Genomic DNA, 288,358 nt, shown 5'->3' on the forward strand with positions numbered 1-288,358 from the left:
CCCAGGCCACGGACTGGCACGGGGGCCCCCGGCTTTAAAAGTCCCATCCTATTGATACCCAGTGTTATAAAGCATGCAAGATTCCTATTATCTCAACAGAACTAACACTGTGAAATTTGGATAATGACAATGCCAATCTAGTATCTGATGATAAGCATATTTGTAAGTATAACTTCAAAATGTATTAGGAAGGAAGTAGGTTTAAATCCCTAATTAAAAGCATGACTGCTAAAACTAGTTATGAGCAGAGCTGTATAAGAAAGCCTACAAACCTGCATTGCAAAACAGTATTGCTAAAAGTAGGGTGCAGTTATCCTTGTAAAGCTGCTTTCATTAAAATTAATTATTTCAGATTTTTCTTATTTATAACAATTCCAGGCGGCTGTTCTCCCACTTGTCCCTTCGTTCTATCTTCTTTCGCTCTCTCTTCAGCCTCCCTCCCTCCCTCTCCTTTAAAACCAGAAGGCCTCGTTCACATTCAGCTTGGGTGTTTAGCTGCAATGCTGTTCTAGATCACAACAATTTATGGGGAATTGAAAAAGCAATTTTCTTGGGATAGCTAGCTATTCTCCCTAATTTTCACCTGCCAGACTCGCTGGTATGAATGTTGACTCAATCAGATAAAATGCAGGCTTTAAAGATGTTTGATTAGCTGCCTGGTTTACATTTAGCTATCCACTTTGCATGTAAACAGCCTATATATACACTTCTCTTCCCATTTCACTGACAAACTATAGTAGACACAGTCAGTTAAATCCTACCCTTATTTTACAGCAGTCCTGCAGAACAACACAGAAAAAATGTGACATATTCTGCATCTCTAAACACTTTTCATTTATGAGTTTCAGATGGTTTAATTCTGTTGTATTAGCAAAAATAAATGGATACTGGCAATAAAAAGACCTTCATTGGGAGAAAAATGCTTCCAGAAACTTATTTTACGTTTATTTGGCAGACTTTTTCCACACAAGGGCTGAGTTTATAGAAGCTGATATGTACAACTGCTGCCTCAGGACTGATTTATCTGAGGCCCTGGTCCCATAAGGGGAATGTTCTCTAGTTATCCTCCCGTTAGTCTGTTGCTTTTTTCCCTCCTGGTCACACAATGCAGAGTCAAGTTCAAGGCATTTTTCCGGCCAGTGGTATAACTGCAGAACATTTCCCCATTGCAAGGAGGGTTGTGTTATTTTGCTTTTTGTTGTCCCAGTGCATTCCTTACCAGGATTACCTGTGAGCATGACCTGCTCCACTTCTCAGAATCAAAGCCAGGAAGGTGACTGCCACTGCTGTGGCATGCATATTAATTTTTTTAAAAAATTTTATGCCCAAAACATGGTTACATTGGTAAAAATATGTCACTGGGGGCCCTCCACCATTACATTACTGGTGAGTTATACTTTTAAAAAATTCAGTGGGAAGATACATTGAAATGTTGGTATTCCAATGTCACCCGGGAGGGGTGATCACCAGTGCGGCTGTTCAGACATCCCAAGTCTATTGTGTGCAATGCATTTTTGCAAGAACAGCCAGTGCAACAGAGGACACTTTCCTAAACAGAAGCCCCCTCCTATCAGCATTTCCTCTAATTTCCACCCCATCTGTGTGTGAGTCTGCCCCATCCATGTGGGGTTTCATTGCAAATGGAACTAAAGGGGCTGGAAACGATCGCTGTGGGTGAACAAGGAGGAAAGCTGTCCAGAGAGCAGGTGGAGTCAAGTGTGTTCATGCAGTCACACACCTTAGAGGGAACCTTGTTTCTATCTGTCTGTCTGTCTGTCCGTCTGTCTAATATATATAAAATTATATATAAAATAACCAAGGGACTAAATTGGCCCTTGAAGCAAGAGAAAAAATAAAACGATAGCTGGCCATAGTGATTTAAATAGGAGGAAATAGATTGATACTGTTTAAAGTTCTTGGGATGTTCATCCTGATATATACCACATGACCACAATTCAGTGCAGCAGAGGTATGGAAAGTACTGGAAAAACTAGAAAACATTTCCATCATGTGACCAGGGGCTGAGTCTAGTGCAACTTTAGTGACACAGTAAACAAGTCATGGTAACCAGGAGGATGCTAGGGAACAAAATCAAGAGGGAAGGAGGCATGGACATCATGAATGAGAGGGCAAAATGGATATTGAGGGATTAATCTGGACTCTGGAGTTCTAGTTTTCTAATGCCAATGTAGGAATGAGAACCTAGAACATAGTGTGGGAAAAGAGCAAATCAAGACAGATAGCTTCTGGATAATTCAATGGTTTAGGTATTAGGCTCTGGAGCCACTATGCCTTCTTGACAGGGGCTGGTCTTGATGATCCATAGGCTTCCTTCCAGCTCTGCAATTTGATTAAGATAAAATCCTATCAGGCAACATCAGCATTAGAATGAAGAAGTTTCCAAAGCCAAGGTCAATAAACCACAATCGGCAGCCAGCAGGGAGGACCAAGTGGAAGAGCAAAAAACATGAGACAAAGCAGTCTTAGTCATTCATAGCAGCAAGAATCTAGAAAGCAGGTACAGCTATCAAAAGTCTAAAGCAGATCAATTGTTCCCAGCACTGAACCTTGGTGAAGCAGAAGCTAATTTGTTATGCTTGCTACCAGGCATTGTAGTCAAAGTTCATGAGTTCACCATTTAGCCTGTGGCCTTCTTCTGTGTGCAGGCATGCTCCTTGGGGAGGCCATATTCAAAAGACCTGCCTTGGTGCCTAGCCATCTGTCTAAGGGCCTTGTGTCTTAGCTGAAGTCTCTAGTACTTTCCAGTCATGTGCACTAGCTAATCCTCCTCATCTAGAGGATGAAATTAATTTCCACTAAAGGATGACTCTAGGCAAAGGAAATGCAGAAGCAGAGAAACCAGGAAAATGGGAATGGTAGAAACAAGAGAAATGTAAGGAAGGGTGAAGAAGACAGGTCCTACATCAGTGGTTCCCAACCTTGGGTAACTCAGGTGTTCTTGGACTGCAATTCCAGAAGCCTTCACCACTGGCTGTGGTGGCCCAGGGGTTCTGGGAGCTGCATTCCAAGAACAGTTGGGTTACCCAAATATGGGAATCGCTGCCCTAGATCAAAGATGAATGCAGAGTAAAGAATAGGTGTGATGTGCCAGAAGCAAGGCAAGCAGAACTAAGGTCAGTGCTGTGTCTTCAGGTTCTATTTCAACTTAGCTCCTCAACTGCGTCCATTCAGCTATTGTGACATAAAAGGGAATGGAGAAAACAGTCGCTTAATTCCTCATTCTCCTTATTTTAGGCTATCATGACAGAATGAGAAACCTTGACAAGGAATTTTACAGGATTCTGTGTTTCTAGTTGAGAGTGAAATGAAGGCCTACTTTCCTCCCCTCAAGGCTTCTATATTTTGCACAAAACGTCTCTTGTGTCTTTTCCCTTCACCAAGCCAAGGACATCCCTAAGCTGCAAAAAAGATTATCAGATTTTGTCCCTCTCCCCAACCCTTGGAAAGTGTCTGAATCTTGGAGGCATTATATATTACTATTTAAATGACAAGGTCACAGACAACTTACCTTGCAGGTCTGGTTCTGTGTGAATAAAACAAGGAAAGGTCACTTAGGAATACTATAGTATCCTCATGTCCACACTGATAGATGAGGGTTAATATAAATTAAAAAAAAATCAGAATCAGTTTTCAGTCATTGTTTTAAGAAGCTGGACCGGATCTATGGAGTAAACACTGCAGCCGTGTTTAGAATAACCCATACAGAACTATAAACCTTTTTGGACTTTAAAACTTTGTCAGCTCCTCCTTCTTAAATTTTTGAATTATGCTTCCCACATAGGCTGGCATTCCATTTCCATGAGGCTTTAAGACATTACTTGATTACTAGGATTAAATGGAGGAAAGCATAATTAGAAATAAAATGCAATTACTAGAGGTGATGATCGTCATGGAGCAATGCTATACACCTGTTTTTTTTGCATCCTTCATGCACATCACTATTTCATGCATATTCCGTATAAAGCCGAGGAACTCTGGATTCTTAAGAAGCAGTGCACATCTCTTGGTACTCTAGGGTAATTTTTCAGTTTGATGTGCAGGAATTTAACCTCACAAGCCCTCATTAATGTTAATTGGAGTCAGTGAACTAAATCCCCATGAACTGTGTTGAATATTTACCCTCCTGTCTAATAAACAGAAAATGGCTGCTGTGATACTGGCATTAACGTGTCTTCTTGTTAAAGGATAGACAGGTTTTTGAAATCCTGAAAACTTACTTTGTAAGCCATGCACTGGAGAAAAGCTAACTGAACTAAAATTGTCATTCAAAAATCCTGAATGCTGAGCCGCATATAAAACACTGCTAGGCAAAAAGCATTAAGTGATGGTTGCTACAGAAAGGTCAACAGGAAAAAAAAAAATCAAACCTACTAAAATGTATTTTAAATGGCAATTCTAGGTGTTTGTTTTTGTGTGCATGTGTGTGTGTGTTATGTGTATGTGTGTGTGTGCATATGTATGAATGTTTTACCAGTCTTAGTGAGTGAAATGTATTTTAAAATATTCTTCTCCCTGTATTTCCAGATTGGCTGCTTCTTTTAGGGTCAGGTGGGGTTAATTTATTTTTCGCATTAGGCCCTCAATTTATTTGTTTCGTGTCACACTCAGTAACTACAATTTATTGGGTTGGATCCGAAGGCTGCAGAAGCAGAAGACTGCTCACACAAGACTTTCTTTTTTGCTTTTAAATAATTGCTGTAGTTGATTATTTTAATAGTTTAATTTGTTGTTAATGGTTTTTTTTTGGTGCTTTCATTTTACTTGTAAGCCACCTTGAGTGCTGTTATGGAGAGAAAGGTGGCTTATAAAGCAGACTGCACAAATAAATAAATAAATAAATAAATAAATAAATAAATAAATAAATAAATAAATAAATAAATAAATAAATAAATAAATAAATAAATAAATAAATAAATACTTGGAGTGCAAATTGATGTACCTTCAGCAATTCCAGCTCCTCTTTGCCCACACACTGTTTGGAGCCAACCAAATGCATATAACCTGGACCTTTCATCTTATGAGTCTAATCAAAGATGTCTGTCTGATGCAGGTGATTCCACTTCCCTTTGGAACCCTCTTACACCACAGTCCATACCATACAGGAGAATGACTCAACCCTTTAAAGATTGTTGTGGGATCAGAAAAAAGATGTCTATGCATAAGCCATACATCCCACCAGACCAAAATTACTTCTGGGGAGCAGAGTTTGTCACTACTTGCAATCCTGATGGAAGCCAAACCTACACACCTTCATTGCAATAACTGGTTTTCTGGAGCACTTATATCAAATTTTGTATTTGACATAGAAGGGGAAAGAGACAATAAATGGAAACCCATAGCAAACGCAGGACATATGCTAGACAACTATCTTCTGAAAAAACTGTGAAGGTGTGTGTGTTTGCGGGAGAAGGATATTAACAACCAGTCCTGTGCAGCAGCACCATCAATTTGGGGAATGTAGGAAACCTTAAATAGAGGGTTTGGCATGCTTGTATTTCAAATAGAGATGGGCACAAATTAAAAAACAAATTGTAATATTTGTCAAAAAATTCTAATTCATTAATTCATAGTCATACGAATCAATGTCGCTGATGAATATAAATCAATGAATTTTTGTGATTTTTGATTTGTTGATTTATTGGGCTATAAAATAACCTCCAGGCACCTAAGAGACATCAGATTAACAGAGAAGCTTCCCCTGAGTCTCCTCTACAATCCTTCCAAGATTGGTAAACATTGGGGGTTGGATATTCAAGTTATATACCCACAAATAGCCCCACCCAGAAAAGTTTCCTGCAGGCACCTAGAGACATTAGAAGCTTCCATTGACTTTCCTCTAAAATTTCTTCAAGTTTGGCAAAGACTGATTTTTCCCCAAGCCATCTGCTGAAGGGCACTTTCCTGGGACCCATTTTGTGGGTATATAACTTGGATGTCTGAAGCCCAATCTTCACCAAATTTAGCTGGATTATAGAAAGAAGTCAGGGGAGACTTCTCTGTCATTTTGGTGTCTCTGGGTATCTGAGGGAAACTTTCCTGGGGGCCATTTTGTGGGTTCATAACTTGGATATCCAAAACCCAAACTTCACCAAACTTGCAGAGCTTGTAGAATAGAGTCAGGGAAGAATCTCTGTGACATTGGAGTCTCTAGGTGACTGGAAGAGTGTTTTATAAGGTTTTAAAGGCAAAATGAATCAACAAATTGTTTTGTCAATTCAGAAAAAAAATCATAAATTGGTTATTCATGATTCATCAACCTTGATGAATCATGAATTGAATTGAATCACCATCTTTCCAATTCATGCTGATCTCTAATATCAGTCATGCATTTTTTCAGGTGTGAGAAAGAAAATGCCTCCAAAGTAGCATTTTGCATTAAAGAACACAATGGGTGAAATCCTGTTGCTTAGAGTAGTATGTTCAACCTCAGAAGGCTTGCTGAATCCATGAAACATATGGAAGAGTTGGCTCACCAAATCCCCACCAATTAAATGGGTGTACTCTGGTGCAATTTACTAAGCAACAGGATATTAGCCAATAATTGGCAAAGCGGCAGCAGTTATTGGCAGAGAATCCAAAGATGAGCATGCTGTGTAAATGATTCTCTCAAACAGTAGCTTATGCCCAGACACAAGGGAGTGATATCAGGAGAAAGGTATCTAGCTGTTTTGTGTGCTCCCAGAGGCATCTGGTGGGGCCACTGTGAGATACAGGGAGCTGGACTAGATGGGCCCTTGGCCTGATCCAGCAGGGCTCTTCTTATGTTTTTTTATGCCCAGCCAAGACATATAAAGGATGTTATTCTCAGGGACAACAAAATGATGCTAAGGTCTAACATGGAGAGAAAGACTGATTTGGATAGAGAAATATCTAGTTCTTCTTACTCATAGACTACAATACTTCTCATAGACTTCTGCTCATAGACTACAAGAGCAGTGAACTTTGACAGTTTTTTTTGCTGTGCATCAACAAGCCAAGAAGCAGCAGAAAAGTAGAGGTCAGGGGAGATAGTCCCTAATGCTAAGAAACTTTTTTTAAAAAATCAAATATCAAAGTTCACATAAGGAAGGGGGAAAAAAGAAACACAGTTGCCCATCCTCACCAACTCCAGTCTTGATAACGTGATGAAACAGTGATTCCCCACTTACCTTGGGAGATGGTGAATGCTCCAACATTGGAGGTATTCAGGAGAAAACTAGACAACCATCTGTCAGATCTGTTTGATTTGAATCCCTGCATTAAGCAGGAGGTTGGACTTGATGGCCTCTTCTGACTCAATGATTCTACAAGTATTTAATGGCTGTCAAGTCAATTCTGACTTATGGTGCCCTTTCTGGATTTTCCAAGTAGAGAATACTCAGAAGTAGTTTATCATTCCCTTCTCCTGGGGCTACTGTGGGATTGTGCAGACTGCTCGAAACCACACAGGCTGGCTCTGCTTGCAGGAGGCACACTGGAGAACTGAACTCTCAGTCTCTGAATCCATAGCCAGATAACTAAACCACTGAGCTATCACTATTTTAAACATCATGGAGTGTGAGGAGCAGGTAGGATGGGCAGCTGTTTTGAGTGTTTTACTTGAACAATAAGCCTGTGTCAGGGATCTAGTGATAAATTTGAAAAGTTAGCACAGACAGTGCCATCCTTACTCTGCTGCCTGAGCAAAGAGCAGCATAGCATATATTGTTGCCTGGACTAGCAGGTGCCTCATGTTTCTACTATAGTGACAGACAACAACCTTCACTACACTGGAGGGCAGAATGCTATCTTACGGATCACAACAGAGGCTGGATAGTACACTCTCTTGCAACACCATGTCCCTCCTCCATGTATCCCAACATCTGTCATCTCAGGGCGGTAAAGAGCTTGGAAAGGTTTGAGGAGGGGATTGGATTATAACACCCAGAATCCCCCTGCTAGCACAGTGACTTGTTTTGGAGTACTGTTCCAAAAACACAAGAAAACAAAAATGAATGTTCCCAAGCTCTGGTCTGCTGCCTTTCTCTACCTGATGGTAGGGCCACCTCTAATCTCAAATACTCCATACACTTGAATAAAATTTCTGGCACAGCCCACACACGAAGTATCGAACCCATAAAAGAATCTCATTTAGTTTCTTTAATATTTAGGGCTGTATGTGGGATATTTCCCTACATATTTCTTCTGTATCTGGCAACCACACATCTGTGCTTCTGTTGCTTAGGTTGGACCCCTTGAATTAAACATTAAACATGGCAGTTCAAGTCCAGGAAACAAGTGTGTCCCTTTTGGTGAATGGGAATATAAAATATTCAGGAACAGAATTAAATACTGATTGTTTCTACCTCTTTTATAGCAGTCATGTTTAGGGTAAGCTGGACCTGGGCAGCTTCCTTCCCTTTCCCCCCTTGCTTATTTGTTTATTGCAGCTGGAGTGGGAGAGATTTAACACCCTACTGATGGGCAGTAAATTGCTGTTTAATAAGGTTGCACAAACATATTATCAGGACACTCTTAGTGTGAAGGTGAGAACAGAGAGGACTTTGTATTTGTGCAGAGGCCAGCATCATACTTGCCAGTTTATGAATGGCACATGCAGTGAATAAACATGTTTGTTTTTGACATTAGACCTCACAGAGTACATTAAATCCATCATTCCTGTCCATCACAGTCAAATTCATTAAAGCTTAGCAACCCATTTTGCTTTCCCAATAAACTGCCAATTAAGATGAGTGGCAGCTGGTTGCTTTGATCTATGTAAGCATTAGGAATGCTTCATCTTTTCTACCATCTTTGACTTCTCTGTTAACAAGTCTTAAGAATCTTTCCAGATCAAAATATGGCTGTTTATTCTGTTCACTGGATAAATAGCTTGAAAGCTTTTTTGCTTGTTCTTTTTCAAACTACCTTTGTATTCACGTCAACCTAAAATGAAGAAAGAAACAGAAAACAGCACTAATAAATTCCACTCCTCAACCTGTCAGTGCCGTAAAAAGAATCTATTAAAAAGGGCCAGAAGCACCCCCTCAAAAAACCCCTCTGAAAAGGAAAATAAACAAACATAGATTACAAATATTTAAAGAAACACAGACAGATTCATTAAAAGAAATAATCCTCTCAAGACACTAGAACAATTGAATCGACTTTCCCAGTCAAATTTCACAAGCAGCATTCATTCAGAACCAAAAGACTGGCAGCTGATTTGAGAAACTAGAGACACAGTTCATTCATTCATTCATTTTTGTTTGGAAAATCTCTCTGTGCACTCTAGATGGAACCTTAAACACAGTAGGCCTGTCTCTGGAGCAGGATGAATGATTAGTTGCAAAACCATTTGTTGCTTTTCCTTCCGCCCTGAATTTATCTGTGCAGAGAGAGCTTTCCTCTACTTCATTGCCTTTTCTTCTTTTTTAACATTAATGGCACTGCTTATTGCTGTCCAAATATATTCTGTAAAGAATTATAGATAAAACCCTTCCCCTGTAATAGAAACATTCAGATATTGTTCTGCTCAGTGTAAAAGAAGCATCAGTGTTTGTGTGTGTGTGTGCATGCATGTGCATGTACTTGCACACACACGCACACATGCACACACACATTTGTGAGGGGATGGTTACAGCTGCAAATATGCATTATTGTTGCTTTTTGCTGTTGCTCCTTTTTATACCTTTGATCTCTTGTCAACACAAAGGGAGTGGGTCGGAGCAGAGATCATGCCCTCCATTCTATTGATCCAGTGCATCAGTCCATCCCCAAGGTATCAGCGATCCATCTGCAGATGTTATATATCAATGAGACATGACATTCATAAACCCAATATGTTAGGTCCAGCTACCCGTTGTATCCTTTCCATCTCATTTGCTTGTTTCTATTTTGCTGCTGTTCTGTGGTATATTTATGTCTTTAGTTCCGTTTCTGTTGAATTCTGAGCAAGAAATCAGAACTGAGTGATGTTAATTGGTTTTGCCCAAGATGGAACGTTGATACTTCAGAGCTATTTACAAAAAACAGATGAAATAGGTAATTTCTATATCATTTTTGTAATGTGCCAGTGCAGAGATGTAATTCCAGATAAAGGCAAAAAAAAAAAAAAAAATTAATGTCACCCCCCCACTAGGTTCACATATGCATGAAAACTCCTAATACAACCAGATGCACAAACATATATTATCTTGCTCTCTTACATATGTGTAGACAGAGCTTATACCATAACACAACATTGCTAACTGGGACCAGATATTGGGAATATATAGCTTTCCACAACAGCTTTGCTGGCTACTATCCATTTCTAGGCACAATTCAAAGTATTGCTTATGACCCATAAAACCCAATACTACTTGGCTGCAGCTTGTCTGAAAGATAATATTCTCTCATACAAGCCTGCCTAGTCTCTCATACAAGCCCTCTATTGCAGAGACCCTTCTCACATCCTGACACCTTCAGATGACTGTTTGGTGAGGCACTTTGAAGGTCTCCATGGATACTACCAGGCTCTGGACTTCTTTGCCAATGTGTCCCCCCCCCCTTTGGTGGAAATGGGGAAAGTCAGATGGTTATAAATGTTTACAAGGGGAAGGGAAGAAAAATATCCAGGTTTCTCTCTCTGTAAGTGCTGTAGAGACACATGTGTGGCCAGTCCCAAAAGTGGTCCTCAATAAAGTAGAAGAAGCAGTTAAAAACAGACAACTAACCTTTATTAAGAAAGTCACAGCTCAGACAGAAGTACCGAAATCCTAATCCAAGATAGATGTGTGTCCGAAGAAGCAAATGAGAGATGAGCAACAGCATCTCTGTTCCTTAGAGAAACCGGGCAGGCAGTGAGACTGATTGACAGACCCTCTAAGAGCAGCAGTCTAGCAAAGATGCAGAAGGAAGTGTGGGCCAGAGAGTTAAAAGTACAGACCTCTTGCTTCCCCACTTCTATCTTGTTGTCATTTGGTCTATATACGGGCTAAGAGACAATGCATGGAGGATGCAAGGGCAACCCAGATGCCCTTAGACTTGTCCACAGAAGTAGAATTTCAGCTGTGTCCCCACCTGATACTGACAGTACACTTAAAGAAAATTACAGCAAGCCTCAAAGGAAAGGGGGGGACTTCATTCAGAAACACATTATTTGGTCTATGACTAGTAGGGGTAAATCCTTAACTAATGAAAGCATCTGAGTGTCACAGTGGGAGTTCTCCTCCCTTCTGCAGCAAAGTGGTTTCCGCATTTCACCATGTGCTTGGAATGTGAAAGCGATATCTGATACCTCAAGATGTTCTGTTGTTTAAATAATAGTTTTGCAAGTTATCTAAAAAAATGCTCACTGGTGGTTCTCAGAGCCAAATTTAATGGCTACTTTTCTATGACTTCTTCAATAAAACCATGTTGCCAAATGGTACTGTTTTCTGTCTCCCTAGACCAGTGGTTCCCAACCTTGGGTCCCCATATGTTCTTGGACTATAACTTCCAAAAATCCTGGCCAGCACAGCTAGTGGTGAAGGATTCTGAGAATTTTAGTCCAAAAACATCTGGGGGACCCTGGGTTGGAAGCTACTGCCCTAAAGCCACCTTGTTATGTCAGTGTAGAATTCCCATTAACTCTAAAAGCCATGGCACCACTCACAATCTTCACAGCTATAGGACTGTAGAATATCAACTACTGTATGTTCCTGAAGTTCAAATATTTTAATGGTTTCCTTAAGGAAACACCATCCATTTCAGATTTGTAAATTTAATCATATAATGCTTTGATAACTTCAACATAAGGTTAAACAAATTTGCTTCTGACTACTAAATGTCACATTCCATAGCTTGATCTTACACATATTGATTTCTCTCTAATTTATTTGTCTAGGGAACGCATGTTTCATTTCACAGTGCTAGCTTTGAAGAAAGGAGAGTGTATCAAATATTAGTAGAATATAAATTCTCTATGTCAGATCAAATTGCTGAAAATTATATTAGATACCAAAGGATGTAAGCTATTATACAATTTGTGTGTGTGTGTGTGTGTGTGTGTGTGTGTGAAAATATATCAATAACTATATAGTAAGATTTCCCAAGCAATACTGTTCTAAATTAGACCAGAAAACACTAATCATGTATAGTTTCCTCAGAGACTTCTATTGTTTTCACAACTCCTGTACAAGTCAGAATTCAATCCAAAATATTGCAGCATAAAAATGCAATAAAACTACAGAAATATTTTTAAATACATCCCAAAAATGCAGAAACCTATAATCTAAAAAGCTACAATCAAAAACAGAGAATGCATATCTTAAACACATCATTTAAAAGTAAAAAGTGTTTTACTTTTACAGAAAATTAGTCTATGTGCTCACCCAGCCAAGCCTGTTCAAATCTGTGGAGGAAAATCCATGTTCTTGTCTGTTGCTACTGTTACTGCTAGATGATCCATAATGATCCCTAGTATCAGTGTTGCTGTGTATGTGTGTTATATGCTGTTGCATTGTATTGCATGTCTCCTTCCGCCCTATATTTATATTACTGTCATATGTAAACATTTCCCTTCTGTTCAGTCTGTTAGTTACAGAGTCTTGATGTACAATGAAAAAAATTATAGTAGAAATTTCTATTGCTTTTACAACTCTTCTAAAATACAATTCCTATAAATCAAAACCTGGTAAGCTGCCACTATGACAATAAATGTTATTGGATGTTGTAGGTTTTTTGGGCTGTTTGGCTGTGTTCCAGGACATGGCCAAATAGCACAAAGAACCTACAACAACCATCGAATCCCAGCTGTGAAAGCTTTGATAATACAATAAGTGTTATTATTTTGACTAACAGTTACCAATCTTGCTGGTTATACTGGGTGTAAAATACTGAGGCTGTAAAATTAAAGTGGAGCATATCATAGCATCTGCAAATACCACCTACCAGTCATGGTAACGTTTTACATATTACAACCCAATTACTTCAATATACTTTCAATTCTCTCCTTTGTTTACTACCATGCCAAGCTGTCGGCCATGAGATAAATTTAGCTGTTTGTTTATGAGGGCAAACTAGTAAGTTTCCCCTCATAAAACAAACTTATGAAGTTGGGAGGACTGTAATGATCACCCTGCCTTGGCTCATGTATGAGGTTATTTGCATGCACCAATGGGAGTTGTTGGGAGGCAGAGCCAGAGAAACTAGAAGGGAGGGGTGAGTCAGAGAAAAGCAGTTTTGTCAGTTTGTCAGTTAGAGAGTGGGGCAGTTGAGAGTGTGGAATTTATAGAGAGTTAAGGGTGAAACAAGTTATAACAAAACTACTGAATACTTTAAAGTCTTTGAAGAACCTGTTTATGTGCACTGTATCCAATAAACCTGTTTTGTTAAACTTTATGTGCAGTATGGACCTCCATTTTTCTAAATAAATATTGTTGAAGAGATCAACTGGTGGCAGCATAAAGCCAGCTATGATGTCTCCTGTCCTTCAAGGTTTTGGAGGGAGTTTAACATCCAATAGTGGGAGGAAGGCGGGACATCAGTGGGTGGAGCTGGGATGGATATATATTGGGGAAAGTGTGTCATGAAGGGGTTCTGTTTTAAGTTCTGCTGGAGCAGTTCTGTATTGAGTTTTGTGGAGTTCTGTGTGAGCTCTGTGTTCTGTATGAACAAACATTTAGAGTCTGTTTATGCTAGTGCCTTGATTTAAATAGTCTCTTTTATTTGTTTACCAATCCAAGTGTGTACCAATCAATAAATTTTAGTTCTTTTGTTTTTGAAATCCATTCCTGTCTGTGTGACTCATTATAGGGAATGGTTGGTGGCAGTCTACCTGAAGGAGGTTGTTACAGGGAGAGACAGTGAGAGAGTCTGACGTGAGAAGTCAGTTAGAGAGTGGGGCAGTTGAGAGTGTGGAATTTATAGAGAGTTAAGGGTGAAACAAGTTATAACAAAACTACTGAATACTTTAAAGTCTTTGAAGAACCTGTTTATGTGCACTGTATCCAATAAACCTGTTTTGTTAAACTTTATGTGCAGTATGGACCTCCATTTTTCTAAATAAATATTGTTGAAGAGATCAACTGGTGGCAGCATAAAGGGGGGAATGTGTGGCGTGGGCCTTGGGTTAATGAAATAATCTGGGGACATGTGAGGGGCACGACACAGCTATGTTATTGGACAGTGAAGGATCTTGTGATGAGACATGGCTGGAGCTAGCTGATGGTTTTGCAGTGACTTTTAATAAACTGCTATTCAAATCCCAATTAAAAAAAGAAGTTCATTTTCAGGTCTGCATTTTCTACAGTCGCCTTAAACAGCATTCTAGATATTTAGAATTTCACATCTTGACATGTTACTTTTAAGTCACCTTTACATTTTTAAGACCAGTTTTAAAAAATTGAACTTCTCCATCCCAAAGAAGAAATAATCTGGGAAGACACAGTAAATTTATTACATTCTAGTGGTTTTACCAGCTGTTGCATCATTTTCGTTTTTGTTGAACAGAAGAATGGCATTGTCGACGCCCCCCCCCCCTTTAACTACTTCCAGAATAAAATGCCACAGATGTATCATTACTTGGAATTTATTGCACCCATGCTCTAACCTTGCAGAACATACTTTGTATATTTCTAAAATACACAGACATCCTTTGATCAACAGGCACATCCATCCTTAATGCATCCATTTGGGGAAAAAGCATGCCAAAATGCATCTGAATTTTTATTTTTTTATTTTTTTATAGAAACATGTCCTTATGTAACTGGAATGGAAGAAAAGTTGAAAGCTTGCAGAAATAAATTTGCCAATTCTACCCATTCCTAGCTAGATCAACCAGTTGTGTTTTGGCGGATAGAGTGACAAACTAGACTCTGGAAAACAAGGTATGAATTTCCACTCAGCCATGGAAACTCACTGAGGGTGTGGAACTGGCAAAGCCACTCTTTAAATACCTTACTTACTTTGAAAACCCCATTAGGGTCACTATAAGTCAGTTCTGACTTGATGGCACACAACAACAACAACCTGAGAAGATAGAACAATAACATGATGCCTAGCTGTGCCAGCATGAAGAACCAATCATAGAGATACTGTGCCCAGGTTTTTCAGTGTTATAAAGCTAATAGATATTGGTTGGCTATTAAATATACAACATTAATATTAAATATACTGTACAACATATATTTAACATTAAATATACAACATATATTATATGCCCAGGGCATGAAGCAACATGCAGATGGTGTTTTGAGGTATAGTCCAAATTTCAGCACAAAAATAGTTTCCTTTTTTGTACCTGAAAAGACAGGGATAATTCATTTTTATTGTAGCTTCACTGCTTGCATGATTATTGTTGGAACGTTAGCATTTTGTATATTTTCTTATCAGTAGAACATAGCGGTGGAATGTTTGCCAAACAAGGGAATGACAAGGACATACGACTCCAGTAAGCAAATTCCAAGTATACTTATCACCCCGGATAACCGAAATGGAACTATAACTTATTGAGAAGCCAAGTGATTAAATATAAAATCCAAACATGCTTATATTTTCAGGTTATTTGGCAGCCGGAAAAGAGGTAGATTACCAAATACCCTTTGAATAGCTCCAGCAAATTGTGAGTCTCAGCCGCCAATTATGAAGCTCTAAGAAGCATAGCAAAATATGCTCCTTGGCACACGCTACATGCAAAGCAGCATCTTTAACTAAAGAAAAAGTCTTTACATTTCAAATGCGGCAATGCAGCTCTTATTCTCAGAGGAAGAGCAGCAAAACTTTAAATACCAAATATGCATAACAGGAATTATGCCACATATTGGCATCCAGAGGGCATAGCAAGTAACACTGAAGATCAGTTGCTAATGTCATATACTGAAGTAGTGTATCTGCATGGCACACTGTTAGTAGCCTGGCTATGCAGTTCTTTATGGTAGCTTCTGAAGAAGAGTACGTAATATGTATAGGGGGAAAAAGATTAATTCCTAAACATTGGAATATAATTTAATTGTACCAAAACAGTTACCTCTTTTTAAACTGAACTTTTTCTGGGGATGATGGTTTTATCATTGTGAACCTAATGTGATCTGGTTATGAAAACGGCAATATCCTTTCATAAAGATGGGTGATGGTGGTAATTGCAGAAATCCGAATCTGGATCTTTCATGATCGTGTGCCAAAGGGAGTTGTTGGCAGTGTGGTCCTCACTGTGTAGCCCACTAGACATTGGAGTTATATGTTTTCGAACTGCAGTTGTTCCACCCAGAGGATTCTGGGAGTTGTAGTTCAAAAACATACATCTGCACACCTCTACTACAGACATGACACAGCTCTTCACTGACCCTCAAGCTTACACACAAAGGATCCTTCCAAATAATAAATTGTGTCTGTTTGCAATGATAATCAAAATGTGCAAACCTAAATCTTTGTGGGGTGTGTGGTTCTTTGGAGGAGCCCTCTAATATAGCCTAATGGGCAGGGAGCCTACAGTTCCCTTGAAGTACTGGGTGTCCCAGGAAGTACTGGGGCAATTTCTTTCTTGTACAGGAAATAGGTTCAAGACAGGCCTGTTCCAGGTGAATGAAATGTAGGTGTATGTAGGTATATGCTTGTGAGCAGGAAATGCTAGAATCCTGCTTGGGGAATTCTGATAGTTGTACCACCACAAGAAAAAAATGTTGGTGTTCTTTCAACCTCATATGCTGCCTTCAGAAGGTTTATCTGGGAGGTACCTTTCTGAGTGGGGTGACTGTCAATCAGCCCAGCAGTAACCAATTGTTCCTTCCCTTCCTTTGATTTCAAAGGAAGCCACACCTCTGTGTTTAAATGTCTTTTGCCCTCTCTTTTATTCTGTTGGCAGCTAGCACTTTATGCAGTCAGTGCTGTTAAAATGCAGTTAGAATGTGAGTCTGTTGGGGCCTGTTGCTTTTGTACAGTATGCTGTTTTTGGTCTGTCCAAAACTGCAGAACTGAAAACTTTTTATTCTTTCTTGGATCAGTATCTCAGACTGAGTTATTTAGACTGTGTCACTTGATGAGAGAAAAAAGGGATGGTCTATTTTGAGGAGACTTGAAGCTAATTCTGCTCTGTAAATCCCTGCACTTCTGCTGAGCAGCCAAAAGTTTTTAACTAAACACTACAAGAACAACAAAACCCACAAATAGCACACCCTCATGCCTGTTTATTGCTTACATCAACAGTTGACATTATAAGTCCCATAGTGAGAGATAGGGGGGTGTCTCCCCTGACAGAAAATATGTGAAAATATTACTTAGGATAAGAAACTGAAATGTGGTTCTTATATGTACTCTAGTAGTATTTTTGTGCACCATTACATTCTGTGATTATGATGTCTAGAAGAAAATGTGTCAGTGGAAGAAAATGATCTATTTGTTTAATCGACTTTTGAGAATCACCAGGAAGAGGTAGGGGTGAGAAATGTAGTAATGCTTGGGCCCTGGATACCTGAAGGACCGCCTCCTTCCATATGAGCCTACCCGGCAGTTAAGATCTAGCCAGGGGGCCCTTTTGAAAGAGCCGTCCCTCAAGGAGGTAAGAGGGACGGCTTGCAGACAAAGGGCCTTTTCGGCAGCTGCCCCCAGACTATGGAATGCCCTCCCGACTGAGATTCGTCTGGCGCCGACACTGATGACATTTCGGCGCCAGGTCAAAACCTTCCTGTTCCAGAAGGCTTTTAACTGAAATAATATTAGCTGTGGGTCTGATGGCAATTTTATATATATTTTAATTGTATTTTAATTGTACATATCTTTATTGTATTTTAAATGCTGTAAGCCGCCCAGAGACCTTTGGGTAGTGTGGGCGGCATATAAATTACATAAATAAATAAATAAATTACATAAATAAATAAATAAATAATGTTGAACTAAAACAGGCTGGTTTTAAAGGTGTGTGAATCCCTAAACCCACTCTGTACCCACATAAACAGATGGTGGCCAGCCTGTTCTGTCTTCCTCATTTTAACCAGTTCAGTGTTATTTTTTGTGTATTCCATTGCAACTTCTCCTGTTGTTCTTTCAGGTAACTAGGACATAACAATGGCAACTGGATACAATGGCTGAAACCCTGTTGCTTAGAGTAAGAAAATTAAGTTCTTAATTGGCAAATAAAAAGACCCTACTGAAATTCTTGAGGGCATGTACCACACACCAAGCCAGCATGCTCATGCCCCCTCCTGAGAATCAGGGTGGAGACTTTTTATTTTCTGGTTTGGAAGAGACTGAAATTTACTAATTTTCATATGTTAAGCAACAGGATTTCAATCAATGACTCATAATTGTATTATTCTTTCCCATGCAAGCAAGAAACTTCCTCAGAATTTTCTTGTCCTTTTTTCTTGTTTCACTGTGTCCATAAATGCTTGTTCTGGGGCATTTTGAATGTTTTTGTTATTGTTGTTGCATTTTCAAATATTAGCTAATTTTGTCATTTTCATGTTTTAGGGTTTTTTAAAGAACCAAAATGAAGTGAAAAAGAATGAGTCACTAGTGAATTACATATAAGTGAAAAATGAACAATGAGTAGATAATGAGATAATGACACACTTGTTTTCATGTTGCACAAGATCTCTCCATAGGAACAAAATTATTTCATGAGACACAGTATTGTCAAATAATATTTCTGAATGAAGTCAGTGACTTCAAGACATTTGTATAGTTCATCCTCTACCTCAGTATCTATACATCTGCTATAGCAAGTACTATGTGCATTTTTCTTGGTACACAAGATATTTCCATAATCACTTCCATTTTATGGATGTCTGCCTTGGTTGCATGTATAACTGGGAAATTCGTGTCATTGATAAAAATCTTCACATTAATCTTTCAAATCACTGTCTAGAGCAGGGGTCTCCAAACTTTTGAGCTTGAGGGCCACATCATATATTTTCTCATTTTGAGGCCCAAAGGAACATGTGTGGCCACCCACACCTCCACCCACCCACCCGCCTGCCCGCACGGACACACAGGCACACATGCACCCCTGCCCGCATGGACGTCTGCCTGCCCCCCCCGCATGCATGGACTGAAGGGAACAGGCTAGATAAAATGGCAAGGCAGGCTATAGTTTGGAGTCCTATGATCTAGAGCAGTGGTCCCCAACGTTGGGCCTCCAGATGTCCTTGGACTTCAACTCCCAGAAATCCTGGCCAGCAGAGGTGGTGGTGAAGGCTTCTGGAGGCCCAAGGTTGGGGACCACTGATCTAGAGTATCATAAAATGAGCAAAACCCAATTTGCGTCGTTATTCTGGCATAAACTGGATCCAAGCAAAGTGAATGTGCAGAACTCTTGTTGCCATAATCAATATCTGCGTTCTTCAGCTGTTCATGATCCATCATTTTATATGGAGGATTAGTCCCAAATGGAGAAAATGGAGGTAGAAATATTTAAGGAATACACTGATACGATATACCCACTCAGTAAGAGTAGCCCCATATTTATTGAGCTTCCAAGAGGCAATTAAAACCAGAATATTCTTTTGGGCACATTGGTTTTAAAATTTCTCTTAAAAATATTAAATTTGTTTTTAAGGCGCATCTGTTCCTGTTGTGCCCTTATTGTTTGTATCATACTTACATTGTATTTTACATTATATTTGGGATGTCTGTTAGTAGAAATGTGATTCATAAATACTTTAAGTAAATAAAGACATCACTTAAAGCTTATTACCTCTGATTGGTGGCACTGAGTGTTAGCAATATCTTAATTTTAAGCTGGAGGGCAACTTTTCAAAAGTGAATGAGGTCTTTGTAGCATACACATGATTTGTTAGGTAAGGACTTTAATATCTCAGTCTCCTTAAAAGGCATGTTGGGAATATTAGATTCCCTTGTGTCATTTCTTGTCACTGCTTAAAGCTATGATACACACACTATCATAATGTAAAGCAGACCTGAGCAAACTGCGGCCTGAGGGCCACATACAGCCCACGAGCCGCTCCTGTCCGGCCCGTTGACAGTTTTGAACATCAAAACCATTTATAGCTTTTTGTCTAAAGTTGATCAGTGTGGCCTCCCTATAGAAATTAATTGCCCACCCCTGATGTAAAGTAACACAAAGATGTCTTAACGCAAGTCATGTTGCAGGGGTTTTTTTTTGGGGGGGGTTCTTTGTTTTTAAGGAGCTATCTGTTTATCTTACAATCTAGGCTCTGGGTATAAGTACAAAAGTGTATAGGATTGTTTTTAATATAGGATATTATTATAATATTGCCTTTTTAAAAGGTTTTCAATGTTTTTAAATTTTTAATATTGTTGTATGCTGCTCAGAGACCACTGGTAATGGTGCGGCTAAAAAATCTTGTAAATAAATACATAGGAGAAATTACAGCACAACAACATGGAGAAGGAAGTAGGTACCTTGACACTTTTCTCACCATGTCTCAGACAGGAAAAAAAATATGTGGAAAGTAAATGGCAGTCACCTACTTGCAATAAGATGATGATTCCTCAAGTTCTCTCTTCCCTCACTGATATTCTTTGTCCTTACCCTCACCTACAGGTTTTATCTATGGCACCAACCAAATCTGAGCTCATACAATCTACAATCTACAGGAGGCCAAGGAAATGGAATTACTGAAGCTAAAGCCCTATGGATTTTCATGAATAGGTTCTTATTTGGTAATTACTGAAAAAGGATAATGTTCCCATTTGTTGTGGTAGAACTCTAACTTTTGAGTTATTTTTATAGTGAGAGTAGTGGAAGAAGAATATTACATAGTTCACAGGCTGGTTTATGTTTGTGCCTGCATGCTACTGCCCCATACTCTGTTGAGGTGTTGAGGAGGCAAGTGGCCGAAGAATAGGCCTGCTATAATATCCTATCAGCTTATTGAATCCAGATTTTAAAATTTACTAAAAACAATCATTTAATTGCTTTGGAGACACGAGAAAAGTAAATAGTTGCTTTAAAATTGTAACTATAATGGTAACTACTTTGTGGAGCCCTTGGAGTATAATGAGAAGTAATTATTTTGAATTATTAATTACTTTCAACTCATGCCCCCTTCCTCAAAGGTCTTCTCAGATGGATTGTATAAGAGGAGAGGGAATAAGATGGTAGAGGGAAGGGTCAAGATACAAAGCAAGTCTCAAAATCCTGTTTCTAAGATATATTCAGGAAGAAAACAGTGGAGATGAGCATGCATTTTCAAAGTATTTGTTTTGACTATATTATAGTGAGACACAGAAGTAAACAGACAGCCTGAAGCATAAGAGTGGGTGGCTGTCCCTTAACCTCTGTATATAAAGCCATATCCCATGACATTATATATAGAAGAGTTTCAATTTATTTATATCCTGACTGTTAAATATATTTTTTCCAATCAGCTTCAAAATATAACTCAGATTCTGGCAAACATAAAATATACCCTAGACACATAAACATGTCAAAATTGCAAGTCAACAATTCTCATAGTATTTAAATATTATGTATGCAGACACATACCCACTCTCTTTTGCTTTGGAAAATTTGTTCAGCAGTGAGAAAAAGGTTGGCTCATTTAAATGATATGTGAAACAGGTATATACACATAAGTAGATACAAACATATACTCTTCTGTTCCAGAGCTCTTAAAGCTACTTTTAAAAAGTAATTTGTTACCGCTACAGTTCTGAGATCACCACAAGTAGTTATACTTACAATATGTAGTGAAATTATAATTTTCTGGGCTTCAACATGACCTGAATTTACCACTTTTTAAAAATTTAAATAAAATGCGAGTGCAGACGCATGAGACATATAAGTCAGATTTTGTACTATATAATATTCCTCCTGCATTTTTACTGAAGCCGCTCCTCTTTACACATATAAGTAACTGAACATTTACAGAATGGTAACTGTGTTTATGGGTTGCTGAAAAAAATAATGAGGAACTTTGTGGTTCCTTAAAGATTAACTAGTTTTGCTATAGTGAAGCATCCATGAATTGTAGTCCACTTCTTGATGCTTTGGAAGAAGTCATCTGTTAAGCCATTACTGGTGAGAAGGAACAATCCAGACAAAAACTTGAAATTTTTCCATGGCTGGTGGAGACCTAAGATTTGATCTTGCACTGGCAGCACGAGGTGTCTGTGACCCCCTCAGTGCTCTGGTCTGTGTTAAAGGGAAAAGAGACAAGAACCTATGGCATGAGTTGGTAATGACATGGGATAGTTGGAGTAAATGAAAGTTATAAGAAGAAATTAAATGAATGTTTAAATGAATCTACAACATGTAAATGGGAATAAAGTCATTCCATTGACATACGTTTAAATCATCACTGAAAATTGCTTCAATTAATTTAAATAAAATAAAGTTGGGAAATCTGGAAGCATGTGATTTAAAATAACTTTAATGTATTAACTTAGGTTTTATTTTAATTTAACTAAAACATGTGTGGGCATTTGTGTGAGTGTCAGCTAGTGGCTTCCTAGCTGACACCAGATGTGACTCTTGGGGCTGAAATGTTTGTACACCTATAATTTAAGTATTTCTTCTTTATTCATAAACCCATGAATCTTCTAAATTGTCCCCATTGCTTCAGACCAGGTGGTGCGAGTCAACTTAGCAGCTGTTTAGCTGGCTACTTTCCAGTCCTTTCAGATTGTCTCTCCTCTTAACTAGATCAAGCCTAACATATCATACAGGTTTTCTGTCAGGGCTCTTCTGTCTTTGTGGCACTGTTTGAAAGGCAAACCTTTCACCAGATGAAAACTGGCCTCATCAAGGGCGAAAAAGTTCTGAATTCTTTACCTTGAGAAGGATAAAACTAGATATAGCTTCCACTGGAAAGGTTCAATCCATCAAATACAAGAAACTGAGCCAGATATGGAAGAAGTCATCCTTTACCCTGTCACACAGAAGGAGTTGCACAAGATAGTCACACGTCTACATAAATCTTGCCTGCCTGTGCCAAGGGGAGTTGCAATATAACATTAAGCAATCCATCACTAGAAAAGGGATGGTTCTCCCTACCATATCAATAAATGTGCTATCATGTCTTTTAATTATACACAGACAATGACTTAGTTGTTTTCCTGGAAGCAACTATCGTTAGGTAGAAGTGTATGTTGGTGAACTGTTGCTGTCATTTATGCCTTGTAGTTATCCAGTACGAGAAATAAAGCAATAGATGTTGCATGGTGGTTTGGTTGTTTGAAGGTGACAGCATTAGCTTATCTGACAAGGTGGATTCAAGAAAACACTCCGTGTGTGGCTGGCATCCTAAGTGGCACCGAATTAACCTATGTAGGTCTGCTCAGAGACATGTATCAGAGGAAGAACTGGAAGCTGCAGAGGCCACTGGCACACATTTCCTCTATAAAATGGCACGTTCGTAGATTAAGGAAGCTGAATGCTTTTGATGTTTTAAATGTTTGAACATTTTAATTTTGTGTTTAATTCTATTTTTTTTTCAAATATCATGTTTTAAAGATGTTTTATACAGGTTTGCAACCTGCCCTACATAATATCCTGTGATATGGGAGGGCTATAAATGTGTGCCTGCCTGCCTGCCTGCCTGCTTACCTACCTACCAGCAAACCAACAAACAATAATCATGTGCTGTCAAGTCAACTCTGACTTATAGCTGCCCTTTTCAGGGTTTTCCATTTCCTTTTTCTGGGGGTGTTCTGGGACTATGACTAAGGCTACACAGACTGGCTTTTCTCCCAAGATGCATAGTGGAGAATGGAACTCCTCACCTTTGACTCCATAGACAGATACCAAATCCAATGAGCTGTCCAGCCAGCTCCTAGATTCATTCATTCATTCATTCATTCATTCATTCATTCATTCATTCATTCATTCATTCATACATACATACATACATACATACATACATACATACATACATACATACATACATACATACATAAAGCTCAGCAGCCATGGATTATGACTATATTTATGACTGTATCTTGTTTTCGTTGCCTGCTTTGGCTGTACACATTGAGGAAGAGTATCAAAGACATGGAACTTGGATTCTGGTAAACTATTCATGGCTCATACAGTGAAAAAGCTGAACCTTGGAAAAGTTCTGTTTTTGGACCAGAGCATCTGTATTTCCCCAGGCATCATAGTGGCCACACTGGGGAATCATGAACTAACTAGTAACTTCTCCATGCTCTGAAACTGACAAGTGTCTCCATGAATACTGAATGCAAGCCAATCTCATCTTCATTGAAAGGACTGAATCACATTCAAAACTGTTGCTAACTGAGGTTGGTGGTGAAACCTGTTAAGCCAGAACAACGCAGACATTAAAACCAATTTAGAATTAATTGGTATGAGAAAATGGTGAAAAGTGGTAGGTGTTTATGAAAATAGTGAAAATAAACAATACTGTAGCCCAAAATCATGTTGTGTAGCTACACCTCTATAACTTGAAATTGTGTGAACTATTGAAAATTTTTCAACAAGGCAGAAGTCATAGCCAAGAAGCAGTTCTATAGGCACAGGTATGCAACTAGTTGTGCAATCAGCTGATCAATTAGTTGTGCAGTCAGACATACAGATGGCCTGGATGTGATTCCTCATGAGCTTCTGAAGGCCATAGATATGCCCAGATGAACACTTACAGTTCTTCTAAGTGGTACAAAAGATGTGTCCCACACATAGCATAGATCTTTTAAATGGTGCAGACGTTGTGGCCTCAGGCAAATCAGATATCTTTAAGGTAGTGCAAAAGATATGCCCTAAGTATATAAGAGATCTTCCAGATCTCTTTCATGCCACAGATCTTTTAGATGTTGTGCCTTCATATGTATTGAATGAATGTGGTGGTGAAAGGATAGCATCCTCTTTCTACCCCATGCATACACACATTTCCTCCATATCCACATGACCACTGTATCCACTCTTCATCAGAAGCAAAAAGTCTGCCACAGATGGCAAACATATAAAAATGAGTATCAAAGGAGTATATAGCAATTGTAGAAAGGTTAAATGAAGTCCTTGCAGTATGCTTTACTGGGAAACATTCTGGAGAGATGAATATCTGAACCACGATTTCCATGGAGCTACAAGGATGTGGTGGCGCTGCAAGGGACATGCTGCTGCTGCAAGGGACGTGGTGGTGCTGCGGGCTAAACCGCAGAAGCCTTTGTGTGCTGCAGGGTCAGAAGATCAGCAGTCGTAAGATCGAATCCATGCGACGGAGTGAGCTCCCCTCGCTTTATCCCAGCTCCTCGCCAACCTAGCTGTTCAAAAGCATGCAAATGCGATTAGATAAATAGGGTCCACCTTGGTGGGAAGGTAAACAGCGTTCCGGGTCTAAGTCACGCTGGCCACATGACAACGGAAACTGTCTTCAGACAAATGCTGGCTCTACGGCTTGGAAACAGGGATGAGCACCACCCCTTAGAGTCAGACACAACTGGCTAAATGTCAAGGGGAACCTTTACCTTTACCTTACAAGGATATTAAGAATTTATTTCATATTTATTTATTTCACAAAAGAACTGGGCACTACTCTAAATGGTGAACAAACAGAATAGAACACAACAAACAATAAGAACAAACCAAAACCCATCCACCCCCACTCACATTACATACCAATAAATAAGACATATACTAACAATTAAAAATCCCCAAAAATGGCAGAAACAAAAAAGCTACAGGCCTATGAGAGAATATCACTGAACGCTTCTTGAAAGAGGTCCATCTTCAGCACTCTCTTAAAGGGTGATAGAGAGGGAACCTGATGGACTTCTATCGGGAGCCTATTCCAATGGGATGGGGCCATGACTGAAAAGGCATCATTTCTTGTGACAGTCTTCTTTGCTCCTTGTCATGGCAACCTCAAGAATTCAAGCCTGGTTAATAAGGACTGATGTTCTTAAGGAAATATACTCCAATAAATAATGGGGTCATAAGCCATTCCAGGCTTTAAAACTAAGTAAAAAGTCACACAAACTGACAAATTGCAACTTTAAAAGTCACAGAAGCCAGTTGGCTTCACCCAGGCAGGTTTTCTAGAAGGGTAGCCATGGTAGTTGCAGTGAACACTGCAAAGAGTCTGGGGAACATCATATGCTTTAATCTTCTGTGGGCAAACATCTTCTGTGGGGGAAAAAAATCCACTTTCCCAAAACTGATGTTATCATAAAAGTGTTAGCTTGTAAAGTGCCACAACATTTCTTATTATTTTCACAGACATTCTTAAAGATCTACAATGTACAAGGTTAATATTTCAACAGAACTTGGCCACTAAATGAGAACATGTCCAGAACAAAGCTTGGAAAAGTTACTTTTTAAAAAAAAATCTCAGTTGCCATAATTCCCAAGCCAGCATGGCCAATGCCCTGATAAAAATTTTGGTAGGAATGTAAGCAAATTTACAAATTTCATCATTCAGAATAAAAATTAGTTTTTTTAAAATGTGAGGGAATCCAGTATTGACAGATTGGTCATATAAGGCCAGGTCTTTGAGAACTCAAACATTGGTTTTGAATCTGCTTCTATTCATTTCCATTAGTGCTAAGCTTCTGTATCAGATTCAGAGGAATCCTGAATTCTGACTGTAATCTGATCAATTTGTATGAGGTTTGGTCAAAGCAGAAGAGCCAAGTTTGGTTCCAAAGCAGAGTGGAGGGAATTTAGAAACTGATTTGCATCTCAAATACAAAATGAATTTGACCAGACACAAATTGCTTCTCTCTTCAAAGAAAGTAAACAAATAAAAGACCAAAGAAGTAAACAGGACTAGCAGGCAAAGCCCTAAAACTATCTGTCTGAAATGTGGCAAGTTATTTTCCTTTTTGTGGTCTGTTATCTCTCTCAGTTTCAGTTATGTCAATGCAGAACCAGAAAAGTAATACAGTTGTTTTGGTTTTCCAATGGAAGTCAACGGGAAGCTTACAAATTGATTCAGATGTGGAGCAGAAATTGAATCGAATGAGGTACAAATCTCTCCAGACTGAATCAGGCTGTATTTGAAAGCACTGAATTGGTCTCCTGACTGAAACAAGCGCAGCCCAAATTAGTACTGAATTAGTGTTGCCACACATTTTTCCTAAGTGTCAAATCAAATAGTAGTAGGTCATTAGAATAAGAAAACACTTTACCTTCCACCCAGAATGAGACAACACACAAGCAATGGGGTTAATTAGGGCTACAGCTTTATTTTACCATTTTAAATTATCCATCCTGCAGTAAGGCCTTCTACAGTGAAGATGCTAGTGTGAGGTCAGAGGCCTCTCCTGATCACAATCCCTGTCATTCTAAGGAAGCCCCTGCCCCCTCCAGACCTGGTATTCTGCTGTGTGTTTATAGCCCTGACAGTGAATAAAGGACTTCAGGGAAACCTTCTCATGCTTTTTCTTTTCTTTTCTTTTCTTTTCCCAAACCCAACAATTTCATGCACCTTGTGAACTGTGTTGGGCTTAAAGGGTGCTCTCCTGGTCAGCCTTGAATCCTGTGATCTGAGTTGTCCAGCTGTTGAACCACTTTTTATCTAAAGGTGCCCATGGATGCTCACTACTACAACTCTGTGCCGTCCACAATACTCACCACTTGTGACTTATTTTGGTCCAAGCTGTTTATATATCTCCTACAAGCCATCAGTGCAGAACGGACAAAAAACAAAAACAAACCCTGATCACCTTGTGTTCCAAATACCTATCAGGTGACCCAATCACAAAACAAAGCAAGCTAATTTGCAAGTTGTAGGTCAGAAAAGACTCCTCATCTTGAACAGTGATGTGCAAGGAAAAGATAAATGCAGCCTGGATATCTTACCAGTTTGGAGTACTGCTCCCAGAATAGCTGAGTAGGAGGATTCTAGAAATTGTAGTCCAAAAAGTAACATTTTCAATCTCAGGTGACAACGTGGTCCTCTCCATGCAGGGAAAAGGTGCGTCTATAGAACTTGGTTGACGTATATGGGGGAGAATCTTGTTTCACCTTGTTTGGGCAGCGTAGCATTCACCTTGCTCATTAATATTTATGTTGAGATTTGCATGCACCAACAGGAGTTGGTGAGGGGTGGAGTTAAGTGGGGTGAAGAAAAGGAGGGAGGGGGAGAAAGAGAAGTGGCGGTTGAGAGTGGAGAAAGAAGGTTGTTTAATTGAGAGTTAACGACACTGAGTGGACTTTTATCATTTGTAATAATAAACAATTTCTACTTGTTTCCTAAATGATACGTTGCTCGGACCTCTGTTATTAATAGTGAATGTGTAGCCTGCATAATTAATTTTTAAACTGCCCAGAGAGTGCTTGAAGCACTATGGGGTGGTATATAAGCAGCACGCTTTGCGCTTTGCTTTGAATAAAGTTGATGTAATCAAGTGGTGGCAGCTGGATGACACGTAGCTTGTGCCTTTGCTTGGTGAAACAACCAAGGTAGGAGGATTCTAGAATTTGTAGTCCAAAAAATAACATTTTCAATCTCAGGCGACAACGTGGTCCTCTCTGTGCAGGGAAAAGGTGTGTCTATAGAACTTGGCTGATGTATATGGGGGGAAATCTTGTTTCACCTTGTTTAGGCAGTATTTAACAAATTTGTGCATTTCTCTGTCTTTCAGATAGAAGAATTTGAGGTTAAAAAGAATCAGGTGTGAGACAAATTGGGACTGTCTGGGGTAGTTTTGGCTTTGAGTTACTATGAAGAAATATCAGTAGAGGACAGTAAAGTGATAATTGAACCTATCACTGCATGCTGCACATGGGACCCCACATTCATGTTCTGTTCTGTTCTGAAACCTTTATTGGCATTCAGCACCTCATTCATTGTAAACCAGTTGTGGGGACATTTTCCGGAAAAGCCAACGGCTGTGCTTACAGAAGGTGTCTATATTTTCAGAACCCAGTCTTAAAGCACTACTAATAATATAATGCCTTTCTACCATGTTATAGCAAATGGTGTAGGAGCATTAATTTACACAACAGTGAAATGGTGACAATATTTTTTAAAAAATCTCAAAGCTGTTTATATGGGATATATTTCAATAAAAATCTGTTCATGTCCTATAGTGGATAACTCATCCTAGGTACCTGAGTTAACAGGAGGCAAAGCCAATGAAACAGAAGTCAAGGTAAAAAAACAATAACCTGTCCCTGATAGTACATGACCAGATAACTAAAGCTCTGTTCTAAAATATGTTTGGATATGCATTCATTAGAGCTTTTATAGTAAAGTGGTGGAATACTTCCAGACCTAGCATCTTGGAGCAGGCAAGGTCATCATAAAGCAAGCAGAAAACAACTCCTGTGACCTTGACTGTACATTTTCAGAACCTAGCTTTTTTTAAAAAAGTAGTTTTAAGCAACTTTACAAACATTCCAAGTATGTCCTTCTAGTATCAAAGCATCCCTAAAAGAGTTCTTCGTTGACTGCCTTAGTAAGTTAAAGCAAAATTCATTGCCAATTCTCAGTGGGATGCACTAATTAAAATGTTTTTACAGATGGAGAAAATCAAAGCTCTGCTTTCAGTTGCATGCAATCCAGTCCTTCTGGGTCAGAGATGAAGATGAACCAGTTCCTAAGCAAACTTTTGCCCTTTGCTCCCCCAGGTCCCGAAATGAAGACGCAAGACAATAACTTTGGATTGAATACGGGCCACACTTTATTAAACCAAATTCTGATTATACCAAACAACCAATTCCAAAATTGAGGGGGCTTGCGGTAGTGCAGAGAAATAACTGCATGGCATCCAATAAATCCTTATAAGTCAATGGGTGATTTCCAGGCCCCAGGTTCCAGCTGTCTTGATGACAGGAGAAACCAGGCAGGCCTCTATTAAACACCCCAGACCTCGAGCCATCTATATTTAATGACAGTCTGAAAGTGGCCCAGCGCATCATGCCGCCTCCGACCCTGTAATCGCACGATCCGCAGAGCCAGAAGGTCCAATGCGCTGTTGGCTTAGCATAATTATCAAAGGGACACACTTAGACAACCAGTTTTTCCTGCACTACCCGCCAGTGTGACCGAGGATAACGACCATCGAATGCCAAGAACCCTTCTCCAGTGTGGGATAGGCGAAAAATCCCCCCATCCAAAAGCCAATCAGGGTAGAGGTCAAAAATTCCTATCCAGCTCCTTAAAAAGGCGACCCCAAAAACACACTAGAAAGAGGGCGTGCGGGTGGGTGCCAAAAGCGCAAGAGGCCAAATAGAGGGCTGGGGCTTCTTTATATGAAGCCCCAGCCCTCACCCCTGTCACGTGGCCCACTGGCTTGCTTCTTCTGGGGCCGGGCAAGCAAAAGCTGCTGCACAGTTCGAGAGCATCACACGCCCCTCCTGCAAGCGAAACCTTGCTCCCCCAGGTCCCAAAATGAAGACACAAGACAATAACTTTGGATTGAATACAGGCCACACTTTATTAAACCAAATTCTAATTATACCAAACAACCAATTCTAAAATTGAGGGGGCCTGTGGTAGTGCAGAGAAATAACTGAATGGCTTCCAACAAATCCTTATAAGTCAATGGATGAGTCCCAGGCCCCAGGTTGCAGCTGTCTTGATGACAGGAAAAACCAGGCAGGCCTCCATTAAACACCCCAGACCTCGAGCCATCTATATTTGATGACTGTCGGTCTGAAAGTGGCCCAGTGCATCTTGCCGCCTCCGACCCTGTAATCACATGATCCACAGAGCTGGAAGGTCCGATGCTCTGTTGGCTTAGTATAATTATCAAAGGGACACACTGAGACAACCAATTTTTCCCGCACTATCCGCCACAGCATGACTAGCCTTGGCTATGTCCCATGTTCCCACCGAGTTGACCAAGCTCAGAAAGCAGGCCCCCTTTATATCTTCCAGAAAAATGTCCAAACCTGCATCAGACAGGTGAACTCCATCAGTCTCCAATATATCAAGAAATCAGTGCCTTTTCTGGCACTCTGGACCAACCATTGCCAACCAAATGAACCACCAAAATGCCCAGAGGCGTATTTTCCAAAGATGTCATCCCTCCAAGCTGTAACCAATGCATGCCATGCATGCCATTCCAAGACATAATTGCAAGGGCACCAAGCCCCCAAATCATTTCCCAATGGGGAAGCTGCAGCACAACGTGCCACCCAATAGACGAAACTGTGCCAAATATCGTGATGTGTCTTCGTCACTCCAGAGTCTCGCCACCTGAAATGATATAAACTGCCTCTGCCTATACGTTAGGTAGTGGTCTGATATATTTGTGGTAGTAGCCAGACGACTAATGTCCTAACTGCTCAATTTGTTCTATGTTACCCATCATGGCTGCCGCAGTTGAGGCAGCCCCTATCCTGAAGTAACATGTTCCAGATCTCATATTTTAAACCCTTGTAATTTTATATATACGGATAGGGCCCTATCCATATAATATTGCCCTGGAAACTGAAAACCTTCATCCCCTAATGCGTTCTGGTCCCAATCAAATTTAAGTTCTATCAGGTCCCCCTACTCCTCCACTGAACCAATTAATAAGGAACAGGGAGGGAGCTCAAGGCTGCCCCCCTCAAACTGTCGTCCAAGCCTTGCAATCAGCCAGCCAACTCAGTCTCTCTCCTTCCGTGCCAAAAGCGAAAGAGGCCAAATAGAGGTCTGGGGCTGCTTTATATGAAGTCCCAGCCCTCACTCCTGTCACATGGCCCGCTGGCTTACTTCTTCCGGGGCCAAGCGAGCAAAAGCCGCTGCGCAGTTCGAGGGTGTCGCGCACCCCTCCTGCGAGCGAAACCTTCTATGTCCACAGCAGTTAATATACAACCTTAAAAATGATAGTGGGAACATTCTGTGCATCTTCCACATAAACCCCATGCCCTTACAGCAGCTTCACTGGCTACCAATCCATTTCCAAGCTGAATTCAAGGTGTTGGTTCTAACCTATAAAGCCTGAAATGGCTTGGGTTCAAGGTATGTGAAGGACTACATCTCCCTTTATGAGCCCACTCAAGTGTTAAGCTCCTCAGAAGAGGTCTTTCTCTCAATCTCACTCCCTTCACAAGTGTATTTGGTGGGTACATGGGACAGGGTCTTTTCTGTCGCTGCCCCCAAACTTTGGAACTCCCTCCTACAGGAGGCCAGGCACCCCAATTTTACTGTCCTTCCACAAGCAGGTGAAAACCTTTCTCTTCAAGCAGGCTTTTCTTTAGTGACTGGCTGCCTGAGTGAGGTTTTTAAATGGATTGCTGTGCCTTAATGCTTTGAATGTGTTTTGGTGTTGCTTATGTTTTTTGGTATTGTAGTCATTTGATCCTTTTTAGTATTTGTATACTCACAGTGGTTAGCTTTAATATTATCTTTTAATGGTGTAAGCCCTTCTGTCCTTTTATGGAGAAAGGTGGGGTAAAAATAAAGATTGGTGAGAATTCTAAGTCTTCTTCATCAATGCATGGAAAAGATCAAGGGATTCAAATAGTTTGAATGTGGTTGAACTTGAAACTGATAGATCCACCTGTGAAGATGGAGGGCTTTGAGTGCTTATTTCATAGAAGTCAGGGTTTGAATCCTTGTGAACTCAACCACAGCCCAATTCAGTCTTTATCTACCAGGTTGTCATAATAACAGTAGGCAGTAAAAAAGCCTCCCTCTCTCTGCTGTTACTTTCTCCATGTCAAAGGCAGTCTTTCTGAAGAGGAGAAACTCCTGTTCGAGTCTTGGCTACATGTGTAAATAAGCATCCTAGAAAATCTGGGTTCTTGTTTGCATTCAAAGTCAACAAGTGAGCAGGTATTTCTCCTCTTTAGACACATTGCTCTCCACATAGAGAAAGTGACACCAGAAGGAGAGGCTAGTTACTTTTCTTTAAGTGTGTTAATAACAAGCCAGAAGGTAATGATTGAATAGGACTTATGTGTCTAATGCAAATATATAAGCTGTGCAGATACTGTATGAAGCACATGTACATGCTGGCAGTGTTACCTCCTCAGATAGTTTTGGGACCCCTGACTAGGGCTTCTCAGAATTCCAGAATGTCTAGATTAAATTCTCTATTACGGTTGGGGCATGACCAGTGAATTCTTTAGAACAAAATTAACATCATTAAGTATCGCTACATTATTTGGTCCTAGTATGCTTGTGAATTAATCAGATTAATTAAGGGGCTCTATATTAGGTCCTTGGTGTAGAGTTTTTACTGCTGTGACTCTGTAACTATGGAAGCATGTGAAGCTTCTTTCACAGTATTTAATGATCTTCAAGAACGGAATAAGGCTCATTGTGAAAAAATGGTGTGCAGAAAGTTAAAATGTATGTTGACACTGATTTAATGTTGCCATTTTGTGTGAGTGCAGGAGTGTTTTTCAGTATTGCTTTTGTGATATTCTAATGCATGGCATTAGAGAAGGGCACAGATTTAAAAATGAATCACTGACTTTATTCAAAAATTGCTAATTTGTTGAATCATAGTTGTATGAATCAATGCCCCTGACCAAGGTTCCCTCTAAGGCATGCAACTCCGTCTCCTTCCACATACAGTAGCTTTCCTCTTCCTCTGCACAGCAATTGTTTTTTGTGGGTGTATAACTTGGATATCTGAAACCCAATCTTCACTCAACTTAAAGATATTGTAGAGAAGAGTCATTAGATGTTTATCTATAATTTTGGTGTCTCTAGGTGCCGGGGGGGGGGACTTTGCTTGGGGGTCCCTCCTTGTGGTTGTACAACTCAAACATCCAAAGTCCAAACTTCACAAAAATTGCAGGCCTTTTAGAGAAGAGTCAGGGGATGCCTTTCTGCAAATCTGGCATCTCTAGGTTCTTGGGGGTCTATTTTATTGGTTTTAAAATTCAAAGATGAATTGACAAATCAATTCATCAGAAAGAAATGTGAATTTGTAATTTCATGATTAATCAGTCTTGACAAATCACAAATCAAAATGAATCGTTATTTTTCTGATTCATGCCCATCTCTACATGACTTACAGATTTTAGAAGCTAGATCACAGAAGTAAAACTGCTTTTACTTAGATAAATTCTGCCATCAGAATAGCAAAAAAATATGAAGTATTTTTGTGCTTCAGCCACAGAACAGATGGAGTGTCAGTGCTCAGGCAAAGAAGCTTTCTTGCTTTTCCCTATTCCATCTGGGAGCTGGGCTCAGGAAAAATGTGTGTTGGGAAAACGGAAGATATCACCTTAGTGTCCCCAGACAGTAGCCTGGCTTGCCCAAATGTAACCACTCAGCGCCCAGTTCAAATCAGAATGTTGCATATTTGGGATCCACCCATTCTGGAATAGTTCTGAAAATAATAATTCGGGGGGGGGGGAGGCTTGCAGAGGAGAGTGAGAGATTCATCCTATATTCTCTCATACACATTCAGTAAGTGTACAGGAAATGAAGTATAGCTGCCTAAAAGAGAAACCAAACTATTGTAGAAAATGGCTAGTCTAATAAATGGTGTGCCACCTTCCTCTTGCCACACCTGGATGCAGAACAGTGATTATTTAGGCAAATGTGAAATAAATATAGTCTGATAAGGTTGATCTGAGGCGGCCCCAAAGTTCAAGAAGCGGCGCTTCCAGGGGAGATTTTGGCTTTCATTGGAGATTCAGCTGTCAGTCTCCTTCTGATTTGGCTCTTCCTTCTTTTCTTATAGTAACTGGCATGGCATTTTGTTCATATCTCAGCATTTTTAATCCTCATGATGCTAAAACAATCTTCAGCAATTTTTCAAGGATCACCTAGCAAGCTCAACTGTGACAGGGGGCTTCTGGAACCACCCTGTATTTGCTGCAATTGTGCAGAAATATTTCACCTTGTCTGGACATTGTTTTTCTGCAGCAAATGTACATCCTTAAAGTACAGGTGTGCAGCATCAGTAAACAGTGGCAGTGTTCTATCACAAAGCATGATTACTGGTGAGGGCGGGGGGAGAGTGCTAGGAGTATGCATGGGCTTGCCTCTGCCCTTTTGGAAACATTCTGATTTGATCTTGGTCTTGGTCCATGATGGATTTTGTGTGTTTCTGGCTCTCCGTGAAGACCATATACCTGTGAATGGGAAACACAAACAGCATCATACAGTAGATTGAATGGTGCAGGCAGAACAGAAGAGCACTAGCGGCTGTCTGTACTGTGGGTTGCTCCAATTTAATTTAGGTTTATTTTCCCACTCTTTAGTGGCCACCAAAAGAAAGCTCTAATCAGCTTTGTAATGCAGCCACTGGGAAAGGAGCGAGTGAGGGGCAATAAAAGGGCAATGGCCCCAGTGATCTTTGATTCCTTCTTTAGAAAGGCAATGCTGTCTTTGCTGTCCTTTCTCTTTCCTTCCCTTCATACTGATTGCCAGGACCTGACATTAGTATTGCTGTACTCACAATATGATCTGATCAATTCTTTTCCAGTAGGAAATTCATTCATTCATTCATTCATTCATTCATTCATTCATTCATTCATTCATTCCCATCTGGCCTAAGGCCACTCTAGGCAGTTTACAACATAGTATAAAACAACAATTAATAGTCAATAATAATAATAATAAGCACAGTTATATACTATGTATATAAAATACACTACAGGAACAATCACACAATCAAAATTATTATTATTATTATTTATTTATATCCCGCCTATCTAGTCAATTAAGACCACTCTAGGCAGTCTTCTACTATGTTCTAAATAACAACTACAGCATTTAAATTGGTGGCAATCTAATAATATTTTGCCTGTAGCAACAGATTAGATGGGCTCTGTGGGTAGCATATTTTGAAATGCCTGCTGAAAGAATCAGGTCTTCAGTAGTTTCTTTGGAGTACCCAATGAAGGGAACAGGCAAATAGCAGATGGTGGCTGATTGCACAGCTGAGGAGCAACCACCAAGACGGCCCAATTACTTGTTTTTTCTTTGGGGGCCTCTCTCAGGGTCAACAGCCTCAATTGTGAATCCCACGGGCAGCTGGGAATAGGCATTCTGCCAGGTCCCAAGGTCCCAAGAAAAAAGTAAGCAAAGCACTATTTTAAGACTGATGTGTAAACACAGACGGTAGCATTTGTTTGATTCTGGGGGCACTAAGGGGCAGAATGATGAGCTTCTATTTACCCATGAGGCAAAGGAACATCATTATGTATCATCTGTATCCCATTTTGGCATTTGCAGGGTTCCAAAGATGGTCAGAGGTTTGCACTGAGGAAAGGAAAAATCAAGTCGAGGTGATGGTGCCAAGAAGTACTTAACAACCTCTCCTCCCCAATAAAGTCCAAATATCTCCCCTGGACATTTCAGCCACTGAAGGGGGGTTCAGGAGAGTTCAGAATGAAGGCAGCAAATGGTGTATATGGCCCCTTGCAGCCATTTGGCCAACCATTTTATTTCACTATAGGACTTGCACCACTGTTTTACGTTTTTGAGTTCTAGAACAGTCAGCTTTTTCTTTGTTCTGTCACTCAGCTCAGATTACTAAACTTTACTGAAATATCATTTCTCTGATAGGATTAAGCCTGCTTATGGTTGCGGAAGCATGATTTTTATATGGGCTTTCAGTGGATAGATCAGATAATGAAGGTGCCTGATAGCTTCCCCCCCACACACATCATAAACATTTATGTCCCTCATGCCATGCAGAGAAAGGTCTTAATTTTTTCTTCTTCTGAAAACCCAGAAGCTGTATGTACTTTATTGGGGTATGGTGTTAGTCAGCCACCTCTGCATCCTTTACCCTTGGTAAAGAGTATACTCCTTTTCGACTCTTGTAGGCCTTTTCCTCTACTTTCTCCATTTCTGATCACAATATGTGAATGCTAGATTCAACACAATGGATCACTGGAGGAACTCTTCAAGTTGTCAATTCCCCTGAACATGTTGTTGTAGTTGTAGTTGTAGTTGTAGTTGTAGTAGTAGTAGTAGTAGTAGTAGTAGTAGTAGTAGTAGTAGTAGTAGTTATTGTTATTGTTATTGTTATTGTTATTGTTGTTGTTGTTATTATTATTATTATTATTATTTATATGCTGCATTTCTCCCAACAAGGGACCCAAGGTGATTCACAGCCTTAAAATTCAGGCAATTAAAAACATATATATTAAAAGACAAATTAAACAATATATGATTTAAAATAAAATCCAAAGATTAAAACATGAAAACATGAAAAAAATTAAAATTATCTGCTAAAATCTTGCTTTACCCCAGTCCTGCAAAAGTACCCATGATTTGGCTTGGTTTTGCACACTTGTTTTTACACAAGTGCAAATCTGTAGTATCATTTAAGACATTCATGTTCAATAACAATAGAATAGGTATCTTGCACACATGCTGAATGATTTAAACCAGACTTGGGCAAAGTGCGGCCTGAGGGCCACATATGGCCCGCGAGCCGCTCCTGTCTGGCCCGCTGGACATCAAAACCATTTATAGCTTTTTGTCTAAAGTTGATCAGTTGCTTATCTTTAACATACCACAAAAAAACACCCTGTAGTATTTGTGAAGATTAACAAGTTTAAAATAAAAACAATCATAACATCACTGTTTCATTTTATATTTAAGTAAAGTTGGTTCGGCCCCCAAACACAGTTCAGATTTTTCATGTAGCCCCCTATAGAAATTAATTGCCCACCTCTGATTTAAACAGTGCTCTGGTTTACAAAATGCAATGCTTGCCAGAATGTAGCTCTTTTTAAGGGAGCTACATGGATTGTGAACGATGGGCAACAGGACCAGTTAATTTTCACTGCCCATAAAATACTAACTACATAGCTAAAGGCTGTATGAAGCAGGAACTCCAGAAAATGAAAGAAACTGTTGGTCACAGTATTATGTCCATTCGTATTGTATGTGATATACTACACATTTATTTTCATGTAATTTGTTTTGATCCTGCTGCTGTAGAGGGATTTTACAGTGAGTGAAAATGGATACACATTTCAAAATGCTATTTTAAAAGACTTTAGCCTAAGGGAGGTAATATAGCAAAACTTAACCTCATGTGTAAAAGAGGAGACAAAAGGGTCTGCCAGATGTGGCGATGGCTGAAGTAACAAGTCAGATGTAGAAACTAACATTAAGAATATTTTTAGCATGTATGAAATGTGTATTTTCTAATACAAATATGTAAAAATAATTCCTATTAATGCTGTGCATGGGTTTCTCTTTGATTTGGAAGCTAATTCAGAGCTTTGGAATGTATCCCCATTCTGTCCTGAGTGATTTGTGTCTCATCCAGTTTGATTAGGCCCTGGATCCAAATCAATTTGTATGTTTGCAAAACAGGAAGGGAGGGGAGGCTTAGGTTGTATGGAAAATGAAACTGCTTTTAACTTTCCTGTTTTTGCAGTGAAACATGACATGGCAGAATCTAAAAGGGGGAGTGAACCTGTCCCATGTTCACACAGCATTCGGTTTCAAAGTTGTGCACCATCTTCGGACAAAAGTGTAAATACAGACTAATTCAGGAATAGTCTTTCATTTCCGAAATGAACATGGAAAGGACAAAGGACCGAAGGTAAACATGGGGATGAATATAAAAACAAATCAGGAAATTTGTTAAATATCCCTTATACATCAGATATCTGTTGCTTTGTATTCTTGGGGTCCAGAGACCCCAATGAATATGAAGCAACAAATATCACTCTTTTATATTAATCCCTTAATTTCCTATCTGCTTATGCCCCCGTGGATCAGCTGTTCCTCGGGCGCATAAGCACAGAGAGGTTTACCCTTTGGGTAGCTTGCTAAAGCCTACTCGAAAGGAATACCACTCCTGGTGCTGGGGATGGCTTGGTTCCCCCTTCCTCCTCTTCCTATGCCCATGCAGCATATGAAGAGGAGGGAAGGGATCAAAGGGATCTCCTAGCTGCTGTGGGATCACTTTGATCCCTGCTCTCCCTCCTCTTGCTATGTACCATGGGGCTTAGGAAGAGGAGGGGGAAGGGATCAAAGCACTGTATGATCGCTTTGATCCCTGCTTTAAAAAAAAGAGAAAGAAAAAGACCCGATGAATGATGAATTGATTTCTTGCTCGTCGGGTCACTGGGGGGCAATTCATGGTTTGTGAAACAAGATGAAGCACCACAGTTAGACTACACAGGGAAGCCATTGATATCCACAAACACCAGCAGAGCTTCAACAAAAAAGAAGAAAGTCTAAAACTCAACAAATCCTGGCTCCCAGCACTGAAAAATACAGCTTGCAAAAGGTCAATGAATTGACCCAGCCACAAGGACCAGTGATCACTGCACACAAAAGACGAGCTAACGGCATCCATCAATCACAGTGACAGACAATCTCCCCCCTTATCACAACAATAGACCCATAACAAAAAACAAAAACAAAAAAACACCCTGAACACCATAATCACCATAACTCCTGAAAAGGACAAAAAGCTGATCCCACAGCTACAAAATACTCAACTATCCCACACATTACACCAGAACACAGACAGAGTTCTAACTCCTGTCCTCTGAAGATGCCACAGAGACTGGCAAAACGTTAGGAAGAAAAACCTTCGGAACATGGCCAAGCACCCAAAAAACCTACAACAACCATGTCACTAAAAGATCAGACATCACATTGTGTGCCCATATTCAGACAGAGTGCCTTTGCAGAAGCCATTTATACACCATCTGATTTGATTTGTGCTCTGGAATTGAATCACTTTATTAATTCACTTCACATTTTCATGGAACTGAACATCGCCATTCTGCTTTGATCTGGCCATCATACAAATTAGTCTAAACCAGGCTGAATCTGTTCAAAAGCTGAAATTTATCTGAGTCTAGTACACCACCCTAGTTCTTCTATCCATCCACAGATGGGAACAATTATTCCAATGTCATCTTTAGAATGTTGCACATTGGGCCATATGTTCACTGCCTTCTTGCTCTTTTCTTGTTCCTGCTTCTTTATTTGGATAGGAAGCTGCTGCCACTCCATGCCTTTGTCTTCCTCTTGCTGATAACAACATTATCTAATGTAAACAAGATGTTAAGGATTGTAATGGAGGTATAGCACTGCAGACAAAGCCTTAGGGTTTGTTGGCAAAGTGATCTAAGTTGGGGTGCCATTACTGAACCTTATTGCAAACCAGGAAGAAAATGCTTTTGCTAATGACTTCTTGATGATCATTTACTCACTCGTAATTATATCATAATCTGGTGTCTTATAAACAACAGAGTGAACATAAAAGTTCCTGGCAGTGTATTTTGCCAATGGCTACACTATATGAAGCTGTATTTGATCTGATTAGAAAATAGATTAGAGAACAGATCACATTACAAAGCAACAGTTTTGTTTTAATTGAATTTAGCATCTGACTCATTCTGAAAATGCTGGGGAACTCATGATTATGGTGCAAATTCAATCATAAGTCCATTCTACAGCTTTACAATGCCATACAGATGCATAACGATAGCTTCTTCATAATAGCTTTTCAACACTTTATTCTTTAAAGAAATTATTAAAATAAGTATTTAGTGGAAATTAGGAGCGATATGGTAGGGAAGGCTTTTTGTTATATAGAAAATGAAGAAACCATTTGATTTAAAATAAAGATAGAGTGCCTATGTATTTGAAAGAAATAACTCTTGAATACATGTTTCAGTATCTTTAAAAAAACTTAAAAGATGTACTTCCTTTATTTTTCATGTTATTCAATCCTATGATATTCATGTTCACACTTCATCTCACTTCAGAATATATTTTTTTCATGGTGTGGAACTGAACACTATAAAATACTATGTTAGTACATGTGGCATGTGCCACTATGGCACAAGTCAGGGTGGAGAGAGATCAGGCAGCACCAATTTCCACTGAATCTGGTTCGGGGAAACTAAATCAGCATACAAATAGAAGGATCAGTGCACAGCTTCAACTATTCCCAGTGAAGAAGCTCTAAACCTTTTTAGTCATTAACTTATCCAGTGTTGTTAACACTGTTAGAGGCAAGTGGTCAGCCTTGGCCTTTTCTTGTTTCTTTATTCATGCAAGTGTGGATGAATCTGAAGAGAAGAGATTCCTGCTTCCACGTTGACTCTGCAAGCAAGCAAGAATTCAGATTTTCCAGGATTCTTGCTCTCGTGTACTGCCGACACACAAGCATTAATCTATCCTCTTCAGTTTCAACCCTTCTCACATGGAGAAAGTGACGAGGGAGTGGGGCAGGACTAACTACAGGATGATGACTGATCAAGCTGTAAGAATTTTTTTTTTTGGCCAAGGTCTCAGAAATTTGTGCAAATGCCCTTTGCACAAGATTAGTGTATTTTTCCTTTGAAAAGTAAAGTGCACACATGAAGAGCAAGCAGAGAATGATTCCCCGATTGTTCAGAAGGGAAGACGCCATTGATCTGCTGCTTATCATCCTTAAAGAACATGCACTACAGCAACAGCCATTTTAGTTATGGTCAACTGCACAACTAATAAATCTCTCTGAGGACTCTCTTTCAATATCACACCCTTAATTTTAAGATTCCTCATCCATAACATTTGCATGTAATTTTGGTATATTTGATACATATCAATTTTCTTTTCAAAAAGCAGCAGGCATGAAAAAAGTATCTGTATTCTTTTTATTTATATTAATGGAAACAGTACATATAAGCATCATGTTAAGCCTATTATATATACAAAAATATATTAAACCCAAATTTTCCTCCCCTCTAAACTACACAGCTATAATTCTTTTCCAATTAGTGGCTAATTTTATGTGCATTGCCTTGTCAAATAAAATGACAATATCTGAAAGTGAAAATGTGAAATTGCCCTTTTCGCAACATTTGTATTTGAAAATTTATATATATACAAATGTTATGAACAGAGCATTTCATATTTTCACTTTCAGATATTGTCATTTTATTTGACAAGGCAATGCACATAAAATTAGCCACTAATTGGAAAAGAATTATAGCTGTGTAGTTTAGAGGGGAGGAAAATTTGGGTTTAATGTATTTTTTTAAAGGAAGTAGAAGAAATGGCTCATAAAATGAAATAGAATCAAGAACCATTAGAAGAAGCATCAACATGGGACTTCTACGGCAAAGTTGTTTGGTCTTCTGGATGTGACTTGTAAAGACCAGATCTCCATTCTTGTTGGCTCTGGAAGTCAAATATCCTACAAGATAAACAGGGTGTTCAGAAGGTTTACTATATTGTTTGCTGCTCTATATCATAAAGCAAGAAAAATGATTACAACAGGAGGGAGGGGATAAGACTTTGGAAGGAAGTATGTCTACGAGAGCATACTTTGCATGGGAAACGATGACGGAGATGAGATTGTAGCCTAAGCATGACACACAGAGGGATTGAGGCACTTGAAGTAGCTTGCACTTTGGGACAACAGCAACAGAATAGCACTTAATGTATTATATTCCATTACTTTTGTAACTTGTAACCCTCCATACACTTTGTTTTAGATAATATGGCCTAGTAGGCAAGCTAAATGGGAGTATGGAACCTGGTTGTACACAAGAACCATCCTTTTAATGGAAATCTTCGGAGGCCTTCTGTGGCTATCTCCACCTGATGTCAAGTTGAAAGAGAAGAACTGGTGCTAGCGTCCTTGTCAATTAAGCACCTGGTGAGGAATATACCGTTACCTCAGAGGTTTGACAATTTGCAAGATCTTTCAATGGCTTTTTATTGGCAGCTTTTATCTATGGATGAAGGGATGCCCTCAGTTCCTCTTCATTATGGATTTCTCATTGTGATGTAGGCCTCACGATGAGAGATAATTGAATTCTGCTTCATCTGGATTCTGGCAGAAACTGTAGATTTCAAAATATCCAAGATGGATATAATTCACATGTCTCTATACAACAAGAACAGAAAGAAGAATATTTATTCTTGATATTATTCATAGCAACAGAAGAAGGAGTACTTCCAGCACTACTGTTCTATGTACAGAACATGATTTCCCCTTCTCTCCACAGCCCCATTTTTGTCTTTCCTGCTGTTCATGTCCCTCATCCCTTAGGAACAAGTTTTCAGTGGGCACAGAGGAGGTGCAAAGGGAAAAAAACAGTTGGCAAAAATCTCCTTTTTCCAATGGGGTGTTTGCTGGACCAGCAGAGATCCCCTGAAACACAAGTTGGGATCCATCAGTATAATCAAGCATCGTATTGACTACAACTGATATTGCAGTCTCAACCCCTCCATTTACACATCTGCATGAAGAAAAATGCAAGGCAATGCATCTGGTTTAAACATAGCTCTGCACCACACTATGTATTACTGATAATGCTTCATTCAGATTGAAATCATGCCAGTGTTCCAGAAAGTTGCTTCCAGCAGATGTTTGTGTCTGAGAAACCAGCCTTGCAAAGGAAGGTAAAGGTAAAGGTTCCCCTTGACAATTTTTTTCCAGTCGTGTCCGACTCTAGGGGGCGGTGCTCATCCCCGTTTCCAAGCCATAGAGCCAGCGTTTTGTCCAAAGACAATCTTCCGTGGTCACATGGCCAGTGCGACTTAGACTCGGAACGCTGTTACCTTCTCACTGAGGTGGTCCCTATTTATCTACTCGCATTTGCATGCTTTCGAACCGCTAGGTTGGCGGGAGCTGGGACAAGTGACAGGCGCTCACTCCGTCGCGTGGATTCAATCTTATGACTGCTTGGTCTTCTGACCCTGCAGCACAGGCTTCTGCGGTTTAGCCCACAGCGCCACCACGTCCCTTTTGCAAAGGAAGCCTGTGCTCATATTTAGAAGGCCAATTACAAAGCAAAGTTAGCTAATGTGTAAGTTACTGGGGTGAGAAAAACTGCTGTTGTGAAAATCAGATAACTTTTGGCACATAAGGAATTATCACGTCTATTCATGTGCTCTCTGTGGACCCTCTGGGTCAGAAATTAGGAAAGACAACTGGTACTACTAACAGGCAATTGTTTCTTCCTGACAAATAAAAAAGTAATATTAACAAATCTGCAAATAATGGAACAGACTAGAATCGCTTCATGCTGGGTCATTGTGCACTGTCAGCACAGAACCGCAGGTGCCATGTGTCCCCTTCCCCAACCTGCCTAGCCAGCTTCTCCACTCCCCAGCCAGAGCTCACAGCTCTTCTCCTACTCTTTGTGCAAATGTCTTGTCCCAGCAGGAGCTTTTGCTTCCCTTCGCTGCCTCCTCTGGCAGCTGGACTCTCAAAAGCCTTGCTGCAGGAATCCCTGCCATGCCTCCACATCTCAGTGTGGAGCTGCTGGAGGAGGTGGAGAAGTGAGGCATGAGCTCCTGCTGTGACTGGACAGTTGCACGAAGAGCAGGAGAAGATAAGTGTGTCTCAGCTGGTGAGCGGGGAAGCCGGGCTGGTGGGGGGGGGTTGGAAGAGAAGGGACCATGTGGCAACTGTGGCACCGTATGGATGATGCATGACAACCCAGCATGAAGTGATTCATGCCATCTCTCTAGAACAGACACAAACCAACAACAGACGTGTGCTTAGGCAAAAGTGGTACCGCTTATTTTTTTCTTTCAGAATAGGGTGCTAGAAAAAACCCTAAGCATACATATATATATGTAATGCTGATGTCTGTTTTTCTAGTGGTTTTCATAAAGCATTACAATAGCTGTAAAGAACAGTTCAGTGTTCTGCAAAGGTGATGCAAGAATTTATGCCTGTTCACCGAGGAACTGCTTTACATGCATTACATAACCTCTGTGGTTTGCTAACAGCTTACAACTCAAGGAAAGCAATTGCAACTGTCTGTTTTAAAGCCATTCTGCTTTACAAAGTCATTCACAAGCAATTTACTGGAGATGAGCAAATACAGCCACTGACACTCTCACTCTATAGCCACCCTGACCTTAGACAGACCCAGTAAAAACAGCCGATGCTTAATGATACACAATTTCCTTGTAAATCCTATTCAGAAAAGTTCATAAATTACAGGTTACTACAAAGTCATGATAAACCTCCCGTTCAAATGATAGTCCTATAGAGATTAGTTGAAAACATATACTACAAATTACTGAGGAATCAGATACTACTATTCAAATCGTTAAAAAAAAACACAACCCTCTGGTTTATGAATGTGGGATATTGTGCTTCTGTATCCATGATTCAAAATATCAGGAAATGGATGAAGATTGCTGCACAATATCATCCCCATGTTGCCAGCAGGAAAAAGGATGCCAACCTTTCCAGAAGCCTGACCTCAGAAATCCCGAGAGAAAGTTTACTGAAACCACGCTGGTCTAGGACAAACACAAATGCTCTGTACTTTTGTAATGCAGAGATACTTTGAATATGCCTTACCAAATGGTGTGTTAATTCCCTGGAGGCATGAGGCAAAATATCCCTTTCTGGAGGATTGTAACTCAACTATTTTATTTAAAGAAAGCATGTTTTTTATTTCTTTTAATTCTTCAAAGAAATCCTATCTTTTGACTGTTTCTGTGATATTTCATTTCCCTCCTTTCCCTCCTTTCCTGGGCTACAAAGCTGCAATAAGGTATCTTCTTTGTAACACTCTTGCTAGGAAGTCTGTTCCATGCATGCTTGTTGTTGTCGTCGTTGTTTAATTGTCAAGTCATGACCGACTCCTCATGACCCCATGGACCAGAGCATGCTAGGTGCTCCTGTCTTCCAGTACCTCCCGGAGTTTGGTCAAATTCATGTTGGTAGCTTTGGTGACACTGTCCAACCCTTCTCCTCTTGTCCTCACACTTTCCCAACATCAGGGTCTTTTCCAGGGAATCTTCTCTTCTCATGAGATGGCCAAAGTATTGGAGCCTCAGTTTCAGGATTTGTCCTTCCACTGAGCATTCAGGTTTGATTTCCTTCAGAGCAGATAGGTTCATTCTCCTTGCAGTCCAGGAGATTCTCAAGAGCACCACAATTCAAAAGCATCAATTCAAAAGGATCCTCCAGCACCACAATTCAAAAGCATCAATTCCTCAGTGGTCAGCCTTCTTTATGGTCTAGCTCTCACTTCCATACATCGCTGCTGGAAAAACCATAGCTTTGACTATGTGGACCTTTCTCAGCAAGGTGATGTCTCTGCTTTTTAAGATGCTGTCTAGGTTTGTCATCGTTTCCCTTCCAGGAAACAGGTGTCTTTTAATTTTGTAGCTGCTGTCACCATCTGCAGTGATCATGGAGCCCAAGAAAGTATTTGCCAGGAGGTGATGGGGCCATGATCTTTTTTTTTTTTTTGACATTGAGCTTCATTTTTTGTGCTCTACTTTTTCACCCTCATTAAGAGGTTCTTTAATTCCTCCTCACTTTCTGCCGTCAGAGTGGTATCATCTGCATATCTGAGGTTGTTGATATTTCTTCCGGCAATCTTAATTCCAGTTTGGGATTCCTCCAGTTCAGTCTTTCACATGATGTATTCTGCATATAAGTTAAATAAGCAGGGAGACAATATACAGCCTTGTCATACTCCTTTCCCAATTTCGAACCAATCAGTTGTTCCATATCCAGTTTTATGTGTTGCTTCCTGTCCCATATATAGATTTATCAGGATATCGATAAGGTGGTCAGACACTCTCGTTTCTTTAAGGACTTGCCATAGTTTGCTGTGGTCCACACAGTCAAAGGCTGAATGTGAAATCCTTTTGCCCAAACATCTCCAAATTTGCAACAAACAAATTGTAAGTTTTTGTTTTGTTTTGGTTGCCCCCATTTTTAGAATTGCCTTCAGAATGCTGATATTCTGTGCTGCACAATACCATCACTGCACTCTCATGCAATGATAATGAAGTTAACCTGCTCATATACTATTGCTCAAGAATGCAAGATCTATTCTTTTTGAAAATTAGTTGGAAGGTTTGTTCTGATTAACTAGCAGTGTATGCTTTCCTGGGGAATAACTAAGACAGGGAAACAACCACTACCTCTGTAGTTATCTTCTCTGTTTCTTTTGACATTTTTTACTATTTTTGAAGAAACCTGTTCAAAGGAAGCATAAAATACAATAGCAAATGAGTCTGATAGCATGATCAAAGGCATGTTTGCTAAAAAAGAAATCTCATTTTTGTTAGTGAAAGTCAGTTCTAAGTGGTTGAAGTTCACGTTCGTGTTCCATGAGGAAACAGTTCTGGATAGGAATCCTATTTACATGTGGGCTCAAACCCAGCATTATACAGGTGATCCATAAGTGTAACCTTCTGCAATTTGTTGTTTGGTTAATTGGTTTTTAATTTAATTTTATACCAGCTATGCTACTTGGGGAACTCTGGGTTGTCCAAAAATGCAGATCTGTACACTTTTAATAAATACTGTAGTCCTGAAGAGGAAAATCTTTATTTATTCCATGTTATTTCTCTGATTCCTACCCAACCATAAAGCTGCAATTTGGCCCATGAATACCATGACGTTATCATTAAGGTATGCCAAGCAGAGCAAATATAAGTTTGGAGATTATTTCTGTTGGAAGAATGGCAGAAATGAAAGGGCCAGCATCCCCTCTTCTGACCTGGGACCATGGTCCAAATTTAAATGCCCCCATTACAGCTATTACTTTGTGGGGAAAACAGTTTTTAGGTATTATTATGCCTAATTTAGCCTATGGCTAAAATGAAACAGCCTTTTCAGATATGCCATCACTCTGGTAATGGTAAATTTAGGAAAAACATTTCAGGAGACTCTTTAGGAGCCCCTTCATATAGAGGCAGTGGCTTCCTCTAATGTTTTTCTTTGCCCTCCCAGCCCAGAAATAACGAGGCGAGACACAGATTGTTGGAGTAAAACTTGGGGCACAACTTTATTAACTATTTAAATTGTATCCCCCAAAATAAAAGGGCGCCTTCCATAGTGCAAGTTCCTTTTAAGTCCGGATAATCCTAGATCTTCGGATGCTTCCTAGAGCAGGGCAAGCTCCTATTACTGAATCATGCTGTCCTCTGAACAGCATGCCTTCAATTGCTCTATGAAATGGTACCCCCCCAACCAGCTTTTCCCATGGAGCCTCGAGACCCTAAATGGGCAGCGGGCAGGGAGGTCCTTCCATATAAGACACCTCTCACCTGGTAATTGATAGGCTCAACCTGCCAGCATGATGTCCTAATTTTTGGCAACCCTGTGCCAACATGAACTCACCCCTACTTTTTTCCTCACACTACCCGAGGCTGTGACTGGAAATGACATTAACGAAACTCTATTTATATGCATATTTATAATGCCACACCTTGTTGTTAAGAATGGGATGGGCGAAAACACACCCTCAACCTTTGGCCAATTAGGATCTGGGTTGAAAATTCCCATGTGGCTCCAGAGGAAGCCAGCTAGTCTCACTCTTAAATTAAGGGTAGGTGGGAGGGATTGCTGGCTCAACCTGCAAAAGAGACTGAATTGGGGAAATGGAGCCGTTTGAAAACTCTGTTTTCCCTCCCCTCCGAAGGAAGCGTCACCTGTGTGATGCTGCTTTCCAAGCAGGAGGGCAACGCGTCCCTGCCACGGCAGGAGAGCGACTTGGCGGAGTGGATATTCTTTTAGCAGTTTGGAAGCCATGGCAGCAGAAATAGAGTGCAGCTGTTAATATCATAATGCTTCCACCCCAACATGTTCTAAGAGTGACATGCTAAGCTGCATTAACATGTGTGTTTAGTCGTTTAGTCGTGTCCGACTCTTCGTGACCCCATGGACCAGAGCACGCCAGGCCCTCCTGTCTTCTACTGCCTCCCGGAGTTGTGTCAGGTTCATGTTGGTTGCTTCGCAGACACTGTCCAGCCATCTCATCCTCGGTCGTCCCCTTCTCCTCTTGCCATCACACCTTCCTAACATCAGGGTTTTTTCCAAGGACTCTTTTCTTCTCATGAGATGGCCAAAGTACTGGAGCCTCAGCTTCAGGATCTGTCCTTCAAGTGAGCATTCAGGGTTGATTTCCTTTAGAACTGATAGGTTTGTTCTCCTTGCAGTCCAGGGGATTCTCAAGAGTCTCCTCCAGCACCACAATTCAAAGGCATCAATTCTTCGGCGGTCTGCTTTCTTTATGGTCCAGCTCTCACTTCCATACATCACGACAGGAAAAACCATAGCTTTGACTATTCGGACTTTTGTTGGCAAGGTGATGTCTCTGCTTTTCAAGATGCTGTCAAGATTTGTCATCGCTTTCCTCCCAAGAAGAAGGCGCCTTTTAATTTCAGGGCTGCTGTCTCCATCTGCAGTGATCATGGAGCCCAGGAAGATAAAATTTGACACTGCCTCCATATCTTCCCCTTCTATTTCCCAGGAGGTGATGGGACCAGTGGCCATGATCTTAGTTTTTTTGATGTTGAGTTTCAGACCGTTTTTTGCACTCTCCTCTTTCACTCTCATTACAAGGTTCTTTAATTCCTCCTCACTTTCTGCCATCAGAGTGGTATCATCTGCATATCAGAGGTTGTTGATATTTCTTCCGGCAATCTTAATTCCGGCTTGGGTTTCTTCCAGTCCAGCCTTCCGCATGATGTATTCTGCATATAAGTTAAATAAGCTGGGGGACAATATACAGCCTTGCCGTACTCCTTTCCCAATTTTGAACCACTCAGTTGTTCCATGACCAGTTCTAACTGTTGCCTCCTGTCCCACATATAGGTTTCTCAGGAGACAGATAAAGTGGTCAGGCACTCCCATTTCTTTAAGAACTTGCCATAGTTTGCTGTGGTCCACACAGTCAAAGGCTTTCGCATAGTCAATGAAGCAGAAGTAGATATTTTTCTGGAACTCTCTGGCTTTCTCCATAATCCAGCGCAAGTTAGCAATTTGGTCTCGAGTTCCTCTGCCTCTTCGGAATCCAGCTTGTACTTCTGGGAGTTCTCGGTCCACATACTGCTGAAGCCTACCTTGTAGGATTTTGAGCATAACCTTGCTAGCATGCGAAATGAGTGCAATTGTACGGTAGTTGGAGCATTCTTTGGCACTGCCTTTCTTTGGGATTGGGATGTAGACTGATCTTTTCCAATCCTCTGGCCACTGTTGAGTTTTCCAAACTTGCTGGCATATTGAATGTAGCACCTTAACAGCATCATCTTTCAAGATTTTAAATAGTTCAACTGGAATGCCATCACCTCCACTGGCCTTGTTGTTAGCCAGGCTTTCTAAGGCCCACTTGACTTCGCTCTCCAGGATGTCTGGCTCAAGGTCAGCAACTACATTGTCTGGGTTGTCCGGGATATCCAAATCTTTCTGATATAATTCCTCTGTGTATTCTTGCCACCTCTTCTTGACGTCTTCTGCTTCTGTTAGGTCCCTTCCATTTTTGTCTTTTATCATGTTCATCTTTGCGCAAAATGTTCCTCTAATATGTCCAATTTTCCTGAACAGATCTCTGGTCTTTCCTTTTCTGTTATCTTCCTCTATTTCTTTGCATTGTTCATTTAAGAAGGCCCTCTTGTCTCTCCTTGCTATTCTTTGGAAGTCTGCATTGAAGTTACTGTAACTTTCCCTATCTCCCTTGCATTTTGCTTCCCTTCTCCTCTCTGCTATTTCTAAGGCCTCGGTGGACAGCCACTTTGCTTTCTTGCATTTCCTTTTCTTTGGGATGGTTTTCGTTGCTGCCTCCTGGACAATGTTACGAGCCTCTATCCAAAGTTCTTCAGGCACTCTGTCCACCAAATCTAGTTCCTTAAATCTGTTCTTTACTTCCACTGTGTATTCATAAGGGATTTGGTTTAGATTATACCTGAGTGGCCCAGTGGTTTTTCCTAATCTCTTCAGTCTAAGCTTGAATTTTGCTATGAGAAGCTGATGATCAGAACCGCAGTCAGCTCCAGGTCTTGTTTTTGCTGACTGTATAGAGCTTCTCCATCTTTGGCTGCAGAGAATATAATCAATCTGATTTCGATATTGCCCATCTGGTGATTTCCATGTATAGAGTCGCCTCTTGTGTTGTTGGAAAAGAGTGTTTGTGATGACCAGCTTATTCTCTTGACAGAACTCTATTAGCCTTTGTCCTGCTTCGTTCTGAACTCCAAGGCCAAACTTCCCTGTTGTTCCTTTTATCTCTTGGCTCCCTACTTTAGCATTCCAGTCCCCTAGAATGAGAAGAACATCTTTCTTTGGTGTCAGTTCTAGAAGGTGTTGTAAATCTTCATAGAATTGTTCAATTTCAGTCTCCTCAGCAATGCTGGTTGGTGCATAAACTTGGATTATTGTGATGTTGAATGGTCTGCCTTGGATTCGTATTGACATCATTCTATCATTTTTGAGATTGTATCCCATTACAGCTTTTCCCACTCTTTTGTTGACTATGAGGGCTACTCCATTCCTTCTACGGGATTCTTGCCCACAATAGTAGATATGATAATCATCTGAGCTGAATTCGCCCATTCCTGTCCATTTTAGTTCACTGATGCCCAGGATGTCGATGTTTATTCTTGCCATCTCCTGTTTGACCACCTCCAGCTTCCCAACGTTCATAGATCTTACATTCCAGGTTCCTATGCAGTATTTTTCTTTGCAGCATTGGATTTTCCTTTCACTTCCAGGCACGTCCACAGCTGAGCGTCCTTTCGGCTTTGGCCCAACCACTTCATTAGCTCTGGAGCTACTTGTACTTGTCCTCCACTCTTCCTCAGTAGCATGTTGGACGCCTTCCGACCTGAGGGGCCCATCTTCCAGCGTCATATCTTTTAGCCTTTTGTTTCTGATCATGGGGCATTCTTGGCAAAGATACTGGAGTGGCTTGCCATTTCCTACTCCAGGTGGATTGCGTTTAGTCGGAACTCTCCACTATGTCCTGTCCGTCTTGGGTGTCCCTGCACGGCATAGCCCATAGCTTCTCTGAGTTACTCAAGCCCCTTCGCCACGACAAGGCAGCAATCCATGAAGGAGCATTAACATAGTAACATCATTTTTGGAACATTCTGAGAAGGAAGCTTGATAACATTTACTCTAATAACCAGTCAGATAGTGGTATATTGATTGGTTTTGAACCAGACCTTGGAGATAGTAATGGCCAAAATCCTATTGCACAACTCACTGAGAGTTACAGTATGTCAGCTGCAGTTTGCCCCTGGTTAAAGTCTTTCTTTCTTTTGCTGGTGTGTGTGTGTGCATGCACATGGCTTTCTACATATAGAGTACTCAGAATATGTTCACCATTTCCTTCTTCTGGGGGTACCCTGGGACTTTGTAGCTTGTCCAAGACTACCCAAACAAGTTCTTCTCCTGACCACTGGCCAAGAGTAAAGCATCGAGCCAGCATTACCCGAAGGAATACTCCATAAAGAAAAAGTTCTTTTTTGTGAAACAATAATGGTAACCTTTGAATTGCAGAACTGGAAGGGACCCTATGGATCATTGAGTCCAACCCCTTTCAAGGAGGCACAGTGGGGAATTGAGCTCCCAACCTCTGGCTCCACAGTCAGAGACCTAAGCCACTGAAATATTCAGCAATGCAAGTTCTTGTAACATTGTTATTGCTTAGCTATAATAAGCAACGTTTGCCCATTATACCTAAAATAGGGAACATATGGGTATGATTTTACATGAGTGGTATGCAAGCAGCATCTGCTTCAACTTCATCTGAATTATTTATCTTGCAAATCACAACCATTACACTTGGAGCAAATTTGTAAACTGCCCAATGATATTTGCATCCAAATGTATCAAGGTATTACCACATATTATTTGTCCAAATAATGAGGGGGGGGGCAAATGAACAACATTTGCAAAAGCTAAAGGGAGTTGACCTTACCTGACCTCTAATGCACAGGCAGAAATCTCACTAGTTTCCTTCCCTCCCCATTGCTCTCTGAGTCATGTAATTCACTCAAATTGACTCAGTTTACTCAATGACAAAAATACTGTTGAAGGGAGAAGGAAAAACACACATTTGTAGCTTTGCTGCTCCAGTGGGTAGAGTACCTGACTGTTAGTTAGTTTATTACATTTGCCACCCATCCTGTCTGGAATACCAGCAGGCACAGTGAAAAATGAAAATAAAAGCTAGCAACAGAGAGTGGGGTTAGTGGTGTCTAAAAGCAAAGACAATATTCTTCAGGACACATTCATTCTTCCTTCTGAGAATCAAAGTGATACAAACACCAGTTTCTTGTTATTCTTTATAATAGCTGTCAATCACAGGGATGAGGAGTCCCCTTTCAAACCCCTTGACTGGGGTTTCCAGGAGAGGTTGAGCTCTTCATTTGCACTGGAGTTGTTTTGGAGCATTCTGATTCTTCTCTTACAGGATTACATTTATTTTCCCAGTAAGTGCTTTGACAGGGGCAAGGGGGCCTTTTTAAAGTTCTGCAGTATCAAAGCAATATTTCGTGCTTTGGTCAGCCAAGCCTCAAATTTAGTGCTGCTTTGGATTGGTTTGGGAATGAACAAATGCCCTCACTTTGCTTTGGAGTGTAATTGCTAAAACTTAAGCACGTCCTTTTTTCACATCCTTTTTGCATTGTGACTTTTTAAAAAATTAAAATACTCAAAGTAATGTGCTTGAATTGTGTCATTTTTTCTTTAAACATAAGAGTAAGATAATGAATTATTTTTGAAATAATTTTACAACATTCCAGGCACTGTTTAGAAGCAAAATAGTTGTGGCAAAGCACACACTCACTCACTCACACACACACACACACACACACACACACACACACACACACACACACACACGGTGCTTCCAGCAGAGCTGGGAAGCCCTGTAGTATGCAGAAGTAAAATTTGTTTTTTTTAAAAAATCCTCCAATGGTGTAATAAAATGTAAATGTGCAAATTGCATATCTTTATTCAGACCTAGCACACATCATAGATCAGTTAATTTCTTCTTGTTTTTCCTCTCTTATTGGAGGTTGGGTTTCCTCATGACTCTTTTGACTTTGAATGTGGAACCTCTAAACAATGGTGTTGTGTTGCATCCAAACCAGCTTCTAAGACTTCTTAGCAAACAAGACTTCTCTTTCCAACACAGTTTTCCGCATTTGTTTAATTCAGTAATTTTTATACCGTATTCTTAGGAAACATTGACCTCATTTATTGGTATAATTGCTTCATAGCTGGTTCTGTGAGATATAGATGGCAATAACTATGTGCAGAAGATCCTTGACCTACTTGGCCTGAATAAAGGGTACACAGATCAGGGATGAGCTGCCCTTTTGGAGCTACATTACCACAGCCATACATTAGTCCTAAAAGTTCCACAAGAGTTTGCTTTTCTTTTTTCTTTTCTTTTTGTTCTGTAGGCATACATCTTGCATTGCAATTCTGATTTTCATGTACAAGCAACTCCAGTATACTTAAGATGGCAGCCTGTTTGTATAGGCCCAGTTTTTCAGTGAGGTTTAGGACTTCCAACTCTTCAACAGTTTTGTTTCTGCTTTTCAATTTCTAGCTGCTTTAAAAGGCACTGTTTGCAATGTTTAATAGTTAATTACCTCACACTCATGTAAAAACCTAGACAGAGTTCAAAGATATATCGTTGTATCTCATTCAAAGGTCTTGTCGTATACTGCATGTTATGGTACAAAATGTCAGAAGGATTTAGATATGCTAGATGTGTTTGAAGAACTAACCTTAAAGTGATACCTTTGGGCAGGATTCATAAACTTTTTATCAAACTCATTTCATAATTGAATTGATAAAAGATCGGAAAAAATAATATTTTTGCCAAACTAGTATACTTAAGAACTAAACATTACAGGAAGAAGTGGAGAGAGACAGAGAGAGAGAGAGATCTCCTACAATGATTTTTCCTTCTAATGAAAAGCTAATGATAGCTGCTGAATGTTATCAATGTGCTCCATTGCCATTGTTCAGTACAAATGTTCTGATTGGAAGAAGAACAATGGAAATAATATGTCATTGTTCGGTATTGAAAATTATAGACATGTGGAACATATTAAGTCCTGCTTTCAAAGAATTATGTTTTGGATTCCAGTCTCGGTAATCTAGACAGCGGAATATTTTGCAAAAGCTATTTCATGTAGAGATACCATTTCACACAGAGCCACAAAACCCAAACTTTCTATCTAAGAAGAAGGAGATTCTTGTACCGTTTGCTTCAGTAGCCCCTGAGTGATGGCAGACATTGTGCAAGACTGACCAAAGATATTTTGTTGGCTAAGGCAAAAAAACAAAAAATCAAATGGGATCTATTCAACCTGCAGAAGCCAATTAGACCAGCAGTTGAATATTATGTTGGTACTGGTGCTGGTCCAACATCCACCAACACACACAAAAGGCAGCAGGCTATTGTAAAGTCGGTAGACTGGGTTCTGGAACACACAGGTCTCTCTTCTAGCACAGAGGTATGCCCAGCAGAGTGCATCACTCTGCCTTATGGCACAGGAGCACAGCCTTGCTACAGTGTGGCACAGCAAACCACCAAAGAGTAGTGGAATAGAAATATCTTTTCCTATGGAACAACTACCTCTAACCATGTCAACATGGCATGTTGCATCTGCCTATACCAATGGTAAGTATGTTATAAGAAAGAAAGAGTCATGTGGGGGAAGAGGCATCCATCTATAACTGTTAGCAGTTTTGGTGAAGAGTGGGGAAGAAAATTGGTATTTTCCTTCACTCCAGTTAAAAATACAAGAGGAATTGCATGTTAGTAAATTCTGAGGTGGCTGAATAGCTCAGTGAGATAGGTGTCTGGTTGTGGAGCAAAAGGTAGAGAGTTTGATTCCCTATTGTACCATAAGATACAATTGACTTAATGGCACTTCTTCTTCTTCTTCTTCTTCTTCTTCTTCTTCTTCTTCTTCTTCTTCTTCTTCTTCTTCTTCTTCTTCTTCTTCTTCTTCTTTTTCTTCTTCTTCTTCTTCTTCTTCTTCACCACCACCAGCAGCACCAGCAGCACCAGCAGCACCAGCAGCACCAGCAGCACCAGCACCAGCACCACCATCACCATCATCATCATCATCATCATCATCATCATCATCATCATCATCATCATCATCATTATTATTATTATTATTATTATTATTATTATTATTATTATTATTATTATTATTATTATTATTATTATTATTATTATTATTATTATAAAACTCAAGGCACAATAAAATTATAAAAACATTGACTGGTATTACCGTATATAACAGATACCAATTTTAACTGAAAATCTAAGTATCTGTTAAATATCAACACAGTGGGCACGCTGTTCCTAATGATTTCTGAGGTCTGCAACTGCTCATAGAACTGTGTGAAATTTCCTGATATTTTTCCAAAGCCCCAATGACTACAGGGACCACTGAACTGTGTTTCTTCCAGAGGACAGATGTTTCAATTGCCAGATCTCTATACCTTGTTAGTTTTTCCAATTCTTTATTTTCAACTCTGGCATCCCCTGGAATTGCAATGTCAATGATTTGGACATTTCTTCGTTCTATTGCTACTATGTCTGGTGTGTTATGTTCAAGGTGTCTGTCCATTTAGATCTGGAAATCCCACAAGATCTTGGCTTCCTCATTTTCTGACACCTTCTCTACCTGTTGTCCCCATAGGTTTTTGGAGGCTGGCAAGTTATATTTTTTTGCATAATGACCAGTTCACTAACTTTGCCACTCTATCATGTCTAATGTTGTAATCTGTGCAATCTTTGGACATTCGCAGATGAGGTGTGACACAGTTTCATCTTTTTCTTGGCAGAGTTTACATTTGCTGTTAACACTCCTTGGATCTTAGCTTTCATCATGTTCGTTTGGAGTGCTTGTTCTTGTGCAGCAAAAATCAATCTTTTAGTTTCTTTCTTTTTTAAAAACATTTTATTAGTTTATCACTCTATCTACATTGGTTTGTGCTTGTCAAACATCATGTTACATGGTTTGCTTACAATTATTTGTTTTTTACAATTATTTGTTTTTTTTCATCTCAGTGTCTTCCCAATTGTCCCTCCAAATTCCAGACATCTTTCAAACATTCAAACCATTCATATACATATTTTAGTATATAATATGACTACTAATATTACTTTCATAGTATATAATATTCTCAAGATTTCCTAATAACATTCTTAATAAAAATGGTTCCAGATCCATGCCCCGGCTTTCTATCTAGTTTAATTTACCTAAAACAAAAAACCTCATATTACATCTTTACCCTGGTTAGGGCTCCCTTCTTTCAATTTAATTCTCCTTTTTAATATAAAGGATATGCCCCTTTATAATTCCCAAAGTTAAATATACACATGTTTTTCAACCTTAAGGGACACCTTCTTATTTTCCATCTTTCTAAGTAATTCCCTCTCTTATTTCTCTTTTTTCACTCTGTGTTTCTGTCTCTCTAAGCATTCTGCCATCTTTCATGCCCTCTGAAACCGTTTGTGCATCTGATTTATCTCCCCTAGATCTTTATACACTTGGTCTATCTTCAATAGATCTTCCAGGCTTTTTTAAATTAACTTTGCTATTTTTTTCCCCTTGACTTCTCTTAATACTTTCCTCTGGTCCAATATTGACATTGTTTCTCTTAGGTTTTCCCCATTAATTTCCTCCAGCTCCTCTTTTGATTGGCATAGATCATCCGGCACACTCTCGTTTCCTTCTTTGTTATTCCCTATCGCTTGTTGACTATAATTCTTCAGATGTTCATTGAATAATTTCATCTCTTGGTATTGGGATCTCACTATTTCTAGTATTGTTTGAAGAGTAGATTTTGTTTCATCCCAAAATTGTCCTTGTTGTGCCATTCTGTTCCAGCTGCCCAAGAGCTTAGGCCAACTTGCAGTCCAGTTCGATGACTGTATCTGTGTCCTAATTGATCCCTGGCAAATTGATGCCAGCTAAACAGATATTCCAAATCTCCTGAATCAGTTCCAAGAGTCTGCTTTAGCTAAATAGGCCTGAACCAAAATTTAAACCCTCAAGGTGCCAAGGTACAGTGCAATGGTTATATCCGTGGCCTGATGGCCTAATTCCCACAGGTTTATGCCGGCTAATCAAACATAAGCACTTCCAGCTCCCAGGGCAATTTCAAAAGATCTACTTTGGCCAAATAGGCCTGGACTGAGGTTCAAAAGCCCCAAATATCACAATCCAGTTCAGTGTTTGTATCCATATCCTGGTGGCCTAGTTCCCGCAATTCTGCATGGCCAAAACTGTGATTCCAAGTCCCTGGAGGTGGTTCCAATAAGTTCACTTTGGCCCAATATAGTAATTTCCAAGGTAGAGCTTTAAAAGATCCATCCGATTCTTCTAATTCATTTTGAGTTCAATAAATTATTCCCCCGGGTATCTAATTACTGGTACTGCCCATGTGTTTTTTGGCTTTGATTATATTTCCCCCATTTAATTTTGATTTTAAGATTCTCCACAGTCTTTTGATATATTTCCTTTCTGTCAGTTCTTTAACTTTTATGTGCATGATGTTCTCTGCTTCTAGTATTCCAAGGTATTTATAATTTTCATCACTTGAGAGTGATTTTATAATATTGCCATTTTTTTAACTCTATTCCATCTAGTTTGGATTCATGGTGTATAGGCAGAGCTGCACATTTGTCAATTCCAAATTTCATTTGGATATCTTCACTAAATATTTGCACTGTGTTTAGCAGTGATTTTATCTCAGTGGAACTTTTTGTATATAGTTTCAGGTCATTCATCTATAAAACAAATGATTGATTTTTCCTGCTTGTTCTGAAATATGGTAACCCAATCCAGTTTTATTTAAGATTATTAACATGAGAATTAGTGAGATGTTAAACAGCAGTGGTGACAATGAATCCTCCTGAAATATTCTTCTTTTAATGCTAACGTCCCCAGTTTCTTTACCATGGGCCATTAAGACAGTTTTCCATTTCTCCATGTTTTTCTTGAGGAATTTCTGAATGTTTTTCCTAATCTCAAAAAATTTTAGGCAGGTATTAATCCAGCTGTGTGGAAATGAGTTAAATGGCTTTTTGTAGTCTATTCAGACCCTTTATTTCTATGCAGGCAGCTGCAGAGTTTTTCAATGCAATAGATTGAGTTCCCTATGCTATCTAGATGGACTTGAAGTGTGGCATTAGAAATACGATCTAACAGTTGTCTAAATCAGCCATCCTCAATGGTTCTCCTGGGGTGTCCCGACATTCCAAGGGGATCACAGAGTGGAAATAATTCCTCACATACCATTTTACTAGGTTCATTATGTATAATTTACAATCTTGATTTGGTTTTAATTTCTTTCATATTGTGCTTATGCCCCTGACTAAATAAAAATAAAAATAAAATAATAATTTAAAAGGTTGAGAATGGCTGGTCTGAATTACAACTATTGACTGACATGGGGTGAAAGAAGGAAAAAAAAAAACAAAGCAAACTAGTGAGAGCTTTGATACTGCTGAGTTTCACTATCTATCCCAGGTCAGAACCCTCTATTTCTCCCCATTTTAATTGTCCCCCCACTATTTGGACAAATACAAATGTGTACAAGTAGTCTGAAATGTTCAGATAGATGTCAAAGAGAATAGGCTACAAAATGGCTTGAAGCAAATTGCTTATGATTTGTAAGATAAATAATTTGGACCAAATCAAAACACACTGCTTGTTTTCCCCAAATTCAGAAAGTGTAATTTAAAATTATTAACAAAAAATTACTTTATCCTATGAAATCCTCAATAAACCAAACTGCAGATATATAGTGCATTGTCCATTGATGAGTAACCTTTCATATAATGCATGGTCTTCAGGAATTGCAATCAGCAAAAATCATCTAATGATCATTAATATAGTGTTTTGCTCTGAGCATCTTTGTGTTGGAAGCATGTGATTTATGAAGCATGTTTTATAAGGCAGGTAAATTACACCAATTCATTTAGCAAGCTAATTTAGCTGTGTAATTTTAAACAAATATTGGCAATGACACTTAGGCATCAGTACAGTAAAATGCCATTATTTTTCCAAGCAGTAAGTTTTGCCTCCATTAGAGAGTAGGATCATGGCTACTGGTCCCTTCACCTCCAGGCAAATGGAAGGGGAAAATATGGAGGCAGTGACAGATTTTACCTTCTTGTGCTCCATGATCACTGCAGTTGGTGACAGCAGCCATGAAATTAAAAGGGAGGAAAGCTTCTTGGGAGGAAAGCAATGACAAACCTAGACAGCATCTTAAAAAGCAGAGACATCACCTCGCCGACAAACGTCTGCATAGTCAAAGCTATGGTTTTTTCCAGTAGCGATGTATGGAAGTGAGAGCTGGACCATAAAGAAAGCTGACCTCCAAAGAATTGATGATTTTGAATTGTGGTGCTTGATGAGACTCTTGATAGTCCCCTGGACTACGAGGAGAACAAATCTATCCATACTGAAGGAAATCAACCCTGAGTGCTCACTGGAAGGACAGATCCTGAAGCTGAGGCTCCAATACTTTGGCCATCTCTTGAGAAGAGAGATGGGTCTTTTCCAGAGAAGACTCCCTGGAAAAGACCCTGATGTTGGGAAATTGTGAAGGCAAGAGGAGGAGACAACAGAGGACGAGATAGTTGGACAGTGTCATCAAAGCAACCAATATGAATTTGACCAAACTCTGGGAGGCAGTGGAAGACAGAAGGGCCTGGTGTGCTCTGGTCCATGGGGTCACGAAGAGTTGGACATGACTTAATGACTAAACAACAAGGGAGTAGGACTTGTAATTGTGTTACTCTCTTCCAAGTAGGGGATTGGATGAAGATAGCCCTGAATACTAACAGCCTTATTTTATGTATTGGAATTTTCTTCCAAGTAAATGTTGTTGATAGGATTCTGGCTTGAGAAAGCAGGCAACTAGACGGGACTAGACAACTCATCAAGACTCTTTAAATTTAAAGCTGCTAGATGGTAACTTGAAAAAGCAGCTTCTATCTTGAAAAGTTAGGTTCCAAAGTAATTGTTAAGGTGCTTTATCTTTCACTAACACTACAGAATAAAGAGCAAAATAATCCTGGGAACTACACTATAATATGCATAGCACTTGATCCCACTGAGAATGGAACAATTCAGATTTTAGTGTACACATGAGGTGCCAGTGGAATCAGTTTTTCTGCCCCTCTACCAGAGGTCCATTTGTTTGGGGTAGACGTGAAATCAATTTATTGGAATCGAATGTGCATATGTGAATCCTTTTTTAAAAATTCCTGTGATTTGATACAGCCCTATGCCAGCAGTGTTTTTTAAATAATAAAAACACTGTGCTTGTCAAAAAAAGCAGCACCCACCCAATTGCTCACCCCCTCCCTGGTTGATTGCCCCTTTGCCTACCCGATTACTCCTTTCCCTAGTTGTGCTCAGTCTTCTCTGCCTCCTGGATCACTCATCCCTTCAGTTGCCTCTTTGACTGCCCAGTCACACCCTTGCTCATTTGCCCACCGACCCGATCACTCTTCTGCCCCATGATTGCTCACCACCCTGCCCAATCTCTCCTTCGCCCATTCAGTTGCCCCCTCACTCACCTGCAGGCCCAACTGTTTACCCCCTCGCTTGACCCACCCACCCCTCAGTCCCCTCTCACCCGCCCCTAATTTCCTTTTGCACCCCTTTCCTTCTCTTCCTCCTCCCCTCCCTTTCTGCTCTCTCTGTCTCCCCCCAGTCCTGCTGAGTGGACCCACCCAATCAAGATGGTGGAGATGGGGACAAAAGCAGCAGCAGCAGTGGCAGTGGGAATCTGAGGCAGTGGCAGTGGCAATGAGGACACACACACACAAAAGATTTGGATTCCCATAAGAAAGCAGCCCCTCTGCTGGTTTATTCTGGATGTGCGAACAGGCCCAAAGGTAGCTTTTTAGTCGCATTTATGTCACAGAGTGCAGAATTAGACACCACAGTATCTAATCTGTCAATTTTTCCAATAAACATTCATGTATAGTGTTACATAATAGTTTCTTAAAATGTAAGCTTACATAGTACTGGCAACGTTGTCGTTGTTTAGTCGTGTCCTACTCTTTGTGACCCCATGGAGCAGAGCACACCAGGCCCTCCTATCTTCCACTGCCTCCCGGAGTTGTGTAGTCCTGACGAAAAGTGCATACATTTTTTGTTTGTTTGTTTGTTTGCATATTGCCTTACCAGTACTGAGAAACAAAGTACTGGTAAAGCAATATGCAAAAAAAAACCAAACAAAAAATTAATGCACTTTTCTTCAGGAGATGTGGCTGGAGGGCATGTGTTAGTTTAGTGCTCAGGATTGTGTTACAGACTGGCCGTTGTTAAGAAATATATAGGTTCCCAAATATGATAAGGCAGTGAGATTAGATGATTTTATTTATTTATTTACAAGAGTTTTTAGCCGCACCATTACCAGTGCCAGATTTCTTCATCTCTCTCTCTCTCTCTCTCTCTCTCTCTCTCTCTCTCTCTTTCATAGCACATGGCCGAGCTGATCTTCTTGAGTGAACAAATGGATTTATTTACTTCCTCCTTGTCCTGAATGTCCTTTCAGCATGGCTCATGTCTTCATGTACATTTACTTGGGCTCAGCCTTGTCACTGGAGGGAGTGTTTGTGCAACAAAGTCTGCGATATCAGTAGGAATTCATCTTTTGGTTTACTTGAATAGTCCTTCTGTAATGATTTCAAACAGGTTGCAATGCCATCTTGCAGAGCGGTACCAAGCAACAACAACCAAAAAAAACCAAACAAACAAAAAAAATCAGAGCATGGGAACAAGCTCCTGTCTGGATTTTGTAAGATTCAGACTCAGCAGATGGAGAAGGGAAGCACATGTTGGCATGATCCAGTCTTTCGTTTGAATTGTAGGAGGAGTAAAAAATAAGAGCTGCTGCTCTCCCAACACATTGCCGGGTTTAAAACCACGACAAAATGTCAGTGTTTTACAGGAGAGCTCCCATCCTTTTACCAGAGATGGCACTTGGACAGTAGATAAGCATTTGCCTGTTGCTTTGGCTTCAGTCAATCAAATATGGCTCTCACTGCTGCAACTGCCGTCATTTAGTAGTTCTTACTTTGGGCTGCTGACTTCCAAATGACAGAATTAATGGTACATTTATATTCAGATCTAATAACCTAAACTGAGAATCGTTATAATTTGTTCCAGCAGCATACACAGGTCCTCATGCTCTGCATTCTAAAATATTCCTTTATAATCACTTTGTCTTGCTCCTAGCACATTCCAATATATAATGCAACCTAAATTTGGCCAGTGGCATAAAAGGTTCATTAAGTGGTTTGATTGTGGCCACCTTGTTATATTCTTATATACTGATCTTACCTTAGATGACCAAAGACAAGCACACTCACTGTTTGTTCTGTTGTGGGGGGAGGGAATATATGTGCATAATTTACTAAGAAATGAGAAAGAATGAACCAGCAGTGCTTCTATCATGCAAATGTTCTCTTCAGATCTTCGCTTATAATGCCTACAGGATGTTATACACCTGTTCTTAAAGTTAATTGCTTTAACTTGACTAAAACCTTTGTTCCCATAATTTTCAAAGCTGGTTATTAGGGATGTGCTTTGGGTTCAGAAATTATTCAGAATTTTAAGAAAAGCAGGGGCATTTGTCAGTTTGTGTGCTCAACTGAAAGAAAGTAGCACTGAATATTGTTTCAGTGTTTCAGTTTTTTAAAAAAATTGCTGTGTGTGTGTGTGTGTTAAGAACCACTTGGCACCACTGAGTCTCACTCAAACAATGAAGGTAATACATTAACAGAATAAGGAGGACCAAAGCAAAAGGAGAATGACAGCTCAAGCAGCAATGAAAATCTCCAGCTTTCCTGGGAACCCCTGGGAGGAACTCAGATCAACCAGATTACAGTGGGGTCTTGACTTGAGAACTTAATCCGTATTGGAAGGCGGTTCTCAAGTCAAAAAGTTCTCAGGTCAAATCTGCATTTCCCATAGGAATGCATTGAAAACCATTTGATCCGTATCTGCTCTTTTCCGTCCATAGAAACTAATGGGAAGCTGCTATTCTGCCTTCGACCACTAGAGGGGGATATTTTGTTTCTTTTTTTCTTAGGTCAAGAAAGGTTCAGGGAAGGCAGGGAAAATACAGTCCAGGCAGTACCAGGCAGTCTGAAGACTGTCTCCCAATCCACTCTCTAAACGCTGGGAGGAGTGAGGAAGCAGACAGGCACCCTTTTCACTGGCCAACAGTTAACTGAAAGTTCAAATTTTGCACTTTCCCTGCCTCCCACGTGGGTTTTTTCAGTTCTTAACTCAAATCTAAGTATGTAAGTCAAGTCAATATTTTCCTATGAGAGTGGTTCTTAAGTCAAAATGTTCTTAACTCGAGCCGTTCTTAAGTCAAGACCCCACTGTACTTCTGTTATTCTATGATCTGTGGTGATTTCATGCCTTGGCAGGGTGAGGAAAGAGTATCAATCTGTATATACAGGTATATATTTGTCTCAGATATATTTGAATTGTCTCATATATATTTGAATGGCAGCTGCTGGCTTTAACTTCTGCAGCACATTAGCTTTTTCTTTTTTCACTGAATGTGACTGTGTTTCAGACTGTTTGGATGGCAAACATGACATACAAAGCAGCCATCAAGTATTGCAACTGAAAGTGTTGTAACGCTACTAACCAGGGCATTCCCTTCCTTTTCAACAAATGTGTTTGTTGAGTAAAGCTGAATGTTTTTACATGGTTTACAGTTGGTTAGGAAGAAGGGCTGAATGCTGGAGTTTCACTTTCCATCACTTAATTGGAATGACCTAAGATTACTGAAGGGGCAGGTTCTCTTCTCAATCATCCTGGAGTGCAAGACATGTAATAATGGGCTTGAGTTACAGGAAGATAGATTTTGGTCGAATGTCAAGAAAATATTCCTAACTGTTAGAGCAGTACAATAACAGAATCAATTACTTTGGAAAGTGGTGAGTGCTCCAACACTAGAAGCATTCAAGAGAAAATTAGACAGTCACCTGTCAGATATACTTTGATTTGGATTCCTGCATTGAGAAGGGGACTGGATTTCATGGCCTTATAATTTCTTTTCAACTCCATTATCCTATGATTCTATGATTCCCCATTGTTCAATATTTGGACCCATACAAATACATACAAATACTTTCAAATGTTCTGATACAAATTGAAGCAGACAGGCTACCAATCTGCTTGGAGCAATCAGTTGCTATTTGTGAGGCAAACAGTTTGGACCAAACTGAAGCAGATGGCATGCACACACTCCTGCTGTTTGTCTATCGGTTGCCTAGACATGTACCTTTCCTGTTAATTTCTTCAGTTGGATGAAAATTGTGGAATCTTCCCTTCCACCCCATTTTTTTAGTCTAGAAGAAAAAAAAACGGGATTCTTGTTTTCTTCATTTCTGTTCTTGTGGAAACACCATGGGATACTGTTGAAGGTTAGAGAGAAGAATTGGTACATCATACTTGTGAACCAGGAGAAATAGCGTAAATCCTGCTGCACAGCTCTATGCAGCACACATGACATAAGTGGAAACAGTAGGTAGTTGCTGAATATTTTTATTTCAGGGTACCTACAATCAACCCTGAGTACTCACTGGAAGGACAGATCCTGAAGCTGAGGCTCCAATACTTTGGCCATCTCATGAGAAGAGAAGACTCCCTGCAAAAGACCTTGAAGTTAGGAAAGTGTGACGGCAAGAGGAGAAGGGGACGACAGAGGATGAGATGGCTGGACAGTGTCTGCGAAGCAACCAACATGAAATTGACACAACTATGGGAGGCAGTGGAGGATAGGAGGGCCTGGCGTGCTCTGGTTCATGGGGTCATGAAGAGTCGGACACGACTAAACGACTAAATGAACAAACATACAATAAGTAAAACCCCTGTGTACCGTGGAACTGGAAAAAAGGAAGTCTTTAACCATTGGGAATCTGTTGGTAACAATGATGTCCTTCTGTTGCCCAAGCAGAACATGCCCAGCAAGATTTCAGCCAGTTAGTGATAAGGCAGCATCCTCAGCCTGATATAATCATGAAAGAAAGAGCTACAGTGAAAATTAATAACCATGCATCCCTTCCTTCACGGTGTCTGTATGAAGTAACTGGAGAGAAGCAAGAATTGAGGTTGTGACACAGAATTCTGTTGTGGCACAATGTAACTTAATCTCAGTAATCTTAGCTCATTTTTGCATTAGCCCCTTTCACACCTTCAGTCACATTTAGAATGCACCTGTACTGCACAGTCATAGCAGTATGATATGACTTTAACCACCATAGCTTAATCCTACAGAATCCTGGATTTGCAGTTCTCTGCTAGAGAACTCTACTAAACTCCCCTGAATTATAGCAAAGGAGTATTATGGCAGAAAATTCAAAGTACCTCACCAGAGTTCCCAGTATTCTATACAGGATGGATCCATGGCAGATAAAATTGTACCAAACAGCTGCAACCTCTCAGCATAGAATAAAGTCTAACAAACCCGATGGCATTGATCCCATTGTCTTATCACTCAGCTCCAGATGTAAAAGAGACATCTAGATCTATGCACAGAGACACCTTTTACCTCCCTTGAAGTGTCCAGACAGAGGCAAAATGAGAAGTGTGATACTGCTTTCTCTGTGCATGTCTTGGAAGGTACGACAAAGGCTCTTGACATGTATACATGTACTGTTGAGTTTGCATGCCTCTATAGCCAAAACTGTCATGAAGGAAGTATGAAGATCCTGGAGTTAGCTCCTTCAAGAAGTACCAGAATCATTGTTAATAAACCTTCTTATGTAACAATTGTTTTCAATTAATCTTCAACTGTTCAGGAGAAAATGATATTTATGAGAATCTTATTTATTATAGTTTAGCCAGCAAGACAAATAACATAACTAGGACAAGAGAACAGATCAATACAAGGTAGAAGATTGAAGTCTATATGATCCAATAATGATAATAATAATAATAAAGAGAAAAACTAACATAACTTCTGAGACAGATTCAAGGGAAATTATTTTGAAAGAATAAATTACAGGTGAGCGAATCTGATCTGTCTGGGGTGAGCGAGGGTTTGTGCAGGAGACAAAACCATGGAAAATGGTGTGTGCTTTTTTAACTCTACTTATATAGTCACTTTATAAATAAGCATGCAATTCCGTTATAACTTGTGTTGCCACTTCTTTGTGCTATGCTGCTATTCTGTAGAATATTAACCATTACAGGTTGTGCATACATTACTATTACAAGTTGTGCATACATTATCATTTTGCCCACATTTTTTTTTAAAAAAAATGCTGCTCTAGAATGAAGGAGTTTGTCAGATTTGAGAAGCCAGAAAGAGTTGGGCTCCATTAATGCTTCAATGGAAGAGGGCCTCACAGTACCACAATTTCCAGGCAAGGCAAGTATCTGGTCTGGTAGGCCACCGCTATTCAAGAGCTGATGATATTAGGTAAATGGACCAACAATATGACTCAGCGTGAGGCAGCTTCCTATGGAGTTTAAAAACAAAAACATGTATCTTTATATATGAATCAATAATCAGGATTAGTTAGCACTAATGATACCATTGTTTGCTCAGTTATGAAGAAGATTAAGTACCTCAACTGTGAGAAACAGACACCACAAATTATAATGCTGATAGTGATGGACAAGGAATTTCTTTCTTTCGGAATACCCTGCAACACAGCCACTGCCTGCCGATCCATTTCCGGGCTGAATTCAATGTGTGGGCAATAACCTATAAAGCTTTAATGAAGATGTCTCATTCCTATGGTCACCATAAGTCGGAGGCAACTTGACCTAATGTAACAAAACCCAAAATAATCCTGCACCTCTTTAGCCATTATTATGCCTTGTCACTTTGCAGCAGAAACCCAAATTTTAAAAGCCAAGGATTGACTGTTTAATTCTTTTGATGTTTTCTGGATTTTAATGATGATGAATTGTTTCTTGTGTGTGCTTTCGAGGACCAGGTGCCTCATACTAGATCATCCTAGACTCTAGAGACTAGTTGCACTGGTACGTATAGCTGTTATTTGTAGGAAGACTTGCATTTAACTTTGAATGCTGAAGATGATAAAAGTGATAACAATAAATACAAGCTTCCTATAGTTTGTGTTGTGGGGAAAAAAGAATCAGAAAAATACTATGTTATTTTCACACCTCTATAGAGGGATTCTGATACAGATTCCAATGAAGTGTTATGATAAATTGAAGATAAGTAGATAGATTCCACATTCCTTATGTACATATACTCATTCATGAGCTGGAGAAAACCTACCTGCACAGATCAATATAATCTTCTCAGATAATTCTGTCAGTTATGTTCTATATCATTTTGAAAATCTTGTATGGATTAAAGTGGAGATTTCCATATGTTTTTATCATGTCCTGAAATAATAGCTTTGCATTTTAAGCAGTCAGCACAATGTTAACAATATCCCTAGTTTAATATCATACCGTTTTCTAAAGGAAGGCATATTTTTGGTGCAGAGCACACCGTTCCCGAGTTAACTAATAAAGAAGCATGCAATTTGGTGACATTTCTATAGTAACCACAGGTATTAGTTTCTGGAATTCCGAAGTAAATCTGGTTTGCCGGAAATTCCAACAGTGAGTCCATAGCTGGATGGTACCCTGGAAGAGTTCACCACTGAACTACTGCCATTCCCCAGTGTTTAATTGTTGGCAATTAGCTAGAACACCAGTTTCATTCAATTCTTTCTTTCACCCTGATCGGCTCCCGGCAATGCAGCACTTGTAAAGTGAAGACAAAAGATCACATTTTCTTTGCCAGACAGACAAAGGACCTTTGCAGTTCATTTTATGCCAAGGATATTGCAATATACTCCTTGCCATGATGGGCAATCCTCTGTATAGGTATTCATGTTCCTGGACTGCTTCTACGAGGCACTTTCCTCATCACCATGCTGCTGCTATGCATTAAAGTCACCTCTTATTAAAATGTAAAGTATGGTGTTACTTGGTGTCAGGAGGATATCTGTGGAACACAGCTGTAAGATTGACGTGTTGAGCGCACTGATACGTTTCAACTTGGCAGCCTTCCTAGCAGAGCATTGTTTTGGCCAGCTTGTCCTCCTAATTGGAAAGTGAAAATATGGCACATGAATTCTGAATTTCCACACAGTCACAGCCCCTCTAAATCACTCTGGTTTGGAATACAAAGTGGACTTGAGGTGAATATTAATTCCGTTTCTATTAACTTGAGCGCTCTTATTGTTCCAGCCGAACAGACGTGAAAAAGCCCCAGTTATACAATGGCGAATCAATGGATATGTAATCAGGCTTTTCTTCACAAGTTTGGACTAAAACGACCTTCAACTTATCATACGACCAACCACTTTTATGGTTATTCTGTTCATGTGAACAAGTTATATGGCTACACAGGAAGCATGTTGGGAAGCCATGTGTTTGTAATGTGACTAATATTTGCACCATGTATTTGCTATCCTTTCAGATGTATGCCTCTGGAGCTTACTTTTCATTAAGAATTTATGGAACAGGAGTCTTGTCATCTCCGCCTCAGAATATGTGACAAGAATTACCAAAGTGCAATAAGCAATTTTCCATAAAAACCCATTATTCAACTGGATTTTATTTCCATTTTCAAAATCTGGTACATAGAGACAGCTTGTCAAACTTTTTAAAATAATTATTGCAATCTGCATCTTTTCCTGCTGCTATTTGGCTCATGGTTTGTGGAGCATTCTCTAAATTCACTTCAGATTTTCTTTTACATGAAATTTGGCAGCAACTGTGCTCTCTTATTAAATGGCTGTTTGCAACTTATGACTATAGATCACTTGATTCCTCTTCAGGGGTAACTAAGAGCCAGTGTGATATCAGAAAGCCTATTGCAGATCCAAGCATCTTGAAACAGTTGGCAGAGGTCCCAGTAAGATGTTTCCAGAAGCTGAAGAACAAAACTAACGGATTTGCACATAAATATCTAGTTTGATACATCCCAATAGAGGAAGATTCATAAAATATCACTCTGTTAAAAAGTGCACACAGCAAAAGTTCAAATTTCATTGTCCCAACAAAGACTGTAAAATTCAGCTGACTTATCATTCTCTTCTATAAGCACTAAGCTTTAAATTCATTAAAAACTTGGAGACTCTTTTTGATGCCACATATTTTGTACTGCTGATCTCTCTTTGTTATATTAGAGCATGAATTAATAGTAAGGATGTGCATTTGGATCCAGAAATATTTTGAATTCACTGAATAATGCCATATTTGGTTAGTTCAGAATATATTAACGGTAAAGGTTCCCTTGACATTTTAGTCAGTCGTGTTCGTCTCTAGGAGGTGGTGCTCATCCCTGTTTCCAAGCCGTAGAGCCAGAGTTTGTCCGAAGACAGTTTCCATTGTCACGTGGCCAGTGCGGCTATATGTGGAACACTATTTACCTTCCCACCAAGGTGGTACCTATTTATCTACTTGCATTTACATGCTTTCGAACTGCTGGGTTGGCAAGGAGCTGGGACAAAGTGACGGGAGCTCACTCTGTCGCATGGATTCGATCTTACGACTGTTGGTCTTCTGATCCTGCAGCACACAAAGGCTTCTGTGGTTTAGCCACCATGTCCCACTGTTCAGAATATATCCAAATCAAAATTTGATAGTTCCAAATCTGTAATAATAATTCCCAATATTTGGAGTCCTCTTTTCACCTATAGATTACAAAACAAAGACTAGGTTTCTGCTTGCTAGAGAAAGAAGTGAAAGTGAAAATTATTTCTCTGGCATCCTGGAGTGATTTCTTGAGAAATGAAATTGAAAGGTGCTCCAGCGTCAAAGGCAGTGGTGGGCAGATATCTCAGTATCTCATGATTGGGGTTGCCATGGGTTTCCCAAGGGAGGGGGAACTGGGTGAGAGCAAAACCTGTTAATGAAATCTGTCTGCACCAATGAAATCTTGAAGTAGGGACAGACAGCAGAAGGTATTTTTCCATTGGTTCTTTCCAATTGAAAGATGGGTATAGCTGCTTATAAATCCCCTAAGCATTTGCTGTTAGGATATGCTTTGGTACAAGCCTGCACTGCAGTAGCTTTCTCTGTGTCCTTTTCTAAACCCTCAACTTATATTGACATTCTTTTCATCTCATTATTATATTGTTTACTTAATATAGTTAGGAATAAGATATAGGATTAGTAAATTCATAGATTAATATACCTTCTGAATCACCAGGGAAATATTATATTAGATTTAGGCTCCTTTGGGGTATATTAGGCAGGGGAATAATATTTTGTTATATAGACTGACATTTGTTTAATAAATCTTGTGTGAGAGAGCAGGGGAGAGATTGATATCTATCTATCTATCTATCTATCTATCTATCTATCTATCTATCTATCTATCTATCTATCTATCTATCTATCTATCTATCTATCTATCTATCTATCTATCTATCTATCTATCTATCTATCTATCTATCTATCTATCTATCTATCATCTATCTATCTATCTATCTATCTATCTATCTATCTATCTATCTATCTATCTATCTATCTATCTATCTATCTATCTATCTATCTATCTATCTATCTATCTATCTATCTATCTTCATTAGAATGGTTAATGTTCTGCTTTAGCTGCATCAAATAGTGTTCTTCGGGTACAGTCTGGAGGCAGTATGAAACATGGATGTGGTAGAACAAATACCTTGGGAGGGCTGCAGGTATGCTATGTGCACCCACTGAAACAGCTTTTACTGACAGAAGTAGGAAGGGGAGAGGAAAAATCCCTAAAACTGCTATTATGAGTCACCCAGCTGCCTTGTTCAAAATTGTTACTATGAAAGAGCTGCGGTGCAAGGTATGGGTGTGGGTGTGCCCATGCGTGTGCATGCACATTCCAGGGAAATGTCAGAGAAGCCTCTGGTTCAAGGTGGGACAGATCTGAGTGAACCTCAGACATATTCCAGTGACACCTTAGTGAAATCCAGCCAAGACATTCAGAGAAAAAGGTTTAAAAAATGGTGAAGAAAGCATTTCTCACCCAAAGAGCTGACAAGCCAGAAAAGAATAAGGATTGCATCAGAAAGAGTCAGTGTGATATCTGAAAGCCTACTGCAGATCTAAGCATCCTGAAGCAGCTGGCAAAGGTCCTGGACTACACAGTATTCCTACTGATTGCTCCAGATATCAGCATTTTGAATTTTTAGAATTCCAAATCCTGAATCCAAAGGACTGCAATTTCCAAATCCATATGCTGAATCCAAATTTTGGTGCTAGTGCACATTCTTAATCAATAGTGTTTTGTGAACATGGATATTGGGGGGGAATTAGACAGGAAACAAGGGGATCCCAAAAATAATAAAAATAATATGTTCCCCTCATTTCTCCAGTTTTCTCCCATTTGTTCTATATGGCTTAATTTAGCCTTTTGGGGGTGGGTTGGTGTTATTACGTGGATGAAGGGTCTTAGGCCTTTCTGCTTTGTAGGATTCCCCACTGGTGCTCAGAGATAAGAGCACATTTATAATCTGGCAAGATGTGACATGGAAATGATCTATGGTTTGCAGTGTGGGCAGCTGTTTCATGGAGTGGAGCTTTGCTGGCTACCTGAGAAGTTCTTGCAGCATGAATTAAGAACTAATTAAGAATTAATCTGGTCAGCATACCCTGTTGTGACCCTGCCTGTTGGGCCTATACAGTAGCAGGCAGTTCCTTAGAAATGGAATGGAACTGTTAAGACCCTTTCCAAATTGGAATTCAAGCTCTTCACACACAGACGCGCATGCGCACATGCGCACGCACGCACGCACACACACACACACAAACACAGAGAGAGAGAGAGAGAATAAAAATAAAGTTCCTGGCCCCTGATGTACAGGTTGCAGCCCATCAAACTCTTATAACAGCTGTGCATGTGTACCTGCTGTTGACCTTATCTTCTCTACTTTTCTTCAACCTACAGATAAATAAAGATAAGACCATGATTAACTTTGATGATACTTCCTCTTCATCCCGCTTTCATGATTCATTTCACCATAAAATTTTGTATACGATATCTCAAAAATATTTGTCCACATGTGGTGGGCAACATACAATTCTGCACTATACTGACAGGTAAAATCTTTTAACCATAAATCCTACTAGTTCCTAGACAACATACTGTGATCTTTAGGCAACATAATAATGCTGAAGTTTTGGAGGCATTGTTAAGGAATCTAGGTCTTGCTGATGCATCATTAAAAATTACATAAAATACGATGTAGAACTCTGTAATATGCTGACCTCAGCAAAACTGGCTCACAGTCATTGCTCTCTCTAGCCTGATCCAATCAATACACAGCACCTTACACAATCTGTTAGAAATAATAAATTACTACAGGATGACTGAAAATCGACAGCAGCATGGCCTTGTGGACGCTGTCCTACTCCAATTTTGTGATAAGTTTGTTTTAAAACATACCTCTGTCATAACCACCACTGTGAAGATCTTGACCTGGCTAATGCTCCAGACTCCAATGCGGAGAGCCAGTGAAACCTGAACAGCAACCATATCTAACAGGTTTCTGCATGTCTGAACTGCTTAATATATTTTGCCTTATTACTGCATGCCTTCCCTGACTTTTCCCCTGTACAGTGATTCTGGAAATAGACAATCTTCTAAGCATTGATCTGCTGCTTCCAGGACTGATGCAACTAGAAAGTTCATGAGTTGTAATGCTGGAGCTTCACCTCCTTTCTTTTTCTGAATAGCATAATGGGCTCAAATGGATGTGCCTACCAGATCTCTCCCAAGTCCCCTCCTCACCTCTCTCCTGGTTTCTTTTGGATACAGATACTGATTAAACACAACATACATCAAAACATTTCTGAAATAAGCTAGTGAGTTTGTCAAGATGTGAAATTTTGAATATATAGAGTGCTAATTAAGGAAGGATTTTTAAAATGGCCTTGAAAAGGTACATTATGCTTTAAAAATGAGTTTTGAAAAGCTGTATGCCAGAAGTCACTGCAAAACAATCAGCCAGCTCTTCAGCCAACTCCGGAAGCAAGGTCACTGTGCAATAACATCACCTTGCAAAAAATCTCTTTCCCGGCTGATAATCCAGCTTGAAAGTACACAAGATAGTCCAGTTAGGCCAAATGGTGACAAAGAAACCTAGCTTTCTTGACAATTTTTCTTCATAAGCCAATTTTTGTCTGTTTCTTTCCTCATAATAATCTATTCATTGTTGTTGCTTAGTCACACCAGGCCCTCTTGTCTTCCACTGCCTCCTGGAGTTGGGTCAAATTCATATTGGTAGCTTGGATTGACACTGTCCAACCATCTTGTCCTCTGCCATACCCTTCTCCTCTTGCCTTCACAGTTTCCCAACATCACGGTCTATTCCAGGGAGTCTTCTCTTCTCATGAGATGGCCAAAGTATTGGAGCCTCAGCTTCAGGATCTGTCCTTCCAGTGAGCACTCAGGGTTGATTTCCTTCAGAATTGATATGTTTGTCCTCCTTGCAGTCCAGGGGACTCTCAAGAGTCTCCTCCAGCACTACAATTCAAAAGCATCAATTCTTCAGCGGTCAGCTTTCTTTATGGTCCAGCTCTTGCTTACATACATCACTGCAGGAAAAAAATAGCTTTGACTATGTGGACCTTTGTCAGTAAGGTGATGTCTCTGCTTTTTAAAATGCTGTCTAGGTTTGTCATTGCTTTCCTCCCAAGATGCTTTCCTCCCTTTTAATTTCGTGGCTGCTGTCACCATCTGCAGTGATCATGGGGCCCAAGAAAGTAAAATTTGTCACTGCCTCCATATCTTCACCTTCTATTTGCCATGAAGTGATGGGGCCAGTGGCCATGATCTTAGGGTTTTTTTTATGTTGAGCTTCAGACCATTTTTTGCACTTTCCTTTTTCACCCTCATCAAGAGGTTCTTTAATTCCTCCTCACTTTCTGCTGTCAGAGAGGTATCATCTGCATATCTAAGGCTGTTGATATTTCTTCCGGCAATCTTAATTCCAGCTTGGGATTCATCCAGTCCAGCCTTTTGCTTGATGTATTCTGCATATAATTTAAATAAGCAGGGAGAAAATATAAAGTCTTGTCATACTTTCCCCCCAATTTTGAACCAATCAGTTATTCTACATCCAGTTCTAACTGTTGCTTCCTATCCCTCATATAGATTTCTCAGGAAAGAGATAAGGTGGTGAGGCACTCCCATTTCTTTAAGGACTTGCCATAGTTTGCTGTGGTTCACACATCAAAGGCTTTTGCTTAGTCAATGAAGCAGAAGTAAATGTTTTTCTGGAACTCTCTGGCTTTCTCCATAATCCAGCACAGGTTAGCAATTTGGTCTCTAGTTCCTCTCCCCCTTTGAAATCCAGCTTGTACTTCTGGGAGTTCATGGCCCACATACTGCTGAAGCCTGCCTTGGAGGATTTTGAGCATAACCTTGCTAGTGTGTGAAATAAATCTACTCATATTTAGTCATAAATGTTTGATATAACACTTCTCCTTCCTCAAAACAGCTTTGTATCTAGACCAGCAGGAGTACCTTCAGCTCTAGCTGTGGCCATGTTAGCTGGGATATATTAGACACGTAGTCTAATGCTTTCTAACCTCTGATTATAGGCAGTAAAAAGATCCCACTCTGTGGCACACACACTTTGAACATTTGAAATGTGTAGTAGAGATGATGGCAGCACCCATGGTGAGGATGTAAAAAATCTAGATGGACATCTTGACCATTTTGCTACCACAAAATCCATCTACAAGCTCGTGTTTGCTTAATAAGTATAATTGCATCTTGGCATTCCACTGTGGAAGAAATTATCTTTTTTCAAAACATATTTGTCTATGATGAACCATAATTAGCAGTGCAAGAATGTAAGTCAGTACGTTCCTTATGAAAGCTGTATTCCAGAAGCCCATAAATAGTGAGATATAGAGAAAAGTATATGAATTTTGCAAGCTTTTCTCTTTTTGATGATTCCCTTAGGTTGTTAAAAGTAAGATATACAATTAAAGATTCATGAGTGCTCAACCTATATTCATTAACTTGGAGTTTTTGTTCTTATTGCCATTATCTTAAATGGAAAACATATGGATTTGGTTGTTGGTTAGCCCCACTGTACTCAGATTCATTGAAATAAATTAAATGTACATTGTAGTTAGTAGTTAGATTTAATCCAAAGCTAATATAGTGTTAACAGTTGAATTGCTTATCTCAGTAGTACACTGGATAGACTGGCCTGAGATAAAATGCAAATTAATGTATTTATTTGTCAAACAGACTTTTGCTTTATCCATAACCCATTAGGGTGGCATGGATGTTCAAAATCATATTTTATTTTATAATCTGGTGTGAGATGTGAAAAAATCATAAAATCTATGGATTTTTAATTATTATTATCATTATATGTCTCCTATTAAATTACTGGAGGAGGAGGAGGAGGAGGAGGAGGAGAAACAAGTGTTTCACCTTTGGAAAAAGGTTGAAATCCAAGATTTTTCCTCCAGCCCAATGTGTTTGAATGAGATTTTTATTTTGGAGTGAACTACAGATTATGAATAATGAGCATTATCTTTGCACATGCACAACATAATGCCATATACTATATAGTATAGTTTAATATACATACATATTCATGTGCATACATTTACACCTTTGCCTTACTCCGTGCTGCTTGCATGGGGTACAGAAAGGGAAAATCAGACAGAGCCAGTACCATCATTTAGTGGTCATAACAATCCAAACAGGTCAAAATACATTGATACTGCTAAAAGTTGCTGGGACATTCACCCTGGTGTATATACCAATGACCATGAGTCAAGACAACAGAGGTATGGAAGGTACTGTTAAAACTAGAGAACATTTCCCTTGTGTGATCAAGGCCTACTGAAAAAGTGACAAGTTAAAGTTACAAGCTCTGATTCAATTATTAAGATCACCATTATCATCTGGTCCTGTACAGAGCCCATTGGTCAGCAAGTGTTCTCCAAAGAACGTGGTCATTCACAACACTTTTGGCATAATCTCAAGGAGCATTAATGGTTTTGAGATCTTCCTTGTGTGTTTGATGCCAGTTTTTTTGAGGTCAGCCTCATTTTCTCTTTCCTCCAAGATAGCTGACTGTAAATTATGGGAGTATATTGAAAGGAAAGAAAATGAATGAAAGAAAATAGAGGGGGGGAAAGAGTCCATCACTCCTTATTGGGCTATAAGTAAATCAAATCATCTTTATTGGGCTATAAGTAAATCAAATCTAATAACTATTTTGCCTTCTCATACTCCCTGCCACCAGGCTAAAAACTATCTAGGAGAAAGGCACTTCTCAAACTCAAAGAAACTACAACAGACAGAGCAGTGAGAACTGAGCAGAATGGATGGCACATTTTCAGCACAAGCATCAGGGAAAGATTGGAAGGAACTCTGTTTATATCATCTGTCACTGCATCTGTGTTCCCACATTTCATGATTCTTAAGTCATGCAAAAGGAACATTAACTCTAGGATCTGTGATTAAAATATATGTGGGAAGTGGGAGTTAAAATAGAAACATTCTGTAGATGCTGTGGTAAGTAGCAAGTGCTTTCATACCTGAAGCCATCTAGACCCAGGAGTATAAGGGCACTTGAGATAAGTGTTTCTATTTTTAGTGTATATGTGGTCAATAATATGTAAACATGCTATATCTCTACATTGAAACAGAACGGAACTTATTCAACAATCGCCGTGTAACAGCTTTTCACTACTGATTGCAGACGTTGGCCTTGCAGGATGTGGTTTTATCTAGAAGCAGGATAAAAAAGTTCCTTTCTGCCCTTTCTGCCACATTCAGATTTTTTTAGAACCTCAGGTTCCCTTCATTCCAAACATGAAGAAACTTGCAAATCTTCAATTATGGAAGCAAAACTGGGGCACTGTCTTAACTAGCCAAGATGTCTGCAGGCTGGCAGAGCTGACACGATGCCAGGTGAGTTTTTGCTGAATCCAAACCATTTGCACCCTAAGAATGTTGGAAATTACTTAGAACTGGCTTGACCCTGGCCTAACCTTGGTCCAGCACAGTGGGGAAGATTCTGGGCTGAGCATGGAGTAATTTAGTTCTTCCTTGCCTACTCTCTTTCTCCACTCCCCTCCCCCCCTTTGGCTTTTCTGCAGGCTGATCCTAGCCAGCACAGAAGTTGTACAGTGGGGTCTTGACTTGAGAACTTAATCCGTATTGGAAGGCGGTTCTCAAGTCAAAAAGTTTGCAGGTCAAATCTGCATTTCCCATAGGAATGCACTGAGAACCATTTGATCCGTATCTGCTCTTTTCCGTCCATAGAAACTAATGGGAAGCTGCTATTCCGCCTTCGACCACTAGAGGGGGATATTTTGTTTCTTTTTTTCTTAGGTCAAGAAAGGTTCAGGGAAGGCAGGGAAAAGACAGTCCAGGCAGTACCAGGCAGTCTGAAGACTGTTTCCCAATCCACTCTCTAAACGCTGGGAGGAGTGAGGAAGCAGACAGGCACCCTTTTCACTGGCCAACAGTTAACTGAAAGTTCAAATTTTGCACTTTCCCTGCCTCCCACGTGTTTTTTTTTCAGTTCTTAACTCAAATCTAAGTATGTAAGTCAAGTCAATATTTTCCTATGAGAGCGGTTCTTAAGTCAAAATGTTCTTAACTCGAGCCGTTCTTAAGTCAAGACCCCACTGTAGTCAGATCCAGTTGTGAAAGCAGATCTGAAAGCAGCCAGCAGAAGAAGGGTGCCCTAGCACAACGGAAAGTTGTGTCAGCAGAAGAGGCTTTTGAACCCCAGAATTGTTTCTATTAAGCATGATACCCGATAACATAGATAAGTCAAAGGAACATATAGTTATATATATTATTACAGCAGCCAGAATTATGTATGCTAGAAATTGGAAAAGTACGGCGGTGCCGAAACAAGAAGATCTGATGGAAAAGATACGGGAAATAGCCGAAATGGACATCTTATCAGAAGTTATGAAGGACCAATCATTACAAAGGGCAACAGAAAGATGGGACTTATTTTATAAATGGACTGAATTAACAGGTAGTAGCTGAATATATATAGTGAAATGAGAACCTTATACACAAGGCAGAAAAGAGTAAATAGAATGATTTTGGATTTGATATGGCAATAGGTATAGATTGGATATTAGTATGCTATGATTTCCCCTCTCCCTCACAAATCCCCTTCCCTCACAAACCCTAACCCCCAGGGTTACCCTTTATGTAAAAAATAAAATAAAATTATATAAAAAAAGCAGAAGAGGCTTTTGCTCATTTGAAAATCACTGCAAATGGTATGTCTTATTCCTATAGAATCAGAAGACAACTTTGTTGATTATTTCCAACCCCCCTCCCCAATTTTTGGGATGATTGCCTCCCTCTCACCACCAAAATTAAGCTAAAATGAGGAAAAGCAATTAGAGATAAGGTTGCCAACACAGTTGCTATTTGTGGGGAAAAATTGAAAATGTGCTAAATTGTTGCAAAAGGCGATCTTCCCACTTCTGAAAATTATTGGAAAAAAAACATCTCTCTTATGGAAAATGTAACTGTTCCTCCAATTTCTCTACTCAGAAAGAGGGCGGTAAATTTATGAAGGCCATTTATGCACAGCTTTATCAAATTCAGTGGTTACAGCTATATACCACAGCACAGAGAGCTCTATATTCTACCTGCCTAGTACACAAATGCTAAAAGTAAGCTGGTCAAAAAAGAATCCAGTCAGAAAAAGAGAGATGGGAACCTTATTCAGCACCATAAATATGGATGAATAGACAGGATTTTCACATTTCAAAGTGAGGAGGAATTTCCTTTAGAAGGGATTAAGAACCTCTTAATGAGGGTGAAAGAGGAGAGAGAAAAAAATGGTCTAATGCTCAACATAAAAAAAACTAAGATCATGGCCACTGTTCCCATCACCTCCTAACGAATAGAAGGGGAAAATATGGAGGCAGTGACAGATTTTACTTTCTTGGGCGCCATGATCACTGCAGATGGTGACACCAGCCATGAAATTAAAAGGGAGGAAAGCTTCTTGGGAGGAAAGTGATGACAAACCTCGACAGCATCTTAAAAAGCATGCCGACAAAAGTCCACATAGTCAAATCTATGATTTTTCCAGTAGTGATGTATGGAAGCGAGAGCTGGACCATAAAGAAAGCTGACCTCCGAAGAATTGATGCTTTTGAATTGTGGTGCTGGAGGAGACTCTTGAGAGTCCCCTAGACTGCAAGGAGAACAGATCTACCCATTCTAAAGGAAATCAAACCTGAATGCTCAGTGGAAGGACAGATCCTGAAGCTGAGGCTCCAATACTTTGACCATATCATGAGAAGAGAAGACTCCCTGGAAAAGACCCTGATGTGAGGGCAAGAGGAGAAGGGGACGACAGAGGATGAGATGGATGGACAGTGTCATCGAAGCTACCAATATAAATTTGACCCAACTCCGGGAGGCAGTGGAAGACAGGAGGGCCTGGCGTGCTCTGGTCCATGGGGTCACAAAGAGTCGGACATGATTAAATGACTAAACAACAAAAACAACAACAAAGGCCACCAGGACGAGGTGCAGCAATCTCCTAAATAAAAAAGTAAGAACGCCTATGGACCATATAAACTGTATACTGACATATGACCATGTAACAAATCACCTGACCAAATGTATAAAAAGGACTGGAATTTTCTAGAAGATCTACAGGGGTTTGAAGAGGGAATACAGATATCCTTATACAGATATCTAAGAATCTATATTGATTAGAAGTGAGTTCAAAGATACTACACCATCACTAATTCCCAGTGGTTTACCTCCCCCTACAGGACATGAGTACATCATCCATATGGGCATTGTGTTTATTGCAGTAATACAAGGCACATGTCAGAATTTATAGATCCACAGAATAAAAAGGTTTACACCCTGAAGATTTCATTAATTGTAATACCAAGGGAATAATCTATGCTATAAGGTGCCCATGTAATAAACTGTACATAGGAAAGACCATTATACCTCTTAAAGTACGAATTGGTGAACACATTAGTAATTTAAGAAATCAATGACTAGGTAGTCCTCTTGTTGGCCATTTAACAGAAATGAACCATATAATAAGAGATCTGGTGTTCTGGGCTGTGGACAGGGTTCCTTGGACTGTGGAAGGGCTTTCCTAAAAATAAAAATGGACTTAAATTGAACATCCTAGTACCTCATGGGTTAATGAAAAAATAGACTTTCTCCCTTTATTATGATAACACTGCTGGGCTGGTTATCTCCCCACCCTGTACAGCTGTGTATGAATGCCTCCTTTCTCAGTGCCTGCACTTTCAAACACTTTCAATTAGTTTTGGAATTGATAAAGACCAAAGAAAGGTGCAGAGAGTATAAAGATGCTCGATATGTGTTTGATATTGTATCTAATATATTTTACCATGCTTAATGTGCTCAGTATAAATATATATTCAAAAGAAAATGTGAATGGTCCAATATCTAAAGTGTGGTTTTGTGTTATGCTTAGCTCCTGAAGAAGGCTTCACCGAAACGCGTTGTGCCAGAACTTTTCAATGACCCATTTAAAGAATACAGAATAAAGAACTTGATTCCAGTTTCTACATCCTGAGACTTTGTCTCTCAATTATATTACATCAACCGGTTATAAATCCATCTAACAATAGCATAGTCTAGCCCACATTTCCCAGTTTGGCCATATGAGCATCAAGGAAGATCTTGTATAAAGCCTTGCTGAAATTAAGATTTATTGCATCCACAGTGTTCCTATAATCTGCCATGCACATAATGCTATGAAAGAAAGGAGGTAAGATTAGTCTGGCATATCTTGTTTTAGAGGAACACATGCTCTTAGAAATCATTGGTCATGAATTTTCATGGAGAGTGAGTATAGCTTTAGATCATCAGGTGCTTGGAGTGTAGTACAGAACTGCTTTTAAAAAAAGCATATAAACCAACATTCAAACAGCTCACACAATCAGCCTCAAGGCAACAGACACAACTTCAATCTCTTCTCTCATTTCCACCAACTCATGCAAGAACACCAATATTTACTTACTTGATTTATGAGTTCCTGCTCATGAGCTCACAAGGATTACACAGCTATAGACTTGGCAGTTGTTAGAAAAGGAGTCAGTTTTTATGATCTTCTGTCTGACCCATTAATAAAGAAAGTTACAAGATTCACTAAGTTTCCTTTCAAGTGTCTTACTCATTTACTTACTGTATTGATTAAAATGGACAAAAATGCTTGCCTTGTTCACCATTCTAGAATCAGATCTAACTTTTAGATCCTCCTAGTAGTGTATACAGTTTAATGGTGATCATCTTCAGATGGTTCAGCTCCCTATTAAATAATTGATACACATTTTATACACGGTTGAACTAATAAAGAGTGAATAGTAGACCTACATAAAACTACACAAAATGTTTTTGGCAGATGATGGTTAAATAATTGAAATACAGCGGTACTGTTACACACCAGAATATTGCAGTTAGTTGGCTGTGTATTCCACAATGCATTTCCTGACTGCAGCCTAACAGACAGTTGTCAAGATGTTCCAAGAGAGAAGCATCAACACTTCTTATTAAATCAACTGTCACTTCAAGCTTGAGTAGCCATAATGACTGCATATATTACATTTCAACAGCTCTGCAGGTATGAGCTAGTTGCCCTGCTTTGTTGCAGCAAATTAAACCATGAAAAGATTCCAGATTCACAAGGAGATTGAAAAACCTAGAGTGGGCTGATGGGGACTTGAATTTTCATTTGTTATAATCTGACAAATGCAGGATGCTCTTTGACTATGGGACATAAAGCAAAAGGAGCAGGAGACTCCTGCAGCCTCTTCATAACCATACAGCAGGGATGGGCAATCTCTAGAGACCATTCCTGGACCTTGGACGTGACACTCGTTCCATTCTTTTCTTATTGAGAAAAGTAGGTGCTTGATTTTTTAAAACTGTGCCCCCTAGTGACCAAGAAATATTTTTTTAAAAAATGGTAATGGGGCTTTGGGGACCTGAAAATGGGGCACAAATGCACCCCCATTGCTACTAGAGGATGCAAGCAGGCATTTAAAAAACCCTGTAGTTTTTTGTGGGGTGCAAGAGCATGGGGAGTACATGCAGACCCCAAGGGGGGGCATACAGTCATGTGAAAAAGAAAGTTGAATTCTATGGTTTTAAATATCCAAACCTAATAAAAAACATCTGGTCCTTAGCAGGTCTGAAAATTAGGTAAATACAATCTCAGGTGAACAGCAACAGATGACATACTACACCATGTTGTGATTTATCTAACAGACGTCAATGGGAAAGCACGTCTTTATCACACTGTGCCCCCTCCCAATGTTCTAGTTTCCAGTATTCGGCAAGACATGTAGCTACCTGAAAATTCGATTCCATCTTCTGGCCCCTCCGAAACACAAACACAGCCAGGTAAAATTTCAGATTTGGATTTGGAGGTAAATGTGTGTAAGAAATGATCTGAGAAAACTGACACAGGTTAATCCGGCTGTGTGTTGTACACAGTGCATCCAAAAGAGTTTCACCAACAGTGGAAGTTAACAATTCTTACCCATGCAACTGTATAGCTGACACCTTTGGATTGCTGAGCATTCACTGTGCGTGGGGTATATTTGCATGTAATTTATTTTGTTTTCCAGGAGTTATATACCACCTTTCAAGGATAAGCCTTTCTGGCAGCTTATATGAACCTTTATATTACCTATAAAGCACCACACAGCTTGGGTCCAGGTTGTTTGAAAGATCGCATCACCCCCTATGAGCCTGCTCAGCCCTTAAGATTCTCTGGGAAGGCACTTCTCTCAGTTCCACCACATTCCCAAGCTTGCTTGGAGAGGACAAGAGACAAGGCCTTCTCAGTAGTTGCTCCCAGGCTTAGGGATGTGCTGCCTTGAGAAGCCAGGTTGGAAGGCCACCTTCTTGTCCTTCTGCCATCAGGCAAAGACCTTCCTTTCTAGGCAGACTTTTAAGCAATGTGGGTGTCCAGGGAATGGTCTATTTTTGAAATTTAAATATTTTAATGTTTTTAAATTTGTTTTTAATATAGTTAATTGTTATTAATATAGGTTTTTATAGTTTTTATAATTTGTTATTATACAGTTTTAGTTGTTTTGAGTCACTTTGGATCCCATAGGGGAGAAAGGTGGAAAACAAATGAATGTATGAATTTTTTTTTAAAAAAATCCCATAAATAAATAAATAAATATAATCTGAGCACAAATGGCTTTTCTCCAGCTCTGCATACAACATTATGGACCTCAGCAGGCCTTAAGAATGTCTCCATAAGTCCTGCTCATGGGAGAGACCTGAACATTTTCACATTGGCAAGTACAAGAAACACAAGGTATCAAGACATCATAGATGTGAAAATTCCTTTCAAGAAATGTCCCTTTCACCTAATCTTTATCTGGTTTGAAACAGAACTGGTTTGGTTATTACTTTGTTCAGATTGCTGCTATTTGTCATTTGGATCAGTTATAGCAAAGCTCCCTATTTTCTGTGACCTTTCTTCACAAAGAAACTGACTCAATGAAGCTAATCTGGATTGTGTTTGCCATTCAGGCAGGTGTCTTGTCAAGACTGATTCTTTACAGATTCAGAAAAAAAAAGGAGGACACCAATAAGGGAAAGGTGAAAACATGATTAAAGAGACAGTAGAAAAGAAAGGCTAGATGCAATGTACAGAGAAAGACCAACGTTACACTCTTCTGCTTCCTGGGAGCCCCTGAATCAGTAGTTGCACAGCACTTCCTAGAATTGACATCTATACCATGTTTCCTTGAGCAGAGGCACCCAGCCTTTCTTCCATGAACAAAATGATAACAGAATCAGACATCAAAGTGCTAACATGTTTCGGAACTGCCTGGTCCAGCACTTCTTAGGAGTAGTTGGCCACCCCAGAACTTCTTACCCCAGAACATCTAGGTTAAACAAGCTGTAATTCTCCAAGTGACCTCTGGTCACACACCTGGAGAAAACTAATTTGTACTTTTTTCTGGAAGCTGGTGATTTTCAAAGTGACCTCTGGAGCCTAGTTGTATCTACCAGTAGCCTAAGTGCTGGACATAGTGGACATTTTGATGCATACTACACTAAACCTCCTTGCCAAAACAAAAGTCTTCCATAATAACGCTACATCAGGTTGGGTTGACAAAACTAGGGATGGGGAATTTTTTTCTTTCAATTTCATTTTCACAAGAATTTACCAAAATTCATACATTTTGGTACAGAACAGAAAGCCGCCTAGAGTGGTCTTAATTGACGATAAGAGGGATATAAATAAAATAAATAAAATTAAATAAACTTGAGATTTTAAAAATTGAAGGTGGGAAAAGTGGAAATTGACTGATTGATCTGTTGAGGCCCAGAACTTTGGTCTCTAGTTCCTCTGCCCCTTTGAAATCCAGCTTGTACTTCAGGGAGTTCACAGTCCACATACTGCGGAAGCCTGCCTTGGAGGATTTTGAGCATAACCTTGCTAGTGTGTGAAATGAGTGCAATTGTACGGTAGTTGGAGCATTCTTTGGCACTGCCCTTCTTTGGGATAGGGTTGCATACTGATCTTTTCCAATCCTCTGGCCACTGCTGAGTTTTCCAAACTTGCTGGCATATTGAGTGTAGCACCTTAACAGCATCATATTTTAAGATTTTGAATAGTTCCACTGGAATGCCATCACCTCCACTGGCCTTGTTGTTTGCCATGCTTTCTAAGGCCCACTTGACTTCACTCTCCAGGATGTCTCAAGGTCAGCAACCACATTATCTGGGTTGTACGGTATATCTAAATCTTTCTGGTATAATTTCTCTGTGTATTCTTGCCACCTGTTCTTGATGTCTTCTGCTTCTGCTAGGTCCCTCCCATTTTTGTCCTTTATCACATCCATCTTTGCACAAAAGTTTCCTTTAATATCTCCAATTTTCTTGAACAGATCTCTGGTTTTTCCCTTTCTATTATTTTCCTCTATTTCTTTGCATTGTTCATTTAAGAAGGCCCTCTTGTCTCTCCTTGCTATTCTTTGGAAGTTTGCGTTCAATTTTCTGTAATTTTCCCTATCTCCCTTGCATTTTGTTTTCCTTCTCTTCTCTGCAATTTGCAAGGCCTCGTTGGGCAGCCACTTTGCTTTCTTGCATTTCCTTTTCTTTGGGATGGTTTTTATTGCTGCCTCATGTACAATGTTATGAGCCTCCATCCATAGTTCTTCAGTTCCTTTAATCTGTCCTTCACTTCCACTGTTTATTCATAAGGGATTTGGTTTAGATTATACCTAACTAGCCCAGTATTTTTTCCTACTTTCTTCAGTTTAAGCTTGAATTTTGCTATAAGAAGCTGATGATCAGAGCCACAATCATCTCCAGTCTTGTTTTTTGCTGACTGTATAGAGCTTTTCCATCTTTGGCTGCAGAGAATACTGTATAATCTATCTGATTTCGATATTGCCCATCTGGTGATTTCCATGTATAAAGTCACCTCTTGTGTTGTTGGAAAAGAGGGTTTGTGATGACCAGCTTGTTCTATTGACAAAACTCTATTAGTCTTTGCCCTGCTTCATTTTGAACTTCAAGGAGCTAATGTACCTGTTGTTCCTTTTATCTCTTGACTCCCTACTTTAGCATTTCAGTACCCTATAATGAGAATAACATCTTTCTTTGGTGTCAGTTCTAGAAGGTGTTGTAAGTCTTCATAGAATTGGTCAGTTTCAGCCTCTTCAGCATCGGTGGTTGGTGCATAAACTTAGATTACTGTGTTGTTGAAAGGTCTGCCTTGGATTCATATTGAAATCATGCTATCATTTTTGAGATTGTATCCCAATACAACTTTTCCCACTCTTTTGTTGACTATAAGGGCTGCTCCATTCCTTCTATGGGATTCTTGCCCACAATACTAGATATGATAATCATCTGAATTGAATTCACTCATTCCCATCCATTTTCGTTCACTGATGCCCAGGATGTCAATGTTGATTCTTGCCCTCTCCTGTTTAACCACATCCAGCTTACCAAGGTCCATAGATCTTACATTCTAGGTTCCTATGCAGTATTTTTCTTTGCAGTATCAGACTTCCCTTTCACTTCCAGGCACGTCCACAGCTGAACATCCTTTCAGCTTTGGCCCAACCACTTCATTAGGTCTGGAGCTACTTGTACTTGTCCTCTGCTTTTCCTCAGTAGCATGATGGACGCTTTCCGACCTGAAGGTCCCATCTTCCAGCATCATATCTTTTAGCCTTTTGTTTTTGTTCATGGGATTTTCTTGGCAAAGATATTGGAGCAGCTTGCCAATTCTTGCTCCAGGTGGATTGCATTTAGTCAGATCTCTCCACTATGACCCGTCCATCTTGGGTATCCCTGCATGGCATAGCTCATAGTTTCTCTGAATTACTCAAGCCCCTTCGCCACGACAAGGCAGCAATCTGGGAAGGGGCCTGGTGGCCTTAGCAAGACTATTTTCTATGACCTAATCTGGATAGCCCCTGTCTTTAGCTGGTCCTTCAGCATCTGGGATTCCTGGTCACAGTCCTCTCTCATTGTGCAATTTCTTTTTATTCCAAAAAATGGCCATAGGGGAGATGCTGACGTAGAGGTTTAGGGTGGAAGCTATCAAACCTCAGGTAGGTATTGCAGTCTGTTGGTTTTCTACATAAACTAGTATATAATTTCCCAGACTCTTTCTTGATGGTGAGATCTAAAAAGTGTTTTTCATTAAAATTGTATTTGGTATCAACTTTGATGCTGTTGTCCAGAGTATATAGCCACCCACAAAATTATATCAATGAGGTCTCTGAACCCCTTGAAATCATAAAGATGTCATCAATATCGCTGATCCATTTGATCAATTTCCCTTCATAAAGGTGTATTCCAGAATACATCCTATCTTCATACGACTCTATATACAGGTTGGCCACTTCTGGAACTATTGCACATCCCATAGTTACTCCTTTTATTTGCCAACAGAATTTGTTATTAAATTGAAAATAGTTCCTTTTCATGGCTATCTCAGCTAGGGAATGTAGAAAATGGGTTGGAGGATGTTTTTCTGTTCTCCTGTCTAAAGTAGTGCTAAGGATATCTAACGCTTCTTCCTAAAGTGTAGTGGTGTATAGAGATTTTATATCCAAGGTAACCAAGATGTCCTTATCTTTTTATTATGACTTCTTCTAATTTGTTAACTACATCTCTTGAACATATGAGCAAATCTTGGGTATGAATGGTTTCAAAAAGTGATCAATAAATTTGGATACAGGTTCAAGGACTGAATTGGAACCAGAAACTATGGGTCTACCTGTCACGGGATTGTCTGCCTTATGAATTTTGGGTAGAGTGCAAAAAACTGGAATTCTGGGATTATGGTCACGGAATAGAAATGTATACTCTGCGTTACTGATACAATGCAAAATGAGGCGTTCCTCCAGTGTAATTTTGATCTCCTTAACGATTTCCTTAGTAGGATCATAAGGGCACGGTTCATAGGCATTCGTGTCAGACAATTGTCTAAGAATTTCCCTCTTGTACTCATTAGTGTTCTGAATAAGAGTGGTCCCACCTTTCTCAGCTGTTTTTATCACAATGGATGGATCAGAAGAGAGGGATCTAAGGGCACACTTCTCTGCCTTACTCATGTTGTCCCATGGGGATTTACTGGACTTCTCTAATCTGTCCAAATCTTTTAAAACCAATTTTTCAAAACGTGTAATAGTGGGGACAGGGTTCCCTGGGGGCATAAACCAAGATTTACATCTAAAGTTAGCTCTATCTCCCCCAGAATATGATTATGACTTACTGAAAAAGCGCATTAATTTAACATTCCTAAAGAAACAGAACAGATCCAGTCTCATTGAGTAGAATCGTGTGGGTGTGAGGACAAAAGATAATCCCTTTTCTAAAGCATTCATCTCAGTGTCATTCAATTGCCTGGTGGACAGATTTACAACTGTCTTGTGAACTGGACTAGAGGAGACGTTTCCTTGGTGGCTGCTCTGCCCTTTGTGCTGCAGCCGTATCTCCTCTGTTTTCTTTCTCTTCCCTCTGATTCTAAAAAAGGTTCATGTCTGTTGTCCATATCACTGCTGCCCTCGCCTGCAAATTCCCAGTCTGTGTACAAAGCTGTGGAGTTCATGTCTAGATTGAACGAAACTCTTTTGAGCTTCTTGTATTGCCAAGGGTAAATCTTATTGGTGGCATAGTCTTCTTCAGCTCTTAGAGATTTTTTATATTTAAATGCTTTGAGCTCTTCATGAACATTCGTTACGTCTTTAACTAATTTGGCCAGATTCTGTTCTTCTTCCATACTAAGATGTTGTTTGTATTTGTACATATTTTCTTATATTGTCTGCATCTATTCTATAATAACTTCTGAAGAAGTATCTATAATCAGTATCATCAGGTCTTGTGAGCATTTATTGAGAATAGCATTCCACTTGTCCATGAACCCCTCTTTATCTTTGTCTCTATACATGCCCAGTTCTTTCAATATTCTGAGGTCTCTGGGAATTCATTTTACCCAGCAATATTCCAACAGTGTGGAGGCATGCAGTTCACTCCTAATCAGCTTTAGGGGAATGTTGTGTAATTTCTCCCATTTTATATTAGCATGCTCATCTTTCTTATCAAATGTAGAAGGCTGAAGTAGTAGTTTATCCAAATATTCTTTAGAGTAGCTAAAAGTATTGTCCCAAGACATGTAGCCAGTATCAGTGCAAAACAACAACTTTTTTCAAAAGTTCTGTTCAATCATATTTGTGGCAGGAAGTGGCTTCCCCTCACATCCACCTCCCACATGTCATTTAAAGCCTGGGCTGCACAACCTAGGATAATTCTTTCAGATCAGAAAATTTGGGCAGCCAGGGAAGCTGCAAAGGAATAAGATGTGTAACAAAGGGAAAATACAGCACCTTGCAATTTTATAGTAAGCTCAAAAATACAACTAAAATAAATTTTAAAGAGGCTTTGAGAGTGAGAATGAGGAATTAAACTTCACTGGAAAGCGGGTGACAAGTTATGGCATAGCACTAACTTCAGGTTTTTCCTGGAGTAGGAGGCAGCACTGTCATTCCCCACACCGCTACAGGGAATGAGCTGAATTATCAAAGTATCTGCAATGAGCCCTCAAAACAAAGCATTTGAAAGGCCTGGAAAAAGTGCTGAACCTTGACGAATGTCAAATGCTGAGCTACAATTTCTCAGAAAATGTTTGTTGTTGTTGGCTTGGGAAACATTCTGAAATTTTTATTTTTCTCAGTCCCCTGCACATAAAAGGCCACTTTGCACGTTCATTTCCAAAATCTCTCTTCCGTTTGTTTGGTGTCTGCCTCACCACCATCACTAAAATGTCACTAGGTGGAGGTCACAATGGTGGCCAGGCTGCTTGCTTAGTTGTTAACTAATGTAGTGCAGTACAAAAAATAAAAATAAAAACCCCACATAGATCCTCACCTAGAGTACTCTGTCCAGTTAATAGGTCTATCAAGATCTAGGTGTATCTTCTCCTATATACCTACCTATTCAGATCTTTGCTATATAGAAACAAATCTATCTTCCAGATTCATTGGAAGAGCAGTTCTACCTGCAGCCAGAATCTTAAAATGCTGGTGGAACAGCAGAGCATTGCAGATAATACATTGATTGAGTGGGTGCTGTACTGTGACTTGAGGACCCTAATCTAATTAGTATTGCTGCAAAGCCTGTGAGGTTTTAATCAGGCTCTGTTACCATCTCATCTTTGTTGAAGCCATTCGTAGCGCTCTATATTTTTAGAGCCATTGCCAGAAGCAAGCAATGTATTTTCCTTTTCAATCCATCAGTTTGTTTCCCCCTTTGCTGCCCCCACCCTTTCTGTGCAGATTCCTCTTTTTTTGTATTTTACAAGATTTATAAGTTTCCTTACAGACATTACTCCTAAAGCAAAACAACAACCCCTCTGTCCTTTTCTAAGTGACTTCCAACATGTTTTTAGTACAAGGAATGAAGTGCAGAGATGAAATCCATTTCCTCTTGATATCAATACAGTTTGTGAACTGCATAGAATTATGTTATGTTCTGTTTCACAAAAACACCATGAAATGAGTCACACAAAATGAGAGGGATTGCACTAGAAGACAGATGAAGCCTTCCTAACAAAATATTCCACAGGGAGCACCTGGATTATTCAGTGTTCAAGACTGTTAAAATGAAGATCACAAAGGGAAGCACTGAATATTGACATTTGCTACACTACAAATCCCATAATTCTCCATTCTATTAGTTCTTACTGATAGACCCACACCCGCAGATACCTAAGTGTGGTTCACCTGGAGAAAAGGCCTTTGCCCACCCAGCGCAGAAATAACGAGACCAGACAGAGGTGTTGGGTTTAAAACTCGGGTCACAACTTTATTAACTATTTTAAATCATCCCCTAAAATGCAAGGGGGGCTACTGTAGTGTGATATTCTTTAATGTCTGGACAATCATTGATCTCTTGACATTTCCTATAGCAGGGCGAGCTCCAATTTCTGAATCGTGCTGTCTGCTGCACAGCACGCCTTCAGGTGATTTGTGACTTGGTACCCCCCAACCAAGGGTCCCACTGAGCATCATGACCCTAAGCAGGGAGCCAGCTGGGAGACTGTACCATGTAAAACCCACCTCTCCCCTGACAGCCGATTGTCAGAACCTGACAGAGAGATGGCCAAAATGTTTTCAACACGTGTCAATCCTGAACTCCTCAAAGCTTTTTTATTGCACTATCCACCACGGCATGGGGCTATTTATATGCCCCACACCCACCACCCAAGCTGAAAATTTCAGCTTGAAGGCCCCCTTGCAGGTCTTTCAGAAAAATGTCCATCCCTAGCTCAGACATTTGGGCACCATCACCTCTGAACAATTCAGGCCGATGAACATTTATGTCTGGATGTTGGATCACTGTACCCAATCCAGACCGCATTGCACGACCTACCTCCCGATTCACTCCCTGTCTGAAGCAATCTATCCAACTTCAAATGCAGTCGGCTCTCCAGACCAGCCTAGGAGTAATGCTCGACCAAAGTATGGGGGAAAAACTCTAAATATGTGAGATAACGGATGACTTTGGAGTCACTCCATGCCTCGGGCCACAGACTGGCACACCAACAGCCTCTAAAGTAAATGCCATAGCCGAAAGATCCGGCAGCATCTGAGTGAACTTGGAAGTCAGCTCGTAATCGAAGTTCATCTCTCCAAAATGAAATCCCATTGAACTGCTCCAAGAAACACAGCCATGTGTGAAGGTCATCTTTTATGTCCGCTGACATTTTTCTCATATGATGTGGCCTATTTAAACCATTCATGGCTCCGCTGAGCCTCCTCAGAAAAGCCCTGCTTGGTGCGATGACCTTACAGGCAAAATTAAGGTGGCCAACAACCTCCTGCAATTCCTTCAAAATAACTTTTTTACTCTGCAACAAGCTTCTGATTCAGATCCGCAAATCCATTAATTTAGCCTCAGGCAACCTGCTGGATTGCTGAACTGTATCTAGTTCAATCCCCAAAAAGGTAATAATCGTAGCAGGGCCTTCAGTTTTCTTGTCCGCCAAGGGAACACCTAACTCGCTTGTGAGGATCTGAAAGGTCCTCATGAAGAAATCACATTGCCCTGATCCAGGTTTCCCACAAAATAAGAAATCGTCTAAAATTAATAATGGACAACATGGGTCAAGCCTGCCCTTCACCACAGCTCCCTCAAAAAATGAACTAAAGCACTCAAAAGCAGTGCAGGAAATTGAACCTCCCATGGACAGTGCCCTATCCATATAAAACAGGCCCTCAAATTGAAAACCCAACAACTCAAAGTCATTGGGATGAACTGGCAGCAAACAGAACACCAACTTAATGTCAGCCTTCTCCAGCTCAGTCCTGTTGCTACAGGCCCGAGCCACACATATTGCAGTGTCAAAAGATGTGTACCACACCTTGCACAGTTCCTGCAGAATCATGTCATTGACAGATTCCTCTTCCCCTTCAGGGTATGATAAATGGTGAATTAAACAAAACTCTCCTGGCATCTTTTTAGGAGTGACTCCCAAAGGGGAGATATGCAAATTGGGGACTGGAGGCTCCACAAAGGGACCAGTTACCCTCCCTTCTGCTACTTCCTTCTGAATTGTCCATCTCACTACATCTTCCATGCCTCTGACAGACTTTAAATTATTTGTTGAAATTGCATATCTATTACCCTGAAAAGGGATTGTGAATCCCAATGTAAAATCACTTAACAAATAACTAGCTGCCTCACGATCAGGGTAGAGCTGCAGCCAGGCCTCCAGTACTGCCACCTTAATTGGACTGGGGCCCTTTTGAAGATGTGGCTGGACCTACAGTTGGCTTCTTTGGTCCCCCTCCATCTTTGCCTCCCCCTTTCCCAGGATGACCTCTGAAGCAGGATATGGTACTGTGATTGCCCCCACATAAGGAACACATATGCCGGAATCTGCACGGCTTGTGACTGCAGAAGGGTCGCATTAAACTCCCAGCAAACCAGGCAGGGTTGAACCCCTGGCCTGCTGAAACTTGGGGAGCATTAAAATTACTTGACCTCTGAACCAAGTGTCCACTATCAAAGTGTTCACCTGACATGGGGCGAGATGGGGTCATTAGCTGTTGCGAGAGCTCCTGATGATGAACATCCCAGCATATGTGGGGGTTAATTGCAGCCCTCATTCTAAAACCCTGATCAAAAAGCAGCCAGGCTGGGCCTGGAAAGTCCACATACACTCAATAAATAAGGTCCAGATATTGCAAAAATGTGAAAGCCCGGTCTGGATATGCTTTTACTATGGTGCCAGCGTAAATTAAAAAACCCGGCAGCCAGTTAGCCCAGCACCTATCTGCCTTTTTCTTCTTAAAATGCTCCTTTTCTTGGTCTTCCTCCTTGCTGCCTTTCTTCTCTTCCACCTTTCTGTTCAACAGCTCAAATACATCTCGTATGTATTCGCCTCACCAAATTTTCTCTATAGTGGCCAGTAAAAGGCGATCCCCTAAAGACAAAGACTGGTGCTTCGGGCTACTGAGTTGTAGCCTGTGTTTGGGATCACAGGGCAATTGAACTGGTGAGAAACTCCGGCAAAACCCAGCCATGGGCATGTTGACAAGCTCTGAGGATATGGGGCCAGCCAAGGCTTCGAAGCCAGAGGAGGCCCCACCAAAGTGGAAGGGCTCAGCCCAAAACTATTAGGTAGCACACTAGGAACAGGCAGGAAACTACTTGGTGGAGAAACAATCCCCCAAGGCCAAATTCCCTCCATGTATGGTGTAGCTTGTGTGGATGCAGACCCACCTGGTGGCATGAACACAGTTGGATGCGCCAGCTGCAGACAGCTCAGCAGCATACTGACTGGTACCTGGACCAGCTGCCTCCATGCCCATCTGCCTACCGAGATTCCCACCTGATCTTGTGTGTCGAGGACCTCTTCCAACGGCTGCTGTCCTGTCTGCTCCCTGGTTTCTGCCACTACTTACTGCATGCCTTCCTCTTCACTCACCATGGGTGCAGATGTTGAGTCACTTGATGCTGAAAATGCAGCCCTGGCTCCGGAAGCTGCAGAACATTCTTTTTCCAAAAAAGTAATATGTGACATCATTACGCCACCCAATTGTCTCAGCTCAGCCATTCTGTGTGCTTTGGACTCCCTGCTCAACCTCCTTGGTGTAGGAGCCCAGCTGCCTCCCTAGCTAATGCCCTCTTCCTTTCCAGCTCACTTAATTTAGCCAGAATAGTGCTGTAATCAGGCCACTCTTCCTTGTCAGATGAAGAAAGTGTGAGTGTCACTCTGGCAGGGTCCTCTGCTTCACCGGTTGTTTACCTTTTTTCCACCCTGTCCTTTTTTTGATGCCATATTAGCTAAGTATCAGAAATATCAATAACTGCTGCCCACAGTATGCCAAATGAGTTATCTATATTGACCTACTGACAAATATGTGTGCTCCTATTTTAAATTATTTTAAATTACCAATCATAACTCTTTTAGTTTATTTATTTAGCTAGTTACTAATAATTTTATTATTCCCCCTTTACTTTACTTTTTTCCCTTTTTATATAACTAATTAACCTGCAGTTGCTGTGCAACCCAGCAGGTGGTGCTGCAGAAGGCAAATGTTCTGCTGCTTGCTTTTTGGTGTTTTTTAAAAAATTGTATAAGCAGAGCAACCAGCCAACAGGTGGTGCTGCCCCCAATCCGGTACTGGCTCCCTATCAATTAATATCAACTTTCCCCCTTTCAAAATAAAAACAAGCCTTCAAAAACCAGGGACAAAATGGGGCGGGGGGTGAGTGGGAGAGGGGGGAGGGTAGGGAAGGAGACTGAAAGACAACTGCACTTTAACCTTACAATAAAATACTTCCCTTTGATTAACTAACTAACTAACTACAGTGGTGCCTCGCATAGTGATGTTAATTCGTTCCAAAAAAAATCGCTATGTGAAATCATCGCTATGCGAAACACAATTTCCCATAGGAATGCATTGAAAACCGGATAATCTGTTCCAATAGGAACGGATTATCTGGTTTTCTCTCCCCCCCGCGCGGCCATCGCTGGGGTAGCCACCGCGGCTCGGATCCAAGCCGCGGGGGGAGGGTTGTGGGATTGGTAACCGGCGGCAGGTGGGATCCAAGCCCGGGATGCCTGAAAGGCATCCCAATCCCACCACCCTCCCAGCCTGCCCCCACAGCTTGGATCCAAGCCATGGGGGGACGCTGGGAGTGGACACCCCCCCACCCTGCAGCCGCCGCTTGAAGCCTCCCCGCGCTGCTTTCCCCAGCCGTTCTCAGACGTCCAGGCGTCCGAGAACGGCTTGGGTAGGCGGCCCGGGCAGGCTTCAAGCGGCGGCTGCAGGGTGGGGGGGTGTCCGGAAGGTTTCCAGGCTTTTGCCTGGAAACCTTCCGGATACCCCCCCCCACCCTGTCCCCGCTGCTGGTAGCCTGCCCGGGCCGCCTACCCGAGCCGTTCTCGGACTTCCAGGCGTCCGAGAACAGCTCGGGTAGGCGGCGCGGATAGGCTACCAGCTGGGGCTGGCTGGCGCTTCAGAGGGGCCGCAGGGAGACCTCTCCCACGGCCGCTCCGAAGAGCCCGCCCGGAGAATGCCTGCCGGCTGGCCGGCACTTCGGAGGGGCCGCAGGGAGACCTCTCCCGCGGCTGCTCCGAAGCGCCTGCCCGGAGAATGCCTGCCGGCTGGCCGGCACTTCGGAGGGGCCGCGGGGAGACCTCTCCCGTGGCCGCTCCGACACGCCCGCTGGGGGCCTATGGGGGTTTCCTCCATAGACAACCTCACTATACGAGGCAGTAATTTTTCCGGGAAACCCCATCGCTATGCGAATTCATCGTTAAACGAGGCATTCGCTAAGCGAGGCACCACTGTATTACAATTAAATCAAATCTTAAAACTTAAAATATGAATTAAAGCCTCCACTACTCCACACCCAATGAGATGCTGATTATGCAGAACAAGCGAAATACAAAGAACCCAATCAAACAGAGAATTAAGAAGGTGGTGGGGGATCGGGAGGGGAAAAAAAACCAGCTCCCCCGAAGCAACAACAAAACCCTGCTGATGAACACTAGAAAGGAAGCTTAATCTAAATCAATGAAAAGTAAACTTAGGTAATAGCTGAGAAGCGCCCCAATCGTCTACTGGAGGTTGGAGCCACATGAGCAAAAACGAAACCGCTTGTTCTTGCCGACTGCACTAGACTCCTTGCTAGAAAGGCAGCAAAAGAGGCTGCCTTAGAGGGACCCAACCTTTTTAAGGGCTTCATCCCTCCTCCCCCTAAAGCCTGCATTATCTGTGACTTTTGTGTCCATGCGAGCGGGCAAAGCCTCCCCGAAATGGTGACCTGGCACAATTTTGGAGAGGTCAAACTGGGAAGTCTTCATGGCATAGGCCAAGGCTCCCTAGCTTAACTGTGAAGAAAGGAAATTCCCAGCTAGCAGTGGGTCAGCTTAGTTTCCACACAGGAAATGTAGGGCTGTGTTGCACCATGAAGCCTCCCCAGCTATGCATTTCTCCAGACATTTACAGTATATCACAGAAGTGAGTACACCCCCTCACATTTCATAAATATTTTAGTATTACTTTTCATGCGACAACACTGAAGAAATGTAAAGCAGTGAGTATACAGCTTGTATAACAGTGTAAACGTGTTGTCCCCTCGAAATAACACAACACACAGCCATTAATGTCTAAACTGCTGGCAACAGAAGTGAGTACACCCCTAAGTGACAATGTCCAAATTGGGCATAAAGTGTCAATATTTTTTGTGGTCACCATTATTTTCCAGCACTGCCTTAGCCCTCTTGGGCATAGAGTTCACCAGAGCTTCACAGGTTGCCACTGGAGTCCTCTTCCACTCCTCCATGACAACATCACAGAGCTGGTGGATGTTAGAGACCTTGCGCACCTTCAGGATGCCCCACAGATGCTCAGTAGGGCTTAGGTCTGGAGACATGCTTGGCCATTTCATCACCTTTACCCTCAGGTTCTTTAGCAAGGCAGTGGTCATTTTTGAGATGGGTTTGGGGTCATTACCATGTTGGAATACTGCCCTGCGGCCCAGTATCCAAAGGGAGGGGATCATGCTGTGCTTCAGTATGTCATAGTACATGTTGGCATTCATGGTTACCTTAATAAACGGTAGCTCCCCAGTGCTGGCAGCACTCATGCAGCCCCAGACCATTACACTCCCACCACCATGCTTGACTGTAGGCACAACACACTTGCCTTTGTACTCCTCACCTGGTTGCTGCCACATATGCTTGACACCATCTGAACCAAATAAGTTTATCTTGGTCTCAACGGACCACAGGACATGGTTCCCGAAATCCATCTCCTTAGTCTGCTTATCTGTAGCAAACTGTATGCGGGCTTTCTTGTGCATCTTCTTTAAAAGAGGCTTCCTTCTGGGATGACAGCCCTGGAGACCAATTTGATGCAGTGTGTGGTTTATGGTCTGAGCACTGACAGGCTGACCCCCCACCCCTTCAACCTCTGCAGAAATGCTGGCAGCACTCATACCTCTATTTCCCAAAGCCAACCTCTGGATATGACATTGAGCATGGGCACTCAACTTCTTTGGTTGATCATGGAGAGGCCTGTTCTGAGTGGAACCTGCCCTGTTAAACTGCTGTATGATCTTGGCCACCGTGCTGCAGCCCAGTTTCAGAGGTTTGGCAATCTTCTTATAGCCTAGGCTATCTTTATGTAGAGCAATAATAGATCCTCTGATAGTTCATGACCATGAGGTGCCATGTAGAACTTCCTGTGACCAGTCTGAGAGAGTGAGAGTGATAATACCTGTTCCCCCTTCACACATGAGACTTGTGACACTAAGGGGTCTCATGACACCAGGGAGAGAAAACAACTACTTGGGCCCAATTTGGAGATTGTCACTTAGGGGTGTACTCACTTTTGTTGCCAGTGGTTTAGACATTAATAGCTGTGTGTTGCATTATTTTGAGGGGACAGAATATTTACACTGTTATACAAGCTGTATACTTACTGCTTTACATTGTAGCCAAGTGCCATTTCTTCAGTATTGTCACATGAAAAGATGTACTAAAATATTTATGAAATGTGAGGAGGTGTACTCACTTCTGTGATATACTGTAGATGTTTGTCGTGTAGATCTGTCAGATGGAACTCCCAGAATGGAGAAGCATGGGATTTATCATTCAAAAAATTCAAAATCCCATGCCTACACAAAGCCACAGGTATTGCACTAGATAATATATCTGGAACAAGTAAATATTATACTGTCAGTAAAATGAATTCTGCCATTTACATAAAATGAACATACTATTTAAATCTATATCCACATCTATATCCATTATATATAAATTCTTTTATCTATCTATCTATCTAAAATGTAAATCTTCATTTTTATTTCTTAACATATTATTCATTATGCAAAAACCAGATTAATCCATTCAGGCTAAATTATTAAATTTCAATTCATTATATAGAATTTATTCACTAATTTCCACCTTCATTAATGAAAATTAGATTAATCCCTTCAGACTACTTCATTAAATTTTAATTCATTAAATAGAATTTATTCATTAATTTCCGTCTTCATTAATGAAAATATGACCACAAAATATTTGATAAATTGCACAAATTTTCCACAAGATTTTTTGGGAGAAAAACCACACAGAGAGAAATCTCACTGAGGAAGGAAGGAGTCTCCTCCCTTTATTTACATCTAAAGACCTGCTCTTTCTTCTGTTTCTGGACTGCAGTTCCCAGAATTCCTGGGAATTGCAGTCTATAAATTTAAATTTGCACACTTGTAGGTTTCACACACAAACGAGAGAAGGGCTTTCAAGTTATTTACTTGCACTGTCAGCATATCTACCTTTGAATTTGTAATGTTTTTTTTTTCATAAGGAATCTGCCATGGTGCTTCCTGGGATTCACATTTCTTGTGGAAGTGCCCTCTATAAATCCAAATGGGCAGCAAGACTATAACACCCCAGGAAGCACTGCAGCACATTCCTTTCGTTTTTTAAATAAATAGCTCAATAACAGGCAGAAAGGGCTGGAGAAACTGATGGTGAGAATAAGTAAATTGAAAGTGCTTTTTAAAAACAGAAAGACAGCAAATCTAATTCAGCATCATAAACATGGCTGAATTTGAACATACAGGTCACACTAGCTGCTGCTGTAATCTAATGAGGTACACAGACTGACAAATGAAAAACATTTCTTCAGATCAACACGGCTTCTTCAGCAGTTGGAGTTCTACATACAATTGAACTGGATTTTGGTCATAGAGATCAGCAGCTGAACACTTATGAGCTTAGCACTCAAACCACTCTGCCGGCATGAGCGAATCTACAACTTCTATTTTCTCCCACATTCCATTTTGTAAAAATTCAAGTTCTTTCCTTAATGTTTACGGGGAAAGTTTCAAATGTTTGAACATTCTTATCGAAAATAAACAAAATGACATTCTCGCCCATTCCTATTCAGAAGGCCCATTGGGTTCAGCGGTGCTCATTCTTGAGTAAGTGTGCATAGGATTGTAACCAGACAGAATTTAGAGGCAGTGCAGGACGCAGTTGGTGGTAATTTGCCTTTGACAGCCTTTGCTTAATTGTGCATGCAAGCTATCACATTTATTTTTCTTTGCAAATGGGACTGAGGCCAAAAACATCTGCTGATTTACACCTCGTGAAGTACCATTAAATGCCTTGGCTTGTCTTGAACTTAAATCATCACTAAATATATGTTGTAGTTTGCAAGAGATGTGGCACAAGCACCCAGTGTCACTCCTTCAAATAAATCTGCAGTGAACTAATGTGATACCTTCTATGTTTTGCACGTAACTCACTAAAGGTGTGACTAAAAGAACGGAATAATAATTGTGGATCCAGTTGCATTTTGAAGGACCAGCAAACATTTTCTGAAATGTTATCAACTAATTTATTTAGCATCTTCCTTGGAACACGTGTCAGATTTCTCATTAGAGTAAAAAATAATAAATAAATAAATAAAATGAATAATCCACAGGCAAGTGGAAGGGGCCTTTCCTTGCTCTGTTTCATAAAGTCGTTTGTGAAAGGGGCCTTTCCTTGCTCTGTTTCACCAAGAAAATCAGCACTTGATCATGATCAAATAGCACTTTCCCCCCTAGAAATAAAAGTGCTAACCAATATTTTAATTGTCTGGGCCATATTGTGAGTGCTGTGTTACATTTAACTTCAAGCTTCCCCCTTTCCACTCCTTTCAGTCTTCTACAAATATCATGTCTAAGGACTTGAATCTCTTTCATGTGTTATGTCTTCGCTTTCAGAATCAGATCTGCATGGTTTGGTGCCAGATCATATTTGAAGCACCTGTGAAAGGTAAACGTCTCCGAGTACTTTCTATTTGCCTAGATACCTGAACTAATGCTTGGGGGGAAAGAGTCGGAAACAAATGGGTAGCTTAATGTGACCGACAGATCCTATGATTCACCACAAGTTGCAGAAGTACAATAGTGTGACACCATAACTGAGACATAACATAGTGGTGCTCTAAAACTTCTAATAGCTTTTCTTTTTTTCCACTTAATACTAAAAATTATGCCACACATTCCTATATCCACAGTGGGGTGTAGGGGGAAACGAGAGAGAAGAGGGATGGGATAGTGAGAAATGACATACAGGCATCCTTCAGGTCCATCAGCTCTGTTGACCAGATCCATTGGTTCCTTCTCTCCCTACCCTGTTTTGAAGAGAGCTGTTCATCATGAGAACTTTGTCACTGAAAGAGCTGGAGTCTGTTTGCTCCTCTTTTGTGTCATTGATTTTTAAAATCCTGCTGGTTGAGCTTGGGGAGCTAATTTAAGTCCTTTATCAAATGAGATGCAAGGAGGAATACAAGGGTGGCCAATGTGACATCGGCATAGCTAATTCCTGCTGAAATCTGGTGGCAAAAGTAGCATCTGACATCCCTCCCCACTTCTAGTTGGAAGGAAGAATCATTTTAACGCAAAATCATGGTGCATGGGAGGCACATACATTGCTTTAGAGGACAATTGCTTTTACTCCTTTAAAACAGGCCATGCATTCCTCATGTGCCCTGATATATCATGATCATGCTGAATTTTTTGGACCATACCTCACCATGCTGCCCAAATTTGGTGATTGTACCTCCCTGCTTTAAATGAACATATGCATTGTGTGCACAAACAGACATAATTTACGTATAAGCCAGAGAAGGATCTATTGAATTTCAGCTAGATGCCAGCTCCACAGGGAAGAATGCAGTGCATTCAAGAACCAAGTTCTAGCCTTTTGGACAACTGCTACACTAGAAGCCAGTATGCGTCTTGCCAAGTAAGCATTATGTTTCTTGTGGCACAATCTTATTAACTAAGGACAAATAAAACGATGTCATTTTTGCTTTCTCATACATTCATTGAAAAAAAAGAAGCTACCTCAGGTTCTTCCCATCACATGTATGAAGAAGTCTGAGAATTTATAAAGACATCTTATCAAAAAGATGAATAAAATATAATTCATCTATGCACATCAGCCAAATTCAAAAGGCAGAAAATCCTATGCTGTATCTGTTTGCAAGTAGCTGCTAAAAGATAACAGGCCTATCAGGGGAAAAATATTGTTAATCCTAATTCAGAGATCTTGGAAATAGTACTTTTTTGGACAACAAGTAAAGAATTCTCTTGCTTGGGGAATTCTGTGGCCAAGGATTTTACCATTTCCAAGTTCTGGTTGAAAGGGAGTCAAGAACCTTTGAAGACCTGGGGTTCTTGGTTTACTTCATTTCTTAGGTTCACATAAAAAATAAGATTTGAAATATGATAAGAGACATCAAGGACAAACCTACTTAGAGTTACGGTAGCTTAATGTCAAAGCCTCCAGTATATCTAAAATTCCACCAGGGTCTTGGCCATTGTCCATGTTAAGGAAGAAGTGGCAACTGCTGCAAATAAACCTTGCTTCTTTGGATGTTTCTCTTCTGTATCTTATATAATGAGAGATCATGTGGCAAGATGGATAAGTACCCTTCCTATTATTTTAATAATTATTTCTCTCTTTTTAAAACTATATTGAAGGTTCTGTGCACATGACAGCACAACGACATAATTCTATTAATATGTTAAAAATGCATGTTAAAATGCAATACTTGTTTGCATGCTACTCTCTTGCCACTTAAGCTGTATTTTAGCAAAACAGTTCCCTGTTAACGGAATATTACATTTTGTTTGGAGAGCTTGTATAAATAAGAGGAATTTGATTGATTTGTTTTTACAGACAATCCTTCTATGAGCTACAGGCACTAGGTGATTTGCTTCACATTTGCTTCTGATCCCTTCAGCTAGACTGACTCGATCAAGATGCACTCTTTGAGACTGAAAGGGGGCATCATTTTTTTTAACCCAAAGTGTTTTGAACAACAGGTCAAGAATGTGCCCTGAGGAAAGACCTATGGAGCATGGCTTCTTTGCAAGAAGTTGGATGTTCATTGCTTAGCGTGGAGTCAAACCAAGGGAAAAAAGGCGAAACCACCATCCTTTCAAAGTATAGTAATTTATGTGCATGCCTGTTATCATTATTGGTGATAACAATTGTGAAGATCACCCAAAATAATTTTGTCCAGAGCAAGCAAACCACTCTGAAGTGTGTGGAGGTTTTCAGGACCACACTTAGAGTAGCCCCTCTAGTATAGTCTTGATAAAGTCACACTGGAAAACTTAATTATTATCATGCATTTGCTATAATATGAGATTTGAATTCTGCTAAGTTATTCAAATCTTACTTATTTACTTCACCAACAGAATTTCATTATTTATGTATTGAAGAACTATTGGAAAGTATAATAATGCAAATAGCTCATCATTTCAAATACAGAAGCAGTGAAGCATGGGCAAAAATTTTGTCATTTAAAATTTTATTCTCTGAAGAATGTGTAATTTCATTCTGTAAAGTAACATACATTGTAAAAGTGTTTATAAATAGCAATTACCTATAAACCTAAAGTGCCATTCATCTAAATGTAAAATTTTAAAAGCCAAATTCTCACATGGATTTCTCATAACCAGATCATGCCAGACTAATCTTACCTCTTTTTATGATGAGGAGACTGCTGTGGGTATAGTACATCTTGATTTCAGCAAGTTCCCTCATGATGTTCTTCTGGCCAAGCTGGTCAGATGAGGACTAGATCAGTGATTCTCAAAGTGGAGTCTCCAGATGTTCTTGGATTGCAGTTCCCAGAAGTCTTCGCTACTTGCTGTGCTGACCAGGATTTCTGGGAATTGCAGTCCGAGAACAATGGGGAACCTCACTTTGAGAACCACTGGACTAGATAATGCTACTGTGTAGATGGAGTTGACAGGTTCTACTCAAAGAATGCTAGCAGTGGTCATCTGTATGAAAAGGATGGAGAATTATTAATAGGAGAGACAGAACTTTGCCTGCATCTTTTTTTGTTGCAAAAGAAAACAGTCCCCAAAGCAAGTGCAAATGAAGCAAATGTGGAAGTGAGGAGATTTATGACAAGTGGGGTGCTACGGGATTCTGTCTCAGGTCACATATTGTTCAACATTTTTATAAATGACTTGGATGATGGTATGGAAAGGATGCTCAACAAATTTGCAGATGACATCAGATTAGAGAACTGTGCCAAAAGAAACAAAGTGAGTTTCAACAAGGAAAAACATCACATCCTGCACTTAGATGGGAAAGATGAGATATGGGATGGGACACAGCTATTTCTGCAGTAGCACTTGTGAAAAGGATCCAGATGTCTTAGTAGACTACTGTATGAAAAAAGTGAGTGCCATAGTAGGCAGCATCAATATTGGTACAGTATTCAGACCAAGGCAAGCAATCGTACACTCTACTCTGCTTCAGTCAGACCTCACCTGGAATACTGCATCCAGTTCTGGGCACTAGATGTGTTGAGAAGCTGGAATATATCCAAAGTAAAGCAACCAGGTGATAAAAGGTGTTGAAACTAAACCCTGTGAAGAGTGGATGAAGGAACTTGGCATGTTTAGCATAAAAAAGATAAAAACAGGAGTGACGTGATAGCCATATTGGAAGGGCTATCATGTGGAAGATGGAGCAAGCTTGTTCTCTCCAGCTCCACAGGATAAGACTTAAAGTAACAGATTCAACCTTTTGGGGGGTAGGAGCTGTTTGACAATGGAACAGATTGCCTTGGGAGGTGGTGGATTCTCTTTCTTTGGAAGGTTTTAAGCAGAGGTTGGATGGCCACCTGCCAGGGTTTCTGTCATCCTCCTTTTGTAGGGAGCAGGACTCCAGAGTCCATTTCAGCTCTACGATGCTATTATTCTGTGAAATGAAATGAAATCGTCACCCATTTCTTTACTGGTCCTGATACCTAGGCATCCAGCATAGATGTTCACGGATGGAAGGCTATGAACATACAATTGCATGTGCATATGTCTTCATGTGATGTGGAAACATGGGTTCCAAGTGATATGAAGTGTGTGTGTGTTTACAGAGTTCTATATGTTTTGAGATCCAATGGCAGACACTGGGAGGACTTGGTGCTTCATAAAGATAAGTGGGAAAAGGAAGGCTTACTCCCTGGAGCACAGAGGCTGCCTCAGGGCTGCTGCTTTGAGGACAGCATAGTGCCCTGTATCCCTTCCAGGCAGGCAGGACCCCCCCCCACATCTAGGTACTAAGGTTGCTGGTAATGCACTGTTAATTTTTTTTTCTTTCCAGTGCACAAATCCTACTTTGGAGCTCTCCCTCTGTCACCCATAAGCTTCCTGGCCCCAGTCCTCCCTCTCATGCTTCGCTCCATTGGCTGTCTCTGCCTTTTAGGGTTACAGCCTGTCACTACTAGCAAGTGACTCAGCCCTGGTGTGTGGCAGCAATCACCTCTGACACCCTCAATCCTTCTTTGCTCTCTTGTTATCATCACGTTGTCCTGGGTACTGAATTTCTCTCCTTTTTCTTCCCATGGGTTCTTTTCTTCCTCACTCTTTCCTCTGCCCTCTCCTTCTTTTGTCTCCCGCCTCTCCAGCCCTTCCACTGCCTGCTCCAGCTATGCCTTGGGATTGCTGGACAAACAATTTTTGGAGCCTTGTAAGATTGGCAGCACAGAGGGTAACTGAAACAGAAAGCCCAAGCTCTCCTCACACATGTGAATGAAGGAAAATGAAGGAGGGAAGCCCTCTTGTGGACTGAGGGCAGGTTTTGCCCTCACAGTAATACCGACTCCTTTATGCTGGCTTAGCGGTTTAGATACCTGGACGCGGAGTGGTTTAGGTATCTGTGCCTCCCTGACAGGAGCTGGACTCAGTGATCCACAGAGTCCCTTCCATCTCTGCAGGTCTATATAAGTGTGGTAGAGACTAAATCTGCTGATAATTGTGCCCATTATTTTAAATCAAGCCTGAATAGCCCTGGGCTCTGTGGAGGTTGCTGTTCTTTTAATGCTTTGCCAGAGTTCGAAAAACCATGTTATGCTCATCTACATCAATCAGAGAGCTGAATAATCTGAAATTTTAAATACATCCTAAAGGAGAATACAGGAAGGCCTGCTGTTTCCCTGGAGATAATAACAGATGATAGGTCAACCCCAAAGACTTCTCCCTGTGTAGCATCTTCTCCTTCAGATTCTGAAGGGCTGCCATAGCTAGTAGCCAAGGCTTTCTTTTACTAACTGTGTGGCACAATATTTAGAATCCTTCTTCCATCATCCCTGAATATTATAATCTTCTTTCACACTTTGCTTCAGAAACTGAGATTGACACCCCAAAACAAAGAAGAAAACTTGTTCTTGCTTAATTCATCCAGTGCTTTTATTTCTCTTTGGCTGGTTGTTTGTTTGCATTATTTTAATAAAATCTTTTATTGTGTGTTTCTAATTTATTGTGTGTGAGGTTGTTGTTGTTTTTCTTTTCTTTTCCATGATGGAAACCACAGCCCAGTTGGTCAAAGTGGTAGATTTATTGTTATATGTTACTTCTAACTTTTGGCACCTCTACCAGAGTTTTCAAGGTATGTGCAATCATAGAATAATTGAGTTGGAAGGGGCCTATGAGGCCATCAAGTCAACCCCCTGCTGAAGGCAGGAATCCAAATCAAAGCAGATCTGACAGATGTGATATGTTATTTGTTTAATTTTTTAGTGTGTGTTGTAAGCCGCCTAGAGTGGTCACAATTGACTAGATAGGCGGGGTATAAATAAATAAATAAATAAATAAATAAATAAATAAATACATACATACATACATACATACATACATACATACATACATACATACATACATACATACATAAATACATAAATACATAAATACATAAATAAATAAGATAGCTGTTTATACACAGTGTTATGGTTATCCATTCTAAGAAGGAAACATCTTTCTTCTCTTAAGGGACTCACAATAATTAAGCATACCATATACCAGTCAGCTTCATTGATCTTAGACTACATTCAATATGGCCATAGATTATGTTCAAGTTGTACTGAGCGTCACAGAGATTCTACAGGATAATTTCTTTTATTTTCTCTCTCTCTCTCTCTCTCTCTCTCTCTCTGTGTGTGTGTGTGTGTGTGTGTATGTGTATGTGAGTGTCTGTCATTATTGTTATAAATAAAAGGGCCTCTAATGTGTGTGCTATAGGATTGTGGGAGAAACAGTGACACAACTGAAGAATGCAATAGATAAAAATATTCTAAAAGTGCTTGATGGACGATTCTCAGGTGTCTGTTCTTGATACTTTAATCAACCAATACTTTAATCAACCAATCCTTCAAATAAAATGGTATTCATGTATAGTTGTTGGCAGTCACAAAAAGGACTAAAAATAAATAAATCCTGAGAGAATTGCATAAGAATAGCTTCCTTGGGTAAAGCCAATTATTCATCTAGTGCTGTGACTTAATTCCAATATTTTCTTGTATCACTAGGGACAATAAAATAAAAGGACAGCAACTCAACTGTTATTCTAGAAGGACAAATTTAACTAACGTTAGTTGGCTGAAATCTTGTTGCTTACTCGTATAATGTGTGTAATTTTTGATCTGTTCTTCTATGGTAAACAAAGCATCCCTGCTATGATTCTCTGGGGTGTGCATGTATACTCCAAGCCTGCGTATGTCCTTACCCCCCAAGAACTGCAACAACGGTGCTTTGTTTACCAGGGAGGAATATAATGTTAGAGAGATTGGACAGATGGGCAGTAGTTTCATTCAAAAAGACAGTATTTTTTTTAAAAAAATGCTTTGTAACACTTAGGATCAGGATAGGATACCTCCACACATTCACTGGGAATTATATAAAATGGGTGGGCAGGAAGCATTTAATTAATTTAAAATGAATTTTAGCAGCATGAGCAGATGATGTGATGAGTTTCTGCTATATAAATTTAGAAAATGGTCCAAATCCTGTATGTGTATGTATTAGGTGGGCTCTTTTATGTGGCTTCCCTGGCATGATAGTAAGATTTGTCTTCCACACATTCACTCACCATTCCAGATCTGTCCGAATAAATGAGCAACATGACTTTCAGGTTTATTCTTTTGTTATTCACCCTCTTTATTTCCCTTTTATTGCCTTCCTTCACATGGGGAGCAATGAGTCTGAAATGGAGATTCCCCACTACCCACATGGGCTATCTTACAAAATAAGGGTCCTAATTCTTGTGGAGAACATCTATGGGTCTTCCTCTTCACACTCATCCTTCTCCACATGCAAGAGAGTGACAAAACCAAAGTGGGATAGGACTAGTGGATGGTCCTCTACCTGTGGGAAATAAACTACAACTCTACCTGTGGGAAATAGATACAGATGGATGAGTGCACTTTAAGCCCACTGCACTGCAACAGCTATGTATTGAGAGTAGACATGGGGACAAATATAAAAACGAATCAGGATATTTGTTAAATATCCCTGATTCATTAGATATTCATTGCTTCATATTCTTGGGGTCCAGAAATCCCAATGAATACGAAGCAATGAACATAACCCTTTAATAGTCATCCCTTCGTTCTCTATCTGCTTATGCTCCTGCAGATCAGCTGTTCCTTGGGGGGATTAAGCAGAGAGGGGTGTGATGAGATGGGTTTTTGAGTTAAAATCTTTTAAGGAATATGGGTTTTGTAATTAAGAAATGAGCAAGAGAGGTTCCATCTTGTTTCTTTGTATAAAGTATCTTTGCTATGCTAACAGGTTGTTTTCTAGGCGAGCAGAGAGAATAGCCTGAGAAAAGGACTCGGTGTGATTAGATGGGAATTGTTGTGACTCTTTGATAAACTACAGTAACCCAAATAAAATCTGGTGTTTATGGGAAAGAAGTCATGTGGTGCGACAGGACTGTTTGCCTAGTAACGAACTCTGATTGGATGACATCGTGGGAAGGTGCGATAAGCCCTTGCCAGTTACTCTTGAAAAAGGAACTTTTTGCCTATGGACATTGTCATTCAAGACCGACTCTTCATTCATTCGTGCCACATGGGACTAACCTTTACTATACTGGATTACCCTTGGACTTATGGGCTTTTTCCTAAGGACTATGCATGGACTATTTCCTATGGACTGTTACCTATGGAATACCCTTTATGAACTTCTTTTCTTGAAATGCTTCATATGGACTATACTCTTGGACTTTTCTAAGGATAATTGGACTTTTACTGAATCTTTCTTTTTAGTATAGGATTTTTGTTCTACAGGATCACTGAGGACTATAGCCTTTTTATAACCTACTTGGATTATTTTGTTTTTACTAATGAATTATTGGACTGGAACTGTTTTTATTCTTTTTAATGGCTTTTTGTATTTTTGTAAGGTTTTTGAACACTTTTCTATTTTTCATGTTTTCTTTGCCTCACTACATCTTTGTAACTAACTAGCACAATGCTAGTTTATTTGCTTTGGTTTAATTTGGCTTTGATACCTAGCAACATGCTTATTCTTTAATAAATTAAAGATTATAAAACTCAATTGGTTTTCTGAACAGTACACTTGTCATAGGGTCATCTGAGAGTGCTGCCTCGGCCTAGCATACTTTAGGAGTCCTGTCAGTGGTGCAAGTTAAGTCTAAGGACTACAAAGCCCACTTTATCTTTTCACAGTAATATCTGAGAGTACAAGGGTGTTTTTATGTGGGCAGACTTGTAAGAGGGAGTGTTGTAGCATGGCTAGCTGAGTTTGGACTCACTCAGCCCACTTTAGCATGTGCAAACTCCTGATTGCTCTCTGTCCAGGCTTACACGTGTGTTTTCGAACCCGTGTTGGCTGACAAGGGGTTTTCCCTTTGGCCAGTTTGCTAAAGCCTGCCTGAAGGGAATCACACCCCCAGGGCTGGGGGATGATGTGATTCCCCTTTCCTCCTCTTCCTATGCCTGTGCAGCATAAGAAGAGGAGGGAAGGGATCAAAGAGGGATCAAGGGGATCCCCCAGCCATTGCAGGATCACTGCTGCTGGCTTCTTGGATCAAGGTTTTCTATATTTCTAAGCTTTGAATTACAATTTTCATACATATACTACCCCTAATTTCCAAAAAATGTTCAGTGATCCTTTGAAATATTTTTTGAAATGTAACATGTATCTTACAATGGAACACAAAGGGGTGGAATTTGTGAGCATAACCAAGACTAAAAATTATGTCCGTTTATCAAGGAAATTGAAGGAGTGAATAAAGTGATTTGCAATGTCATTAATAATTAGCGTCTGCATTCATTACAATAAATTACAGTGCTCTGCATCTGGCTCTGCTGTAAATATGTCCTTATTTTTGTTGCTTGAGTCTGTAATAGACACAGTAATATTGCCTCTTTCAGGAGAGCTCTTTGTATTTTACAAGTTCAGCTAGCTGATTTTTACTTTTATGAAATCTATTTGTAGTGTGTGTCAAAGAGGTACATACATGAATTGTCAGAACAGCAAAGTCCAAGGAAGAGGAGAAAGCTGGAGGTGCAGTAGAAGCCCTCCTTATCCCCCTCCTAAGATCTCTTGTCAGTTTCTGTTTGCTGACTCCTAACAGAGCACAGCAAAGGAATAAAATTGAGGCAATCCCTAGGGAATGAGTGACCAGCATGAGTGAACAGGAAGAGCTAACAGGAGTTTAATGTTGGAGGTTCCTAACAAAATGTTTGGTTTCTGGATATAGGTACATATTAGTAGACTTTTCCAGCGTCTATCAAGGCAGACAAGACAAAGGAAGGGTGTAGTCATAGATAAACAGAAGGCAGTAAGAAGGCAGGAGCGATTATAGAGGGAAGAGACATTTCAGGGGTGGTGACTTGCAAAGTGTGTGCAATTATTGTGTCTGAGAACAACAGAATGTACACATGCAGCAAGTGCACACTGGCAGCACTGTTGGAATGAAAAATGAAAGAACTGGAGCAGCAAGGGGACAGTCTTAAGGTTATAAGAGAAAATGAAGAGTAACTAGACAGAACTCTTCAACAGCAGCCACAAAGGGAGTCATGGTTAGGACCACTCTTCTCCAGTGGAACTACAAAATCATTTTCAGATTCTTGAAAAGGGGTGTGAGAGACAGCATGCAGAGGAAGTCAAACAGGAGACCTACAAGAGGACATGAGAGACACTGAAGCACAGCCATGTAGAGTCACTGAATTCACAACTTACAACAAAAGAAAAGAAGTTACTGTAGAAGACTTCCTACTACATGTGATTGAAACTAGAATATGTCAGGAAGATCTATAGACCTGAAAGATATGCTGTCTCCCTGGAAGATGGATTAGAGATGTGACAGAAAAATTGCCATTTCTCATAATATCCATTGATGCATATCTCTTTCATCTCATCCATGTGGGAACAAATGACACAAGAAGAACTAGAAAGAAATCACACCAGACTTTAAAGCTCTGGAAAGGTAGCTCAAGAACTTTAGGACCCAGATAGTCTCTTCTATCCTACAAGTACTTAGAAGATTCACTATGAAGGTGTTGTTGACATGAGGGATTTGTATTTTGAAAACTCAGGCTATGTTTCTTAGAAGACAGACTATGGACAAAAGATAGGTTGCACTCAACAAGGAATGGGAATAAGGTGTTTGGCCACAGCATGAAGAACTTCATCAAGAGGGCTTTTAAATGAATTTGAAAGAGAAGGGAAAAGCAAGCTCAGAGCTTAAGGTTTATGCACAATGAGAGGAACAGAATGAACAGCTCTAACGAGGCCCCATTCATAATCTTCATAAAAATGTATGAAGAAAAGCAGGCCACAAATCTCACAACCTCAGATATATAAAAATGCCAGGAATGTGGGAAACAAACAAAAAGAACTGGAAATATTAGTTCATGAGAGTGAATATGATTTGATAGGAATAACCAACTCCCATGATTGAAGGGTATAGATTTTTTCAGAGAGAACAAAAATGGAGGTGTAGTCACACAATATATGTCAAAAAATACATTTTCTACACAGAAATACAGGAAGATGAGCTTGATTGTCCCATCCAGATTAATACATGGATTGGTATAATTTGAGCTAAAATAAAAGGAATATGGAAATTGAGGTCTACTACAGACTGTTCAATCAAGGAGAAGATGTGGATAAAACTGTTAGAGCAGTATAGCATGGGGACATTGAAAAGAAAACTATTCATTCATTCATTCATTTTATATATTGCCCCATAGTGCTTGGAACATTCTTGGGGGTGATGGGGGTGGTTACAACATAATTAAGAAAGGAACACTTTGTTCCCCAAGTACGTACCAAGACGGGTACACATTTTACTGACCTCAGAAGGATGGAAGACTGATTCAACTTTGAACTGGCTGCCTGAACCCATTGGGATCAAATTCAGGTCATCAGCAGAAGCTTAACTGCAGTTTACCCACTGTGCTGTTAGGCATTAGTTAAGCATCTGTCAGTTTTCATTACACAAAATGATATTTTCAAAAAAACAGACGATGGTGTGCATTTACCAAGCCAACAGTAATATGTAGCTTGTGAGATGACCTTATCCAGTTATGTGAAGGAGAGTCTTCTGCTGTGGTCTTCAGCTTCCTAATGCCAACAAATTGTGTTCCTGTGTTCCTAAGGTATAAGTTATTGAGAAATCCAAAAAAATCAAAGACAAGTTCCTGGAAAATTCAGTGACTTTGAACAAGCCAAGTTTATACTCACGTTTTGGATCAAGTTCGTTGGAGACAATAATAGAGACAGGGTTTGACTGTGAAGGAGCAATATAATTATATCCCCTATTTTATACTTGGATTTAAAAAAACCCCTAAATCCTAAACTGGATAAATGTGGGAAAGAGATTATCTGCAATATATAGATATGTCTTTTTTTTGCAATTAAAATTCTTCATGGATCTCACATGGATGACTAACACGAGAAACAACATCCGGAGTAATAAAAGGGAGGAGTGACCTAAGAGATTTTTTTTTTCATCCTAGAACACTAAAAATGGAAGAGGAGAGGAAAAGCAAGAGGAGCTTTAATATATATATTGATCTATGGTGAAGATCTACCAATTTTCTCTTGTGGGATATTCTTTTATATTTACTAGCATATAAGTGTAGAGTTCATTTTCAAAGAATAGCTTGGAACCCCAATTTGCATACATCTTCTTTCATTCCCAAAAGCTTTGGCATCTATTTTCTTTGGCTCCATATGATTTGTATGGAAATCCAGAAAGTGCTATTCTGGGCTTAACGATGAGAGCACTTTGTTCTTTCAAGTGCATTTAGAATTCTCCCTGTATTCCCTTCTGCTGATAAACTATAATTACATAGTCACTCTTCATCAGCCTTCTGTGCATTGCTCCCATAAAGACTTCTACAATAGCCTCATGTTCTTGGCCCTAGATAATTAAGTGTTCTTCAATTTCCCTATGTTTTGCTGACCGTCCAAATGTACCTTTATGAAACTCTATGCTGCATCTCTGGAATCAACAAGACCCCAGGATTGTCTTTAATATACAGAAATCACACACTTGTGCCATTGTCTTGAAATTCTGTCTTTGGCAAAAGCATTGACAATAAATATTACTTTTTGCCTCAGGAATAGTCAGTGTTGCTCATTTCTCCCTTATCCCTCCTCCCAGTTGTTACTGCATTTTAGGCTACATTTAGGCCACCTGCCCATAGAGTTGAATTGTGATGCATCATAGAATACATGCTAGCCCACTGATGGTTTCATGATAGCCTGCAAATTCCTATCTGTAGGCTTCTGCGAAATTGTGTTGTATCAGTCTGCCCAGCTGCTTCTGAAGATGAAGATGGACAGCCTTGTCCTTATTTTCAGTCATACAGATCATGTCAGCACTTGGTACCTACAGCATAATCAACTGGATTTAGCTAGCCAATGTTCAGTAGAGAGAGCGTTATTCCTTACTGTGCAAGAAATAATATTCTATTTTAGAGAGACAGTCTTAGGCAACCAAGGCCAGGAAAAATCAGGTAGTAGACACTCGCATATATTCTTGCATGATGCTTGAACTTTTACTCTGAAATTGAATATCCACTAAACTATGGTTTGTAGCTGTTAGGGATGAATTTGATAAGAACTCACAATCTTTCATATGCACAACAGCTGAAGAATTATATGTAGTTCATTACAGAGAATAGGAAACACAATATGATGAAGGAGGCAAAATGCATGCTTTTCACTGTTATGAAGTATTTTTCTATGAGGCTTATATGATGCGTCATTCAATAACTTCAGAATGTTGACTGAGAATGCTGAGGTCACTACCAAGTCCTGGGACTTTGGGCAGCGTGACCGGCTCTTTGTCCTCCACCTGAGATAGAGCAAGACTGCCTCAGTCTCTCGAGACTTGCAAGGGGGAAGGGGGAAAGCCAGGGTACTTAAAGGGCTTTCCCCCCCCTCACACCACCCTCTTCTTTTTTGGGGCACCCATCCACCCTCCCTATTTCTAATGTGAGGGGCTGGATAGGAATTTTTGACCTTTATCCTGATTGGCCTTTGGCTGGAGGGATTTTTTGTGTATCCCACACTGGATGAGGTGGATAATTTTTGGTCACGCGGGCAGTTAGTGCAGAATAACAGATATTTTCGGTGTGTCCCAATGTAATTTCAGGTAAGCCAACAGTGCATCCACCTTCCCGGCACTGCAGGTCATGCGATTACAGTGCCTGCGGGGGGAGGGATGCGCTGGGCCACTTCCAGACCAACAGTCATCAACTAAAGATGGCTTGACGTCTGGGGGTGTTTATTAGCGGCTGGCCGGGTTCCTGTTGTCTTTAGACTGGTGGAACTTGGGGCCAGGGACTTGCCCATTTCTTGATCAAGGGGTATTTGGATACCCCTGTCATTTAGCTCTTTCTGCACTCAGCAGGCCCCCTCTTTTTGCCAAAGGATGGCACATTTCAATTTTGGATTTAGACCAATAAAGTGTGGCCCATATTTAACCCATATCATTGTCTCACATCTTTATTCTGGGGTTGGGACAAGCCTTATTCCATGGACATGCACATACACTTAGTCCTGTCATCTTTATTCCCCTGCTTTTCTTCTTCTTCTAAGAGCAGGTCATACTCAGGCCAAGTGGATGTGCTGTTTAATAGGTGACAGTTGAAGGATGGCACCAAGGAAGACCAAGGATGAAGACAGATATTGCTGCCTGAATAAATCTGGTGCACCATAGGTACTGTTCTTTATATTAAGTTCTAAAATGAGGCTGAACACCTTCCATATGTGTTACCTCTGACACATTTTTATTATCACCTGGCAGGACAAAGCTCCAAACAGAGTAGTCCTAGAACAAGCTGAAATTTTTAGCATGTATACATTACTGAAACAGCAATGTCTATCTTGGCTTGGGCATGTCAGGAGAATGGCTGATGGTCAGATTCCAAAGGATCTCCTGTATGGAAAATTAGTGCAGGGAAGCCGCCCCGAGGGAGACCACAGCTGCGATACAAGGACATCTGCAAGTGGGATCTGAAGGCCTTTAGGAATGGACCTCAACAGATGGGAAACCCTGACATCTGAGCGTTCAGCCTGGAGGGAGGCGTTGGGTCAGCCTGAAGGGAGGCGAAAGCCTCTCCCAATTTGAAGAGACCCTTGCCCAACAGGCCGAGGCAAAGAGGCAGTCCCGAAAGCAGCAAAATCAGGAAGCTGGACAGGGGACTGGTTGTATTTCTCTACAGTGTGGAAGGGATTGTCACTCTTGAATTGGCCTTCTCAGCCACACTAGACGCTGTTCTTAGTCCTCCATACAGAGCACATTACCATAGTCTCTCAAGACTGAAGGATACCTAATCTAATCTATGATGAGTTTGCATTGTATGAATATAAGTATCTCCAAACCTCTCAAGGCAATAAAGCTGGGGTGAAGAACACGTCATCCCTCCAGATGTTGTTGGGCTGCAGCTCCCATAATCCCTCACCATTGTCTATTACAGTTAAGGATGATGAGATTGCAGTCTAAGAACATCTGGAGATTCATGGGTTTCTCTGTCTTGTTCTAGACAATCATATAATAATAGTCTCAGAACTGCAAAGATGGAAGAGCCCCTATGGATCATCGAGTACAGCCCCTGTCAAGGAGGCACAGTGGGCCATTGAACTCCCCACTATGCGGTCATATACCTAAACTACTAAATCATTGTCAATATACAGTAGACATTTTAAATAAATTAGTGATCCGGACAAATACAGGATATTTTTATGTGCCTGTAGAAAGCAGGAACAAGACTTTCAGAAAAAATGAACTCCCAGTCCAATGATTCAGTGGTGAATTATGAGACCAGGAGTTTGGTGTTTTCCCATATATTCCAGCCCTAGTAGTCATAATATTTCAATCAGTTTCAAACCAACCAACCAACCAACCAACCAACCAACCAACCAACCAACCAACCAACCAACCAACCAACCAACCAACCAACCAACCAACCAACCAACCAACCAACCAATTCCCTATTAAGAGTAGCAATCAGCTGAGAATATATGTTCATGTCATATGAGGGAAGGACATTCATCCTGAACCTCTTTTGCAAGCTACGTACATTCTGTTTAAAGGTTAAAGGTTAAAGGTTAAAGGTTAAAGGTTCCCCTTGACAATTTTTGTCCAGTCGTGTTCAACTCTAGGGGGTGGTGCTCATCCCCATTTCCAAGCCATAGAGCCAGCATTTGTCCGAAGACAATCTTCCATGGTCACATGGCCAGTGTGACTTAGACACGGAACGCTGTTACCTTCCCACTGAGGTGGTCCCTATTTATCTACTTGCATTTGTATGCTTTCAAACCGCTAGGTTGGCAGGAGCTGGGACATCCCACATTCTGTTTAACTAAAGCCTAATTGAATGTCATGGCAGCAAGAATTAAAATAGATCTTAGCAGGCTACCGCTGAAATTCTTCATAAACATAGGATCATTTATAAATTTACAAGCTCCGGATCATTTACTTTAAAGCATTTGCTATACAGAAATTGGAAGGATGAAGGGAACTTACACCACTAATAAGAAAAAAATAAGTCTACCCTTTACCCCTCCTAAGGGACGTGGTGGCGCTGTGGGCTAAACCGCAGAAGCCTGTGCTGCAGGGTCAGAAGACCAAGCAGTCGTAAGATCGAATCCATGTGACGGAGTGAGCGTTCGTCACTTTCCCCAGCTCCTGCCAACCTAGCGGTTCGAAAGCATGCAAATGCAAGTAGATAAATAGGGACCACCTCGGTGGGAAGGTAACAGCGTTCCGTGTCTAAGTCACACTGGCCATGTAACCACGGAAGATTGTCTTTGGACAAAACACTGGCTCTATGGCTTCGAAACGGGGAGGAGCACCACCCCCTAGAGTCGAACACGACTGGACAAAAATTGTCAAGGGGAACCTTTACCTTTACCTTTTACCCCTCCTATTCATATTCTTTACCTTCTTGTTGGAAAAAAGAGCTATGAATTCTATTAGGATTATGAAAAGTTCTGAACAATCCAAGAAAGAAAACCTGCTGAGATAAATGCATGACCTTAAGGAATAGAACTGAGGAAACCAGAGGTAGTTTGGCTGTTAGTTTGTTTGCAAGGCTGTCATTGATTGATTGTCCTTCTGTATATCTTTTGGCAAAAATCAATGTTTCACTTTAAGTAAGGCAGCCTTCGGAGAAAAGAGAATACATGTGTTGAATATTTTGCTACTTCATATCTCTGCTTAATGTGCAGTGCCAGCGATGGCAATTCAACATTGGCTCCTGGTCCAAAGGGCGAAGTAGCTTTCAAATGGGAAATCTGACCATCATTTCAAAGGAGTCTTTAATTTGTGGTAGGGCATGTGAAGGGCTTCTACATTTCCTGCATGAGGCTGAAGGTTTGTGTAAAAGTTTCAGCTTAACATTTTTTCCACAGTTTGGAAAAAAATCATTTTCAAACTACATATTCCAAGCAAGGTCCAGTGTGGTGTAGTGGTTAGAGTCTTTGACTAGGACTTAAGAGGTCTGGGTTCAAATCCCTGCTCTGCCATGCAGCTCACTGGATGACCTTGGGTCAGCCAGATCATCTAAGCAAGAACTACCTCGCAGGGTTGTTCTGAGAACTGTAACCTTTTAAAATATCCACGTTGGCAGCTTTGTGGTGGGAACTACACTGAGGATACCACTGAGAAAACAAGAATAAATACAGTCTGGGTCTTCAATTATCTTTAGTGAACTGTCCCAAAATATTTTGGTGTTTGACATAGAGCAACAAATGAAAACTATTCTTCCTCTCCCACCCCTGTGAAGGTGCATAGTACTTACCTAACGTTATTTTGTTTAATTTGGCATGTCAGACAAAAAGTCTCACTCAGTCTCTGGGTGATAGTTTGTTATGTGCCATCAAGTCAGAACTGACTTATACTGACTCTGCACTGGATTCCAGGATGGAATAAGACTGCACCCTAAGACTGTGCCTTAACTCTAGAAATTGGATTCAGTTCCACCACTGAATTGTATCTAAAGGTCTAATAAGAGCCTGGCGTACTCAGCCTAGGATTCTTGTCTAAGTTCAGTCATTAATCATTTTTATAGAGGAGGCAGAGAGATAATACACAGATGACATGCTGTCAGTATCCATTGCAAAATTATTGCTACCCATAGACTTAAAGGGTCAAAAATAATATCTGCAATGAAGTATTTTTATAATTATAGCTGCAGCCATGTTACTGTGCAGCAAAGCAATTCAACACTGTAAAAAGCCATTTTAAAAATGGGGGCAGCCCAAACAAAAAAACTATAACTTTGAAACTGGACTTTGGATCAGCATCCTGTGGTACAGATGTAGAAGATAGACTGCTGTCTTCCTCTATTCCAAATTTGGGGAAGTTGGGCAAGGGTTTTTTTAAAAAGTAAAACTGTTTTAACCATCACCACCATTTCAAAAACAAGCAAATGTAAACATACCCAGATTTAAAATGACTCATTCAAAGAGAAAGACCAGTCTTGCTTATCTTGAAAGAGAATGGTTGGGCTCACCTGCTTTTTAAAAAAAGGAAAAGAAAAGAAAAAAAAAACAGAAAGAATCCAGGTTGTAGGGATTGAAATACTGATCATCAAAAAAAGGCCTTTCAAAAGGGAAAATTAGCTACTTTTTATATGACCAGGCTTACCAGCAAGAGCATTACAAAACAGATGCATTGTTGCAGCTTTGTTGGCCAGGAAAGGAGGTGTTTGGAGGGCAATGAAAGGTCACAAAACAAAGTACCAGGTGTTGTTTTTCTGAAGAACCAAAAAAAGAGGCATGCTTTAATGAAAAATGGAGAGACAGTCTTCTAGAAAGGGATATTTTGCCACGTTTTTCCAGGAAATCAGCATACAATTTATAAAGGCATATTCAAAGTATTTCTGTATCACAAAAGCACAGAGCAGTTGCGTTTGTCCCAGTTCTGAGCATTTCAGTAATATTCTCATGATTTCTGAGACCAGGCTCCTGACACAAGTTTTCAAATGGAAATCAGCTCTAGACTTGGGGCAATCTGACTTGCAGGAGGACAACTTTTTAACTCCTGGCCAAACAGGAATTGTTGCTGAGAAAGGGGTTCCGTGTCTGGTTTTAAAAAATATTTAAAAGTATAATAAAAAAAGAATGGAGAACAACTATTAAGAAGTTCACTCGTATAAGTTTTTGCTTTGTGACTGAGGATGGTCTTACTCTATCTTAGCAGAGAGTTTGTGTCTATATCCTGTCATAGACTCTCATGGCACAGTAGTTAATCTGTTCATGACCTGAGTTTGATCGTGATGAACTCAGGTAGCTGACTTAAGGCTCACTTAGTCTTCTATCCTCCTAAGCTTGGTAAATTGAGTATTCAGTTCATTGGGGTGGGGGTGAGGCAATGTACTGGTTGAATAATTAAATTATAAACCAACCAGAATGTGCTTTAAGCACTATGGGGCATTCTATAAGAAGAACATTTTGCTTTGTATATCCAAGTCTCTCCTTCAACACTATATTTCAAAGAGTTAGGTTGTTCCCCCATCTTTCTTTTACATAGTATGGATGATTTTGTCAACCCCCTGGCTTATTCGAGGATAGATTAACTAATCTGCTCTAGGTTTTCCCTACCCGGAACCCACAACTTTGAGCACAATGGGAATTTTTAAAAAAACATTAAAAGCTATGAATCCCTATTTTGAAAATACAAGGAGCCTTTGCAATCCAAAGCATATCTATCCAATGTAGATAAAACAAATTCAAACATCCATGTTCTGGGTTTATAATGGAGTCATCAGCTTCACACTGAAGGGAGACAAAAATGGGCTAAAAGGAGGCCTTCTTTGCAGCTTCCTCCCAATTATATTTTTAGACAACATGCTAAAGTACTCTGCTTTAATACTCAGCTGTTCTCCCAAGCTTTTTGGAGCATCATCATACTTCACAGCAAAATAACAAGAACTGAGCAAGCAGGGGGAGAGCTATCACAAATCCAGGTTGAATTGGATGGTTTATTCCCAAGACTGAGACTTAGTGAACTAGGAACTAATATGTATTTGCTGCTGCTGCCAGGAACACCAGCCAAGGCTCATGTAGCCTCAGGTCTTGTTGTGTGTGTAGGGTTGCTTTTAGGGAGACATTTTGCTCCTGAGGAGGGCCCTGTTCACAAGGAGACCTTCCTTAGAGCCTAGCACTCTAAATGCCTCAAGTCTAGCTCAAGTCTCTCTCTCACAATGCTCTTGCAGATTGGCCATTCTTCCTCTGGAGTTGTGGCTTGCTAGACCCTGGAGGATCCAGTCTATAGAGTTCAGAGTTTTCATCTGAAGACTCAACCTCATTCCTTCTTGAGGACTCCTTTTAGTGATGACATGACAGTGGAAGAAAGGCAGAAACTAGGGAAGAAGTAGTGGTGGAAAGAACGAAGAAATTGCAATAGTCCAAATGGACACCAGGTGGCATTTCTAAAACCCAAGGAAGGCCTGTAAAATGGGTGATATGGCCATCCTAATTATGCCTGATTTCACCATACCGTGCATTTTTAACCCTTCTTCAGACATTAATAACTTCAAACAAACATGAAATATTTTTAAATCCAGCTGGAGATTACAGGATTATGAGGACTACTAAATATAAAATAACAAGCAGTTTTTAAATGAAAATTAAGTTTTATTTAAGAAAAAAATAAAAATAAATAAATTCAGTGAACAGGTAAAAACAAAAAATATAAACGATGTTTCAAACTGTCAGTTTATTCAGCCTGCAATCATAATGTGTGGCTTTACAATTTGATAATTTTCAATATCTTCTGTTCCAGGCAGATAGACAGACAGATGCTTGCCTTAATACAAGTGCAAAACAGACCAAATTTCTATTCACAATCTCTTCTCAAAACAGACCATTCTCATTCTCAATTCTGCTCCGACTAACTCTCAAAATCTTAACTTATAGATTACTAAATCTAACACAGCTCTACCTGATTCTCCTTCACACACACACTTTTATACAAAATATAATCCCTCCAGCCAAGAGCTATATGGATCAATCAGCTTACAGCTTCATTCATACACATTATTTCACACTTGCCAACTATATTAACTGTCATTCTTGGCATACGTACATCCACATACCGTTGTCAATCAACCCTAATCGCTTACCACGTATGCCACTGCAACCTATACACAAAGCACATATACAGTACAAAATTGCCATTGCCCCCATAAACATATTCATTTTATTTACACAGACCTTTGGCTATAAATAGCTGTCCAACAATAATGTTTTAGCTAGAGATGTTAGTTTCCTTTTCTAAGGAAAAATATGACCTGCCTAACATTAGTATCTGTGGCGGACCGCCCACATGTCACTCCTGTCAGTCACTTTAGAACTCTAGTGCAGGAGCCTATGACAAGACAGAAGGCGCGGAGTCAACAGAAATGGGTGAGACAGAGAGCCAGTTAGGGAGAAGATTGAGAAATGTTTAGACAAGATATTGGAAAGTTGGTGTGTTAGAGAATATAAAAGAGTTAGAAGTAATAAGAAATACATAGACAGTCAGAATATATTGAGACCTTGATTAAATGGAAGGAATACAAGCAAGCTTACATGTAATCAAATCCACAATTATTGAAGGAATAATAAAAGAACATCCATGATCTTTCTTCTGTGATTTTCCTACCTAACCATAAATAGCCCTTGTTATATTTCGCAGCAATAGTCTGAGATTCATCATTGGTACAGTGAGGGTAAGACCCTCTGGTGGCAGCGAAAAAGAGTGAAAAGAACAAGTTGTGTCCAAAGGTGAACCTGTGAGTGGGAAAAAAAACAGGGGACACTGGGGGTGCGCAACAGTATCTTAATTAAATAGTTTTAAACTCTTCTCATTTTAAGTGTATGTATGTATGTATGTATGTATGTATGTATGTATGTATGTATGTATGTATGTATGTATGTATGTATGTATGTATGTATGTATGTATGTATGTATGTATGTATGTAAATTTTTATCCTGCCCAACCAGTATAACGAGTTGGATTCTATCTTAGTACTCAACCTTCCATTCTTCCAAGGTCCATAAACTGAGTACCCAGTTCATTGAGGTGGGGGCAATGTGTAGTCTGCATAATTAAATTGTAAAATAACCAGAGAGTGTGTTAAACACTATGGGGTGGTATACTTGCTTCCCTTTATCTGCGAATGAATAAGGAAGTTCAAGAAGGCAGGCTATTTTTAAAACATGAATGTGTCTTATTTGCCCATTCACAACCAAAACATGCCTCCATGATTAGGGTGGGATGTTTGTTGCTAATAATTTGTCCTTGCTAATAATTCTTTTAAAAAATCACAGCAGAGTCCTGCCTCTAATACAAAATTGAATCTATTGAAAACTTGGCTACTGTTCTTTGAGTACAGCAAAACATTAGAAGGTTCAGCAAAATCTAAAGTATTCAGCAACTATATCTTCATGTAATATATCTGAAAAATATAGAAATGACTATCTCCTGGCATTAAAGAATAATAAAAATGCAATTCTGATGCATAAATTGTGGAAACAAGTGGGCATATTTTGTCGTGCGCCAAATTGGCTTCGTTAATTTCAACAGATGTAGCAAGAATGCACTATGGTTATGGTGTGATATATTCCGTAATGGAAAAAGAGAGTGTTACTTCTTAAATGTGCAAATCTCTAGGTGTAGATTGTGAATCACATCTCATTAAGATGATGCTCTTTTATGTGACATGGAATCAGCTCTGGGATCCTTTGTAGCAGACTAAGCCAGTGTACATTTCATAATGGATAGGGCACATTCTAGAAAGCAACTGGAGCTTTTGGAAAAGATGGGAAGCTATCATGAAAAAAAAATGCTCGTTTTCCAAATAGAGAGAATTAAGAGGAAAATGACATCGTTGGACTCTTCCATACTCAATTTACAAGTTCATCTTTCCAAGAAATTGGATTCCCAGGTGACGGAAAATGTATTAATCACCTTGGAGACTGTCTTGGAGGATTTACATAGAGATTTGAAACCTTTTAGATTAAAAAGTACATGAGAGATTAACAAGGTTACATGAATCACAGAGTTAGCGGGGGGGGGGGGGAAGAGAGCCATCTGTTTACCAGAACTCCAGTCCAGCTAAAGACTGATAGAGGGAGGGAGGATTCTCAGAGAGGAATAATAAGCCAGTGGCTCATTGGATATGGAAGAATTTATCACTAGAGATTTGTTCACTTTAAAGGTAGGCTTTAAAAGGAAACCTGCAAGCCTTGGAAAAGTTGCCAGTTTCATAAACCCTGATATCCTGGCATAGAAAACAGCATTCTGAAAACTCTCCATTTTGTGGGTTTCAAAAGATTTCACTTCCAGTGCAAGACTGTGATGCAAGATGGTTTGTTCCCCTTGTCTTAGTTTCTGCAATTTGTACAAGATATATGTATTTGTGAAGGCTTTCACGGCCAGGATCTAATGGTTGTTGTGGGTTTTTCGGGCTCTTTGGCCATGTTCTGAAGGTTGTTCTTTCTAACGTTTCGCCAGTCTCTGTGGCCAGTATCTTCAGAGGACAGCACTCTGTGCTCTGGTGTAGTCGGCTTGGGAATGGAGTATTTATGGCTGTGAGATGGGCTTTTGTCTTTTTATGTAGATGGGCGATTAGTGTGTCTTGTTGTAGGTGTATTGTTGTGATAAGAAGGAGAGATTATCTGTCACTGTGGTTGATGGGTGTCATTAGCTGGTCTTTTGTGTGTAGTAATCCCCGGTCCTTGTGGCTGGGTAGAGTTCATTGACCTTTTGCACACTGTATTTTTGAGAGCTAGGAGCCAAGTTTTGTTGAGTTTCAAACTTTCCTCTTTTTTGTTGGAGTTTTGTTGAAGTTCTGCCAGAAAAGCCTTCGTGAATACATTGAATGCCTCTACAGGGAGGAAACAGTCAGACAGACCCGGAGACTGGAAACACTCTGAAGCAAAAAAGCACACCTACCATGTTCCTTAACATTTCTACTATGCTGCAGAGACACAAAAAACATACCAGCCTTCCTCAGGACAAAAAGGACCATCATTTCCCCACAGGCCAGCTGCATCTACAACCGCCTGGAAGATGCCCTTCTACGGGAAAGAATCTACACAACCCACAAAAAAAGACTCCACAGACAAAGAACTACTAGGCCTACACATCACTATCAGCCAAAAAAATGAGAAGTCAAGTTTGGGACAAGATTGATACCCTCTCTTACAAAAAGATGGAAAAATAAATGATGAACCACACAGCCAGACAAAAACAGTTCCGATTTGCACAGTCTACCAGTGTTTTGATTATGCCTCTTTTTTGTCATGGGTGGTGGTTGGAGTTTTTCTGTAGGTGGGTTTTCTGTAGACCTTGTGTCCCAATACGAGTTCAATTTTGCGTAGGACCATGACATCTAAGAAAGGGTGTTGGCCCTCTATTTCTTTTTCCATGGTGAATTGTATATTTGGGTGGATGCTGTTGAGATGGTTTAGAAATTCTTCCAGTTTTTCTTCACCGTGGTTCCAAACTGTGAAGGTGTCATCCACATATTGGAACCAGACTGTGGGTGCGAAGGGTGCCAAAGCCAAGGCATAATGTAGAGAGGAGCACTTGGGGTTAATGTAGTCCAAAGAAATGGACCAGTTTTCTCTAAGTACTTCCTGGGACTATGAATCTCAAGATTCATGCTGGTGGAGTCAGGAGAACTAAAGTGGTGTGAAACTGATAGAACAGTGCATGGCAGGCACACCTGATGTCTTTAGGCTTTGTGGAATAAAACAACAGCTGCAGCCACTACTTCCCCTAATTTTTTGGCAAGAAATAGTGGTGCTACTGCCTTTTAGTGTGCTTATTCCCAACTTTGATTGGTATCATATTTTGAGGGCTCAGATGTAGGTTGAGACATTTATCTCTTTATTGCACATGCACATAAATACACACACTTGTGCAGCCACACTGAATGGCTGTGAGATTTAAGGACTAAAAAGACAATTCTCAACTTTGAGGACATTCTGTGTGCCTTTACATAAAAATTAGCTCCACTGAAATTAATCAACTTATTTGTTGTTAACAAATCCCTTCTGTGCAAGTTTAGAGACAAAGGGTCCTCGGGTCCATATTTAAAAACAAAGTGATTCATTTTCAGATGAATGGTACTCTGTCCTGAGGAAGGGTTTGTAAATGCTGATTATGATAAATTCCACCAATTCCACTCTGAATCAGAAAAACATTTCAGACAGATGCTTTTCTGGTGGTCCTGCCAAGCTACCACTAGAGGAAACATTCTAACTTATCCCTTTGAGCTGTCATAAGACATGATGAGAACAGTGCTTCGGCCACACAAATGGGAAGGTTTAATCGTACAACAATTAATGTATGGAACTCTCTCCAGCATGAGCCTGAATATTTATGTGTAGTAACCTGCATCAGCTTGGCTGCTGTGATCATAGCTGGAACACGGCTCTGCTGAAAGGTCCATGTCACTCCTGGCAGTAAAACATAGAGGGAGATGCTGAATAATAACAGCATGTCATTTCATCTTCCCACTTCTCTTTAAAATTCCTTGCGTATCACATACATTTTCTGCCCAGATATTTGAAATATATCATACCAGTATGAGTAAAGAAATACCTGCTGACACATTTTGTCTTCAGTGCCATTTTTTAAAAGCATTTGAAAATGTCTATATCATTTCTTACAACTTATGTAGGGCCATTATGCACCATGGGCTACATTGACTATGATTCCCCCCCCCCACCTTTGTTCAAGTCAAAAGAAAGACTTCCTGAGAAACATTCTACCACTAAATAGTGATAATGGTCTATGTTTTTCACTACCGATCACTGTCACTGTTTCTACTATCAGTCACTGTTTTATTATTGTGCTGATATTTTTTCACTAAATGGTCATATGGGCTATCCTAATAAATTGGGATTGGAGTTGGGTCAAATTCATGTTGGAAGAGTCAATGACACTGTCCATCCACCAATTCCTCTGTCATCCCCTTCTCTTCTTGCCTTCACACTTTCTCAAGGTCCAACTCTTCATGCAATTTACCCATATAAAATTCCCATTCCTGGCTTGACATACCTGCACCAGGCATTTACCTCACCTAATCCCAGGACTTTATGCAACACAGGGCACCAAGGTCCAGTTCCAATTGCAACATAGCATAGCCAGAAATAGCAACTTGGTGCCCATCGTTCCACAGCTGGAGGTGCCCCAGTTATGCTGCTTCTTCTGCCAGTGCCACTTCTGAGGTTGGGTGGGCCAGTGATTCAGCGTTCAGCAAGGCACCCATGTCATTGTTGTGGCACCAGGTGGAGTGATGGCTAGCACTCTTCCCCTGCATTCTTTACTTAAGGCAAGGCAGACCCTTTCAACCATCCATACGTCCTGCAGCAGTAGTGGCCAGCTTCACCAAGGATGCAAATGATTGCAGGGGCTCCTCAGAGTCTTCCACCCAATCTGGTCTCCAAGATCATCAAGGGTTATAAGGCTTCCCCCTTCTTTCTGTTCCTGGCTCCAGCTCCATCCTGGCTTCAGGTGTGGCTTATCCATCTTTGGGCTCCCGTGTGGGTCCCAGTTTTGTTGTCTGTGCCCTTTAGCTGCCCTGTTACAAAAGTCTACCAAGTGGTGCAAGTCAGATGACATGCTGGTGTGTCTCCCTTACACAAACCTTGCTGAGAATAAAGCAAGGCACTGACAGCCGCATTTGAGTTCATAGGATGAAAGGGTTGAGGGATTGACTACAGTATGTTACAAGTTCCCTTCCCTGTGCAGAGGTAACATAAGTACAAAGAAAAGACATAAAACTATGAGAGAGGAAGGATTTAAAATGCATCCTTCTGTAAAATATGCACAAACATACTTCGGCCAAGGGAAAAAAATGTGTGCAAATAAGTGTCCACTGGGAAAATGCTCCCAAAAATATCCAACTATTTCTGTGCCAGAAAAGAAAAATAGTGGATCCAAATCCAGAAGTAGGACAGTGTGAGATGGTTCTCACTCCAGTTTATTTTTTAAATATGTTAAAAGAAGAAGTCTATTATGTTTCTAATATATATTATAATGTCCTGTTGTATACCGATGCACTTCAGTAATGTTTTCTGCTATTTATAAATAGTAGGCTGAAAAGATATATTTTTAAAATAGCTGTACTTTCATCTAAAATGAATACAAATATATAATAAAATTCCTGGGGTAGATAGAAAACCTTAGAGACTCCTTTCAACATTCTAAGGGAAAAAAATCCTTACAACTATAGCCTCCCTTTCGTGACAGAAAGATTAAATTATGCCATTTTGCTTTTATATTGCTACTTACGCACAGTCGGTAATTGTTCATTCATGCATTTGGCGGGAAATTATCTTTCTCCTGCTTGTTTCAGTTCCAGCAGTTGTTTTAAACATTCTGTGCTCTGGATTAAAGGGGAAAAGGTGCTTGTTATTTCACACTGTGCTGTATGTATGTAACAATAACACATAATTGTGTTATTGTTACATATATACGATCGCTCCCAAATGCCCTATCAGGAGCAGAGCTCGGCCAGGACCCTGGTATAATCAGGATCTACGAGCAATGAAGCAAATAAGGAGATGGCTGGAGTGCGTTTGGAGAAGGAAACCGACAGGTCATAATAAGATAGCTGTCAGGATCGCAACTAACAGTTACCTAGCCAAGGTAAAGGCTGCTAGAAGATCATACATCGCTGACCGGATAAGCGAAGCTTCCAACCAGCAGGCGGAACTTTTCCATATAGTTCGCGATCTATCCGGAATTGGTCTGGGTGAAGGGCCTCCCGCTAGCATTTCACCTGACCAATTTGCAGCATTTTTTAAATACAAAGTGGAGGCCATCCGTTGTGACCTTTCTCCTTTTTTAAATACAATGGATCAAGCAGAGATGTCCAGCACTCCGCCTTGCCTGGTAAATCTTGACTCCTTTCAGCCTGTGTCACCGGATCTGGTGAACAAGGCGCTTGATCGCTGTTGGGCCACCACCTCTTTTCTCGACCCTTGCCCGGCCTGGCTAATCAAAGCAGCCAGGCCCGTAACAACCGAATGGGCTACTGCAATAATTAATGGGTCTCTTCAGGAGGGCAAGGTACCCCTTGCCCTCAAGGAGACACTCATTAGGCCCATTAGGAAGAAACCAAATTTGGTGACGGATGACATTGGCAATTATAGGCCCGTCACCAATGTTTCTTTCCTTAGCAAAGTGGTTGAGAGGGTGGTGGCAGATCAGCTCCAGGTGCTCTTGGACGAAACCAATGCCATGGACCCATTCCAGTCGGGCTTCAGGCTGCACTATGGTACAGAGACGGCACTGGTCACACTGATGGATGACCTGCTGAGGGAGGCCGATGGGGGCAATATGTCCTTGTTGGTCCTCCTTGACATCTCGGCGGCCTTTGATACCGTCAACCACGGTATCCTCCTGGAGAGGCTCTCTGAGTTGGGAATTGGTGGCCTGGCACTTGCCTGGCTCTGTTCCTTCTTGGAGGACTGACCCCAGAGAGTTCAGCTTGGGGAGAGTGTCTCGGCCCCGTGGAGCCTCAGCTGTGGGGTTCCACAGGGGTCGATCATCTCTCCAATGCTGTTTAACATCTATATGAGGCCGCTAGATGGGGTCATCAGGGGTGTGGGCATCATGTCACCAGTATGCTGATGACACACAGCTCTAAATCTCCTTTTCATCTACCTCAGTGGATGCCGTCCTGTCCCTTCAGCGCTGCCTGGAGACTGTATTGGAATGGATGCAGACGAATGGGTTGAGGCTGAACCCGGACAAGGCGAAAGTCTTGAGGGTGGGTGATCCTTCCATCAGCGGTTTGGGTGACTCCCTCTCCTTTGGAGAGATGACCCTTGCCGCAAAGAGTGAGGTCTGCAGCTTGGGGGTACATCTGGACCCGGTGCTTACCATGGAAACCCAGGTGTCATCTGTGGTGCACTCCACCTATTTCCATCTATGGCGGACTGCCCAGCTGCGACCCTATCTTGATGGGGGGGCCCTCACTACTCTAGTCCACTGGTTCTTAACCTTGGGTTACTCAAGAGTTTTGGACTGCAACTCCCAGAAGCCTTCACCACCTGCTGTGCTGACTGGGGTTTCTGGGAGTTGCAGCACAAAAGCATCTGAGTAATAAAGGTTAAGAACCACTGCTCTAGTCCATGCGCTCGTAATCTCGAGATTGGACCATTGTAACGCACTCTATGTGGGGCTACCTTTGAGGCTGACGAGGAAACTTCAGATGGTCCAGAATGTGGCAGCTAGGCTTCTTAGTGGGGTGAGAAAACACCAACATATCTCCCCCACTCTGGCTGCTTTGCACTGGTTGCCCGTCCATTTCCGCATTGACTTCAAGGTGTTAATGATTACATATAAAGCCCCAAATGATTTGGGACCTCAATATTTGGCAGATTGTCTTCTCCCACCCAGATCTACCCGAATCACCCGACATAGCCAGCAGGGACAGCTGAGGGGTCTGACGCTGAGGGAGGCCCGGAAGGAAAAAACAAGAAATCGGGCCTTCTCGGTGGTGACCCCTCGGCTGTGGAACACCCTCCCTACCGAAATTCAGCTGGCACCCTCGCTGGGCATTTTCAAAAGCCAACTGAAAACTTGGCTATTCAAGCAGGCCTTCCCTTCAGTCAGTTAAGTCATTCTTATTTCTCATCTTTTGATTTTTGCCATCTTGGGACTGTTTGCCTTAAATTAATTGTTAAAATTGTAAATCTACGATATTATATTTTGTATTGTTTTGTTTGTATCTATGTAAAACTGTATATTTTAAATTGTTTTTATCCTGTATGTTGTGAGCCACCTAGAGTAGACTATGTCTAGATAGGTGGCATATAAATAAATAAATAAATAAATAAATAAATAAATAAATAAATAAATAAATAAATAAATAAATAAATAAATAAATAAATAAATAAATAAATAAATAAATGGGCTGTCAATTCATTAAGGTTGAGGTCTTATAACCACTTATAGCCATGTGGGGTCATGAAGAGTTGGACATGACTTATCAACTAAACAGTAACAACTTATAGCCACTTACCAGGGAGTTAGACCCATTTAATTAAGTTGGGCTCACATCTGAAGAGACATGTATCAGATTGTTTGGTTAAGGATTTTGGTTGATTCACCGTGTCGCCAAACTACATTTGTTTCTATTTTAATTTTGGCAGTATCTGAACAAAGATACCTTGTCATACACAGTTTAATTGACAAAACCAACATGGCACTGTATTTTGAAAAGAGCAGGTGTGCCCTTAGTTTGCAGGTTATTACTCAAGACATATGGCCTTATTTGACCATGAAGTTGCAGACAATTAGAAGGCTCAGACAACAGACTGTTTGCTGAGAAAGGGGCTTTTTAACAGTTATGGTTTCTTTAGTTTTCCTTCATGATGCATGTTAAATTGTATTTTAAACTGTCTTTCATCAAGCAGAACTGAATCCCGTGTCCATCCCAAACAGAGTTAGATCCATTGAAATGATAGGACTTTTTTAGTCACAAGTAGGGATGCAAAATAATTTCACTAGGTTTGGCAGTTTTGATTGAAGTAACCTCCTTTTGACACTGGTTAGTATTAAAAACAACTCACAAATCTTTTCTCCTAATGTGTGTCACTACTAAAATGACAACCACACCCAAATTCCTGCACTAAGTTTGGAATTGCCATTTGACCTGTGAATAGGTACATCTCTTCAATTGCCCTCTTGATCAAACCAAAAAAACAGTCAGTGTTCCCTTTTACACTGCTCTTCAAGCACAGCCGCAGCTATGAAGTAGCTAAGAAATCAGGTCTAGGTCCTGCAAGGTAGTAATTCCTTGAGTGCGGGGCTGTTATTGGAAATTCCTTGTTCCTAGTACCTGGACAACAACTCCCAAGGCCAATGTGAAAAGTCAAGACAGGGCCCAAGCCATTCAGGGCTCTTCTAGATTCAGTGAGCATTCTTCCCTTTCCTTCGGCATAAGTCCTGCAAGAGTACAAGCTATAATCTATTGCTTCATATAGTTGTGAACAGTCTGACCTCCAACAACAAATTAACAGAAGCTAATGGAGTTCCCAAGACGACTCCTTCCAAACAATGCTGGTGGAAAGCATCAGCAGAAAGCAATCCAACACCCAACAGTGCAGAAGTAGACATGGTCTAGAGCACTGGTTCTTAACCTTGGGTTACTCAGGAGTTTTGGACTGCAACTCCCAGAAGCCTTCACCACCAGCTGTCCTGACTGGGGTTTCTGGGAGTTGCAGTTCAAAAGCATCCGAGTAACAAAGGTTAAGAACCACTGGTCTAGAGCAGTGGTTCTTAACCTTTGTTACTCTGGTGTTTTTGAATTGCAACTCCCAGAAACCCCAGCCAGCAGAGCTGATGGTGAAGGCTTCTGGGAGTTGCAGTCCAAAAACATCTGAGTAACAAAGGTTAAGAACCAGTGGTCTAGAGGGGCGGGATAAAAATCCAATAAATAAATAAATTAAATAAATAAATAAATAAATAGAAGGCCTATTGTAGCAAGCAGCTTCTGTGTCTGCACTGTTCTCCACATAGTAATATGCACCAGAACGTCGAACTCTAAATTGCACCTTTCCAAATCTGTTCCCATCATAGCCTGTGGCCATGCTGCCTGGGGATTCTGGAAGTCATTCTATAAACTAGCTTTGTTTCTGAAACAAATGCACACATACCAGAATGTGAGATGGGACATCTTTTCATCAGAAGGAAGAAGGTAGCATAGTTTTTCCACTGTACTCCACAAGCCTGGGTTCCCAGGTATCTACCATCATATCCAAGCCACCAAGTTAAGATCTCAGAAATATCTGTTGACCCAAGTCTAAATGCAGCCTGTTCTCTAATTTTCAATGGCATGAAATATACTCTTTGTTATTAGGGATTCCATTAGGAAAATAGTTATTTCCACCTGTGTACTCAGGTGGGAATTGCTGTCTTCCAATTAAAATCTCTGGTAATGGAAAAGTTACCCTTTGGATCCACTGCAAAATCTTTTCATTTCTCTTTAATGGGTAGAGATATCTGACCCAATGTTTGACAACTGAGATATGTTTTGTGCCAAACAGTTTTATGGTGGATTTTTTGGGAAGGTTTTGGTCTTTTTTTTTAGAAAACAAGAAAACATGCCTGAGTCTGGGAATTCAAACAGACTTTAATATCTCACATTGCTCTTCCTATCCACCTGCTATGTGGTTTGTTCTGCCATATAATCAGCTAAAAAAACAGCTTATGACAAGTACAAATAATAATACATTTATAAGCACATGTTCACTGTTTGGTTTTGTGATTTGCCAGTTCTGGGCTTCATCCTCTTACAGCTGGATGGTGGGATAAATTTTGTTATTATGCATAAACAGTTCATAACTACGGCAGTGGGTAGCTCCCTGAAAATGGCAGGTATGGGGAAAACATATGGGACTCACTGTCAAGTCAGACTTAAGTTGCCCCAGTGATTCAACTTGGCTTGTGGTATTTTTTTTCAGTGTTTCAGATTAGACTTATGATTCTGAAGTCACCCACCCCTCCCTTTTTTTCTGGGGGAAAAAAACCTTATTTTTAATAGGGACTCCGACTTGGGGTTTAGGACTTGGTACTTGGTACCAAAGACTATGCCGACAAAGGTCCACATAGTCAATGCTATGGTTTTTCCAGCAGTGATGTATGGAAGTGAGAGCTGGACCATAAAGAAGGCTGACCACCAAAGAATTGATGATTTTGAATTGTGTTGCTGGAGGAGACTCTTGAGAATCCCCTGGACTGCAAGGAGAACAAACCTATCTGTTCTGAAGGAAATCAACCCTGAGTGCTCACTGGAAGGACAGATCCCAAAGCTGAGGCTCCAATATTTTGGACATCTCATGAGAAGAGAAGACTCCCTTGAAAAGCCCCTGATGTTGGGAAAGTGTGAAGGCAAGAGGAGAAGGGGACGACAGAGGACGAGATGGTTGGACAGTGTCACCGAAGCTACCAACATAAATTTGACCCAACTCCGGGAGGCAGTGGAAGACAGGAGGGCCTGGCATGCTCTGGTCCATGGGGTCATGAAGAGTCGGACATGACTTAACGACTAAACAACAACAGCCAAAGACTCAGACTTTGGACTTGTTATCAAACACTTGCTGTCATCTCTGGAAAATGGGAGTGTGTGCCCCTCTTTCTTCATGAATTCTACCTGGAACTTTAAATCTAACATAACACAGATCAGTTTGTGTATGACTTTCTGTGTAGTATCAGTTTTTGTTTTCTTAATATTGAAATGTTGTAGCAGTAACTAAATATTTTTACTAGCAAATACACTGAGATGCTGATTTGCATCAGAACAAACATTTCATCCAAATATATTTGGGAAATTATTGTTAAAAACAGATTGATTTAATATAGAATCTTAGGGGAATACATGTTATAAGCATTAAACATTATTCCATGTAAGAAACTCATATGTATTAGAATATTGCAGTCTCCTAGATTCATGATTTCTTGCAGAATTAACATGAAATTAGGCTTATGAACGTTGTCACCTGAAGAGGTATAAACATGGTCCCCAAGTTTTAGCTACTCGCTGTGTGATATATTCTATTTTGAGTAGGTTGGCCTCATTTCTGGAGGGAGAGATTGGGGATTTCTATGGGTTCAAGAAATGCAAGATGCATACATGAAACCCAAATCTAGCCAAAACACAGATTAAAATGCTAAGTCTGTTCCTAAAATTAATAAATGATCTGTATTACTACAACCAGCCATTGTTTTATTAGCTATAAAATGTGTGGGACTTTAGAAGGTTGTAGGAACAGCTAAAATCAATGTGAAATGCAGACCAATGAAAGGGAGAAAAACTTTAAAACATAATTTCAGACTTTTGCCTCAAAGACATACCTGTTCAACCATCCTTAATCAGTGAAATTCAATTGTATAAACAGAAGGATACATTACATTTTACGAAAATGAGGTAAATATTAGCTAAATGTTGTCTGTTAATATATTATGGTCAAGCCTGATATACTGAACTGTAAGACAAATTGCTACAAATGAAGTGTCTTACAAACATGATTCTGGAATGTGTTTATTGGATGTGATGTTAGAAAAAAAAGAGTTTTGAACGGTGCACTGGATATGTTGATATGTTCAGCAGAAGCTTAGCAGGATATTGGCTATAGATGTGCATTAGAAGCATCAGAAGGGGGCTTATTTTGTTAAACACACAATAATGAGCCAAGCCATTTCTGCTTGGTGTGCATGCTTTAATTCTCAAAGTAAAAGGACAATGTCTTTATGCAGAGACACTTTGTGAAAAATATAGGGACCCTGATGAGAAAACAAACAGAACTCCTTTTCTTCCTCTCACTTGGACCTGATGAGTTTCATGTGGCTTCTAAATTTTCTTGTCTGTTCAGACAGCCTAAATCAGAAAAAAGAATTTTACCAAATATTTTATTTTATTTATATGACAGATTTGCCTTAGAATTGGGACCCAAAGCAGCTTACAATGCTGTTAACCGAAGAGGAAATTAATGTATAATAAAATTACAAATATTTAAATTAAATTAAATTCATCATGCTATTAGAATATTATTAAAACACAAACACTTTAAAATTGCTTCATTAGAATACTAATATTTGTCTGCCTTTATATAAGGAAGATCAGCGCATGGATAAAAAAAACTTATCATTTGAGGTTCTTCATTGCTGAAAGCCTGTCCAAATAAAAAGGTCTTTGCCTGCTGCTGGAAGCTACCTGCCCTAGGGAAAGAGTTACAGAGCATGACAGTGCGCATATGGAAGGCCCTCTCTTCATCAAACAGGCCTCTGGAGGTGGTAGGACTGTGAGGAGTACATCTCCAGCAGATCTCAAAACCTACGAAGATTTTTATGGGAAACGAGAGAACCTGAACCAAAGCCGTATAAGACATTTTAAAGCCCAGTCAGCACTTCGAATTGTGTCTGGAAATCAATCTGTAACCAGAGACAGTCATGTGTTGCTCACAACAAACCCCAGTCAGCAGTCTGGCTACAGTGTTTTGGACCAACTGAAGTTTCTTAACACTGTTTATTTGTGGAAATAGATTTTTGGCCACTGCTGAGAATCGATCACCCAGGCTCAGAGATGAATCCAGGAGTACATTCAAGCTACGGACCCATGTTTTCAGGAGGATTGCAACCCTATCCAGCACAAGTTGAATCTCTATTCCCTTACATGCTTTCTGGCTGATCAGAAGCACCTGCTCAGTCTCCATTAAGCTTCAACTTGCTCACCTTCTTTCAGTCCATTGCTCTGGACACTGGGTTATAATGAAATCATCTTCCCTGGATTTAGATGGAAAGGAGAGGTAGTGTTGGATGTCATCACCATATTGGTGGCACCAAATGACAAAACTCTAGATAGACCGCCAATGGCTTCATACACAGAGGAACAAGACAGAGCCCTGAGGACACCATAAACAAATGATTAAGTCTTGAGCTTGGGTCCCCTAATACAATCTTTAGAAATCAGTCCTCCAGACAGGACAAGAACCATTCTAAGTGCAGCCGCCAAGTCCCATCCCCAAAAGGCAGGCAAACAGCAGAATATTATAGTTGATCATATTGAAAGCCACTGAGAAGTCCAACAGAACTAATAGGGACATACTTCCCTGCCGAGCTCCTAGTTTTGGTCATCCACCAAGATGGCCAATAATGTTCCCATCCCAAATCCTAGCCTGAAGCTAGAGTGAAATAGATCTAGATAATATGTTCCATAAAAGGATTTCTGGAGTTGAGAATTTTCAGCACACTCAAGCACCTTGCCCAAAAATGGAATACTGGACACCAGCCAGTAGTTATCCACCATAGTGATGTTCAAGGAAGGTTTTTTTCAGGAATGGTTTTTCAATTGCCTCTTTGAGTCTGTGACTACACTATAAAATATAGCAGGATTTGCTGTGGTTGTAGTACAGTCAATTTGAAGTACTTTCCTCCTGATCACGTGACATAAATGCTAACAAAAATAAGTCCAGTCCTTTTTGCTCCTCACTTGGCCTTTTCCGCTCTGCTACTGGGGGTTTCTCCTTTTTTCAAGCTGAAACTATTCAAATGTACTTTTTCCTGTGTGATCACTTGATTCGTTCTTGTAAAAAGGTGTTTCAGTGACATAGTCATTTGAAGCATGATGTTCAGGACCATGGGAACACCTACCCCAGCATTATTTTTCCCAATCATCCTGCAGTTGTTTACATAATAAAATAATTATGAATGAAACAGAAATAACCCAGATGAAAGAAAAGATGTTCCTTTGTGTGTGGCATTTCTGTACACATTAAGTGCTTTGGGACACTGCTACCTTTTCCAGAATGCCATCCAACCCTTTCAAAACCAAGCAGCTTTACAGTGAGCTATAAAATAATCAGCAAAGGCAGGATAAGAGGAAGGAAAGAAAGGAGAAGGGAACATAAGCTGAAATGTGAATTGCATCACATCAAGTATGAATTAATACACAGCCCCCTGTGTAATGACTGACTGCAAATTCAGCTGTGAAACAGGCTGTGAATCAAATCACAGCAAATTCCAACATAGTGCAAATCAGAGCAATTAAGCTTTCCAGTATAGATTGGTATGCTTCCTTTTTGAAGAGAGGTATTCACCATTCCCTTTACTCACCCAGCCACACATACCCTGGCTCTTTTACGAGACAGGATCAGCAAGAGTCCCAGTTGCAACTGGTAACCCTCACCTCTCCAAGGAACCTGTCCAGAACCTCAGGCTACACAAAAAGAAACCTATCAATTATTACCAGGAAATCAGGAGCCAAACTTACATCTGTCTCAGTGACAGCATCCCAGTCAGAAAGGATTCAAGCAAATTTATCTGCAAAATGCTGTGCACTTTGTTCACAACAGGCTGTTGAGTAGTCTACATTTTCCTCCTGTGGGCTGATGCATAATAGGCCCTTGATCACTCAAAATAGTTCTGCTAAGCAACTCTGAACAGACACAATGCTGGTACAGAAATATGATTTCTGTGCTGTCACTATTACTACAGAACAGGCTTTTCAATGAGCCCTAGCCTGTCTTCAATCAGATTTGCTCTCAGCTTTCACCATTTTCATTCTATTCTCTTCTCCAATAGTTTCATCACCACCATCTCCTTGGTAAACTAAAGGACCAGTTTGGCTCCACTTCCATGGGAGGAAAAGATTAGCTGCAATGTATGCCTACTGCCATGGCCATTTCCTCATTCCAGGGTCAATAAGACTTCAACAGAATTGCTTGGCAAGACAGCAGATTTGCCTCACAAGAAAATTCCCCAGGAGCCATCAGGAAACCATTGGGTTCCATAGCCTCCTGGAGCAGACTATCTTAATTGAACCTCCACCTTAGCAGAGGCTATGAGTTGCAGTGAGTCTAAACTCTAGCGAGGAATGACCTGTCCATGACAACAGGACTACAGAGGGTCCCTCTACATCCAGATCACCATTGTCTTGTCCAGGTCAGGGTGTGTCTTCCAGCATCAACAGGACAGATCCAATACTATATGGGACAGACTTCTGGTTGTCATGGAAGACATGAAGTCCTGATCAGATAAGATGGTCTTAGTGTGAATATTTAGGTCTCCTTATCTCAAGAATATTTAGGTCCCCTTATGTCAATACTCCAACATCATCAAAGTCAACTCAGCTAGATCAGGAAAAAAGACTGTTGAGCAGTGGGGTAGGTACAACACCAGCAGAATCGCTAATTTATCCCAGACATCTACCTTCAGATACACACACTCAAACCAAGCCTGCTGCAGCACAGAGAGTCAGGTTGGGAGAGAGTAACCCCACCAGCTTCATCTAGCTAAATCTCTGTAATACAAACCAGCTTGGCATACTCATGCTGTTGATCTTCTGTTCACCAATCTAGCACTTAGTAGCAGGAGTTTTAACTATGGATGTCTGCTAGCCAGGCTGTTCGAAATGGGGGACAATCTGGTAGCAATCAACTCTTAACAGCACATCCCACTTTTGTATAACTGATGCTGCTGCCCTCTTCCATGTTTCCATCTGCACAGAGTGGTTTTAATGGCAACACTGTGGTTCAATTCACCACCACCCCCTGCCTCTTCTTGTGCCACATTCCTCCCCAGGCAGACAACAGTCTGAAACTCTGGTCAATTGGCTCTGTGTGTGTGTGTGTGTGTGTGTGTGTGTGTGTGTGTGTGTGTGTGTGTGTGTGTGTGTGTGTGTGTGTGTGTGTGTGTGTGTGTGTGTGTGTGTGTGTGTGTGTGTGTGTGTGTGTGTGTGTGTGTGTGTGTGTGTGTGTGTGTGTGTGTGTGTGTGTGTGTGTGTGTGTAGTTAAAAAAGTTAATAGGTAGATTGGGTGGATATGAATTCAGATAGTGGGGATTATCTTGTACCCCCTGTGGTAATTACTGTGTCTGAAGTAAAAAAAACTATAAAAATAATAATAGGAAGGAAAATAGGGGATTGGATTATAATTACATGCATATTGGTGCAAGTGCCCAATATCCCTTAATAGGGCACTGAAGAAGTTAATAAGAACGGCAAGCAGCCTGCCAAGCACAAGATGCCACCTCGAGTTCAGCCTGCTCTTTCTTCATCTGGTGAGAAGGAATGGCCTGATTATAGTTCTCTATTGGCAAAATTGAGTGAATTTGAGAGTAAAAGGGCCACCACCAGGCAGGCCAGCAATGTTGTTATTCCTAGAAGGTTGCGTAGGGAATCGAAAGCATGCAGGATGGCCGAACTAAGGCAAATAGGTGATATAATGTTGTCCCGTATTCCTCTTTTGGAAAAGGAATGCTCTACAGCTCCGGGGCTGACTTTGACTGTTCCAGCAGATGGGTCCCCTCAGTCTGTCCCTATAGAGGAAGAAGCTGGCACAGTGATGGTGCCTATTGTGGAACCAACTTCATAAGTGCATGACCAAATGGAGGGTGAGCAAGCTCACCAAGGAGTGTATGTCCTGGCCAGCAGACAGATGGGTTTCAACAGTGCCACCCCTAGTACCAGCCAGCAGGTGGCTGAACTGCCTCAAGCCACATCGGCATCACCGGCTTTGATGGCTCCAGGTGAGTCTGCACCTGCACAACATACAAGGGACCTGGCCTTGGGGTGAGGTGAACCCATCAGTTTTCTCCCCACCTCCTGCTAGTTTAGTACCTAATTTCCCCAGCATTAGCCTTCCCAACCTGGTTGGGCCCATACTAGCCACCTAGAGTGGTCTTAATTGACTAGATAGGCAGGATATAAATAAAATACATAAAATAAAATAAGAAATACTGGATTTGAAGCCCTGGACCAGGCCATACCCACTGTGGTCTTCTGCTATTCAAATACCTGGCTTTGTGGAGGGTTTGCAGCAGTTTAGCTATCCATCAATCCCAAATATGGGGTATAATTCCATCCCACCAAGTGCGCTTCCCTGTGGTGACCAGTCTTTACCCTTAGGTGACCACCTACTACCTGCCACCATAGAAAAGATTTGACAGGGCAAATACGTCAATGTATTCGAGCTTTTGAACAGAGAAATTGAAGAAAAGAAGGGTACTAAGGAAGATGGAAATGGAAAGGTTTAGGAGAAAGAAGCCTGAAAGATGTTGGGTGAATTGGTTGCCTGGATTTTTTATTTATACTGGCACCATTCTGAAGGCATATCCAGCCAAGGCCTTCTCACTTATTCAGTATATTTATATCATTTATAGGGCATATGTAGATTTCCCAGGACATGCCTGGCTGCTTTAGGATGAGGGGTTTCATATGAGAGCTGCAATAAACCCTCAGATGCACTGGAACGTGCATCATCATGGGCTCTGGCTGCAGCTCATTACCCTGTCTTGTCCCACTTTGGGTGATCAATTTGACAGTGGGCACTTGATCCAAAAATCCAGCAATTCTAATGTTTCCCGCACCTTGGCAGACCAGGTTGGGAATTTAACACAAAAGACTTTTACAACAGGAAACCTTGTAGGTTTAGGCAACAGTGTTCCATATGTGTGTGCGCGCGGGTGCAATATCCTGCTTTAGATAACGTTTTAGCCAGGGAGGAAACACGGAAGGGGGTGGACCAAAGAGGCCAGCAGCTGGTGCAGCTGTACCAGCAAAAGGTCCCCAGCCCAATTAAGTTGCCAGTATTGTCCGAGTGGTTGCTGGTATACCCAGATAGATGAGCAGCCCGTTATCTGTAGACAGTTTCAAGGTCAGTTTTAGAATCCCCATAAAAGGTGCTCACCAGACCACTTTAGCAAGCAGGAAGATGTGGTGAGGCAATAGATTGAGAAGGAAGTGGCAAAAGAAAGGGTGGCTGGACCTTTCCAGCAGCCCACTGTCCCTAACCACCATGTTTTCCTTCTCAGGGTTGTCCTAAAAAAGGCACTGGGAGAATTTTGTCTCATCCATCATTTATCATACCCAGCAGGGGAGTCATTAAACAACAAAATTCCCCAAGAACTATGTTCAGTCTGTTACACGGCCTTCAATGCCGCCATAAGGATGATTAGATCCTGTGGCCAAGGGGCTGAATGAATAGATCCTGTGGTCAAGGGGCTGAACTAGGAATAGCAGACATTAAGTCAGCTTTTTGCTTGCTCCCAGTTTATCCTGATGATTTTGATTTATTAGGATTTCAATTCAAAGGTTTCTTTTACATGGATAGGGCAATGCCAATGGGATGCTCAATTTCCTGTGCTGCTTTTGAACATTTCAGCACATTTTTAGAATGGGCCCTTAAGTGTAGGACAGGGCTTTCCCACATTGTTCATTATTTGGACAATTTTTTATTTTATGGGAAGCCGGGCTCTGAACAATGAGAGCCTTTTGAATTGTCATGGGGGAGCTGGGTGTACCATTGGCAGAAGAAAAGATGGAAGGCCCAGCTATAGCAATTACCTTTTTAGGGATTGAATTGGATACAGTGCAGCAATCCAGTAGGCTGACAGATAGTATATTATCAGATCTTAGGATTCGAATCCGGAACTTTTGCAACATCACAAAGTTACACTGAAGGAGCTTCAGGAGGTGGTTGGCCACCTCAGTTTCGCATGCAAGGTCATTGCTCCAGGCAGGGCCTTTTTGAGATGGCTTTGCGAAGCCATGAGTGGTTTAACAAAGCTGCATCACAGACGACAAATGTCTGCAGGCATGCGGGATAACCTGCGAACCTGGTTATGTTTTCTTGATGGGTTCAATGGCATTTCCTTCTGGAGAGATGAGTCACACTTTGGTGCTGAGTTTCAAGTTCATTCCGATGCCATGGGTTCATTGGGGTATGGAATTTACTTTAGATGGTGTGCTGGTCAGTAGCCAAATGAGTGGAGTGACTCCAAAGTCATCCGTGACCTCAAATTTTTGGAATTTTTTCCCAATCCTTGTGGCCTTATGGCTTTGGGCAGATGTTTGGGCCAATTCAGCAGTCACCTTTTGGTATGACAATATCTGTAGTCCAAGTAGTAAATACCTTCATGTCCAGATCACTGAGAGTTATATCACTGGTGAGAGCCTTTACGCTGAGAAGTTTGGAATATAATATTGTGTTCCAGGCTTGCCATGTCCCTGGTGTTAAAAATAAGCTGGCTGACACCCTGTGCCATCAACAGATTGATCAGTTCAGGTTGTTGGCCCCAGAAGCTCAAGCGTATTCAGAGACATTACCTCGAGAGGTATAGAGCATCGGAGGAGTGAAGCCAACAGGGCAATCAGTTTAGCAATTGCTCCCAGTACCAGATGCAACTATGCAGCTGCATGTGAGGAATTCTTTGCTTTTTGCAGTGGAGAAGGCATGGGTAGACCATGGCCTATAACAGTTGAGCATTTGCAACAGTACAGAGTTTATCTCCATCAAAAAGGTTTGGCTCCCTGGACAATTCAGGGGAAGATATCTGTCCTCTCCTTTTATGCCAAGGCACATGGTTGCCCCAACCCTGCCAGTGATTTCAGGATTAGAAAAATGATAGAGGGGTGGAGTAAGGAAAGGGGTAGGCTAGATGATAAGTTCACTCTTATGTCCCCCAAATTTTTGGTTCAGCTAAGTAGAGCTTGGGACAAAGTTTTTACTGATCAGGATGAGGTCAAGCTATTTAGGGCAGCTATCCTGTGTGCATTTTGGGGGGCTTTTTGGGTTAGTGAAAACATCCCAGGTGGATGAATCAAAGACGGATGGATGACTTATTGGTCTCCAAAGACAGAGTCTTGTTCCATCTACTTTTTCAGGCAGCTTCCACCCGGCTGCGAGTGGTCCTATTTGGCCACAGCTATATTCATTAGGCTATGAACCATGCTGTACGGACTGTCTGGGGTTGTAATTTGGGTTTGGGGGCTCGCACATCATTAGACTGGAAGGGGCTTGAGCTTTTAGAATGAGCCCTTCTAATGATGTGCCCCAGACATATTTGTGGTTCACTTAGGTGGGAATGACTTAACAATGAGGACTGGCAAGTCACTAATATCGCAAATAATCCAAGATTTGCAGTCACTGAAGAATAGGTTTCCTGCAATGAAACTTATTTGGTCAAATATCATACCACATTTGGTATGGAGGGCTGACTGTGTTGACTGCTTGAGGCGTGGTGTTAACCGTGATGTTAGCCATACCATGAGGGCAGATCTTGGATCGGCGATTTGGTATCCCGACATACTGGGACGCTGACAGGAGCTTTATAGAAGTGATGGAGTTCACTTATGGGCCTTTTTCTCAGGGATCTACAAGGGGGCCTTCAGGCTGAGATTTTCGGCTCTGGTGGCGGGCTTGGGGCATGTAAATAGCCTCAGGCCATGGTGGATAGTGCAAAGACAAGAGTTGGGGTAAGTTCATGGGGAACACAAGGTTTGAGAATTATGACACCTCTCTATCAGGTTGAGCCAATTGGGCAGCTGAGGAGAGGTGGTTTTCCATAGAGGGACCTCCCAGCAAGCAGCCCACTTAGGGTCATGAGACTTGGTGGGCTGAGAAGGTGGGGGTACCTTTAGCAAAGAGCACCTGAAGGCGTGCTGTACAATGAACAGCACAATTCAGAAATAGGAGCTCGCCCTGCCCTATGAATCATTTGGAGGTCTAGGCTGCTCCGAATTGTATCATACTATGTTCAGGCCCCCTTGTAGTTGGGTTTTTTAAAGTTTAAATAGTTAATAAAGTTGTGGCCCCAGTTTTAACCCAACAACCTGTGCCTTGTCTCTTTATTTCCAGGCTGGGGAGGGGCAAAGCACAGCACAACTTACAGATCTGATGTTTCAGATAGCAAGAGGCAGCAATGACAGCTAAACAGCAAAGCTAGGTGACATTCCTCCATCTCACTTTGCAGAGTGTGCTGATATTCTCTACATACCTATTTCAAATTCTGGCTAGTTCTATTTAGGACTGAAGTCTCCAGGGATCTGCACTGTGCAGATAGCCTGCACAGATACAAAAGGCTCCCTGGTTGCTCACCTTATCCCTCGACAGGTAGAGTTAAGTGAAACAGGTATGGATGAGGGGAAGCTGAGCTGCCTTTCCAGCCTCTTCTTTCACATATGCATATCAAATTCATTAAATGAACAGATGAACAGGGCTAGTTCAGCTCTAAAATTGTTTACATTTCTTATACATGCTTCGTCCCTATTAATAACCAAACACTCTGCCTGGTTAGCACTTTGTGTTGAAACTAGAAAGAGTGTAAGGTGATGAAAAGGATACTGCATCACAATCCTTAAACCATTTTCCAGTGCAATCCTGACTCAACGTTACACAATTTGTATATGGCAAAGGAGTGTGATGGAAATCTTTTAGGTTTACAAAAATGCTGTTATGCCATATGAAATATGATTTGTCAGCAGAATCGTTCTGCCAAGATCTGCCAGCAGAAGAGACAAGGGGTGGAGAAGGGCTACCATTATAGAGGAGATAAACCTCCTCAAGCCAAAAGAGAGGGCCATATGCCAGCCAAAAGTTAAGCCATGATGAGGACAGTTCTTAGTCATTTCCAACCTCTTTATGCTGAGAAGGGTCTGGACTCAGCTCAGCTAATTGTTCAGAGATTGTACTAATTGTACTGAGATTTTATGCTAAAACTCTGTGCACGACTTACATAGTAGTAGCTTTATTGCTACACATTGATAGTATCTCCGAAGGTAAATAATCATGACATCTAGACCTAATTACTCTTCCACATACTCCAATATGAAGTGAACATGCATGGTTTTAGAGTTTAGCTATTTGCATATATGAGTTCTTGTATCATTATTGAATTGTTAACTATTGCATTGGATATAATATTCAAATATTTTAATATTATTTGTTCATCACAATGGACTGTGACATGAGCCTGCCTTTTGCAATTTGTGAACATTCAGAGGATCCTCACAAATGATGAGGGAAGTATGTCAAAGACTGTGATGTATATTAACTGAATGTCTGTACATTCAAGACATATGGAAGTTATTACATATGAATATGAAATCTCATATTGATATTTGACATCTGAACTGAAATTTGAACCAATTTTTAGATGTTTCTCCATAGGAGAGACATCTGAAGAATTCTGAAGAAAGACAGAATATAAGATAGCAATATTATTTATAAGATTATAATACAGTGGGAAGGGAAATGTTCTATACCTGAAATGAGTACTGGATTTATCACAGCTTTCTTCCTAGAACAAATTTATAATCTAGTTTAGAGGCTCATTATCAGACTAAACATCTGAGGAACCTGGATGAAACCAGAAGAGTTTTAATAACCAAGAAAAATATATAAGGATCAGTTTGTCCATTTCTAAATTTCAATATGTTATGTGTGATTAATAGACACCATCCATTATCTATACAGCAAGATGTCTCATGAGTTTCATCAATTGACTTCTTGTATCAGGTTGGCAAATGAATTAAAGATCATCAGAATATTCCTTTTTCTAGAGTGAAGCACCTTACACCACCTCACCACACTAATAAGTGAAGTAGCTGTAAGATTTAGCTCGCTGCTAAGTCTAAAGACTTTGAGCAAGCGAGCGTTGTTTGCCGCCCACCCTGGAAAAGACCGAGGCACCGCGGGAACTAGCAGCGTGAGGGGAGTGGAGAGATGAACCTTCTTAAGGAGCTGCTCCACCCCACACCTTCCTCTTCTTTTCGGGCACCCGTCCGCCCTCCCTAATTCTAGTGTGAGTTTTCTGGTCGCCTATTTTGGGGCCGGATAGGAATTTTTGACCTTCATCCTGATTGGCCTTGGATGGGGGGATTTTTCGCCTATCCCACACTGGATGAGGGTTGTTGGCTTTGGTGAAACTAATTTGGTCACACTGGCGGGTAGTGCGGAAATAACCGGTATTTCGGTGTGTCCCAATCTGTAAAATCAGGTAAGGCAACAGCGCATCTGACCTTCCGGCATTGCGGATCGTGCGATTACAGTGCCTGTGGGGGAGGATGCGCTGGGCCACTTCCGGACCAACAGTCATCAGTCAAAGATGTCTTGAGGTCTGGGGGTGTTTATTAGCGGCTAGCCAGGATCCTGCGGTCTCGGGACCGACGGAGCTTGGCGGCTGGGGACTCGCCCATTTATTGATCAGGGGGTATGGGAATACCCTCAGTTAACCGGCTTTCCGCACTACAGCAGGCCCCCATATTCTTTTACTGGCCGAAAGGCAATTTTAATGAATTCATTATTTTAATAAAGTGTGGCCCGCATTTAATCCAGTCTACTGTCTCGTGTCTTTATTCCGGGGTTGGGGTTGCAAGAAATTATTTGTTATTGAAACAGCAGAGAACAAAGGATTTACATCTTCAGGAAGCATATAAACTATGGGCACACACTAAAAAACAAATGATCACTTTCGTTCAAAGAATCACTAATTCATTGATTCATATTCATACAAATCAGTACCCCTGATGAATATGAATCAATGGATTTTTAGCAATTTTCCATTCATCAATTTGTTTGGCTATGAAATGCCCCGCCCCCCGGGCGTCTAGAGACACCAACATCGCAGAGAAGTTTCCTCTGACTCTTCTCTACAATCCCTTCAAGTTTGGTGAAGACTAGATTTCAGATTTCTGAGTTATACACCCACAAAAACACTGCCAGGACAGTTACCCCTAGGCACCTGAAGACACCAAAATCAGAGAGAAGCTTCTACTGAATCTCCTCTACAATCCCTCCAAGTTGGTGAATATTGGGTTTCCCCAAGCCAGCTGCTAAAGGGCACTTTCCGGGGTGTGTGCGCACTTTGTGGGTGTTTAACTTGGATCTCTGAAACCCAATCTTCACTGAAATTGGAGGAATTGTAGAGGAGAGTCAGGAGAAGCTTCTCTGTTTTGGTGTCTCTAGCTTTCCTGGGGAAAGCTTTCCTGGGGGGGTGTCCCTCTCTGTGGGTGTATAATTCAGCTGTCTGAAACCCAAACTGCTCCAAATTTGCAGGGCTTATAGAGGAGAGTCAGGGGAAATTCCCTGCATATTTGGTGTCTCTAGGTACTTTGGGGGCAGTTTTATAGGGTTTTAAAGTAAAAACCAAATTGACAAATTGATTTTGTCAATTGGTCAAAAAAAATCATAATTCAGTAATTCATCAACTTTGACAAATAAGAAATCAAAATAATTTACTATTTTTCTGATTCGTGCCCATCTTTAATTTAAACCACAGAACTCTGGTTACCATAAGCTATAGTGAAGGTCATCACATGTAGAAAAGAAGGTTAGATCAATTCATGGACTATAAGGGTATTAGTGGCTATTCATCATGTCTATAATCCAGATATGACCTCCAGTAGCATACACTGCTCTCAACCCCAGTTTGGAATGGGTATGTGTGATTGTACTCATACATTGCTCGAAGATTTTCTATGAGGTTCTGATTTGCAACTGTGCAAAGAACAACCTGGTAGTTTCCATTTTCTGTTGTGTTTTTTATTTATTAGGATAGTGAGTATATCTATTGCAACCATATCCAGCACAGTTATTTTGAAGTGCTCTTCTTTTGAGTGCAAAGTGAAATGAACAAAGTGCTTGTTCATTTCATATAATATAAAAATATAATGAATTTCTGGTCTATCATAAACAAGAAGAGCTAAGGAACACCTAGTGAAGAGTTATGCATTTGTTGCCTTTTCTATTTCCTTTCTTTTTCTTTTTTTTCTTGCATAGCGAGAAATCATTTTTGAGGAACCCTCACAGAGGTGATCATACCGCAACAAGTTGTGGTGAAGAAGGGGACAGAAAGATTTATCAAGGATTTTGTCAGACATTTTTCACCTCTTAAGATATTCTTAATGTAGAGGCATCTACTCCTAAAAATATGTACTGATGTTTAGATCAGCAGTATTTTAATATTGTAGTTCAAAGACCTGTGTAAAATCTGATACTGACATTAAATATTCAGATCTGAACCTTGGTTATTGGAAAAGTTGCTCGTTCTATGTAATTTTATTTAGCAGAGGAATAGTTGTAGATGTGATCTGTAAATAACTGTACATATGTCTACCATATTCAAAATCCTGTTAACTTACAATAATAACTGCTACACTAATTGTTCAACCATAAGGTATGTTAGTATAAATACTTGGCTAAATGATTAATCATGTTCAAACGTTCATAAATTTCTTGATTACATTGTTCCCTGTTGTTTATTGCAATTTACTTAATCATATTGATTTTGCTTCAACCACAGGTTACTCTTTAGGGATTGGAGTTAATAGTCTTTAACTGTACATTCTAGCGTATACTGAATCAGCTAAACCAACAGCTTTCCTCACATATAAGTGAGATCTTGAGGAACAATGAAGAATATAGGGCATTGCTTTTCTCAAGCACATTGAAACAGAAATCTTTTAGAAACGCAGATTGAACAGGTGTGGGAGTCATCCTCCAAAAGCATGTACAGGTCACAGCACTTGCACAAGGAAAGCTACTAAATGTACCATCTGCCCACTGCAGGGTTCTAGACCTGCAAGTTCTTACCTGTAGGAAAGGTACACGTTTACCTGTAACAATGGTGGGGGAAGATGGTGTGTGTCCTTGGCTGATAATTTTTTTTAAATGGAAAAAGCAGACAATTAACAAATCTGTGGAGTCTATAGATAGAATATTGTTTTCATTTCCCTTGTTTTTCCAGGTGCCAAGTGCCAAACAAGATTTTAAAAGGAATAATAGACGTTGATCAGCAAAGCAAAGGGGCTGCTTCCTCTTTAATATTGTTCATTGCAGTAGATTACTTACTGACACTTGTCCCCTGCCATATACACTGTATATAGGCAAATATAATTCCACAGTCCATGACATACACAAACATAGTCCATGTGAAAAGTGCACAACGAGGAAGGATCATTGCTGCGAAAACTAGTGCAATTGTCCCTGCACCATAATTAATGCATCCACAAATAAGATGCCAAAACTGACTCTGGATATCTAGTCCAATATTAGTTACAATATTAGTTGGAGCAAAAAAGAAAAGGAACTTGACAGTTGGAGTCTACTACCAACCGCCCAATCGAAGAGAGGAAGTGGACAAAACTTTTGAAAAACAAATTGCAGGGTTTTCACAGAGACAAAACGTAGTAGTGATGGGAGATTTCAATTATCCAGATATATGTTGGGAGGCAATTTCTGCCAAGTATGGCCCTTCCAATAAAGTCCTGGCTTGTGTGGCGGATAATTTTCTCCTACAAAAGGTGGAGAAACTAGAGGATTTGCTATCCTTGACTTGATTCTGACCAACAGAGATGACTTGGTGGGGGAAGTGGCAGTAAAGGGAACTCTAGGCAAGAGTGACCATGTCCTTCTAGAATTCTTGATTTCAAAGGAAAGGAAAGCAGAATGTAGCCACATATTTCTGCTGGATTTTAAAAGCGCCAGTTTTAACAATCTCAGAACAAGGATAAATAAGGTCCCATGGTAGGAGATCCTAATAGGAAAAGGAGTCCAAGAAGGATGGAAGCTTCTTAAAAAAGAAATTCTAAAAGCATAACTACAAACAATTCCAACAAGAAAAAAAGGTGGGAGATGGCAAAAATTTGTGAGTAGCAAAAGATAAACAAAAAAACATAGTGGCCCAGCTCAGCAATGGAGATGGAAAAATGATAACAGAGGACAAAGAAAAGGCAGAGGAGCTCAATTCCTATTTTAGTTCACTCTTTAGACAGACTATGAACTTCCAAACAAATTGGAAGTGCGAGGGGGAGGGGGGACAGGATTGCAGCTGGAGATCGATAAGCAAATGGTCAAGGAATAACTTACCACCCTGAACGAATTCAAGTCTCCAGGACCGGATGAACTGCATCTGAGTGTACTGAAGGAACTGGTTGAAGAACTCTCAGAATTGCTATCCATTATTTTCTTGAAATCATGGGAAATGGGTGAGGTGCCAGAGGATTAGAGGATGGCTAATGTTGTCCCTATCTTCAAAAAGGGCAAAAAAGAAGAACCTGGGAACTACAGGTCAGCCTGACATCAATCCCAGGCAAAATTCTGGAACAGATCTTAAAGCAGTAATTGGGCAATCATCTAGAAAACAATGCAGTAATAACTAGAAGCCAACATGGATTTGTCAAGAACAAATCCTGCCAAACTAGTTTGATCTCATTTTTTGATCAGGTAACCTCCTTGGTAGACATCGGGAATGCTTTAGACATAGTACATCCTGACTTCAGCTAAGTGAAGTCTTGACAAAGTGCCCTATGATATCCTGATTAGCAAGCTAACTAAGTGTGGGCTGGATAGATCAAGTGTCAGGTGGATACACAATTGGCTACAGAATTGTACTCAGAGGGTGATGATTAATGAATGGGTCTTTCTCTAACTGGGAGGAGGTAACAAGTGGGGTAGCCCAAGGCTCAGTCCAGGGCCCGGTGCTCTTCAATATTTTTATTAATGACTTGGATGAGGGAGTGCAGGGAATGCTTGTCAAATTTACAGATGATACCAAATTGGGCGAAATAGCTAAAATCCTATAAGACAGAAACAAAATTCACAGTGACCTTGATAGGATGCAGCACTAGGCCAAAAGCAACAGAATGAAATTCAACAGGGATAAGTGCAAAGTACTGCACCTCAGAAAAATAAACCAATTGCACAGTAGCAAGATGGGGGATACCTGGCTCAGCAAAGAGAAAAGGATCTTGGAACTGTCATATATCACAAGCTAAATTGTGTGATGTGGCTTTAAAAAAGGGCAAATGCTATTTTAGGCTGCATTAATAGAAGTATAGTTTCCTAATCCTATGAGGTGCTAGTCCCCATCTATTCATCACTGGTTGGGCCTCATCTTGAGTGTTGTGACCAGTTGTGGACACCACACTTCAAGAAGGATGCAAGCAAATTGGAACAAGTTCAGAGGATGGCAACAAGGATGATCAGGGGGCTGGAATCCAAGCCTATGAGGAAAGACTGAAAGAACTGGGTATGTTTAGCCTTGAGAAAAGAAGACTGAGGGGTGATAGCACTTTTCAAATATTTGAAAGGCTGTCATACAGAGGAGGGGCAAGATCTGTTCTCATTCATCCCAGAGCGCAGGACACGCAACAATGGGCTCAAGTTAAAGAAAGCCAGATTTCAGTTGAACATCATGAAAAACTTCCTAACTGTTAGAGAAGATTTCAGTAGGCTCTAGCAGAGTCCTGTCTTGAGCTGGTACTCTGCAACATTTGCATGAGTGTTCAGATGACACAATACCAAGCAGAAACAAAAGAAAAATAAAAAATAAAAAGTCAAAAATGTTGTGGCACCTTAAAGATCAGCTGCTATAGTTTAATGTGAACTTTCATGGACAATTTCACTCCCTCAGACAGGATTGGAATGTTATCCATCTGAACTTGAATGGTGAAGGGCACCATTTGTTGCTGTGTCTGAAGCAAATGCCATGAGCTGGCTCTGACCTGACCTGCATTGCTGTGGTTACCAGGGAATTGACAATGGGTGATATTGCTATCCCAAACAAGCAGTTAAAACCAAAGGTATTTATTGAGCCTCTAGTAAGCCACTATACATTGGCTTGCACTGTAGGCTTCCTATTGGGTTTCCTATTGTGGAGGCCAAATTGATAGGACCTAGCATAATGTTGGTAAAAATCAGGGGTAGCTTATAGAATGAGCTTGGTATTCCTTGTCCCCCAGTTTCAAAGGCTGCATCACCTGCTGTGGTCAGGATAAGAAGAAAACAAAGCATCCTATAAATTGGCTTTGCTAAAAGATTATTGAAGGTCTAAAGAACAAAAGAGCTAAAAGCAAACCCAATGTGTAAACAAGAAATGAGAAGTATTGTTACGGGAGATATATGGAAATATAATTAGATGTAATCAGATGTAATGAACAGTGGAAATTAAGATTGAATATGAGGAAACATTTTAAGAGTGAAATCTATTAGAATGTGCATCCGCTTCTCAAGGGAAATTAAAGTAAGTGAAATGAGTCATTTAAGACCAACCTGGACAAAGCAAACAAGCCAGATAACTGTGCTAAGAAATAAATTGTCATGGATAAGAAGAAATAAATAATATGGTGTAGGCGGCAATTCCCAGCTCTAATTTCAAAGTTGTTCTACTGCTTTTAAAAAGGTTAAAGTGTATCTCACTTAAAAATAATAGTAGCATGAATAGAGAAAACTCTAGAGGATTATGAAAACAGAATGTCAAATCTATTTATCCCAGTAATATTTACAGCAAAATCTATAAAGAAGGTCAATATTTTTGGACAGTATTATTATTGCCATATTGCAAGTGAGCGACCAAGGTTAAGGGTAAGAAGCAGGCTGAAAACGATCACATGCATTGCAGAGACATGGTCAGGAAAACGCGGAGGGACACACACATACACATCTAGTTTTTAGATGTGTCCATGCTATTGGCATGCAGATCATTGCCCTTATCTCACAGGAGATATAATAGCCCTATTCCGTCATTAAATCAGAAATGCCAAAGAGCTAAATGTGGGAGAGGATCCATATTAGTTCCCACATCTCCATCTGATTTGAAAAGTTGGAAAGAGAAGTCCTTCATTTGTTTAACACCAAGGGCTACAAAGGAGTTTGTGTTCTGCTGAAAGCTCTCACAGTGTTCCCATGGTAGGACAGGTACAGTACCTTGATAAGGTCAGGGTCTCATTCACAGAAGTGTGGTAACTGCATTTAACTGAAAATGGTTACAGACTCCTTTGCAAAACTTCTATTTCAACACATAAGCATCTTGCTCATTTCGGAATGGGGTGGGAGTGGGTGAAGGCTTATGAGCAAGCCCTTGTCCTCTCTAATCATTTAGCACTCCATTGTTTTTGGTGTGAAGGCTGACTAGGGCTACAGATAGGCTAGGTACATATTTAGCGCCAACATCACTGCACGTAATGGAATGGAAGCAAACTGAATGCATCTCCCTTCCTTCACATAACCCAAATGGGAAAACAGTAACAGTAGAATCTTGGAACCAGACATGTAAACCTAAATTACCACTAGGTACAACACTCTAGGGTCTTGGTAATGAATTTCAGAACAAAGTTTTCTTTACCAAGTTTTAAAAAAATGTTAAATGCAGCATAAAAACTCTAAAATAAAAAGATGAAAAAAAATCTTGTTAATAATTTATAAAACAGTGCTCGAGTGATTAAAAATGCTCAATTAAATTCATATTTAATTATAAGAAGCAAATTATGATTTCTACTTGAATGCAGTTGTAGCATATAGATTAAGAAAAGTACTGTTCATAGGCAATTACACAGACTCAGAGACTATGCAGGGGAAACCATTTATGTCATATTCCTTATCTGCCCTTGGCCCTATCACTTCTGTTTGCCATCATCTCCTCCTCCTCCTCTCCTATTCAGTGCCTTCAGGACACACTCTCTCTCTCTTTCTCTCTGTTTTTTTATTCCAAGCTACTGTAAGAAAAAAATTTGCAGTCTGAATCATCACTAAGGCTTAGGCCTCACAACAAGCAGATGAAGAATTAGGTATCAATGTATTTTCGAAGGCTTTCACAACCGGGACTGGATGGTTGTTGTAGGTTTTTCAGGCTATTTGTTCCTCCAGAACATGGCCAAACAGCCCGAAAAACCTACAATTATTTATCAATTTTACCTCTTTAATCTGCTAATGATGGCGTACAAGACAAAACGTTCCCCTCTATGCAGTGAGATCAAATATGTCAGGGAGAAGGTTAAGCAAGACTCCTTTGCCCTGATGTTAGCAAGGATGTAGAAGAAAATGTGAAAAGTGGTAGTACAGAGGTATGTGTGTGTACATGAATCTCCAACAATCTGAAACAGTACAAAAGCTACCTCGTCTGTTAGGCAGAGAGACGAAGGGCTTATGAAGGTAGCAAATTGTTAACTAGTCCATTTATTACCGTATTTTTAATGAGTGGAGGGGAGGGCATTTGGGGACTCCTCCTCCCAATTACCAAAGTACTTGATTTGCCTCGTGTTTATACAATGCACCCTAAGAGATGGAGAGTGCCATTTGCAGCTTCTACTCAGGCAGCAAAATGTCTTTGGTCGGCCTGCATGGTAAAGGGAAGAGAAAGCCTTGGCACCTCATTTTCAGAACAAGATTTTCTTGATTTTTCAGGGCACAAAGGAAAAGCTGATGAATAAGTTTTATTTCTATTTCTCTGAGCTGAAAAAAAATCTTGGCCCATTTTGATGAATCTAACATTGCTGGAATTTGACTTTTGATGAGGGAAAGGCATGTAGCGTTAGGGAGCTTTATTCCTTTTATGAATGCCTATTTAAATGAGACATTATTCAGGGCCCTCATTTTTATTTTTTATTTTTGGCAGGCATGGGCAATGGAATGAAAGTGAAGGAAATGGAAACAAAGAACATGGCGAATGTCTGAGGAAATTTGGCCACTGAGGATAATAATGTGAGCGTCTTCCCTCATCACTGTGCACCTAATGGACAATTCCAGGCTTGCCACTGAGTGCAAATAGAGCAGATGAATGTCAGCTCCACACAACTTTCCGTTCAATATTAATGTGATGGCTCTCCATCAGATCCATTATTCATGCATGAGTTTCATCAGCAAACGGGAAAGAGACTCATGAAGGGATATTTGGTACATGGCAGAATTTCTGAATAGTTGTATACTCTGATCTGAGCATGTAAAATCAGCTCACAGCCCTCTGAGTTTTCATACGCAGGGCAAATGCTTTGATGCACTATGCCCTGAGAGTCGCCACAGCCTTTTCTGCTGATGTGACCACATTGTTTTTTAAAATCTTAACCTGACATTGCCCTCCTATCCTGGAATAATGAGACGAGACAGAGTTTATGGGTAAATGATGGGCCACACTTTATTACTGACCATTAAAGTTCAATCTCCAAACAAACAAAAGGGGCCTGCCATAGTGCAGAGTAAGATTTGCAACTGGGGTCTCCTGGGACCCCTTAAACCAAAAATGGGCAAGGCCCATGTTCTGCGACCTCACAGTCCTGAAGACAGCGGGCCCTCGGCCAGCCCAGATCTGACCACCCCCAGACCTCAAGCCAAATTCAAATTATAGGCAAACAATGCTTTACCTGTTCCCACTGCTGAGATCACAAAACCCTCTCAAAAACCACATCTCAAATACATGGCATCCTCCTTTTTTGGGTAAGCTTTCAGCTAGCCCTCCAGAATACCTATCTTAATTGGACTGGGCCCCTTTTGCAGTGGTTCTAGGTCCCCCATCTGGTTTCCTGTTTCCACTGGGTTCTTGATCCCTTTGTGATCATGCTCAAAAGCAATTGGCACTAGGGTACTGACCCCCACATAAGGTGCACTCATGTTTGAATTTATAAGCCTTACGTGAACACAATCCCCAGGGATTGAATTCCCAACAGAGCAGGCAGAGTTGAACCACCTGCCCTGTATTCATACACGGAAGAAAATTTTGCCAAGCCTTGTGTATGAGTTGTCTGCTGTCAAATCTGTTGCCTAGGTTGGGTCTGGCTGGCATCATATATTGTGGGTGATCATGAAACAAAGGAAGGCTAATTGCCTTAGAGAAAGAACAAAGGAGTTAACGACACATATGTCTGAACCAGCAGAGCCCCTTGCAGGCAACGCTCTGAGAGCTCTTTTTATTAACTTAGAATGAGTTACATAGTATGTTGTTAGAATTCAGATAGGATACGAGTTACCTAATCACCATCAGGATTGGCTGCAATAACTCTTTCATCTTATGCTCTACCTCTAAGCGAACGGGAAGAATGAGGGGTTACCCCACCTGCTGGCAGCTGCTGCTTCCTGCCAGGAGTGTATGAACATCACTGGAACAGAATGCAGCTACAACCTTTAAGCAGAAGTTTATCACATTCCCCCTTTTTCTTTTTTTAAAGCAAAGGCATATATTGTTTCATATATTTGGGAACTACATATAAATCTTTTCAGCGAAGACCGGAGGGTGAAGCTTTGAAACAGGTACTTATTGGGGAAAAGAAGGTTGGTATACATTGAATGAAACAACAGCAATTTATAAGGAATATGAAGAGCATAATTCCAAGAATGAGAACACAACACAACAGTGTCATGGAGTTAGCATTCAGTTGCGAGATAATGGCTGCTAGAAAAGTTTCAGGATCTGCTGCTGATTTAGAGTTCTTTTTCCATCAGCACTCAGCCTCTTTATCATCCCCCAAGTGACTTTGGGCTGAGTGCCTTCAGGTTGGGCTGGGTGCTTCCGGTGACGTGCAGTCATCGGGTCCCACTCCAGAACCATGGTTGGATTGAATTCCAGAATCGGGTCCTGCAGGTTGCAATGCCAACTCATTCTTCCCACGATATGGCCTCACACACCGAGCCGGGATCCACAATGACCCCACGTGAGTAAAGGGGCTGGACACTCCCATTGAGGGTCAGGAGGTTGCTTATAAGTCACCAGTGGCCATTCCATGGGGCTTTCTTTATGAAAGTGTTTCTCTACTGGTGACAACATATGTTGACCTGCAGATACAGTTACATGATTTAATGTGAACAATGCTATTGATACTACATCTGGAATACCTTAGGGCTTGATCCCTCTGTTTTCTGTTTGTTTTGAAAGGAGAAATTTAAAAGAGCGGTGTGCTCGTTCTACAATAGCCTGTCCTGTCCAGTTATAAGGAATACCATGGGAAAATCGAACATCCCATTCATTGCAGAAAGTGGTAAAGGCTTGAGAGGTATAGGCAGGGCCACTGTCCATTTTTTAAAGGTACATAAACAATGTTGTATGACACGGTGAGAGGTCGTGCCATGAAGAGGGGTAGCCCAGATGTATTTTGAATAAGCATCAATAGTTAGATGAACATAAGAAAAAGGAGCAAGAGTAGAACATGACTGATATCCATTTGCCAAAGCTGATTGGCATCCATTCCTCATGGGTTAACAGCATCAGAAGGAAAGGAAATGGGAGAAGTGAAACAGGAAGAGCACGAGGAGACCATGTCTTGAGCTTGAGAAAGAGGAATAGAAAATTGCTTATGGAGTTGTTTAGCACTCTGGTGAAAAAAAGGAATGGCTGTCAATTGGACTGGAAAAGAGGGGACACAAGGAATGAAGAGCAGAGTCTGCATGATGATTTCCCTCCAAGATAGCATCTTGAAATCTAGTATGAAATTGGATGTGATCTGCAATAAAAGGTTGTGATCTGGTAGCAAGGAGGTTTTTTAAAGTCAGAAACAGGGAAAGTAAGGAAAAGTCAAGAGCAGGAGAAAGATAGGCATATAACAGATGAGTGAGAAGGTTAAATACTTATTGAGTGTCTACAATGAGATTTAAAGGTTGATCTTGAAACATTTGAAAGGGAAGGACAACAGCTGCCAGTTCTGCACGCTGAGCAGAGATTCGAATAGAAGTAAAAAGGGTGTTCCAGGTTCCGGGAGGTTGATGAAAGGTAATCACGCCTCTGGTGGGCGCACCATTGGTAAAAACAGCTAGAGCATCAGGGAGAGGAGTAGCAGAGAAAAGAGAAGAAAAAGTGAAAGGGTACTTGATAAATGAATGTTAAGTGAGGGTCTTTAGGTGGATTAAAACGTATATCACCAATATATTCTGAAAAGGCAATTTGACAAGTTAGTGACGTAGACATTAAATGATCATGGTCAGCTTTGGAAATAGGTAAGTAACAACACAGAAGATCCCAACCTGTGAGTTGTCTGGCACGATGGCATCTGTAATCACATTTAGACTGGAGTAAACATTTTGGGGGAGGAGCGTTAGATAAATAAAGCCATTCTGCTACAGAAATGGCCTTGTTAGACTTCGGGCTACACAACAACCCACTAGGCAGTTGGGGAGTGTTCAAGATAACCAGCTGCAAGGGAACAAAAGAAGAAATGCGGTTGGCTGTGGTAATTCGCAAGGCTGCATTAATTTGATGTATAGCATGTTTCATAGCTTTGGTGATGGGTATGGAGTCAGCAGGAGACTGATGTCTTTGGAATGCATTAAACAAAGGCTGCAATTCATGAGTAGGAAGGCACAAAAATGGATGAGCCCAATTTAAGTGCCCGAGGAACTCTTGCAACTGCTCTAATGTAAATTGAGATGGAGTTTTTAGTTCTGGTAAGAACGGAGAAGATGTAGCTTGCAACAGTTTGTGCTCTAGATAAAGAAATGGAGGTATGGTTTGTATCTTTTCTGGAGCTATGTGAAAGCCTTTTTCTCTAAGCAGTTAGCTACAGAATCATAGACAGTAGTGGGGAGGGATTGCCCGACACTAAGATGTCATCCATGTAATTATGTACAAGCAGTTCAGGGTGTTCTAAATGCTGTAGGGCTAGATCCACAAAATGTTGACATAAAGTAGGGGAATTCAACATTCCCTGTGGCAAGACTTTGCACTGGTATCTTTGGGTGGGATGGGAATTGTTGTACACAGGGACTGTAAAAGCAATTTTCCCGTCTTGTGGTGCTAAAGGAATAATGAAGAAACAGTCCTTGAGATCCACTATCATTAACCCATAGTGTTGGGGTATCAAATTTGGATTAGGTAAGCCGCATTGCAAAGGGCCCATAGGTTGAATGCACTTGTTAACTTCGCGTGTAGCAAACACCACTTCCCAAATTTCTTTTTGATGGTGAAAATGGGGATATTCACGGATGGGTGGAATACTCTATATGTCCTTCATCTACAGTAACTGCTCCTTAACTAAGGCCTCCACTGTGTGGAGCTTTTCTTTAGACAATGGCCATTGATCAACCCAGACAGGTGGTCCAGGAGCCACGTTAATGGCAAGGCTGTGTCAGATTGTGTAGAGGTCTGTATTATGCTCCTCCCCTCCGGATTCACATTTGCCAGATCAGTATGTCTTGTGCTATCCCGGGAGGGAGGGCAAAGAAGCCCCGCCCAGCAAAGGAGCCTCACTGGTGGAGCAGCCAATGAAAGCAAACCTAATGATAGTTTTTAGTCTACTTGCTTGTAATCTTCATCTAGTGTCTTCCCGTGATGAGACACATGCAAGTTAGCATCTATGCCAGTGTTAGCAACATTACCTGTTGTTAAAAATATGGTCTCGTATATGACATAGATTTAGGAAACAACCAGATTAATCAATGGGAGAAAGGTTTTTGGAAGGGATACCTAAAGATGCAAGGCCCCAGTAGAGATTGGGACCATGGTGATAGCTGAGGTGGAGCTAAAACTTTTCACTCCCTGTTGTTCATCCCCATCTCATCCCCAATATAGTTAATATTTGCATCAGAAAAGCAGCACAGAAACAAAAGCTTTGTCCGTCTTCAACACTGCAGTGCTGATCTGATACAGCCCACCAATAGTTGTATTTGTCTTTTTTAAGGCTGTAAAACACCGTGTTGGACTGGCTCTCAGAACATATAAAATGCTGATTACTTATTGGCTGATCTTGGAAACTTCCAAGGCTCTGACTGAAGGTTTTGTTCAATACATGAGAATTAAACAAAGAGACGCATACGCATTGACTACGTACACATATAATGATTTTATAGAGCCTAATTACAGACAAAAAAGAGCAACAACATTGGGGCCTGGCTGGGTGGTAGAGCAAAATTGTTTTTGGTTTGTAATGAAAGCTACTCCAGAATTTAAAGCTCATTATATTTGCAAGGGTGACTCATGTTGGGGGCATGTCACACTCATGTAACAAAGTGCTGCACGCACCCCTCCCTCCACTCACATCACCAGCTGTCAGGGAATATTTGTTTCATAATGATTACAAGGCTCTTAAACTTCTAATTTAGGGTCTGAAAGTATCAGTTGAATGACATCACAGTTTTAAATCAGATGCAGAGAAGGTTATGTATTCAGAGAGGATCAAAGCACAGCACAGCCAAGAGCAGTTGGTACCATAATATATTTTAGGCATGGTCACAGAGCTCTAATATCAGCTGCCTTGATCTCTTATGAAGAGATCCAGGCAGGATGTAAATCAAGTAAATAATGCATAATAATGTATTATACATAATAATAATAATGACTACTTCTGCCAGATGTATCTTTCTATTTTGTTATTTTATTTATTATTTCATTTGTAAGTGCTTATATGTTGCTTATTAAAAGGATGAAAATAAAATAAAAAATACATGCAATAAAACACTAAAAACGTAAGAACAGTAGCTAAGGTAAGTATTTTGGCTCTCACCAAATGAGATCAAGGCAGGTTCCAAGAGCTGCATCCACACCGGTGACCCCACACCCCCATTTTTTTTCTTATGAGATTTTTTTAACTGCTCCCCACAGCAGCCAAATTTAAAAACTTTGGCATTGGGAGACAGAAGTGCTGGGGCCTCCCCATGCCCTCTAGAGCAGTTGTCTCCAACCTTGGGCCTCCAAATGTTCTTGGACTTCAACTCCCAGAAATCCTGGCCAGCAGAGGTGGTTGTGAAGGCTTCTGGGAGTTGTAGTCTAAGAACATCTGGAGGCCGAAGGTTGGGGACCACTGCTCTAGAGGACACAGAGGAACTTTCCAGCCCCCAGTTTTTCAGTGATGTAAGCATTCCATGAAGAAGGTAGTGTAGTAGCATTCCACCTCACTGGTGCCTTCTCAGTTTCATTCACAGATATCTCCTCCCGAGTCAGGCAGATACACCCTTGTAGTTGGCTGGAGGGGAAGCCCCTCATTTGACTTTTCTTTGCGCTGGCCCTAGTCCTGTTTTGCTTATACCACCCCACCTCCCTCCATACTTTACCATTTTTTTCCTGAACATGTTGCATTTTGTTAGAAGATAAGTGAATTACCAGATCTAAGAATACAAACATCTATCTGCCGTATTCTTCTTGTGACAAGTCCTGTACAGTAAATACATCATACCAAAGGGTAGCAAGAAAGAAAAAAGAGTAACAACAAAAATGCTTCATTTTTAACATAGTCAACAAGATCTGGGACACAATTCTGGGCTCCAGAAACTGTTTCTGGTTTCATACATTAATTAAATGAATAGAGTGCCGCAGTTTGAAAATAGGTTAATGCAGTGCTTTACATGCACTCTTAATCAGTCACAACTTCCTGCCAGTATTTCCACTGCTGTTCCATTTCCTTATAAAGGCATACATTACATACATATCATCTACAGCCACCAAAGCTGAAATTCAGGACAGTCTGCTCCTCAGGCATCCCAACCAATGGGCCTTATCTAAGATTTTTTCCGCAATGTAAGCAACATGGAGACATCACAAACTACTTAGAAATATGCCTAGGAGAGTGTATAGCAATAAAATCTGAGAATCCATTGATGTGAAAATACTTAGCAAATGTAGTAAAATGTTTGTGTACATTTTTGAGGGGGGAAAGGTGCTAATTTTATATGTGATACATGTGGGGAAGCAATACATTACAGAGTAGATGATGCCATGAACAATTAGGGCTGCTATCTTACATGCATTTATCAGCAAGTAAGTCAAGTTAAATGCAATGAAGCTTATCTCTGAACAAATATATAGGGATACATTTTATACAGGGGATCTACAAAACATCCCCCAGGGTCCCCTGCTTTCCCCCCCTCTACTGAACCTCTTTTACTGCAACTCTGAGAGGGGGGGTGCCTTGCACCTGCTGGGTGTCTCCCCTGAAAATCCCCTGAACCTATCCTGCTTTGCACTACATGCCACGGATGAGGGGCTACAATGTATGCCCCAGGCCCCACACCAAATTAAAATTTCAGCCTGAAGGCTCCCTTGTAAATCCCAAAGTAACAAATCTGGCCCTAAATCTGATAAATGCACCCCATCATCCCAGTATAACTTGGGACAACTAACTCTAATGTCAGGATGAGAAATCACTGACCCCAATCCAGCCCTTCCAACTTCTTGATTCACTCCTTTTGGGGCCCTATCGATGCATCTAGGATGACATCTGGCCCTTAACACCATTGATGGCATGATCACGGATGACAGAACACATGTTCTGGGAAAACACTTAATGAAAGCATGCAGATCTGCAATGATCTGCAACACCAGTGACTTGCCCCCACATTGGGTCAAGTCAAATCCATCAAAGTGGACCAACACAATGTTGGGGAGGGGCACATCTAGAGTACCCTTGGACACAAATTCAAAGAACTCATCCCAGAGCATGCCTCTCTGTCCCCTACACTCCAGCATTGCCCATGTGCCAAGGCCCAGGCTTTGACCCCATCTGGTCCAACTGGCATACTTTGCTGCCCAGTACACATAGCTGTGCCCACATATACAAACTCAAACTTGGGATGATGGCATCCCTGAACCTGCAAGGAAAAGAAAAAACAAAAATGCCAGAACATACAACTCTGGTAGGGGCCACACATAACCTCAGTACTTGTGGGAAGACCACCTCCCTGTCTTCTTAATGTCCTCTACTCTATAGCCTAGAGCAGCCACTGTAGATGCTGAACCAATACAAAATGAGTGGGTACCAATTCACTAACATTGAATCCCAGCCTTTCATAAGGCCTGAATAGTAACTTTCCAGAGCTGATATTTAGTGACTGGTGTGGAATCTTTATGACTCAGAAAATACCATCTTGGTTTCCACTAAGCCTCACATACTCCATTGTCACCTTAACAGGGCAAATGTTGACTATTGAACACCTTCCTAGCACTAGAACCTGAATTTTTTCCAACTTGTCAGTCTTGGATCTCAGCAACTGAATAACCACTTGCTCACCAGAGACCTTCACATCCTTCCTCTGCAAAGAGGACAGGGATTTATCGCTTTTCCCTACTGCCACCAACTCACTTGGAGGGCTCCAAAAATGCTGTCAATGTTGCTGCACTGGGTAGGTCCACAATTTTGGCCCCTGGCAGTCAGCGTGGACTGCTGAATGGTATCGAGCTCAATGCACAAAAAAGTCAAAATTGGGCATGGACATTGATTTTTTTCTTCAGTTAACAGCACACCAAGCTCCTGAGTCAGCTCCTGGAATGCCCTCATAAGCTTCTGACATTGTGCAGTGCCTTCTTTCCCACAAAACAAAACATCCTGAAATAATGTCTGCATGCCAGCCGACACCCTCTGTGACCCTTCTGGTGGTTAGACTGATGCTGGGATCCCACTGGCCTCCTCACTGGTGTATCTGCTACTGTCAATGCTCCAGATGGCTCCGGGTGCTCACCTTCTAGAATGGCAATGCAAGAGAGCATAATGTCCCCATATCCTCTTAAGTTCAGCCAACCTGTGTGCTTTTGACTCCCTTTGTGACCTACACAACTCAGGAGCCAGCAGCCATCTGTGTCTATGCCCTTTCCCTCTCCAATGCACTGAGCCTCACTGAGCCAAATGGTTGTGTAGTCTGGCCACTCCTCTTCATCTGATGAAGAAATCATTGGAGGAGACTGCATAAGTGCATAGCGGGCTACTTTCCTTTACTGCCCCCCAACCCTTATTGAAAGGTATTATGAACAACTTACTACTCCCAGGGGCTCACAGCCACTGGGTTGCCTATCTAGCCTCTCTCTCTCTCAACTCTCCCTTGTCCTACTCCTTTCCTTCTCTCCCTCTCCTTGATTTTTTTAAAATTCCAATCAATATTACCCTAAATTTCTTTTTATGATGATGAGTATTATTAGCAGTTGTAGTTGTAGTGGTATTTGAAAGTTTTGCCCAGATCACTGGACACTAAATTCTGTGATGGGTGGGGTGAACTGAAACCAGAAGCTTATCAAAGGGGCACTTAGGAGGTCACACTGCCCCCCCACTACCTGGGGTTGCTCCCTTTATGGCCCCACTGGCTGCCCAAATCTTGGGCCACTGGCCCAAGCTCTCCCCAGCCTATGTTATTTTAATATAATTGTTATTAGTTTAATTTATTAATAATTATTATTATTGTGTTCTTGTTTATTTATTTATTTTTATTTTATTTTTTATTGCTATATTCTTATTTTTCACTTATTTGATAGCCTTGGCACCAAAGCCAAGGCTAACCCCCCCCCCCCGCAAAGTCCCAAAACCTTAGGGTTGTGCCAATGCACAGCCCAACCCCCTTGCTGCTTGTGTGCTGCTTGACCATGCAGCGAAACCGAAACTGTGTGGTTTGGAGCAACATCCTCTCCCTCACTTGCTAAGGAGGGAAGAAGACGGTGTCAGCACGGGCAGTCTTCTTAAAGGCTTGCCTAAAGCCCTGCCCGCTGGTCCTCTTGTGTAGCTCCCTGCTTTCGTTTGGACATGTGGGCAAAAAAAGCCCCACCCTGGCAGTTCCGCACCACAGCGGAGGGCCCTTGAAGGCATGCAGCAATAAAAAAGTGAAACTGGCTTCAGTCATTAGATCACCAAGACAGGGAAAACAAAGTTAGGTATCATACGAGGCCAGTTAATCAAATTGCTAGACTTACTGGTGTTAAACCCTCACTTGAGTCCAGTCTCATGGAAAGGACTCTTCTTATAACATCAGAATTTTTCCCCAGACAATTTTTTCCATCAGCAGACACAAAAAGCATAGCCATTAGATCCCTGCAGAGAAACAAAATTCTTGGTCGTACGTAATATCTAAAACTTAAAAAAAAATTCTTTGCAGTCTGATTTATTTTATTATTTTATTTTATTTATTTGATTTATATCCCGCCCATCTGGTCTAGTCGACCACTCTGGGCAGCTTCCAATAAGGTGTATACGATGAAACATAAGAATTTTACAAACAGTCCATAATACATAAAATAATAAAATAAATAATAAATGAAAGAAAAAATAAAGAATTAAATATTGACAGGAGGGAAGGCCTGAACATACAACCATGTTTTTAGTTGACTCTTAAAAGTGCCCAGAATAGGGGACGCATGAATAACCAGAGGAAGGTTATTCCAGAGGCGAGGAGCCACCGCCGAGAAGGCCCGATTTCATGTCCTTTCCTTCCGGGCCTCCCTCGGTGTTAGGCTCCTAGCCTCACCTCCTGGCTCATGCCGGTGATCCAAGTAGATCTAGGTGGGAGCAGGCATTCCGCCAAGTATCGGGGTCCTAAACCGTTTAGGGCCTTATATGTAAGCATTAATACTTTGAAGTCAATGCGGAAATGGATGGGCAGCCAGTGCAGCATGGCCAGAGTAGGAGAGATATGTTGGTATTTTCTCACTCCAGTAAGGAGTCTGGCTGCTGTATTCTGCACCACCTAAAGTTTCCGTGTCAGCTTCAAAGGGAGCCCCATGTAAAACGTGTTACAGTGGTCTAATCTAGAGATTACTAGCACATGTACTAAGGTAGTGAGTGCCCCCGTGTCGAGGTAAGGTCGCAGCCGGGCAATCCGCCAAAGGTGGAAAAGGCGGTGCGGACTATCGACACCACCTGCGTTTCCATGGTGAGCATCGGGTCCAGGTGTACCCCTGGGCTGCGGACCCCACTCTTCGCGGCCAGGGCCACCCCCCCAAACATGAGGGAGTTTCCCAAGCCACCATCCACAGGGCCACCCACCCTCAGAACTTCCGTCTTGTCCGGGTTCAGCCTCAGTCCGTTCTCCTGCATCCACTGCAGTATGGCCCCCAGACAGCGCTGGAGGGACAGGACGGCATCACCTGCAGTTGGTGAAAAGGAGATGTAGAGCTGGGTGTCATCAGCATATTGATGACATGATGCTCCACACCTCCTGATCATCCCTCCCAGCGGCCTCATATAGATGTTAAACAGCATTGGGGAAATAGTCGACCCCTGTGGAACCGCACATTTGAGACTCCACGGGGCCGAAATAATCTCCCCAAGCTGCACTCTCTGGGGGCAGTCTTCCAAGAAGGAACGGGACCAGGCCAGAGCCAAGCCACCAATACCTAACTCAGAGAGCATTTCATGAATCATAGCCAATGTACCTAGCTCAAGTTTTTGAACTTTCTGTGTGAACTCGAAACTCTATCCATGAAGGTCTTCACAGATTTCACAACACTGATTTTTGCAGCATTCTGAAATACTGGAGATTCATCAACAGTGATGGAAATGCAAAAGGAGAGGATGGGGTAGTTCATTATCTTTCCTCGTGTATCGTCTCTCAATTCTGAATGTCTGATTATGGCTCCATTTGATGCTTCCCTATATTCTTCCTATGTAAATTAGGAACTGAGAAAATAACTTCCCTCCTTGCTACGCTGCTCCCTTCATCTGCTGCTGTAATGATGGTCCTGCCTCCAGCAGCTTTTGATGGCATTTTAGAAACATTGTTCACTCTGAATGCATTGTGTTATATCAATGTATTGGTGTGTAATTCGAATATGGTGTGTATGTATAAGAAAGAATATATGCTCCAAAATTAAGGCACATGTCTATCTAAAATCTAGCATTCAGAGTTTGGGCTGTTACACTGAATTTTATCAACTCTTTTTAAATATCACCACCTGAATGACAATATTGACATGACAGTTGGTTACAGCCAATCTTGCAGGACAGGATGGTCTGAAGAGTTGGACATGACTTAACAACTAAACAACAACAAATTTACCTTGAAGTGAAGGAATTGAGTAGGAGCAGGAGGCGAAGTCTTGCCCCTTCTCTAATGCTTTCTCCCCTTGGGCTCGAGCCTTATTACTGTAGTCCCCTTGGGGCCAGGTCCCGAAGAGGCCTTGCTCCCCTGAAGCCCCCCACTTAGTGCTCCTCCCCCAGTGTTAATTCCCCATCTATTATTTATTTATTTATTTATATACAAAGCCGTGTTAGGGCAATGAAAGTGGGCCCCAAAGCCCTGAGACCAAACCACTGGGGGGTGCTGATGCAGCCCCCCTAAATTCCACAATGGGTCCTTCAAAATAAATCAACTGCATCACTGGGGAAGCCCAGCTGAACAGTCTTCCTTCCCCCACAGTTGCAAGCCTCGAAAGAGGCCAATTGAGGGAGGACCACCTGTTAAATAAGGTGCTCCCTTCCCCTCCCCTCCCCGATATCTGGGACATGAAAGCACGTCTTGCGCTATTCTGGCCGGGAGCACAAAGAGGCTCCATGCAGCAAAGTTCCTTGCCCATGGAGCTTGTCAATTTTCAGTGCTCCTTTTTCCTGTCATGTCCCCATTTGGGCTGAAAGCTGCTCAGGGCTTACTCTCAAGGCTTCTTTCCTCATTAGGACCAATGCATAGCAAAGGACCAAATGTAGGAAGGAATAGGTGACACTAGGGATGGTAAAATAATGGATTAAATTAGGGCTAGCTAAAAAAATTCAGTTAGAGACGGGGGAAAGAGTTTATGTTAGGTTATTACAAATTTGAAGATTACTTGTTCTGGATGTTGACTTGCTATGTATACATACATGTAGATATTGCATTATTTATATACCTGTGGTGTTTTTTTCTGGTCTAGTTGCATTTAAGGTGTCCTGATCCTGCCCCAGTGCCACCTAGGAGCTTACTCTCTGAACTGGAAGCTAGACAAAGCTAGGGTTCAAAGCCTTCCAGTTAAGTCTTTTCTCCCGAGTGAGCTACATTTAGCTATATGTTATCTGTTTGTCAGGCAGAAAATTCATAATGGGGGTTCTGGAAATTATAATGCTAAAAAAAAAATCCCAGTATACAATCAACAATAAAAGATGAAAGTTTTCTGCTCTTGATAAATCGATACATAGTGACAGTTGGTGTTTTGAAGAATTCTGAGGAAACTCTGGACTCATAGGCAGGGAATCCTTAGGTGAGTTGCAGGAAAAGTGGCTGCAGAGGCTATTACGAAGTCCCTGGGGCAATCTCCTATGAACAAGAGAGTCATATATCTTCTCCCCATTTGCAATTTGTTCTCCTCATTTGCTATTGAAAGAGAACTTCCTTATGAGACTCTCAAGAGTATTTCCCATCTGCTGCCTCACCAAGGTTGAAAGAAAATCTCTTGGGTGTGAGTGAAACAATTCACCACCTGGCCCACTCTGTCACTTGATGGACAGCTATGGTAATGTTACCTTTGAGTTTTCAAGGTAAAATGTTGGGACAGCGGCACATGAGTGGAGACAGAACTTTCTGATATGTGCATGCCAATTCAGAATGATTTAGTGGATGAGTGGCTTTTAACATTAAGACCATTCCATAATGTTATTCCCAGCATTTGTAGTGACACAGCAACAATCCACTCTAATTTTCGTCAAATTTTTTTGTGCAATATTGTGTCCTCACATTGAAAAGATTCCTATTTGACAGCTTTTCATAGATTTCTGTAGATCTTGACCAATTCTTCATCTCTTCTGGGGAACAAATTTGGTGTATGTAAATCTGACCAGATTCTGGTAAATATGTTGCTTTTCGGTGTGTGTCTGTCACACTCTGTATGATTCTTTCCTACTCTTCTTAAGCTTTCATTCCATTCCTCCTCCCCCCCCCCAGAAGATTGTACTCTTTGTTTCTTTCAAACCTTAACCTGTCCTTGGCAGACTTCCTGTCACCAATATGAAGAGGAAGTCCCTGAGTATATTGATCTACTTCACCAGACGTAATATATTTTGTTCTTCTTCTTTTGCCTGTGAAATTACCTAAGAAACCTAACCTCTGTAGCCTTGTTGAAACTCCTATTTAACTTGCACTTTTTATGTTCAGAGGCAAGAGGCAGGCTTAAGCCATAGGAAGTACAACAGTCTGTTGACTATTTGGTAGGATAATTTCTTTAGCCATGGATACCAACATTTTATGGTTTCCAAAAGCTTCTCTTCCTTTTCCTGCATGGCAGGGGGTTGGACTCGATGGTCAATGTGGTCTCTTTCCAACTCTGTGATTCTATGATTCTATAATTTTGTTCACTTTGGGGAACAATCCCAGTTGCTGGGGGGGGGGGAACTCCGCTCTTTTAACTCAAGAATCTGATGGAGATATAGATGGGCTAGTGAAAAATAATTTGATCGAATGGGGAGACCTGAATTCCTTGACTACTTCTTCAATCACAAATTGTGAGTGTTTGTGAGCCCAGGTGAGAAAAATCTCGGACATATCCCAGCAACTAGCCCATTAACTGAGACACATACATTCCTGAACGTAAACGTTTTATTGTAGGCAGATAAGTAGTAGATTTTTAAAAGCCACTGCTTGTATTGGTCACAGCAGCATAGCATTACTACAGCATAGGGAGCAGATGCATATCAGGTGAGCCACCTGCCATCTGGTACCCATTGCTGGGTAACTGGTAAGTTGGCAACCAGCAAGGGATACGTTCACACATACACACCAGGTACAAATCTATTATGGTAGGGAGAGATCTATTGATTTCCATTGTGGGGAACTCTTGCAGCCTTTCTGATCTGGGCCTGCCCCCATCAGTTCCCCATCCAATGCTTCCTAGAGATATGGGGAGGCTCAGCTTCCTGGGATAGGACTAAATGCCTGTCCCCTTTCCCAAAGATCTGTTCCTATGCATAAAATTGTCTCCCTGTGCTGCCAGCAGAGCAGTGACAAAATATATGAGGTACACACAGAAAAGAACAGCATACTATCTATTATCTGAGATACAATTGTCATGGAAAAATGAGAGGGTGGGTAGGAGAAGTCCACATGGTGACTACTGGAAGAAAGGGCCCGGGGCTCACTTTTAACCCCCAGCCAGGCTGGGCTGGGAGTTCCAGAACAAGCACTCCATGGATTGAGCAGCCAGTGGCATCTGCCTCAGAACAAGAGCACCAGGGAACAATGTGCCCAAGATGGAGGCCAAGCAGTGGCATCCCTTCTCACTGGGCCACAAACTCGGATCCCTGGTAAATGTTTGCAGAGGTTACTCTGGCTTCTTTCGGGACTTCATCTACTCGGGCAAATGCTAGAGAATTGTCTAAGTCTTTGAAACCATTTCCCACAATACCCTTGAAAAATATTTCTCCTTTCTGGCTTAAACTTTGATGAATTTAAACCCAACAATTAGGCCTCCTGTATTAAATTCCTAAGATTTGCGATACTGCGTAATTTTGCTGAGATAATGTCTGAGAGAACTTCAAAGACTTCATTTTCCTCAGTACTTTTGAGAACAAAAGAATATTGCAATGAAATGAGTAAAACATTGAAGTAAACCCTGAGCCATTCAAAGAAAGACAAAAAGGAACATTATGGCTAGTGGAAATGTTTTTTTTTAACAACACAAGCTTAGATAGAGGATAATTTGCTACTTGTGGATAAGAGCAATTTCAGACTATCTATATAGAGTCATTTCAAGAAATAGGTGAAATATTCCCAGGTGGAAATACTAAGTATGAAGTTCCCTCCCTGGTCAGGTGTTTTCAGTGAATATAGCTAAACAATTTTAATTTCTCTGTGGAATAGATGTGTGGAGACCCACAGGATATGACTCACAGTGCTGCCCTCAGGGTTTTCTGCATCTAAAAATAACAAAGCATTTTGCAGACCTTCAGTATTTTATTCTGACATCACTACTGTAGCTAGAAAGCTTAGCGTATTTATGTAGAAACAGTGTCATGTACAGCTGCACTGATAGTTACTGAAATTTCCTGTAAGCTTGCTTCCATTTAATGACCTGACATAATGATATCCTTTTTGCTTGAAAGTAGATAATGAATACTCAGAACAGGTATTAATAGCCGCCATTTGCCTGAGTAGCATATATCCAAAAATATATAGAGATGCCACATAGTTACGTACAGATGTTATAATTGTGCATACTATTAGCTACCTCTCTCTCTCTCTCTCTCTCTCTCTCTTTGCCAGCTTTCATTTTCCAAAATCTTGCTCAGAAAGCACACTTGGAATTTAAAGTTGAGAAAATGATACCAGAGTGGACCAAACATTGGGCAAAACTATTAAACATAATATTTACCCTGTCTCAGGCAGTAAAAGCAGCTTCCACTATGATTCCCCTGAGTTCCCATCCTCCTGAGCCAGTGTTTTTCACTGACTGTATGTGCCTGGCTGGCTATCTTGTACAGTAACCTTCTCCTGAGGCACCACAGATGGTACCCCTGACATGTAAGTTAGGAGCCAGTCAAAGCTATGTGCCTGTAACATTGCAGAGGAATGCTGTATATATTACTCAGTCCAGTGTGTTATCCAGAAAAATCTTGCTCCTTGCAAATCTGAAGAGTAGTGGAAAAGGCTTCCCCTCCTCTTGAAACTCACTGCAGTGTCCATTTTGCATATGGATGTTGATGGGGCTGAGGCCATCTTGTCCTTCACTTCTGCCAGCAAAATGTCTTGGGCCTGAGCTTAAAAAAACCCTCAAGGAGAATCAACCTTTCCCTCTCACCACATTTTAAACAACAGTCCATTAAGTTATTCAGAGTATATATGGAGTTGGGTGGAGAAAGCATATGACTAGAAAATGCTTGGGGTAGCAGAGAGCCTTTCATTACAGCAATATGTATGTGGGAACCCTGGATGTCAAACAAAATAATTCCCCTCCATTCTGATAACTTCAAACAGATGGGCTAAAATTCTCTGTAAAAGAAGGAAGGAGAAAACACTACATGTGAGTCGGTGCCACTAATATATGATGTTACCATAGCTACCATCTTGCCCTTGTGGCAGCTGGGATGATTTACTGCATTCAATATTGTTTCTGTCCCAGTTTTCAGAGCACTACACACATGTTTTTCAAAGATAGCATGGCAAAGAGAAAACAAGGTGCACATTTCTTCACTGTATAATAGGCATTCTGTAGAAACCTGCAAGCTTGGAAATCAAACAATTCATTCTCTGTAAGCCTTCATAAAGGATAATTTTTGCAACCAGCTTTACATATTCCAGGGTGTGCGTGTGGAGTTTGACCTCTGTATCAAGGCTGAACACAACCTCCTACACTGCATATTTTTCTGCTTTGCTTTAGATGAGTGTTTTGACAATTGCTCAAGATTGAACTACTAATGGAATTATTGCTGTATTCCTCAACTTTCCTTTCTCTCTCTTTCTTTTTCCCTTTTTGCAAATATCAGGTCAAGAGTGAGACAGGCTGGAAACTAGGTTCTGTTTATAATTTTTTCGTGGATTGATAAAGGCTTTGGCCATTCTTGCCTTTGGATTGTGTACAAGGACTGCATGGCTTTAAATATATACATTATACCCTGAATAGTCAACCATAGCTATTCAGCCTACCATCAAACATAGGTATCTAACACTGCCCATGCAGGACTGTGGCCTGAGGACATTTTCCTCCTCTATCTAGTGCTGTTAATCTGGTTGCAATTGTCTCACTTAATGGGTAAAATAGACTTTATCCCAAGTTCTCTGAGAAGAGGTTTTGTCCCATTTGGTTTCCCCTATCCACAGCCAAAAAGGAACCTAATATAGGATAATGATGCGGTGGTGATGTGGATGCTGAAGGACTAGCAGCCTTTTGCCTAGCAGGATTGGGAGAGATATTTCAACACCATCAGAGGTAAAATCTGACATTACTCCCTTGACTTGATCCTGCAGTCCCCATTTTGAAATCTGCTTTTAACAAAGGAACATTTTCAGCTTCATTCTGCACCATCCTCAGCACTGTGTTGCCCAGCCTGATGAAGACCAACATGGGTCAAAGCTTTTGTTTGTAAACATTTACTGGTCTCATAATGGTATTGCCCAACCTCACCCTTAGATTGTATACAAGGACAACAGAGCTATTTTCTTTAAAATTTAACATAGATCTCTAAAATTTAGCATAGATCTCTCTCTCTCTCTCTCTTTTGGTTATGCCATCTTGGAAATGTGTTGTTTGAAATTAATTCTTATAATTGTATTTTTATATGTCATATTAATGTGTTAATGTATTAATGTGTTTTTATCTATGTAAGCCGCCCCGAGTAGACATTGTCTAGAGGGGCGGGGTAAATAAATAAATAAATAAATAAATAAATAAATAAATAAATAAATAAATAAATAAATAAATAAATAAATAAATAAATAAATAAAATAGGCCATCATGCTGGCAAATGGCAGGGAAATTGAACCCAGATGAGCCCAAGACATTTTATTGCAAAAGACACATACAACTCACCTGAATACTCTTAAAGAATTTCTGTAAAACATAGACATCAACTGCCAAGTTTTGGCAGTCCATACTCTTCCCCAGTACAGCCTGAAGCAAACCCTGAGTGAAAGCATAGCCCATACAAAAGCAACAGAAAAAGAGCAAACTCTTTTGTACCTAGGGACTTGTCTTATGCATCTTCATCTCCTAACCTCTTATGATATTCTTCAGAGAATGTGCCAGCAGACTGATTTTTATCACCCATTCATAATTCTGTCAGAGTACATTAATTTTTAAAATAGTGCCTACACAAGCCTCTGAGGTAATTAAAATAACCTTCTTCCAGTGAAAAGGGACCGGAAAGATCAGTTAGTATCCTTATCGCCTTTGCTTCCTCCATAAAGGCAAACAAATGAATCCACTTAAGGCATTTCCTGTGGTTTCACTTAAAGGAGCATCAGGCAATGTCATATCAGGCTCCTCGAGAGGACCCAGGGTAATTCAAAGCCCTTAAAGACGCCAATTAGAAACAAAAAAAGTTATATGCCATTTAGTAACACTAAAACGTGATCTTTGTGCCTATAAAATGTGCCAACTTGGAGAGGGATGCAAAGCTGCAGCTAGTTAGAGGAGTGGTTAGCCCATAGGGATGGGTCGCACATTGGGAGATGAAAGGAATTCCATGGGAGTCTCAGGACTTTTAGGGGAGAAATCAGAAACATTTAATTTCTGAAAAATCAAGACTGCTGCTGATGTCACCAGCCTTACATGGCATAACTTACAGCAACGGGATTTCTGACAGTATCTGACTGGAGATAATTTCAAAGTTCAAAAATCCCTCTGGTTTCCATAGAACATAGGATTAAATTAAATGAGATCTTTAGGCTATATTTAGAAGACATGCTTCTTCAAGTGGTGAAAGATGTTTGTCATCGCTTGTGATTTTTCTTACCTCACTTTTGATGGATTCATTGATTAGCTGGACTTGATTTGATTTTCATATCACCCACTTAGCTACTAAGGCCATTCTGGGTGGTTTACAAATTCCAACATTATAAAACAACAATACAAGAGATTAACTGAGTAGCAACTTAAAACAAAATGCAACAACAATGACAAATAAAATAATTAAAATAATAAAAAGGCATGGTGGAGGGACTGAAGGTGTAATTGTTAAAAGCACCACTGTATTAAGATATTCTCCTGGGTAGGTTGGGCTCATCAGCCTGGGAAGGCAGCCCATCTAGGAGAAGGAAAACTCTGATTTCAAACCTCCACTGCATTGTGGCTATATCCACTGATGGAAAAGACTTCAGGAGTTAACCTTGAGGCAAAATCCAGAGCCGGAGTCCCCGAGGCAGTTCGTGTCATTCTGGCAACTCTTGCGACATCGCTGGAACCAGTTGTATTGGCTCTTGCCTTTCCATTGGACTATTTCAGCCATGTGGTGAGGGGGGATTTGCTGCTTGGGTAACAGCCTATCCTCCTTATTATTCTACCCAGGCTTCGTGCTCTGGAGAGGACACTCCAGTTTCGCATACAGCATCAAAGTCCTCCATACAGAGCATGTTACGATAGTCTCTCAAGACTGAAGGATGCCTATGAGTGATTAAGATATTCTAAGGTCCAGGAGGGCCTATGTGAACAGCCATGTTTTTAGTAGTCTTTTGAAAGTTTCCAGTGAAGGGGCTAGGCAAATTTCAGGCATGAGACTATTCCGGAGTTGCAAAGAGACTGCCGAAAAGGCCCAATTTCTAGTCATTGTTTTCCGGGCCTTCTTGTCTTTAGCATGCTTTATTTGGTGATTGATCATTAAATGACAAACAAAGGTTGAATTTGCAAGTTGGACTGCTGAGGCACACATCTCTGAGGAAAACCCACTGAGGGAGAAGTCGGTTAATTGGAAGAAATACACATTCCTTATAAAACAAATTTTAATATTAGAGCCAGTCTGTTGTGTTCAGGTTTGTTTCGGAGCCCACACGGCAGCCAGAAAGAGCAGCAGCAAGGATACTTTCCAGTAAACACTTTGCTGTAACAATGGTTGGAGTGGAAGTCAGGCCTTTCATATTTTTGACCCAGCTATACCCACTAAACCATATTTCTTCAGCCCATGGACCTCAAGGGTGACATATCATTTACCTGTTCAGGATTTCATAACAGATATGTTGCCTACATTTGTGAGTTTTAAAAGTAAATACGAAAAGATTTTCTTAACTTTATTTGTAATATGCAGCCCAATCATAGGGCATGAATAATCTGAAGTAAATATTCATGCTCATTTCTGCTAATGAAGCATCAACACTGCTGAGCCATATTAATGTGAGGACACTCCTGTTGAGTAATATGTCCCATTTGCTGAGTTAAAGTTTCTCTTAAAGACAGCTACTGAGCACTTAGTGCTGTGGGTGGCACCTCTGGGTGAGAAGAACGGTACAGTATTGCTAAAAATCTTTATGAGAATTTTTCAGTGTCATGCTTCTTTTATCATTTTCTTCTTTATTTGCATTAGATCTATACTGAGTCTGATTTAAAGTACACGCATTGAAATCAAATAATTAATGATTAACAAATTCTGCTTATTTCAGTATATTGGATCCAAGTTCTGACCAACTGCAGAATCTTCTTGTTATTTCATTTTGTTAAAATTTTTGTACATAAATATTTGGGAATGCTCACCATCAGCTTCCATTGAATTTCTCTGGCAACTTCCTTTCTTTCTTTGAGGAAACCTGGAAATGGGATAGCAAAACTTTCTATAAAAGGAGTATTTGTAAAAACCAGAAGAGTGATCTGAATGATGGGGAAATGATACCTACATAGCTGAGCTCCATTATTGCTAACTAAATTAGAGATTGATTGGGGCTATGGAAGAGGAATATTTGGTCAGGTTCAGTGTGGCTAAAGATTGTCAGCTTGTCAGATTTGATTTATTAAGAGAAGGTCATGCATCACTAATTTGATTATTTTTTTCTAAGAGAAATGACAATGAAAGCTGACAACAGTGGAGAAGCAGACATAATCATCTTAGACTTCAGGAAATCACATGATACACCACAAGAAACTAACATGATATATTGGGAAATAGCCATCAGTTGTTGAAATTCTTGATTGAGTAACTGAACTGATGCGAATGTACTACTGAATATGGATCTGGGAGAGCAGGAAGTAAGTAGTAAGTATTAAGTTGTTACAGTGATTGACATAAAATCTAATTTTGGCCATGCTCTCCTGTATTGTATACAAATGAATTGAAGGAAGGATTATGAGACAAGTTTGACAATATACAAATTATTGGAATGTAATGGTAGGAAAGTCAGCAGAAAGGAAGAATGGACAGAATATAGACTGGGTTTAAAAAATGGAAGATAACATCATCAATTGTAGAAAATTATCCTAACGAACTTACTGTGTTTTGCCAAAGGGCTATATTTTTGTCTCAATCCATGTAAATTACTGGAACAACAACAAAAGTCCCATGGTGTTTTTCACCAAACTGCAAGGAGAAAATAACATTATTCTAGTGCTTAGCTTACTGGCCCCTATTTGGAAGAGGACACTGACATTCTCAATGGGACCAGGAGAATGCAAGAAGGATATATTAAACCCTTCTAATAGCTCTAACAGCAATGCTATTTCTAATACATTGGAATTCTTATGGGGGTAGAAAATGCTTCACTTCATTCAAGTTTGTTTCATCCAGGTATGCGAGAGTTACATTTCTGGAAACTGCCCTATCAGAAAGAATGGCATTAGTAACAATCAATCAACATTACCAATTTCTAACAAAGCTTGGGGGGGGGGGGAAATTGGACTACAGCTCAGGAATTCTCCAGCCATCATGACCACTGTGGGTTTTCAGAGTTGGAGTCCATAAACTATTTTTCTAGGCACTGGTTTCTGCATACCTCAACAACACTGTGGTTTTAAAATATGGCCACCTACAACCAGTTTGTGAGGAAATCTAATTAATATCTCTGTCTACCTCAGCATGGATTGCTATCACCTAGAATCCAAGAGAAATACCTTATCATTATTGATCACATGTATGTTTTGTTAGTTGCATAATAGGGTAAGAAGTAACAATCCTACACTTAATATGGAAAGAGGCCTAGGGACACACTTTTCAGTTGACATGGAAAGATTACACTGTAGGTAGGCAACAATAGTCAGAGAATCCAATTAACAAGTTACATCCACAAAAATGAAATTATGCAAACTGCAGTAGTAAATTATCACTAATTAAAGAGATGCCAGTTACATTGCTGGCTATGTGCAAAGAGGCATGAGTCCTGAAATTTAGCCATTAGTAAATTTGGCCACTCAACAGCCATGCAGAAAGACTTGTACGCCTTCCCCCTGCCTGAAGTGGCCAGCTGAGCAGGAAGAGAGCAGGGCTCCAGGAGCGATTGGAAGGATGAGCAAGGCCGACACCACAGCAGGACATTTGAGTGGATGGAGCCGGCCCCTTGTTAAGTCCAGCTGCATGGGGATATTCATATACAAACATGAATAGCCCCATCTCTAGTCTGCAGTATCACTCCTTATGCTCAGTGGCATTCACAAAGAGACACATAGCAAGGGGAAATTTATTGTCTGGTGCAAGCAAGCAAGACAGTGATAGCCATGAAGGATAACATGAGCTGAAAGGCTCTTTCCTCACTGGAGTAAGCTGAACTGCAGAGCACAAAATCCGTGGGAAGAGCTGAGAGCCCACTAGATAACTTCCTCACTTTCACCTTATCCTCGTGCTTTGTTTCTAAAATGAGGTGTTACTTCTGGGATTTACACCATCTAAAATGTGGAGACTGAGATGATTCATGCAAAGAAATTCCTTCTGATGAAGTTATTTCCTATTTCTCTGTTTCTGTGTCATCCATGGTGGAGGGCAAATGCTGGAGGAAGACTCTTTACCTATACTCATAGACACACTTTTCCCTTTCTCCTTACATGTTCCACCCCACAGTAAAGACCCTTTGCCTGTGCTGAGATGCACTGTTTTCCCATTTCCTTTCTCACATAAACATGCTGGAAAAAAATCTGGAGAAAGAACTTCAGCCTATGTTCAGAGGCACACCTTACCCTCTCTTTCTTTCTCATATACTGCTTGGCAGAGTACTGAAAGAGATTATGCTCTCTCTCCCCATGGCTTCCTTCTCTGTAGCATCTCTCTTTTTTGCCTCTCTGTGACTTGTATCTCTTGTCCTCCAGCAATTCTCTCTCTTTCTCTGTAGCACCTCCCCCCCCACCTCTCTTTCTATCACTCATCTCTCATTATTTCCAGCCAGTGGCTACTCTCTGTATATGTTCATCATGTTGTAAACCAGCAGATTAATCACAGAATCATAGAATAACGAAGTTGGAAGAGGGCTATAAGGCCATTGAGTCCAACATCCTGATCAATGCAGAATACAAATCAAAGGATATCTCCCACGTGGTTGTCTAAATTTCTCTTGAAAGGCTCCAATGTTGAAGGACTCACCACCTCTTGAGGTAATTGATTCCACTGCTGTACTAATATTAGACAAAGAAAGGAAAACGTTGTGTTCTTTGTGACCCCTTCAGACTCTCCTCCAAGGGTTTCCCCAGAAAACAGGTAAATTGTCACTTCTAGAAGCTTCTGTGAATCAGCCCAGGCCCTCCTTCCATAGCAATGTCAGACAGGATTTTTCCTCAGAGGTTATTTTTATTGTCCTCATCATTCTTTATTATGGTCGCAGACCAGCAAGATTATAAAAAGACAGAACATACAGAAAATTCCTATATGGAGTATATGAATCCTTCTTTCAAGGTGATTGCAATTTTTATTGTTTAACTCAAACGTAGCAATTACAGGCAGTTAACAAACTTAAATTGCTCTCAATGGTACCAGGAAGTTTTACGTTCTCCCAAAGAAACACCTGCTCTCTGAGAGAGCCTTTACAGTAACTACCATGGGCTGGGGTGGAGCCCCAGCCCATCTACAGTTTCCAGTAACCCTCACAAATAGGCAAGGCAAGGACCCCCTCAACAGAGATGCTAAATACATGCCTGCACCTCTCCTTATTATCAGGTAGGCTGTGGCGTTTCTTCAGTTACACCAGGGTAAGCTGTATTCAGGGCAGCATAACTGGGCTGCTGGCAATTCTCCTTAGTGACATGTCTCAAGTCCACTTTTATTTGAGCAGACTCAAAGGAGCAGTGCTCCCTGACAGGAGCACGTGAATAGGAGGACTTAGGGTCAGACTCACAGGAGGCACTTGGCCACCCCCACATGTTGGCACAGGAGATCCTAGGTGCTTCTGCTGGCAATAGCCTTCCCAGCACTTCTCCTCTCTGCACCTGACTTCAGCTCTGTGCACTCCCACTGCTTCCTCTAGGAACCAGGAACATCTCCCACCATCCCGTTTTGGGATTCTAATGATGGATCCTCACCCAACCTTCTGTAGATAGCATTTGGGTAACTGGTGTGACAAACCCAGACCTACTGGGATATGCCACAGTTTCACCAAGCTGCCACCAACCATTCCCTGTAAGGAGTCACACAGACCAGGAATGGATTTTTAACAAATAAAGTAATAAAGTTTATTTAAACAACACACAGGGAAAATAAAATGATCAAGGGAATAAGATACAGTAACGTGGCTTAGTCTCAATCATACATACACACAGTTTGGTTCACACAGAACACTTAACTTGAAGCACAGACCCTGAACCTATCAGTTCTGGCTAACCATACAGACACCTGAACCTATCAGGTTGGTACTGACTGACACACAGTAGTACCCTGTCTGACACACAGACTCCCACTCAAGCTTCTTCTCTCAGCTCTTCTCCAGCTTCTCCTTCAGCTCTGCTAAACTTCACACAGGCTTCACATATATATACAGTACAGCCCCTCCTCCTGATGTCCCGCCTTCCACTCCCCATAGGATGGAACTTTCCCTCCAAACCCATGACAGACAGGTAACATCAGTGCTGTATGTAACACCTCCCCTCTTTATAAGTTGTTTTGTAGGGGGAAAGCTAAGGTGCTTTTCACCAAAAAACAACCTGGATAAAACACACAAAAACAGTTATACATACAATATCATACTTACTTATACTTACACTCTAAGTTAACCATATCAATTAGGCATTTAAACAATAACATTTACAATACATCCAGTTACCTTTATTCATACAAACCAAGTTCAAAAAAAACAGGTACATTTAACTTTTTGTCATCAAAATATATACATAGTCCATGTTTCTTTCGCCGTCTTCATTCTTCAGGTCTTCTTGACAAGGCGTCAGCACCACAGTTCACTGACCCTCTGACCACCTTCACTTCAAAGTCATAGTCTTGCAGATTTAAAGCCCACCTCATAAGTTTACTATTGTGGGTTTTCATTGTCTTTAACCATTGCAGTGGTGAATGGTCAGTGCACAGAATAAAATGTCTTCCCCAGATGTAAGGCTTGGCCTTCTGGATCGCGTAGACTATGGCCAGGCACTCCTTTTCCACGGTTGCCAAATGTCTCTCACCTTTCTGGAGTTTCCTACTCAGGTAGGACACTGGATGCTGGTCACCATTCTCATCCTCCTGGCAAAGAACTGCTCCTACCCCGCTGTTAGACGCATCGGTGTAGATGATGAAATCCCGGTCGAAGTCTGGAGCACGCAGCACTGGATAGTTGATGAGCGCCTGCTTCAACCTCTGGAACGCCTCCTCACAGTCGCTGGTCCACGGGATGCGGTCATCAGCCTTCTTCCTCGTCAGATCGGTCAGCGGAGCCGCAATCTCGCTAAACCTCGGGATGAACTTTCTGTAGTAGCCCACCAACCCAAGAAATGATTTGACTTTTTTCTTGGTGTTGGGTCTAGGCCAATCACGAACGGCTTCTATTTTGGCCTCCAGGGGTTTTATCACTCCTCCCCCTACCATGTGACCCAAGTATTTTATTTCTGGGCTACCCAGCTGCAGTTTGTTCTCTTCACAGGGCCTAGGCCAAAGCACTCCCTCCCCTGGGTTAAAGTGCCTCTCCCTGCCTTCCTGGTCATCCCAAGCTTTCTGTCTGACCTTCTGAGCTTGCAGGTTTTCTGCTGACAGCTCTAGGTTTCTCTTTAGGTCATTCATCAAGGTGTCTATGTATGTCACAACGTCTTGTGGGTCATCCTGGGTGATCTGCTCCCAATTTTGTTTGATCAAATCAAGGGGCCCTTTCACCCTTCTCCCAAATAAAAGTTCAAACGGACTGAACCCGGTACTGGCTTGTGGCACTGATCGATAAGCAAACAAAAGGGATTGCAGCTTCTGGTCCCAATTGTTTGGATTCTCTGCCAAGTAAGCCCTAATCATGCGCATTAGAGTCCCATTGAACTTCTCAGTTAACCCATTACTTTCAGGGTGATAGGCAGTGGTTTCCTTGTGCTTAATTCCACAGATTTGCCATAAGCGTTTCATGAGCTTCGATGTGAACGATGTGCCCAAATCTGTGATTATTTCTGAGGCAAATCCCATCCTGGACATATACCCCACCAAGGCATCTGCCACTGTGTTAGTTTCAATGTTAGTCAAGGGAATGGCTTCAGGGTACCTTGTGGCATGGTCCACAATGGTGAGAATGAACCTGTTCCCCCTCTTTGTGGCCTTGGGCAAAGGTCCCACAATATCCACCCCTATGCATTTGAACGGAGTGTCAATCACAGGCAAAGGGCACAACTTTGCTTTGGTCCTGTCGCGGCTATTCCCCTGCCTCTGACACACATCACATTGTTTACAGAACTCCCTGATCTGCTTCCCTATTTCAGGCCAGTAAAAATTCTGTGTGATTCTCTGCTGTGTTTTGTTCACCCCTAAGTGCGCAGCAAACATGTCAGAGTGCTCCCTTTGTAAGATCATGGGGCGATACTTTTCAGGTACCACTAGCTGACTTCGGATCCCATCTCCCCCTTTTGAGATATTCCTCAGGGTCTCTCTATACAAAATCCCCTTTTTCTCTAGAAATCTCACTGGGGTTTCAGGTGTTAGCTGGGCGTCAGTCACCTGTTCAAAACACTTTTGGAGAGTGGCGTCTGCCTTTTGCTCTTGGCCAAATCGGCTGTCTGTGGTTAAGGTTTCCACCACAGCTTCTGAACTCCCCTCTGCTTCCGTCTCGGGCTCATCATTACCCCCCTGAACTGTCCCCGTGGTGGCTTGTGAACGTGTAATCACTAGCACCCGTTTCACATGTTCAGCCAGGTCATTTCCCACAAGCACGGCTGCTGGCAGAGTCGATGAAATCGCTAGCCGCCAAACTCCCCTCCAGCCTTGAAAGTTCACAGGTACCTCCGCTACTGGCAGTGAGATCACCTGCCCCTCAATCCCTGCCACCTTCATGCTCTCATTTGGGATTATATATTCCCTAGGAATAATATCTGGATGGCACAGGGTCACCTGGGAACAAGTGTCCCTCAGCCCCCGATACTGATGGTCAAGTATTCCTACGTCCACCCCTGCTGTTTCAAACAACTGAGAATCTGTTCTCACGAGCAAGCAGCGCTTGACCTCCACAAGAGGACCATTTTCCTCAGCCTGATCAGCAGATGTCACTGTTCCAGATTGAGTAGCCATGGCAACAGGCTCCCTCAGTGACAAGGAGCTTTGCTCTTTCTGGACACAGAACACAGCTTTTGGCTTGGTTCCACTCGAATCCTGAGGCACAATTCCTTTTAGCTGCTTTAATTTCTCACACTCTGAGATTAGATGGCCCTTTCCCTGACAGAAATAACATTTTCTGCTGTACTTGGAGTCTTTCTCCTCTGGTTTTGGTTTTCCCTCCAAAATCTGAGGTCTTGGTTTCATGTCTGAGGGCTTCCCTTCACCATGGGCCCCTCCCCCTTGCTGGCTTTTCCCTGGTCCCTGAGAGTACTTGCTGTAGGTTTCTTTGGGTTTACCTACAGATTTCTCCTCACCTAAGGGCTTTCTTATCTGGTAAATAAAATCTGCGATCTCGGCTGCTTCTGCCACAGATTTCGGTTTCCTTTCCCTCACCTGGAATTTCAGTTCCCCATGCAGGACTGAATAGAACTGTTCCAGCGCTATCAAGTCTTTGAGCTGCTGAAAGGTCTCTGTCCCCTCCTGAGATAGCCATTTCTCTAGCAGCCTCACCAATTGGGCCCCCACTTGGGTAAAAGTCTGCTCTGGTTTCTTGGTGATTGACCTGAATCTTTGCCTCAGCTGTTCCGCATTTATCCCATGTCTGGCAAACACCAGTTTTTTAAACTCTGCAAAATCTTTCATCAGTTCCTCTGGCATCTCTGAATAGACTTCGGCCAGGCTGCCACTGATTAAAGATCGCATAATGGTCATCTTCTCAGTTTCCCTCACTGAGAAGTCCACAAACGCTCTTTCCACTAAGGAAAAGAACACCTCAGGACAATCTCCCTTGTGGTACACAGGGAATTTCTTCAGGTCAGCTTTAGACAATTGGCCTCCCTCAGAATCCCTATTGTTATTATTGTTCTGATTCATCAGTTCCAATTTTCTTAACTCAAATGCCATTTTCTCTCTCTCCAATGCCAATTCAAATTGTCTTTGTTTCTCCCTTTCCTGCATTTTTTCTCTCTCTAATCTTTCCTCCATTTCAAATTGCCTCATCCTCAGTTCATGCTGTTGGGCTATGAGCATTTTTTTGAGTTCTGGGTTCTGTTCTCCCGTGCTGTCATCCTGCACTGAGCCAAATTCATCCTCAGAACCTTGGTCTACCTGGGGGTCTTTCACTTCACCCATTTCTGCCATTTGGCTTCGAGTCAAGGGCATAATCCCCCCTCAGAGCAGGCTGCTTTCAACAGTCAAGCCTCAAAATAAAGCGACCACTTTTTTTTTTCTCTTTTGCCTCAGAACCAGCCTTCTTATAGATTGCTGCTGTTCTTCAGCACTGACTTGCAACTGTTGCCAGCCAGAGTCTACCCCCCTCTGCTAGGCCTCGCAGCAGGCAGGCTAGATCACTGCTACTTTACACACAGTTTTGCCTCAGCTTTTTTCCCGCCAAAACAGGCTGCCTCAGAGCTCCCTAATCTAGTCCCCAATCTGAGGTTACACGTTCTTCTACTAGCGCACCTCCCCGTGAGGTACACCTAGAAGATTACCTACGTGCTCTCAGATTGTCCCTGACTAGACCCCCCTTGCTCTGGGCACTCTCGCCAAGGCTTTGCTGGACCACTGGACAACTGGACCAGTCGTATCCCACACGCTGGACACCAATCAATGTGACAAACCCAGACCTACTGGGATATGCCACAGTTTCACCAAGCTGCCACCAACCATTCCCTGTAAGGAGTCACACAGACCAGGAATGGATTTTTAACAAATAAAGGAATAAAGTTTATTTAAACAACACACAGGGAAAATAAAATGATCAAGGGAATAAGATACAGTAACGTGGCTTAGTCTCAATCATACATACACACAGTTTGGTTCACACAGAACACTTAACTTGAAGCACAGACCCTGAACCTATCAGTTCTGGCTAACCATACAGACACCTGAACCTATCAGGTTGGTACTGACTGACACACAGTAGTACCCTGTCTGACACACAGACTCCCACTCAAGCTTCTTCTCTCAGCTCTTCTCCAGCTTCTCCTTCAGCTCTGCTAAACTTCACACAGGCTTCACATATATATACAGTACAGCCCCTCCTCCTGATGTCCCGCCTTCCACTCCCCATAGGATGGAACTTTCCCTCCAAACCCATGACAGACAGGTAACATCAGTGCTGTATGTAACAACTGGTTCTTCCTGCGTGGCCAGGACTTCCCAGTCTTGAGAATCTTCATAGGTCTTGCTCCCCTCACTCTACTCCCAGTCCTTCCCAAGCCTCCAGGCTTAGCCTCTGACGCCTCACCCCAATCGATAGATATGTTGTATTGGGGAAAATGAGCATTGTTCCCAAGGAGGTGGAAAGCCCATTTGCCCCAGCAAGAGGAGCCAGTCCACGCACACAGGACCCAGGCTAGGCACACAGCTTTCTTGAGCAGCAATTCAATTCAATTTTTAATACCCCTCCATGTTTATCCCACATTAAAAAAAATCCCCATTAAAAAAATAGAAGTGGGTTTCCAGTGACTTCTCTTTTCATTTTTTCACTGTCTTTTTTAGTTTTGATGCTCTGCACAGCCCTCCAAGATGCCAAGTGCAGATAATTAGCCCACAGACTACCAGAGCTGCCAAAACTGATACAAAATGTACACATACAAGAGTAGAAGAGGTGCTACAGGCAAAACATAGTGGCCTGAATCCAGCTGTTAGTTCCAACTTCAATTGACCCATTGAATCAATGGATTTCACATTAGTGGTCATAATTCTGCAACAGATTCACTAGATGTGTTCTACCTGCAACTGGCAGTTGAACGTAGGCCAGTGAAAGCAGGTGCAATTCAGTGTAGATCTTTACCAGTACCTGGCAAGAACATAGGCTGAGAGAAATGGAGTGGAAAAACTACCGTTACTATGACGGAGTCATATCTGGTTCCAAATCTAATAGAATGGCTGAACATTTCTGACTATTGGGGCTGTCTTGCTCTCCCCAGTCATGCAGTTGATTCCCCTGCATCCTGCTGATATCTTAGGTCTTTAATAAGAAGCATGGTTCACCTGGTAAGACTGGCATGTCTTAAAGGTTGTATTTATTTTTATTTATTTGCAGCACAGCTGCATTCTACAAATTGTGAGTTTAACCTGGAAAACAGTCAGCTCTAGCTTCACAATTCACACAAGTGTCCAGACAGCACCTACCTGCCTGCCAAGAGATAAAGAAGCAATTGCCAAGAAGAATCAGAGTTATTTTCCTATTTCTATGGTAAGTGAGAGAGAAAGAGTTGATTTGCTTGAAGTTTAATAGTGAAAACTACTGATCCATAGCAATGCGTGCCTAGCAACATTCTGTCATAAAAATATCTAGGCATTTTAACCTCCCTCCCATCCCAATCCTTATGTATAACTATTCTGAACCTAAACCTAGATCCTTGTTTCTCTACTTTGTCAAACATTTACTCCGGGGTCTACACCAGGGGTAGTTCCAATTCTTGGTTTTGGTGTGTTTCTTTAAATCCCACCTGCATTCTTATCCCATCTTTTATTCATATCAAGGCTTTATTTTCTTCTTGCATAAAAATTCATACACATTTTTCTAAAGTATGTATTTTTCTATGCATTTTTCTTATTGACTAAAGCCTGTTGGAGCATATTTGTCAACTGTAGGTATTTTGAGCTGTTTATGTTTTATAAAAAATGTATGCACGATTTTGTAAGTATTCTATTTTCCCAGCAAATTTATGCATATTCTGAGGCTAGGCATGTTTTGTCTCACAATGGGTCTTGGAAGATTTAATATGTATACCTCCAGTGAGTTTCTTGACCTTTAACAATCTTTTCCATCCCCTGTGTATGGTGGTCATGTTGTTATGTGCCACTAAGTCACTTCTGACTTAGGATAACCTTGACAGGTATGTGAGATGCTCAATGTTCACCATAGCTTAGGCTTCCAGGGCTGAACAAGTTTTGAATCCTGGTCTCATGACTCCCAGTTCTATTCTGTATCCACTGCACCATACTGGCTGTTATGCATTTATAAAAACTTGTTATACATCAGGGATGGACAAGCCTTGAGGGTCTGGGATCATGTTCCCACCCTCTTGGACTTACCAGGGATTGTTCCATCCAGCTATGAAATACTGTAGTGCAGAAAAGAAAAGAAAATTCAAAGAGTGAAAGTCCATGTGGTGCATGAGTGAAGTAAGTCGAATTCTCAAATCCAAGGTGTAAGCAAAATGTGACCACAGGATTGCGTGTAGCCCCAGGTTCTTTTTGCAGCTCCCAGCTCTCTCTTGGACCCCCTTTTCCCAATACAATGGGAAAATCATTGCTCCTGGAAATATTCAGGAGTGGTTATTCTCTCTTTTTTTTTCACAAGTTGAAGTGACACCCTAAATGTGACTCTGACTCATTCCAATTTCATTTTGTCTGAGGTGGTAGTTCTTGTGTCACCTTAAGCATCTTTAGCAAAGAAAATTGACCATGGAACTATCAAAGTAGCCCATGCCTGTTCAAACCACTGAAAATTTGAGGAGACCAAATCCCTCCTCTATAAAAGAATAGAAATTTCTCTCACCACTTTGGCAGTGATGATGTGGGGAGCCACCAAGTACAGTATTATTTTTTTTCAATGGTACTAAAAATAAGAACTTTGAAATTGGGCCTACTGATCCATACACTTAATCCTCCCCCATTGTCCACTGTCTGGGTCAGCTAAATGCATGAAAAATAAGGGCATGTTGTTCACTTGAAGGGATAAATGTGAAAAGGCAAAACCTGTCAATTCACAAAGTGTGAGACGGATGGAAGTACAGTGGTGCCTCGACTTAAAGAATTCCCTAGTTACGAAAATTTCGAGTTATGGAAAACTCCGGCCGCAAAATTTTGGTCCGATTTGTGGCCGGAGCTTCCACTTATGAACGGAAAAAGGCAGGAAAACCCTGGGCTTCCCCACCACTCTGACCACCGCCGTGCGAGGCCTCCCGGGCTTCCCCGCCACCATGACAGCCGCCACCGGGAAGCCGCCTCCCATGGCAGCTGTCACAAGACAAAGGATTTCATTCTGAAAGCACACACAGCAAACATGGACTGGTTGATCATTTTAAAAGACACAAACAACCTGTCTAAGGTTAAAATTGGCAGGTGACTGTGAAACAAGGTAACCAGCCTGGTTTGCTTGGTCCATTAAATTATTTTGCAGACCAGAAAAAAATCATATTGTAAAATATTGGGCAGTCTTTGCAAGCGAGGAGAAAAAGAGTATAGTTCTCTGCCCTTGTCTGCGATGAGACAAGAAAAGATTTACATCCATACTCACAGCAATATGATAACGTATGGAGCACAATTTCTTTTTATTTCCATTTCCTTGTGGGATAATTTGTACAAACTGCTGTCCATGTGGTGAATATATCATATTTGTCCCTTCTTTTCAATAAAATGTAGAAAGTAAAAAAAAGGGGGGATGTTCTCTCCCTTATTCACCTACTACTGCATGTGATTTTCAAATGTGTGACATGGAATACCTTGCAGTTCTGCTTAGCAAATGGTATAATGGTGACTGCTCTTTATTCTATATATAAAGAAATGTGTGAAATTGGGGAATGTGGAACCTGGAATCCATCTTTGAATATCACACCTCTCTGCTTATGCCTGGGAAATTAGCTAAGAGCTATAACTGTCAGGTGCTGCTTTGCAAAAAAGAGGGATAACACCTGCAGCTGATCTCCTGAGAAAGAAGTTCTTCAAGGCCAGGCTCAGCTGTTACCCTGGTATCAGATTAATTAGGAAAATTACTCCAGCTGTGAGAGAAGAGGGGGGGCAGAAATTGCTCTAGTCTTCTCGCACATTTGAAAGCATGATAGGTTGTTCACCTAGATTGGAACATTTAGGGCGTGATCAGATGGGAGTTTTGCTCACTGTTTGGTCTGCTGAGGGGATGGGTTGGTTTGTTCCTTTTTCCAGTGATCACACAATATACAGTAATTGCTGGAGTGAACCAAATTATCCCCAATGTGTTCCTACCAGCACCTTTCTGAGTTCTTGTCAGGTGCTTCTACTTTTCTGCTGTGGGTAGGATCATTCTGATTTGGTTTATTTGCAGCCTGCATGATCGCTGGAAATGGACCAAAAGCATGCTGTTGTTCTGGTTGGAAATGCTGATATTGTGAAGTCGCTTAATAAGCAAGCCACACTTCCTCTGCTCACTCATGGATCTGGCTGAGAGCAGTTTCTCAACTGGCTCTTTACACAAACAGCAACAAACATTATTTATTTTAATTGTTTATAAGTGATGCACTGTATCAGTGACAGCCTACTACAATATAAAACTTTTCTTCACTTCCTCTCCCCCATGTCAAGTAGTGGAGGGAGTATTCAATTTGCCAGCATCCTGAAATTACTCACTTATTAAGTCACTTCATGATATGAGAAGTTTCTGCTGGAACGAGCCCGCCTAAATAACACTGTTTACCCCACATCAGCTCACTCCAAAACAACCTTTGTAGACAGGAACCTATGTGTAGAAAAGGGGGTACAGACGTTAGCTTAGCTTGACTCTTAGGGGATGCTATGCTCATTCATGCTGTGGGGAATATAGAACCTTGCTGACTTCTATTTGCCTCTATTACATAGCATATTAGCTAAGATAGTGAACACACCAACAATAAGAAAGCTATGTCTCATAGTACTTTTCCCCTTTTGCCTTATATGCTTTTGAAATCTTTTTTGAATCTTTTTGCCTTTTTTGTCTTTTACTGTCTACGGACATATAAAATAATTTCCAACCAACTGTCTGGGTTAGAGATGGCCATGATGTAAGGTGATGAAATTTGGGCTTCCCTTGCCCACCTCCTTAGGCAGTTGGCCATTCAAAGGAGATGATGGGATGGGGATTCTCTCTTTGCAGCTGTTGTGTGGTCAGTTGCCAGAGGAGGTGGAGAAGGGAAGTCTGAGCTCCTTCCTGGACTGAGCAGCTGGAGATGGAGGATGACCTGGGTGGTGCATGGAGGGACAGCCAGCCAGGGAGTAGGGAGAGGGAATGTGTGGCACCTGTGATGCTCTACCAATTAATTTCATCACACCAGGCCAAATTAAATTGTGCCGATCCCTAGTCTAGGTTCCTGATTCAGAGATTTTTTTCATACTACATCCAATCCTTGCCCCTGGCTACCTACAGTGGATTTTGGATTCTTTGTGGGTGTGGTCGCACTCTACCTTTCAAGGTGGGTGTACTGGTTCAAAATGCCTAACCTTTTGGATTTCCGGATTTCCTGGAAGCACTATCACTTTTGGAAAGACTGGGATGCAGAGAGGCATAAGCTTGTTCATTGCCATATCCAGAACTCACTCTCCTGGGTTCACTCATCCCAGAACAAAGACAGTAATGTATCTGAATGCCCCTGGACCTTGGCAGTCTTCACATGGTATGTGATGCTGTGCATGACAGACAAGACTTTTAACTGAGATGTCATGAAAATAATAATTGTTAGTTTTTAAAGCCAATTTTCTGGGAACTTTAGTGCAGACAATACATTCAGATTAATCTCTCATTTCATTTTAAGGTACAGTTGGGAGGGCATGGACTGCAATGAAATTAGTCACTAGGGATCTTTTGATTAAAACTGCCACAGGCAAATGAACAGTAGGAGAGACAGTGAAACACAAATGTGGAAGTTGGGTCATTTAAGAGAAACTGAATATTTACTGCTCTGATTCTCATCTTCTACAACAGTGGTTCTTAACCATGGGTTACTCAGGTGTTTTTGGACTGCAACTTCCAGAAGCCTTCATCACCAGCTATGCTGGCTGGGGTTTCTGGGAGTTGCAGTTCAAAAACTCCTGAGTAACCAAGGTTAAGAACCACTGTTCTACAACACAAGTGGACAACTGTGGCCCTCCTGATGCTGTTAAACTGCAACCTCCTCGATCTGTGATTGTTTACTAGGCTTTCTAGGAATTATGGGAATTGCGGTCCAATAATTATGAGAAGGATATACAGTGGTGCCTCTACTTACAAATGTCCCAACTTACAACCATTTTGAGTTATGACTAGCTCCGGCTGCAAAATTTTGATTCGACTTGCGACTGGAAAAAAGGTGGAGAAAAAGGCGGGGAATTCAAATGTACTAACCATTGATTGGTGAAGAGGCTGCTTCTTTGTAGTTCTTTTGCCGAAAGGGTTAGAGAGTGTGCGTTGGAGGAGGCTTCGGGCTGCCTGGTGCTGCTTTCTGCTTCTGAGTGAGTACAATCAGGCATTTGCACGGTGGATTTGGCCTGGCAGGGTGTATGCTTCTCTGCTGTGATGTTTTTTTCTTTCTGGTGTGTTTGTTTTTTCAGCCCCAGGGCTTTCGGATGGGCTTGCTGTGTTGTGTTTTTTCTTAAAGCAGCAATTCTGTAAGTTTGTATGATTTTGCATTGCGTGTTCCGATTGGGGCTTTCATTTTTTATTTTTTTTTATTTGTGGTGATTTTTTTTCTGGCCCCAGTGCATTCCGATGGGGCTTGCTGTGTTGTTTTGTTTTTTGGGATCCCCCCCGGCCAGAATGGATTAATGGGGTTTCAATTCATTCCTGTGGGAAATGGTGCTTCGACTTACAACCATTTCGAGTTACGACCATCATTCCGGAACATATTAAGTTTGTAAGTCGAGGCACCACTGTAGTTGTCCACCCATTTTACATGATTGGCATGGGTGTCTCCCTCAAGGATGCATTTGTTGAGGTTCTTATTTTTCTACTGTTACATTCATTTTATTCGGAATCCACATTAGAGCGGGTTCCTCCTATACACATCCACACCATACCACATGAACATTTTGTGCATATCTTCCAAAATATCCATTTTTGGTTGTGTTTTTAAAAACTGTACACATTGAAGTGCAGTTTTTTTTTCAAATGAAGGCATTTTGAAGCACTTTTTCACTGAACAAATCCTTTTGTATTATAAAAATATTCACTGTGCACACTGTTTCAGAATTATGCATTTTTTGCACACTATATAAAAAGTATGCCTGTTTGTAAGAACTTTTTTGAGGTAACAACATTGCAGACCTTGGAAAAGGATGAGTCTGAATGCATTTGGATGCATGATTAGGCTTAGGAAATCCAAACTTGATAAATATGTATTGAGATTCAAACTGAGGGCTAAATCCAGTATTAGTCAAAACAGAACCATTGAAATGAATGTGTCTTGTTAGTCACAGCTAAGTTCCATTTATTTCAATGTTTGCGCTCTAGGTAAAACTAACATTGGATTTAGCCTGGTTGAATTTCTCACCCATCCCTATTAAAGAAAAGCCGTTTGAGGAAAAAGTTATAAGCACAAGGGACAATACAGGCCTGTCAGATGCTGTATAGGCATTTCTTCAATTCCATCTGATTAACCCTTGTGCTACAATATGGTTACCATCAGTATTCCAAACTGAACACACATTCCAAAGTGAAATGCTTTTCTTTGAAAAAGTTAAACTTTAGGATCATGATTGAATTGCAATGGGAAGTCAGTTGTTTACACTATATTTTCTTGGACTGGCAATCCGGTAGCATGGACCAAAGTATGCATACCCTGTGAAGAATGAGAATCACATGTGGCACAACATTATGTACTTACTGGACAACAGCTTGCATCATGGAAGTATGGCTGCATTTTATAGGTAAAGGTAAAGGTTCCCCTTGAGATTTTCAGTCCAGTCGTGTCTGACTTTAGGGGGCGGTGCTCATCTCGTTTTCAAGCCGTAGAGCCAGCGCTGGCCCAAAGACAGTTTCCGTGGTCACATGGCCAGCGTGACTAGGGAACGCTGTTTAGTGTTTTACCTTCCCACTGAGGTGGTACCTATTTATCTACTTGCATTTGCATGCTTTTGAACTGCTAGGTTGGCAAGGAGCTGGGACAAAGCAATGGGAGCTCACTCCGTTTCGTGGATTCGATCTTACGACTGCTGGTCTTCTGACCCTGTAGAACAGGCTTCTGCAGTTTAGCCCACAGCGCCACCATGTCCCTTGTTGCATTTTATAATGCCTACCTAAATACCATAAACATTGCTTATCACAATTATCCTTACAACCATTGATCACATATTAACAAACATATATGTTAATATGTAATCAATGGATACCAGGTAACAATGGCTATCAGGGTGGTGCAGTGGCTAGCAGAGTGTGCTACAACTGGGGGGGGGGGACACAAGCCGAAATCTAATTTAAGGCCAATGGAGCAGAAATCCCCACTGATGTAGTTATGCTGGATGTTGAGCAAGTAGGTGCACAAGATCATAATCGATATTGTGCATGCATGGAAGGTGAGAACTGCTTGCATGATGAGGTATTGGACACCCTCTTGGACAAGCTCAGAAAGTGCATGAATGCTTGTGCTAATGGGAATTATAAAGGCATGATACCACAACTGGATATGTAACCTGACTTCTAATGTTCTAATTCAGCTGTGAAGCTCACTGGATGTCCTTGGGCTAGTCATCATCTTTCAAACTGTCTTCATAGGACAATGTAATCCTGTGAGAGCCATATATCATATCTCAAATTCATGGGAGAAAATGTGAAATATGGATGCAATGAATACATACTTCTCCAAATGATATTTTCATTAACTCATCACAAAGTTGACAAGACTAATTCTGTGGTATGTAAATATTATCAAGTGTCTTTAGAATAACTCATTTTCTCTTATTGTACTAACCCTGTAATTTATCTCTGCAGTCAAGAGGAACAAGAAATGTGGGTTTTTTAAAGCTGGGAAACCTATGAAATTTATTTATTTATTAAAAATATTTTTACCCCACCTTTCTCCTAAACAAAGGACTCAAGGCGGCTAGCATCATTAAAACACAATGTTAAAAGCTAAAAACAGTAAATTATTATAATAGAAATGCTTTTTTGCCTTTGCATCATTTCCCAATGTCTACGCTACATCTGAAAACATATCTTTGGTCTCCATTTTAATATGTTGTTCACCATGATTCTTATTTTTTATTTATTGTCTAGTCAGGTATTACATAATGTCTGCACTGAACAATCTTTATCCCACTAGACTCTTCTAGGTAGGACTTACTTGATTTTAATCTTCCTTCTGCACGGAGGCCTTAAAGAACATAAATCAGTTTCAGCATAGAATTCCAGGTACACTTAATTGAGGAGGATTTTAAAAACTGCCCATTTCCAATTTCCCAAAGATGATAAAGAAAATGAAACCTTGAATACGTATAGGAACCTGGCTTATGAATCAAACCCAGCCATTTCCTTGCCTGGCAACAATTTTTTTTCTAAACATTAAAAGCCTCATGTGGAGTATTCTGATCCATTAGATCTGAGACTTAATATAGCTACTCCAGCCTTCTTATTAAGAATTCATAACTTTAATTGATGAAGGTAACTAATATGGGCTTTTCAACTTAATGTAAAAGAGAACTGATGTAATAAGGGGTGGGGAGAAAACAGAATTCAGTATCCCTTGTGAAATAACCAACTCCATTTAGTTTATCTCAAGGATTGTTCAAGAATTAATTCATCTTCACAACAGTTCCTGAAAACTTGTACATATCTGAAAATAAGACTGCTACTTTTCTGTTGTAATTTTCATTCATTCTATTTACTTGTCACATTTTTATCCCACTAAGGGAGCTGAGGCTAGTATCCAGGGAATGGTTATGCTGATCTTCACATAAAATCTGTGTATATGAGAGACTGTGTGATCACGAATTTCCTAAGGCTATCCAATGAAATTTACATTTTAGCTTGTAGTGTGTTACACACACACACACACACACACACACACACACTTACTTACATCCAGTTGTTAGTCTCAGTTAGAGCAAGCTCACTGAGTCAGTGGTGCTTGTAGATGTGTCGAACCACTTGAGTCTGAACCAATTGTTGGGCTTGGATTTAGGCCTATAAGTCTAAGATGGTTGATTGATTACAGCACAGCCCTACAGATATCTACCAAAAAGTATGTCCATATTAATTTAATGTGATTTAATCCCAGGTAAGTGGATATAAAATTGAATGCTTAACTACATCTTGCAGTTCATGGACAGTTCATAGACTCTTCAGAAACAGACAATTTCTGAATATGGCTCTGCATCATACACATGGAAAAGATTAATACGAGCTATGATTTAATTTATGCTGTGCATGGAAGGAACTGATGAGAATCTGGAACTAATGCAGCAAGAACTGATGAAGAAAATCTGCCATTTGTGCAGATAAGACCCAGGATTACAATTGCCACAAATTTTTGCCCTGAGTGGATTTTTGCAATTTTTTAGTCAAAAGAAATGCAGAATGTTTCAGGAAATTAAAACAGTTTCAATAGGAATTGGGTGCGTCAACATTCTGCATTTAGAAGCAGGAGTCTCTGAAGCAATGAAGGGTATCTGATTGTCCAGCAACATAATGAGCTTTTCTCCCCTCTGCATTTTGCAAACAAGCTTGCTTTTTTCAGTGGCTAGTCATCAGTAAGGATCCCAAGAACACTTGCTAAATTCCTCATTCTTGTCAAACACAATAAGGAGTGCTGAAGAATCAAGAGATTCTTTCCTTCAGCTGAGAATGAGACAAAATACTTTCTTCTCCATTCATGGTCTCTGCGTGCGTGCAAAATGTCGCTTGTGTCCTTTCTGTCTGTGGCACTTTCACCTTCACAGAAGGTCTGACTGATTATTTAGAAAGATGTCAATAATCTGTCTAGAGAAGGAGATTCGTAAAGCAGCAATTCTGTAAGTTTGTATGATTTTGCACAAAACCAGAGTGTTTTGCCCCAAAATAGGCAGGTTTTGTGCAAAAACTCAGTCCTGTCAGAGTAAGAATTCTATTTAGAGCACCAACACGTTTCTCACTAGGGAGGAGAAGGTTGGAATTCTGTGTTTCGACATGCAAGGATGAGATGAGGAAGGATTTGCATTCTAGTTGTGGGAGGTAAACACAGGCTTTGTTTGTAAGACTGATTGCTGAAGGGCCCCTTAAGGAAATGGAGAGATAACATGCCGCCACCTTCTAATTACAAGTACTCAAGTACTTTTCAGACACATTTTTTTCAGAGCTCTAGCTTACACATTTTCCTTTTTGTGCAATGAAGTCACCAAAAGGTTTGGCAAATGGCAAGGGGATGGAGAGAAGCTAGTTAGCTCCCCCCCCCGCAGCCTATTTAACAAAACCTGAAATTTACCACATCTTGAAACATGCTATACATGGCAGACTGGCCATTATTAACTACAGCTCCCACCTTGTAGAGTGAATTCACAACTGCCCAAAGAAAACTCAATAAAAATTGCTTCGATTTTAGTACAACAGAATTCAGGACAAGAATCTGTCTTAAGCAATTATCTCGAGGTCCAACAGGAGCAATGCTGAAAGAGAATGAGTCAGCCTCAAGTTAGGCGTAGTGCAAGCCAATATCGTTAATACTGTGGAATGTTATAAAACCTTAAAGTACCGTTCATGTTAGTAAATAAAAGCGAGAAGTTTGATTTGTGCAGTGAAGATTGGAGCTTCCCAACTGTGCATCCTGGCACTCTTATCAGATTTTCCTTTGCTTTATTAAAATTGGTTTATTTTCCTGCCATGCAATTCTACTGAATCTGAGAGAAAGCTATTACACTTGTCATCAAAATTATTTTTACACTTATGGCATAATCAGTTTCCCAGTCTTATCAAATTTCCTCGCTACAAATTACTCTTAACACCAAAATGAGATCCCTCCCCCACCTCTGCTTTGCTTTAAATATTAAATCTTGTTGCCACTGTTCTGGTAGAATTACAAGATTCAGCCACCAAACAAAATTAGGTTTGTTGCCATAGAAACTCCTTTGAATCATGAATCAGAGTCTGATAGAAGAGTGGGGAAATGCCAAGGTAGGCAACAAGGATAAACCACAGAAACAAGTGCAGTGACATGGCAGCAAAAGTATAGGTACTGCTGATGTTAAAAAAAAAACAAGCTAAAGAATATCCTCATTATGAACCACTCTAGGGCATTTTTCATTAAGACCTGTGAAAGTTGTGGATCCCTATGTCTCTGGATGAGCATCCTAAACAGGCATGTCAGTCATAGGTAAGGTTTTGAAAGTGCAAGTGGAGGATCCTAAGGGCAAGGAGCTTAGGGGCAAACTTTGAATGACATCTGGACGTACTGTGTAAGATTAAGGTAATGTGAAGTAACAGTGAAGAATGATGTGCAAAAGAAGGCTACAGAAGCTGATAAGTAGATTGATGAAGACTATAATGACTGTCAGTATTAAAACATTGAAGTTGAGTAAGCCAGAAAGATGTGGCAATACTAGTCACAAATGTGATGAATCTATTTCATTGTTTCCAGTCTTGCATAAAAATAATAATAATACTTTGCTCCACATCTGTATCCTTTCGATTCAGATGATCAACCTCCAGTAGCATTATCAAATCCCATAATTTTCCATGTCATGAAATGTTATTGTAGGTATGCAACTGTAGGAGGTCTCTTCAGAATTACACTGCCACACTCTACTGTCCCCAGTGTCACTGAATCTGAGTCAATGGACAGTAGAGACTGAGACAGAAATGTCACAGGAAGGCTGCAGCTCCTGACATACAGATGGGCATGAATCAGAAAAATTGTGATTCATTTTGAGTTGTGATTCATCAAGGTTGATGAATTATGAATGTATGATTTTTCCCTGATTAATCAATGCATCCATTTCTCAATTCATGTTTGAATTTAAAATCCTATAAAATGCCCCCTCCTCCGGAATCTAAAGACATCAGATTTACTGAGAAACTTCCCCTGACTCTTCTCTACAAGCCTGCAAATTAGGTGAAGTTTGGGTTTTGGATGTCTGGGTTATGCAACCACATGTAGGGTCACCCACATACCTAGAGACACCAAAATAACAGAGAAGTTTCTATTGACTCTCCTCTCCTGTACCTTACAACTTATGTGAAGATTGGATTTTAGACATCCAAGTTTAACACCCACAAGTGCATCTCCCCTCAGGAAAGTGCCCTTTAGCAGCTGGCTTGAGAAAGCCCAATCTTCACCAAACTTTAGAGGAGAGTTAGGAGAAGCTTTTCCGTGATTTTGGTGTCTCTAGGTGCCTGAGGGGACTTTTAAGGGAGGCTGTTTGTGGGTGCATAACTCAGACATCTGAAATCCTATCTTCACCAAATTTAAAGGTATTATAGAAAACAATCAGCAGAAGCTTCCCTTTCGATATCTCTAGGTGCCTTGAGGGCCATTTTATAGCAAAATGAATTGACAATCCAAAAATAAATTTTAAAAAATCATTGATTCGTGATTTGTTATGGGTGTTGATTCATACAAATATAAATTGACAAATTAGTGATTTTTGAACTAATTTGGTGATTCATTTTTTAATTTGTGTTCTTCTCTAAATGGGAACAAAAGGTTGCTGTTGTCTTTGTAAATGGGGACATTGGGAGAGAATAACATGGGGGCAATAGGGCAGCAAAGGTATACCTTTTTAAGGCATTGAAATTTAGGGGGAGCTTTTCTGATTTTTGAGAACTTGGAAAAGAGTAAAACCAATGGGGCTTACTTCTCAGTAGAACTTAATTACATTAGCAGTAGTAGTAAATAATGGGCCCTCAAGATGATTCTATGTATACTCAGAAGTGGCAAGTCTAACTCACAACTACAGCCAGGAAATTCCCTTTGGCAAATCTAACTCCCAATTACGGCCAGGAACCCAACTCACTGAGCTATCAACATGTATGGAAATATTAAATCTAGCCCTGTCTCTGTGGTGCTATTCGTTAGAGCGTGATACAGCACAAGTCTTTCTGTTTTATGAGAAATAAAGCAGAATATAGGAGATACAAGAAAAATCTAGACTGGCAGCAGTAACCCTGTGCATTACCACTAACTCTCCAAAGGACTTGCCTTAAAGTAAAACTGCCACCATCAATCAGAAGTTTCACCAGGAAACATGCTTCTAGTGTTCAGCTATTCCTCTTCAAAGCTAGTTCCTTTTGAAATGCATTAGCAACATGTGTCTATTCCAGCACTCACTTCAGAATCCTCCCTAGAATATGTTTCATCAAAGAAAGTCTTTGCAGCCTCTGAGGACAATTCAGCGCCCATTTTGTTACTGTCATTGAAATGGAGAGACAAAGCAGCTTATCGGTCTTACAACACATATCATAACCCCTGTAGTATTTGGTGTTTTCTTGAAAGGGAAACAGCATAGTGCTGTTATGAAACACTGAGTCCATAAAATCCTAGCTAGGAAGATAATGCTGAGATAAAAAGATGTATTAGTCACTACAGAAAACAGCTGTAGAAAAGAAGGTGTCCAGATACAGAATTATTCTCTCAATTTAGTCCCAATAAGGGAAAAAATTACTTCATTTAAGTATTTCAATAGATATAAACCTGAAGCCTATTGGTTGTTCTGGCTAGAGTAGACCCACCAAGTCAACTGTATTTACTTATATGCCAATTCATCATTTGGTAGGAGATGAGTTTACTTTAGCAGAGAGTATCAACTGGATTTTAACTTATTATTAAAGTTAATAATAATAATAATAATAATAATAATAATAATAATAATAATAATAATAATAATAATAATAATAATAATAATAATAATAATAATAATAATAATAATAATAATAAAGTTATTACTTAACTTCAACTTTATTTAACATATGCAGAATACATCATGCGAAATATCAACAACCTCAGATATGCAGATGATACCACTCTGATGGCAGAAAATGAGGAATTAAAGAACCTCTTAATGAGGGTGAAAGAGGAGAGTGCAAAAATGGTCTGAAGTTCAACATCAAAAAAGCTAAGATCATGGCCACTGGTCCCATCACCTCCTAGCAAATCAAAGGGGAAGATATGGAGGCAGTGACAGATTTCACTTTCTTGGGCTCCGCAATTACTGCAGATGGTGACAGCAGTCATGAAATTAAAAGACACCTGCTTCTTCGGAGGAAAGCGATGACAAACCTAGACAGCATCTTAAAAAGCAGACATATCACCTTGCCAACAAAGGTCCACATAGTCAAAGCTATGGTTTTTTCAGTAGCGATGTATGGGAGAGCTGGACCATAAAGAAAGCTGACCGCTGAAGAATTGATGCTTTTAAATTGTGGTGGTGGAGGACACTCTTGAGAGTCCCCTGGACTGCAAGGAGAACAAACCTATCAATTCTGAAGGGAATCAACCCTGAGTGCTCATTGGAAGGACAGATCCTGAAGCTGAGGGTCCAGTACTTTGGCCATCTCATGAGAAGAGAAGACTCCCTGGAAAAGACCCTGATGTTGGGAAAGTGTGAAGGCAAGAGGAGAAGGGGACGACAGAGTATGAGATGGTTGGACAGTGTCATCAAAGCTACCATCATGAATTTGACCAAACTGTGGGAGGCAGTGGAGGTTAGGAGGGCCTGGTGTGCTCTGGTCCATGGGGTCACGAAGAGTCAGACACGACTTAATGACTAAACAACAACAACAACAACTGGAATTAGGTTACAGCAACTTAATACTTTCCTTGGTGTATTTCTGTATAAGTCTACAGAAAAGTACCATTGAGTTTAACAGGCCAGATAACTGGTTATAATATTGCTCATTTATAGTGCAATTCTATGTAAATCTATTTAGATGTAAATTCAGTTGACTTCTGTGAGCCTTAATTCCAAATAATTGTGCATAGGATTGCAGCCTCATTATTTATACTGTATTACCTAGGAATAAGTTTCATTCTACTCAATGGGCTTAATTTTCAGTATAGAACTGGAGACTAAAGAGCTTGGACCCAGAGAACCATTAAGTTGCTTCTGAGATTGAACATCCAAGCTGTAGCTCCCATTGCCATTAGTAACTGTGTCAGAGATTCTCCACAACCCAACACATCTAGGAGTAATTTTCAGAAGATGTTGATGTCTTGATTAGAAAGAAGCAGGCAAGAAATGAGCACAGTTCTGCTTGTGATTCCCTGGCCTGGAACCATTATGAGGGTTGTTTCTACAGCAGTACTTATTATAGGAGAATGTCTATGTTAAGTCATCAGCATGACATCATTTCAAAAGCTTTGAGCTTGACATAGAATGATGGCCTTGAGGGGACATGAGGATGGGCAAGACTGAGTGAGAACATGCAGCAAACATGCATTTCAGGGATATGGTGAAATAATTCCTTAGACTACGATGTTGTGTGCTATATTTTGTGGTGAAAATCTGTAGAGAGAAAACAAGGTATTTATGGACTGTGAATAGGGTACATGTGATAATTCCCAAGACAGCAATGTTCAGTCAAAGAAAGGGTGTAGAGTATGACAGTTCCTTGGAGTGAATCAAAGAAGAGGCCAGAAAAAGTTGAAATCGCTATTAGAATCAACTGAACTGAAGAGGCAGATGAGACATTATTTTGGTAGGAATGTCAGGTATTTATAGGACCATGAAATTGTACTAATGGAGAATGACAACTGTGAAGGACATCATAGCAAGATACAGGCTGTAAGGATGTGCACGGGTATAATTCTTTACCCAGTGTTTTTCTTTCATTTTCTTTTTAATTAAAATTAACTTCAGAATTCCTTTCTTTACATTCTGTTCATTTAATTCAAAATTAATCCATAGGTTCTTCAGCTTTCTATGTTTCAGAATTAGTTATTTTCAACAGGAAACCCACACTGTCTTTTGATGCCTGTAACATTAACATTTAAAACCAGGTGACCTGGAAATTATAAAGGTTTAAATTCTACAAGGACATCACATTTGGAAAACTTCATGAATATTAGACAAAGGATCCCATGAAAAATGGAATAAAATCTAAATGATGATGTTTATTGATTTCTGTGTTTAAAAAACCCACACCAGGTGCTCCTTTGAAGTGTGCTTGTTTAAAGCATTGGTGTGCAATATTAAGTGAATTCCACTGTGAAACTGATGCAAAGATTTCTTGTGCTGTCACAACTGCCCTTGTGCTAGTACCACCCCAGTGCTAGCTGACCTCATATTTGTCAGCATGATGGAATCTCCTGGTGCAGCTTCTGCACTAGTTGCAGTCAGCCCGCAGAAAATTCAAAACAAGGGCAGAGAAGGGCAGGACTCAGAAGCTGAGTTAAACCAGAACCAAACCCCTCCCAGCACAGGCTCACAGCTACTGTGTCAGCAGAAAATCAGGTTAAGACCAACCTGTGTAATTCCTAACACTTGTAGACTGTAAGGCTTGTGGTTTCAGCACATCCTCAAATAGCCTCCTGTCAGTTCAGCCCACCAGCAACCATCTTCTCCAGTTAGGATTGCATCCTTAGTTTTGCTTCCCTTGTCAAACTGTAGCTGGCTGTATAATGTATCCCTAGGAAGCTGAAACTGAGGCCGTTGCTTATCTGTCAGGCTTGCAGCCCACCTGTAAGGGAATGTAAATCACACACAATAATGTAAAACCTTTGGATCTGGCCAGTGATAGAGATATGATTGGACAGACAATTTATGACTGGGTAGGCTAAGTAGCCCCACTTCAGTGGTTGTTGTAAGGAGAAAAGGTACAGGGGAGGTTTAAGGGGGCTTCAGTAGGACATCAGATAACCTGTTTTTTAAATATAGAAAGGAAGTCAGCCCCATGGGGGAAAATTAAAGTGCTGAGTGAGTGAACACACATTACTAGAGACGTCTGGGCAAAATACCACTGGAGAATAATATTCTGTGGCAAAGAGGTAGCAGTGGTGTAAGTGCAGACCATTAGAGCAGAATCTTTCCTGAGTGAATAGTGAAGGATAGCTGCAGGCCATAACCAGAAGGCCTGTGAGACTAAGCTTTAGGAAGCTGAAATGAGCTCTGTTAGAAGGGGCTTGAAGTTTGGAGGAGGTACTCAGGAGAGGCACAACCTTACTGATGTGTATTATTTTGGAATTTTAACAATAGAATTTCAGTTTGCTAACTGAGGAAAGTTGCAACAGCCTGTCTCATGAAACGTTTACTAAATAAAACCAAATTTAAAAAAAATTACAGCAGAGAAACTGAAAGAAACAGCATTCCAATTCATGATTCTTTCGTTCTGAATACTTCTGATTCATAATATTATATATAACACATAATATGAACATTACATTTTGTATAATGTTTCATATGGCATATAATATAATGTATAATATGAACTAGTTTATAAAATTATATGAATTCGTATTACATGTACCAGCATACATACAAAATCATGTTTATAGCATAAGCCGTCAAAACATTCTGTCCATTACTCCACAGTACAGAAGGCACCCTTGCTGTGATTTGTGGGAGGGGGACATGTGTGGGTGTACCAAGCCAGTGTGCACACACATACATATTTCAAGAATCCTGGGACCATTCTATACTATCCATGCTTCTATGAAGTGGGGTTGTAGTCTGCAAACGTTTGTGCCACAAATACAGTACTGAGGTACCAGAAGACTTTATTTTTTTCTTTCTGCTACCTCCCTGGAAAGTCCATATTGGTGAAATGAGAAATAAATACAAATGCACTCCTTTTGTATATTTCCAACTTTCTTTTAAGTGTGCCATACTGTACTAAACATTTTCATTTTTGACAAAAAGCCAGTGGTCCATTATGATGTTGCTTGATGAAATGTGTTCCATGCACATTATCTCGCACTCTAATTTAATTGAAAGTGATAATGTAAGCGCAGTGACTTACTAAAAAAAAGGTGATTGACCAAAAACATTTTTAGAAGTGTGCAAACATTAAGAATTGACTTTCTTAAGAAAACAACCTTGCCTGATATGAATGACAAAACTGACAATGAGCCAGTGTAGCACAGAGTGCAAGACTCCCAATTTATTTAATGTGGCAGCTAAATATCTCTGTTGACAGCGGCTGACATCTTTTTCACCTTTGCAAACTGGCAGCAGTTGTTATGGTATTAGATGGCATTAACCATACTTAGGAATATGAAGGATGGGGGTATGCATGCATTCAGTAACATGGGGTATAATGAAATTTTTTTTTTTAAAAAAAAACACCCTCAATTTGAGTTTTGCTAGATAACATCTTAGCAGTAACTCTTGTTACAAATACAGGTGACATGGTATGTGGCTGTATCCAGGACTGTTTTGGCACAGTTGCATGGCCATTTTTGCACAAAACTAGGGAACACCCAATGTCCACAGACCCTCCCTCATTGTGCCTCCCTCCAAAAGCTTCTCTACAGTTTTGGAGAAGCATTCTGGAACAGAAACATGCAATATGGCTCCAGCAGATATAGAAAACAGGAAAATATCATACTCACCCACACTGTGCAAGCAGTATAGCTTTCTGTTTGTAGGCTGAAATCCAGTAGTAAATTGCAATTACAGGCCCATTGAATCAATGGGGATTTGGTAAGTCAATTTCTCTTTAAGTCCATTGATTCAATGAGCCTAATCTAGTTGTGAACTACTACAGGATCTCAGCCATTGAAACCCATTATTCTGTGCACCACATGATTTTAGCTTTTTCCGCTGTATAGACAAAAAGATTGAAATGATGTAGAATAAAGTATGTATTCCCAGTGCTTTTGTCTATATTCCATAACATATATAAAAAATAATTAATAGGTGGAGGGGTAATCTGCTTCAACTCATGGCACCTTGAGAAGGGTGTTTTGTCCACTGCACTATTTTCTATTTTTAAAATTCTCTGTTGTCCTTCTCCCCCCCAAATCAGCCATTACACAAACATATCAATATGCCTTTAAGACCAAGAGTAGCTAGAAAGATAATTTTGATGAGATTTTTGATCTATTTTCATTTCTCAGATTCCCCACACCACATGTTGTGGATCTCTCATTGGCTGCTATTTCTCAAAACAAGCATGCAAAGAATGAATGATCATGTGACAAATCTGTCATCTAGTCAAAACTGAGTATGTATATGTATATTAAAGTGCACTGTTCTATCATATGGACATAGAAAGTTTTTTCTCATGTAGAGAAATAAGAAGTCTCTACATAAAAGTAACTTGTAATCTAGAGGAGGATTACATTATCCTTTACCAAAGACATATGGCCACATTCTCTCATACTGTATCAGCCTGTGGATTGAAATGTCTAAAATGCTTTATTTTTATTTCAGAGATTTGCATCTCATCAGTCACAAAAGTATACCTTAATGTGGTATTTTAACAATTAAAATAGATACGATGCAAGTTCTGAAGGCATACCAAAGCAGGCATGGACTAAGCTTGGATTCAGTGAACCCTTCTTTTTTTTTTCCCAACACACCTCCAGATCAGACTCTTCACCAATCTGTAGGTATTCTCTGCTCAGTATGAAACATCTCATGGCGAAAAAGCAAGAAACAAAATCAAGGCCACCAGAGCTCTGGAAGCTGCAGATGATTTTGATAAATTTCAGAAAGTAACAATGACTTAACAGAGTTATTGTTGCTTAACAGATTACAATTAATCTGAAGATCTCCTCTGGGTAGCTATTGATATGAAAAAAGTCATTTGATCTCACACTGGAATTAAGCCTTTCAGAGATAAATGTCAGCTGTGACTGTGTCCATTTACTTTAATCACATTATTTTAATTCAGTTCCTAACATTGCAACAGCTCATTAGGATGATTTTTGGACTATTCTTCTCTCTGTCTACCTCTGCAGTGATCAGCCTGATAAATTCCTGTTGTACTCAAACTTTCACCTGTTTTTAATGTTATAATGGTCTAATAAAAGTATTACCCATTGTTATTTTTGGAATTTGTTCAAGGAAACATGGCCCCACCTTCCTTTCTCAGTCCAAACAAAAATGTGTATCCTCTTGAAAAATAAGCACATTAGCAAAAATCAGTAAAATGCACACTCAGTTTTACATGGCTTTGTTTCCAGATGAGTCAAATTCTTCAAACTGATGTGAGTGCAGATGGGGAAAAAATCTTACAGTTGAGGATATGAGGTGAAAATAAAATTTGTAGATTCTCTCATCTCCAGTTTAGCATACCTGTATTATTTCACACTTTATTCCTTAAGTAACAAAAATTCATAAACTGTTACTTCTCAGTTTCCTTTCAGTGATTTATAAAGAGTGTTTAATGCTTCATGTTGGAAGCCTGTAGCTTCCCTGACTTCGAATGTTATGTGGCATAAAATGAAGACTTTCACTTTAGCAGCTCAAGGTCATATATTGACAAAGAACCTCCCTATTATTTCCAATTCATACTTTTGAAAAACTAGGCCTAGAAATCATGCATTGCCCTCTACACAGGATAAGAGTGTTTAGGTGACCTTGATTTTTTAAAAATGAAAATATGCACTGAGGCAGAAAGAATGAAATTTGCACACATATAGGCCTGCTTTCTTTGTATCTTAAATGAGAGTTATAAAGTTAATGTAGTATCTTTTAACTGAGAATATTTTTTGTTTATAGGGAAATATTGTCTGAGCAGAGAAAATAATACGTATGGATAATGGGTTGAATCCAATGTGACATTACATGCATGAAAAATGCTTCTGATGACATATGGCATGGCACCTTAACTTCATCAAGGTTTCCAATCTATTGTAAGTCCTGACCCAGAGACTGATTCTGAAAATTGTGAGACCTGTAAGAACAGTCTTAAACATAGCATGCATGGATTCTGTAGTTCAGGGAAATCAGAGGAAATTGGGTACCCTGTCCTGCATAGTAGGAGTTGCTTCCACTGCAGGAGTTGCAGTGGTCCCCTAACCCAATTCATGCCCAAATGAGCAGTGGAATTTGTACCTTCAGAAAGCAGGCAGAAGGTAGGGTTGTGGAAGGAAGGAGAGATCCTACAACACTGGTTTTGATCTACTCAATCAGCAGAAATGCAAAGCAAAAGAAAAAAAATTGTGTTGCTTCTATACCACCCCGTAGCACTTAAAGCACTCTCTGGGTGGTTTACAAGTTAATTATGCAAGCTACAGATTGCCCACCCCAGCAAGCTGGATACTCATTTTACCAACCTTGGAAGGATAGAAGGCTGAGTCAACCTTGAGCTGGCTACCTGGGATTGAATCCCAGGTTGTGAGCACAGTTTTGGCTAGAATACAGTAGTTTAACCACTGTGCCTTGAGGCTCCTGCAGACATTTATCCAGAGTTACATAAATACCCTGTTTTACAAAGTGATTAGGAAGCTAATTTAAGCTAGGTAAGAAATAAAGAAAAATCGTAGAACATAAATCCTACCACCAGTGTTGATGCAAGTCTTTTAACTCACCTTACACACCTACACAAAACTGGTGACAGAGCAGCTGAGAGGAGACATGCAACTCACAGGCTGAAATTGTGTTGCTTAGTGTAAGGGAATTCTTAAGAGTACTTTCCTAGCCAGCAAGGAAAAAGTCCCCACTACACTTCTTGGGAGAGGGACAGACACACCAAGTCAGCATGCATGAATATTCCCAAAACCTGTGGCAGGAATTCTTTCATTGCCACCTAGGAATGGACAAAATGTTATGAACTTTCTTACAGTAAATAATAGGATATCAGCCACAGTGCCCTGAGTCCTCCCTAGCATCTAAGGAGAATCTTGGGCTTCACTGGAAGTTCAGCTGTCACTCACCTTCTCCTTTGGCATCATTGACTTAGTCTTCTGGATTTTCATTTCCTTAGTTCATATCACTAGGCATCTTTAGTTAAAATCCCAGGAATGTCAGATGGAACATGAAGAATACAGTACATGGAAGAGCTTCCCCTGACTTAGTTGGTGACCAGCACTCCTTTGCTCCATGCTGTAGTCAGTTCAAAATTGTAGAAACACCCCTGGTTCAGACAATACATCTTCCAAGATACACCCATTTGTATTATCCTTGGTATTTTTAAAATAGAATCTTATTCCGTTGCTATTCTCTTCTTCTGTATCTCATTCTATTGTTATATCCTGTAATTAAAACAATTAAAACTTCAAGAATGTAAATAGTTATTCAAAACTAACTTCCTGCAAGTTCAATGGACATTAATCCCATATAAGAGGCAACAAATGGGGAGTCTATCAGTCAAACATGAACCAATAACCAAGGCTATTGGTTGGAACAATAAACATGGTTCAGTAATCATGGATTTCAATGGAAACTGTTAAGAATGAAACACTGCTTGCTGTAAACATATTAAGTTGGTGAAGGATGGTATGGCATTTTTGAAAATTGCCATTAAATGATAAGCACTCACAACTTTCTGAGTGAGGAGTGAAACTATCAGTCTTGTTTTAATCTCATATTCTTCTCAAGCTGTTCAAGAAGAAATCTGACAACTTTCCTTAGTTCTTGTAAAACAGAAAAAATCAAATTAAATTCTCATGCATTCCTATTTCAAATCTGTTTAATCTCATCTCAGTACTATTTCTTTTATGATGAAATCGTCATTATCTCCATCGGAGCACAAACAGTTTAATCATTCAGGCCAGAATCCTGTTGCTTCATGGATGGAGCTTTTGACCCCCCCCACTTCACTCAGCAAAATCTCCAGCTTGTAACCATGTAAGTAAAGATTGACCCATTTAGAAAGAATATGATTTATGCTTACATATGGAGGTACTAAATACTTCCTCGAGCAAGCACGGAAACTATAGATCTGCTTGCCCCACAGATCTTTGCATGATGAGATCAAGCAAGCTAGATTCTACCCACAGCACCATGTTAAGAGGCTCACTGAAGTGGTTCTGCCTAGTATGCCTTAGGTGAGTGATTACTGTGGTTGCCATATACCCTAATGAATATATGGTTTGCAACAGTCAGAAAAAATGAAAGCTGATCCATTAGTGTAAACAGGGCACTGCCCTTTGGATCAGCTCCTCCCTCCTCCCAGGACACTCCAACCTTTCTCCTTACTTATAACCAGTCCTTTTTGATCCATCCTCAATCCATTTCTCAATCTTGTCATTGCGGAACTCAATGGGGAAATCTATCCTTACAAATTTAGACAGTGCTTTATTTTGGGGGGAAAATAGCAATCTTGCATGCACTAACACTGGTTACCAGTGAGACAGTAGTTTATACCATAAAGTGATTGTTCTTTGCCATTCATTTCATAGGTAAAGTTTTTTTCCCCACCTCTCGCATTGGGGTCAGGCTCTTCTTCCTGTTAAATAGGGATTCCTTTTTGTTTTCTTGATTGCATTATTCTTCCTTGACTTCCATTAGAGAAGTGTTGGGGACTCCTGCTTGCTGGAGATTCCATTTAAACTCTTTTTCTCCCTTCTGATTGTAACTATAACTGTGAGTAAACTTTTTTTAAAAAAAATTAAAAAAAATTAAAGATGCCTCTAGAATATTTTTTTACAAAAATACAGAAAGGGCTAGGTATATGTGTTAAGGGAGGACTGGTAAAACTAGAATCTAATGTTTCTTTGGGGACCCCCCCCCCTTAGGCTCTGCTAACAAAAGGAGCAAGCAAATTTCTAATGCAGAAACTCTTCCAATATTTTCTCCCTTAAAGGAAAATAAATGTTTTCACTGCCAGAGATCTCTGCTAATTAATAAATGACAGGTAGGAGGACAAATAGGATGAGTTTAAGTAAAAAAAAAATATCTGGGGACCCAAGTTATCTCCTACTTCATATATTTCATTATCTCATCAATAGAACACTTGAACAGGTGGTGAGACTTTCCAACAAGTTGCCCTAACATGGAACAGAATAGAGGGCAAAACTGTGTGAATGAAGGAGCCCTAGAGAGACAGGCAATATTCCAGAAAAATGTCTAAGTGTGTGGAGGGGTTCCAGATGAATTTGTTCAGAAGAGCCTGGGGGCCATTTGTTTTTGTAGTTACTGGCCTCAGTGAGGAAGTAGAGATGGAGGGGATGGAGAGACCGGTCCATGCTTATCTCTTCATCCTCTGTCGCTAGTATCTGTTTGAGAAGTTATTCCTATATCAGGTGCACTGGTACATCCTGTGGCCTTTTAAATTCAATTTAAATAATCTTTGACAGGTATATCTATGAGAACCAGCAACAGTGTTTCTGCACTGGAGATTCATTTTCTCTCAGGCAATTGTCTCAGAAGGAAGAACGGCATGCTTATGATGTTTGTCCTTGGTGTGGAACTAATGCAAACACAAGAGGGTTCTTTTCAGATTACTATGCAACTTGCAGTCTACTAAAAATGTGTGGTTGGTTGTACATGTGTGTGCAGGAAGCATCCACCCCCACATACATATGTATAAATATATCCAGAAATGTGAAACCAATAAAGAATGTTAAAGGCAAAAGTCATGTGATTTCATATTGACTTTTGTGTGGCTGATTAAGTGCAAATGTGTTTAAAATCCCAATTTAAAGGGCACAGGGACTTTTCATTCATAAACGTGATTTATTACTCTGTACATTGTATTCAAAAAATGTTGCCTTAAATCATTTACTGTATAGATGTACTAACCATTTTTATTATAAACTTTGGTTTGTGAATGTGTGTGTGTGTGTGTGTGTGTGTGTGTGTGTGTGTGTGTGTGTGTGTGTGTGTGTGTGTGTGTGTGTGTAGTTAAAAAGGATACAGTTTGCCCCTTTTCCCATTTCCTTTTTCAAATAAAGGGGACATTTATTTTCATTTTTGAATAAATATGTACAACTAAATGTGCAGCTTTGAAAACTGTACATAAACACACTTCAGGACAGTGATTAGAACAGATGCATTTTAAAATGCACCCGAACTGTGTATGTTAGGAAAAGCACAAGAATTTCCCTTTGGGAAGAAGAAAACAATTGCTCACTGGGAAGAAGGCTGGGAAGATAATTAAGATGAGATTCAGAAAAAACAAAAACAAAATAGACACTGAGGGAATTCCACTTCTATACAGGATAATGTATTCAAACATGAGAATTTGGTACAAGCAGGGTATCCAGAAAGCCACAGAATGCAGAGTAAGGTTCAGGAGGTGGCCACTGCTCATTGGATATCACGTAGGCCTTCTTACAGTATGATCTGAACATAGCAGGTGATAGAGGGAACTTGCTGGAGCTAAGGCCATCGTCCTCTGATGTGTGTCAGAGTGCGAAGCTGTGGGGAAAAGACCTATTCATATGATGATTCAAGAGCTGATAAATTCATTTTTTAAAAAATGTTAAGCGGTATGTTCTTTCTTTCCCAGCAGCTCACATTTTCCACAACTAAAGTCTGGTAGGAAAGCCCAGCAACGACAGCGAAGGCTGAGCTCTGGTAAGTGCTGGCTGATACTAAAACACAGATAGGAATCCCTCCAATGTGAGGAGAGAGAAAGTCGAGTTATATTTCCCTGACGGGCTCTTCCACTAATCGTGCCGCAAAGAAAAAGATTCAGCCACAGAAGCCACTAGATGGCATTGTTATTTAAGATTGTAATAGAATTTGTACAACATTCTCCACAAGCTTTCTAGCTCTGAATCAGCTGCAGAGATGAGGAAAGAACTGTGGAATCCTTAGGATGTTGCTTGACAACGAAGCTCTGAGAAGAAAGGCCATTGCATTTATAATCTATTTAGCCGCTTCGGAGCTTATTCTGTACATCGATGCAATTTTATGCAGAGCTTCTGCTGTACATCTATGCTGTTTTTTAGTTTGTCTCCATTTCTCTTGACTCTATGAACAATTTAAAAAAGGGTGTCCTATTCATATTTCAGGGGCAGATGGAAATGAAGGAAGAGAATGTAGTCCATCTTGTTTTCTCCATTATTGCTTGAGTTTTCTATGTGATACAAATGTCTTAACATATATTTGGACTCTGTGCCATTCATATTTTATTGTCTGCTCCTATTATCTGGTACTTCGGCATGTGATTTCCATTCTGCTCCCCCAAAATATCCTAAGTTATAAAAGGATTTAATGGAATAAATTATTAACAATACCCATTCATTGCAGATAGAAGTCTGTTTTCTCTGTTCTCAGAAATATTTGCTAAAGAATCTTGATTTCACCCACTTCTTCATCATCTAGAAGCCTGCCACAAATGGCATGGTTTGGAAAAATAAACTAAAAATAGCAGTGTGTGTACCAGCTAGAAAATGTACCCTTTTTGGTGATAATAAATTCATGATACATTAGCTGCTCAGCATGAGCACATTTATTTTATATATGAATCCTTTTGAAACATAAAGATGACCAATGGGAATTAATACTGCCCTTCATCAATCATTTTAGAGAAGAAATTAGCTGTGTTCCAGTTTTGTGAATTCTTAATGCTGGAAAACCATTGTGGGTTAGATTTAAGTACTGCATAGATTCATCTCCGTGGGTAGTTTGTATGTCAAAATCTTCCACAAATCTTGTCCTGGTGTTAAGGCTGAACAGATTATGCCTGAATTCCAATCTTGGATTGCAAAGCAGTTGGTGTAGGGGCAGGTAAAGGTAAAGGTAAAGGTTCCCCTTGACAATTTTTGTCCAGTCGTGTTCGACTCTAGGGAGCGGTGCTCATCCCCGTTTCCAAGCCATAGAGTCAGTGTTTTGTCCGAAGACAATCTTCCGTGGTCACATGGCCAGTGTGACTTAGACACGGAACGCTGTTACCTTCCCACCGAGGTGGTCCCTATTTAGCTACTTGCATTTGCATGCTTTCGAACCGCTAGGTTGGTGGGAGCTGGGACGAGCGATGGGTGCTCACTACGTCACGTGGATTCGAACTTACGACTGCTGGTCTTCTGACCCTGCAGCACAGGCTTCTGCGGTTTAGCCTGCAGCGCCACCACGATTGTATTATTGTCAAGCTTGCTTTTATTCAAACATTTGACAGCTCCTGACTGCTCTGTCCTTAGAACTGGGAGAGGAGTGATTTTGGTATCATATTTTTTTAGAAAACAGCACCACATGCAGTACTGGATGAAACATAGTTGATATTCTTAGAGTTGCCAAGTCCATTTTTAAAAAAATTCTCAGACATCAGCATTGGGCTAATTAAGGTTGCAAGGGAAACATGCTTTGCATTGGAGCAAAGTATACTTGGGTCAGGAAGCATCTAGCCCACCATGACTGGATGAAGGGGGTATTATTATTTTTTATTAGTTTTATTTGTATGCCCCATTTCTCCCAACAAGGGACCTCAGGTGGTTCACAGCATTAAAATCCATCCACACAATTACTGCTCAGAAATGTCACTGGCATTTTTGTATACACTCTATAAAGCTCTCTTTCTATTCTACTATGCATCTCATCTGGAAGAGCTCAGATGGAATCTAAGCATCCCAGCATATTGTTAGTTTCGAAGGATTGTTGAACTTGGGTACACATCCTTTCATTCAGGGAGCGGATGAAACTGCAAGTGGGAAGGAGAAGCTTTTCCACAATCAAGGGGTCACCAGGTGCTGTTGCTGTCTTTGTTATATGTTGTTAAGTCACTTCTGACATAGGTGATCCTAATACAGTTTTTGAGGTATGTAAGATGTCCAAGGAGTACTTTAGGATCACCAGTCCCCAGTGAGTTTCCATGACTGAGTGAGGTTTTAGCTCATGTCTCCTAAGTCCTAGTCCAATACTATCTCTACTACATTATATTAGCTTTCTACTCTGAAAAAAATATGTGATATCAAAGAGAAATGCATGCTAAGGACCATGTGAAGTGCCTTCCTTCCATTTCCTTCTTTTACTAAAACCTTCAGTTCTGTCGATCCATTCAATGATCAGAGATTCTCCATATTCCTTCTTCTGCCCCAATTCTCCTTCTGAATACATGGGAATTAGGAACAGAGGTATGTAAAATGTTGTGACTATTCTGTCTGGGAGATTCTGGGAGCTGTAATCCAAATACATACATCTGCACACCTCTAAGTTAGACATATAGGAAACTAGGAAACTACTTTATACTGAATCAGTCAGTTGTTCCACAGAAACCAGTATTGTCAACTCTGGTGGTTCTCCAGGCTTGCAGGGAGAATTTGCTTTCCTAGCCTTACCTAGAGATCTCTGATACACACTAGTGATCTCTCACCAAAGAGCCAGTCAAACCTGTTCTTGCTTAATTTCTGACAAAATAAAGTGTGTTCAAGATTACCTAGGCCATAAAAGATAAATTCTACATATATTTGAGCTACAGAGCCATTCATGTTTAAAATGGTGTCCCTTGTTGCCCTTAATAAATGGAGAATTCACCCAGAATGAAGTCACCTTTGGGTTTTATCCTTGTTATGAAAGTAACAGAAACCTTTTAAGGGACAAATGAGAAAATATAGCAACCATATTAGGGTGAAGTTAGATGTTTGATCTCTGGGTACTCATATAGGGAAGAAGTAGCCCAACTTGCCTAATCTCTTCTTTATTCAAAGTCTCCGGAAAAGTACACATCCCTGAGGCATGCTGCTGCTGAAAATAAACATGAATTACCTCAGCACTCAGGCAAAATCAATTTGTGGAGGTGAGACTTTCCTATATTACAAGCCAAGTGAGGTTTTCAGCTGCCCAATCTTACCCCAGATGGAAGCAAAGGGCGGGGGGGAAATCTTGTCCTGAAGCCATTCCAAAAGCTGTCAATAGTAACCTGGATTTGACATGCAGTGGTAGTAGAACTAAATACTGCCAAAGCTGGAAATGGGGAGTCTTATTTATTGATCAATTATATAAACCACCCCATAACCTAAGCCTCCTCAGCCATGCACAAATAAAAAACATAAACATGAAAAAACAATTAAAAAATCAAACAAAAACAAGGCAAATCAAAAGAAATTAGAATAAGTCAGGAAAAATCTTAAAACTAAAAGCAACAGGCAGTATGCCAGCAGAAAGGATAAAATCATGGAATGATCTACTAATGCCAAAGAAAATTTCTAAAATTGCTTGGATTTCTTTTCCCAAATTATATGGGGTATGTTCAGTCTTGAGAGGAAAGGAAATGTGGCTGTCTTTCAATACAACCTCATGAAGAATTTTAAGTTTTATATGTTAAGTCTTATATTCTCTCCCCCAAGCTCCTGTTTATATTTCCCATTTCTTCTTTTTCCTTTAGAATAGAACACTTGTGAAAAATACATAGAAATCACTACATAGGCCACTAATTGCCATTGGGTAGAACAAAAGCAGGCAACAGTATACAGGTCAGTGGAGTACATCTTCCATCATTCTTTTTGCTAATGGACTACATCTCCTATCACCTATCACAATTACCTGTCTAACACTGATAGGAGCTGCAGATTTACAGCTCTCCTCTCCATTGATCCTAACTGAATGTGATTAGCTCTAATAAAGCCATCATCTAATTGATTCCATATTTGTAGCTGAAATCTTGTTCCTTAGTGTAGGAACTCACACTACAGTAGGCCCATTGAATCAGTAGGGATTTGGTGAGTCGTGCCCATTTATGTGGATTGCCATTATGTCTTTTCCCATTACTAGCTGGTCCAAAAGGAGTTCCAGTCTCCTCCTAACCTTTGTCTGTCCCATAACTTCACAGGAATTTGACCTCTCATTTCAGCTTTCAGCTTCCATTCTCAAGCAAACGGATTCTGTTAACCTGGCCTCCCTACCCTGAGGCCCATGTTCTGCTTCAGATGAGGTTTCAGGAGCCAGTTTCTTTTGATAGACTGGGCTAACGGCAAAATAGTGGAGCCAAAAATGCCAGCAGAGTTTACCTTAAAAATCTTAGTGCCAGTTCCATGAAGAGTACATCCTGGTGGCCATATAGCTCGCTATTTGTATTGTTTTCTGTGCTGTTTCATTGACAACATCCACACATGTGCTGACTCAGAGCAATCCATCTCACCCCCCTTTTTAAAGCTGCCCTGCTCTTTTTAGGCACAGCGCTAGAGTTACAATATTTTGGTGTGATTCAGAGCACTCCTAAGTATCCTGTTCTGTAATCCATGAGTTTGCACCAAAATAGAGCAGTTGGTAATGTTATCAGAGGTGATAACCATGTTACATATTTGGTGGTTGTGGCACTGAAAGGGATGAGAAAGAAAACACACACACCCATTTTTATCTGCTCTACCATATTACTTTTTAAATCTACATAGGCATCCTTCAGTCTCGAGAGACTATGGTATCGCGCTCTGGATGGAGGACTTGGAACAGCGTCTAGTGTGGCTGAGAAGGCCAATTCGAGAGTGACAATCCCTTCCACACTTAGGACAAATACAATCTGTACCCCATCTAGCTCCCTGATTTTGCTGCTTTCGGGACTTCCTCTTTGCCTCAGCCTGCTGGGCGAGGGTCTCTTCAAAATGGGAGAGGCCGTGATGCACCGCATGCAGACATCCTTGTATCGCAGCTGTGGTCTCCCTCTGGGGCGATTTCCCTGCACTAATTCTCCATACAGGAGATCCTTTGGAATCCGACCATCAGCCATTCTCACGACGTGCCCAAGCCAACGTAGACGTCACTGTTTCAGTAATGTATACATGCTAAAAATTCCAGCTCGTTCTAGGACTACTCTATTTGGAACTTTGTCCTGCCAGGTGATACCAAAAATGTGTCGGAGGCAACGCATATGGAACGTGTTCAGCTTTCTCTCCTGCCTCACATGAAGGGTCCAGGACTCACTACAGTACAGGAGTGTGCTCAGGACACAGGATCTAGAGACCTGGATCTTGGTGTATGCCGTCAGCTTCTTATTGAGCCATACTCTTTTTGTGAGTCTTGAGAACATGGTAGCTGCTTTGCCAATGCGTCTATCCAACTCGACATCTAGGGAGAGAGTGTCAGAGATCGTTGAGCCAAGGTACACAAATTCATGGACAACCTCCAGTTCTTGCATGGAGATAATAATAGAGGGAGGTGAGTCCACACCTTGGCCCATGACTTGTGTTTTCTTCAAGCTGATAGTTAGTCCAAACTCTTTGCAGGCCTTGCTAAAACGATTCATGAGTTGTTGGAGGTCTTCGGCAGAGTGGGCAACAATGGCTGAATCATCTGCGAAGAGGAAGTCCCGCATGCATTTCAGCTGAACTTTGGTTTTTGCTCTCAGTCTAGAGAGATTAAAGAGCTTTCCATCTGATCTAGTCCTGAGATAGACACCTTCTGTTGCAGTTCCAAAGGCATGCTTCAGCATGACAGCAAAAAAAGATCCCAAAAAGGGTTGGCGCGAGGACACAGCCCTGTTTATATTTTCATATTGATGCAGTGCCTTTCTAAATAAATGAGGTACATTGTTGGTGTTACGTATACCATGCTGGGTAGATGCATTGTCATTTCACTATATCACTTACTTTATTTAACAGCAACAAAAAAAGGAAAGTCTCTGTGCTGCACTGAATAATGGCCATGGGAAAAGGCAAAGAAGAGGGCTGGAAGGGGAGTATCATTAATTGAAAGGGGGACAAATTGGAGTTGTCTAATGCCTTGTCTGGACCCCTCCATAGGAGGGGGGGAACTGATTAGTGTGAACAGAAAGATCACTCAGGTGAGAGATAAAATAAACACTAAAGCTAAGAAACGTTTCAGTGTGAGCCAGACCTCTCCAACTTCCCCCATATAAGCATGCCTTTACTGTAATCATTCTGCAATGTACCAGATCATGTCGTGTTTGGTTTTTGTCCCAGGTTTTATTTTCCTGCTTTTCTCAAATGGAGCTAGCGCTGGTCATCTTGGGAGAAATATTTTTCCAGTGATAGCTTCAGGGGAAAAATCTAACAAATGTGACCTACAGTGTCTATGCTAGATGAGATTTTTAAAATTATCTCAATGTGTTTTAAAAACATGGTTTAGTCTCTGTTCTCCTGCACCCAAGTCTGGATGAAAGAGCCAGAGGCCATGTTGTTCCCTAAAATAGACACATAAGAGAGGACTTTAATTGAAGTTCCCAGTATTTGAAGACGGTTTTTGCAAGCATTTAATTTTCAAGGAACATTTCCTCAGATATCTCTTTTTGTAGTAATCATCTGGCCTGATTAAGAGTTCTGTGAAATTCTAAAATTTGCATAAGCAGTGGGCACTCCAACCAAGGTGAATAACTTAATAATAATGTTACTTTTTAAAGTATTCAAGTTGCATTTAATTATGGAGAAGATACATTGGAAATATTGCTATCTTAAATTAGACCAGCTTGCATATTTAAACATAATATGTTCTCTTCCCCCCCACTCTCTACCTTCCCTCCTTCCATGTTGTGTTTAATCAGCTCATCATTATTCAAAGGCTTTCCCTATCTAAGTGTTTAGAAGTCCTGACTGAGTGTGTTTCATTAGAATTAGAATTACTCTTCCATTGCTCGAATTCAATTTTCTGTCCTCTAGTTAAAGGACTTTTTTTTAATAAAGAGGCTCACTCTATCACCATAAAGCCCTTCACATGCTGTGTTGCAGCACTGGTGCCCATTGGAAAACAAGGTTCACAGTCTCATCTGTGTGAATCCTGGTTTCCTCCTTAGTTTCTGGTGTTTGTACATCCATGAAACAGCACGTCTATTCCATTCAAGTCCTAGGCATTTCCTTCAGTTCAGATCAAGTGGAGGGAGGATTATAGACCTTGTCCTCATCCCTGACTTCTACATGTTCTAGCATGAAATTTCAAATGTTTGCATACGTTCCTTTGCACATAATTAATACCATGGAAAATGAAGGATTCTAAATTAGGTAAAACTAAAACCTCCATCCTAAGTTGTTGTCATTATGTGCTGTCAAATCACCTTCAACCTATGGTGAGCCTATGAATAAGTGACCTCCAAACATCATGTCCTCCACAGCCCTGCTCTGCACTTGACAATAGAGAATCTGAAATAGTTAAAGATTCTAAAGTCTTCTTCAGATTAAACATAACAAGCTCCCTCTACACAAGGCTTTGTTTCCAGAACGTTTATCATTTTTATCACCTTCCTCTGGATATATTCCAGCTTCTCAATATCTTTTTTAAACAGTAGTGTCTGGAACAGGACATAGTATTCCAGGTGAGGCCTGGCCAATGAATAATAGACTGCTATTAATCCTCCACTTGATCTGAACACTGTACATCTATTGATGGAGTCTAGTATTACATTTGCTTTGTTTGCCACCACATCCCAATTTGACTCATGTTTAGTTTCTGTCTGTTAAAACTCTAGATCGTTTTCAAATGTACTACCATTAAGCTAGCTGACACTTATCTTGTATCTGTGCATCTGTTTTTTTCTGCCAAAATGTAGAACTTCACATTGTACTTGCTTGACACTCATTTTGGTTGTTGTGGCACAGTTGTCCAACGGGTGAAGTCAACTTGTCTTCTGAAGTATTAGATAACCCACGTTTGATGTAAACGTGAGGAGCAGTCCCTCTATACCTTCATCTAAGTATTTATATGTTTCTTAGACTTATCACATCTATCCAGGATAATGGATCTCAGTCTCGTTAGGAGGTCTGTAGCAGTTGTTTTTCTCTCTCTTTGTATTTTTACCCAAATGCTCTTCACCATCATTTCATGGTTCAACACCTGGATCTCCTCAAAGCATATGTACTTTCCATATGGTGCTGCTTATCTTCCTTCCATTTAATCTATTCCTTTGGAATACGTTATACCTTCCAATCTCTACATTTCAATCAGAGTCTCATACCATCAGGTTTCAATAATGCTATCAAACCGTAATTGCCTTCCTGTGCTAAGAGGTCAAGTTCATCTTGTTTGTTTCACATGCATTGTGCATTGGTATGACAATATTAGACACATGAATCTCTCCTTCCAGCTGTTCCATGGTTGTTATTTCGCATCTATTGGGGAGTCCCTGTACCACCATCCAAATTTCAGATGCAACTCTGAGACCCTTATCCCCAGTATTTATTTCTCTGTCCAATATCATGGAGGGAGGGAGAGGGAGAGAGAGAGAGAACATAGTTCAATTTAAACCAGGTTTGGAACACATCTAGCTAATATGTTCTTCCCATCTCCTGTAAAGTACAATCCATCATCATCCAGCAGTATGTTTTTTGAATACATACTACATCAGTAGGATGTGTGTGTGTGTGTGTGTGTGTGTGTGTGTGTGTGTGTGTGTGTGTGTGTGTGTGTGTGTGTGTGTGTGTGTGTGTGTGTGTGTGTGTGTGTGTGTATCAATATGTATTTTCATTTGCTTAAGTAAGAACTTCTTTTCAGCAATCTTGGGTCTTTCTTTATGTTTCCTCATTTATGGAGACAGAATTTTTCAGAGAGATCCAGAAACACAATAGCTGACATGGACAGAGACAAGGCTTGGGTTGCAATATCTCAAAAGAGCATAAGACAGGTTGAAACTTGAGGCTTTAGTCATGCACATTTTGGGTCAGGGGGTAGTTCCCATCCCTATTTCCTCTATTTCAATAAGCCAGAGAACAACTATTCAGCAGCAGCATAGGATGCCTTGGTGTTCCACAACACATTTGTTTGATCCAGCAGTTCATCTTTAGTATACTGTGAGATTCTGGGCATTCTCTACCTCCCACCTCCCAAGTTTGTGTGTATATGTGTGTGTGTGTGTGTGTCAGAGAGAGAGAGAGAGAGAGAGAGAGAGAGAGAGAGAGAGAGAGAGAGAGAGAGAGAGATTCCACCTTGGACCTTGGTGTGTGTAAGTTTTGTCACAAAGCATGATCATTTTCATAGTCTGCAGCGTGATCTTCTTAGGAGATAAATATGATTCTGGGCAACAAGGAGACTGACATCCATTTACAATGTTTTTCAGTATCAAGGAGGGAAAACTTTGATCTCTGTCAGGATGGGGAACAATTAGCCTTCTAGATGTTTTATTGCATAACTTCCTTCAGTTCAATGCACCATGGTTAGTGTTTAAGGTTGTGTGGAACTGTAGTTTAAAACATATGGAGGGTCACCATTTTCCCAGCCCCGGTTTGTGTAGATTATATACAGAATCTCCTGAAGCACCACTCCAGCAGAATCCTTATATCACATTTCTCAGCACCATATGTTAAGCCTCTGATCTTTCATGCACAATAAAATGGTGGGAGTCCATGTTCGATGTAGACATTAGTATAGTTCTCTATAGCCTACAAAGCTTCATGTTTCCAGTGAGTGTACAAGAGATGTTTCTGAAGTGCTTCTTCATTCTCAGGGAAGCACTTCTCACTCAATTGTGTTTTTCTCACTGGCTCCTTTCCAAAATTATTATACTATCTTGAAAAACACCAGTTGATTTGGGGACATTATTGCACATTCCTTTTTGGCAGAATGTCTGTCTTTGGTGAATTCCTCTACATAGTTTACTCTACCATGGTCAACAAGAAGTCTTAAGAAAAAAGTTTCTGGTCACAGTGTAACACCACATATTTGTTAAGAAATACACAATATAAATTACACAATCAACAGGAAGAAATGTAAGGTCCTACACCTAGGCAGAAAAAATGAACTGCACAGATATAGGTTCACCTGGCTAGGCAACAGTACCTGTGAAAGGGATCTAGTAGTCTTGGTAGACCACAAACTAAATGTGAGTCAGCAGTGTGGTGTGACTGCCAAGAAAGCCAATGCAATTCTTGGCTTCATCAATAGGAGTAAAGTGTCTAGATCAAGGGAAGTGATAGTACCATGCTATTCTGCTTTGATCAGACCTCACCTGGAGTATTGTGTCCAGTTCTGGGCACCTCAATTCAAGAAGGGTGTTAACAACCTGGAATGTGTCCAGAGGAGGGCGACCAAAATGGTCAAAGGTCTGGAAGCCATGTCCTATGAGGAGCAGCTTAGGGAGCAGAGAATGTTTGTTATTGTTGTTTAGTTGTTAAGGTTAAGAGGGGACATGATAGCCATGTTTAAATATTTGAAGGGATGTCATGTTGAGGAAGGGACACGTTTGTTTTCTACAGCTCCAGATACTATGACAAGGAGCAATGGTTTCAAACTACAGGAAAAGATATTCCACTTGAATCTCAGGAAAAATTTCCTGACAGTTAGAGCTGGTCAGCAGTGGAATATGCTGCCGTGTGGTGGAGTCTCCTTCTTTGGAGGTTTTTAAGCAGAGGCTGGATGACCATCTGTCAGGAGCGCTTTGATGGAGTTCCTGCATGGCAGGAGGTTGGACTCGATGGCCCCTGTGGTCCCTTCCATCTCCGTGATTCTATGATTCTATAAAATGTTCCAATATTATATATAATGCTGGAAGGAATGTGCTCTGATCCTCATGTCTGAATTACTCTATCTCTAATTTTCCAACTATTAATGAAAATAATTAAATTATTGTCAATGTGAAATCTCTTGTATGTCTCTTCCAAGTTCTGTCTCCTTTCATTTATAATAGAAATGTCATCTCCTGACATAAAACCATAATAAGTACCTGCTGGAAGAGGTGCATGCCAATACTGTTCATTTTGGTGTCTAATATTTTCTTTATGTTTTTCTAGCCGATCACATGTTGCTACTCTTCCCTGTCCTAGTTCATCTTTATAGATTTATATATAACTTATATACTACTGGATTTTGAACTGTCTTTTGGTATAATATGATTAAAGAACAAAGGTTGAAGCAGTTAAATAACTGTTCATCATTGAGTAGTAGCCACTGTTGAATCATGTTCACAGTTGGTTTATTATGAGATGAACAACCTAATACCAAGTCTTCCTACAAGATTCAGAGTGACTTCCTTATTGTGCAAACTCAGGGTAGTTTCGCACACTAAATGCAAACATCAGAATTTAATTAACTCAGTATTTTAGCCATAAGCAAAATTTCTATCACTCATCCAATGTTCCCACACAGAATCTAATGAATATAACATGCACAGTGAAAGCTATTTTATATATTCCCTTCTGGATTCTAAAAAATATATAATTTTTGTTTTTAACATTTCTGCACCCAGAGCAAAGTAAATATATTCGAAAAGAGATATACTTCCCTTTTTTGAGCAATTAATCTTCAGGCCCATCTAAAGCAATCTCCCCACTCACACGTCCATACATTTGAACATCTACTCTGCCTCTCAGCTTCATCTCACCCAGCTTCCTCTGACTTTTTCATAGTGACATGTGGCTTGAAAAGTTGGTAAAAATAATGTTTCAAAGATATAAATATTGATGCCTATATAAATACATTGCATGCATCTGGATAAATGTGGAATGGACTTTTTTGACACTTCCAGTGTCTATTCGGGCATAGAAGAGTCCTGTGGTACAGGGGCTAAACTGCAGTCCTACAGTCAAGCCACTGCTCCCAAGCCAGCTCAAGGTTGACTCAGCCTTCCATCCTTCTGTGGTCAGTAAAATGAGTACCAAGCTTGCTTGGGAGCAAAGTGTTGTTTGCGTAATTATGTGTTAAACTGCCCAGAGAGTGTTGCAGCACTATGGGAAGATATATAAGTTGAAACAACAACATTATCCTTATATAAAGGTGTAAAAAAGCGAGATTTGCACCATCTTTGTGTCAGCTAAAGGACATAGGGTTGGTTTGGCATCAATCTTTGTAGTCTTATTTGGCCATTTATGAAAAATAGGAGAAAAGCATTTAAGAGAAAAGGAAGTCCATATTTTAAAATCTTATTAACAGCTAGGAAGCTTTTTGGTATCACCTGGCAGGACAAAGCGCCAAATAGAGTAGTGCTAGGGCCTGGCATGCTCTGGTCTATGAGTTCACAAAGAATCGGACACGACTAAATGACTAAACAACAACAACGAGAATGAGCTGGAATTTTTAGCATGTATACATTACTGAAACAGCGACATCTACGTTGGCTTGGGCATGTCGTGAGAAAGGCTGATGGTTGGATTCCAAAAGATCTCCTGTATGGAGAATTAGTGCAGGGAAAGCACCTCAGAGGGAAACCACAGCTGCAATACAAGGATATCTGCAAGGGCTAACCATTCTACTTTAAATATCAGAAAAAAAATGCACACATGTGTTCCCAGGTGAGCACCTCTTGGCTGAATCAGAACCTTTATCTAAACACAAAATGCACATGGTATCTATATAACATGCAGACGCATCATTTAGATTATGCACTGCATTGTGTTTGTCACTGGATATTGTGTGAAGCAGCATTCAGCAGCAAATGAAATATAAGGGTCTTCAGATGAAAATGTTCTCAGCTGGGTGAATTATAATGAATTAATTTATAGATTGTGGTCCTGAGAAACTGCAATCATTTCATTAGAGACAAAGGAAAATATTTAGAATAATTCAGAGAGGGAGAGAGAAAGGGAGAGAGAGTAGAGGGGAGAGGGAAGGGAGAGTAGAATACACTTCAAATGTTCTGAATATCCGATTAAATCTGAGTGAATTTCTCTTTTCTTGAATCTGGCATTTTTTCCCCTTGGGTTCATTTGCCGTATGCGGTTTCAAAGAAACTGAGACAGAGCATAAGATGTGGGTGACTGAACATTATGAGAACAGAAAATTTCAGTGAAAGTGGCTTTTTAATAATAGGTAATTGAAAATGGTTGTGTAAGTGACTGTTATTATGAGAGGGGTCCATATTATACGACAAAGAAATGCTGTGCATTATGTGGTACAACAAATTAGTACAAACTGTTATTGTGAACAACTAAGGAGGGAATGGGCACATATATACCTCTCATTTTCTTGTGTGTGTGTGTGTGTGTGTGTGTGTGTGTGTGTGTGAACATAGAGTTTACACAAATTAGACAGTACCTGCTCTTCAAAGGCAACTATGTAGAGCTGTCAATATATTTTAAATAGAAAGTTGTACAACTGGCCAACGTACCAAAATTTGCTTTTGTGTATCTATATAAAACTATACAAAAAATTACTATGAGAAGACAGAAACTTGTTATGAACATACATAATATGGATGTAAGGGCTGAGGTAATGTTGACTTCAGTTTTGTTCAAAAAGTAGGATAATTCAGGAAGATGTGCAACAAGTTATGTCAAGTTCTTTGACCCCTCCAAAAGAACTTAGCTGCAAATTATGTAAATTGTAGTAACCTCTTTTCCTTTGCAAAGAACTGGTTTTTTAAAAAAAAATTCTGAAAATCCTTTAGTTATCTTTATTATTTTGGGAACAGAAACAGAACTCAGCAAAATAACACTTACGTTAGGAAATGGTGATGATGATGATTTTGGATTATACCTCCCAGAATTTCATGCGCAGTGGCTATGCCAGTTGGCTGATTCTGGGAGATATACCCCCTAAATAAATAAATAAATAAATAAATAAATAAATAAATAAATAAATAAATAAATAAATAAAGAACTAATACGTTGTCTGAATATAAAAGTGAAGACTTCTATTTGCTGTGTGTTCATTGTCCTAATAGCAATAAAAATGACACACATTTACTCATACTATATAAATTTCTCTGCTTGCTCAGCAGCTTCTACTCTGATCTCTTAAAGTTTGAGTTAAAGTTAACTACCAATAAAGATACTGTATAATGATTACAAGGTCAGTTCAAGAATATCACACTTTGGGTTGATGAGCTTCATTTAGTAACCTTCGTTATGGACTAAGTTCAGTTAGCGATATCCACAAATTACACTTTATGTGATACATTGCAGACTGCAAAATCTCTGGTGCAATAGAAGAAAAATGGGGAGTTGTTTAACTATTTGTGAGTGTTGTTGATTATATTGTACACTATAAGCTAGTAAAAACAATAAAACAGAAATCTGAGCAAAATCTGAGGCATTTTTTCAGTTTCTCCATCCTCTGCTTTTTAAAAAATTACTTTGTTCAAAATTATTTTCCTGGCACATGTGCATATACAGTGGTGCCTCGCATAGCGAGGTTAATCCGTTCCTGATTAACCTTCGCTATGCTGAAGCATCGTTGAACGGGGCAGGGAATTCCATTGGAATGCATTAAACATGGTTTAATGCGTTCCAAATGGGCCGAATACTCACCGTTCAGCGATGCTTCTTAATGGCCGGCAGCCATTTTCGCGCCCTCCCCTCGCTTAACGAGGGCGCAAAAACGCTGCGCGTGGCCATTTTGGGCCATTTCCAGGCTTCCGGCGGCCATTTTGGCCGCTGAACAGCTGATCGTCGGGCTTCGTTTTGCGAAGATCGGTAAGCGAAACGCTTACCGATCTTCGCAAAGCGAATTTTGCCCTATCTAAAAAACGTTGAGCGATCGCATTAGCAATCCCAAAAAAGGGATCGCTATGCAATTTCGTCGTACGGTGCGCTCGTTAAGCGAGGCACCACTGTATTGGGATAGCCCAATATCTCACACCCCTTAAGGCAGGAAGAGAAGTGTCACTCCGACATCTTGCCATGGTAAAAGCCTCTACACACTCACTAGAAGTGGGTACCATAGTAGCAGCGCCCAAGTATATCCTCTACCACAGAAGGAATAAAATGCAGAGGTGGCCCTTATTCCACCCCACTCAACTACAGAAGGAGGAGGCGGCAGCAGAATTGGTGGCACTCCTTCTGACTGGAAGGAGAAACAGGAGGAGAACTTAGGGGCCCTCATATCCTCTCTGTTGCAAGATATGAATAATGTGATGCAGAGGTGGTCATGCTAAATTCCAGACAGTGGTAAATTTGCTCTGCTCTGAGAACACCTCATAGGCAGTCATTCAACAAGCAGTCTGCTCAGGGGAACTCTGTGAAGAAGCAGTAAAGCTGTGGCACCACTGCTGGTGCTCCTCAAACATTTGCTTCATTTATGCTCAATGACTGAGCCACTCCCTGAAAACATGCACAAGTTAAGGGGATGGATTGCATTCTATCCATAGCTTGTGAACAAACTGCTTGTCTATGCAAACAATTGTTTACCATCTAGACTTTACAAAGTAAAATGTGTGTGATTATTTTTACTGAAAAGGTGAAGGGTTGCCAATTTTTATTGATTTGTTTATTTCTTTTCTCTTATTACCTTTCCATGGCTGAAAAATAGGTAGTGATGGGGAAATCAACTCCATCAAAATTCTGCCTATCATTGAGTCACATGTCTTTCATTCCTCAGGTCAAATAAACTGCACATAATTGATCAATTATGTGCTATCAAGTCGATTCTGGATTATGGCAACTCTTTTCAAAAACAGAGTATTCAGAAATGGTTCACCATTCCCTCCTTCTAAGGCACTCTGGGACTAATGCACCTTGTCTAAGCCTACACAGGCCAGCTCATCTCTCAGGAGGCACACCATAACCTCTGGCGCTGCAAGCCAGCTAAATAACTCATTGTGCTGTCCAGTCTGCTAAAAACTTCAAAAGGTAGATACATGCTCTTCTTGTATAACACATTCTCTCTTTTTAAAACAAAATTTATCTTGATTGATTCTTTGCACTGTTTTGCCCTTCAGCATTGGGTCTTGCTGCTCACCTGGACTTACTTACTTACTTACTTACTTACTTACTTACTTACTTACTTACTTACTTACTTACTTACTTACTTACTTACTTATATGCCACCCTAAATGTTTGATATCCTCTGGGTGGTAACCGAGGGCCACCACCATAGACGCCACACCAATTCTGAACAAATGCGTACCAAATCTAAGACCTTGAAAACCTTCCTTTTGAAGAGCCAAATCTGTTAACTTCCAGAACACGCTCAATCTGTTGCAGTTTATTTGACCTGAGGAATGAAAGACATGTGACTCAATGACAGGGGAGCCAATGCTGCCCTCCCTATCCAAAGCAATATCTGCACAGTCTTCAACCAACAGGCATGGAGAGAAACCAGCAGCCACACTCTTTCCTTTGCAAATACCAGCCAGAAAGAGGAAGAGAAGGGGGGGGAACAGTCTTTAAATAACCTATCGTTCTCCCCTCTTCTAAGGCGGCTCTCGCGAGACTTAACAGAGATCTTGCATCCTCTGGGGAAGGCAGCAAAGGTAAGCTATATTGCCGAAGCCCTGGCTCGGCAGTGGCTTATTCATTCTTAAGAGAAACTCCAGCTGTATGCCTGGGTCCCCTCTATAAATCATGCACCTTGCCACAGAGCTACTATCTATCCCTGAGAGCTAATTGTGGGGTTTTATGCAAAGAAGTACTACAATAATCCTCTTCTGTATTCAGAATGAAAACTATGTTTTGAATGGTAACCACAAAGGGCCTGAAGCTGTTAATTTTGCATGTTGCTTCATAGTTTCACTGGAGTGAAATATTTTCAGAAAAATTACTAACTTTAGCTGAAGTACTATGATCTCTAGACAATTTAAGAATGATGATGATCATTCAAATGATGACCAACATTGTATGTTTGTCTAGAGCACAGCTGCTTCCCTGAACTCTTGTCTTACCATTTTTTACTTTAATTTCTCCGTATCAGGACTTTAATGTCACTTGAAATTTTAGTTATTGTGTCTTCCTCCTATACATTACCTGCCACAGAGATTTTTTTTAATGACTTAAACTAACTGATTTCCCCAACCTTTGTTATTTCATATGCACTGTCCTCATAACAGCTGCTGTCTAGAGATTATGGAAGGCTGAAAGCAATCAATGTGCTAAATCAGAGCTTTCTTCTTTTCTCACTTTCTTGTCTTTCTCTGTTGTCTTTCTTTAAAACTTACTCTGCTAAAGTTTCCCCAGAGGAAGAGTATGTATCAGGCAGAACTTTATGTTAAAACAATACAGTGTAGAAAGATCATTTTAAAGCTTAGAATGCAGGGATTAGTTTAAAGACCTTGAATTCTCATTTTGCATGACTCCACTAATCTAATTAATTACCTAATCCTAGACATAGCCCAGAAAGATCATACAACGTAGTACATCACACTACTAGGTAATTCCTGCAAATGGGATGTATCTAACTACCATTTGGTGCATACATTGTCCAACTCATTATAATAGTTATTGTGCAGTTCCCAACTTACAGTCAGTTCAGTAAAGTTATGGCCTACTTATCTTTCAAGATGGCTGGAACATACAGTATTGCATAAGCAATACAAAACGCCTTCCATTGAATACAAACTAAGTACACAAAACATCACCATACTTCTGATTCTAAAAATTGTTAAATATTAATAAAGATACAGTACTTGGACCTAGTAGCAGCATTGGAGAAAGCCATCCATCATGAAGAAGTTAACTGTATTCTGTTCATTCCCTTTTTAAGCTGAAGACCAAAAACTTGATAGCTCCACCAAAGGAATAGAAACATTATGGCTCCAGATAACTTTCAACCCCCATCAAATAATAGAGACGGCAGTTCTCTACTGACATACTTTGGAAGAAAACTCATTGAACTCAAGGGATTTATGTCAGAGCATACATGTTCGGAAGTATGATCAGAGGCATGTTAGAAAGGAGTAAAGATCCCTCAGTCTCCAAACAGCTAAGATATGGGGGTTTGCAGACATAATTAGAATCTTAGTTTAAGTGTGTGGGAGGGACTTAGGACAAAACAGGACTGACATAGGTGCATCGTTTCTGAACGTCTGGATTGCAAGCCCTAGGTATTGAACCATGTTTGTGTTGCTGAATTTGGGTTACCATCTTTCTCTTTCTCTCCCCATCCCCAAGAGGTTTCTCTTTTTTTAACATTGTAGACAAGTAGAACGTGCTACTCTCCATGCTTGTAATAGCTGTACCCATTACATTTGGCTGGTGGAACTCAGCAGGCATTTAACTCAGTGTGTTTGCTTATATTCATGTCTCCATGCTCACAACATTTTTAAATCTTGAATTGAAAACAACTGTTTTTTGTGCTTATGTATGCTTCTGCCATATTTTTAAGACAATAAAATCTAGATCTAGATACATAGACACCTTGTGTACTAAAGGGGTCCTGATGGTGTGCATATTTTAAGTATTTTATTTTTAAAACGGGTTAATTGATTTCATTTTGCAAATTTCTGCTCTGCCCAACCCTTATGGAAGATATGCACACCACCAGGACCTGAATTTATTTTAATTATTTTATTTTTAATTGATTGATTTCATATTGCAAATTTCTGCTCTGCCCAACCCTTATGGAAAATATATTCAGGCTGTTGCCACCTAGAGGCAAACATGAAAACTCATTTGTTTAGAAAAGAGCTGGAGCTGTTTCTCAAGTTGGATGCTGGACAGAACAAAATATAATATTTGCATCATCTTATCCAGAATTTTGTAATATCCCAATTTGTGCTTTCACCATAACTGATATTTACGTTAAATATTAGCTTCAAAATTGGCACAATTTTTCCCTGAATCTGTTTATTTCTTGGTCAATTTCATTAATAGTCACTAGAGAAATTCCCCTCATATTCAGCATAGTTTCTTTTTTTGAAGAAAATGAATTACTTTCTCTATTATCGTGAGAGCTACAAAATTGGGAATGTAATAAAAAGCAGTCAGTGGATGAGATCAAGTCAGAGAAACTCAATAAATTAACCTAATCAAATATTTTTCGTAATAAAGTCAATGCACATAGGCATATACAAAGTAGCATCCCTCTCCCCGAAAGTCAACAGCCATAAGTCCTTTCAACACAAAACCACCATCAGTAACTTAAAAATAGAGGAACACAGAGAGAAAACTGCCATCTATATTGAGCAAGACAACTCATCCATCTAACTCAGTGTTATCAATTCTGCCTGGCAGTATCTCTCCAGGTTTACAGAGAGGATGGGATTTTTCTTATTTCCCAGCAGTTTCCTACCCATGTTCTAACCAGCTGCAGCCCTTCTTGGTTTCTGAAATAAGTTGAGATCAGGTGTGTTCAGGATAATGTGGTGAGGTAGTCTTGGTACAAATATGGTGACAATTTATGCTAAAGCCCTTGATTTAGACAAGTGGTTTCTAGGAATGAGATTTCTGGAATTCAAGGACTGCCAGTCCAATAATTTGTCAGGAACTCACAAGGCTGAATTATGGTACCGAGAGGCCTCAAACTAGCAGGATGTAGAGCAGCCCCCTCACCTCCATGCTGTTCCTGTGCTCTTCTTTGAAATGTTAGAAATGTGTTCCACTGCATCATAGAAGCCACAAGGATTTCCTGAGACTTGCAAAGGTGTGTGGAGCAACCAGTTATCTTTTCTCCCCCTCCTGGGCTTTTCATTTAAAAATTACTTGCCTTTGATTTCAACACAGTTGATTTCAAATGCTTTATTACCTCAATATCTGGCAGAACGACTTCTCCCACCCAGTTCTGCCAGAGTCACTCATTCCAGCCAGGCGGGGCGGCTGAGGGGCCCAATGCTGAGGGAGGCCTGGAAGGAAAGAATGAGGAACAGGTCCTTCTCGGCAGTGGCCTCTCGCCTTTGGAACAACTTGCCAGTGGAGATCTGCCTGGCTCCCTCTCTGGGTGTTTTCGGGAACAAACTTAAAACCTGGCTATTTTGTCAGGCTTTCCCTCCTGCCATATCTTAATTTCTTATACTTTCCCCACCTTGGATCTAAAATACAGTGGTGCCTTGACTTATGACCATAATTCATTCCAGAAGATGGATGTAACTTGAAATGGTCATAATCTAAGCATCATTTCCCATAGGAATGCTTTGAAATGCAATTTGTCCATTCTGGACGAAGAAAAAAACCACCAAAAATTCACTGCAAAACTCATTGATTAATCCCTTCAGGCTGAAGGAAGGAAAAGAAAAGAAAATCAATCAAGTGTGCAAGACCCATTGGAAATGCACAGAAAACAAATGGAGCAGATTGGAAATGCATGGAGAACAAAGGGGGCAGGTCGAAAATGCAACGAAAACAAAGGGAAAAGCAAGGGAAGCATGCAGTACCCATCAGAAATGGGGGAAAACACCAAAAAACAAACAACCCCCCAGACCCATTGGAAATGGGGAAAAACACTCCAAAAAGCAACAAAAAACCCCAAGACCCATTGGAAATGGGGGGAAGAAAACCAACCAACCAACAAACCCCCCAAGACCCATCACAGCACAGAAACATAACCCCCCCAGCCCAAAACCATGCTGCAAAAACACCCAGAACAATTTTTAAAAAGCAGAAAACAGCACCTTACCTTACCAGGCAGCCCAAAGCCTCCCTGCAAACACACACATACGGTCACTCAGAAGCAGAAGGAGGCGGTCCTAAGCCTCCTCTGATGCACACTCTCTAACTGCTGGAATGAAAGAGCTATAAAGAAGCAGCCTCTTTGCCACCTACAGTTAGCAATTTGAATTTCCTGCCCTTTTTCCCTGCCTTTTTTTTTATCGTAACTGGAAGCTCTGGCTGCAAGTCAAAGCAAAATTTTGCGGCTGGAGCTGGTTGTAACTTGAAATGGTCATATGTCGGGATGTTCATAAGTCGCATATTGAATATGTTTTTATTTTTATTGTTTTTAAATTTGTAGACCGCCGAGAGTAGACCTTTGATCTAGATGGGCAGGATAGAAATCCAACAAATAAATAAATAAGTAAGTAAACAAACAAACAAACAAACAAACATGCAATTGATACAGTACAAATTCTTCTTTGTTCTGAGATTTATTTCAAATGGTGTTTTCCTTCAATGCACCCAGAGTGCATACAAGGCTCTCTTCTTCAATGTTCAATCCACAATTTTCTCACAACAACACAGGTTGAAAGCAAGTGATTTTGCCCAGAATTATGCAGTAAGCTTTTGTGGTTCAGTGGGGACTTCAACCTGGATCTTCTAGATCATTGGTTTCCAACCTTAAGTAACCCCGTTGTTGTTGGACTGCAACTTCCAGAAACCCTGGCCAGCAGAGCTGGTGGGGAAGACTTCTGTGAATTGCAGTCCAATAACGCCTGGGCTGCCCAAGGTTGGGAACCACTATTCTAGATTCTTATCTGACATCCTAATCAGGGCACCTCACTGGCTCTTGTGTTGGGTGTTATACACTCAAAACGACTGCATCTTCCTACTCTTTAGTCAGCCTGCCTCTGAATTACAGATGCACATGTGTTTTGATAAAGCATCTGAAGAAATGAGACTATGCACATACTCATAGCCATTTTCCTTTTTACTAGTGTTTTGCTGATGAACAGAAGTAATTGAAGCAACTCCTTGGTTTGATTCATATTTACTCATTTATGCAACAAACAATATCTATTGCTAATGTGGATGCAATTATTTATATTACTTTTTATTTTATGATATACTTTTTTGTAATGTTTTGGTTAATTTGCACATCTGCATGGGTGACATGATGCCAGTGAAGTAAGTGTAATGAAGCAAACAATGTATGTTCTATTGCCTGGTTTGATTTTGAGTGATAGAGAAATGAGCTATGCAATAGCACTCAGTGCATGCTCTAGTATCTTAGAAGTACAGTTTAAACTGGGATTAGCAAGTTCATGTAAAGGGATGGAGAAGATAAATACCTCCCCTTCCCCTGGCCCAATATTTAATAGAAATATGTGAACTTATCACAAGAAGAAAGCAAAATCTATAGATTTGCTGTAGTATAAAATTCTACTCAGTGATTAGCTATGCATGTGGACCCCACATACATTGAAAGAAAAGATATTGGATCACTGGTTTCAACATGTGCAAAGAAGAATCTGAAGAGAAAACTGCTTAATCAGAGTAGCCTTCAAGTTTCAGCTCACATGGAGAGGCTATATGGATGTAGCAGCTTCCCTTCTTCAGAGAATCTTTTTCATGTGCTGAATGCATGTGAGCTCTACATACTTAGATAACAATTGGACAGACCTTAATTCTACATGTACAGTGATGCCTCCATTAATGATTGCCCCGCATTATGACGAAATCGCTGTACAACTATCTTATTGCAATTGCAACTACAAAACGATGGTCTAAATAGGGTTTTTTCGCTTTGCGATGATCGGTTCCCTGCTTCAGGAACCGACTCTTCGCAAAACGATGTTTTTTAAACAGCTGATCGCCGGTTTCAGAATGGCTGCCAGGTGCTTAAAATGGCTCCCCACTGTGTTTAGAGACGGATTCCTCACTATACAGGCAGCAAAAATGGCCGCCGTATGGAGGATCTTCGCTGGACTGTGAGTTTTTACCCCATTGGAATGTATTGAACGGGTTTCAATATGTTTCATTGGGGTTTTTAATTTTGTTTTATGATGTTTTAGCTTAACTGCGATTTTCCTGGAATGGATTATCGTCGTTAAGCAAGGCACCACTGTATATTCATATTAATATGTATCCCATGCTGGAATCCCTCAAGACTGTGTAGAGTTACAGAACGGAAGGACGCAATCATTTTGGAGTTTCTGTGATTATCATTATTCCTTCTAATTAGAGGGTGGAAAGGGTGAGCAAGGAGATATGGGCTATGAATTAAATGGGAGAAATACAATTGTACAGAAATCCATGGAAGCAGAAAACAGAACTAAACTTCCCAAGGATTCTTGAGCTAATGTAGATAACACAAATGCACCCATGCAAACCCATGTCCACACAATGGGATTGGTTGAGAAAAGGGAATTCTCTTCATTGTAAGAAGTCATAGATCATTCCCTAATCTATGATGTGTTCATCACTATGCTATCTACTAAAAAGTACTTTGTCAATGGTGGATTATTATTATTTTTTTGAGCGGAACAAAAACAAAAGCAAAAAAACCCTTTATGGTACTAGTCATTAATAATAACTTCATCATCATCACATTCTTAAAGAATTCCTGTGCATCATAGATTACATTTGGTTCAGTCACTCTTCATTCTGACAGATTTCATTCCTCCCAGTAGCTAGCATTGTGGCACGGGCATCCCATCAATTATTGACGCTTTCATCCATTAAGAAGGAGAATCCGCAACTGCATGTCTTCCATACAATGGTGTGACCCAGAAACACTAGAGGGTCTTGCTTTGCCTTTGAAAAGTTTTATGACAGAAGTATTGATTTATATAGTCAGCTAGTGAAGGAACATCACAAAGTGAGAAGGAGGTGACTATTATGCTTTCCTGCAGTCTGCCTAAGAAAAATGGGTGAATACAGTGTCATGAAACTGCTGTTTAAAAGGAGAAGTATATATTTCTTCTGTCCAATATGGATCAATGGAACTCAAATTTTCTTTTCAAAAACTAATTCCATCTACAGTACCTTGGCCCTCATTTACCTCGACCCTGAGTTATTTGATAGAAACTCTTTCTCTCTCTCTCTCTCTCTCTCCTTCTTCCTTCCTTCCTTCCTTCCTTCCTTCCTTCCTTCCTTCCTTCCTAGCCACAATGTCACACCCCCGCTAAACATTCTCTTTTTCAAGCTCTAGTGTCGGGTTTTGCCTGAGTGAACATTTGCATGAATGAGCTCAGACACTATATTATTCTTCCATGAGCAGGAATAATCCATTCTACATTTTAACCTTCATTTTATTATAAACTGGACCCTGACTTTAGCAGTTATGCTTCTCCCCATTCCCTCCCTGCCTCCTCAGTAATCAAATTTTGTTTACAAAAAGGAAGTGGGGCATTATTATTATTGCTGTTATTTTAAAGGTTACCATGGCAGCTGGAAGTACCGTAATCTTAGTTTAGTCCTAAATGAACAATAAAAGATGAGTTGCACAGAAATCTTATCAACTGTACAGACAGTAATCAGAAAGAATCAATCTGCATGAGAAATGAAGGATTATTTATACTGACAAATCTATCTTGGGAAAAAAGGCATTTATTTATGTACTTAGGAATACCAATGCCATGATTCCTTGCTCTGATGATGTCATACCAGGCTTTGGAAAGCTTGTTAATACAATGTGAACTCCTACAAACAGTTAATATGATTGTCAGTGAAATGCACAATATTATCGGTGTGTACCTCTGTGTGTGCAAGTATATTAGATGATGCCATTTATGTATTACAGGACAGGGAAAAGGAGAAATACTCTGTTTATTCTGAACACAGCTATCTTGTCTCTCTTAGAAGAGTCCAGGCATCCCCTCATAACCTTACAAATGCTCTCCAGATGGAACCATTGCCTGCCCTCATTCTCAAAGTCAGCAGAAGACTTCATGGCCTGGCTTTGCTGTCACCAGCATGAGGTTACCAAAATGTATATATTGCACATAGGAGTGAACAGATAAGCCAAAGGAGGACACCTGGACACACAACTGTGATATGGATTAGGGTGATATGGATTTAGGATGTCTGAGTTACAGTTCATATACAAATTGCAAATAGCAATAATAATTTGGCATTTCATTTCCTTCTAAGCAGGCACGTGGATACTGTGTGTTTAGCATTTGCCTTTGCCAATGTAATTAAACAAATGGCTAATCAAGTCATGTCCCCCTCTGTTACCTAACTATTAGATATTTTCATTCAGAATTTTTATCCATATATATAAAAATGTAATTTGTTTCCCATGTGCTGAGGGTTTTTTCACCTAGAAAAACAGTACTTCTCAAACTCATCCTTGTGGTTCCACCTCATGAATGTCACTAACATCGTGTTCCCCATATAGTGGCCAAAAATATATTCAACTGCTCTCAAGTCCAAGCACAGGGAACTTTCAACTGTTAGTGTAAATGTGATCCACCAGAATGCTTCTTGTGGGTGAACACCTTTCAGAGGAGAGAGACAGAAGAAGAATTCAAGAAATTCTCTTGAAGGCCATGCTTAGTTGCCTCCCTCTTCCTTTCCCCAGGAGGGAGAGCAAAACCATTGCATGACCCAGCTTTTCCAGCTGTTGACGGATTCCCTCCATTCACCATTTTCATTCTGATTTGTGCAAGAGAAAGGCCAGTTTGCCAAACGGTACTTTCTCCTTTGCTTAGGATGTTGAGTATATAATGCTATATAGTCAGGCAGAACATTTGTAAAGGATTCTCCTGTATTCTCTGACACCTTCCCAGTGATTCTCCCAAACAAAAGGACTACAGGTCAACAGCCAGCAGTGACTAGGTATTAAGCAATGACTGTTATGGGAAGTCAACTTGCCAAACAATAAACGTTGAGCCCTCTGAAACAAATTGTGTTTAGCACTTCTGCTCTAAAACAATACATAGAAATGGAGAGTTGAAAGAAACCTCCAAGGGTCATCCAGTCTAAAGCATCCCTGATATTCAACATCTGCTTAAAGACTTCCAACAAAGGAGAGGCAAAGGAAGGTGATCACTGCCTTCTAAGATAATTGATTCCAAACAGCTTTTAGGATCAAGAAGTTCTTTCTAATGTTCTTCATGTTTTGTTGGAACCTGAATATTTTGTTCATGCTGCTGTTGTACAAATACAAAAGATGTCAGTAGGATTGACAAGATAGAAAAGAACTTTCACTACATCCAATTAACAGTTTTTTTAAAAAGATCTCTTGAACCTGAACTACATTCAATTTACATTAAAAAGAAACCTTGAACTTGAATCCACGATGAATTTTCAACAGTGAGTTTGCTCTGCATTAACCTGTCTCTTTACATCAGGACAATATCCTTCTAAAAATATATTTTGGCAATAATGTTTATATCTTTATACATCTATACAGTTATCATCCCATATTTATAGAAGACTACATCCAGAAGACAATTGTTTCATGTGTACAAATCTAAAAAGAGTGGGAGAAATACTGATGGATACCATTTTAATAATGGAAATGGAATTAACTAACTAATTGGCATAGTATACTTAGCCTCAGAACAAAGAAATTAATCATTCATTTATCCGTTTAAATTAATTTTTCAAGAAAATACTTTTGTTACTTAAGTTCATCTGCATATTTCACAGTAAACTGGAATGACAATACCATGCTTAGCCTCTGCAAGAAAATGAATAGTAATTATAATTTCCAAAATTAAAATTAAAATATCATGCCCATGGGGATGAAAATTTCAATGTTCCATTGTATACTACTGATAGTTTCCTGTCCTGCTATTTGCTCTGACTATTTTAAAGAAGCCCCTTTGCAGGGTGGTGGTGGATTTTTCATACCACAAAATAACTAAAAGAGGGGATGCCCAAAACATCACTCAGAGGCTGACTACACAGAATTAATCCACTGCTTAGTCTACTGAAGGGATGGACTGGTTCAATCCTAAAGACAAGTGTCAAATAATGTCTTTACTGCAGAAAACCAGCCCTCCTTCAGAGCAGTCCGACCCACACCTTTCTGTACTTGTTCAGAGGCCTCTACTTTTTTTGGTGGTGGTAGGATCGTTCTCTTTCGTTCCATTTTCACCACATCTGATCACTGGAAATGAACAACAACACCAAATCTTCCTCTTTTGAATTGGCAGCATTTTGAAGTGGCTTAATAGAGCCACTTCAGGATGCTGGCCAGTTAAACGTTTCTTGTCTAGCGCTTTAAGACAAGAGAAAGTGTGGGAATTTTTTAAAATTAGTTTTTTGTATTAGGCTGCAGCAAGCTCTTGAGAGGACCTTTAAGAGAAGTGTATTAGGATGTGTATTAGGCCCCTCCAGTCTGCCCCAACCCAGCCATGTAGACAAGCCCGTAGTCTACCATTTGATTTCTAGTACAGACACAAGGAACTTAGAAGCAATGAGGATAGGAGCAGTGAACAAAATCTAGTGCACTTAAACACATCCATTTTTCAATCAATAGATTTGGACATCCTGCTTAGTTCTCTCTTGGAAATTAGCACCTACAGTTTTAGTTCTATCCCACTCATATTCTGATATCCAAAATAATCATTGAACTATTAAAGAAGAACTCAGTTGTACATATATAAGGAGATATGATATTAATCTGAATGTAATAATACAGTACTTTACATTACTTATGTGCAATGCCAGATGCAGACCAAGATATTTGGAGGTTCAAGATGGCCACCCAGTGATGACAACTGTCCTGTGACTCACTCCTTTTTTCAAACTTATTTATTTTAACCTTACAGTCAGGCATTTCTATTTTCTCATCATACTATTGGGGTGTTCTGAGGGTATCTAGAGACTACAGTGGTAGCTAAACTGACTTTTAAACACCTGGATTACTGTGGATTATTGGGGCTCAAAGAACCGGCATAATAGGGAAGAAAAAGAAATGACAGCGGACTGCTTCTAACTCTCCTCCATGGTCACTAAACAACTGTGGCAAATCAGATGGACCTATTTGTGACGGAAACTGTAAGTGAGTCAGGTATAAACACCACTCAAAATAAATTCTCTGTTTTGGCTACAGATTCCCAGGAATCTAATGAGAGAAACTCTCAGTTATTGAAACCCCCTCTTACTGACTTGAAAACAGCAGGATCAGATATGAAACAAACTGTATCTATTCAAGCTGGTGAAGGATTAGAAACCTCAGAGGAGGATGAAGATTTATTGATCCTGGTGGATAAGGGGGTGATAGATCTCCAACTATTGAGATTAATGGGGGAGCACTGCATAGCTATGGGGAAGACAGTGAAGGCTATCTTTGAGAAAATCCAGCATATTGCTGATCAGCTGGACTCCCTCCAGGACTTACTAAAACAAACGGAAAAAGAATCTCCACACCTCCACATCCGACAGCTCCAGGCACAGGGGGAAAGTAAGGGAGCCCATCCCAGCAGAGGGGAAACAGCACAAGACTACTTTAAATCAAACATAGCCAAAACAACCACTTCTCGATGCCTTCTCGTAACTCAAATAATCATAGAAGTGATGGACAATCATATAAATAAAGGAAAATGGACAAACAGGCAAAAGGTTCTCGCCTCCCTGAGTAAATTGTTGCAAACAGAGGTGAGCCAACTTGATTTAAAATCTACTGAACACTTACCTGCCCCTCGCTATATACTAAGGCTACAGATGGAGTTTTATAAGCCCATGATCCCCCTCATGCTTTGCAGGATGAAAAGATTTCTGAGCGGTCTTTTTGGATGTGTCTCCAGATCCAGATAGAAAACAGATTCAGCAAACTTCTGTGGAGCAAACAGTACTAGCCACTCCTCCACTGAGCACAGCTAATGGGCTCTCTGCCAAAACACAACATAGACGAAGGTCAGCTCATGACACAGCAGCAACAGTAAAGATTACAGCAGTGATCAGCTGCATCTTTAAAAGCAGTTAGAGAACTAGTCTCCCTGGATAAGCTGGTGTGCCTGACCAAGTCCTTGGACGAATCTCTAGTAAATTTAAGCGATCCCAGCTGTGCATAGCTCAGCAATATTGCCAGCAAGTGGGATGATGCAAAAACCTTAAATTGAGTCTACTCTAGAGCTCTTCAAGGTCCAGGAAAAGACTTCCAACTTGGGCCACAAATGGGGCAGCATTGCAAAGCAGGTAAACAGCAATACTCAGATGGTAACTGGTCAGGACAAAACTGAATCACCATCCAAGGACTTACCCAATGCAACTGGATATTGATGGAGATGAACTTGTGGTAGAAGCCACGGCCGCTTTTAAAGATTTACCCAGGGAGGAACAAATGAAGATTATCACTAGCCTGGAGAAAGTGAAGACTGACTTAATTCACATCACAGAAGTCCCTATGTCACCTCTGATCCCTCATGCCACCGAGACCACCACCCTGCTGGCTCGTCCTTTATCGATAATTGAATTCTCAATGCCACCCTCCATTCCTTTAGCTCCCTCTGGTCTGCATCAGCCCTAGTCAGGGTATCTACTCACCACTACTCCATTTCCAATATCGTGGGAGTGTCACAAGCCCATCCAGCAAGACCCACAGCAGATGATCTGCTACTTCATGACCCAGTAAATTCACTTCCAGAAGTCACTGTTGTGTTTTGTTTGAAGAATTTAGCAGATGTCCAGCAGAAAGAAGCACAATGAACGAAGTCAGTCCTTCTTTAGAGGTATTTTACTTGAGATGATAAGCAGTAGTAGTAGAAAATAACAGTAGATATGCAGCAGTTAACAGCAAACGAACACTCCTACACACGTAACTCTTCACCAACATTAACCCACACCAAGTACTGGCGTTTTTGCCTTATATACAATGTCTCTTATTAGCTACAGCTGTGATGTCTTGCAGCTGTTCTTTTAGTAAGTCTTTCCAGAATCTCAGGGAACAAATGCCGGTTTAACCATACCACGACACTCCTCCCATTTGTCTCTGAGTTTCTGGTTCTTATTTATATATATATTGTTTTACAGTTTAATTTTACATGTATACAGACCTTCATTTGGTTATTGTATACTGTACATATACATTTCATTTATACAGTGTACATTTTACATATTTGTTAGGCATATATATATTACATATTCATTTCATTCCCATCATTTGTACACCTTTAATGAATTTTGGTTCTGACAGAGGCTTCGTCAGTATATCTGCCAGATTTTCTTCTGTTGGGCAATAATTTAGGGTAATTATCCCTTCTTGTACCGCTTGCCTCACATTGTGATATCTGATGTCCACATGTTTGCTTCTTGTTTTAACCTTTTCAGAGTTGGCTAATTTTATACATGCCATATTATCTTCATATACAGTAATTGGATCATTTTGGTCTATTCCCAAATCTTTCATCAATTGTTTAATCCATACCAGACTTGTACATAGTTGTGAAATTGATGCAAATTCTGATTCGCAGGTTGATAATGCTAGGTATGCTTGTTTCTTTACTGACCAATCTACCAAAGTGTTTCCAAATATTATGGCATTACCTGATGTGGACTTTCTATCTTCTGCATCATTTGCCCAGTCACTATCCACATAACATTTAATTGTTAGTTCACCCATTGGTGTAATGTTAAGTTTCAGATCTGTTGAGCCTTTTAGATATCTTAACACTCTCTTTAGATCTGTCCAGTTTTTGTGGCTTGGATTATTTGAATATCTACTTAGAATGTTAATTGCATTACATATGTCAGGCCTTGTCCATAAGGCTATGTGTTGCAAACTTCCTAACAATGATTTGTATTGTTCTACATGAGGATATTGTTCAGTATTTTCTTCTGCAATTTGGCTTCCTACAGTCATAGGAGTTCTAGCCGGTTTACAATCTGACATCCTCCATGTTTCTAGGAGTTGTTTAATTTTCTGATTTTGATGCAGTGCAAAACCCTTTGGTATTATTTCTATTTCTACTCCTAGGTATTGCTTTACTGGTCCTAGTGCTTTTAGAGTAAATTCTTTCTTTAGGTTTATTGCTGTGTGTTCTATTTGCTTCATATCAGCACTCATTATGAGTAGGTCATCAACATAACATATCACTATTATTTGTTTAGTACCTGTACCTTTTATGAATAAACATGCATCAGCTTTTGTGGCTTTAAAGCCCAAGCTTTCCAATTTTTCCTTTAGATGTAGAGCCCATCTTCTAGCAGATTGTTTTAGGCCGTATATAGAGCGATTTAATTGGTATACCTTTTGCTCTATGCCTATTTCTGGTAGCTCGAAACCTGGTGCTTGTTCCATATACAATGTTTCCTCAAGTGTGGCATTCAGGTAAGCTGTCTGTACATCATAGTGATGCACATGCCACTGTCTTTGAGCTGCTAGTGCTAAGACATATCTAATGGTCTGAGCTGCTACCGTAGGTGAAAATATTTCCCCATAATCTATATCTTTCTTTTGTGAGAATCCTTTTGCTACTAAACGTGCCCTATATATGGGATCTGCTCCCTCCTGGGGTTTGATTCTATATACCCACCTGCAACCTATAGCTTGCTTTCCTGGTGGTAAATTACAAGTGGTGAAGACACCGAGTGTTTTCATGGCTTGCATCTCTTGATGCATTGCTTCAAACCACTTTTTCCTTTCACTTGTTGGTAATTCGAGAATGTCCTCATATTTTTGGGGTTCAAGTTGTACATTATATGCTACAGCTTCTCCTACAACGAACCTTTGGGGTGGTACTCCCCTTGTTGTTCTTGGTGGAAGTTCTCTTCTCTGTACTATAGGGCTGCGCTCTATAGGCGGTGTTGTTTCTTGTTTTATAGCTTTTGGAGTTATGGAAGGAGTTAAAGGTTTATGCTCCTCATCCTCACTATCTGTTTTTGCTGGTGTATGTTGCTTTGTCAACTCATTTTCTCTTTCCTGCAATATGAGGGGTATGTCTGATGTAGGAAAATAATTTTCCTCTCTTTGGGGTAATAGTTCCTGTTCACAGAAATTAGCTGATCTGGAAATCACTATATTTCGCTTATCTTTAGTTAGAAATCTATACCCTTTTGTGAAAGGTGAATATCCAACACATATGAGTTTTTGAGTTTTAGAGGCTCCCTTCTTTCTTTGGGATTTTGGCAGATGTACAAAAGCATAAGCACCAAAACTTCTGATATAGGATAGATCTGGTGCCTTCCCATACAGCAAGTTATATGGAATGTTATCTACAGATCTACTATATACCCTATTAACCAAATGTGTAGCACATTGTAGTGCTTCCCCCCAGAATACTTGACTTAGCTTTGATTGATTTAGTAAAGCATCTTTCATGATCTGTAGTACTCCTGCCTTTCTTTCTGCAACTGAATTTTCAGCTGGTGAGTACGGGTTAGTAGTCCTATGTTGGATTCCTGTCTTTTCAAGCCAGGTTTTCATGGCATTGCTCATGAATTCTCCCCCTCTATCTGTTTGTAATTGCGCCACCTTGTGGTTGAATCTGCGCTCTATCATATGAACCCAATCTCTAAATTTTTGAAATGCTTCCCTCTTTTCTTTCAGTAGGTAACAGAATGTAAATCGAGAGTAATCATCAACTATTAGTAGAAAATATTTTGCTCCTCCCACCGTGGCTTTGAATGGTCCTACTATATCTGCATGAACCAATTCAAAAGGTTTTTGTGATTGTCTGTCACTCTTCTTGTTTACAGGGGCTTTTTGTGATTTTACTTGCTTACAAGTGTGACAATCCACATATTTATTACATTCTTGCACGTTTATACCACGAGCCAATTCAGCTGTTTTTTGTATATATTTGTAATTTATGTGAGCTAGGCGATTATGCCATAGATGTGCACATGCTTTATGGGTTTCTTTGTTTGTGCACAATGCTCTTGCCACCTCAGCCTTAGGAGTGGCTTCTAGGATAAAGAGATTATCTCTCATTGGCACCTTTATACACTTGTCCCCTTTTGTAATATTGCATGTTTTTCCTTTAAATTGTACTGTGAATCCCTCTAGCAATAAGCATGATACGCTTAACAAGCTTTGTTTGAGTGAGGGTACACATAAAACGTTAGATATTACATCATGCAACCCAGGTACATATACTTTACCAGTCCCTTCAACTTTTGCAGATGCTCCATTGGCTAAGCTTACTTGAGTCCTTTCGGAGGGTTTCAAGTTCTTGTACCTTGTTGGGTCACAGCAAATGTGACAGCTGGCGCCACTATCGATCAGCCATTGTCCTTCCTCTGGATCTTGTGTTCTCACCACAGCTACTTTGCCTCGTCCTGCAGTCTTCCCACGTCGTCTTGACTCTTTTGACTTGCAGTAGCGCTGAATGTGAGATGTTGAACCACAACAGTAGCATCTTCGTGCTGCATACACGTGTGGTGCCTCTTCCTTCTCTGTTGTCTTTGCTGTAGATGGATGGGTTCTTTCCCTCCTCCTCTTCCAGCAGTCGGCTGGTGATATATGGAAGAGTTAATGTGCTCTCCGGAATCGCCTCCAAGGTCAGAGCAAATACGTCCCAGCTGCTATCTAATGAGCCTAGCACAATTAGTACTTTCTGTAGCTCTGGAATGTTCACTCCTACGTCCTCTAAATCTTTGAACGTTTTCTTCATGAGACGAAGATGAGCTCGTAAATCACCTCCAGGCTCCAATTTTGTATTGTATAAGCGTCTGGACAGGCTTATTTTCGAGGCCACAGACTGGCGTGTGTAGATTTCTTTAAGTGCATCCCAACATTGTTTAGCTGTGTTCAAGCCTCGTATGTGCACAAGCAATTCATCGTCCACGCTCAAGCCAATATGAGCTTGTGCCCTCTCATCCTTTTGTAGATTTTCTCCAGTCAAGGGGGTGGGTGTTGCTTCTACTACGGACCATAATGACTCCCTTTTCAGTAGCAGTTGCATCTTATGAGACCATGCTGCATAATTTGTCTCAGTTAAACGACATATAGGATAGGGAGTTATCTGTTGAGTTATAGCTGCCGCTCCTCCAGACATTCCTGGTCCTTCATCTGTGTCCGACATTCTCTGTCGCTGTTTTATCTTCAATGCTACTCACTGCTCTCAAGCTTTGCTGCTCTCAGAAGCGCAGGCTGGATCCCATAACCTGTTGTGTTTTGTTTGAAGAATTTAGCAGATGTCCAGCAGAAAGAAGCACAATGAACGAAGTCAGTCCTTCTTTAGAGGTATTTTACTTGAGATGATAAGCAGTAGTAGTAGAAAATAACAGTAGATATGCAGCAGTTAACAGCAAACGAACACTCCTACACACGTAACTCTTCACCAACATTAACCCACACCAAGTACTGGCGTTTTTGCCTTATATACAATGTCTCTTATTAGCTACAGCTGTGATGTCTTGCAGCTGTTCTTTTAGTAAGTCTTTCCAGAATCTCAGGGAACAAATGCCGGTTTAACCATACCACGACAGTCACAAGTCTAGACCTCCTTACTAACCTACAAGCTGAGAATTGACTTCTCATTAATTCCTGAAAACCTAAACTCATTTAAAATTATTTTGTGGAACACAGCAGGTTGGAAGGGTATGTGTAAAGATAACTCATTTGTGAATTACATCAAAAATTATGGTATTATACTATTACAGGAAATGTGGGCTCTAGACCAAGTACTGCTAGGAGGGTATAAGGTGTATTGTGAACCTGCAATTAAGGTCAATAACAAAGAGAGACCAACTGGTGGCCTAGCTCCGATGGTTAAAACTTTCTTAAATTCAGAGTATATTGAATGGCCTATTTCTCAATGTCATCTATTGGCTATTAAGATTTGTACTCCTAACAAAGTATTGATTCTAGTCAACATATACATACCTCCAGGTCTTAATAATCTACAGTGGTTTCAACAGTGTAACTCCTTAACCAAATGCATAGAGGACATTGAAAGGAGGTTCCCACTGGCTGAGTTCATCTTGGCAGGTGATTTTAATACCAGGGTGGGAAAAGACGATTGGATATTTTTGAAAGCCTTAAATGTGGACTGTGATACTTCCCTTCCCACATGTTGTACCTTCAGCAGACAGTCCAAGGATCATGTCTGTAATACAATGGGAGTTTCATTAGCTAAACTCTGCATCAGATTAAATTTAATTTAGTTAAATGGTTTAGCAGAATACCCAGATGCAGGGGAATACACTCATGTAGCCACCCAGGGTTCCAGTGTCATTGATTATATTTTGGTATCACTTTCTCTGAAACCATGTGTGGCACATTTTGAAGAGTGTGATTTCACATCAGTGATCACCTCCCTTTGTTTGCAGAGATGTCCTTAGGAGTCAATATGAGGGCTGCCTCCCTGGCTCCACGGAACGAGTCAGCAGTTGGGATCAAAATTAACTGGAGTAACTTCATTACAAAAGTTCCAAAGATTATTATCAAGGAACGAGTGTAACAACAGTTTGATTTTTTTAATGAATGTGGCAGAACCTCTTGAAAAAAATTCAAGCTTTCAGTGATTTTATTCAGCTCCTATGCTCTGTGTTAGGGTGTACATCAACCTCTTTAAGGTGTAGCTATCCTACACATAAAAGAACCTGGTTTGATTCGGATTGTAGGATCCTGGAATAATGTATCTGTAACTCCTTTAGAGTATATAGACAGTCAGGCACCCCTCAAGCACTATTTAAATATCTGTCCTTAAAATAACTTTTAAAGGACTGTATAAAAGAAAAAAAATGCAAAGCTTTATTTTAGAGCAATGGAACATGCTACTACAGGCATTGACTCTGAAAAATAACAAGATTTTCTGGGCCATCATGGCTGGTTCCTCTAGGATAGAGGGACACGACCCTGTTGAAATATCATCTGAAAGATGGGTTCAATATTTTTCTAAGCTCCTCTTTAGTAAAGATATATCACCCAGTGACTCCTCTACCTTTTCCACAGTTGAGCTCACACCCAGGCCTCCAGCATCTACTGATGAGGTTAAAGATCTAATAACCCAATTAGAAGCGAGGAAAACAGCTGACCCTGATGCTATTCCACCAGACTGAGTGAAATGTGATCTGGATTGGTGGGCTTCAAAATTTGCCCCCCTCTTTACTGGTATAGACAACACTGGGTCAATTCCTAAAGCCTGGACCAATGCCATTGTGGCCCCAATTTATAAAAAGGGGGATCCCTCCCTTCCAGAAAATTATAAGCTATTAGCTTACTATCAGTGATTGGGAAATTATACGCAAAATATCTATTAAATAAATTCACCTTTTGGACTGACAATCAATCTATTCTTGGCCCCAAGCAAGCTGGTTTTAGGAAAGGCAAGTCCACAACTGACAATTGCTTGATACTCTCACACCTTATTAGTAAAACATTAAAATGTGCTAATGCCAAACTGTATGTGCCCTCCCTTGATTTAAAGGGAGCTTTTGATTCAATAGATAGACAGCTATTATAGGACAAATTGGAAAATTTTGACATTGATAAAAGACTGTTCCTCCTCATAAAAGGTTTATACTCTGCTACAACATGCCAAATTCGACTTTTTCAAAGAGGGGAAGTAACCAACCAGGTCCCAACTAACAAGGGGCTGAAACAAGGCTGCATGGTGGCTCCCTCTTGTTTAATCTTTTTATGAATGATCTCGCTCCGTTTTTGACAAACTTTGACATCCACCCTCCCAAATTTGGAATTCGTCCCATCCTGGTACTATTCTATGTGGATGATGCAATCATCATTTCCTGCACTCGTCCAGGCCTGAAACATCTGATTAATGGATGTGCAGAGTATCTGAGCAAAAATAAAATGCAATTAAATTACAATAAATAAAAAATACTGGTTTTTGCTAAAACATGAAACAATTTCAATGGAACCTAAATGGAAATCACATAGAACAGGTTAAACAGGTGTTCTTTTTCATTAAAAACACTCTTGGGTCCCCCATCGAAAAATGGCTATAAACACAGCTAGGATCGCTACTGAATCTATTCTGCGTTTTTACTATAATTCAGGAAATCATTTTGTCCCAGCAGCATTACAAGTTTTCAAGTCTGAAATTATTCCACAAGCCCTCTATGATTTCTCAATTTGGGCAAGTGCTTTCGATCAATCGATTGAACAGCTGCAATCCTCTTTATTACACAAAGAGTTAGGACTAACAAGATGCGTGCCCTACTCGGTACTCTTTCTGGAGTCTGGAGTATCTTTAATACAGACTGTAGCTTGGTTCAGATCATTAAAACTTTGGTTAAGTATCCATTACAATTCAAACATGGACAGTTTATTATACAGTACCAGCTTTTGTGGGACTCTGTCCTGCCTTTTGGGTCAACAGTCCTCTTGAAAAAAATTGAAATCAATTGGTGTAGATAGCGACTACCTTGGAGCTCTAAGTCAAGAGCTAGCTTTCCAAATTATTAAAAGAAGAATTTTGGATATTGAATTCCAGGACCTTTGTAGTTATCCCAATAAATTCTGTTCACCATTGTTTTTCCATATTCCTCCTAAAATGGGTAAACCTGCTGCCACCTTTCCTTGTTCAAATGCCCCCCAAAACATAGGGCCTTTTCTTTGGCCAGATGCAGTGTCATGCCTGCTGCTACATTATATGGCATATTTAATGCAGTTCCCTATTCTGAAAGGCACTACCCATGTGAACGGGGGGGGGGGACCCTTGTTCATATGTTTTTGCACTGCCCACTTCACTCAATCGGCCGATCATGGTTAATAGTCTCAATTTTATTAAAGCTGGAAGGGAGGTCAGATCTGGATAAAGTTCACTATATGCTGACGGCTGCGATGACTGACATTGCAGAGAGAGTTGCAGACTTCCTTGATACAGTGGACCCTCTACTTAAGGAATTAATCCATATTGGAATGGTGGCTGCAAGTCGAAAAGTCTGTAAATCGAATCTCCATTGACCTACAATGCACTGCAAACCGATTAATCCCATAACCAGTGGTTTTTATTCTATTTTTATTCCATTTTGTTTTTTTTTCTGGTCTGTAAGTCGATTCTCTGGCTGCAAGTCGAATCTAAATTTTGCAGCCATAGAAGTCTGTAACTCGAAAAGTCTGTAAGTCGAGCCGTCTGTAAGTCGAGGGTCCACTGTACTATTGTTAGGAGATGAACCGTTGTCTCTCTAAGTATGTCTAACACTTTTCTGCCCTCTTAATTCCTATATATGTAGTTACCTAACAAACCACTGTGACTATGTCCAGTTTTTACTTATGCCAGTAAAGGTTTTTTCTATCTATCTACCAAGATATTTTGTTGATTGGGGCAAAGAGCAAGATGACTCCCTCTGTCATTTCATGCACAAAAGCTGTCTAGATTGATAGCTGAGTTTTCCTTCAGTGCTAGCAATGGGATAACATCACATCTGAGAGCAGTTGGCTTAGGGGTACAGGATAGGCTGCACACAAACAGATCTCTTCACAAGCTCCTTGCTTGACTAGGCCTAGTGGGCCAACTCTGCCTAATACTTGTATCTCAAAGAATATTTCAAATGAGCAGAAATGTCCTGCATTTTATTGTTATTTCCAGAGGTTTGTGTAGGCTCCCAATCTCCCGCTGAATTATATTAGAAAACCAAAATGGCTATATTGTCTTTATTTTTGCACTGATGCATGTGAAATTTAGGGGGGGAAATGGTAGTCTCTAAACAGGGAATAAACCTATCAACTTTCGGATAGCTAGCTGCAGGGGTTTTAATACTAGACACCTTTAGAATTTGCTTTGTTAAAAAAGGTCGAAGTGATTTCTAACCCATCAGACCTGATTTTCCCCTCACATCCAAATCAGTCTCTAAAGACAAATGAACAACTGTTGTTGGAATAAGGAATGTAGGCAAACGTCACAACTTACTTGCCTGCGGAAAAAGAGGGGGAAAATAAGCTATCTAATCGACTGCAAAATTGCCTGGTTCACAACAACAACACTCGGGGATTTGGGGAGAGTATGAAATAGAAAAAAAATAGATGTACCCTATTCATTTATAGGTCCCCATCTGTTTAGTGAACAGCTTGTTCTTGTTCTTTTAATGCACATTCTTCATGGACAAAGCAGAGCCAAGAAAGGAAGGTAGTTTTTGATTGTGACCCTTCCAATTTTTATCCTGTAGCCTGTTCATGATTTTTATTACCATGTCCACTACTTGCTAATAAGCTTGACTTATTCGTACATTCACACTGCAAAATCATTACAGTAAGTTGTAAATCATTATCATTAAAATAATAGAGTTAAGGGAAGTCAAATCCACCGATAAATGTGACATATTATTAGGCATGGGATACCTCCAGAGTTTCCACATTTTCTCATCATGTAAATATTTCCACTCCCTCACTGCAAAGGAAAGGCATGAATGAAGTCAGTATGGTGATGAACACTGGAGGCCAAGCGAGTCCCAGTGTTTGGAAACACCAAACTCAATGCTGATTTTATTAATGTGATTTTTTAAAAAAAGACAGAAAGATATTACGATGTTCATAGTACTGAATAGGGATGCTAGAGGAATCTGGACTTTACAATGTATGTTACAAAGTTACTTAATCTGTGTTTTTTAAATTAAAAAGTGCAAATCAAAATATGATTGTCACTCAGATTTCACACTTGCCTGAAAACTGCGATGACGTTCTTTGCTCAGAAACTGCACAGTGTATTTACAAACATGCATTTTAGGATCAAATACAGTTGAAAAATAGGACATATATTTAGAAACAATTTTTTAAATGTTTATAAATTATTGTCATTTGAAGAGAGATAGGGTCCAAAGGACACATGTATTTGAGATGGATGGATGAGTCCATTTTCAATTCTTCTCAGCTCTATCCATGTATGTACACAAGTTAATTCCACCTAATGTCTAGATTAATCCGTGAAAAAAATACATTTTAATCTGCATAAAAATGCATCCAGATTTCATTAATTCATATATATTTCATTAATCCACAAACTATGTGTTCAATCTGCGTGAAAATCCACATATATTTCATTCAAACATATATTCCATTAGTACCTATATAAACATTCATATATATGAATACATGGACACAATGGCAAGTATCCATCTATCATTCATAATAACTTGCTCTACCAAACATGGTCAGACCTATTCATAAAGAGGAATTTGCCTCCATTGCTTTTGTTTGTCTGAGACACAAAATCTAGTTGAAACAGATAAACTGCCCAAGAATTGGTGTCCCTTGGGGGATGCTACAGATGCTTGGGGATGCCCCAAGACAGTCTAAATGATCTCACCTTTCAATTTCATATAATCAAAATCTGAGCAGATGCCTAGATCAGAAGGTTCAGTTATCTTTGATGGTGAGCTGTCTGCCTTCCCAAAACCCATCTGAGAATAGGAAGCTAGAACAAAATTCATGCCAGCTATAAAAATCCTCATTCAGTGTCTAACCACTCTTGAAGAAACACCTCAGTTAGCTCATCCATTTACATCCTGTTGGGGCCTTTTCTTTTCTTTTTGAAGAACTCATCCTTCCTGATTCTCTATAGCTCCTCATCATAACTGGTAAGAGAATCCCAGCCATGCAACAATAGTGGAAAGAGTGGAAAACCAACCTAACCAATTGCTTTTTCTGCTGCGTGATTTTTTTTGTAATTTTTTTTGTAATTTTTTTTTACATTTTATTATTTTTATAACATACATACCTGCAAAAAAAGAAGAAAGTAATACCTACAAAACAATAACATATAAAACTAACACAACATACAAGACTAACAAAACATACAGGCGGGGAGGTATTTCCCATACCAGCTTATCTATTATATAAATTCTGACTACAGGAATAATATATCCGTGTGCATCTGCACATGTTATATTCCACATCCCTATTTTGTGTATCTAATTAAGTATCTAACATCGTAAATTTATAATAAATTCTGTAGATTCCCTTATCTGCATTTCCATCCATCTAACTCTCATCATAAACATTCCTCATTTCCTCTTAAAAATTACTTATCCACCATAATATCCACACAGGCCTGTTCATTCCTCGATGATCTCCATTCTTATATACAGAAAACTATATATCTAATCTTGTCAGCATAATCACTCTTATAGTTCACACATATTTGATATTTCCATATACGTGCCTTAGAACAAAACATCCAATATTATTCATCATCATCATTTCTAAAGTTCATAAGTCACATACGCTTGTCTAACCTTAAATTTCATGTCTGGCCGAATTTGCTTATAGTATATTAGTCATGTGGCTTTATATATGAATTATTTATATTTTAAATCAATTGATTTCTATTATTTATTCAGCAAGTAACTTCCACCTTTCTGGTTTTTATTTATTAACTCCAGTGTCATCAAACTGGGATTGGCCTCTCTAATCTTGTCAATGTTGTCACTATTATACTCACATATACTGTGTATTTAATGTCTCAATATACGTGCCTCACAAAGTGTTTTCCAGTTTTGAAATGCCATCTGTAATAGTTCTTTAAGACATTTTCTATACGGTTGACTAATTTCATCCCAATGTAATCAGTGGTTTGGTTTTGGAGCAACATAGTCTGTGATCTCTGATTGTAAATTTCTGCCCTCAACTTTGCCCATTTCTCCCCCTTTACATTCTTTCTTTTCAGAACAGTCTTGATATACAGTCTCCCTTTCCCGCCCCCCCCCTTTCGTCTTTTTTAGGCATCTTTTGAAAAAAAGGAATCTTTTTCTTCTCTCTCTCTGACTCTGGTTTCTCTTCAGATTGTATAAATCATTTGCCTCTCTCTGATGACGGAAGCTGTTCCATGATAGGTCTGTCCTGCTGTGAGGCAATCTCCCTCTCTGACATTAAAGGCTGTTCATTAAGGATCTGGTTAAGTTGTTTGTTCTTGCTTTCGATCTTTTCATGTAGAGCAGAAAAAGTCATTTTTCAAGTCTATTCTAATCTCCTCAAATTGCATCTCAAAATGATTAATTATGTTAAATTGACATTCTTGAAGAAGTCCCTTGATATAATCCATTGTGAGTTCCAATGATGATTTTCCCCCTCCTTCCATGGCCGCAGCAGTCAGCAGGTTAATTACTCAGATTTCCCACATGATTTATTAGCTAGTCCACACTTAAAGTCTTACGAGGGGGAACCCCATGGATGTTATTTGATTTACAGACCACCTTGCAATCAGATACAGAGTCACTTAGGTTAACTTATGCAGAGTTATTTAGAGTTCTTAAGTCCTGACTTTATAAATTTATGAGAAGCCAGTTTCTCTGGGAGTGAGGGTTAAGAGAGAAAAAGAGCAAGTTGGTTTCATTTCCGAGCTGTGGTGTAGTAAAGAAAACGCCAATGTTACAGGCATCAACAAAGTTATGCCGCTTGAGATCTTCTTTCACATCAGCTTTCAAGTAGCAGATTTGATCTTTTACTTGCTGTATCTTAGCAGCAGATCGTTAATCTCTGTTCTGCAGTCAGATAATAAATCTTGATACCTCCCCTCTCTGAGCAGCTAACTCACCATCATGGCAACTTCACGAGACAGATTGTGTGTAGGAAGAGAACTCTTCCAAAAAACAGACTGCCATCTGAGATTCGGCGGTTCCAAAGCCCCCACTTGCTAACAAGTCCCACTCTCCTGTGGGAACTTGCCCCCTCTTCTCTGGGGGGGGGGTGTCCTCTGACTTGGAGTAAACCCAGGGGAATCCAGAGCCCTGGAATTTCCCCTGTTCTTGCTCTGCTGTGTGATTTTTGACATACTTTCTGTTGTGAGTATTTATACAGCAGAAGAGCTTGTCTAGATTGTGTTCAAGATATGTTTCAGATACTTCCCAGATCCAAAATGCTGTTATTTTTAAATGGCATTGGTGTACAACAACACAGAATGCAAGAGATTGTGTTTACATTATTCCAGTGGCAAATCTGAACACCTTCCCCAGCTTTGATTGTCTTCCTCCTTGTTTATCATGCACATAGGTTGATATGTTTCTGTTAAAACAGAAGCTGGAATTAAGTTAATCTTCCCTTTAGAATGAAGTATTTTGCATGTAAAGCTCTCTGCCTAGCAACTGGAATTTATGGTAATCAATTAAAAAAACAGTCTTGTCAAATGATACTACAAATTGATATAATTCCTTTGGGAAAAAAGATGCAGCTAATTTCACACTATGATTAGTTTCATATGAGCAAGCCAGCAGGGGGAGAACTATGAGTGAAATGATAAGTAGGATTTTACATTTGCAGAAGTAAGATTTAGCCTTTTTCTTTTAACTGCTTCACACTCAGGTATCAAGTTCAAAGAAGCAGCAAAAGTTTTCTCACATTGTAACAGAATCTGTTATGAAGACTTCGCCTTAAATAAACATCCAGTTAGGATCTGTGTTTGTTTGCCCTTACTGTTACTGGTTCTTCATAATTTTAGACAAAAAATTGTTGAGTTGTAACTGAAGATGCCATGGAAGGATTCTGGGACCTGTAGCATGAAAAGCATGTATTGTATCACTGAGCTACAGTCCTTAACAGAGAGATAAATTTGAGGGACCACACTGTTGAGGTCTGCTGTGTTGCAGTGGAGGAGGAGAAGAACAGGCAGTGCATTTCCTAAAGCTACACAAAATTTCATTTAATTTTATTAACGGAATCATGTGCGCTTGAGAGACTCATTGGCTGCCTGAGGCAGATAAATAAAAAGAGACATGCACAAAAATAGTCTTCTGCCAGAGATAGCATGAGCTGGGTTCTATATACATAGTGTTTTACCAATAATCTGAATTCATTGCAATGATTACATGACCAGAATGGACAGTACAGATTGTGAGAAAGGACCATTTTTCCTAATAGCAGTAAATCCAAATTTGCCATCAAGCGTACATGTGAAAAGTAAACAATGACCAATTCAACTTCTCTATGCCTCCAACTTTTTCTTTTCTGCATGTAGTTGTTTATTGTATGCTTCGTGGTGCCATGGTTAAATTTCAGTGCGGCATGAAGATTCTGCTTGCAACCTGTGTTCAATCCTGGGCTCAGGTAGCCAGTTTGAGATTGACTCAACCTTCCATTCTTCAGATGTTGGTGAACTGAGCACCCAGCTCACTGGTGGTGGGGACAGTGTGTAGCCTGCATAATTTAAATTGCAAACCATCCAGAGAGTGCTTTAAGCTCTATGGAATGGTATATAAGCACTTTGCTTTTTATTTAACCCAAACAGGTCAAATGTGAAGATACCTCGAATCATTCAAAACTGTGTGTTCACCTTGTCCAGAACAGTTCAAAGTGAAAACACATGATCAATACTTTAAATTATTAAAGCTGCTATAGGAAATATTAGGAATGAAACAGCCTTTCCTTCAGTAGACCTAAGGGTTAAATGCCCATATGGTCAGCCTCTGAGTGATGTTTTGGGAATCCCCTCTTTTAGTTATTTTGTGGTATGAAAAATCCACCACCACCTTGCAAAGGGGCTTTAAATAGTCAGAGCAGATAGCAGGACAGGAAACTATCAGTGGTATACATTGGAACATTGAAATTTTCATCCCCATGGGCATGGTATTTTAATTTTAATTTTGGAAATTATAATTACTATTCATTTTCTTGCAGAGGCTAAGCATGGTATTGTCATTCCAGTTTACTGTGAAATATGCAGATGAACTTAAGTAACAAAAGTATTTTCTTGAAAAATTAATTTAAACGGATAAATGAATGATTAATCTCTTTGTTCTGAGGCTAAGTATACTATGCCAATTAGTTAGTTAATTCCATTTCCATTATTAAAATGGTATCCATCAGTATTTCTCCCACTCTTTTTAGATTTGTACACATGAAACAATTGTCTTCTGGATGTAGTCTTCTATAAATATGGGATGATAACTGTATAGATGTATAAAGATATAAACAGTGCTGCCAAAATGAATTTTCAGAAGGAAAAAGCTCTGACTTAAATGGATAGACGAATCCATTTGCAAACTCAGTGTTGAAAACTCAGTGTGAATTCAATCTTAAAGTATTTTTATGTTAATTGAATGCAATGGAAGTTTTTTTCCATCCTGTTGATGCTACTGAATAAAGAGGCAGACACAAGTTATTTGGTTAAATCTTGGGCCACACTTTATTAACTATTTAAAATAAACCCCCGCTCTACAAGGGGGCCTAATGTAGTCCAATATTGTTTCCAAATCCGGTGTAGCCTTTACATGTGTTTCATTCAAGAGCAAGGTGAGTTCCTATTTCTGAATTTTGCTGTCATCTGTACAGCATGTATTCACGTGCCCGGTGATAGGGTTACCCCCCAACGCTCTAGCCTACAGAGCCTTATGACCCTAGGTGAACTGCTGCCTGGGGGATCCCCCCATGGAGAAACCACCTCTTTTCAGCTGACCTATTGACTCCACCTGATCAGGAGATGGAATATTTTTGCACCTTGTGTCTTCCATGAACTCATCCCAACTCTTCCCTTTTCACTACCCTCCATGGCATGGGGCTACCTATATGCCCGAAGCCCGCCAACATAGCTAAATATTTTGGCCCAAAGGCCCCCTCGCAGGTCCCTCAGAAAAGGGCCCAAAACTGTATCGGACAACTGGACTCCATCACTTATGTACCATTCTGGCTGGCAAACTCAATGACAAGATACTTAATAATTACCAGCCCCAACCCAGCCTTTGTGGCTCTGGTTACGTCATGGTTCACACAGCGCCATGCACAGTCAATGTGTCTAGGATCACAATCAGCCTTTCAAACCATTCTTGGAATTATGCCTGACCATATCAGCTTCGAGCTGGAAATTTCACCTACATGGTCTGCAAATCAGCCACACAGCAACTTGCAACTGGGTGGCAACTGCCTGGAATCCTGAAAGAGAAAACAAACACTAGCATCTATTGAGGTAAAGAATTTATATAAGTTTCAAACCTGTGGGAAGACCACCTTCCTACTTTCTTTGTCTGGTCTTCCCCATATCAAAAGCTGCACTGTGGATGCTGTACCCATTATCAGTGATGGGTACTAAATTTCCATCCCACAACACTTGCTTTGTGCAGCCCCCATGAAGTGACAGTCCAAAACTGCCACCTCGTGAAGTAAGAGCCACCCTATGGTGAAACAGATCCCCTGCTGAAGTCCCCCTTATCTCAATATAGGCAGATAAAGCCCTAACCAGGCAAAGTTTATCACTGAACAATGTCCTAAGCTTCCCACCTAATCTTTTCCTAATTGACCCCTCTTAGATCAGCAGAGATGGAAGAGGACTCTATCTTCGGAGACCAACAAGTCATCCATCTGTAACGCTGTTTTGAATTGTCTACTTTTGACTCCCTTACGAGTGTGTTAATTCAAAAAGCCCCAAAAATTGCACAAAGCAATGCTACTTTAAATAATTTGACCTCATGTTGTTCCATGTAAATCTCCTCCCAAAAATTGACCTAACTGAAACAAAAATTTTGGGGACATAAGGGTGGTGTTATAGGTCATAGTATACACAAGCTTTTCCATAGCAAAATGCAAAAAAAATTCCTCACAAGCAGCTTCATAGCTGCACCAGGTACTAGGATTGCCTGCTAAACTGCTTGGCCTGTCTGTTTCACTCCTCCAATGCTCCATGTCTCTTGTGGTAGTATCTCTGGCTGAGCCTGAGCTTCCTGAGCCAATGCCCTGAACCGGTCGATCTGTTGCCGGGACAGGACGTCACACAGTTCAACATTTATGCCAGGCATATGGCAAGACACTCACGGTTATATTTCAAACAGTGCAATGTGAAGGCTCACCAATCGCACAACCCTCTGAGATTTTTGTGAGGATATTGTTCCACATGGACCACAGCCGTGCTGTCACACCAAATTATGATGGCAGAATTGGCTCCAATGTCAGCCCCAATCCATAGAGCTCCCAATATTGGGGAAAAAAAACCTCCAAGGATGTAAGAGTCACTCCAATCCACCAACCAAAGGCTGGCTCTCCATCGCTTGATGTGAGGTTATTTACCTTGTGGCAACCTCCTTGTTGTCATGCCAAAACATGATAGCCAAATTGGCCCAAATGTCAGCCCAAAGCCATAGGGCTTCCAATCCTGGAAAAAAGCTCCAAGGACGAAGATCTTGGGTGACTTCAGAGTGACTATAATCCATCAGCCATAGGCTGGCACTCCCTCACTTGATGTATTTTCCTCTTGGCCACCTTCTTGTTGTCATGCCAAAACGTGATGGCAGAATTGGCCCAAATGTCAGCCCAAGGCTCACAATATTGGACAAAAAAAAAAATCAAGAATGGAAATCACAGGTGACCCTGAAGTCACCCCATTCCATCGGCCAAAGCCGGCACTCCATCGGCCCCTAAAATCCTGTATCCAGTTGATTCAGCAGCATCAGAGTGGACCAGAGCTTGCCGTAAGTGCACCTCATCTCTTCAGAATGGGTTCAATCAAAACCATTGAAGAAGTCACCACTGTGGTATGGGTTTGTGAATCCACTCATGGTTTCACACATCTTTCCACAAAAAACCTTGTTTAGAACAAACACTTTGCCTGAAAGTTGAGGTAATCTACTACTTCTGGCAGCTCCCTCAATGTAACTCTGGTTCGTTGTAACAGGTCCCGAATTCAAAATCCTGCGATCCACAACTTTTCTTGGCAATCTTCTTGTTTACTGGATGGTGACTAAAGAATCTCCAAGACAGTAATTACAGTACAGGGACTTACTGTGGTTTTTTTTTGGGGGGGGAGGGGTTGCTTTTTTCTAAAGGAACCCAAGTTCGCTTGTCCTACCTGAAAAGTTCACATGAACACCCTGCCCTGTGCTTCAGCATCCATTCCAACTTCCAGTGAAGTACAACAGACCCTGCATATCTCCTGAGAAATTGTACCAAGGCCCTTTTGAAACAGTAGATGGGCTGGATGGCTACCGCTTGGGACCACTGCCATCTCTTTTGCCACCTCATCTGGGGCAACCCCTAAGACATGTGGCCATGAAATGCTCCTATATCAAACATTGGTGGTGGAACCTGCACTGTATGGACTTAACATTAATTCCTGGCAACAGGCAGAGTTGAAACAAAGCCAGAGCCCAGGAAAATTACCCAAGGTTCTTACATCCAGGGACTCCGCAGCATGCCCAAAGCCATACATGTAGCATGCACAGAATCAAAATTCCCTGCCTCTAGCTCCGCAGACAAAACCCAACCACTGACGTATCCAGCCAGCTGGTGTTTGACTAGGAAGGGGCCATTGTGGGTAAGGTGCTGTGCAAGTCTTCAAATCTGGCCGGGGAGTGAGCCGGCAGTCATCCCAAGGCTAACTTCCCCCCAAGGCCACATCCCTTCTATATGTATGCTTATTTTATTTATTTATTTATTATTTTATTTATTCTATTTATATCCCGCCTATTTGGTCATTGCGACCACTCTATGTGTGTGAATGTGGTTGCTGCCTCACTTGCAACTGTCAGCACTAGTACTGCAGCATTGGTGGAAGGTACCTCTGACTCCTGTCAGCCAGTATCCACTGTGGCACAGCCAATCTCTGGCTGCCATAGGATCAGGCCTGATGTCCCTTTCAGGTCGATATTCTTGGTCTGGTGACTGGTGACTGCTGATTCCACCAAAGACGTTCCTGCTGATGCAAAGCACTCATTTCTAAAAGAGCAATATATGGCAAAATTACATCACCCAGTTGCCTGAACTCAGCCATCCTACATGTCTTAGCTTCCTTTTTGACCTCCTGGGGGTGGCCGAATTAGCCACTTCCTTAGCCGTGCCTCTCTTCCTCTCGAGCTCGCTCAGCTTCACTAGTGTGGCACAATAATGAGGCCACTCCTCATCCTCAGATGAAGAAATTACTGGTGGAGGCCTGGAAGGGACCTTACGTTTTGCTGGCTGCTTGCCACTCTTGGAATCTTGACCCTTTTTTGGCCCCATAATGAGTAAGGTTTTAACCTTGAGAAAAGAAGACTGAGGGGTGATATGATAGCACTTTTCAAATATTTGAAAGCCTGTCATACAGAGGAGGGGCAAGATGTGTTCTTGATTATCCCAGAGTGCAGGACACTTAACAATGAGCTCAAGTTAAAGGAAGCCAGATTTTGGTTGAATATCAGGAAAACTTCCTGTCACGTTCCCATCTGCCTCTTGTTTTATTCACCAAGCAAGAGCACAGACTACGTGTCATTCAGCTGCCACCAATTGATTACAACGTTATTCACTATTAATAATATAGGTTCAGGCCATGTGTCATTTTAAATAGAACCCAATAGAAGTTGTTTATTATTAGAGGTGATGAAGGTACAATCAATATCTTTAACTCTTAACCAAACATCCCACTTCATCCACTCTCAACAGCCAACTCTCTATCCACTCCAAACCCCCAACTCCCAAACTCCCAAACTCTAAAACTCCTATCTAATCTCCTCCTCCTACAGAAAATCTTATATTTCGTGACTCTGCCTCTCCAGCACTCTCATTGGTCCATGCAGAAAGCACATCAATATTCATGACCTGGGCGGATGCCAAACTTCCTTAGTTTTAGAGCAATATGACAGTGTATTCCTGCATTGAGCAGGGGGTTGAATTTGATGGCTTTGTAGGCTCATTCCAACTTCACTTTTCTATGATTCTATGATTGGTCTTCATTTTTGTAAACATAGTTCAGCCATCTTTTTTTCCTATGAATTTTCTGGACTATCAGATAGAGTTAGCCAAGTAGTAATATTAAGATCAGGACAAAATAGGTTATGTGGACACATGACTAATGAGGGGCCAGATCATTTTAGTCAGCCTGACCAAAACTAGGTAGAAAGACATATAGTAGCCATATTAGCTGTTCTGGATCTTCTTGCTGTTTCTATGCCTGAACCCTACTCTAGCTCATCCCTGCCAACTAGAGTCCCAACACACCCCCAGCTCTAAGAAAGTCTTATGAGGGGTCATCCTTGTCATCCCTAATCTATCTTCTGGGAGTATTTTCCCCACACATTGGTGGCTCCCCAATCTACAACCTCCCCTTCTTTCTCTCTGTGTGAGGTTTAAGAATTGTATCTTCTTTCTTTTATCTTTGCAGCACATCTTCAAATAGTCTGCTCAGACACTGCAGAACTTTCCAATGCAGCACAGTATGGAAAACCTTTGTTGACAAGAATTCTCCCCTTTTGACTTATTTCTAATTACAGCTATTTCTTTTTAATTTTTATTACTTGTGTTCATTTATTTCAGACAAGGGAAAAACAAACAGGCTGATCAAATTTAAGAAAAGGCCTGCCATGGTATGCCCTGAGCTTTCTTTCAAAGAGAAAATTGTGACATTTGCATTTTACAATGTAGGAGCATTGAGATTTACTCTATTAAACACAAGGAAGACAATGGCTGTTAAATCAATGAAATCAACTTTCAGTTAACATACTAACATCTTTGTTGATTAATTCAAATAAACTTAGCAATAAGAACCAAAGCATACTGAAGATAGATTGGCAACTAGAGAATCCTATGTTAATAAACATTTTATATTTAGCTCAACAGTAAGCCTATTTAAATAAAACCCCACTGTATTTCAAATCTTCATGGAAGAGCATTTGAATTATAAATCAAAAAGGTTAGCAAAATATTTTGGGGTGAACCATCTTCTAAAGCAATTAAATCATAACTGCATATGGATGCACACTGGGGAGCGGCTGTAATTCAGTGGCAGAGCACATGCTTTGTGCTCAGAAGGTTCCAGGTCCATGTGTTGTCATCTCCAAGCAAGTTGGAAATACTTCTGCCTGGGGAGCCATTGACAATACTGGGCCAGATGGGCCAATTGTTTGCCTCAAAATAAGAAAGTATCTTGCAGTCCTATGAACAAATGTATGAATGTACCTGGTGTACCACAACTCAAAATGCTGTTCAAAACAGAATTATTTTAGATTAAGCCCCACTGAATTCTATGGGTCCTCTTTCTGAAAAGCCTTTTGTATGATTATTCTATAAGAGGTAAAAAATATGAGGGAAATCTGAGGACTTCACTTCTGGAACAATTATTGCAATGTTTAGAACTAATAATATCCTTGCTATTGTCTGATACTTTTCCAACACTTTCGGAACTCACTAAGTGTTCTTGTCCTTCCTACTTGTTATCAAACATGGTGAAAGTGTTTCCTTAACTTTTAACAAATTGAAGATCCATTAAAACATTCAGTTATATAGCTGTGGAATTATTTTGCTGCAGCAGAAGGCAACATGGTAACTAGATTCTAAAAAGCAAGGTAACTACAGTGAAATTGTATTTTTATGTCTCATTGTTCTTGTTAGTTTTTGCATGTCAGCATCTCATTCAAATGAAATATATCATAGAGTTGTGTTTTTATTATGGCATGTTTTAGTGTTCTGTCATTCATTAATGCATTGCATGCTTGCTTAGTGCAATTTATTGATGACTGCATGGTGGCTGGAATCCTACTGTCATTCACCTAAGGTTTGTTAACTGCCGTGGTTAATTGACAAGGTGTCAGGGGTCTACTCAGCTGCATTAACTGGACCTGTAACCAGGTACATGACAAACAAATGTCCGGGCACTTCACTGACTAGCCCATAATTAGTCACTGCAAGATACACATGCTTCTTGTGAACACCAAGAGGATTCAAGTTGTTGTTTTTTTGACACATTAACTAGTACATTTTAACCAGTACATTACCCAGGTAGGCAGCTCAAGGTTGACTCAGCCTTCTAGCCTTCCGAGGTCGGTAAAACGAGTACCCAGCTCACTGGAGGGGCAATGTGTAGCCTGCATAATTAACTTGTAAACCACCCAGAGAGTGCTTGAAGCGCTATGGGGTAGTATATAAGCAGCACACTTTGCTTTGCTTTTCCACTTGCTTAAATAAAATGAGTAAACTTGCAAGATTGCTCATAACTTTTCCCTCCTATATACTTTAAGTAATATAAAATGAAAAAGTAACCATGTGTTAACCCAGCTCTTCAAACACTACAAAGTTATTGTCAAAAAGCCCTGGGCTACATGAGAGGAGCAATGGCAACACTGACTATCTTTAAAGAATATGGGAATAATTGCATAGGTGAAGCTCCTCCCATCTTTCTAATGCTACCTTTGCAACATGGGGAGAAGGTGCAGTATAGTGGGTCTCATTTTATGAATGGGGCCAATGAAATCTCTGTATGGGGTGCTACCACTTCCTTCCAGACTATTCTCTCTCTCTCTCTCTCTCTCTCTCTCTCTCTCTCTCTCTGTGCCTGTCTATTTATCTATCTATTTATAGATCAAAATGAGCAGAAAAGACTGCTGTTTTATCTCCCTCAGCAGGTGTAATGAGTTGCCATTACAAATCTTTCAAACCCCAGTTACAAATTTAATAGGGAAATGTAATCATATTACAGAAACTACTTACAAGCAATTAGTTCCAGTAACAGAATTTTACCATCTGAAAATAAAATGGAGAAAAACAATCTAAAAATTCTGAATGAATCATCAGATTTTAGTGCCCAAGGAATGCAAAGAATAACTTTATATTAAAATCCTATTGATGTAACCATTCCAAGATAAAGTTTTAAAGACTCAATGAGAGAAAAAAAAAAACATGGAAGTAACATAGCAGGGGCTTGGATAAAAGAAAGAGAGTGGTCTACTACAGAATCATTTTGCTGCAAACATAACCAAAGTAATAAATATAGGCCTTCTCATGATGATTAAAATGCAAGCATATCAGACATCTGTTTAAGTGAGAATGTTGGGGTATCAATAGTTTGTGGAACTGCTATAGGTTCACTTTTCTAGGTACTAAAATAAAACAAATCTCATCCAGAGTAATGCCACAGCAGATGGAGCAGGGGATATGGAAGACTGAGAGAGAGAGAGAGAACAAGAATATAAGTGATTTTGTCAAGATTTGAAAAACCGGGTTGGAGAATGAAGTCATCACAAAATGAGAAATTCAGGGAAATAATAGGAAAGAATGGAATGCACAATAGTATTTTGCTGGACAGGGTGAGGAGAAGATATGGATGCATTGCTTTACATGCTAAAATGGCTAGAGATTTTGCAAAAAAAAATTGTAAAGTTCAGTAGATTACTGGTTAAGAAGGAAAGAGCAGTAACAAATGACAAAGATATTCGGCCCCGTTTCTCCAAATTGCTTAAAAATGGTCTTGAAACTGAAGCCAAAGCCAAGTCTATGAACTTGGAGCTGGTCAGGAAAAACAAAAGAGAAGAGAGAGAATAAGAGAGAGAATGAAAGAGAGAGAGAGAGATTCAAAAATATGTATTTTCAGTGCTATCTGAAAACACTGATGAATTAAAGGGATGCAGTCGAGGATTTCCAATTAACCCTTGTCCTCCCACTGGAATAATCAGGTGAGATGCAATGATGGGATAAAAACAGGGCCACACTTTATCAATCATCACTTTTCAACTCTCTGGCCCATTAAAGAAGCAACTGGGGCCTCTGGCAGTGCAGAATCATGCTGGAAAAGAAGGTCTCACTGGGCGCCTTCTTGACAACAATGGGCGAGTGTCGAGCCCCAAGGTAGTGCGGCCTCTACGGTCACACATCCTCGGCTGGTCATAGTTTCACCACCCCCAGGCCTCTAAGCCTCCTATCTCTTGGCAGTCACTGGTCCAGGGGTGTCTCCAGCAAATTGTTCGCCCCCCCAGACTGTAATCTCATAATCTGCAGCTCTGAGGGTTCAGATGCACTATACCCCACTTGAACTCCACAGGGAACTCACCGATCCATTTCCATTCTGCACTACCTGCCACTGCATGGCATGCTGTTGTCCATGGGGGTCATGAAGAGTCAGACATGACTTAACGACTAAACAACAATAACAACAACTGCCCTTTGAGAACAAAGGGGAAGAGCTCCCCTCTGGTCCTTTTGCCTTTCTGTCGGCTTTTTCTTGATTCTTTTTCTCCCCTGCAACTGAGTGCATAGAGGACACAGAGCCACCCCTGGAGGATGAGGAATGGCAAGCACATGGGCACCTGAATACCTTACAGGATCCCACTGACTCCCAGGCCATGTTGGAGTCTTCCAGGGACAGAGACTTCTCCTGTCTCTGTGTTGTGGGTCTCTTAGTTGTTCTTGTTTGGAAGGTGTATTCCCTCTGCCACCAAGCCATCTTCTTCTTCTTCTTGAGTGATAGCTTGGAGTGTGTCTTTCTACCTTGGGATCCCTGAGCACTCCTTGCACTCGGATATCTTTTCCTCTGGGATCCCTTTGGGGCTTCAGACCAGGGACTGGCAGTAGAGAAGTACCTTCCTGTCCTCAGAGAAGACTGAGAAAAGAAGTCAGTCTCAGGTTCTAGTGGATGAGAAATTGTTGACCTCTGCATTGGCATGGTCTTCTTAGGGTGAAAATTCAACATACTTTTCTTCAGCAGTACATGGTTTGGGGCTACTTCTCTTCCACCCAGCCAGTTTCTCTCCTGGATTGCTTGGGAATGCTGTGTTTTTGTAACAGGGCATAAGGTTGGTTTTTCAGCAACCCACCAGGAAGCCATTTCTCCATCTCCGATGAAGACAAGTGGTGGGCAGAAAGTGTTGGAGGGATTTCTGAACGAGGCCTGGGAGCCCCCATTTGTGCTGTATGGCTTTGCTCTTCACATGCCATTCTAAAGCCTCTCTCATTTTTGGGTTAAGAAACGGGGTCTTTTTTTCAGAGAAAATAAACATGGCAGGCTCACTCCTTCATCAGAGCCACTGTTGTCACATCATGAAAATGTCAGGCAAGGGACTTATTGAAGATGGTTGGCATCCCCCATCTGTAGGTCAGATTCTTGTGGATAATGTTGAGTTGGATGCAGTTCAGAGCTTCTCGGTGCACAAAAAGGAGATGCTGGGATCATGGACATAGAGGTCTTAAGCCAGGTGGAGTTCCTTTCGGGAACTCCATCTTCTGGGCTTGGGGAAAAAATTGATAGAAGTGTAGAACCACAGGCATAGCCATACTCAGGTGAATCTGCAGGGCTTTCTTCATCAAATGTCTTGGAAGTTGCTGCTGCTTCTAGTCCCAGCTCAGATCAGGGCAGTGCTTCCCAGGAGAGACAGCAGGTCGCTTGCAGGACTTTTGTCTCATGATGGAAGGCATTTGCTCTTTCACCCCCCCTCCTCAGAGGTAATGCAAAGGTCTCCCAACCCTCTTGGCGTGTCTCATTTGGCAGCTGGAAGAAATGCTTGCAGGGACTCAAGGACACGTTTGGGGATGCCCCACTGTCTCTGGAGGATCTTGCTTCTGAGATTCTTTTCCAGGTTTGGCTATGTCTCTGAGCTGAGAAAGGGGAAAGAGCTGATGCCTATTAAGATCTGAACTTCCTTCACACCATGAAACTTGGCACCTCGTTGAGCTGGTTATGTTGTGGCTGGCAAGAGGAACTCATTCAAGAAACATTGTGCCAGGCCAGGCAGTCCCCACTGGTGCCGAAGCCTCTTCCGGAGGGCATGGGACTCCAGATGTTTCCTCTGTCCACCTGGTAGGAAGGAGGGCTCCACATGACCATCTTCTATAAAGCCAGGCATCTGGGACCGGGGAATAGGCAGTGCAGGGGCCCTGGGGCAGAACATGTGCAGAGACTGCATGTAGTATGTTGGGAGACCCCATTGGTGGTGCAAGAGTTTGCACTTTATGTTCATCTCCACAACACCAGCTTTCTCCAGAAGACTCAAGCACAGACTGTTTCTGGTCTGGATGGAGACATGGCCAGGTGGAATTCTCTTGGGCAATGACCAGTTCCTCCCTCTTCTACTGATCACCTTCCTAGCATGCAACACAATTGAAGGCAATGAGTCCAGTCTCACTGCAAGCATTTCTTTACCAAGTGGGCTTGCAGCTTTGCTTGGTATTCAGGTGTGTTTTGAGGACCAAAACCTAAATTGTCATGGAGCAGCTTGTTCTCTGTATCTTTATAGCCACCTCCATGCCTGGCAAACTAGGGCTTCGTGTTGATGAGGCAGTAGCAAGAGGCCACCTAGTTCTACTAGAGCTCTGCCGTGGTCCTTTTCTGTAAATCACGTGTGCAGCTTCCTCAGCTGCCTTATCACACACCTTGTAATCTGCATTATCATATATAAGAGATAACAGACTTAGTGTCCCTCAACTGGGTGGGAGAGGTCATCCAGAAACCTGGAGCTCCATTGTTGCTTGAAACCTGGAATTGAAAGGAAAGGCATCCATTAATTCCTGTTCCAAGAAGTGAAATCACGCCCAGAAGACATCCTGTAGCGAAGAACACACAGTTCTTTAACTACACAGTAAACAGGAGCTTTAACACTAGCTCTATTACATCGATTACTTCAGGAGAACTTTGGTGGAATTTGACAGAAAGAACAAAATGGTCACATTATCCCTATTCATTTTTATACAAACATTGGCTACCAGGGAAGGGTTTATTAACTGAGGATTCAGAAGATTAAATAGGGGGGCACTAGTCTTCAGGGCAGGTACCCTCCTACTGATATAGAGAGTCAGAGAAAGCTAGTTACCTCCGCTTTCTTAGGAAGTCACTTGCCACTTTGATGGTCTTTGCTGATGAACCTAGTTGAAGAAAAAGAGGGAGAGAGAGGTCCAACATGAAAGAGAGTAAAGAGAAGAGATGCTTCTACCTTTCCCTGCATCACAAAGGAAGATCACAAAAGAGTTTGGATGGTCTCCAAAAGAGGAGTCCAAGGGCTGTTTGAAATTTAACAGCCCCTAGCTAGAGCTTTACCAAGATACAAGCATTTGTATCTCTCTGTATAAAGCAAATGCAATATTTATTAGAAGACACAGTAAGCAAGCTGAGAAAAATAAGGCAAAAACCTACCTTAGCTTTGTGGTTGGAAAGCTTAGACAAAATTCCAGAGACAGCAAAGAGTCGCCTGTCTTCATTGAGTCACATATTTTCTGAAATAAAGGGAAACTCTGCAGGAGTTTCCACACACACACAAAAAAAACATCACAGGAATAAAGATATAACTGGGGTTGCAAAGGCTTCCCCAGGAGCAACCAGAACTGTGTGCTGTGTCTTCTCCATTGCTGGAAAAACACAGCCAACAACAGCGCTGGTCACCCAGCCAATGGCTGGTTGCAGCCATGCACCAGAGGTTAAGGAGTGTTCTGAATTGCATCACAAAGAGACCTCACAAAGTGTGGTCCAGATTCTGTGTTGCCCCTCAACCAGAAACATGAGAGGCCTGCCTTGTTTTCATTACTGAAAATGAAAGATGGAGAAAAGATGCAGAATTAGAAAGCAAACACATCAGTTGTTTTTGTTTTGTACTCTTCATTTTTGTAATTCTTTGGAATCCTGCAGAGCAAGGCTGGGTCAGGTCAGGTTTAAAGAGTCATAGGTTGGGTAGTGTCTGAAAGAGGACTCGCGAAAATGTTGAGAACCAAAATCACAGCAAATACATTCATTCATTCATATGTACATTTATACCTTGCCTTCCTTCTTCAAAGGACCCAAGGCAGCTGAAATCATTACAACAGTGTGAAAATATTAAAAATGATAACAGAAAATGTAGAGATATACATTTCTAAAGATGTCGTTACCAAATTGGTCAGTAGAAGGAGCCAGAGAGCATGCTTCCAGTGCATTTCACAGGCAGAAGTTCTGCGGGTCAAGCTTTGTCATACATTTATAACAGTCCCAGGAGGAGTTGCACTGATTGCCTTTTGCACTGATTGCCTTTAACAGTATGGGAGCCTGCTGAAGGGGGGGGGGGAGTTGGCAACCCTGAACATAATCCCCTTTTTGAGCAAAAAAGTTGGAATATGGAGGATCCATATATTCTGCTTTGAGTTCCCTGGAAGAAAGATGGTGTGTAAGTGTAAAGCAATGTCCTAATATTGGGTATGTGTTTAGGATTGATGGGAGGAGTAGTAACCTAATATCAGAGGAGACATGGCATACCTCTGCTCTGAGAAAGGCACCTTTTAGATGTGCAGAACTGTTAGTATTATTATTATGTTAGGACTTAGCTTTGGTATGGCTAAGTGGTGTAGTGAATGGAGTGAGGGACTGACACTTAAGAGGCCTAGGTTTCCTTCTCTGTTCTGCCATGGAAACTCCCAGGAGGGTTGGAACAGCTAAAAGCACACAAATATCTCACTTACCTTGAAAGACCTATTAGGGTCAGGGCAAGCTGGTTCCAACTTGATGCCATGTAACATAAACTTTTCCTCCTTATCCTCACAGCATCAGTAAGAGATAGATTGAGGGAGACAGAGAGAGAATATATGATTTTCATGCAGGCCATATATCTTTATCTCCTTGAAAATTAAAATGGATCAAATCAATCATGAGTGGTGGTGGGGAGCATCATATATAGAAAGGTGCTGCTGGTGTCACCTGTCAGAATATCTGCGACTGTTGAGCTCAACAGGTGTAGGTGTCACCGTTGCCTTGATGAGGAAACAAAAGTAAGCCTCCATCGGACTTTTCAGAATGTTGCTGTGTCGCATACATTATTTATTTGATGTGCAGTGCTTCTAAACCACTGTTCCACTGTATTTACAAGCTGTTCAGGAAAACAGTACCCAGCATATGAGGGGGGGGATTCCAGAATTATGCAATATTATTTGAAAAACTAACATCAAATTAGATATAACAAAACCACACAGGCAAGTAAAAGAATATTACAGATTTCCTTGAAGTGAGCAAATGAAGAAATGCATTCTTACTCCCAGAGCTCGGTGTCTTAGCTAATTCTATTAAGCCAAGTCTCGAGCAATAATAATAAACGAACAGTTTCTTGGAGGAAAGGGCAACAGTTTTTTTCAGATAAAACAAGTGTGCACTCGGGTGCCCAGCAGGGTGAGGACCCCAAGATCAACAGGGTTAAAGTTTTTATACAGTTCTAAAAAGGAAACAAATATGCAGCAGTTCATGGGTCCTTGAGGACTATGTGCATTGGTCACAATTTCTAGCATCTCAGCAAAGCAGTTAGTTTCTCATGCTCAGAGCAGCTTATCTCTAAAGAATCTTGAGTCTTCCTTACAAAATGCTACTTCGTATTTGGCACTTTTTATAATCAACCCTCTAGAAGCTGTGATAAGCATATAACATTAATGTCCATGAAGATGTTTCATTTCATAAGAAGAGCGGTGCATTTGGCAAGGGCAAATACATTGCATAAGGGCAGGGGTGGCCTGAATACAACAACAAATTAGAACACACAAAGGGCCAGGAAGATGACCAACCTGGCAAATAGTGATTGTACCCATCTCCATCCGAGGACCCAATCAGTCAACCATCCCCACAAGGCAAGGTCTCTGGTGATATCTGGATACCACTGCACGCAAAGGGCAGCTAATGATCGCTCACTAAACCTGGCTAGGGCATACTGGGAGAGGTCAAAGAGAAAGGTTACATATCTGCCACCTGCCCATTGAACCCAGATGTGGTTCCAGCCTCTCAGTGTTAGGGCCCCATGGGTATGATGGGCCAGCCCTTCCTGCCACTAGATGCCCCATTGCTTCACACCCAATAGTCAATGATACTATTCACACGCTCAAAGGGCAATACAGTAGTTTCAGTTTTCCTCTGGGGGTAGTGTGTAGTGCAATGAGGGAAAATGGAAGAGCCTATGGCCACTTAAGACTAATCTCTTGGTAAATTTTTGCAATGAGCAGCTTAAGGCACCCATTCATTCCCTCAACCATGCCACTGGCCTGGGGACGATATGGAGTACGGAACTGCCATGAGATGTTCAGAGCTGACTCTAGGTGTTGGGGTTTTGGGGGCTGGGATCTGCAAAAGTGCCTCTATTCTGTCTGGAGTAAGGTGCTGGTGCCCCTTAGTTAGGTTGTGACAAAGGAATCAAACTTTTTCTATCACTGTCTGGGCCTTCTTTTTTTATACTCTGTAACTCCTATCAGCCAAAACGTTTAGTAGACTCACTGTGAGGTCCTCACACTCAGAACAGGGGGGGGGGCATGCCAACAGCAGGTCATCAACATATTGGAGGAGTAATGAGGATGTTGGGTGTGGCCATGATAATCCCCCCTTTTTCCAATTACTATTATCTGTTTATTTATCTTAAGAGACTTCTTTCTTCTTCTTTTTTAAAATCCAAATCACTCTATAGTAAGTATGTATAAAAGTCCCAAACTGCTGAGGGGGTGCTTATGCAAATCGCCCAGATCCTCTGTTGCTGCTTCAAATCGCTGCTGCGTCACACCGAAAATGAAACTCAGAGCACACCGAGGCAGCTGCCTTCTCTCTCAGCCTGCAAGCCTAAAAAGTGGCTGATTAGGGGAGGGGAGTGCCTGTTTTATACTGCACTCCTCCCCCTCTTCTCCTTGATAACCAGGACGTGAAACCACATCTCGCCCTATTCTGGATGAGAGCGCAAAGACGCTCCATGCAGCAAAGTTCCTTGCCAGCGGAGTGTGCCATTAAGGTAGTTTTTTTAAAAAAATTGTGCATTGCTTTAATATACTCATACTTGTATATGCACATTCACATACACATGCACATTCATATAGCAATAAGGTTATTTCAGTGTACACATTAAACAAACAACCAAGGAATGGTTTTTCCAGTTCCACATCTTCCATGAGTTTCCATGGCTGAGTAGTGGTTCAGATCCAGTACTAGTCTGTCACTCTATTCAGTACACCACACTGGGTATTGTATGGTAAGCTAGGCTAAGAAAATTTGTCTTCCTAAGTGCAAGTTCATGGCTGATTAGAATTTCAGACTTGATGGTCTATTGGGTTTTAAATTCACTTTTAAGCCCAGGTCCAACTCTCAACTGCTATATCATACCAGTTGTAGTGGTATAGTCCACCTCTAGAAACCATACTCTATCTCCACCTTCCAGTTTTAAGGTTCTATTCCACCTCCTTATCTTCCCAGTCATAATTTATGAACAGCAACTTACTGCACATTCAAAGAATAAACAATGTAATGGAGATTGTGGTAGACAACATAGACAACTAGAGAAGCACCCACAGTAACCCATGGTAGGCTGCACTGGCATCAGTCTACAGAATAGTCAATACATGTAGCACTGCTAAACTCTCATGAGACCAGTGGCTTGAAGATGGTTGGAATACCCAACCAATGTGAGATGTAGTGCAGGCCACAGTGCTATGCCAGATGTCCAGTGGCAACACACACTTCCCTTCTGCAATATAACCTCCCAATTCCATGTAGTGTGTGTGTGTGGGTCATTCTTTGATACTAGCAATCAGCCCATTTAAATCCATACTTACATGCAAGTCAGACAGGTGTAGAGAAACCAGAAGATATATACAATTCTTGAACAATATAAACAGGGATATTACTTAAAAGGGTTTTATTTTAAAGGGGAATATATTTGGTATCCAAAGGGATATCCACAAGCTGAATGTAAGTATAACATTTTGTTTTAAACAAGAATTAACAAATGGCAGTTTTACAGCATAATCGTTGTATGTTATAGGAGTAGTGTTTATCTGAAGCTTTTTCCTGGCATTTTCTGAACAGTTGAATGAAATAGACTTTAATGGATGAAATTTCCTTTTCCTGAAGCACTTCTTCTTCAGCTACAATATAAATCGGTGCCATTTTAAAGCAATTTTATAGCAATCAAAATGGTATCGTGAAAGAGAATGAACATAACAGAACCTGCTGCTGTGTTGGCAATAACAAGGCAGCTCTTAGTTCTCCAGATATTGTCAGATAGTTTGCCAAAGGGGGGGGGGGGGGCTCAAGTGTTACATTTTGGATCCTTATCTACATCACAGAGAAGACAAAGTCCTATGTTTACCATAAAATGTTGTTGAGGAAGAAATTTTTATGCAAAGTCTGTTTTGTTTGGTTTTTAAGAGAAGCATACTGAAAAAGCTGGAAGACGCAACTGAATGAGGGACAGCTAGGGAACATGAAATTGGAATTTAAGAATTGGTAGTTTTTGAAGCTTTCCAAGGTTTCTGATTCTATAAAGAATCAGTAGAGGAACTAGGTGATTTTAGACCTTGCATTTCAGTGGTCATGCTGGGAACCACATAGAGTGGCAACATATTTGACATCATTTAAGAAGCACAGAGCTAATGTTTCTGTTCTCCAAGCTGCATACAAGATAACTGGTTCTAAATAGCTGATATACTAATAATTTAGATGTGTTGCATCAAGTCAATTCTGAATTATGGCAACAGTTTTCATGTTTTTTAGGTACAGAACACTCAGAAGTGGTTTACCATTTCTTCTGGGGCTGCTCTGGGACTGTGTAGGCTGTCCATGCCCCCTCTTTTCTAAGGAGGTGCAATGGGGGAATTGAATTCCTGATGTCAGATACCCAACTCACTTAGTGATGTTATGGCAAAAATAAGCAATCAAAGCAATCAAAAAAGTATTTGCCAATATTGACTAAGGTAAAGGTTCCCCTTGACATTTTTAGTCCAGTCGTGTCCGACTCTAGGGGGCGGTGCTCATCCCGTTTTTCAAGACGTAGAGCCAGCACTTGTCCGAAGACAGTTTCCATTGTCACGTGGCCAGCGTGACTAGGGAGCACCGTTTTACCTTTCCACCGAGGTGGTACCTATTTATCTACTCGCATTTACATGCTTTCGAACTGCTAGGTTAGCGAGGAGCTGGGACAAAGCGGCGGGAGCTCACTCCGTCGCGTGGATTCGATCTTACGACTGCTGGTCTTCTGACCCTGCAGCACAGGCTTCTGCGGTTTAGCCCACAGCGCCACCACATCCCCGACTAAAAACAACACTAAATATGCTTGTTAAAATGACTGAATTCATAGTATGATTGTAAATGTGAAGTGTGCTTTCTAAGCCTCAAATCTGTTGCATGGGGGCTTAGTCCTGAGTAGACTTGCGTAAAACTGCACTGTGATTTGCCTGACAACAAGTTGTTTATAGGCAACATATTTCTAAGTACAGAGGTATTGAGTCATATTTTGTGTGCCTATAAGCTATTCAGTTGGAGCTTTCTTCTGAACTGACATGTATAGAATTGCATTACAATGATATTCACTTGTCTATTCAGTTATGAGTTGCACAGTATTACAATGTACAAAATGTATACTGCATTGTAGGTCTCAAAGTGGTACTGTTCTTGAATAGTATCAATTTGGAATGTCATTTTCAAGGTTTGTTTTGTCGGTCGTCTTTCATAAACAGCCACATGTACATATAAAATGCAAAATTGTACTAAGTCTGCCATTTGCCTTGTAGCTGAGTCAGTTTGAAAGGCCAGATAACTACCCAGGGAGTACAGATGAAGGAGTATCAACCATTCCAGAACCAGTCTGCAAAATCTGCTGGAGGGATCTGGAATTCTGTTATTTCCTTTTGCTACAGAGTCTAGTCACACCACGCTCACTAGAAGGACAGATCCTGAAGCTAAGGCTCCAATACTTTGGCCATCTCATGAGAAGAGAAGACTCCCTGGAAAAGACCCTGATGCTGGGAAAGTGTGAAGGCAAGAGGAGAAGGGGATGACAGAGGACGAGATGGTTGGACAGTGTCATCGAAGCTACCAGCATGAATTTGACACAACTCCGGGAGGCAGTGGAAGACAGGTGGGCCTGGCATGCTCTGTTCCATGGGGTCATGAAGAGTTGGACATGACTTAACGACTAAACAACTAGTCACACCAATTCCTTAGGAAAGAAAAATGAATGCTTCCGGGACAAGGGAAACAAAAATTGTTGCTTACAATACATCCATCCCAGAATAATGAGGCGAGACACAAATGATGGGATGGAACAGGGCCACACTTTATTAATCATAAAGCTTCATCCACTTGTAGCCCAATTCAAAATCTGAAAGGGGGGCTGCTGTAGTGCGGAATGATGCTGTTAGGGGTGGTCTCACAAAACTCTTTCTTTACGACAATGGGTGAGTGTCCTGCCCTGAGGCTGCACAGTACCGACGACAGCACAGCCCTATCTATTTATCTTGACAAGGTTATCTCTATTAGTATCTGTTCCTTCTCTCTCTCCTCTCACTATCTCTCTGACTGTCTGCAAATTTTATCTCTCTCATCTTTCTCTTATCTTATCTCTTATATATCCACCGACTCCACCCTTCCAATCCTCTCATAGGCTCATGCAAATGAGATCCTTGTCACACCACCCATGTAAACCAATGTGTTGCGGACCTAGCTGTCACTTTCCCAAACTGGCATTTAGTAAATGGACAGCCATTGCGATGGCAAAAGAAGTATCCACAATGCTCGCCGCTTAATGCTAAGTAGTTCTCAACAACTTGAACAGGGCATATATCCTTGACAGAACTGTGTCCCAATGCGATATGCTCTCCCTTTCTTTTGGTCCATCTTGCAGCGCCTTATTTGCGTACAAACCTTGCCTCAAACCACTTGTACATCATCTTTTTGCAATGCCACTTTTGCCCTATTGTTTTTGCCTGAAGCTACAACCTCACTGACTTGAAGGGCACTGAAAATGCCACCAACGACGCTGCCTCAAATAATGCCACTTCATAGATGTCTACACAAATCTGACTGAGCTTCAGTAGAATTACGGCAGTAAAAGGTAATCTATCATCTGGAATCCTAACCCTTTCTTTATTCCAGCCCTCTATATTTTTCTGATGCTATAATCACCTGTGTAATCAGGGTAAACTCGTACTTTCACATAAAAAGCCAAAGCTGTAGCCAAGAGAAATGGAACTAAGCAATAAGCCCTTCCTTTGCAGATAACTCTACATTCTTGAAACCCCATACTCACAACTGAATACTCATTATGTCAATGCCACCCCTATGTCTGCTTGGCTTCATCCCACCAATTAGCCAGACTTCTGGAGGAAGACTCTGAGGACACAATATGGCTTCTGGAGCTAAGTCCCTGAACTGCTCCATTTGTCGACATGACAGGGCATCAGCTATGCTGTTATTTAGCTCTGGAATGTATCTCACCTGCACTACAATGTTAAACTGCAGAGTGCACAGTTTGAATGTCCTAACCAACGTCATGACTTACTTTGGGAGGAAAACATATTAATGACGTGAACAACTGCCTTGTTGTTGCACCAAAAATGCACTACAGAGTTCGCCTACTCCTCCGACCATAGCCAAATTGTGCCTATAATAGGGAATAATTCTAAAAAGATCAGGTCTCAAGTCATATTCGTCTTATGCCAGGCCTCTGGCCACTTACCTGAGCACCATCTACTCCTGAAATAGATACCATAACCCCAGGAACCTGAAAAGTCAGTTTGTACTTAAAAGTCTGCACCTAAGCAAATATCTGATCTTCAAAAGGAAACCCAATTGAAACCTTCTAAAAATTTGCTCCAAACCAGTCTTGCCTCATACCGCCCATTACTCTAGTCCTGTAATGGCTTCCATAACTCTCTCATGACCTCACACAGCTTCTTGCACCTGTGCATTTCCTCCTCCCTTTTGTCCTTTTTTTTTTCTATATCCTTCGCATCCACTTTCTTATTTAACAATTTTAAAAGTCTACATAGTTTCTTCTCCATATTTTTTCCTCAGTGGCTGGAGTCACATTATGACCCAGGGGCATGGCATAGTCCCTGAAAGGCAAGGCCTTGAACAGGACAAAGTTATACCCCATGTTGGGCACTGAGGGGTACAGCTAGACACTCACTCCTGGTGTAATCCCCAGTGGGGCTGGAAAAATAACTGGTGGGTAGGGAGCACTCACCCACCAACCATCCTTAAGCCAGCAATCCCTGTGATTGGCATCCTAAGCTCCCCATGCCCCCAATGCTGCGCTGTGGTGTGGTGGGTGCTTGTGCGTGTCCAATGCCAGACCAAGGCCATGCCACCATGGCACAACTGGTGTCAGGTACAAACGCTAGCTCTCCTGTCAGTGGTACCACCACTGCATCTTGTCCTACATATACCACCTCAAATTATTGGGCAGATTCCATCTCTGCATTGAACCAATCAACTGTTGTGCCCAGTCACGGTCTGTCTCTGCTCGACCCAGGGGAATTGAAGGCCTTGGCCACCTCCCCTGAGCCCAGTCTGATTGACTGAGAATAGGTTGCCTATGAGCCCGATGCCCATCATTGCCCTTCTTGCTCCACCTCTAGGACAGCAATGCGGGACATAAGAGTATCTGCTAGATCTTTCAACTTAGCATGGCTATGTCCCTTGGAATCCCTGGAAGAATGATGCTCCTCATTTGTCCCTGACCTAGACTGTGCTTCCTCCACTTGCCATGCTGTAACCTTGGCCTGAATCACCTGCCAAAAAGTCCAACTCTCCTCATCTGAAAATGACATGAGTGGAGAAGCCATAGGCGCTTTACCCTTGTTTTTACCTTGGCCCTTTTTGGGACCTATAGCCACTCTTGCTAGCCTTTCACTTAAGCCAATCAGAATTACTGCCCCCATAGGCCAGTGCTGCCTATCCTAATGCTTGTGTAGCCACTTGCCTGTGTCACTCCTCCTTAACTCGCGATTGATTTCAATTTTATTTTATTTATTTTATTTCTTCCTTCCTTTCTTTTAAATTGGAGTAAAGAATTGAGTGGGGGTGATTCTGCTTCTTCTCTACTGCCCTCCCCCCTTGGGCTCAAGCCTTATTACTCCCTTGAAACTCCCCCACTGATTAGTTCTCCTTTTTCTGAATTGTTTATGTAATTCTCTGTTATCTATCTATAAATCCCCTTAGAGCAACAAAAGTGTGACTCAAAGCCCCCAAATCAAACTGCTGGGGAAGTGCCGATACGGCCCCTCCCAAGTCCACAGAGGGCCCTTCAAAGGTAAAGGAACTGTTTCATGCAGAACGCACAGATGAATAGCCTTCCTCTGCAGCTGCAAATCTCGAAAGAGGCCAATTGGGGAAGGAGTGCCTGTTACATAGGGTCCCCCTTCCCCTTCCCCTCCCAGATGGCCAGTACGTGAATAACGCGTCTTGTGCTATTCTGGTTGGGGAGGGCAAAGAGGCCCCGCCATTCATTGTGTATAGCCTGCTGATCAATCGATCGATCTATCAATCTATCTGCCTGTCACCTTTGTCCCCATGGGAGACCCAAGGCAGATCACAACACTTAACCTATACAATAATCAACAGCTTTAAAATACTACAGAAACTATGTTTATTGAAGAACAATTAAACATATACAAAATGTAAAACCAAGATTAAAAATCATTAAAAAACATAAATACATTTAAAAAATCTCTAGGTTGTTTAAATATAGCATTCCATTAACCTTCTCATATTTCTTAAACAAAATGTCTTTTCCTAATGGCAGAAGGACAAGAGCGAGGGGACCCTACTTGGTTTCTTGGGGCAGTGCATTTCAAAGCCTGGCAACAACCACTGAGAAGGCCCTCCTTTGTTCCCTAACCAAATGAGCTTGAGAAAAGCCTTCCCAGAAGATCTTAAATGCCAAGAAGGCTTACATGAGGGCATACAAGACTTCAAATAGCCTGGACCCAAGCCATTTATGTGTAATAACCAGCACTTTGAATTAGGTATATCCATTGAAATAAGGGTGTTATATGCTCCCTATAATCAGCCCACAGTCTGTGACATGTTGAACTAGCTGAAGTTTTCAAACACTTTCCAAGGGCGACCTCATGCAGAGCTCATTACGGTAATCCAAACAGGATGTAACTAGCGTGTGTGTCACCATGGACCTTCTGGACCTCTCAAAGAATGGGTACAGCTGGCACATCAGGTTTAATTCTGCAAATGCATTCCTGGCCCCTGCTGAAACCCATGTATTCAAGCTCAAGGTTGAATCCAGTAGGACACCCAAGCTGCACTCCTGACTTTTCAGGAGGAGTGCAACCCCCACCCCCAGCACAAGTTGGATTCCCTATCTCCTAATTTGCCTTTCAGCTGAACAGGATAACCTATCTTGCCTGGATTAAAAGTCAGTTAATGAGCCCTCTAAGGTAAAGGTAAAGGTTCCCCCTGACAATTTTTGTCCAGTCGTGTTCGACTCTAGGGGGTGGTACTCATCCCCGTTTCCAAGCCACAGAGCCAGCGTTTTGTCCGAAGACAATCTTCCGTGGTCACATGGCCAGTGCGACTTAGACACGGAACGCTGTTACCTTCCCACCGAGGTGGTCCCTATTAATCTACTCGCATTTGCATGCTTTCAAACCGCTAGGTTGATGAGGAGCTGGGACAAGCGACGGGCGCTCACTCCGTCGCGTGGATTCGATCTTACGACTGCCTGGTCTTCTGACCTTGCAGCACAGGCTTCTGCAGTTTAGCCCACAGCACCACCACGTCCCTACGGGTGCCACCACGTCCCTTGTGAGCCCTCTGCCAATCCATTATTGACAACAGGCACTAGTCTAGACACAGATCAGCTTCCTTGGACTGAGATGGAAAGGGGAGAGAGAGATCATCATACTGATGGCACCAAACTCCAGAAAACCTCTCCCAGTAGTTTCATGTCAATGTTGAAATAGCATAGGCAACAGGACTAAGGTCACAGGCCAATGACCAGACTTCTTTTTCAGAGTTACACCTTTCCAAGGTATGAAGTCTAGCAAAGGGGCCTTCTCTCCAGGTGAGCACAATTTAAGTGTCTGCAAGGTCTGGGTCCTGCAGGTGGAATTCCCAAAAGGGAGAATTATGGGATTTGTAGCCCCCCCCAAAAAAATCCAAAATGTACTTCTCTAATAGCGATTAACTCCCCCTGCACCCTGGCTGTTGGCATATAAAATTTTGTTCAGTGAAATTTGTGGGACACCTATATGTGTGGGACATGCTTAGAAAGACAAGGGCCAGAAAATATCCATTAAGGGACTAATGTGGGAGTCTCCAACAGTCTGGGACAGCTCCTACAGAACTTCAACAATTCCTATATGCCTAGGGCAGTGATTCTTAACCTTGGGTCACTCAGGTGTTTTTGGACTGCAACTCCCAGAAGCCTTCACCACCAGCTGTGCTGGCTGGGGTTTCTGGGAGTTGCAGTTCAAAAACACCTGAGTAACCCAAGGTTAAGAACCACTGGAGGTACCAAAATATCTAAACCCTCCCTGCATTAAGCGAGTGGCGTTGTTGTAAGAGGAAAAGAACATAGCTGTGCTTTATATCAGTGCTGCTTCTGCTTGTGGCATGGGCATTTTGATATGATCTTTTAAATTTCTGAAATTCCTACTTCCTGAATTGATGTATGAAGTGGAACCCTGTTACCCTTTGTCATACAAACTTCTCATAACTTTGCAGTGCAATTCCCCAAACCCTGCCCAAACACATATATTAAGAGGATGTACACACAAACGTGTGTAGTGGCGGTGTGGGGGATGTACAAAGTAGGATTAGGAGAAAGAGCTTGCAAAAAGACGTCTGTCAGGAGAAGCACATAAGGAAAAGCAGAGGAAAATTAAAGTCCAAATTCTGTTTTTAAAAGTCGCAAATTGGTGCAGAAATGGGATGAGGTGGATTAAGGATCAGAAAAAATGAAAAACTGGAAGAAACAAAAATTGGCAGATTCTGCCTCTAGTGGAAGGGAATATTGCTTCCTCTCATGTAGACATTCTTAGATATATAAGATACTAAGGATGCAACTGTGAGGGAAATAGCAACAATTAAGACAGAAAACTATATAGGGACTGTACAGGGACAGAAGAGGAGAATGTGCTGTTTTGCCATGAATTAATCTGGCTGACCTTGTTTAGACGATCTGCTTCCAGTATCAGGTCTCCGCCTTTTAAAGAATATATTAAGGGGGGGAAAGCATCTCATACATCTTTTGTGAAGAAAATTGCAAACGAATGGGAACATCTTTGCACCTAAGTGCTATACAGTGGATAAAATAATAACAAGCACATGGATTATATATTATAGTTTAAAAACACTCTGTTATTGAATTACTTTCAAATGTTTAATTTCTGATTACATATTGTCTTTTTTTCTAAGCATGTATTTGCTTATTTTCAAAATTGACAATCAAACAGAACATGCCCAGTGAGCTGCACATTCTCCATAAACCAAGGGTTTCCAAGCAGATAATCAAATGCGTTTGTGAGCAAACACTTGAATTTGCAGGCTGTTGGGCTAATCCAGGAAATACATCGGATGATGATGATTATTATTTTTAAAAAAGTTCATCTTGAATATTCACGTCTGCTCTTCATGTAACTATAGCAGTCCTCACACTGTGGGTTATGACAAAGATACAGAGAAAAATATGTGCATATTTCCCCCACTTAGCTGTAGTGCTAAGCTTCTACAGCACTAAACACAGCAAAAAGCATAGATAGACAGACAGACTCACTGTGAATATGCACACAAAGTTACTTGCATTTGTAAATTTCCAGTGAAGCATGGAACAGGTCCAATAATCTGTAAAGAAAATAATAATAATAATACTTAAAAGGTTTCCTGAGTATAGATAGACTGGATATTCAGCTTTCAAAGCTGATTATGCACTGTCTGAATGAAACACCTCTTTTTCTCACAGACAATGAATTGCCTTATGCAACTCTATGATAGCAGGTATGTAGACAGTTTAGAAAGCTATCAGGGAACCAAATTGGTTTTTTTGCTATTTTATTCTTAATTGAAGTAGCAAAACAATTCATTTAAATGTGATTTGGCCAAGCCATTCTTATGCAGATTGACTGCATCACCTATGCAGAAGGCTCATCTGTGCTGGTGGGTTTTTCCCTTCTTTCTACTACAAATGCTTTAAATTCATTTCTGGGTATTCCTGGACGCTGCAATTTTCACCTACAGCAGGGAATTTGTTTTAATTAAACCTGCTTGGCATCCATTTCTTAGTATTCTTGTGAACTTTTCCCTACATTATTTTCACAGAACAGCTAAATGGGGGGGGGGGGGAACCAAACAAAGACACAAGTTGTTTGTTTTTAATGAAACACAATATTTAACTTAGACCAGATATACTGCATTTGTTTTCACTTATCAATGAAGAAGAAAAGCAAAGAAATAAGGTTTTCCTTCTATTTGATGCTTTCCTTTTAAAACAAAATGTGTAGCCTTCGAAAAACTGTTGATATTTGCAGTTTCATTGAGACTTATTTTTAAAATATGTGTTCCACAAAACCAGCTCTAATTCATCCCACCTCATCACTTGGCGACACCTTCCATGACCTATGCATGACACTGAAAGTCTGAATTTGGCTGGTAATTTACAGATAGTCAAATTAATGGAGAATCACCGTTGACTTCTAGACCTTTAATATATGCTTGAAATAGAACTTCTTTGTGGCTGTTGTTTGTTGACTAAGAGCTGCTGAGCTCAGATAAAGAAATCCTATTGAGGGTTTAGCATTATACAGACATGGTCTCAGAAACTTGATTTAATAGCATCTTGGCTATTGTGCTGGCTTAATATTTTGAGAAAACTGCTAAAAATATTTTATAGGGGGAAAAAAGGCCCAGCTTCTTAATCAAACCACTATGACATTCCCCTTCTAGAAATACGATGACATTAGCTATATTCTCCATGGGCTGTTGTTGGTGTGGGAGGATGGTTGTAAATTCTGACAGAAACTTCCCATATTACTGATCATGCACTATAACAAAGGACTAGGTATAAAGAATGAAAACTTCTGTTAGGAAAGTGTGTGTGCATTATATTTACATACACTCAGGGCAATAGGCCAATGGGTCTCACATTTGTTGTATCATCCATGTGGGTCAGCCGGAGCCAAGGTAAGTGGTCCTGTTTATTCAAATGAGGCATGGACTGATGTATGAGCTAAGGCACTGTGGGAATTGAAAGCACTAAAAGAAATAAGCATATTTTGATACTAGGTCGATTTGGAGATCCCCAAAGATGGCATCTTTTAACATGTCAATGAAAGTTTCAGCGAAAGAAACGAGATTATGCTAGGGTTTCCATATTACATCGTTTGCGAGGTTTTACAAGGCGCAGTGGAAAGGGATACTTCCAGTTCAATAATCCCTTGGAGCTACCATGGAGCCTAGCCACCCTTACGTACTTTCTTCTTTTTTCTATGCATGATTATTACCTGAAGCAAAATACGCTGAGTAACGAGGAGCGTTGTGGTAAAGTGGTTAAACTGCTATATTGCAGGCAAAACTGTGCTCACAACCCAGGGTTCAATCCCAGGAAACCAGCTTAGGTTGACTCAGCTTTCTCAGTAAAATGAGTGCCCAGCTCATGGGGGGCACGGAATGTGTAGCCTGCATAATTAACTTGTAAACTGGTCAGAGAGTGCTGTAAGAGCTATGGGATGGTATATAAGCAGCACAATTCGCTTTTTTTTCTTTAACCATAAGTGTGGAAATCTAGACAAAAGGGCTGGGTGAATTAGGGCTACGTAACTTCTTGTGCACACTCTGAGCAGGCCCTCAAAGAGCCTTATTATACCATTCCCTGACCTAAGGTTTCTGAGTCACACATTTCCTGAGAAATTTCACATCTGTTGAGCTTTCAGGTTGATTTCCAGGAATCAGTAGCCTCAAAAACATGCACAATTTTTAAGGACATAGCATAACACATAGGTCTGATCCCAGGAATTCTCAGATATTTGGAACTCAAAGACAAGACCATGAAAAACATTCTAGATTAATGTATCTTTGCTTCCTTCATTTTATCCAAATCTACTTTGTTGTTTTTTTTCCTCTGAGACATAGATCAGAAATAGATCATGCTATTCAGGGTGATCTGTTTTGCGGATCACACTATTGAGCAATATGTTATTCAGAAAGATTATGCATGCCAGAGAAGGAATGTTACTAGAGTTGCTACAGTATAAAGCAATAATACATCAAAAGATGTCTCTTATGAGAGGCTGCTTTGCATTACCTTATGATAAAATCCCTACTCTGTACACACATGAGACTTTGGAAAGTGGCTTTTGAAAAGCAGTACGTCTAAAAGATCATCCAGATCCACTCTGGCCTAGATGCTGTAGTTAATACAGGTCCTGTGAATGTGCTGTGTCACTGGATGTTTCATTTTTATTTTCCTTTTTAAAAAGATGTGGACAGGACCCTTGGAAGGCTGCCACATATCTGTTGGATTCATGTCCTTCCTGACTTATAAAAGCTGGCAGAGAGGGCCTGGCTGAGTGGGTAGGAGGAGCAGAGAATGCCTCATGGCAGCAGGGTAGGATGGCAGCATGCTTAAAGGAGGCAGTAGTAACAACATTGTTGAAAAAGCTCTCTTTGGTTCTCAATGTATTGGACCACTACCAGTAAGTCTCTACTGTTCCATTCTTGGGCAAGACTTCTAGGCTCCAGGAGTTCCTAGATGAGACAAAATATCTAGATTCATTTCAATGGAAGCTGTTTCCATTCTAGATCAGAGTCTGTTGTTAGTATTGGACTAGATGAGGGTGAACAAACTGAAACAACCCAGACAAAACAGAGGTGCTCCTGGTCAGTCGAAAGGCAGATCAGGGAAGAGGGATCCAGCTTGTGCTGGATGGGGCTGCACTCCCTGTGAAAACAGAGGTTTGCACAGTCAAAACTAGTGTACCAGCTGTGCCTATTTTTGAAGGTGTCTGATTTGGCCATGGTGACACATGCCTTAGTTGCATCTCATTTGGATTACTGTAATGAGCTTTGTGTGTGGTTGTGTTTGGAGAGTGTTCAGAAACTTCAGTGGGCACAATCCAAAGTGCTGGTTTGAACCCCTAAATGACTTGGGTTTGGATTATTTCAAAGACCGTGTCTCCCTTTATGAGCCTACCTTGTTAAAATCATCAGGAGAAGCTTCCTCTTGGTCCCCCTACTTCCACAGGTATGCTTGATGGGGACATGGGAGAGGGCCTTCTCTGTCACTGCTCCCAAGACTCTGAAACTCCCTCCCATGGGAAGCTAGACTAGCCATAGCTTTGCTGACCTTCTGCAAGCAGCCAAAGACATTTGTCTTCAGGTAGATTTCCATTTAGTGACTGGCTGTCAAAGGGCAGTGCTTAAAAAGGGACTCTGAGTTTTTTAAAATGGGGTTTTAGCACTGTTTCTATCTAAAAGTTTTTAATACAGTGGTGCCTCGACTTACGAACTTAATCTGTTCCAGAAGAAGGTCGTAACTCAAAATGGTCACAAGTAGAAGAACCATTTCCCATACGAGTGCATTGGAGCACGATTAATCCATTCCAGATGAAGAAAGAAATTTCCAAAAAACAAAAAAACCCACTGCAAGCCCTATTGGAATGTGTCAGGGCCAAAAAAAAAATTACCCACCCCCCCAAAAAAACACAATGCAAGCCCCATTAGAACCCATCAGGGCTGGGGGGAAATCACCGACACCCCCCCAAATGCAAGCCCCATCGGAACGTGCTTGGGCTGGAGACACACACACACAAAACCAAACAGAGCAAGCCCCATCGGAACGTGCTGGGGCTGAAAATAAAATCGCCCCCCCCAAAAAAACACCCAACAACAACACACCAAGCCCCACCAGAATGCACTGGAGCTGGAAAAACACACAGAGAGAGACAAAAAAACCAAAAAACAAACCCCAAATACAGCAAGTCCCATCAGAATGCGCTGGGGCTCGAGGAAAAAAAACACAAAAAAACCCAACCCAAAGAGAGCAAGCCCCATCAGAACACGCTCGGGCTGAAAACACACACACACACACACACACACACAGAGAGAGAGAGAGAGAGAGAGAGAGAGAGAGAGAGCAAGCCTCATCAGAATTTGTGAGGGCTGAAAACACACACACACACACACACACACACACACACACACACACACACACACACACACACACACACACACACACACACACACACACACACACACACACACACACACACACAGAGCAAGACCCTTTGGAATGCGCCGGGGCTGAAAAACAAAATTGCCAAAAAAACAAACAAACAGAGCAAGCCCCATCAGAACGTGCTGGGGCTGAAAAACAAACACCAAAACACATACAAAAATCACAGCACAGAAGCATAACCCCCCCAGCGCAACCCCCCTGCAAAACCCTGTATGTACTCACTCAGAAGCAGAAAGCAGTACCAGGTAGTCCAAGCCTCTCTGCAAATGCACACACTCTAACCTTTGGGGCAAAAGAGCTACAAAGAAGCAGCTTCTTCACCAACCAACAGATAGTAATTTAAATTCCCCTCCTTTCCCCCCACTTTTTTCCAGTTATAACTCAAAGCTCCGGTCACAAGTAGAAGCAAAATTTTGCGACCGGAGCTGGTCATAACTCGAAATGGTCGTAAGTCGGGATGTTCATAAATCAAGGCACAAACAGTATGATATTTAACTCTCTCTTTTTTGATATCATAAAAATATTGTTTTCAAATTGCATGCTGTTCATTTTTTCAATACAATAAGCCACCTTGCATCCTTTTTAGGAAAAAAAGGTAAAAATATTTAAATATTTAAATATTTTTAATTCCTAAAATGTTAAAAAAAATGTCAGTACATGATAAGCTGGGGGTCTGTAATGCAAAATATACCCAGAAAGCAAGATCATAACTTAGTTGCAACAATTGATTAAAACAGTCATTGTTAGATTGCAAAAGCAGAAAAGAGATCCTCTATTCCAAACATATCTCAGTTATAACCTAGTTATTGCAAAAACAAAAAATCAAATTTATTAGCAGTAACTTGTTATATGAAATTAGCAGAAATTAGAAAAGCTATTTGTTGGTCTATAACCTCCAAAAGTTCTTCAGAAGTTGTAGTCCAAAATGTAGCTTTCCCAGTCTCTAGTAACTAGTTATTTCCAAGTTCTTCCCCCTCTCATACTCAGATTTTTAGAGCATGATGAGATAGAAACAGTCCCATCAAATAGGAGGACTGAAGCCAACAGTTAGATCAAAGTATAGTGGCTCAAAGCTGCTCCTTAAAGCTGCAGTGTTCATGTTCGATAATGGAGCACTTGCAGTACAACATTAATGTTCTATGTAACGTCCTTAATGTTATGTCCAAACCACCCATTTTTTTAAAAAAATGTTTCCTGTTGCTAGCATGCGCGTCTGGTCTTCTGGAGACTATTTGAATGAGAATTGTCTCCCAGGTACCTAAATGAGTTCCCATGCTTATCAAAGTGCCAGCTGCATTCAGACTCTATCACTGTACCTGCCAGGAGGAAATGGCATCAAGTATAAATTCTGTCTCCAGGCAGGTAGCTGGCAGCACTGTGAGGAATTGCAATAACATTTGAAGGCTTGTGTTATTGAAGTTTTAAAAGTCAAAACACAGAATAAAATCAACAGGCAGAACAGAAAAGTTCACGGACTTTCTGGGGAGACTACTTTTAAACTTGTAGAGTTCATATGTCTTGTTTTCTGAAGCAAAGCAAAGGGCAAATATCAAAAAGAAAATTATTTAGATGATCACAGAAATGGAATTAAATTACAAGAGGCCAGATTGAATGCTTCTTTCAGTTTTCGGGTTATCATACATCTGTTAGTGGAATTGTTGTGAAGCAGAAAAGCAGCAACAGATACATATTAACTGCTACCTATAATCTGATATTTTACTTTTTGCATTTGATACTTTATATTTTACAGATTATGCTGTTCTGACATTCACTATTTCAACTGTTTTGATAATGTAGCATTTGCTGTTTAATGGTTTACAGATAGTACTTGTCACAGAAGACTTACAGAACACATCTGTCAAGAAGTTTGATGTAAATGTGATAACTCTTTTTCAACAGAACAGAATTAAAGTAAATACATAAAGAAAAGGAATAGGCTATTGCACCTCCTCTGTCATCATTCTTTTCATGTAGAGAGTTTTCCTTTGAAGAATGAATAGTTCTGCTGCATGTGGAAGCTCTCCTCACAGTCCAAACTCGTGAAGAACTAAGATTCTAAGACCACAGAGAAGTTGCATATACAGAAGACACCAGAGACTCTTGCTCTTCATGTGAAGAGATCAATGACAGACTGGATGTGGCTACCCTACTGTATTTCTTCACAGCAGAAGTGGCTCCACCAAACTACAGCCTTAGAGTATATTTCTGAACATAAGGTTTTGGTCTGACAAATAATGGGGAACAGCTATCATGTTATGCTGTGTTTACACAACTTCTCTAAGCCTTCAGCTTTGTTTCTGCCTCTTTTGCCTCCTTGAAAATTCTGGCGCTGATGGAAAACCTGTCTATTCCAAAATTACTCTTCTCAGATTCCACCTGAGCCCTTACACAAGAGACAGACAGAAGAAGACTGTTTGTGGATGGGGAAATACAGTGGTTATTCAGTACAGAAAAATACAACTAGTAGGTGAGTTCAGATACTTCTGTGTCAAAGCAACAGATTGTTGTGGGGGAAGACCTGAGTTTAATACTTCGGACAAATTTTTAAAAAGTTAATGTAGATACCTGTGCATGGAGCCTTGTGTATAGATCTTCTGTCTCATGGAAACATGCTTTTCAATCACTTGGTCTATTTTCTTTCCTAGCCCTGAGAAAGACCCAAAGTCTTTCTCAGAAGACTTTCTGGGTCAAATAGCTGTTGGAGGGGTCCATTTTTGGCAGGAAACTGGCCTGGAATTTTAACTAGTTCCACCACTCTCTTTCTTCAGCACAGAAGTAGCAGCCTGAAGTAACCTTTTTTAAAGACCAAAAATATTGTATTAATTTTAAAGAGTAGTTTGGCCCCAAGCAGAATCCACATAAAAAAAGAAAGGGAACTGAGTTGACAACAGAGACTTGGAGAAATCCAGTAAAGCTGAATTTTCATATGTGCACTCCCTTTGCTTCCTCCAGTGTGAACTGACAGAGGTGTTGCCAGTGCACACTGTGTGTCCTGCTCACCATTGTTCTGCATGAGCTAATGAGAAAGAAAACAGAAAAAAATGTATGTAATTTTAAAATGTCAGTTTACTCTGAATAATTTATAGGTATATTTATCAATTCACTTAAATATAAATAGATCTCTTTTGTAGTTCCCTCTTTTGGACTGAACAAGTGCACATCCATACAATATTTGCATACCTGCAGAAACTATCACTTTAATTTCCACTTTCAAGATATCTTAATGATAATTTCATGTTCTAAGCTGTCTCAAAGGGGTGCTTCTCAGAATCAGCATATAGCTCCTGTTGTTCTGTAGAGCCACCCCCCTGTATTTTTTTCGCTGTATTATAAACAATATTATTTTGATCGTTTGAGATAGAGGCATGGTTAATCCTATACAGATTCTTTAAAGACACACACACAAACACACGTTGTGTGTCTATGTAGGTCATATGGTGTGAAATAACATGAGCTGCTTTTACTAGGAACAAAACAGTTTCCAACACATTCATAATACTAAATATTCCACCTAAAATGCCAATCAGCTTGTGGTGACCAAATTGTGCCACCTGCTCTGTCTTTGTAAACAGTTTTCCTTTCAGCAGTTTCCTGCTCGAAAGACCCTACATTTATTAACAATACTAGAAGCTACCAAAAAGGCTTCTAAAGTATGCTGCTGGATTAATGGGTTTACAGAGATTTCATGCAATGCCAATACTCAGGCTTTCAGTCTAATGTTCTTTCTTTTCTTTTCTTTTTTTCATTTTCTCTTCTCTCCCTCCCCCCTTTTCCTCCTTTTGTTCCTGTTGTATACAGCAGAAGCAAATAAAAAGGATGCAAACAAAAGCAGGGGACATTTTTGATGCTTGCCATTTCATTTAGCTGTTTTTGCAATGCAAAATCTCTTGTATGACAAAAATGCTTCTATTGTTAAATGCATGGTTGGATATATTAAATGCACAGTTCAATAAACATGCTATAAAATTTTAAGAGCAACCCCTCTGTATGCAGACACAAAGCACAACCCTCTTGGCACCTAAATATTCTGGGTTTCATTGATATGATTGCCTTGATAATAGTTTTATCCACACACAAAAAGATCAGTGACCTACTGCATTCACTTTGGATGAATTTATAAATATGGATTCTGTCAGTGCTAGTTGTGAGTTAACCATGGGTTTAAGAGGTCAGTTTCAGCCAGAGGATGGAGTAGGACATCTATAGATGCCTTGTGTTGAATCCAGCATCTTTTATATCTCTTAGAATGTGCAAACATATGGCATATAGACAGCACATGCACAAGGATGCCTACTTGGATATTTGCTTACCTTTCCTCTGGGAAACATGCTGGGACTTTTTAAAATGAACCTGTTATTATTGTTATTTTCTTCCTGGCTCTCCCCCCCCCCCATGTGAATAAAAAAATTGGAAAGCTAGGTTCTAGCTTTTCATTGGAAATATTTTCTTTTCTCCACATATGTCAAGGTACAGTGGTGCCCCGCATAGCGATGATAATCCGTGCAGCAAAACCATCGCTATATGGATTCGTCGCTATGCAGAAAAAAAAGCCCATAAAGCCCAAAAACCCGTTTAATGCATTCCTATGGGCAAAAAACTCACCTTTAAGGAAAAATCCTCCATACGGCCGCCATTTTCGCTGTCCAGTAAGTGAGGAATCCGGGCGAAAACACAGCAGGCGGCCATTTTTTTAACCAGGTGGCCTTTTTGGAACCGCCAATCAGCTGTTGGGAAATCATCGCTATGCGAAACAGCTTACCAATCATCGCAAAGCGATATTTTCCCATTAAAAACATTGCAATGCGATCGCA

General features: G+C 40.6%; 2 long non-coding RNA genes across 4 annotated transcripts; both read right to left on the reverse strand.

Annotated features, from left to right (window-relative positions):
* Positions 1–20,191: 20,191 nt before the first annotated feature.
* LOC140705739 (uncharacterized) lies at positions 20,192–35,236 on the reverse strand. The gene is made up of 2 exons (XR_012085224.2): positions 35,176–35,236; positions 20,192–34,849 (listed from the first exon to the last, which is right to left on the reverse strand). It is a non-coding gene; the product is annotated as an uncharacterized LOC140705739 (long non-coding RNA).
* A 16,488-nt stretch (positions 35,237–51,724) lies between these two features.
* LOC140705435 (uncharacterized) lies at positions 51,725–238,023 on the reverse strand. Of its 3 annotated transcripts, XR_013543525.1 has the most exons (6): positions 237,748–238,023; positions 174,675–174,727; positions 135,055–135,164; positions 72,391–72,426; positions 67,947–68,123; positions 51,725–66,976 (listed from the first exon to the last, which is right to left on the reverse strand). It is a non-coding gene; the product is annotated as an uncharacterized LOC140705435 (long non-coding RNA). The 3 variants fall into 3 exon arrangements; XR_013543524.1 differs by lacking the exon at positions 135,055–135,164 and having other exon boundaries at positions 237,748–238,018; XR_012084818.2 differs by lacking the exons at positions 51,725–66,976; positions 67,947–68,123; positions 72,391–72,426 and adding an exon at positions 133,940–134,259 and having other exon boundaries at positions 237,748–238,012.
* Between the last annotated feature and the right edge of the window lie 50,335 nt (positions 238,024–288,358).

This window comes from Pogona vitticeps, chromosome 3 (assembly GCF_051106095.1).
Source record: "Pogona vitticeps strain Pit_001003342236 chromosome 3, PviZW2.1, whole genome shotgun sequence".
In the NCBI taxonomy this organism is placed as follows: Eukaryota; Metazoa; Chordata; class Lepidosauria; order Squamata; family Agamidae; genus Pogona; species Pogona vitticeps.